The 288,358-nt window shown below is 38.4% G+C and overlaps 3 protein-coding genes across 29 annotated transcripts; all 3 read left to right on the forward strand.

The window, feature by feature from the left end:
- Positions 1 to 18,117: 18,117 nt before the first annotated feature.
- Positions 18,118 to 148,215, forward strand: CD2AP (CD2 associated protein). The gene is made up of 18 exons (XM_008523644.2): positions 18,118 to 18,779; positions 51,940 to 52,100; positions 67,601 to 67,754; positions 76,957 to 77,057; positions 80,128 to 80,248; positions 97,926 to 98,113; positions 100,312 to 100,390; positions 100,696 to 100,790; positions 101,913 to 102,017; positions 103,472 to 103,508; positions 104,622 to 104,684; positions 125,486 to 125,651; positions 126,034 to 126,176; positions 133,933 to 134,045; positions 134,758 to 134,859; positions 135,938 to 136,119; positions 140,340 to 140,403; positions 145,278 to 148,215. The coding sequence occupies exons 1-18, from the start codon at positions 18,776 to 18,778 to the stop codon at positions 145,317 to 145,319; spliced, it is 1,920 nt and encodes a 639-aa protein (XP_008521866.1). The 5' UTR covers positions 18,118 to 18,775; the 3' UTR covers positions 145,320 to 148,215.
- A 24,903-nt stretch (positions 148,216 to 173,118) lies between these two features.
- On the forward strand, positions 173,119 to 213,081 carry LOC103553171 (putative adhesion G protein-coupled receptor F2P). Of its 24 annotated transcripts, none has more exons than XM_008523640.2 (11): positions 173,119 to 173,365; positions 182,594 to 182,715; positions 187,337 to 187,437; positions 191,930 to 191,972; positions 192,680 to 192,831; positions 195,596 to 195,829; positions 196,567 to 197,928; positions 203,132 to 203,173; positions 205,736 to 205,795; positions 208,557 to 208,632; positions 210,696 to 213,081. In XM_008523640.2, exons 3-10 carry the CDS (start codon positions 187,363 to 187,365, stop codon positions 208,602 to 208,604), a joined length of 2,016 nt encoding a protein of 671 aa, XP_008521862.2. In that variant the 5' UTR covers positions 173,119 to 173,365; positions 182,594 to 182,715; positions 187,337 to 187,362; the 3' UTR covers positions 208,605 to 208,632; positions 210,696 to 213,081. The 24 variants fall into 24 exon arrangements, 16 of the variants coding, with proteins under 16 accessions (XP_008521862.2, XP_008521861.2, XP_008521858.2 ...); XM_008523639.2 differs by having other exon boundaries at positions 210,700 to 213,081; XM_008523636.2 differs by having other exon boundaries at positions 211,854 to 213,081.
- Positions 213,082 to 213,764: 683 nt separating this feature from the next.
- Positions 213,765 to 237,829, forward strand: LOC103553170 (adhesion G protein-coupled receptor F4). 4 transcript variants are annotated; one of them, XM_008523632.2, is made up of 10 exons: positions 213,765 to 214,085; positions 222,259 to 222,367; positions 223,258 to 223,312; positions 225,604 to 225,755; positions 227,437 to 227,688; positions 228,775 to 230,154; positions 232,613 to 232,654; positions 233,082 to 233,141; positions 234,183 to 234,239; positions 237,075 to 237,829. In XM_008523632.2, the coding sequence occupies exons 2-9, from the start codon at positions 222,281 to 222,283 to the stop codon at positions 234,228 to 234,230; spliced, it is 2,076 nt and encodes a 691-aa protein (XP_008521854.2). In that variant the 5' UTR covers positions 213,765 to 214,085; positions 222,259 to 222,280; the 3' UTR covers positions 234,231 to 234,239; positions 237,075 to 237,829. The 4 variants fall into 4 exon arrangements, with proteins under 4 accessions (XP_008521854.2, XP_070440854.1, XP_008521857.2 ...); XM_008523635.2 differs by lacking the exon at positions 227,437 to 227,688 and having other exon boundaries at positions 213,811 to 214,085; XM_008523633.2 differs by lacking the exon at positions 232,613 to 232,654 and having other exon boundaries at positions 213,846 to 214,085.
- Positions 237,830 to 288,358: the final 50,529 nt, after the last annotated feature.

A 288,358-nucleotide genomic window follows, 5' to 3' on the forward strand; every position in this document is an offset into this window, starting at 1 on the left:
AAGCAAACACGATATGCCTTTCTAAGTTTACTTGTTAAGTAAAGCTTCAGCACATAATTTATCTAATAACGTATCTTGTTAAACAGGAAAAGAGTGTTAAGTATCGTTACATATGACGACCATTATTAAGGATTATATACCACAAATTTCCTAATACAATATTAAATACTATGCTGACCTAAATTAAAATATTTTTAACTTAAAACCTCTTCTTAAGTGTTTCATTTTTATGTTTTAACAAGTGTACAGGGCTGTGGCTCATGGGACCCAGATGCCCCTGTTCATTAGACTCTGTCGCTTGGTTTGTCACTCAGCTGAGACCTACTCTCCACTATGAAGTTTTATATTGTATCATAGAAAAAGATGAGATTATTTTTAAGTTCCTAACAGAGTTTAGGTAATCATATATTACTGTGAAAAGAGTTGGAGGTCCAAAAGTATTGGATAGGCTGAAGTAAGTGGAATTTGCCAAGGAGTCTCCAATCTTCTTTCAAATCCTCTTACTTCTCAGATGCCCAGGGCCGCCCTGCTGTCTCTAGTCTGCTCCCTGTGAAAATTCGCTGTCAGAGAGTTTTCTAGTAAATTTACACCCAGATAAGACTGAAAGATTTAGTGTCATTAGTCGTTTACTAACACTCATTTTAATAAGAGGAAAAATCTCAGATACTTTTATAACTCATGGTATTGAGAATAAAGTGGAGAGGCGTTTTGATACACTGGGAAATCTTGATAATGCCTTTGAAGCTACTCGCCTGTTTCACCTGCCTGTAAGTCTAGCTGCAAATGTTTCCAATATTTAGAAGATGGTTAAACATACCAGTGGTGTCAACGTCAGCATGGAAGGAGACAGTGTGGTGCAGAGCTCTCATTGTCCTTGACTCTACTTGAAATTTTTACATTAATGAAGACCCACTTGTCAAAATTCCAGATGACATGAAACTGGTAGAATGAATAGGTTGAATGGCAGTAAATTATAATCCAAAAGGAAAAGATCACTAAAAGTAGAACATTTTTTTTTGGTGAGGAAGATTGGCCCTGAGCTAACCTCTGTTGCCAATCTTCCCCTTTTTCTTGATGAAGATTGCCACTGAGCTAACACATGTGCCAATCTTCCTCTATTTTGTATGTGGGACACTGCCATAGCATGCCTTGATGAGCAGTGTTTAGGTCCGTGCCTGGGATCCGAACCCATGGACCCCAGGCCATAAAAGTGGAGCACACGAACTCAACCACTATGCCACCAGGCTGGCCCCTGAATTGAACTTTGAACAGGGACAGAATGAATTACACTGGAAAGCCCGAATCCCACCACACCAGAGGAAAAGATGGGTGAGGCGGGGTCCCCTAAAGTGCTGGTTGCTTCATTATAGAAGCAGAGGGTCTGGAATGGTAGGTGGTAGAGCTCGCTCCTCTGCATTGGTCAGGGCATCTGATGCATTTTAAAGGTTTGTTGAAAACCCTGGAATGGAGACTATCAACCAGGAGGGGAAAGGATCTTCAGACATGTCAGCTGGAAAGGGTTGAAGGAACTGGAGATGTTAAGATGGGAAAAGTGAGGACTTGAGAGTAAGAGATTTATCTTCAGATTTTTAAAGGGGCCAATGAGAAAGAAGGATGAGACTTATTCTGTCAGACCCCACGAGGGCAGAATGAAACACAACAATATAAAGAACTCTCCCCTTCAGAGGTATTTGAAGCAGCTGATTTCCAATCCAAGGCAGCGGTGAAGCGCAGACTGAATTCCACCTGGTAAGGACAGCTTCAAGGACCAGGTGGGGGTGGGACTAAATACCTTTTATGGCCTCTTCCAGCAGTGAAACTCTGAACTTCCACATTTCCATTAGAGAATTATAGGGATGGTTAAAATGATCAGAAGAATCAGAAGCTGTAGGTTTACCCAACATCTCTAAATCTTAGGTTAATTTCTCAATCACCTGCACGGTCCTCCGAGCTTTCTTCCCTGTTAAACCGTTTTCTATTTCCAGAACATCTGAATTAAATTTTTGCTTCATATTGACAAATAAACAAACTCGATGATTTTTTGCACTAGGATATTTTTGATGACAAACTCTTTTGCAGATGCGAAATTCTTCACACTTTCTTCCTTCAAAAATTCTTGTACGTTATTACATTCTTTACCGTGATATAGTCTTTGATGTCAAAGTTTATCGATTTCTTTAGCATAGTATTGAAGACATGGACCAACTTTTATCCCATTACTTCTGAGTAAAGTAAAACTACGTGCTGATGTCAGGAAACGGAGAACTTTTGTATAGTTGACTTAGAGTGTGTGACCTGTAAGGCAGATACCTTTTGCTACTATGAATCAGGAGTCAAAAATGGTTACTTTGCACACTTATAGAGTGCTTCCTATGTGATGGATAGTGTTCTAAGGCTTAAACAATATCAACTCATTTGACCCTCAAAACAACACGATAAGATATGTACTATTATCATGGCCATGTTATAAATGAAGAAACTAAGGCACAGAGAGGTCAAGCAACTTGCCCAAGGTCACACAGGCAATACGTGGCCTAAGTGCCACATTAGGTGACAATAAGTCACTTCTCATGGTCACAGTACCTTACCTGTTGGGTACAAAACCAGGACCCAACCGCCTCCTGAGGCCCTCCATTATGTCTACCTCATAATGCCAGATGCTTCAAAAACTAATTTTATTTTCTATTTCACTAAAATTAACATTCTCTGGTGTATTTATTTCAGCCAGTTATTAAGAAAAATATAAATCTGATTTAAAGTAGTTCATACCAAGGGGTATTAAATCATGAATAGATTCCGTCTTCACACAGTCATGGTTGCACAAGTTTTTACATTTTAAAAGAGAACATGTTACTTTAAAGGAATTAATCTCAATTGTAATATTTTTCAAAGTTTAGGAGGGTCAGCTTTTGGGGTCCAGCAGGAGAGACCTAAATCTCAACAATCTAGCCCCAAACAGAAAAGCTCTGGTTTTCCATGTAAGAATTGTGCATAAAATTTCACTTGGGAAAATAAAGGAGACTTCCCTGCTTAAAATAATAGTCAAGTGAATCACTGCTCTAATGAACTTTCTGGCTCTTCTTCCCCTGCCCTGCCCGCCATGGGACACATTCCATCCATCCCCTCCCCCAGAAGGAAGCACTTAGGGGCTCACAGAACAGGGCGGAACTCCTCTGCGTTCAGCGAATTTCAGGAGGAGTTCCGGGAAGTAATTTTGAGCAGACGCTGTGAGCTTCTCAGCAATGTGAAATCACACCACAGAGGTGAACATCTTGGCGACAAGATTATCCTATTTGATACCTGATAGCCACATTTCTCAGCATCCTGGCCTCAACAATTATTGACAAAGAAAAACTTTTATACTAGGCATTAGAGGAACGGCAAAGTCACCAGCCTCCTCTATGCATAGTCCCACGGCAACATTCCAGTCCCCTTAGAAAAGGCCTGAGTCATTGGGAGCCTGGATTCCTCACCCCAGGCAGGTGGCCCCTCTCCTGCTTCTAGTAGCTTTTCCTGCTGAACAGCTGAGATTGCATCTGACAGAGTGTCTGCAACTTTGTCCTTTGATGGAGCCAGATTTCTGGTCACGGGTCAGATCACTGCTTGAAGCAGTTTCTTCCTCCACACCCAGTGAATTCTCCAGGGAATCATGGGAGTATATGCAGATGTCTACAGGCGCATGTTGATAGTATTGAAAGCAGCCAAGAATTGTCTTCCTGGTTCTAGTCAGTGATTAACTTTTGAAGGCAATTATTCTACAGCTAGTTTAATTATGCGTGTGTGTATGTGTAGGACATAGAAGACCCGGTGTTTCCACACAAAGCTTCATGCCCCTTCTGCTGATCAATCAATGGCTCAATTTCAAAAGATTGTGACAATCAGTGAGTCAGTAGTAACACGAGTAAGTTTCAGAGATCTGCTGTCCAACACAGTGCCCATAGTGACAATAAAGTATTGTGTACTTAAAAATCTGTTGAGAGGGTAAATCTCATGTTACCACAAGAAAACAAAAGGCAGGGGGCCATAAGGAAACTTTTGGAGGTGATGGCTAGATGTTTGTTACCTAGATTGCAGTGATGGTAACAAAAGTGTATACTTATGTCCAAACTCACCAAAATGTATACATTTATTATGCACAGTTTTTTGTAACCAATTATACTTCAATAAAGCCGGGAAAAAAAAGAGAATATCTCTCAACTGCCTTAGAAGGAGAATCAGCATACCTTCTCCCAGATGCTGTACTGTGGTCACCTAGGGGCTGACTAAACTGTTTTCCACTTGACTCCTTTAGCCTCTGGGAGTCCACAGGCCAATCAGTGATGTAAGCCCAGAGGGATCAACAAGCTCATTGCAGTTAGAGCTGATTCCACATTTCTCAGAGAGAAAGCCTTAGGTTACCATTTCTGCTCAGTTCCTACTGATAGGCTTAATTTTATATAACTGAGTGAGACTCCTATCACTATGTACAGTGGAAACATGATTTTAGCCCATGGCAAAGCAGATTTTGTCAAGACCTTTATAATAAAGTTTTTATATGTGTTTGATGATTATTAAATGCATATGTGCAGTAGGCTTGCCCTTTCTGAAATTTCAGTTCCTCATCGCAACTGCGTGCTCAGGCTCTGCTATTTGAAAGACCATCTCTAACTACCAAAAGCGGCATAAATCATCTCATTGTTGTCCCCAGCCAAAATACCACTTCCTCTTGATTCCCCATTTCTGTCCCCATTTCTTTAAATAAACCCTTTTTCTAGTCTCGCAGGCTCAGCATTATATTTAATTTACGCCTCAAATATTTGCATAGTTTAATAGTTTTATTCTTGCAAGACTATCCTATAGAATTGTTCACTTTTGGCATCATCTACAATCCTTGCAGGGGCCAACAGTGGAATTGTGGTTCCTGGCTATAGAGTTCAATCCAAATGGTTAGCCTTACCCAAGAGATAGAAAATTGAAAGTTAGTCTTTTGTGCATCTATTAGTTAACTAGTCACACTAAGAAATGGGAAAGTAAAAAATGCGAGCAAAATGCAAGGTAAAGAAAATATCCAAATGACAGTAAAGATTATTTTTTACCCATAAATGATGTCAAAAATAATAAAAGTGATATAAAACTAAATTTCAGTAATTATCAATTACTGCTTCACCTAACTGTGCTTTTCCTCAACTAGACCAAATAAAAGTCATATTTATTTCTGTAAGTGTTCATTGACGTGGCTACCCTGGTCTGTGGACCAGCTGTATCAGAATCATTTGAGATCATTTTATTTTTATTTTGGTTTACTTGGTTTTGTTTTTCCCTATACTATTTTAAAAATTATTTAGTTGTGGATAACCAATACATATGCAAAGCACCAATTTCCGTAGTTATGAAGGCTGTACAATGAAAGTAAATTGTCCTACCACCCATCCTCTAACCACTCTGTTTCCCTCTCCAGCTGTTCACTGCACCAGTTTCTTGAACTTCCTTTCAGAAACAAACCATGTGTGTTTTTAGCAGATATCATGGTTAATTTGTTTAATATCCATTTTTAACCTCCTGCTGGTATGCCTTCCTGTGTTGCAGAGGCTAGAAAGCTAAAAATAACATCTCCCTGACTCCATTACAACCAGAGTTCCTGATGTGATTTAGGTTCCTCTAATCAGATGCACTTGTCTGACACTTGATTTTGAAACTGAGCTAAGTGAGGAGAGAGACAGGGCAGGAGGCATCCATTTTCCTGGTGTGGACCATGGCAGAGGCCACACGATTTGGCAGCGTAGTACCGGGTTCGCAACTGAGCAGAGGCAGCTTGCTGATTGTAGTGGAGGCAGTGAAGCTTTTACAGACAACAACAGCCTTACCCACCACTTCCAGGTTCCATAGAAATATACTTGATCATATCAGTAGTTTCAGCTCTCTCGTGGCCTGGTTCTGCTTTGTGTTCTTCAGAAATGACTCCTGGAAGCTTAGCTAAAGTCTAGTTAGTTATTCAGCCAATACTTCTGAGGCCATTGAAATAGATTCTTTTCTGCTTAAGCTAGGTAGAGTAGATTATGTTCTCTGCAACTGAATTTTGATTTATAAAATGTATATAAATACATCTGCTGCCGTAGGCAGAATAATGGCCCTCCATAATATCCCCCATCCTAACCCTTGGAAGCTGTGAATATGCTTTATTAAATAGTCACAGGGAATTAAGATGGAATTAATGTTGCTAATCAACTGATTTTACAATAGGGAGAATACCCCGGATTATTCAGGTGGGCCCAATCTAATTTTAAGGATCCTTAAAAGTGGGAGAGAAACAGAAGAAAACAGTCAGTCAGAGAAAGACATGACTACTGAAGAATGATCAGAGAGATGCAAAGTTGCTGGCTTTGAGGATAGAGAAAGGAGCCATGAGCCAGGGGAATGTGGGTGGCTTCTAGAAGCTGAAAAATGCAATGAACTATATTCAGTGTAAAAATACATATTGAGAAAGAGTTTGGGAAGAACACTGTATCCTTTGTGTGCCATAAACATTTATAAAGTTTTAAATAACAATACAAGGAAGAAAAATAGAGATTGCGTTTTCTATAACAGCAATTTTTGTAGAAGTGTTGGGAATGTTGGCACTCATTTCATTAAAGAAAATAACATTTATGAAGTATATTTAATTTTTCATTATTTCTTTCCAATTAAACATTGATCTTTCAAGAAAAAAAATCTTATTTGGGAATTCTTTCCATTGTGTGATGAGAAATTAAAGGCAAGATGTCAATTCTACCATTTCAATATTTCATGGAAAGGAAAAGATTCAAAATTACATGTGACGCTCCATTTTAAATTATTTTCATTCAGACATAGCAAAGACTTCTAGGAAAGCAAAAAATGCGAAACAACCACCAATTTTTTCACTAATCAAACGACAAAACAAGATTTAAAAAGAATGCTCTGAGAATTCCATATTCTTGTGAATCAACAGAGACATTGCCCTAGTCAATTACCATTGGAGGAGGGAAGCTTGCAAACTTGGTCGCAGGTCCTATCTGGGCAAGGCCAAGCTAAAAGTATTACCCACTCACTGACTGCTGTTCTAAGCATTGCAAAATATGCATAACAATGACCGTAGGATCAACTGAGTAAGCAGGAGTGCTAAGAAATTATTGTTCCTGCTCTATAATGCCAAATTTAAAAATTCAACTTTTAACGTCTTAAATAAAATTGTAATAATAATTTTAATGAAAGGTTCAGATTTATTCCTGTATGCCAGAATTTCAGTCTATGATGGTGATATCCAACTCTAACCATGAGTTCTGATAAAGATTGATTTTTAATACTCAATCAGTTGGAATTTAATCAAAATGTATGTCTGGCATACTTTTAATGCTCAGCTAGGCTTGGGAACCATTTATCTACTGAAAACGCACATGTGGCAGGTCCTGGCTAAATTGGTAGTAGAAAGATAAATATCTGCACAAAGGTACACAAGACAATTTATTAACTACGCTACCTGGCTTGGAGCTTGTTTTAGATTTTGACTCACTCTTTCTTGCAGGGGAAAGGCCGTTTTCTAATTCTAAACATTTAAAACAGTTTATTCTGAAGATGAGTAATTAGGGTGAGGGGGGGTTTAGCACAATTTTATATTAAAACATTAAGAGATAGTAAAATACAAACATAGGAATAGATAGATCAGAGTCCATGAACTGATCAAGTATATGCAGAATTAAGTATATGATAAAGGTAGCATTTCAGATTGTTACTGAACCAGGTTGATTTTGCCCACTGCGTGATTATGCTAATCACCAAGATGAAGAGTTTGCAGCAGAGAAAGGGATAATTCACAAGGCAGCCAAGCAAGGAGACAGGAGAACAAATCTCAAATCCACCGCCCTGAAAATGGGGATTGGGGATATTTATGGGATAAGGGGGCAGGGTGTTCTGAAGTATGGGAATAGATGATTGGAGGTAAGGAGAAGTGAGGTAATTAATGATCTCTGAAAGTGTAGCCAAGCTTCAGGGCTCTCCATAGGGTGCATGTTCACAAAATGGTGGTGTTACCATGATCTGAGGGTGGAGTTTTCAGCTCCTTGACTTCTAAGGGTCCCCTATCAGTCATCCTTGCAGGCCCAGTTGATGAGCCAGTGGTCTTAACCAGCCTGAACTGGACAAGGAGTCAACTCTCAGGTCCTGAAAAACTCAAGCACCCATTACCATGGTGATGCAAGCATCAGAGATGTTATCTATAGGGTGGGTTTTAGTAATGCTTTATCTAACTACTTTTGCAAACAGACAACTAACTGAGTATAAGGAAAGCAAGTTGGCCCCCAGTTTCCAGATTCATAGGAGAAATATGGATTACTATTGTCAAACAGTATGATTAGCTAGTCATTGGAGGAAAAACAAATCTGAATTCCAATCTTACTCCATCTACTCTAAGTCAAATCCAAACATATCACTTTAAATGTGAAAGTGAAATTATAATCACTAGAAGTTTTATAGTTTGTGAATATTCAGCAAGCTGTACACTTATACACTTTTGTGATTATATATTATTTATCAATAAAAAATTTAAAACTAGACAAAATGATAGGTTGTTTTTATAATTTTGGAGGAGAAAAGGCCTTTCAACTGTAACATAAAACTCAAAAGCCATTACAAAAAGATTGATAAGTCTAACTACATGCAGGTTTAAACCTTCGGAATAGCATAATAACACCATCAAAAGTAAAAAACAAACATCAATGCAAGAAAACATATTTGCAACACTTTGAGCAGACTCTATCAGGCAAGGGTCCAACCAGGAAAATATATCTCTAAATGTCTGAAACAGAGAGAATCTACAGGAATTGTTTTCATTGATGATGAAAGAGGTGATAAGCCAAAAATATTGTAAGCACTCCAGAAGTTGTCAACAGCAGGTAGCCTCTTAGCCCCTAAACTGGAAGGGAAAAGGGAAGATGTGGTATTCCTAGAGCCCAAGGGTCAAGGACAACTAGCTGAAGCCAAAACTATGCAGGCCTCTCTGTTGGAAGCAGAAGCCAGAGGGACATAGTGGATGCTGGAGATGCTGCTGAAAGCAGGGGATGGGCATGGGGATGGATTATCCCTTCCTCTGGCCCTCTGTTTTAGTTTCCTATTGCTGCTGTAACACATCACCACAAATTATGTAGTTTAAAACAATACAAACTTATGATTTTATAGTTCTGGTGTTCGGAAGTCTGACGCAGGCCTCAGCAGGCTAAAAACAAGATGTTAACAGGGCTGCATCTCTTTCTAGAGGCTTTTGAGGAGAATCTGCTCCCTTAGCTTTTCCATCTTCTAGAGCCTACCTGCCTTGGGTCATGGCCCCTTCCTGCATCTTCAAAGCTAGCAATGACTGGTCAAGTCCATCTCATTCTACCATCTCTCTGGTTCTCCTCCTTCTGGCTCCCTCTTCCACTTCTAAGGACCCTTGTTGATTACTTTGGACCCACCTGGACGACCAGGATGCTCTCCTTTATTTTAAAGTCAGCTGATTTACAATCATAATTCCTTCTGCAGCCCAATTCCCTTTTGCCAGGTAACATAACATGGTCAACGGTTCTAAGGATTAGGATTTAGGCATCTTTGAGGGGCCATTATTCTGCCTTCCACGTCTGCCTCTCATTGTCCAAACTCATTTGGAAGCTGGCTGACTGGAAAAGCAATATGCAGGGGTCAGCCCCCATATGCACCCTTGACCCCACACACACCCAGGGGAAAAGAAGAAATGGATCTAAGAGCAAATGGATACCTGGAAAAATAACTAATATCACTAAAATAAAGAGTTCTTAGAAATCAATGAGAAAATGATAAACAAAATAGAAAAATAAGCCAAGGATATGGGCTGGCAGGTTGGCAATTTTCAGACAAAGAAATGAAATAGTCAATATACATATACAAAGATTATTAGCCTCCTTAACATGAATTGAAACAATGAGCTATAATTTCTCTCCTACCATAAGGCCTAAATTCAAAAGATCATTAATTTTGGTGACAGTGTAGACTGTTGAAAAAGAGTAAATGTTACAACCTTTTTGGATGGCTTTTGATCTAGCAATTCCACTTCTATGAAAAATTTCACACATGTGCAAAAACATATGTACAAAGATGTTCACTGAGGCAGTGTTTATGATATCAAAAAATAAAACAAGCTTGAAATTATTCAAATATCCATTAATACAGAGTTAATCAAGGTTCAGTAAAACAACGGAATGAACCATTTGAAGCAATGACTTGATATGGAAATAAATGCATTGGCATGGAAATATGTCTATTGAGAGATGGAAAAAGCACAGTTGCAGAGCACTATGTCTAGTATAATTATAAGTCATTAACATGTTAGAACATGAATAAAAATTCTGGTTAATATAAAGCAAACTGTTAATAGTGGTTGTTCTGAGACGTGGGCTTCTTCATGACTTTCACCTTTTACAACAGTATAGAAGTTCCTAAAAAAATTAAAAATGGGACTACCATATGATCCAGCAATTTCACTTCTGGGTATTTATCCAAAGAACATGAAAACACTAATATGAAAAGATATATGCACCCCTATGCTCATCACAGCATTATTCACATTAGCCAAGACCTGGAAACAATCTAAATGCCCATCAATGGAAGAATGGATAAAGATGTGGTATATAGAGAGAAGGAAAAGTATCCTTGGCCATAAGAAAAGATGAACTCTTGCCATTTGCAACAACATGGATGGAGCTTGAGGGTACTATGCTAAGTGAAATAAGTCAGATAGAGAAAGAGAAATTCTCTATGATTTCCTTCATTGTGGAAGATAAACAAACACATAGATACAGAGAACAGATTGGTGGTTACCAGGGGGGAAGGGGCGGGGGGGAGGAAGAAAGGGATAAAAGGGGACATTTGTATAGTGACAAATGGCAGCCAGACTTTTGGTGGTGAACACGATGTAGTCTATACAGAAGTTGAAATATAATGATGTACATCTGAAATTTACATAATGTTATAAACCAATGTGACCTCAATAAAAAAAAAATTCCCCCTACAATGAATGAATGAGTGAATGAACAAATAAATGGATGAATGAGTAAACAAGAGAGATTTTCCCTTAGGCCTCTTGTCTGACAGTTCTCTCTCTCAATACATTTGCTTAGAGAGTTCCTCTTTCTCAGGGTCCTCCCCTCATAACTGAAACTGTCCCCATGTGCTTTCAATTCCTGTCTCTACAAAGAGTCTGCCATGAAGTTCTTTTCCCTTTCATTTTGGTTTAGGTGATATTCAAATAGACCCTTAACTAACACTTTCATTTGGGGAAGAGAGATCTTATACGAACTTAGAAACAGAAATTCCTCTAAGGCTCTTTCTCATGGCCTAATATAATTTCCCGGGCCTTGGAAAATTGATGGTCTTTTAACAAAACTCTGCTGTGTGGTGATCACAGCATCTTTCTGTCCTGTAAATGTTTTATTTAGTTGTTTAATAGGATTCTGAAACATTGAGTGACTCTTGGAATCCTGGGTTCTCGTTCCCTACCTGATTTGAGGTATAACCGCACATGGGCAGTGACTGATTTCCTAACCAGCAGGTCATGACTCCTTAATGTATTTTGAGCACAACATTATAGTGTTGTAATAGCCTGGATTTCTTCATTCTTTGTATACTTTTTAGGGTGAGAGGTAAGGTTGGAAGAATAAGGTGGTGGTTTTCTGGTGAAAGAGAACACATGCATGCGTATAAACCCAAGTATGTGTCTGTGTAGAGGCCGGGCTGATGAAACTCAGACTTCACCTGTCAGCAGTGGCTGCTCACATGAAGACTATGGGGGAGTTAAGACTGTTCCAGTATTTCTCTCACACTATCAGTGTTTATTTCACTACTCCTTCCCACCCCATCATTCTTAGAAAAAATTATGACCTTGTAATACATAGACTGTATCTATTCTAAATACACATCTTCAGCTTTATTGAGATGATATTTCTAAGAAAATTCAGGTATGTAAAAATTAATTTAAAATTATTACTTAACTTTTTAAGAGGGCCTGTCTTCTATGAAAAAATAGATGAGACCACTTAGTTAAGCTTATAACTTAGGTAATCACATCTTGGCTAATCATTTCCAGGAAGAGTTGGCCAACAGACTGGCGAATAATTCATTTGTAAGACAGCTTTCATAAGAAGAATCTGATCTAATCACTGAAGTAATAATTCCTTGATTTGAAATCCTGAGGATACAGAAAAATCATTTTGCAGTGTCTTTCTATTGTTAAATTTAATACATAATTATTGAGCGCCTCCTATGTGTTAATAGCTGGCAAGAATGCAAAGACAGTAGGACATAATGTCAGAATTCATTCAAAGGCCATCGTTGTCATAACAGGAAATGAAAGTTGTATGATAACGCTATATTATGAAAGAAAATATACCAAATGTCCTAGGAGAGGTATACACACAGTGTATGTGAGGAAGGAGAGAATATATCTAAGAAAGAAGGAGTCATGTAGGAGGTGGCATGTGAGAAGTAATATAGATGATATACACTGTGTACTTGGGAAGTGCTACTTCCGCCCTTAGACCATAAGCTCCAGGAGGGTAGGAAAAGTGTCTCCTTTATCACTTCTCTACACTCCTCTATACAAGCACCTTGTACAGTACCTGACACACAGTGGGTCCTCAGTGAATGCTTAAAGGAAGGAAAAGACATTAGCTTCAAGTACCTAGTCTGTGCCAGTCCCTTTCCTGGTTGATCTTTATAACAAACCACTGAAGAAGGATTCCTTTAGATCCTCCTCCCATCCCTTTCTTTCCTCCTCCTTCTCTTTAAACAAAAGAAGAAATCATGGCTCAATGAGCAAATTGACTTGAGATAGGCTGGAACATCAGCTATGGAATTAGCCCTGAGTTCAAGCACAGGCTATGCCACTTACTAGTTATGTAACCTTAGGCAAGTTAATTACTAGTCTCAGTTCCCGGCTGTGTAAAATGGGGGTGATAATACTAACTCAAAGCATTGTAATGAGGGCCAAATCAGATGAGGTATACGAAGTGTGTAGGTCAGTTCCTGAGACTTAAAATGGTCAGATGGTGTACACTGTTATTACTGTTGCTATTGTTGCTAATATCGTGAAACAAAAAAATAGTAGAACCTACTTCACTGATTTAAGGAATACATGCTATTAACGTGTAAAAAACATTGTTTCCTTAAAATAGTCCCAATAAGGTTCAAGATTATTCTGTGAAAAGATATGTGATGTTGAGGGAGGGTTAGGAGATCAAAGAAGCTACCTAAGTAGGGTTTGCTAGACTGGACAAACTGGATTGACACTCCAAGGACAGCATTAAAGGGTGAGGAGAGATATGGTATAAGATAGAGAAAAAGGGTAGGAAGGAAGAATGAAAAAAGGAGGAGGAGGATATAGTCTAGGAAATTCAGGGTGAAGAAAAAGTAGCCCAAGTATAAAATCATGAGGGTCCGAATCAGAGATACAACTGTAGAGAGGAAAAAAAGGGATATAGCCCATGTTGAAGAAGAATCAATTCTGTAAAGAAGAAGGTAGGCAGAGTGTGCAGGAGATCATTTAGAATGACTGAGCCTCCCTGGTTATAACCTGGAGGTATCAGTATAAGCCTCAGGAGTAAGGAGGTTGAAATGTACCAAGTTTCACTTGAATTCACCCTCAGATATTTGAGTAGATGTGAGAAAAGGCCAAGCTGGGTAAGGAGGTGTGGGCTGACAAGGAGATTGAGGAGCTCTGCTTATGAGCCATGTATAGAATGTGGTGCAATTGTGGGAGGGGTGAGATGTGGCCTGGAAACCGGCAGAATGGAATGTGAATTCTCAGGAATATGCAGAGAGGAACGTCTTGGTTTATGAGTTTCTTTTGCTTTGGCAGGCATATAATTCTGGGCATCAAAATAATGTCAGAACAGGCAGTTGAAAAGCTCCAATGTCAGACGGGACATAACCTGCGTTATCATCTGTGCATTAAAGGAAGTTACAGGGATTTGAAATAAACTTTCCACTTCTTGTTTCAGAAACAATTTATGGCTAGGTGATCAGCTGTCCATAAGGAAAAATCACATTCCTTAAAGGCAGGGTTTGTGTTTACTGCATTGCATCTCTCACAATGCCCAGAATACATAGTGCTTTGTATATTATATGTTTACACTTTTTTTATATTAGTAAAAAACATATTTACTAATTGGTTGAGGGTAGTAAGTGCTTAATCAATGCTTATTGGACCAAAGGTTTTATATCTAACTTTTTTGAGATGTGTGATTTTTTTTGTGATTGTAGACATGGCTGAAAGAACAAATCAATTACCCACTTAAAATCCTTCATTACCTACCTATAACTTCTAGAATAAGACCTCAAATCCCCGAGCCTGGCCCCCCAAAAGGCATCCTAGGGGTTTGATTGTACACCTGCTTGTTGGCCTGGCTGTCTCATTACCCTTCCTCTCCTTATTGGACTGCTCCAAGGTACACCCAAAGACTCCCCAGTACTTCCTCTTTTGAGGGCAGGGACTATATTTTCTGTCTCTGTATTTATGGCAGAGCAGGTGCTTGTCTATAACGGGCGATCAGTAAATGTTTGTTGAGTTGATGAACGTGGACTCATGACTCAAAATTCTTTACATAATATTGTGTGTATGATTAAATTGCCTGATATTTGAAAAACGCAAATGTATTTGTCAGTTGGGATTACTTAAAATATCTGACCCTTCAAAAGAGAGTGGCTGTAACACTTCAAAAAAGTCATGCTTCTTGAAAGAGACTCTCTTTCAAGGCCTACGGGGTTGTATTATTTACCCATCATACACCAGCTCTATAGTGACACTGCCGTCTGAATAAAGTGCAAATAACATTATTTAAAAGGTCCTTTCAGTTGGCAAAGTCCTGAGTCATTTGGATGGGCTCATCTTGTTTTTAATTAAACTTTTTCTTAGTGGGCAATAATGAAAAGTGCTTAGAGTGGTCATATGTTTGAGTACATTCCTCAAATTGCCAGCAAAGTAGCAGGATTTTGTTACAAGCCGATGGGCCACCAGTCTGAGCAGCGAGATTTTCCACCTTCAATGACCTCACAGTGTAGGCATGTGTTTGAGATTATTATTTCCTGCGATTTTTTCTAAAGAACGATTTTTAAAACTCAGGTTATACATTGACGTAATTTGTGCTTAAGTATGCAGTAAACTAGCCAAAGCAAAACAAGATAACTGTAAGAAAACCAGCCAGGAAATTTGGTACTGTGGAACTGAGAATAAAGAAACAAAAATAATTAGTTGCCTAAAAGATTTGAGCTAAATGAGTGGGTTAAAAATAACACAGTCGAATTAATATTTAATTTTCTTCAGAATAATCTCGCTGGTTGGAGGAGTTTACCAGAAGGAAAAAAGGCAGATGATTTTTTCAGTATGGATGTTGTCTGATAAATTCCTAAGAAAACATTAAGAAGAAATGATGTCAATTTAGCATGAATTAGGTTGGTCTGGAAGTGTGTCATTCTCACAGAGATTGTAATATTCTCTTTGATCCCAGATCGACGTGCTCAGTACTCAGCAGGAAACAAAGAAAGTGAGTGGTCAGAGTGGTGTTAGTCCATTTGTCTGGGAATGCAAAGGAGGGTGAGGCCAGACGGATAGAGAAAACCTAATTCATTACGGGATAGTAAGGAAATTAAGGTAAAAAGAGAAGATAATTTGTTTTTAGCTGAAAGGAATTTGAGGTTAAGACAAAATATAAGTATGAGATTATCTTCTCACCATATTTTCTATCATCCAAGTAAGATTTATTGCTGAGGAAAGCAATGTTTTCAGTTAAAGAGCTAGTTATACAAAAATGTGTAAAATATAGTGCCATACTTTGAAAGCCTGTTAAAGTTGGGGAGGTGAGAATTACAAGACGAAAAGAGCTCCATGGAGTAGTTAACTAACAATTGCTTAGTATTTGAAAGTTTAGAATGCAGTTTTACATTCAATTTTCTAAATTGAAAAAGTCAATTTCTAGATTTCGTTCTTCTATTGAGATTTCCTGTGGCTTTGCCTTTGGAAGACAGCACTCCCTTGGGAGGGTGAAACTTCTTAGCTCTAACTTCAGTTTTCTCCACCTTTCCTATGGGTCCTATTCCCTGATCCTTTCAACTTCTTCTAGGATCCAGAATCTCAACATTACCTCAATGGGATATTGCCCTCTGAATCTGCAAAGTGATTTTGCTTATTTTAACTTTCAAACTTCTAAAATATGTGGTTTATTATGGAAATAATACAGATCCTGGGATTTCTAGGATAGAACTGATTGTAAATATTTTATCTTGTTATCAGATCATGTGACCTGACTTCAGGTTAAGAAAATATGGTCACCTTATCTCCCAGTGGCCTCCACTTCCTTATCATTCATTTAGTCACTGAAACCTTTAACTTTTCTGTTACACATATATTCTGAATAAATATATAGATACATATATAGTTACACATTACATATTGTTATACATATTCTGAAATTATAGTTCCAAAGGTAACTATATCATCAAATCCAGTGGTCTTTTGTCCGCCTTCTGTTTGTTTTCCTTAACCTCTTTCAGTTTTATTCATTGCCCTTTCTTCTCGAAATGTCTAGGATCCTAGAGAAAATAGGAATTTAGTTCCCTTCCAATATATTATTTCTTTGTTTCCTTTCACGAATCCTCTTCTTCTCGCACCAGCCTCATTCTTTCAAATTTTAAATGGTTTACTTTCTTATGGGGTGCTGGAGCCCCGCAGATTCCTTTAAGGCTCAGGAATATTCTGTTGGCCTATCCACTTCTACTTCTTACTTTTAGGGCTCCTCCAGGCTGAAATTATTGCCTTCCTCCAAGCTTTAGCTCAATTTATACCTTCCCCCTGAAGCTTGCCTTACTCATAGCCATTTATTTTCCTTTAAATTTTCAGGCATTTCATCCTCACTACCACATTCTATTAATAAACTATGTGTTCACGTCTCACTTCCTAGTTAGAATGCAAAATCTTTGAGGATAAGGGCTGTACAGTACTTGAGTTTTGTTTTTCTTCTTTTTTAAAAAAATCTGCTTGGTAGGGGACAATGAACTTAACACAATAAATATTTGTTGTTTGAAAAAAGGCACAATGTGTTCCATGGTTTCAATACAACACAGCCAACATGTACATCTTGTTTAGGTATGCATATTAAATTTTTTTCTTTTCTTCCTTTTGGCCTCTGATTGTGACTGACAATTCTTGCTATAAAAGTACCACGGGCAATCTTTTTAGAAGTAATAAAAGAACTAAAAGGCCGCAAACGCAGGCCTGCAGGAGATAGTGAGAATGGATATTTACAAGGTTACTACTAAGTACCAGACACTGTGCTTTGCATTTTAAAGATTTCTTTCAACAGAAGCAAGAAACTGAAGTCCCGTGAGGTTCGTTAACGTATTCAAGGTCCCACAAAAAGTACACGGCTGTGCTGAGTTTCAGAAACTCAGGTTTGCCTGATTCCAAAGGGCAAGGCGGCTTTACTGTTGGATGATTGTGAGAATTAAATGACACGACTTCTTTAAAAGCACCAGGCACAGTAGTTGGCGTTCAACAGATATTGCTCTCACACACATCTGTGCGGGAATTGGGTCTACTTACATAAGAGGGGGAAAAAAACTGGCTGAATTAATTATACTGGCTTCTAACTCTAAGAAAGGCTCATGTTTGATTAAATAAACCTCTGCCCTTCTTCAAATTGAGGCTAGAAAAAATGCCTGGCAATATTTCAGATCATGACTATTTCTCCCCGCGATCAGGCAAGAAATTATTTTCGAAGGAGAAAAGGGATTTAGAAAGTTGTCTTCAGCGGAGAGAGACTGAAGGAACCCAGTAATTTATTCCTGTAAAACAGGATTTATTTTGTGTCTAGGGTTTTTTTCCCACGAAGAAATGCTTCTGATTCGTAAAGAACTTTGCAACGTAAACGGCGGGGTCCCGCTAACAGCTGGGCCTCTGAAGGTCAAGAGCAAGCGGGCTCGCCTTCTCTCGCCGCCGCTTTGCTCTGCAAAAAGCAACACCGCATCGCCGCTGCGGAAAGCGGCGCAACCCAGGCTCACTTTGCCTATCAGCAAAAACTCTTTGTACACATCTGAGGCGACAAACCATACACAACACCCGGGCTAGCTGTTGCGAACGACAGGGCGGAAGACTAGCCACAGCTCCGCCGCATTCCTCCCCCATCCGCTCGCCGCACCTGGACGCGGGCGGCGCGCGACCCCCGGCCGTGACGTCACCGCACCTGGCACCAGCGGGGGGGCCGGGTGGTGAGCCGGAACGCAGCGGGGGCGGGGCAGGGAGAACGAGAGATTCTCGCGAGATTTGCCTCCTCGCCAGCCCGACTCCCGGCACCTTCCCGGCCTCTGTCCGAGTCTCCCCGTCAGTCTCTGGCGTCGCGTTCTAGAACGGCGGGTGCCGGGGGAGCGGCGAGGGGCGGGTTCCCGGGCTCGGTCGGCGTTTCGGGTTGGAGCCAGCGGCCGGGACGGACCGGCAGGTCCCACCCCCCGCGGGAGCGACCAGGGGTGGGAAAGTCGCCCTCCAGGCGGGCGGGAGACGGCCCTCCCGCCGCCGCGGCTTCGGCGGAGGAGCTGCCGCCGCCGCCGCCTCTTCCTCAGGGGCTGCGCCGACGGGACTGTGCGGAGCGCCGCGGGCGGATGGCGGCGCCTCCTCGCTCCGCCTGAGCTCCGGACGGGCACGAGCGGCGCGCAGGGCCCCCTTCCTGCCGCCACAGCGGCCGCGCGAGCAGCCGGAGGAGAGCCCGGGCTTCTCCCCGCGGGAGCCCCCAGCATGGGTAAGACACGGGGGGCGCTTCCCGCCGCCCGGCCGGCCCGCCCGCTGCGGGGAGGCGGCTCCCCTTCCCGGGCTCCGCAGGGACGGCCCGCGGCTCAGCCCCTGCGGCCCCGCCGCCCTCCCCGCGCAGCCGTCCACCTTCTCTCCTGGCGGAGCGGTGAGTCTGAGGGCGTGCGGGTGCCTCCTCTCCGCTCCCCGCCCCCCCAGCCTCTTTTCCTGCTCCCGGGGAAGGTGCGGGAAGGCGTTCAGGGGCGCCCGGGCACCCCTCCTCGCCCCTGCCCCAGCGAAACTCGGCCTGGAGCTTCCCTCTCTACTCCAGCCCCTTCCTTCCCTCCCCGTTCCTGGGCGGTGGGGGAGGGCGATCAAAAACTTGACAAAGTAGCACTTTCAACTTCTTTATCTTCTGTGGGGCTTTGTATAGGTTGGCCTTTTAAAAAGTTCGTTTTTGTTAGAAAACGCAATTTCCCCCGCCTGCTTAAATTTGCAAGAGATGCTTCGCGGACGGGGAAGCTTGAGTGTTTACCCTGTTTCTACCTAGGCAAGTGTGTTGGCACTTGGATATGAAATCTCTTCCCGAGCGCCGGGTTGGGGTTTGATAGGATTTCAGGGTTGAACCCTTTGAGAAGCGGTTTCCTGTTTGGAGTCAGACTTCCTTGCTAGAGGAGGGAAAAGTACAAGGCCTTATATGTTATTTACTAAGTGCTTTAAAGTTTTGTTTGGAGCTAGAGAAAGAATGTGTTGCAGCCTGTTTTGAAAGGGAGTTTTCTTGAGGAATGTAACAATTCTTTTGGTAACAAAGTGCGGTGTCGGCTAGGCTCTCTCCCCCCTGTATCGTTCAAAAATTAAAAGCAATTTAAAACAGAACTTTTTTTTTCAAAAAATCAAATATGTGCCACCATAAAGCATACATTTGTGCCACCGTAAGGCGTAAGCATGTTCTGTAAGAGTAATTCCGATTTTGGTTTTGTAGAGTTTTGTACGAAGTAATCCTAATTTTTGCAGGAGGACGCTATCACTTTTTGCAGTTGAGAAGTTGGTACTGCTTCGTATCAACAAACTATTAACCGAAATTAATAATTCATGAAACTAGCAAATGATTTAGAAGCAGGACAAATACAGAGTACTGCTGATGTGGCACCTTCTGCCCACACATTGTTTTGTGAGAAATGCTTTAAGCTAGTGTTTATAGACATTCGCCCAGCTCCTCTGTTTTTTCTTAGACTTTCTACTTTTATGTTCCTTCATCTCCCTCTTGCTTTCAGGTAACACTTTGTAGACAAAGTGCTCTTAAACTCAGAAACAGTAAAACCTTTGCTATTTGGAATTTTGGAATGAATTCCTTTCTAATTGATTAGTTGAGCTTACTGGGTAATTGACAGTTTATTCCTTTAAGTATCAGATTGTAACAACACTTTAATCACTTTGGATGAAAACTGTACTAAAATTAAATATGCAGTTCCTTTCTGTGTTAAATAGGATGCAGAATGTAATTAAACTCCTTGATGACCCAGGGTCATCATTTGTGACCGTCAGTTACTGTGATGCCTTGAGGATCTGTTGGATTGTGTATAGGACTGTCGATCAGATTCCTTGCATTTCGAAGTTATTTAAATATTTTTCTGCTTTGCTGTTGGATGTGCGTGTCACTGGGATCAGTGTCTCCCGTTAGCCTCTCTTCTCTGATTTTTGTGCAAGTGTGGAAATCATATTCAGATTTGTAATTCTGCATAAGGGAAGGATAAGACCCTTACTAAGTGTGTGAAATCTTTTCTTGAGAAAAGTACATGAGTATCAATACTTGGACATTGGAGTACCTATGTTAATTGTCCAGAGGCCTTTTCTTAGTGACTTCTTTGCTGTGTTCTGGTTAGGTGAGTTGCCAGATTATTTTGGTAAAGTGTGATGTTTGCATCTTCTCAATTTGACTACCCAGAGTGTGTTTTGAAGGTTGATTCCTTGGGGGCATTTGTAGTTAATTTTTGAAAGGTATCTGTCAGACATTTCCATATAAATGTATATTTTAAATTTATTGGTCATGTGATAGTTTACTTTAAAATTATCAAAAAAGTGATCACTTAAGGGAGTTTCCTCAATATAAATCTCATTTGCTTGGTTTTTTTTTTTTTGGAGGAAGATTAGCCCTGAGCTAACTACTGCCAGTCCTCCTCTTTTTGCTGAGGAAGCCTGGCTCTGAGCTAACATCCGTGCCCATCTTCCTCTAGTTTATACGTGGGACACCTACCACAGCATGGCTGCCAAGCAGTGCCATGTCCGCACCCGGAATCCGAACCAGCGAACCCCGGGCCGCTGAGAAGCGGAACGTGCGAACTTAACCGCTGCGCCACCGGGCCGGCCCCTCATTTGCTTGGTTTTGTTATCAGCAGTTTTTATTTCTTGTGATTTAAGATGATAGCTTAAAATATTTACATGATATTTCATCAGGTTTGTGATAAAATGAAAAATCTTTAACTTCTTTGTTTGAAATATCTTGGCTATCTATTAAGTGATGGTTCCTACTTTTAGGTGGTACAGCTGGAGAGTGAAGAGCATGGACTGTGGACTAGCACAGCTTAAGGCCAAATTCTGGCTCCTGCACCTGCTCACTGTTATGACTGAGCAACTTACTTAACCTCTCTTTGCTTCAGTTTCTTAGTCTATAAATGGGATAAAAATATCAACCTCATAGGATGTTAGGAGGATTGACTGAGTTAATACTCGTAAAGTGCTTAGAACAGTGCCATGCCAGTTGCTGTTATTTTCATTTTCAAAGGATTTCCCTAATTCTTCCACCAACTTGAAAAAACAATTCTCAATTTTTGACCTTTGTTAGAAGCAGCAATTTCTGTTAAAGGACCAGTGGGATGAGGTGATTTGGTACTAGTGCAGAAATTGACTATTATGTAGTGTATCCTTACAAAAATTATGTCGGAATGGACTTTTTTTTTCAATATTGGATATACTGTAAGAAAGTCCATTATTGGTAGTAAGTTTAATAGTTTAGGAAAACCTAAGAGGAATGAGTACTAGTATAGACTTACTTGAATTTTATGTTAAACTAAAGCACTGTTTTTAGTTTCTGCATTTGTTAAATGTGGAAGAATGCTTATCATTTGAAGCATTCTGTGTGAAAGACTTTGGGGAGATCTTTAGAGAGATAGAAAGGCAATACTTATTTTTCTTATTCTAAAAATACATCTGTATTTCGGAGCAGAATTAGAAAGTGAATGGCACAAAGTGTTACTATATGTGAATTTTCATTTTTGAACAAGTAAGTGGATTTTAAGGCCTGAATTTCTCTTAATTTTAGATAAAGTTGTGAACTTTTTATTTATTTTTTGCTGAGAAAGAGTAACCCTGAACTGACATCTGTTGCTAGTCTTCCTCTTTTTTTGCTTGAGGAAGATTAGCCTTGAGCTAATATCGTTGCCAGTCTTCCTCTGTTTTTTTATATGTGGGTCACTGCCACAGCATGACTGACAGTGGTGTAGGTCTGCATCTGGGACCTGAACCTGTGAACCCGGGCTGCCAAAGCGAAGTGCACTGAGCACAGCCACCAGGCCATGGGGCCGGCCCCAGTTTATTTTTTTTATAAGCTCACATATGTAACAAGTCAACATGTTTAAATTATGAGGCAGTTTTAATGGACAGAGTTATGCAGGTGGTTTATAGATATATGCACTTTTGTAATAGAGTGATTTATTTCTTTGTTTTTCTTTATTGCACTCTTTGGAGAAAATCTTGGTTCATACAGATAAGTAGTGGCAAATAGAAATTGTCTGCTAATGGCTCACCTTTCAATCTCAGGATTTACTTCAATTAAACTAATCCAGAGTGTGAAAGAGGAATATTAGGAAATTTTCTTTCAAATTTGGATCACTAGCAAATCTAATAATCAGTTGTATTCCTTAATTAGTAAGTACTCTTGATCAGATTTTTCTAAGTGTTTCAAACTTTTAATAGTTATAATTCCATAAAATTACATTAAGGGTGAAAATTTACATCATATTATTTTATGTTTTTCTATAGAAACTAGCCTGAAGTTTGACATGTATCTCTCTAAATGTGGGATTTACACAGTAAAATTATATCATATTCACTTAATATTCTCTAGATTTTAAGGCATGTAAGATAAAAAAGTTATAAATATGAAATGCTGTTGGTTCATTCCATATTGCTGTTCAAAATAACCTCTAAATTTTTATTTTGTACATAATTTGAATCTATGATTTTTTTCTTCCCTCATTTGTCATGGAATATCCTCTGCTATTAAATGTACTTTACGTATGATAAATGTTTAATTTTTTAATGTCTATGAAGCAATGGTATTGTGTCGAGGGCTGGAAGATAGAGAAAGAAGTGTAATGAATCTTGGTTTGGATAAGAATAGGACATAGCTGCAGATCTGCTTCCTAGGTGGACTGGTGAAACCAGTTGTGAAAAATCTGAAAGTTTTCAGAGTTTGTCTTCAGAAAAGAAAGAAGAAAGCCTAGTATGATGTGATTGAAATTTAGGTAAATTGGGAAATCATTATGAGGGAGCTGTGACTCACTTAGTTGTAGTATTTGAAATTCAACTACTAGACAGATTGACCTCCAACAGGATTTAGGTCTTTCTAGATGCGGGGAGAGACCAGAACACTGGTCTGAGAAATTTGGATAAAGGTCCACATATGCCTACGGTCAGCTTTTCACCATAGGCATATGTGTAGCAAAAGGCAGTGTGTAGATAGGTAGATGGAGCAGGCCAGCTTGGTGTGGGAGTGGCATGGTGGTTGGTAGCAGGCGCTAGGTAGAGGTTCAGACTGGCGTCTTGGGTGAAAAGAGAGGGCGTTTGGCAGTAGGCCTTGAGGACCTAGCTACAGGTAAACAACCAGACAGGGTTCAGATTTCTCATGAGAGATACGAGGTAGATGTTTGTTCCCAGGAACAGAAAATGAGCTTGGTTATTGAAATTGTTGAGGATGAGCTAAGCGGTAAAATTGAGAAGATGTTGGGCTTCTAAGATATAGATCCTTTGTACTTATTTTCTGTCTTGGGACTACAGTCTGCATTAGTAGCTGGGTCTATAACTGTGATATAAGTGGTCCTGAATAACTGGGGTGAAATTAGATCCTCTATCTAAATGCTTGAGGATATTCCCTGGTCACAGTCTAGCACTCCCTTTGTTTTTTTGGTCTCAAGGATTTGATGTGTCTGCTGCTGCTTTGCTGCTCTTTTTCACCTGAGTTCCTCTGCTTTGAGACCCAATGCAAAGCAGATTACGAAGTTTCCGTATACCCTTTTGTTTCAGAAACAAGCACACAATCCTTAACAGTGTTAAGTAGTCATAACTGCCAATATAATAATGAATGGGCAAGTAAGGCATAAGAAATTTGAACGTACTTCTAATTGTTGGTCCCTTGGTTTCACTGAAGTAGTGTTAAGCTAGTTATTAAGAAAAAGTTTTCTTGGAATTTTTTTTGTAGAGTCTATCCTTTTCAATCCTCCCTCATGCTCCCCCACAGCATTCTTTTAGGTTTATGTTAGATGGATGTTCAGACGAGTTCACAGGGTCGTTTATTACCACTATTCAGCAGGTAGAATTCTCTTCATAATCTTACTAGGGCTTTTCTGACCTGAGACTGTGCTATAGTACTTTAATTTTTCAGTCCTAACCTTGGTTTTAGCTCCAAGTGAGGAAGCCATTTTCCTTCTGGGCTCCTAAGTGTTTCCTCCTTTGGACTAAATTTGACATTACCTCTTTTTTGTTTTGTTTTGGTTTTTGTTAGTTTCTGAAGGTCTCAGGTGCCTGGATGTTCTCCTTTCTTACTGACTGCTTTCATTCACCCGAAAGCATATTTTCTAGTTATTTTCACTTAAAGGAGCTTTTGCTCTAAGAAGAAACTCCGGTTTTTAAAAATTCATTATTCTAAATTGATATCTAGCCTAAGATGTTGATCTGATGTCAGATATGGCAGTGTTATGGACTCTTGTCTTTCCTAGAGCCTCTTTATACCATATCCTTCCTTTCCAGTGCCTCCAGTAGACTTGCATTTTATAATCTTTCAAATTTCGTATACTTTATTAAACTTCCCATCATGATCCCATTGTTTCTCAACTAATTTAAAAATAGAGATGACTAACATGAGATCCTGAATTCCAGTATCTATTTTGTGCCACTGAGCTTAGGTTCTTTTTGATGATTCAGTGGCCAGGTAATTCCAAGAGAGTGACTGTGTGGCATCTGATCACTAGGAGTTTCTAGTAGGGAAATACTTTAAGTATGGTGACAGTGACAAACAGTTACCATCAACATTAAGAGAGAGGTTCTATCACAAGGTCGCATCATCAGGGAAAGGAGCTTTATATGAGAGATTGATTAATCAAGAAGTGTTTGCCTTAATGTGAGGAATGTGATTAATACCGTGTTAGGCACTAAGGGAATTAGGACAAATATGTTTTGGTGCTTCACGTGGTTTACAGCAGTGGTAGGGGTTGGGCATATTATTAGAATCATCTGGATTTTTAAAAAATTTCCCACAACCCCTGGAGAGTCGTTCTTTCTTTCTTTCTTTTTTGCTGAGGAAGATTGGCCCTGAGCTAACATCCATTGCCGGTCTTCCTCTTTTTTTTGCCTCCTCCCCAAATCCCCAGTATGGAGTTGTATATCCTAGTTGTGGGTCGTTCTAGTTCTTCTATATGGGATGCCACCACAGCATGGCTTGATGAACGGTGTGTAGGTCCCTGCCCAGGATCTGAACTGGCAAACCCTGGGCTGCCAAAGTGGAGCACGTGAACTTGGCCATGGGGCCAGCCCCCTGGAGATTCTGATATAAATGCTTCAGCCTCTGTCTCCCTCCAGTTGCTGATGAGTGTCATGAATGTGTTGGGATGGCTTACAGTGTTGTGATAGAAATATGACTTAACATGTGAGAATAAAACTTAACATGTGAATTATTAGAAATCCAAACAAGAGAGGGAATGTTGTACATTAAGAGGTTGTGTTCCAATGTCAGAAATGGTAAAATGTAATAGTAGAGGCATAAGGAATATCAGGATATAGATTCCTGCTTTGGAAGGCAAATAGGATTTGTTCATCTCTGATTAATTTGACAGTGACATAGTGAATGAGTATTTGGCAAGAGCCAAAATATTTTTTTCTCTACTCCTGGCACTGAGTCTTTAGAGTGAAGTATGCCTCCGTTTGAACTGATATCTTTAAGACCCTTTTACCTGAAATATGAAGACTGTCTTAACCTTCTTAGTGTCTGTCAGTGCTCCAGTGCTGAGGAGGCCAGGAATTTACCTAACATCCAGACTGACCTTATTAACTGTACGAGTGTCATTCTTAGAGTATTTATCATGATGATTGTAATAAGTGCCAAATTGTTTGTTTTGGATTATAAGTGTAGAAGTTCAGATACTTGTAAAATTGAGAACATATAGTGTTGGGTAAAGTAAAGTATATATCTTTCAAATGTATATTCTTCTGCATTTTTTTCTCATTCTTTGTTTAGAAACAACTTTCAATTTATTTAGAAATGGGTCCTAATATCAAAGTTTTATATTAGACTTTAGTTACAATTCCTGCTCTGTTGCAGCAGGTTGCACTCGAGTGAGTATTTTGCTCTTCTGAAGCGTGTGTGTGACGTGTGTGTGCGCGTGTGCACACGTTATATAAGATGAAGACTCCATTTTTATTTACTACTAGTTAGACCATTCTTATCAAACACATTTTATGAAGCAGTTAAAAAAATGACCTTATGGGACCGGTCCCGTGGCTGAGTGGTTAAGTTCGCGCGCTCCGCTTTGGCAGCCCAGGGTTTTGCCGGTTCGGATCCTGGGCGCGAACGTGGCACCGCTTGTCAAGCCATGCTGAGGGGGCATCCCGCATGCCACAAGTGGAAGGAACCACAACTAAAAATACATACAGTTATGTACCGGGGGGGCTTTGGGGAGAAAAAGGGAAAATAAAATCTTAAAAAAAAAAAAAGACCTTAAAAGATGAAAATAAATCACTTGAGAGTTCAGCATGAATGTCAAATGGAAATGTAAAGGCTATATTTTAAATCTCAAGGTAACTCTTTCTCACAAAAATTTCCTATATTTTTTATATTCTATAAAACCCAGTTGAACTTATAATTAGAACCTCATAGTTTAAAGCCTAAATAAATACTCCTTTGTTATTCTCATTTCATATGTAATGACCTTACTTGCCCTGAGCTTATTGATGCCAGAGACTGCGTCACTTATTTTATTCTCTTTAAAAAATTTAACACCCTTGAAAACTAGCATACATTTGAGAGCCTGCTATGTGTCTACTAAGCTTATGATTTAATAATACTTTACTTTGGAGTAATTGGGGAGAGGGGCCAGTCTAATAAATAATACCAAACTTAAATATATTGAAATATATAAAACAGGCTGACAGAGAGTTGCCTATTGGAGTTACTCTTTCAAGTTGGTGGATGAGGTCTAACTTTCTTTTTCGAAATAAACTGTTTAATCCTTTCTTTATGACTCATTGAGGCCCTTAAGTCCCTTTAGTAGAGAATCAGTATCTGGGCTATTAAGCATCTTGTCAGTTGAGTCTGCTGATTGCCTACTCCATGTGTGTTACATGTGCCTAGTAAATAAAGGGAAAATTACCTATTTTGCAGACGAGAGACATTTCTGTATGAATCTACAATTTATCATGTTAAATTAGGCATAAAGGCTTAGTGTGCTTAAAAAAGTTTAAAATAATTTAAACAATGTTGGTTGAACTGTAAAATTATACCATTTTTAAATGGATGTTGTGAAGCAAGTATACATATGTTCTTTGAGGCATACTAAATTAATAAATTACATACATAATTTAAAATTTTCTAGTAGCTTTAAAAAATAAAAAAGAACGGGAAATTAATTTTAATATTTTGGATATGTTGGGTTAAGGAAAATACGTCGTTTCAACATATTCAGAATAAAAAGTTATTGAGATAGTTTGCATTTTTTTTCCTTCTTTGAAATCTACTGTGTATTTTGCTTTTACATAACATCTTAGTTTGGACTAGCCACAATTCAAGTGTTCAGTTGTCACCTGTGGTTTGTGGTGACCAGCTGAATAGTGCAGTTTTAGAATGTAAACCGTATAGGTTTGTTGTGAATCTAATGTGAGTATATGTGAAAATATTTTTAAAGTATTATGCAGTTGTAAATTATTATATAAGGCATTGTGCTGTTTTAGGGTTTGTCACTGATAGATAAACCATTTTGGCCTTATCTGGTTAATTCTGTATTAGATATTTAATTAATGATAATTTATTCTAATTGAATAACTTAAGTATATTTTTTCATGGAAAAAATGCTCAGTTTAGTGGGTTGCATGGAATAGATCTGAAGTTTATTTCATTCTGTTTTCTAAATAAAATGTGGTTTTTGGCACTTGGCCTACCAATGTATTAAGAGAATTTGAAGCTTTTGAACGACATTTGGGTTGTTACTTGAACCTATAACTTGGCCTTAGTAATTAGAAAGCTGTTTTTTCAGTTTATGTTGCTTAACTTCAGAGATAAGATTTAAGAGGGATATTTCACAAATAATTGAATGCTCTTGGTCAAGAACTCAAAAGGAAAACAGAAATAATAATTGGAGATGTAAGTTCTCCAATATGACATGGAGAGAACATTTCAGCAGATTGTCAATGTTAAACATAAAATTTTGCATGGACCTTTGTGGTGGGTTTGTTCTGAGTAAAGGGTCTGTATCTTTTAGTGAATTTTCAGTGAGGGTTTTATGATCTGAGAAAAGTTCTGAAGGAGTGTTAAACAGGTATTATGTGACTTCTTTCCCACATTCTAACATTTCTAGTTCTTTTTAATCAGTCATATCCCACGCTAATTGTTTTTTCCCAGAATGATAGTAATTATAATTCTATCATCAGTAAATACTTGGGTTTAAATTTGACAGATGTTTCTTGAGGTCTTTGTATATATCAGCACAGACAAAAGCACTCAAAATACAAATTAGGCAAGATCCATGCCCTTAGATTCTTAATCACTAGTGTGGGAGATTGCAGTATTTTGTGATGGGTATGAACTTTTAGTGAACATTATTAGGTACCTCTGTTTCAGGCGGAGTTTTAAGCGCTTTACAGGTATTATCTCGTTTACTTCTCAGTACAGATCTGTACATTTTTGGGTACTGTTATTTTTCTCATTTTACAAATAGCAAACAAGCACAGAAGTAGTAATTACTACTGAACCCAGGCAGTGCTATTCCAGTGCTTGTATTCTTAACCACTGTAAATAAAATTCCTAACTCTTTCTCTGAGAGGTGTCCTTTGGGTTACAGATAATGGGCATTCTCGATCCTCGTTATCCTGCCCTATTTTTTTTTTTAATCCATCCTGTCCACAGTGTAATTTACTTCATAATTTCCTTATATACTATGTTTATTTCTGTCTCACCTGTTAGAATATAAACTCCAGGAGTGCAGAGAGCTTTGGTTTTTTTCTTAGATATATCCAAGTGCCTAGAAGAAGTGCCTTCCAGTAGCAGCCACTCAAATATTTACTGAGTGTTGTGTATGTTTATATTTGTGTTGAAATAAGAATTTAAGATTTTAGGTAATATGATATTTTTCATTTCAGTGCTACAAATAGCTGTTGAGTGTATACTATATGTCAGATACTGTGATGGGATTTAGGAGTACAAAGATGAGTAAAACATAGTCCCCTGCTCTCAACTCTGGCCAGATAAAGTTTTTTGGTAATTTAAATTTAACATTTCTTTGGTGATAAGAATTTAGGTTCTTGTTTTTTGTGTGCATGCATTTATTTTTGGTGGATGCTTAGAAACATGGAGAAATTAAAATGATTCAGATTTTTTTCATGATTCTGATTATTCTTGTAGGTTCTTGTGGTTGTCTGTATAACTTCATTATGTTTTTAAAGTCTACTTCGAAAGCGAGCAAAATTTTTTTCTAGCAACTTCCCACTTTTTGGTAAGCTTAAGATTTCTTTTTAGCGGATATTTTGCTGATTTTAGCATTTAAGGAATGCTTACATTGCTAGGCATTTTATTGAGCATTTAATCCCCACAGTAGCATTGTAGGGTAAAACATAGTTCTTAGATTCATAAATTGAAATCAGAGAGTGTTACTTACCCAAGGTCAGAGACTGTGTGGAGAAGGCAAGATCAAGCTTGCATTGGTCTAATTTCAAAGCATGTCTTCCTAATTATTTCTTGAAACATTTTGGGAAAGGGGGAGAATGTTGAGCTAAACAGAGCAAGTAATATGAATTGAAATGACTATCTTAATGTGGTTTAAAAATAAATTTAAATGTTTATCACCTAAAAATTGTACGTTACACATTGTTCATGTATTTGGGTAACTGTTTTCTCCTAAAAGATTTTTAACAAATTTTAACTGTGTGTTACACGTTGGTCTTTTACTTATGTATCCAGTAGATTATTGAAGGATTTTTCTGGTGAGTTCTATAAAACTTTATGACAAATATTTATGTGGGAATTTTTTTATTTGGCTTGAATGGTGCTTAAAACTAATTTGTGATGTTTTCTGAAAGTTAATAATGGGAATAAAAATCTGAATGAGAAATATTTAATTGAATTTTCCAACTTGTTTGCTCTTTAGATGGATTTTCTATTTGCTTTTAAGATTTATTATTTTGGGAGGAGGCATTAATCACATGTGCGTGGTAATTTTTTTGTTTTGTACCAATTCTTAAGTAATTATTCTTTGTGAGATTAAAATCTTTGCTTTCTAAACTTTGATTAAGGTTAATTTTGTGGCTATCTGTCACTTACTGATCTGATTTAGTAATGTTAAAAGGAATGTAATACTGTGTAAGGATTTCCTTATACCACATTTTCTTCTCTTTTTGGATATGTGGTAAGAGTGTATGCTACTAGGAAAACTCTTGCACTCTATTCGAAATACAAAAAGGAGGGATGGGTTTTGTGTATGATATCATAAGATGGACTGAATTTACTTATCCATGTTGAAAAACCTAAGAAATGTTGCTTATCAGTTCTATATGTAACAAGCTCGAGGAAATAAATGACAGAAGTTCTAGTATTACGTAGTTAAAAGGACTTTAGGGATAATAACTGCGCATTTCCTTAGCATTTTGACTAATGGATCTTGGTAACCTCAGGGAACCTAAATAATGAAATGTCATTAGTTAGTGACATTAAGCAACCATTAAGTTTGCATTTCTCCATTTATGGGTGAAGATAGTCCTGGACATAAGAAGCTTTTGGTAAAGATTTTTGGTTTATGCTAAAAAATAAATATTTGATCCTGGAAATTAAAAAAATACTTTTTATTTTTTCAAATAGGAAAAAAGAGGTGGAACCATTAAAGTGTTTCTTTTTTTTTTTTTTTAAGATTTTATTTTTCCTTTTTCTCCCAAACCTCCCTGGTACATAGTTGTGCGTTTTTTGTTGTGGGTCCTTCTAGTTGTGGCATAGTGGGACGCCGCCTCAGCACTGCCTGATGAGTGGTGCCGTGTCTGCGCCCAGGACTCGAACTAGTGAAACCCTTGGCCGCCGAAGTGGAGCGTGCAAACTTAAGCACTCATGCATGGGTCTGGCCCCTAAAGTGTTTCTTATTGTTGCTTCTTTGGCTGTAAGCTTCTAATTGTTGCTGAACTTACAGTGAAGTATATTTTTGATAATTTTTGTAAAACTTTCTATATTTTGTCTTTTGTTATAATAAACAAAGGTTAATGCTCAATGGTGTAATATAACCAGTGATATAATATAGAATAGGGTTAATTTGACTGATCCAAATTGATTCCATTGTGATATTTATCTGTGTTGTATTGACCAAAACCAAAGTAGACATTCCCTAGTGAATGTCCATACAACTCAGACCTGTTTGGAATTTGTGGGGATTGTTTGTATTATTTTTTCATGAAAGGTTTTTCATTATTAAAAGAATACATGTTTATGAGGGCAGAACAATTGGAAAACTTTTATAATATTGCCGTTAATATTTTTGTGCATAATCTTTTAAAAAATGTCTGGGTTTAAAAATTTTTAAGCTTGGTTTTCAGAATTTTTTTTAAAGAAATCATTTTTTAAATTAGTGGTTTTTTTTAAAATCACTATTTAAAAAAAAGAACATTTGTTAACAACTAGTAGAGTCCTTAAAAAATACTCCACCAGCACCCCCACTTCCGCAGCCAGGTTATTAAGTAAAAATGTTTCTTCTTTTTTTTTTTTTTAAAGTGAAGATTATGTTCTTAGAGTGGCTGTACTTTATTTTAATTGCTTAACTTTCTTTTACTTGTTTTTCAATCTGAGTTTTCATATTTTTCTTTTTAGTTCTTACAGATGCTTTTAATTATTGCTTTGTTTGCTGCACATATTTATTCCCAGTTGCCAATTTGTTTGCTTTGAAATTTTGATTGTTTTGTTTGCTTTAAGTTTAGAAATTTCTCCTCTTTCCACAATTTTGATAGCCCCTCTCTTTTCCTTCCCTCCCTCCTTGCCTTCCTCCTCCTGCTTCCTTCCTTCCTTCCTTGTGTGTGTATGTATGTGTTAAGAGTTTTCTTTTACTCAACTAGAATTTATGGGATACGGTGTGAGATGAAAATCTATATGTAGCATATTCCCCTTATAAAGAATTTTTCAACCTTGGCAGTATTGAATTGACATTTTGGGCCGGAAATTATTTGTTGTTCGGGGCTGTCCTGTGCATTAATGGATGCTTAGCACCACCCCTCACCTCTACCCACTAGTTGCCAGTCGCATTCCCTGAGCTGTAAAAACCAAAAATGTGTCCAGACATTGCCAAGTGTCCCCTGTGGGACAAACATCCTTGTTAAGAACCATTGCCCTAGTATAAATTAGTTCTGAATTTACATGTTTTAAATCTAGTTATCCTGAGAGAAACTGAATTGCTAATTTAGCCCCAAAGCTTATGTTTTCTGGGGCAAAGCTTGAGGTTAAGATCTCATAGTAGGAGCTTTTTACTGGGACGAGAGGGATTGTGTTCACATAGACACACACAAAGGCTAGATTTTATTGAATGCTATTTTAGAGTCTGGGTCATGTGGTTTTTCTTATTTCACCTATTTAGATGGTAAAAATAGATTTTTCAATTTTAAATCTATGCCATGATAGACCCTGCTTAGTTGTGGTAGCTAATTATCGAATTACGCAGTTGAATTCCCTTTATTGGCATTTAGAACCTTATCTGTTTGAGAGAGTACATTTCTGGGTGTAGTCTTTGGTCTTAATATCATACGAATTATTTCAAATACTGATTATTTTAAAATAGTGAAGCTTCGGAGGCTTGTTTTGTGTTCTACAGTAGTTTTGAAAGAATTATCCTTTTAAACAAATCGTCTACTTTTAGAAAGTGTTTTTGTGGCCATTTTTACACTTTCTGATTTTATTCAAGGATTATTGACCTGTTTTTTTTTTTAAATCTCTTGAGTAATTCATGTTTTTTGTTTTTTTAAATAGAAATTTATCCATTTCATTGAGATTTATAGGCTTGGAACTTTATAATATCTAAGAACCAGCCCAGTTTCATAAGTTCTCACATGTCTCTGGGCCTCTTGAATCTGGCCCAGCTCTGCAGCATCTCTCGTGTTTTTTTTTTTTTTTTTTTTTTTGAGGAAGATTAGCCCTGAGCTAACTACTGCCCGTCCTCCTCTTTTTGCTGAGGAAGACTGGCCCTGAGCTAACATCCATGCCCATCTTCCTCTACTTTATATGTGGGACGCCTACCACAGCGTGGCGTGCCAAGCAGTGCCATAACCGCACCCGAGATCCGAACTGGCGAACCCTGGGCCACTGAGAAGAGGAACGTGCGAATTTAACTGCTGTGCCACCGGGCCAGCCCCTTGCGGCATCTCTTTTAGAGTGTTGAATTGACAGGGCTCTTTGTGGATTCTGTAATCTCTTGTGGCTCCAGGTTATTGTTCATTGCTCATCCTGGTAGGCTTCTTTGAGGTCTTCAGTCTTTTGAGATGCCTTAAAGTGGATTGATGGATGAGCTAACCATACAAGTGCTCCTGCTGTTCGAGGTCACTTAGTACAATTCATCAATTAAGTAAACATAATTTCAGTGTTTGGTATTAGGATAATTATTCATGTACTGGCAAAATATCCCCAAATATCTCGGATGAATTTATTTTGAAGTTTCCTGACTACAGGAGGATTTGGTTCATTTAGCTGTAATAAATGAGAGGTTAGTGTTTTTGAACATAGTTTGATTATCTGAGGGATGTTAAAAATAGAATGCTACTTTAACGTGTATTAAAAAAGTTTTTACAACAAACTAGTTTTTAAAGAATAAGTTAATTTTACTGGAAAAAACATGGACTATGTTGAAATTAAAGTTGGACATTTCAGCAGAGATTTTGTACCTGAAAGTCAACTTGATACAATTCTTCAAGATGGCAAAAATAATTTATAAAGTAATTTGACGTAATGTAAGGAGGAGTTCATTGTACTGAAGTGACATTTACTGCTGGCGCATATTTTTTGCTATACCTTTCATAACTTACTAGAATAATAATTTGAAGAACATTGTGTATATTTTACATATATACATATTGTGTATATTTTATATATACATATTATATATAAGAATATTATAAAGGACACTGAAGTACTTAACAATTCTCATATCCAGACATAGACATTACAATTAAGTAGATGGCTAAGAGCAAAAGCCTTATTTTCATTGAGTAAATAGTCAGGAACTTGAAAAACAGTGCATTTGTAAGTCAGGATTTCTTGTTCCATATGACTTGTTCTATGGAATTTGTGGTTTCTAAGATAGTAAAGTGTTGTTGGAAGATTGGGGTTAACCTTTTTGTATTGATTTTGGCCTTGGTAACCGAATTAAAGAATTCTCTAAGAGACTAGGGCAGATAGGATTTATGGCTTTTTAAAATTGGATTCCTTCAGGGTTGAAACCGGAGCTCTAACTGGCTGTACAACTAGGTGAAAGGTTTTGCTATATACTATGGGACATAACATCAGATACCCTCCTGTATCACCTTGGAATGAAACCTTCACTGGAAAAGAGTGACATTTTGATACGAAACACTCTTGCGTAGTTGGGGTTCTGCCACACTAACATTCTATAGATAGAGTACGCTATGGGATACCAACATTAGTAACATCTTTCTGGTTATAAAACTCTTCATCTAGGAAGTTTAGAAAATCCAGAGAGAATAAAGAAGGAGAAAAAAAACCTATAAACTTCTACAAAGCTAACGGTTACTTTGATGTATTTTAGATCTTAAAAAAAAATGTTTTATAGATTTGGTTCATACTTTACATATAGTTTGGTCTCTTGCCTTATTCACTTGAAAGGTTATTGTACATATTTTTCTTGAACTATGTGTTTTGTAATTAAATCTTACTCTCTTGTATGGTTTTACCATATTTAATTTAACTGGTCACCTGTTTGACATGTAGGTGGCTTAAGATTTTTGTGTGTCAGTATTTTTATGACTAAAATTTTTCTGTTGAAACTATATAATTTATAAGGAAAATAAAGAAAATAAGAAAATGCAAATAATGAGAATGAGGGGGAAACCCATCCAGAGATATTTTCCTATCATTGTGGTATATATCCTTGCAAAATTTTCTTGTGCTATATAAACCTGTGATACATATTTTATACAAAGGGAAATCATGTTTGAAACCTTTCTGCTCTTGATGGTGGTATTGTGAGCATGTGTCATTTTGTTCTGTCTTTTTTTAAATACAGTAGCCTTACTATTCTGACTATAGCAGTAATACATCTTTTAAAAATTAGATATTTGCACAATTTAGAAAGTTAAAAGAAAATAATAATTCCAATTATCTCATTACTTGATAAAACTTGGTTTATGAATTTCTATTTTCAAGTTTTTTTAAGCCCTGCATTTTTTTTCCTTTTAGGAAAAATAAGGTTATGTGATATATGCCACATTATAACATACTTTTCATTTATCATGAACAGCTTCTTATGGCTACATTGTATTGGATGGAAATAACATGATTTGTTTGTGTCCCTATTGATGTCAGAAGCATTTGAATTTTTTGCTTTTAACAGCATTACAAAAATACAGTTTACATCCCCCACAGTTGTCTTATTTCTTTTTATTTTATTTTGTCGAATTGACATATTGGAAAATGGACTTTTTTGGGGGTGTACAGTTCTATTAGTTTTTGCACATGTATAAATTCTTATCAGCAGCATATAGTCAAGATACAGAACAGTTCCTTTATCTTAGAAAACTTCTTCATGTCATCCTTTTGTAGTCACATCTTCATCCCACCCCTAATCACTGACAACCAGCTATCTGTTCTCCATCTTTATAGATTTATTTTTTTGAGAATGTCCTGTAAATGGGATTATACAATGTGTAATCTTTTGAAATTGGCCTCTTTCTCTTGACGTCATGCTTTTAAGATTCATTCAAGTTACTGTTGTGTGTATCGATAGTTTATTCCTTTTTTTTGCTGAGTAGTTTTTCATTGTACAAATATACTACAGTTTTTTTATCCATTTGTCTATTCAAAGGCATTTGGGTTTTTTTCTAGTTTGTGGCAGTTAAGAATAGAGTTGCTATAAAAATCTGTGTATAGATTTTTATATGAACATAGTTTTATTTCTCCAGAGTATGTATAGCTACGAGTGGGATTGTTGGGTCATATGGTAAATGTATGTTTAACTTTATGTGAAACTGCCAAACTCTTTTCTTGAGTGTCTATACCATTCTTTTTTTGTATTGCCACCATTAATATATTAGAGTTCCAAGTGCTTCACATCCCTCTCACTATTTTTTTTGTGTGTGTGGAAGATTAGCCCTGAGCTAACTTACTGCCAATCCTCCTCTTTTTGCTGAGGAAGACTGGCCCTAAGCTAACATCCATGCCCATCTTCCTCTACTTTATACGTGGGATGCCTGCCACAGCGTGGCTTTTGCCAAGTGGTGCCATGTCCGCACCCAGGATCCAAACCGGCGAACCCTGGACTGCCGAGAAGCAGAACTTGTATGCTTAACTGCTGCGCCACCGGGCCAGCCCCCCTTGTCGGTATTTTTTATTTCAGCCGTTCTAATAGGTGTGTAGTAGTATTTCATTGTGTAGAATTGGCAGATTTCTTCTTTAAATATTTGGTAGACTTTACCACACAGGGAAACTGCCTGGGCCTAGAGATTTATTTTTCTGGAAGGTTTTTAACTACAAACTCAATTTTAAAAATAGTTATTCAGATTGTCTGAAAATACCAAACTGCCAAAACTTTGAGGTTTTCTACATGTGTGTTTTCTTTATAGTTTTCCCTTATTTTTTTTTAGTGAATGTGAAGTCTCTAGTGATAATTCCCTCTTTTATTCTTGATAGTGGTAATTTGAGTCTTTTTTTTTCTTCTTAGTCATTCTCCCAGAGGTTTATTGGTTTTGATCTTTTCATATAACTAATTTTGGTTTTATTGATTTGCCTCTTTTCTCTGGTTTCAGTTGAACATTTTGTGATTCCATTTTATGTCCTCTTTTAGTATATCAATTATACTTAAAAAATTTTTTAGTATTTGTCCTTAATGACATTGCTATCATTCATTTACCTATCCATTTGCTGTAGTCATCCAATACATTGTTTTATTATTTTACACAATTATCTTTTAGTTCCAATTACGCATATGTTATATCTTTTGAAATTGTTCCACAGTTCTTGGATGCTCCATTCAACATGTCTTTCTTTAAAAATTATTTTTTCTCTTTGTATTTCAGTTTGGGAAATTTCTCTTGACCTATCTTCAGGCTTACTGATTCTGTCCTTGACAGTGTCTAGGCTGCTGATGAGCTGATCAGTAGCATTCTTTATTTCTGTTACAGTATATTTGATTTCTAGCCTTTCCTTTTGATTCTTAGAGTTTCCATCTGCTTACCTTACCCATCTGTTCTTGTGTGTTGTCTGTGTTTTCCATTATCACCCTTAACATATTAATTATAGTTATTTTAAATTCCCTGATTCCAAAATAGGTGATATATTTAAGCCTGCCTCTGATGCTTCCTTTGTCTTTGTGTTTTTTCTTGCCTATTAAAAGCATAATGTGTAATTTTTTTTGAAAATTGGACATGATATATTAGGTAATAGAAGCTGAGGTGAACAGGTCTCTTTAGTGTGAGGTTTTATATTAATCTGGCTAGGAGTTGTGCTGTGTTTAATATTTGCTCCAGCTGTGAGTGCCAGAGGTTTCAAATTCCCTTATGTCCTCTTTTTTGTCTCCCTGCTGTCTTTGGGTTTCCCTAAGAACTCCTCAGTTAGAATCTGCATCATGCAGCTCTTTCAACAGTAGTGATCTCTTATTATACTGGAGCCCCACTGGTGTAGGGGTAAGGTGTAAGGCAGAAGAAGCATCCTATAATCTTATAATTAAGTTTTAAACTTTCAGTGTCCTGGGACTCTGACCTTCACAAGTCTTTCTTAGGCCTCCCCCCACCCCAATCCAATGTGAGACAGAAAGGTGAGATGGCACTGAGCAGAGAAATGCCCCTTCCACAGTCGGGATAAGGCCCTGGTGAAGTCTTTTCCCTGCAGAGTAGGTCTTTGTTATGGAGAATGCTCTTGTTACTGGTTGTTTCTCAATGATTACCTTTCCCTTCCTCCTTGCTAGAGCTACAAGGATATCTTTATGGGCTCTTCCCTGTGAGAACTTTGTGGAGTTCCTGAAAGTAAAGCCCACAAAAGTGTGGGGGCTCCCCTACGACTGAAGTCCTCAGAAGTTTCCCACTCACATGCTATTCCACACTCAGCCTCCAGCAGTTCGTCAAAATTACTATTTAAGTGTTTGTAGTGGATTGACTTTTCCCCCAAGAATGATACGTTTCTTTTAAATTGAGGTATAATTGTCACATAACATTGTATTAGTTTCAGGTGTGCAACATAATGATTCGATATTTGTATATATTGCAAAATGATCACCACAGTAAGTCTAGTTAAAGTCCATCACCATACATAGTTACCAAAATTTTCTTTTTCTTTTGATGAGAACTTTTAAGATTTATCTTCTTAGCAACTTTACGCAATACAGTATTAATAACTGTAGTCACTATGCTGTGCATTACATCCCCAGGACTTATTTTATAACGGAGAGTTTGTGCCTTTGACCATCTTTGCCCATTTTTCCCAGTGAAAGTTTGTAACCACTGTCTGTCATTTCGCCCACCTCACACCCCCCACCTCCAGCAACCACCAGTCTGCAATCTGTTCTATTTATGGTTTTTTTTTTTTTTTAAGATTCACATATAAGTGAGATCATATGGAATTTGTCTTTCTCTGACTTATTTTAATTAGCTTAATGCTCTCAGGGTCCGTCCATGTCCATGCACTGGCAAGATTTCCTGCTTTTCTATGGCTGTACAATATTCCATTGTATATATATCACATTTTCTTTATCCATTCATCCATTGATGAACACTTGGACTGTTTGCATATCTTGGCTCTTGTAAATAATGCTGCAGTGAATACAAGGGTGCTGATAGCTTTTTGAGTTAGTGGTTTTGTTTTCTTCAGATAAATACCCAGAAGTGGAATTGCTGGGTCATATGGTAGTTCTATTTTTAATTTTTTGGGGAACTTCCATACTGTTTTCCATATTGGCTTCATCTACTTACAGTTCCACCAACAGTGTACAAGGGTTTTCTTTTCTCCACATCCTCCCCAACACTTGTTATTTCTTCTCTTTTAATAATAGCTATTCTAAAAGGTGTGAGGTGATATTTCATTGTGGTTTTGAGTTGCATTTCCTTGATCATTAGTGATGTGGAGCACGTTTTCATGTACCTGTTGCCCATCTGTATGTATTCTTTGGAAAAATGTCTAGTCAGATCCCCTGCCCATTCTTTAATTGGATTTTTTTTCATATTGAGCATATGAGTTGTTTATATATTTTGGATATTAACCTCTTGTCAGATATGTGATTTGTATATTTTCTCCCATTCAGTAGGTTGCTTTTTCGTTTTGTTGATGAGTTCCTTTGCTGTGCGGAAGCTTTTTAGTTTGATGTAGTCCCACTTGTTTGTTTTTGCTTTTGTTGCCTTTGTTTTTGATGTCAAATCTGAAAAACCGTCAGCAAGACACTGTCAGGGAGCTTACTGCCTATGTTTTCTTCTAGGAGTTTTATGGTTTCTGGTCTCACAGTCAAGCCTTTAATCCGTTTTGAGTTATTTTTTGTGGTATTATTTTATTTAGTGTTTCTATACCTATATATTTACCCTTTTGCTTTTTTTCTTTTCTGTATCTCTGACACTTTTCAAATTGGATCTTTCTTCTTTTCTTTGTCCTGCTCAGAGAAAATCTTTCGGTTTCTTTTCACGTTGCAAACTCAGTCTTTGCTTGTCAAAAGTGTATTTTTTCTTTAGTTTTTAAGGATATTTTCTCTGGTATAAACTTCATGATTTGCAGTTGTTTTCTTTCTGCATATTGACGATACTAATCTGCTGCCTTCTCACTTCCATTGTTGCTGCTGAGAATTCAGCTGTCCATCCAAGTGTTGCTGCTGTCTTTTGTAAATTTGTCTCTTCTAAGATGTTTTTTCTCACTGTCTTTGATTTTTTGCAGTTTTACTATGTTGAATTTGCAGATTTCTTTTTGTGTATTCTATTTGGAATTGCTTAGACTTCTTGACTCCATGAATTGATATCTTTTATCAGTTTGGTATTCATAGCTATTAACTTTTCATGTTCTCCTGGTAATCCGTTAAACATGTTAGACTGTCTTAGTATACCTTTTATGTCTCTTTACATTCTCTTCTATATTTTCCATATCTTTGTCTCTCTCGTCTTCAATTTTGTTGGTTTCTATTGACCTGTCTGCCTTTTAACTATTTTTCTGCACCTGTAATTTATATACTTTTAAACTTATCCATTGAGTTCCTATTTTTGGTTATTGTCTTCCTCAGTTCTAAAATACCTGTGTGGTCCTTTTTCAAGTTTGCTTTCTCATTATCTACAATATTCAACTCTGTTTCAGTTTTTCAAGCTGAACTTTTATATCTGTAAATGTGGTAAATGTTATTGTTTTAAAGTCTGTGTCTGGGGAGTCCAGTGTCTGGAGTTCATTGGAATGTTTCTCTTGTTTCTTGTTTCTCTAGGTACTTATTTATGGTGTTTTGTCACTTTATATTTTTGGTTATCTTTGTTTATCTCTAGATGTTGTAAATTAAAAAAAATATTTCTTGACCTAATTTTAGGTCTAGGATACCTTCTCCCAGAGAGGATTTTGGTTCTTTCTTTTTTGACTTGGACCACTTGAATCCACAGTCAAGGTGGGAGGTTTCCTGAGTCATCCAAATAGCATTAAATTAGACTACAGTGCTTGTGTGCAGTGATTTAGGGTCTTATCCCAAACTGTGTACGTGGTTTCTTAGAGATACCACTCTTGATAGTCCCTGAACTCCACTCTCATACCCCAGAACCGCAAAGCTGCTGAAAGTGTAGCTTAGCCTCTCAGTCATGTCTTTAGAATTGGCAAATACCTCCCAGGGCAAAAGTAGTCCTAGCGTTGTACTTAACTCTCTGGGTTCCAGTCCTCACCTGGATTTCTCCTGATGATAAAACTATATTTTTAGTTTTTTAAATCTTCTTAAAAAGGTGATTTTTATATTTCATCCGGCTTTTTTTGGTTTTCTTTCCTGGGTAGTTTCATCTAAATTATCTAATGTTTCATTGCTTTAGGTCCTTTGATGCCATATTATAAAATTTTTCTTATCCCTGCAGATCACATGAATGTTAAAATGTAATATCTGACCAATTTAGGTTGCTTTCTTTACACTTTAAAAATAAACTAAGTAGCTAAAGTAATTAATTTAAAATTCGCCTTTTTTTTTCAGTGGTAATCACAGTTGAAATGAATGATGGGTAATCCACAACCAGAGAGTTTAATCTTAAATGATTGGTTTGATAGAAGAGTGGGTCAGGTGGGAAAAGCCATTAGTGATAGACAAGGGTCTATATAATGCTGGAGTGTTCTTCAGTATGTACACATTTTCTTTTTCCCCCTAGATGTTTTATTTAGTCAACATTTCTTCACTTTAAGCAAGCACTTAATGCAAACTTCTTTCTTAGTTTAGTTGAACATAATTGTTTTAAATGGTAGAGGAGTTTTGTTTAATTTACTTTGAGGCATACCAGTTTTCAAAGAAAGAATGAGTTTGTTGAGTTTCCAAAATTGGAAGGGTGATGATTCTTGAAATGATGGCCTGCATGCTAGTTTTGTAGTAAACTCTTGAATTAAATGGGATTTTACTTAAACAGTCTTAACTTTTCAGTAAGTATCATTGTTACTGTCTGATGGGTATCACTTTTTTTTAGTAACTTATTTTTAACCAATTAATATCTGTTTATTGTAGAAAAATGCTAAGGTATTAGAAGACTGCCCTCGCTTCTGACACCCAACTGCAGAGTTCAGGGCTTCCCAAGACTACCCTCACATTCGATAATTTGCTAGAATGACTCACAGAACTCATTGAAGACTGTTAAACTCTTGGCTATGGTTTATTATAGTAAAAGGATACAGATTAAAATCAGCCAAGGAAAGAGAAACATGGGGCAGAGTCCAGGAGGGTTCCAGGTGTGGAGCTACCTGTTGTCCTCTCCTCCTGGAGTCATGGACAGCATTAGCTCCTGGCAATGACGTGTGACAATATGCATGGTGCTGCTGACCAGGGAAGCTCACCTGAACCTTGATGTCCAGAGTTTTATTGAGAGCATATAGTTGACTAGCCCTGTGACTGACCTTTAGTCTCCAGCACTTCTGGAGGTAGAATGGATACTGCATTGCCCAAAGCCCCTAACACAATTGCGTTGTTAGAGCTTTTGGTTTAGTCCCCGGATAAACAAAGGTGCTCCAGGTCCCCAAATAAACAAAAACACTCTTCCTAGAGATTACCTCCCAGGAGATGAGACAAAGTCCAGATTTCTCTTTTGGGTAGGATTAATTCTTTAGTACAGATGAAATAAAAGGAGATAATAAACAGCATCCCTAATCTCTTTAGGTGTCTATTAACATTTTGGAATGTAACTCTTTATATTTTTTCTATGCATATTTTTATTTCTTCCCTTTTTACAAAAATATGTTTAGTATACCTATGTTTTATAACCTTTCTTATTTAACATTATATTACAAGCCTAATTATGAATAACTTTAAAAGGACAAGAATTTAACCTTATTTGCCGTATGGTGTTTTCCATAGGCAAAATAAAATAGATTATCTTTGACTCAGTGAACTTCTTAATTATAACACGTGAAATCATGTGTTATAAACATTTTTGCCATAATATTGGACATGCCACTTTAATATTTACTGCTTTTTTTAAAAATAAAATCTTATCAAAGTAATACCAGTGTATAGTATAAAAATATAACAGTGTTAAAGGACTTATATTGAGAAACAGTGTTTCCTTGCCTCACTGTTCTCTACTCCTGTTCTTTCTTCAGAGGGAAACCACTTTGAACTATCTAGTCTTTCTGTTTTTATTTTTTGGCTTTTATATTTCTAATTAATAAGTTTCTATAGCTTTTTTTGACTTGATACTTTGATTTTTAACTTTTTGATACAAAAGGTAAAGATTTAGCTTAGTTGTTATAATCTCACATCTGGTCTCTGTTTATCCCAATATAGTTCTATTTCTCTGTTGGATACCTTTCTAAATTCTGAGTATATGCTTATACCTTTCTTTCTTTTTCCAGCAACTAACACAGTATTTCTGGACTTAACTTTGATGAAGATATTAGTGTCTCTACCCTTCCTTTTTTTTTTTTTTTAAAAAGATTTTATTTTTTTCCTTTTTCTCCCCAAAGCCCCCTGGTACATAGCTGTATGTTCTTTGTTGTGGGTCCTTCTAGTTGTGGCATGTGGGACGCTGCCTCAGCGTGGTTTGATGAGCAGTGCCATGTCCGCGCCCAGGATTCGAACCAACGAAACACTGGGCCACCTGCAGCAGAGCACGCGAACTTAACCACTCGGCCACGGGGCCAGCCCCTCTACCCATCCTTTTACCAATCTCCTCAGTCCTTTTACTTTATAATATCAAGGCTTGTTAACATTTACATTTTGTTCTGTAACTATAATTTAGTCTTTCTGTTTTGTTATAGGTTTATTTTCAACTTTAAAAATAATTAGTTTCTACGTTACTATGACCATGTAAATATTTTTCACTGTGCAGCCGAGTAGTATATATGGTGATTATATTTTCAACATTGTACAGCCCTTTGCCAGTCTAGGAGTTTCTAATCATCTTTACTTTTTCTTCTCCTTATCTGACTTTATTGTCTCTTTGATTTCTGGATTCTTAAGGATAGTATAAAATTTCACAGTCTATCCCTCACTTCTCTTTGTCTCAGAATACCTCTTAGAACTTTGTCTCCTGCTTAGTCTAGACTGTTTCTTAGAATTTTCGCACAATTGCTATTTTAGTATGTCTTACTCTCCAGGATTGGTTCCACTATCTCTTGGATTTCATGTTGACCTCTGTTTTGGTTCATATTTTTATTTTGCTAGATAACATCATGTAATTTCACATGAAGGAGTTAATTTTCTTTGTCCTTGCCTGTGTGAAAATGGTGTACCTTGTACTTGCCTGCTGATTTGGTTGAGTATAGAGTTCATTTTTCTTCAATACTTAAGTGGCTTTGCCTTTTTATTTTTTTTTTTAGAATCTGGTGTTGCCCATGAGAAGTCTAAGACGATTCTCATTCTTTTGTAGATGAACTCTTTATTTTCTCTCAGAGAGCTTTCTAGATGTTTGTCTTGTGAAATTTCACCAAGATTTGAGTACTTAATTTTGTATTTGTTCATTGTGCTGGACTCTCACAGATCTCTCTCTGTTTGACGATTTGGTTCAATTAGCTTTGGAGTATTTTCTTACTTATTTATTTATTTTGTGAGGAAGATTGTTGCCTGAGCTAACATGTGTGCCAATCTTCCTCTATTTTATGTGGGGTGCTGCCACAGTGTGGCTTGATGAGCAGTGCTAGGTCTGTGCCTGGGAAGCAGAGCATGCAAACTTAACCACTAAGCCACTGGGCTGGCCCCAAGTATTTTCTTATTTTATTGTCAGTTCTTGTTTTCTCCAGAACTCTTAATTGGATGTTGGATTGTCTGGATTGATCATCTGTATCTTGTCTTTGCTTTTATATTTTCTTTGTCACTTTGCTTTACGTTTTTTAGAAAATTTTCTTGGTTCTGTCTCCACTTCTCCAAAAAGTAAAAAAATAAATAAGACATATTGAAAGACACAGATTTCCAAGCCCTTTTTATTTTCTCATTTCTTTTTTCAAAGTATTCTGTTCTGATTTTATGGACTTTATTACATCTCCTGAGGATACAGGCATACCTTGGAGATAATTGTGAGTTTGGTTCCAGCCTACTACAATAAGGTGAATATCACAATAAAGTGAGTCACATGAAGTTTTTAGTTTCCTAGTGCATATGAAAGTTATGTTTTTGCTATACTGTATTCTATTAAGTGTACACAAGCATCATGTCTAAAGAAACAATGCACATACTTTAATTAAAAAATGCTTTATTGTTAAAAACTGCTAGCTGTCATCTGAGCTTTCAGTGAGTCCTAATTTTTTTGCTGGTGGAGGGTCTTGCCTCAATGTTGATGACTGCTGACTAATCAGGATGGTGGTTTCTGAAGGTTGGGGTGGCTATAACAATTTCTTAAAATAAAACAACAGTGAAATTTGCTTTATCGAAGGACTCTTTCTTTCACAAATGATTTCTCTCTAGCATGTGATGCTGTTTGATAGCATTTTACCCACAGTAGAACTTCTTTCAAAATTGGAGTCAGTCCTCTTAAACCCTACCATTGCTTTATCAATGAAGTTAATGTAATATCCTTTGTTGTAATTTCAAGAGTTTTCACAGCATCTTTACTGGGAACAGATTTCATCTCAAGAAACCACTTTCTTTGCTCACCCTTAAAAAGCAACTCTTCGTCTGTTAAAGTTTTATCAAGAGATTGCAGCAATTCAGTCAGATCTTCAGGCTCCACTTCTAATTGTAGTTCTCTTGCTGTTTCCACCATATCTGCACTTATTTCCTCCACTGAACTCTTGAACCCCTCAATGTCATCCGTGAGGGCTGGAATCAACTTCTTCCAAACTCCTGTTAATATTGATATTTTGACCTCTTACCATGAATCATGAATGTTCTTAATTCATCTAGAGTGGTGAATCCTTTCCAGGTTATCAGTTTACTTTGCCCAGATCCATCAGAGGAATCACTATGACAGCTATAGCCTTAGGAAATATATTTCTGAAATAATAAGACTTAAAAGTTGAACTTACTCCTTGATCCACGGGCTGCAGAATGGACGTGTGTTAGCAGACATGAAAACAACATTAATCTCATTGTACGTCTCCGTCAGAGCTCTTGGGTGACCGGGTGCATTGTCAGTGAGCAGTAAGATTTTGAAAGAAATCTTTTTTTCTGAGCAGTCGGTCTCCACAGTGGGCTTAAAAGATTCAGTAAACCATGTTGTAAACAGACGTGCTGTCATCTAGGCTTTGTTATTCCGTTTATAGAGTGAAGGCAGAGTAGATTTAACATACTTCTGAACGATCTTAGAATTTTTGAGACGGTAAATGAGTACTGGCTTCAACTTCAAGTCCCCAGCTGCCTTAGCTGCGTTAGCCCCTAGCAAACTGTTCTTTGAAGTTTTGAAGCCAGGCATCGACTTCTCCTCGCTAGCTATGAAAGTCCTAGATGGCATCTTCTTCCAGTATAAAGATGTTTCGTCTACACTGAAAGTCTGTTGTTTAGTGTGGCCGCCCTCATTAATTATCTCAGCTAGGTCTCCTGGAGAACTTGCTGCAGCTTCTACCTCAGCACTTGCCTCTTCACCCTGCACTTTCATGTTATGGAGATGGTTTCTTTCCTTCAACCTCATGAACTAAACTCTGCTGGCTTCAAGCTTTTCTTCTGCAGCTTTCTCATCTCTCTCAGCCTTCACAGAACTGAGGAGAGTTAGGGCCTTGCTCTGGATTAGGCTTTGATTTGAAGGAATGTTGTGGCTGGTTTGATCTTCTATCCAGACCACCAAAATCTTCTCCATATGAGCAATAAGGCTGTTTGGCTTTCTTATCATTTGTATGTTCACTGGAATAGCACTTTTAATTTCCTTCAAGACCTTTTCCTTTGCAGGCACAACTTGGCTGACTGTTAGGCTGAAAAGCTAGGCCTCTTGGCCAATCTCAGCTTTTGACATGCCTTCCTCACTAAGCTTAATCATGTCTAGCTTTTGATTTAAAGTAAGAGACGTGTGACTGTTTCTTTCACTTGAACACTTAGAGGCCATTATAGGGTTAATAATTGGCCTTATTTCAATATTGTTGTCTCTCAGGGAATAGGGAGGTCCCCAGGAGAGAGACGGGGCAACTGCTGCTCAGTGGAGCAGTCAGAACACCCACAACGTTTATCAGTTGTTTGCTGTCTTATATATGGGTGCATTTCCTGGTGCCCCCAAACAATTACAATAGTAATATTAAAGATCATTGACCACAGACTGCCATAACTAATATAATAATAGTAAAAAATTTCAAATATTGCAAGAACTCCCAAAATGTGAGGCAGAGACATGAAGTGAACAAATGCTGTTGGAAAGTGATGCAGATAGACTTGCTTGAAACAGGGTTGCTGCAAACCTTCACTTTGCAAAAAAACGCAGTATCTTTGAAGTTCAGTAAAGCCAAAAGCACAATAAAACGAGATGCCTGTAATAATTTGTACATGTTGAAAATTGTTTTTATTTTGAAATAATAAGTTGTAGAAATTTTAGAAGTTCAGTACAAACAGATTTTTCCTGACTGATGCCTTTCTACTGAATATTTTAGTGTGTATTTTCTACAAACTAGAACCTTCTACTTAATCACAATTCAGCCATTAAATTTAAGAAATTGTGGAACATGTATGGACTCATGCTTTCTTTATTCATTGGGGTATATTCTGTTATTGTCATTATTTTGATGGTCAAATTGTCCTGATTTGGTCAGTAGGAGCATTTTCTGTTTTTTAAGTAACTTTTTTTTTTGAGTAAGATTAGCCCTGAGCTAACATCCACTGCCAATACTCCTCTTTTTGCTGAGGAAGATTGGCCCTGAGCTAACATCCATGCCCATCTTCCTCTATTTTATATGTGGGATGCCTGCCACAGCATAGCTTGAGAAGTGGTACATAGGTCCATGCCTGGGATCTGAACCTGTGAACCCTGGGCTGCCGAAGTGGGACGTGTGAACTTAACCACTGCGCCACTGGGCCTGCCCAGTAGGAGCATTTTGATATCACTTTTCTGTGTCCTTTGGCATCACCTCATCTTTCTTTGAGAGAACTTCCTTGGTTTCCGGCACAACACTATGTTCCAGGCTTATCTTGTACGTTTCCTGTGTTTGCCCTGAAATTGCCTGTCTCCTCAATGATTCCTGGTTCCTTTTAGTAGAAAGTGGTATTTATAAGATCTTAGCATTAGGTTTGCTCATTGCCATTGGGGTGTTGCTGGTTTTAGACCCTTTCAGTGGACAGAGCTAGGGGTTTTGTGTGTGTTTATATGTGTGTGTATATCTATGTATTGAAAACTGTAAGTTTCTGCTGATACTTCTTATTCCTATTTAATACTACATGATCAAATCTAGCTTTTTTCCTTTATCTTTATAACTTCTTTCTCTGACAGAGAAACTTGGCTTCCATTATTCTTAATCAATCTCCTTGAATGTAGCCAGTCTTCCATCTCTTCTGTCACTCCACTCGCTTGCGTGGACACCCTTTTTCCTGCTTGGACTATTCTTCTCCATTATAGGTTGCTTCCACCCTCCCACCTGCATGGAAATCTGCCTCCACCCCCTCAACACCATTTGGCCTTTGATAGCCCTCACTAAGCTGCCCCTTAGCTTGCGTGCCCTCTCCACTGTGCTTGGTCTCTGACACGCCATATCAGATTGCCTCTGCACAGATGCCCTCCTCACCTTGCCTTAGAGTTCTTATATGCTGCACTGGGGAACATTCCATGTGTGGATGCCCTCCTCACCCTACTTCTCCCTCTGATAGCTTCCCTCCCACTCCCACCCCAGCTTTGGATACCTTCTTTACTCTTCTTGACCTTGACTTATCACATCAGACCCCCAACCCCCCACCTCCCATCTGTGCTCTTCCACATCTAATGGCTTTAGGACTAAATTCTTCCGGAAGCTTGGGGGGGAGGGGAGGAGTATGTTTCATCCGGGAGTGATTTTTCAGTTTATCATAGTCTTTCATGATTAATGATTATTTGCTCATATTTATGAATAAATAATAAAAAGCTGAGTGGGAACTCTTTATGTGGGTAGGACAGAGTTTTGTTTTAAAAGTAGCAGATGGGGAGCTGCCCATGGCTCTGGAGACCTCTAAATTTTGGAAATCAGTAGTCATTTCTCTAAGAAACCAGCACTCATCCATAGTAGCTATACCAGTTTCCCCAAACTTCTTTTGTGTGTGTGAGATTAATTCTTTAGTGTTTTGCCTTAGGAGAAAAATACCTGCTTACTTACCATTATTTTCTTAGAGCTATTGTGGTTGATAATGGGTGTCAGCTCTTCCGTATATAGATTAGTTCGTCTGTTTTCAGCTCTGCATTTCCCATGAGCCCTCCTTGTCTGAATTTCTAGCCTTTCTAGGGTTCTGCGGAACAGTTTGGTATCAATTATCGTTTTCTTAAGTTCTTTGGGCTTCTTCCTGGCTTTATCAGTTATAGATCCATTTTTACAAGTTTTAAAAATTTCTTGCTGGCTCCCTTCTCAAGTTGGGATATTTTCAGCTGCAAATAGAAATACTGTCTTGGGGGCCAGCCCCCTGGCCGAGTGGTTAAGTTTGTGCACTCTGCTTTGGCAGCCCAGGGTTTCACTGGTTTGGATCCTGGGTGCAGACGTGGCACCACTCATCAGACCATGCTGAGGCAGTGTCCCACATAGCACAGCCAGAGGCGCTCAGAACTAGAATATACAGCTATGTACTGGGGGGCTTAGGGGAGAAGAACAAGGAAAAAAAGAAGATTGGCAACAGATGTTAGCTCAGGTGCCAATTGTGAAAAAAAAAAAAAAAATACTGTCTAAAATTTACTTCAGTTAAAAAAACAACTACTGGGGCCGGCCCAATGGCACAGCAGTTAAGTGCACACGTTCCGCTTTGGTGGCCCGGGGTTTGCCAGTTTGGATCCTGGGTGTGGACGTGGCAACACTTGGCAAGCCATGCTGTGATAGGCGTCCCACATATAAAGTAGAGGAGGATGGGCACAGATGTTAGCTCAGGCCAGTCTTCCTCAGCGAAAAGAGTAGGATTGGCAGCAGTTAGCTCAGGCCTAATCTTCCTCAAAAAAAAACACAAAAAACAAAAAACGAAAAATTGCTACTTCTATAACAAGAAATCCAAAGGTATGGGGTTGGTTAATTTAACAGTTTGATAAATCTAGCATAGATCCGGGTCATTTTCATCTTTCTTCTCTTCCATCAAATCATTTCTGCTGTTTTTCCTGTCTCATAATTATAGCAGTTTTGGGCATTACTTTCTCACAGAAGAACATCCAAAGTCTGCAGGGCGACATTATTTCCCTGTGTTTTGTTTTTAAGGTCAGATAAAACCTTCTCAGAACCCCAACTCACATCTTGTTTGTCAGAATTCATCCATCACATTTGTGTTTGACAACCAGTTAGTGTGTGTGTGTGTGTGTGAATGGAATTACTATAAATCTGCTATCTTTAGACCTTTGCTGCTTTGATGAACGGCATTAGGTATCCTGGGACTTACTCAGTTAGAGTCTGCATTTAAACAAGATTCCCCAAGTCAATAAGAAGACTTCTGCAAGTCAACAAGGTGACTTGATTGTACAGTAGTATTTGAGAAATCAGCATCTGGACTAGTCAATGTTTAACCCCCCTGGGACTGAGAGAAGCCTCACTTGTGAAAGCCACAGGGTCTCGAAATACCTGAACAAAATCAAAGTTGAATGAGAAAGGAAGGAGGAGGGGGAGTCAGTGTAGAATGGCTGTTGGTTTGGCAACCAACCGTGTCTGCCCATACTCTCTTTCCTTTTTTTTTGGTGATAGTTCTGTGTGTGTGTTCTTTTTTCTGAAGTCTTTCTTATAGAATGTATCATTCTTATAGAGTGATACACTTATAGAATGATACAATCTTATAGAATGTATCATTCTCATAGAGTGATAGAGTCTGTCATTCTTACAGAAGGAAGAAAAGATGAATGCAGGTGCAGCTAGTCTGCCATCTTGGGTAGATCTGTTACTGCTTTTCTTTTATTGAATCCCATAAAATATTAATGATATGCATATATAATGTCTTGTAATCTAAAGTTCTATACTTGAAGGAGGAAATAGATCTTTATTAACCTTCATTTAGTGTCTATTCATTTTCTGTTATCCTGTGACAAATTTAGCAGCTTAAAACAATACTCTTATTATCTCATAGTTTTTGTGATTCACAGTCTGGGCATGTCTAACTGGGTCCTCTGCAAGGCTGCAGTCAAGGTTTTGTCCAGGGCTGGTTCTCACCTAGGGAGGGATCTGCTTCCAAGCTCACAGGTTTATTGGCATTATTCAGTTCCATATGGGCTTTTGGACAGAGGGCCTCAGTTTTTTGCTCGCTGTCAACCAGAGACCTCCTTTAGTTGCTTGCATGTGGCCCTCTCTGTAGGCCAGCTTACAGCATAACTGCTTGCATCTTCAAAGTCAGTAAGTTTCCTAGTAAGATGGACATTAAAATCTTATGTAGTCACATACAGTCCATCATCTTTGTCATATTCTGTTGGTTAGAAGTCAGTCGTAGGTCATGTCCACACTCAAGGAGAGAGAATTACACAAGAACATGAATATCAAGAGATAGGGATCATGGGGACCACCTTAGAGTTTGTCACAAAGGATATACATCTGACTATAAGAATAACTGATGACATGAATTATGCATTGTATTGAGGCTTCTACTTAAAACTTGTGCTGTTTTTTATACTAATGTAATCAAGAAATTTGCTGATACAGACAAATTTTTAAAGTCGTTGAGGTAAGCCTTGATGATAATCTTTGTAACATTATTACAGATTTCTTAGTTTTAAGTTTATTAATATGGTTAGTAGTATTTCATGGATTAAGTTTAGACATTTCTTTTTTCTTTTTTTAGTTGACTATATTGTGGAGTATGACTATGATGCTATACATGATGATGAATTAACTATTCGAGTTGGGGAAATCATCAGGAACGTGAAAAAATTACAGGAGGAAGGATGGCTAGAAGGAGAGCTAAATGGGAGAAGAGGAATGTTTCCTGATAATTTTGTTAAGGTAAGTATTCTCTGTTAAATTTCTGGTTGTTGGTTAATAGGATTTAGTCTTTAATTTCAAGAAGTATATATATGTATGTATATATTTAGATAAACTTTTACTCTGTAGAATTTAAAAAACTAGAGGTCTAAGTACCTCTATAATGGATATTGTTGTTTGGTGTCCTGGTGGATAATTATTCTGTGTATATGTATGTGTGTGTTTGTATATGTATATATGAATCTATCTACTTGTCTACCTGCCTTTTTTTTTTTTTTAATAAACAGTAGTTTGCGTTTGCTCTGTACATTCTCATTTGAGCCTGTAAGTCTTGTGAAGTAAGTAGATAGCCCCATTTTAAATATGGTGACATACAGACTGAGAGGTTAAGTGGTTTATCCAGTGTTGGGTAGCTAATAAGACATAGAATCTGAACTGAAATTCTGAATAGTTGCCTCATTACTCAAGTCGTATTGTATCCTGTTGGTTTTCCAGCCCCTTTGAGAATGTCTTAGACTCCTGTTTTGAAGTTTCAACATTGCAGCACTTATCTACTCAAGTAACAGTTACTCTTCAACCACCACAAACATTCCTTTTTTAGTAAATATTCTAGTCACCTCTGCCAGAAAACAATCAGGATTCATAAATTGGTTACAAACTAATAAAGTTCTCAACAGTTCAGAGAAGGAAAAAAAGCATATCTGTATAGTTACAGGCTACTTATAATTGTCGTTTTGTATTTTAGTTTTCCTACACTCAGCTGTAGTCATGGCCTCATTAGATCATGATTATGAGTCCTTTGAGGAAAGCTAGGGTGTACGTCTCCTTTCTTTGTCCAACTTGCACAGTAGTTGTTAGAATCCTGCACAATGTGTTTCCTAAATATTTGTTCCCTGAATAAATTGTGTTTATTTTAATTGTGGTTTTACCCCTAAGTATAAACACATACGTGACTCTGGTGGTTGATTTTGGAGAAGGTGAACCAACTACACTTTACCTAGTAATATTTTATCTCTTGGAGGAACTGAGAAAAGCTGTAGTAGGAAATTGAATTTATGGGAGAAGGTTGATTTTGTTTTTACTTTTTGTTTTATAAATTGACTTCTTTTTTATAACCTAAAATGGAGTCTAGTGCAGATGCTATGGAAATCGGAGTAGGATATCTGGTTTTCAGCACAGTCGAGTTCCAGCTTTGCCCTTTGCTGGTGGTGTGATATAGGGCAAATCACATAATTTCTGTTTTCTTTTCTTTTTCTTTAATATACTTTATTTATTTATTGAGGAAGATTAGCCCTGAGCTAACATCTGCTGCCAATCCTCCTCTTTTTGCTGAGGAAGATTGGCCCTGAGCTAACATCCGTGCCCATCTTCCTCTACTTTATATGTGGGACGCCTGCCACAACAAGGCTTGACAGGCGGTGCATAGGTCCCCACCAGGGGTCCGAGCTGGCAAACCCTGGGTTGCTGGAGGAATGTGTGAACTTTAACTGCTGCGCCACCAGGCCGGCCCCTGTTTTCTTTTCTTTAAAATGGTACATTGATGGTCTGTTTATAGTAAGCCATGACTTTGGCCTCTCATCTCTCTCTTTTTTCAGGATTGTGGCTTTTCAGAGAGAATATATTGAAGTAATAGAACATTGGTTAAAAAAAGTTAAAAAGTTAAGTAAGAAATATTCAAGGGCAAGGTGTAATTTATAATTCACTGTCCAGTTGAAAATAAGCATTTTAGTGGGACATTAAGGTACATATGTTATTTTGTAAATGTGAGACTGTGGAGTGAATGGTAGAACTAGGTTTCCTATAAAAAACTCATGTCACAGTTATTGTTTTAGATAGCTATACTGAAGAGCAGTGATATTCAAATTGGCTGGAAGATGAGTAGAAAGGTCAAATCATTTTTACAACTACTGTGAAAAACTATAGACACTGCAAATTTGTTTTGTGACAAACATGTCAATTTCAGTGTCCCTTTGCAATGTTAGTTCATCTGTACATGATTTAAAAAATATTTTACAAAAAATATAGAACAAGATCTGTGAACTTAATGTACAGAATGTTATCATTTTGTCATTTTTGTTTCAAAGTGTTACTTTATAATAAAGAGATGGACCATTACAGATAAAATTGAATTCTTTGTTTCCCCCTTCTTATTTCTCTCTCCCCCAACCACCTGTATTCTGAAGTTGTATGTATCCTTCTAATACATAGTTTTATACATATTATCTGTGCATAAACAAATAGTATTTTGTGTTATGTAGACATTTACGTTATTACCGTTGTCAGATTGCAACTTTTTTTATGCATAACATGAGATTTCTGTGGATACATAGTATAGTCACTTCTGCTACAGTGTGTTTTATAACACTAGTTGACTCATAAGTGATTGGTAAATAGAGGAAGGATGTCAGGACAGTGGGAAAGTTATGTTTGTTTTCTAGGTAAGGGGAGCTGGGATAAAGAATGGAGAATTCTAATTTCAGTAAGAAGGGGATATGCTCTCAGTTTGGCTGCTTGCATAGAAGGGAGTTCTTTTGGCTCTTACACAAAACGTTTTTTTGGGTTTTAAGTGGTTATCTGTACTTGGGTGTTTTCCTCAAAGTTACATAGTCCTAGCATTGTAGAGCTCTTAGCCCCTGGAGCTCACCTCCACTTCTGTCTGTACTGTCTCAGCATCCACAAGCCAACATCTTCACTTTATTGTTTTTATGCATTTTTAATGGCTCCTGAGGAATCCAATTGTCATGACTGCTTGGGCAGTCTTAAGTTATTGCCCATCTTTCAAGGTTCCAGTTATTGTTATTTATTTGTTTACATTTTTAGTGCTCAGGTTCCAAAGTTGCATAGGTTTAGATTCGTCTGCACCAGACCGTACTTTTGCATAATCATGGATATTTTAGTGTTTGATTCAGAAGTTTTCACATAATCAGTGGTATTTTAGTGTGTAATTTTTTTCAGAACGTCATCTGTTTAGGAATGCACATTTGGTGTTATAGCAGAAGCTCCTTTTGTACTAGTTAATTTTTTAAAAACTTTTTATTAAGATTATGATAGTTTACAACCTTGTGAAATTTCAGTTGTACATTATTGTCAGTCATGTTGTAGGTGCACCACTTTACCCTTTGTGCCCTCCCCCCACGCCTTCTTTCGCCTGGTAAACACCAATCAGTTCTCTTTGTCTATATGTTTAACTTCCAGCTATGAGTGGAGTTGTACAGACTTCGTCTTTCTCTATCTGGCTTATTTCACTTAACATAATACCCTCAAGGTCCATCCATGTTGTGAATGGGACGATTTTATCCTTTTTTATGGCTGAGTAGTATTCCATTGGGGGTGTGTGTGTGTGTGTGTGTGTGTGTGTGTGTGTGTGTACATATATACCATATCTTCTTTATCCAATCATCAGTTGATGGGCACTTAGGTTGCTTCCACATCTTGGCTATTGTAAATAATGCTGCAATGAGCATAGGGGTGGATGGGATTTTTGGAATTGCTGATTTCCAGTTCTTTGGATAGATACCCAGTAGTGGGATGGCTGGGTCATATGGTATTCTATTTTTAATTTTTTGAGGAATCTCCATACTGTTTTCCATAGTGGCTGCACCAGTTTGCATTCCCACCAACAGTGTGTGAGGGTTCCTTTTTCTCCACAACCTCTCCAACATTTGTCACTTTTTGTTTTGGTTATTTTTGCCATTTAACAGGTGTAAGGTGATATCTTAGTGTAGTTTTGATTTACATTTCTCTGATGATTAGTGATGATGAGCATCTTTTCAAGTGTCTATTGGCCATCCATATATCTTTTCTGGAGAAGTGTCTGTTCATGTCTCCTGCCCATTTTTTGCTCGGGTTGTTTGATTTTTTGTTGTTGGGCTGTGTGAGTTCTTTATATATTATGGAGATTAACCCTTTGTTGGATATATAACTTGTAAATATTTTTTCCAAACTAATGGTTTTTTTTTTTTTTGGTTTCAATCCTGTTTTCCCTTGCCTTGAAGAAGCTCTTTAGTCTGATGAAGTCCATTTGTTTATTCCTTGTATTGTTTCCCTCGTCTGAGGAGTTATGGTGTGCGAAAAGATCCTTTTGATACTGAGGTCAAAGAGTGTACTGCCTATATTCTCTTCTAGAAGACTTGTTTCAGGTCTAATCTTTAGGTCTTTGATCCATTTTGAGTTTATTTTTGTGAATGGTGAAAAAGAATGGTCAATTTTCATTCTTTTACATGTGGCTGTCCAGTTTTCCCAGCACTATTTGTTGAAGAGGCTTTCTTTTCTCCATTGTAGGTCCTCAGCTCCTTTGTCGAAGATAAGCTGTCCATAGATGTGTGGTTTTATTTCTGGGCTTTCAATTCTGTTCCATTGATTTGTGCATCTGTTTTTGTACCAGTACCATGCTGTTTTGATTACTGTAGCTTTGTAGTATGTTTTGAAGTCAGGGATTGTGAGGCCTGCAGCTTTGTTCTTTTTTCTCAGGATTACTGTAGCAATTTGGGGTCTTTTGTTGCCCCATATGAATTTTAGGATTCTCTGTTCTATTTCTGTAAAGAATGTCGTTGGGATTCTGGTTGGGATAGCGTTGAATCTGTAGATTGCTTTAGGTAGTATGGACATTTTAACTGTTTATTCTTCCAATCTACGTGCATGGAATGTCTTTCCATCTCTTTATGTCGTCATCAATTTCTTTCAGGAAAGTCTTATAGTTTTCGTTGTATGTGTCTTTCATTTCCTTGGTTAAATTTACCCCAAGGTAGTTTATTCTTTTTGTTGCAATTGTGAATGGGATTGAGTTCTTGAGTTCTTTTTCTGTTAGTTCGTTGTTAGAGTATAGATATGCTACTGATTTATGTATGTTGATTTTATACCCTGCAACTTTGCTGTAGCTGTTGATTATTTCTAATAGTTTTCCAGTGGATTATTTGGGGTTTTCTATGTATAAGATCATGTCGTCTGCAAACAGTGAGAATTTACTTCTTCATTGGCTCCTTGGATTCCTTTTATTTCTTTTTCCTGCCGTATTGCTCTGGCCAAAACCTCCAGTACTATGTTGAATAAGAGTGGTGAGGGTGGACACCCTTGTCTTGTTCCTGTTCTCAGAGGGATGGCTTTCAGTTTTTGCCCATTGAGTATGATGTTACTAGTTAATTTTTTAACAGTCATAATGTTCCAACGTACATCTCTACCGCATTTTTCGAATATTTAGGACTATTTTCCAATTTTTAGCTATTAAGAACAGTGCTGCATTGAACATCCTTTTGTAGGGTATATACATAGCTCAGAATTTGGTGCATCTTAGGATATGCACATGTTCAGCTGTACTAGATATTGTCAAATGTCTCACTAAATAATTATACCAATTTAAACTCCTACCAGTAGTATAAGAGTACCCTTTTTCTGCATTCTCATTAAGATTTGATACCATCAGATTTTCTTTTTTGGCTAATCTTAGAGATCTACAATAGTATTTACCCCATGTTTCAGTGTTTCATTTTTCTGATTGCTGGTGAAGTTGGGCATCTTTTCACATTTATTGGCCATTTAAATTTCTTTTCCTGTGCGTAGCTTATTCAGATATTTCTGTCCATTTTTCCATTGAGTTCTTGCTCATTTTCTCATTGATTTGTAGTACTTCTTAATGTATTATGAATACTAGTCCTTTGTCTTCCTTCTGCTTATGTGTCTTTTATCCTTCATGAGTGCTTTTTGTGACTTAAGTCACAAAACTTGGGAGCAGGCAAGATTTAAAGATCATTGGTTTTGTATTTTTGATTTTCAGTGTGTCTTTCATCAGTCTTTTTTTTTTGTGTATATATTATTTAGGCACTAATTAAATTCTTTTCACATGAAAAAATAACCAATAGTCTGCTCTTTCCTCATTGATTTGTAGTGTTTAGGAATTAAGCCAAAATTGAGAAGAAGAAGCATGCTGGTATGTCAGATTTTTCTACATTCTCAACTTCAATCTTTTGGGCTAAAGTAGAGAGTCAAGCGTCTGATTTGTTTGTTGCTGTAAACTTTAAGATTCAATATCAGTGTCTTAGCTTATTGATATTTGGCAATTTTATTAGAGTTGCTGCATTGTAATGGAGATTAAACAAAATAAACAAATGCAGAATTTATTGCAGTCCAGCTAGTGAGTGGTGTTAAATAAAAGTAAAATAAGAGCTTTTTTCTACATTGCAAATAAGATTAACAGCAACTTTAGCAACATTTAAGGGATACTTCTCAGTAGGCTTTCTTTGAAGCATGTTTTTTTCATCAGCCACATGTCTCTTCTTGTAGCAGTTACAGCAGGGCTTTCCATATTATTTACATAATGGGGTCTCTTCAATATCCCTGATAAGAAACTAAATTCTCTACCCTCTATTGAGCTATTTTTTCCTAAGAACAGTAGCAGTACTGTGGCATATCCTCCCCTGTACCATGTTTCTCACTTGTTTTATTCTTTTCTGTTTGCCATTCATTCATTTGTTCAGATACCTGCTGAGGTTCTATAGATGCTAGAGACACAATGGTGAATAACACAGATAAGTTCTCTCTTCTTTATGAGCTTATATCCTAATGGTGGAGGGAAAACAGACAAATGTGAAAAAATAAATGAATAAGATGAAGATAATTTTTAATAGTCTAGAGTGCTTTCAAAGAAAAAAGTGAGTGGTGGGGGCTGGAAAATGGCGTTGATACATTGGGTGTTGTGGCATAGCATCTCTGAGGTTATTTAGCCAATAAAACACAAAAGGGTGCAGAGGAGATAAGGAATGAATTCCCTTTGAGAAACATCCCTGAAAGTAGAGGAAGGTAGGCTCAGTGTGATGGTTGTCATTGGCAACTCCTGTACTAGAGCTACTTCAGGAGTAAGATAGCATAGCATTGTGAAAGGAACATGGCCTCTGAAGTCAGGATGTATAGCTCTCTACTGACTACTTAACCCCTCCCCCTTACCCAAACGCATACCTGCTGTGTGTTTTTCCTAAAGATGCTTCACTCTAGAGCGTACGTTTCTCCCTCTGTAAAAGTGGGGAATGCCACTTGTTTGGGTTCTCGGTAGAAATTAGATTTTGTGTGTATATGCCTTGCATGTAGATATGTGTTGTATTTTATTATTTTATATGGTTATTTTCTTTCTCAGGAACTGCCCATCCATTTCACAGAGATGAAAATCTCCTAAATTGTTAATTTAATCAATGAATAGGGTTTTTTTTTTTAGTGCCTGTAATATGTCAGGTATTGTTAAATCAAATGTTAATGCTAATAAAATAGGTAAATAAAGTAGAACTTTTCTAATTGCCCTTTGAAAAAAGTTAGTAGTTTTTAAGGAAGGACAAAAATAAAGAGTAGTTAAAAAAGTAGTAGTTAAAATGAGAAAATATGGGACAAGCTGTTACCCTGATTTGCCTGTTTCCCTAAACCAAATCTGTAGTCTTGGTGGTGGTAGTGGTGGTGGAACAGATCAAGTCTTATTTAAAAGTGGGCCAACTGGATGAGAAGCTAGACAATAAAAAAACTTTTAGTGTGTTAGGACTTGTGTAAGTTCTGGCTCCTCAGGGTAAAACTAATTTTGATAGATCTTTTCTGTGGAACTAAAGTCTTATATTTAGAAAAATAATCTGGTGGAAATGATCTTTTTTGTTGAGTTCTTTGGAATGGAAAGGATAGTTCTTTGAAGATGAGGAAGCCAAAATAAAATGCCTTTGGAAATGTGATTCAGTTACTGAAAAGGGAGAGAAAGCAGACATCTGTGAGCACTTGTTATGAAAAGCTGAGGAATTGTGTTGAAGTCCTGGTAGAAGTATTAGTTGTAAAAATATTTTAAAAAATCGTAACATTGGTTGAGGACCTTGGATCTAAATCTAAACTTTATTTTACCGAAGAGGGAACCTATGCTGAAAAAAGAAAAATGAATTACCTCCAATTCCAGTTCCCCACTTGGTCTCTGTGGACACTTGGAGGGGAGGAGCTCCTTGTTGTTCTTGGGTAGTGTGGGAGGTCAGGCTCCATTAGGCTTCCACTGATACCCTCCTTGCTGGAAGGGCAGGTGTGCCTTGTTTGTTCTGCCTTGTGCCTCCACAGACAGTAGGGGCAGAGGGGTCTCCTTCTCACCTGGTGGGGAGGAAAGTCCCAGCTTTCCACTTGGCCTTCTCTGACACCACCCTGGCTAAGATGTTGCGTAGTGGTGGTGGTTGGGGCCCCACATCATAGCCTGGTGAGTGTGTAAGTCTAGGCTCCCTACTTGGTCTTTGCTGGCATGGGTGGAGAAGTGGCTACAGTTTTTTTTTTTCTGTGGTATTTGACAGCAGTACTAGGCTACTCTTTCCTTGGCCCTTTGGCTGGAAAGAGCAGGCATTTCTTGGAGCTTTTTTCCTTCTCTGCTCAGTAGCATTTCTAGGTTGCTTGCTTCTCCAGTACTGAGTCTGGAATATATGAGGCAAAAAGAAAACCAAGTGAACTCAATAACCAGGTTCTGAGGAACCTGTTCTCCGACTGGGCTACCTTCTTTTCTCCAACTTAGCGATTATTTTTATCTGTTTATTTTTAATATATAATGTCTAGAGTTTTTAACTGTGCTTAAAGGAGTAGGGAACAGTACATCTATTCCATCTTTCTCTAAGAGGAAAATCCAGATGGTGATGCGTTTTATTAGAGATTGTAACACACATCCTTAACAGTCTTAAAAACTCATAATATGGAAGGGTTTCTCCTTTTAGAAGTGGTGTAGGAATAGCTGTTTTTTCTTAAGCTGTTGTTATAAAGCCAGTGTTCAGAAAAATATTAGTTACGATTAACACAAGAATAGATAAGCATTCAGTAAAAATGTAATAAGCATAATTGATGCCCTTTATTTTCTTTGAAGTTATGGCTCGCTTCTGAAGATTAAGGTAACACCTGAAAGTAGCTAGCAGTGCAATTGACTAGTTAAAGGCATTTAATAAATGGTAGTGGACTCTGTTCATTGTTGACTTTCCTATATGGCAGAGTGCATAGTTGATCACCTGAGTGAGTCAGAGGAGGTTGGGAGGAGAAGGGAGGAGCATTGCTGTAGAGCGCACACTTGGTGGTTTCACAAGTACTGAAGCAGCGGGGTTCTGGGGAAAGCAGAGAAATATCAGTGAAATAAGATATCAAAAGAGGTTAACAGAAATATCTTCATTAGTTGTACTTAAGGAGTATTTGCAGGACACTATTTATGCACAGGGGATGCTAATCTGTGAACTTTGAAGCAGCTTTCTTGTGAACTTATACTGATCCTGGAGGTGCTACAGGTTATCAAATGATCTGTTACTCTTGTGATGTTTTTACTTTATGCTTTAAAAAATAGTGGATATCTTCACAGAAGATGTCTCAAGTGCTGGTAAGTGAATTGCTCTTCCTTATATTTTTGAATTTTTTGTTTTTTTGGGTTTTCTTTTGAGGAAGATTAGCCCTGAGCTTACATCTGCTGCCAATCCTCCCCTTTTTGCTGAGGAAGACTGGCCCTGAGCTAACATCCGTGCCCATCTTCCTCTACTTTACGTGTGGGACGCTTACCAAGCAGTGCCATGTCTGCACCTGGGATCCGAACTGGCGAACCCCGGGCCGCCGAAGCGAAACGTGCGCACTTAACCGCTGCACCACTGGGCCAGCCCCAGTTATATTTTTGAATTTAAAATAAAATTTTGATCCCTTTTGATGAAGAGTTCTCGGAACTTGGTAAAGTGTTTTAGACTTTTTGATGTAATAAGGAACAAACAAAAGTTATTCACACAAGTATTTCAGGAAGTTGACAAGTGAATAAAAATCATTTGGATTTTTTTTCTTTGTTTGGACTTAAGTTTCTGGCAGTTTTTTTTCTATTTAGAAAAATGATTTAAATCATCGAATCTGCTTTTAAAAAAAATTTACAGTTTGACAACTTGTCTTGCATTTGAAAATGTTTGTTGTCATTTTATTTCTAGATTCCATAGGTTAATGGTTAAGTAGACATTAAATGTATTTAAAATCTTTTTAAAAGCTACTTTTAATGACAAATTAAATAGCCGTATGGGGAATAAGATGATGAGCTGATGTACATGGCTACTTTGGAAGGGTCTCAGTGATTTTTTTTTTTAAATATGACATTCTTTTTCTAGAAGAGTGCTGATTTAGTTTTTAAATCTGTTGGTATTCCACTGTTTCCATAAGAAGAATTATTATTTGAATGAAGAAAATGACAGTTTGATTTTATGTGACCTTTTTTTTTTTTTGAATCCTTTACTTTATGCAGACTCTTATTTAGTTCACTTAAATAAACCTCAGTGATGTTTTCATGTATTAGGAGATGTATTGCTGACTTTCATAGAACAGTTCAGGAAGCTAGCTTTATATCAGGAGAAGAACTTTTGGTGTTTGACTTAGTTTCATTAATTGGAAACACATTAGCGTAGAAAACAATGCTGTAGATATCAGAATACTAGTTGGAAGACAACTTTACTTGCTTATTGGGAATTGCAATAAAACAACAGGTCAAATGTCAAAGTTGTGTATAGTTCTTTAGGATACATACGTCATAGTACATTTTCTGTTACATACTGTAAAACATTAACTATGCCTGCTGATTAAGAACAATTTGTTCTGTGACTTGGGTTATTTTTGATAATATTCTGAATCTCAGAGAGACTCTATGCACTGAATTAGGGAAATAGTTCCATACAGGTAATGCTAGAAAAGATATGTAAGGATTTGATTTAGTAATGTGTGCTCACGCAACCAAGATCTTTCTCTAAATATCCCAGAACAGTTTGACTTAATAGCACTGTTATTTGTGGGCACGTTACATTTTTTATTGAAAAAAAATCACCATGTAATACATGTTGAAACAAAATTCAAGAAGTATAGAAGTATCTGTACTGTGCAGAGTATGTTTCTTTCCTATTTATAACACTCTTTCAACCTCCTTCCACTTTGAGGAATTTGGTAGCTACTTTATAGACTGTTTTCTAAGAAAATCTTGTAAAGTGAGTTATTTTTACCCCCCCTTTCCCATTCTGTTTTTTATACCATAAATTTAAATTCAAGACATTATTACATAAATCATGTTAATGTTTACCCAGGACTTACCTGGAAAGTTAAATTCTATTTTTTCTGCTTAAGGAGTGAATAAGTTTTGTTTCTACTGGAAATTTCAAGTTGTAGAAATAACTTAAACCAGGAAAGCTTGAGTTTGATATCTCCTAGTCTTGCCTTTTGGATCAGCACTCATTGCCTGCTTCTCAGTGTCATCTGTAGCTTCAAGGAGTCTAGCAACTTTGAGAGAAGGAGCTCTTTAGGCCTGGTGTTGTTTCAGTCAGACATACTAGGCCTCATTCCCTGCACTTCTTATCCTGAAACCCCTTCATCTTAGGGCTAAAAACACAAGTAACATTTTTTAAATTAACAAAACTAGTATGAAAAATGTCACCATTATAAATTATTAGGATATTTTCAGTCCATTTTAACCAGTGTGGTATGTCTGAAAGAATATGGGTAAAAGAAGAGTTCTGTATTGTTTTTCCCACTCTGCTTCACTTGGCTCTCATTAACATTCTTGTGATAGAAAAAGGAAAGGATAGGATGCCGTTGACAATGAATGTACATAACTTCCCCCTCTTTCCTACTTTTGCCTTTTTCAAATGGGGGAGGGGCAGCTGAAATAGGGAAGCTCTTTGTCCATGTTGGGGAGACAGCAGTTATGTGGAGAATAGCATGTTTGGGGGAGAGAATAAATTTAGAAACTTTAAAAATAGTCCTGCTATATTATAACTGTCGTTGTTGTTTCCCTTGATGATTTTGATAACGTTTGCACTCAGAAGATACATACTGATTTCATATTCAGGAGATTTTCTCCTGTTGGTCATTTTACTTTGGATTAAAAGTCTTTTGGTAAATATCTAATTTAATCATAATAAAAAGGAAAATCTTATGGCTTGAAGTAGTTCCTTCTGGATCATTCCTTATATACTATCACTTATATTCCAAAAAAAAAAAAAACCAAAAAAACTTTAGGAGTGGGGTAAACTATTTTGTTAGATTGAAAACCTAATTTTTCATATATGGATGTAATGTTGACTCAGTCAAAGCTGAAACAGTGGACATGTACCAAATAAACATTCAATCTTTCTTATTTTCCTTATTCTTTAGTAATATCACTTTCCCATATTTTCTGATTTATGCTTCTATAAAGTTGGAGGTTCTAGTTCTATATAACCCTTTTGGAAATCATGAATGTTAAATTAAAAATAATTAAGTATATTTCTTAGCTTTAAATTGCCACAAGCAGAAGTGTAACTGTTTAGGAATTTGGTGATTAGATAACTTGTCTCTTTCATTTGAAAAGTCGAAAGAAGCTCATGCGCTCTATCCTGGTTTTTATTATTCTTTGTGACCTTTGATTCTACGATAGAGAAGCTAATTGCTTTCTATTTTCAGATCATGATCATGTGCTGGCCATGGTCAGATGACCAAATTATTATGTAGATATATTACAATATGAAGGATGAGTTTGTGAATTTTGTTGATTATCTTTTAAGTTGTCTGCTTTTGGTTAGTGCAATCACAGTTAAGTATCTTTACTTACTTTAATAGGTGAAGAATAACCATATCCTTTCCAACCTTTTTAGCTCCTCCTCATTTAGTTATATTTGTCATCTTCCTTTAATTTACTACTTCCTTCTCCTTATCTATGAAACAAAACCAATCAATATAATGCATTCTTATCTATTTGGAGATTGTCCATATTGTATTTTTTTCTTGGCCAGTTCATACCGACATTACCTATTGTGTAGGAGTCTTCCTTCATTTGTACAATGAGAGTCAAAGTTTTTCTGAGTTTGCTTTGTTAGTACATGATGCTCTTTAAAGATGACTTTTTTTTTTTTACTGGATCTCCTGGCATCATTTTCAGAGCTGGGAAAGGAAGTGAAGTTGGTAGAAAATAGATGCTACAGTGTTAGTATACATTTTGTTTACTGGCCAATTAGGTAAAAGGAAGTAAAGGGCAGAAGAAGGAAGAAACACTGGAAGCCCTACTGACACTTCATAGATACTCAGTAAAATTTGTTGTTGAAGATAATATCCAAAGAGTAATTTGGTGGCACTGTGTGTCCATGAACTAGGGAAGAGAGTAGGTTGGTGAGAGAGAGAGAGTGTGTGTGTGTACGTGTATCTGGTGGTGGTAGATTGTAGCAGCTACAGGTTCTGGAGGAAGTGGAGCCCAAAGCACACTTTTACCTTATTTGTAATTTTGCTTAGAGCCTTGAGGTTACTTGGTACTTGTGATAATGTCTTAGTTGGCACTTTATCTTTGGAAGACTCTAAACCTGAGTTTTCCCTATGCAGTGTAGGCTATATTTTTAATTTGCTTCTCCCCTTTTCTTTTGTATCTTTTGTCCTCAGAAGATGTATTATATCTAATATTCATGGCTGTAAATGTGTCAGAATATTGAAGATCCTTAAAATGTTTCTAGATCTGGAGCAGTATGTTGTAAATTAATTTTTTAAGAAATGAGAAACATTGTCTTAATTAATATATCACACTTTTTCATGTGGTTAATTTCTGTTAAAAGGTAACACAAATACCCAAAGTTGCATAGCTAGTGAACAGGATAGAACCAAGATTTGCACCCAGGTGATCTGTCTCCTGAACCTGTACTCTTAATCACCTTTGGTCAAATTGAAGTCACTTTCCTAGAGGAACAAGATTTGAATGTTAAGTCAAGTTTTTGGTCTTCTGTACTAGAAAACAATAGCTCTCAGAGATATGACTTTTTATTTTTTTTAAATGTAGGTAGCTCTTGAGACAGCAGATCCAAAATGAATGTTCTTTGGCATGTTAAGGTTGTCACTACCAGTCTTTACATAGATTTTATGTTTTCGTTAGTTTGAAAAATATTTAGCGCAATCTCAAAACTGAGGTTTTCAGATGTTGACATGTCAAGTATTATTAATAGCAAATTGAAGTACTTTTCCTTAAGTGCATTACCAGTAAAAATGAAGCAGTCTACATTGTGAAGTATTTTGTGTCTTTTATGATTTGTACTTTAATAGTTTTTCACAGTTCTCCAACTTAACAGTTTTCCCAAAATAAAAAACTTTTTTTCCGATTGCAAAATGATACGCGTTGTTACAAAAACAAAAAAGCAAGCATCAGACATTTCTGAAGAGTATAAAGAATCATCATCTGAAATCCTACCAGCTAGAGAATAACAACTGGTTAACATTGTGGTAGGCATAAACACCTGGAGATTGAAATTCTTTGTTAACTTTATGTGTAAAAATATCTTCTGGTTAATGATTTGCTTTTTTTTCATGGATACTTTTAATAAACAGAAATTGTTAATTTTAATAACAAATATGTGAGGTAGGAATCCACTTTCATTTCCTATCCCCTAAATATGTAACAGTAGTTTTAGAAACACTATATTTTAAGATTCAATTTTTTCCTTACTTCTTGTCTGTTATAAATCAAGTTTGTCTGTTTATGGTCTCTTTATGTTGTTTCATTTATCAGTATGTCTGTTTTTATGCCAGTTACCACACTGTCTAATTTATAGTATCATATAGTTTTTCTTTATAACTAAGTTAAAAAAAGAAAAATCTCTTTGCTTTCTTTTCCCTTAAGTATTCTGGCTGATCTTGGCCTTTTGCTTTTCTATACAAATTTAGAACCAGTTTATTAAATTGCTCTCCCAAATCCATGGTATATTTATTGGAATTTGCATTGCATCATTACATCAATTTTAGGGAGAATTGATATCTTTATGATACTGAATTTTTGATCACTGAATGTGGCATAACTTCCCTTTTATTTGTCTTTTGTCTTCCAATAAAATTACATAGTTCTTTTCATGAAGATTTCCTGTTTTCTGTCAGACCTATAACGTAGAGCAGGGTTCATCAAACTACAGCCCATGGGCGTCATCTGAATGCCACATGTTTTTATAATGTCCATGAGCTGAGAATGCTAGCTATGAATTTTATAAATGGTTGGGAAGAATCAAAAGAACAGTATTCAGTAACGTGAGAATTATATGAAATTGAAATTATAGTGTCTGTAAGTAAAATTTTTTTGGAGCATAGCTATGTTCATTCATTTAAGTATATGATTGCTTTTGCACTACAAATGACAGCATTCATTGTTGAAACGGAGATTGTGTAGCCCACAAATCCTGAAATATTTTACTGTCTGGCCCTTTGTAGAAAAAGTTTGCCTATTCCTGACTTAGAATTATTGTTTGTCTTATTGTTTGTTTGTTTATGTATCTCAGGATTTCTTTGTTTATTGGGTGGAGATGATGTTTTAGCCTCCATTTCTTTACTCCACCTCCAGTTCTGATAAGACTTAAACTCATGATGAGTCACTGTTACCAAAGTGTGTTGTATCCTTAGATATGTGGGGTCAGAGAAAAAGGTTGAATCTCTTGATACCGTGTTTTATATAATGATCACTGTACCTGATTTTTGGTATTTTACAATTGAGAATTTAACTTAATAAAATACAACTTAATTTGCCTATTTACTCATTTCCCCTTTTATAGGAAGTTAAGAGAGAGACAGAATCCAAGGATGACAATTTGCCCATCAAACGGGAAAGGCATGGGAATGTAGCAAGTCTTGTGCAACGAATAAGCACCTATGGACTTCCAGCTGGTGGAATTCAGCCACATCCACAAACCAAAAACATTAAGAGGAGTATGTAAATAATTCCTTTCTGGTTTAATTAAATCAAAATAGTAAGATGTTTTATAACTGTTGGTAAATGACGTTAAGAAAAATTAGCTCAACTTTTTACAGCAGATTGCAGAAGCTTCCTGCTTATTCTCAGGTTACTAGTTATTGGCCCGTGGAGTCAATCTTCCTATGATAATTCAGCATGAGCTGCTGACAACTGTCTATGGGAATTATAAATTAAAATATGAGGCTTTGTTTTCTTTTAATCTTGCAGGCTCTGTTGAATAGTTTAACACTTTGCCTTAAATTTATTTCACTATCATTTATTTAATGGGATGCTAAACTGTCTGCTTATCCTTAAGCATATAGATTTTTAAGCAGCAAGGATTTTATAGTATGTTTTCTTTAGAGGTTAGACACCTGAATATATACGTTGTTTTCCAAGGTGATTGGCCCAGAAGTGTGCCTTTTAAGTATTTGGTACTCTGTAAATATTTTAGGAGAACAGTTTAGCATAGAGGGAGAGTGCCACATTTGAAATAGACATGAGTTTGAGTTCATCTTGTGACCTTAGATCATTTAAACTCTTGAGTTTTATTTTGCTGCTGGTGAGAAAGTGGTAAAAAGACAGGTAATATTGCTGTTCTCAAAGAGCTTAGGGTCTTTGGAAAGACTTATTAAAAAGGTATTAAACGTTAAACATGTACAAAGAAGTACGACATTTATGGGAACAGATAGTGTTTTAACTTAGTAAAACCTGAAGCCCCTTGATGTTGAATACTAACTATGATGTTCAGTTTGATTTAGTAAGTAGTAAATGGGTATTTAACGACATTTATCTTAGATCAATGTCTTTGATATTGTGGTCTGTAAATCCCTTGTGGTACCACGTAGTCTGCAGTCATGAAATTTTGTTTATATACAGTTCACAAATGTAAGACTATTTATGATTTTTAAAAAGTCTCCTTATATCTCAACCTGTTGCTTTCTGTGCTACTGTCTGTGAAGTTTGAGGAAACCTCTACTTTCTGGGTTATATCACCTTTTGATTATTTTCATAAAATAAAAACATTTTCATAAAAGTGAAACAGATTTCATAACACCGAGACAGACGAATTAAAGGGTTCTGTGTGTTCTTTGTTTCCTGGTAAGTGCACTGTACAAACAATAGTTAGATATTACCTGTACTGCTTTCAGCCTGCCATCTGAGGGTGGATAGTTTCAGTATTGTCATTGTCCTGGACTCTGAAACTCTGGAGATTGGGGGACAGAGAGAGTATGTCCACATCCTGTGTAAAGGTGGCCCTTTATATAGAATTTCTGTGTACAGGAGAATTTTTAGGCCCATGGAAGGGTTATTTATGACCTCTGCCTATTGTAAAATCTGTTTACCACTTTCTTTAGCTTTACTGAGCTATAAAGGGACAAGTTTCTTCTTAAGTAGAGGCTAGACAAAGGGCTTCAAAGTTATGAATATTTTATTCATTTTGTCTGCTAATAGGAAAGGACACATGAATTTTGCCTTCCTCAAGAACCATGGTCATAATTCTTTTTCTTGTAAGAAGGAAAAACCATTATGTAGTTGGTGCCAGGAGGCTTAGGCTCTTTTTCCTAAGGATCTCCTCCATAACTTCTTTTTAAGTGCATGTACTGCAAGGACTAAATTGGTCATTTGGTGCTAGCTAACATTTTAAACAGGATGCAGGTTGTTTTTGCTTTCAGATTGCTTTTCCAGGAAAATCAAGCTAATGTTTTTTTTTTAAATCTGATTTTTATTTTGTTACTGTTAGTTTGCATCATATCCTTAATTCACGAAATAGACCAGTTACTCAAAAGTGGTTCATTGTAATAGTAGTAGATACTACTAACCAATACTATTAATATTAAAAAAAACTTAAAATAGTTGTAAAGGTTGATAATGATAAAAACTGCAGTGTGACTGTTCAGTGTAAATCTCTGTGTGTACCAAGACAGGTGAGTCTGCACATGTGTGGAATTTTGTCTAAACAACTAAACAGGAGACATGCAATTAGATAGCTGAATATCTGGAAACTGGACTTAACTATTTTTCTGTAGTCTATAAAGCCAAAAACTTGGCTTTTTTGTGAAGTCTAGTCATGAAGCCATTGAAACTTTTGTTATTGCATGTAAGTTAAGCATGATAACTTCTTTGGTGTGACAAGCAGGTATTTTCTAGACTGGGTACAGAATAATGTTTTCTGGGACAGAGTTTATTACGATAAGTTGCTAAAGTTCTAGAAGAGAAGAAATTTACACTTCTCATAGTAAAAGCAGGAACAAGTCACGTTACTGCTGAGACCCTTGTAAAATTGGGCACAAAGATAATGGGGTAGAGTATTTTACTTACAGAGTAAAGAATTGATGTCTTTCAGCATCACAACTCTATATAACATTCATTGTGGAACATTAGTAGGTATTTCACTTTATATTTGGAAAAAATTGATGCTAGATGTAACTCTATTCTTGGCATGTGAGGGAAAACATTAGTGCCTGTAACCTTGTTAGTGGAAATTCATGCTATGGAAGTGATTTTTCATCTATTTAATAATTATTTTGAATATGAAAGATACATTGTGATTGATAGATCACTAGTAGTTGTTCCAAAAGAAATCATGTTGCTACATGAAAAATTAATTGACTAGAATGTCAGTCTACACAGTGTTTCATTTCCAGAAAACATTCAGTAGCATGTAGTGTGCCTCCTGATTTTGAGTCAGTGCTGAAGAAAATAGTGAGAATTCTGAATACCATCAAAATATGGTCACTGACTATATATCTTTACATCATACATTAAAAAAAAAAATGGGTTTATCTGTTCAGGCTCTGCTCTTTGACATTAAAATGTTCTGACTCATAAAGAGAAAAAGGCTCACACACATGACTCCTCCCCAGCCGCAGCCTCTCAGATAAATGGGGCAGGGTGTTCTGACTTTCTGTTTTATCTTGAAAAATTTAAAATCTTACAGAAAAGTTGAGAGAATAATTGTACGTTGAACATAGCATAGTCTTCACCTAAATTTGCTGTTAACATTTTGTCACAATGGCTTTATCTCTGTATCTGTATACATATACAAATACAGTATTTTAAATAAAGATTGGCACCTGAGCTAACATCTGTTGCCAATCTTCTTCTTCTTCTTTTTTTTTTTTTCCTTCTTCTCCTCCTCCCCAAAGCCCCCGAGTACATAGTTGTAGATTCTAGTTCTGAGTGCCTCTAGTTGTGCTATGTGGGATGCCGCCTCAGCATCACCGGATGAACAGTGCCATGTCTGTGCCCAGGATCCGAAATGGTGAAACTCTGGGCTGGCGAAGTGAGTGTGTGAACTTAACCACTTGGCCACAGGGCCTGCCCCTATAAATACATTTTTTAACTGAATCAGTTGGAAGTACATTGTAGACATGATGCTTTGTCACTGATCACATAAGTTTTTCTTCCTGATGGTGATAATGATAATATATTCTAAGATTTTGGTTGTCTTAATCAAGTAGTATATCTCAGCAATATACCTAGACTCTTGACCAGCTCGAATCTTTAAGTTGTAATGGCCTAAGTATTATGATTTTTTTTTACTAAGAATAAGAAAGAATTTTTAAAGAAGATTCAACCATATAGCAAATGGTTCAGTCACTGTTTCTTAACGTTTGATGATTTTCTCTGCTTACTGGAGAAAGAAATTGATTAAGAAAACTTTTTTTCTTTTTTAAAGATTGGCACCTGAGCTAGCATCTATTGCCAGTCTTTATTTTTTTTTTTATTCTTCTCCCCAAAGCCCCCCAGTACATAGTTATATATTCTAGTTGTAAGTGCCTTTGGTTGTGCTATGTGGGACGCTGCCTCAGCATGACCTGACAAGCAGTGCCGTGTCCGCACCCAGGATCCGAACGGGTGAAACCCTGGGCTGCCAAAACCAAGCATGGGAACTTAACTACTCAGATACCAGGCTGGCTCCCTAAAAATTTTTTTGACATTAGAAAAATGTAAATACTGTAGTAAAACCTGAAGATATAGTTTCCAGAACCAAATGGAACCAAAAGTACATCAGGAATCCTTTTGCTGCTATCTCCAAAGTTTTAGCATCAGCCTCCCAGCATCTGAGTATGGTGTGCTCTTCATTTTAGCATTTGATGGAAAGATTAAAAACAATAATCTTCAGTGAGAAATAGTTCCATAATTTGAGAGCTCTATTTGATCTGAATATTTAGATCTATTTTTCAGAACCATGATATACTTGCAGTTCTTGATGGACCGCCATTTGAAAATTTAGAATTTTCTATTTTACTAGAAAAAATGTGGAAAGTGACTTCACTGAGTGTGAAATTTCACAAAATTAGATTTTGTTTTTTGAAAAATACCAAACATTTCTAAAAAGTTTTTTGAAATTTTTCAACATTTATATGCTGAATGCCTTAATACCTGTGAGTATAAGACCATGAGAGCAGTGTTAGAGTGCGCAATCAAATCTGCCAAATAAAGGTGGGTATGGATAATGATTCAAAACTCACAGTCTAGCGGGGGAAGTCATCAACTTACTATAAATAGGGACTACAGTAATAATTACCTCATAGAATTTTAGAGATATTAACATGTTAAATGTTATAAGAAGTGCTTGATAAATGTTTTTAATTATTATTATTGTGTTTTATGCTATTAAGAACCATATTAGAAACATATGTAATGGGCAGTTATGATTTAAAGGAAGGGGCAGTTCTATATTGGAGTTGTCAAGCAGGGTGTATTTAAGCTCTTATTTAGGTAGGACATGTCATTCACTTGATGATAAAGGAATATGGCTTTCCAGGTAGAATTGCTACCTTTGGGAGACCCACGAGATAAGCAAGTGCATGGTATTTTCAGGAAATAAGCATCCGAGTTGGCTAGACTGCTTGAGCAATGTTAAAGCACTTTGTAGTCTCTAAAGGAGGCAGCATGATATAGTGGAAAGATAAAAGTCCTATGATGATGATAACAAGTTTTTATGATCTCTTGTGTGGGAGATGTTTGTGACTTAGAATAGTACTGATACATAAAAGACATCAAGTAAGTCCCTGTCTTGCTTTTCTCCTTTATCGTCTTCCTTGTTTGATAGCTTTATTTATGAAATATTGATTTAAAAAGACTGACTTATTAATTTCTTGGTAGATCTGAAAAGCTATATGGAGGTTACTTGTGATAAGAAAATACTAGTCATAGTTATTTTTTTAAAATTGACTAATTTCACACATCCTTTTATTGATAGCTCTACTCTTACACATATTGTTTTATTTTCTTTTGTGCTTAACAGGGTTCTGATACATTGTAGAAATTCAGTAAATATTTATTGACCGATGTGTATGGGTAGACATTATGTATGCCCTTTGAAATGTGAAAAATCTCAAAATTCCTTCAGTTGTGCTGCCAGTTAATAGATGAGTTCAATATAGGCAGTCACCTCAACTTATGAGTGAACCTTATTTAAATATGGAATCATGTGAAAAATTTTTCTTTTTTCAATAAATGACTCATATTTTGTGGTAATAATAAGGGCTCTTTAGATGTTATTATCCCATATGGCTTTTTCCTTTGAAAAATGAAAAATTTCTTTGCAAATGATTTTGCAGTCTATTTTGGAAAAACCACTCTGTGGAGAGTTATGAGTAGTGTGAGAGGAAAAGGAAAACAAAGCTTTGGTTAAAATTTAACTAGGCTGCTCAAAATTAATTGATAATGTTTGGAGGCAGGGAGGCTAATTAATACTCTATTGACTTTAAATCATTTAAAAAAATATTGATACTCATTAAAAAGCAAGCTACATTTTTTTTTAAAGGCCTAAGATTATCAGAAAGATAGAAAGGATTTTCTTTGAAGTGTACCCTGAGCAAAATAGATTTTTCTTTTCAATAATATAGATCATTTTCCCCTCATCTATGCGGTGGTTAACTTCAGAGAATACGTTTATGAACACATTTTCTCAGGGTCACTTCAACAACTTGCAGAAGTATTTAGGGACTGTATTTATCTAGTGTAAGAGATGAGAAGTCCTGCATTATGTATAAAACCACTAATTATTACTTAAAAATTTATTCTGAGACCTGATGAAAGGTGACATTTGAAAAATTTTACTGTAAACTCTGGGTTAGTTATAAAAGTATGGTCAGTGTTTACCTTCTTTGGTTCTTTTTATTGTAAAATTTTTAAAAAATCAGATGTAATTATTCATTTAAGAAGAGAGGAAACTGTTACTGAGATGTAACTGTTTCTTGTTTGGAGACTCGCTTCTTCTACTTGATTGTTGTGTTTATTTTGCGTCTCTTTCATGGTGTTGGTTGCATGTAATGTGCTTTTTTTGTTGTTTTGGGGGTTCAGTTGGGTTTATTTTTTGTTTTGATAAACCATTTTGTAGATCCATAGACTGTCAGAGCTGAAGTAACTGTCATGGTTCTCTAGTCCAGCTCTTGTTTTGTAGTTCAGGAAATTGATTCTTAGAGAACTTAGGTCAAATAATTAGGTAATGACAGCCGTATGTCTTTTTTTACTGTATAAAAATGTTTGTTTAGGGGCTGGCCCCGTGGCCGAGTGGTTAAGTTTGCGCGCTCCGCTGCAAGCGGCCCAGTGTTTCGTCAGTTCGAATCCTGGGTGCAGACATGGCACTGCTCATCAAACCACGCTGAGGCAGCGTCCCACATGCCACAACTAGAAGGACCCACAACAAAGAATATACAACTATGTACCAGGGGACTTGGGGGAGAAAAAGGAAAAAAAAAGAAAAAAATGTTTGTTTGGAGATGTTATGACATGATTGATGCAGTGAAATTGTACCTATCTGGATTACTTCTTAGAATTCTCCTTTGTTGCCAGCAAGAACAGTTTCTTTAGAATCCTGCGAGGATTTCATTGGGGAAAGGTTTCCTTGATCTAGAACGTCTGCCACGTCTTTTCCACCTTCTCATATTCATATCTTTCATTGTATAAATCGGTTACCAGTTCTTCTTTGAAGACTTCCACATCTGCTCAAGTTCAAACCTGTACTTTCTATTAATTTTTGGGAAGTTTGTAGTTTATACTATATATTTTAATATCTCATTATGTATTCGTGTTTTATGACTAATTGTTTAATGTGTATGCTTCTTGTCTCCTGAGTCCTGTTAGTTCCTTAAGTGTACATTTAAATTATTGAGAAAAATCTTAGGATTGTTGGTGGTAAAGAGGTGATGGAATGGAGACCCTCTTGTCATGATATTTTTTGGCATTGATACCTTATGGTTAGGGCTAGATGTTTGTTCATTCAAAATAAATTCATTCAAAAATATTTAATGTACCTGATAGAAGCCAGGCACTATGCTAGGTGCCGAGGATAGAGCAGTTAACAAACTCAGTGCTCATTTATCTTTAGCCTGCAGGGTAGAGGGAGTACACATAAGAACATAAGTCATTATGATAGAATGAAAAGGAAAAGGTGAGTTGTCAATAACAGGTAGGTTGCAGAAGTCAATAGGGTAAGTATTGAGTGCTGTAGAAGCACAAAGGAAGAGTACCTAATCCAGAAAGCTATTTGGGAGGAAGTTTGTTTTCACCTGAGACCTGAAGATAGTTGAAGGCTGACAAGGGTGGGCTTTTTGGATGAAAGTAAAGTGCCCTAGAAACAGTATGTTGAAATCTCAGAAGAAGTAGGGCATGCCATTTTCAAGGAATTAGGTAAAAGCAGTATAACTAGAGCATTGAGTGCAAGATTGAGAATCACCTAGGGATCTTGTTAAAGTGCAGATTCTGATTCAACTTGCTAGGGCTGTGTAACAAAATACCACAGACTAGGTGGCTTGAACAACAGAAATTTATTTTCTCATTGTGCTGGAGGCTAGAAATATAAAATCAAGGTGCTGTCAGCATTGGATCCTGGTGAGGCCTCTTTTCCTGGCTTGCAGGTGGCTGCCTTCTCCGTGTCCTCATATGGTCTTTTGTGTGTGTGTGTGCGCGCGCGCATGTGCACAGTTAGGTCTGTGTGGGCATTAGAGTCCCACTCGTATGACCTTACTTAACCTTAATTACCTCTCAAAAGGCTCTATCTCCAAATACAGTCATTTTAGGGGTTAGGGCTTCAGTATACGAATTTTGGGAGGATACAGTTCAGTCCATAACAAGTAGGTCTCTGGTGGAGCCTGAGATATTGCATTTCTAACAAGTTCCTGGGTGATACTGTTGCTGCTGGTCTGAGGAACATACTTCGAGTAGCAAGAAGTAATCCTTTAATCAACTGTACCTGGTCATCTACCCATAGCTGCTTCAATGAGTCACTTTTAAAGATGGGAGTGAGTTCTCAAATCTTAGTGTTTGAAAGAAGTTGAAAACCACAAACCTGGATGGTTGTAAATGATCATTACTGTCTAAATAAATGAAGCTTGATTGGAAAGGTAATATAAAATTATTATTATTATTATTATTATTTTAAGATTTTATTTTTTTCCTTTTTCTCCCCAAAGCCCCCTGGTACATAGTTGTATATTCTTCGTTGTGGGTCCTTCTAGTTGTGGCATGTGGGACGCTGCTTCAGCGTGGTTTGATGAGCAGTGCCATGTCCGCACCCAGGATTCGAACCAACGAAACACTGGGCCGCCTGCAGCGGAGCACGCGAACTTAACCACTCGGCCACCGGGCCAGCCCCAATATAAAATTATTTTTGTTTTTGCCTATGCGAGTTTGATTTTTATCTGTCAGAAAATAGAGCTATTAAAGAAGATAAAATATATTTTAGATTTGTGCATTTTGCCTGTTTTTACACTCTCTTAAATTAGTATATTTTAAGTATTCCTAGACTTTGATCAAGAAGTAGTCTGAAAATCACTGGCTTCGAGGACTTGTCTGTGATGAATTTGTTGTGCCAACAGTGTCTTTTATTGTCTGTATTTCTAGTCTCAAAATTGGCAGTGGATATTTTGCTTTTGTGTAATTGGTGGGATCAGATGTATAAGTAGATTTCATTACCAGGAGCGTTGTACCGTATTTGTAGTTGGTTTGAATTTATTTTGAGATGACTAGACTATAGTGGGAAGGCAAGGTGGAAAGCCAACCAGAACTGGTGGTGTGTGGTTAGCTGCTTAAAATGCTTACATGTTCTGTTTTTATGTATACATATAAATCTAATGATAGTAAACATAGTATGTAAATAAAGGTGCTATTGTTTGTTTTAATGATCTTTCTTAACCTAATTTTTTATGTTACTTCCTTCAGAGACCAAGAAGCGTCAGTGTAAAGTTCTCTTTGAATACATTCCACAAAATGAGGATGAACTGGAGCTGAAAGTGGGAGATATTATTGATATTAATGAAGAGGTAAGGAACACATATGTGTTAGAGATAAAGCAGCAATTGGAATTGATGCTTTGGGTATTAGAAAAATATTTTGTAAGAATGTTAATTTTTGTGGGGTTTTTTTTGCCAGTTTCACTGCTTTTTGTAAAAATTTTAAGATACATACTTTAAAATGGATCTCTAGTGACTTAATGCAAGGTTGTCTTCTCTGTAGAAATAAAGCCTTACTCTTCATTGCTGTACCTCATATTTGTGTACTCTATTTGTATCTGTTGACTTTAGGAATAAAAAAAACCTTTTTTAAAGCTAAAAATTAATGTAATAAGTAGCTAAGAATATAATCAAACCTTTTCTTTGATTCTAAATTCACCTTAGATACAAAGCAGTATAATGGAAGGATTTTTACCTTTTGTTTAGCAAAGGGATACAAAAGCAGAATATTTTAAAAAGCTTTGTTTGAATTATCACATTCAAATATTAACCAAAAACACTTTCCCCACGTTTTTATATGTTAGAATGAGATTTAAAAATACTTAAAAAATAATTTCTTGTGTCTGCTTTTATTGTGAGAGGAATAATAAAGTTTTATTTGGCAACTGAAGATCCCATTTTCAGAGTGTATGATTTGATATCATATATTGTCACAGGAATTGCTTTTGTGTCATAACATCATGTAATGAAATTTCTCACTTATATTTGTGTTAAATTCCAATGTGTTTATACAAAAGGCAACTGTTTTATTTCCACCAGGTGGCAATAATAATAGTTAACCTTTATTGAGCCTATATTATGTCAGAGGCACTGTGCTAAGTGTTTCACATTTATTATTTCCTTTAAATTTCTAAACAACCTAAGGAGATAAGAATTTTTATCCCCATTTTACGTATGAAGAGATTGAATCGCAGAAGATAAGTGATTGGCTCTTCCAATTACTGTTGCTGAATAACATGCCATACCAGACTTTGTGGCAAAGAACAACTGTTTTATTAGGGTCTTGGCTTATTTGGGTCAGGAATTCAGATAGGGCACCCCAGGGATGGCTTGTCTCTGTTCTGTGATGTAGGGGACCTCAGCTAGGAAGATTTAAAATTGAGTGCTGGTGGAATCATAGGAATGCTCCTTCACTGACACGTCTGGTGCCTAGAAGGCTCAGAAATTGGGCTGCCAATGGAGAGCCGTTATGTAGCTTCTCTCTTTGGCTTGGCTTTCTTGCTGTGTTGGGACCTTAGGGGTGTCAGGGTAGCTGGACTTATGACATGGCAGTTCAGGGCTCTAAGTGTAAGTAAGCATTTCAGTAAACATGTCGATAGTGTTTTATAATCTAACCTTGGAAGTGATAGTGTCACTTTCACCACGTTCTCTTGGTTACGAGTGTGTCATAAGCCATCAAGATTGAAGGGGGTCGGAACAAAGACCCCTTCTAGGTGTGAGGAGTGTCACGATTACATTGTAGGTGAGCATGTGGGGTAGATTTTGTTTCAGCCATCTTTGCCCAAGTTGCATGTCTGGTATGCAGAGGAGCCAGAATCTGAATCCACACAGTCTGTTTTTGAGTCATTGTTCTTTACCATTATATACTACCCTACCTCTTAAGAGTACCTTAATTAATAGGAATTGTTATATGCTTATTTACCCTAACTATGTAATTGATGCCAATTTGGGATCCAGGAGTAGATAATAGTTCGCTGATGTTTCTCTCTCTTTGTTGTGCCTGTTCCAGGTTGGTTTACGAATCTCCATCACATCTGGTTTAAACTCCCAGTCCTTTGGTGCCTCCTTAAGTCTGCTAAACATTCTGAACTCTTCACACTTAACTGCCTTCCATTCCTCCCTCAAGCAGCTTGTATTCTAGCCACCTTGTATTTCAGCTATATATATTCCATGAATAAGTCCTTTATTTTTATGTCACCATATTTTTCACATGCTTTATACCTGGAAAACTCTTAATCAGCCTTTAATATCCAGCTGTTTTGTCATTTCCCTTTAGAGGAGTCTCTTTTGATTCTTTTAAGCCCTTCCCTTGTGCTCGTACAGCATTTTGTTCCTACTTTTCTTATAGCAACTCTTACATTGTAACTATTTGCTTATTGTTTGTTTTCTTCTTTAGATTTTTTTGTTCAAAGAGAGAGATTTCTCATATGCAAATTTGAATCTTTCCCTAGCACCTAACACCATGGCTTGTACATAGTGAATGCCTATTGGATGAATAACTTATTAAAGTTTGCTTTGTAATTATGATGAAGTAAAACAAACTTAAAAACATATTTTAAGCAGAAAAAAACTTTTTCCAGCTATGATAATTGCATGTACTGCTAAGTGAATTTTGACAGTGAATAGCTTTCTCTTTAAACAGTTGTTTTTACCTGTTAATACCTGTTAGCATCCTTAGCAGAAACTATACATTTTAAAACAGTTATTAAATATTATTAAATAACTTCATGGAAATTGAGTAACCTCGTTATTAGTGAATGTTAAGTATTTTTCTGAAGAGTTTTGTTTCTGAGGGTATTTCTGTTTGGGGTAGGGGAGAGTGTTTAATAGAGCCTGGCATCTGGATTTTTAAAAATACATGATTCTTTCTTATACTTGAGTTAAGACTCACTGGTTAATAAAAGGTTTAGTAATTTTATATGTGATTTAGAAAGTTATATTCTTACATTCATGAAACTTTTTCCAAATACTTAAATAATATGTGTCATAATTACAGTCCGAGGCTCAGTGGTATTTAAAAGAGTGACATTCCAGAAGGAAGCTGTCTACTTCTTGCTGTTAATACATTATTATTGGTTGTCTGATACTTTCATGAAAATTATTTACTACATAGGTTACAAATGATTACAAGTTCTCATTGTAAATGTTGCAAAGTGCTATTGATATCACTAATCTCATCTATGATTAATCCAGTCTACTTAGAATTCATCTACTTAAAATATATTTATATTTTTCCCCGTTGCATTTTCTTATAGATTTAAAGGGATTATTTTGCATCACTAACTTTGTGCTTATTTGCTTCTGTAGCTTGATTTTCCCATGGGGGAAGATTTTCGTTGAAGATAAATTTTTATTATTTTTGAGTTGTGAACTCTTTCAGGTAGAAGAAGGCTGGTGGAGTGGAACCTTGAACAACAAGTTGGGACTGTTTCCCTCCAATTTTGTGCAAGAATTAGAGGTAACAGATGATGGTGAAGCTCATGAAGCCCAGGAGGATTCAGGTAGACTTTAAAACATTTGCATAGATTTAAACAGACTTCATATTTGACCTAGCGTTTGCTTTGTATTTTTTGAAACTCTATTCTTAGTTTTGAACTATGAGCTTCAGTTTATGTACCTTAAGAAAGCAGCTTATGAGAGCGACTTAAAATGAACTAAATATCTAGGCAAGTAATTTAAAAGTTTTTCTTCTTTGATGTCTGCTTCAACCCGAAGTATACTACCTAGGTTATATGATTTTGTCTCACTTAAGATATACTTATGTACATCTTTGATCTGAGTTTACAAATGGCCTATCTAATTTAGAAATTTTAGAAATTAAAAAAACCTTCCTTTTGTTGTTTTCCATATTCACATAATAGATTTTGTTTTCTCTGTGCAGCCAGAATATCATTTAGTTAATTTGTAATTTTTGTCATTTAGAGACTCAGCCACAAATTCATCTTAAGTTTGCTCATCATTCAAAAGTGAGATTGAGGGGGCTGGCCCGGTGGCGCAGCGTTAAGTGCGCACGCTCTGCTTTGGAGGCCCGGTATTCGCTGGTTCAGATCCCGGGTGCGGACACGGCACTGCTTGGCAAGCCATGCTGTGGCAGGCGTCCCACATATAAAGTAGAGGAAGGTGGGCACGGATGTTAGCTCAGGGCCAGCCTTCCTTAGTGAAAAGAGGAGGATTGGCAGCAGATGTTAGCTCAGGGCTAATCTTCCTGAAAAAAAAGTGTGATTGAGAAAATTATACTCCAGAGCTAGATTTACGTTTTTTACTTTTAGGAATTGCTGTGGAATTTAGGAGAATTTTTTTTTTTAAAGAGAAATTGAATTCATAAGTGATAATGCAGGGATAAAGTGGATCTTTTTATGGAAGAGTATATGTAGTGAGACTGTTCAGGGATTTATGCTTGCGTTAACTAATATTATTTGGCAATTTTGTAATGCTTAGATAGGTTTATAGATATTGAAGGGTAGACATACAGCCTTAAGTTGCAGTATCACTGTTTTTTTCAGAGCCAGTGTAATGTCAAGATATGAAGACTATTGTTTTTGTCCATTTGGGCTGCTTTAACAATATACCACAGACTAGGTAGCTTATAAACAACAGAAATTTATTTCTCACAGTTCTGGAGGCTGGGAAGTTTAAGATCAAAGCCTTAGTGTGGTCAAGTTCTGATGAGGCCTCTTCCTGGTGCATAGCTGGTGACTTCTCACTATGTACTCAGATGGTGGGAGGGGCAAGGGATTTCTCTGGAGTCGCTTTTGTAAAGTACTAATCCTATTCCTGAGGGCTCTGCCCTCGAGACCAAATCAGCTCTCAAAAGCCCCGCTTCCTCTAGCATCACCTGGAGAGTTAGGATTCAACATGCCAATCTGGAGGAACAGACATTGAGACCATAGCAATTACGTATCGTTCAGAATGTGGTGATAAAGTCCTAAGGTTTTCCAGACTGCTGTATGTAAAACACTTTCCATTGCATTCCAGTGGCACACTTCTATTTTTTAATCTATCTTTAGATAGATCATACTAGGGTGTTAGGCTCCAGGGACTACCTTTTAGTTATCTTTGCTTAACTGTAGTTTCTTTGTTTGCAAAATAGGAATAAAAACTTTTATCTAAGAGGGTTGTTATGTGAATTGGCAGGATAGTTTCTAAGTGTAATGCTTGCCACATAGTAGATTGTATTGAACCTTTCGTTTCTTTTGCTTCCTTTTGTCAGTACCTTCAATATTTTGAAATGAAGTAGGAAAGCATTATAAGGTTGTTATGTGTGGAACATTGATTTATAAGCCTCAGTGTATTCAGTAGTAAGGGAATGAATTTTAGAAGGAAAAAACTAAATAATTTTATATTTAATAGATGGTAATATTAAGCATAATTGATAAAGCTATCTAGAAATCATTGTTGAAATTGTTCTTAAAGTTTGTGTGATGTTTTTTTTAGTTCTATCATTTTAGACCTTGTTAAGAAAGTTCTCTGAAACTTTCCCTCATCCATAATTATGGTTTGTTTACACATGAAAATTTGTGCAGTTTTTTCCTACTTTTTTTGGTCAGGAACGTTCTCCCTAAGCTAACGTCTGTTGCCAGTATTCCTTTTTTTACTTGAGGAAGATTAGCCCTGAGCTAACATCTGTGCCAGTCTTCCTCTATTTTGTATATGGGTCACTGCCACAGCATGCCTTGATGAGTAGTGTATTTCAGTGCCCAGGATCCAAACTCGAGAACCCAGGCCACCAAAGCTGAGTGCCAGACTTAACTACTACACCACAGGTTAGAAAAGTATTGAGCCTCCAGAAAAGCCAGGTAATGAAATGGTAGAATAGGGCATGAAATGTTAGAGCAAGCTCACAAACATCTAGATGTAAAACTAGAAAGTCCTAGTGCAACCCCCTCATCTTATGGCAGAGAAACCTAAGACTTTGAGAAATTACAACCTATATTTTATTCTACATATTCTTCTTAGAAGAAGATTCTGATCTCATTCCTGAGTACTTTTACACACTACTCCTCACCTTATGGTTTCATCCTTTAAACTCTAGAACAGTGATTTTTTTTTTTAACTTGGAGAAAAGTTAAAAAAATAAAACAAAGTGGGGCTGGCCTAGTGGTGTAGTGGTTAAGTTCGTTCATTGTGCTTTGGTGGCTCAGGGTTCGCGGGGTTTGGATCCGAGGCACAGACCTAGCACTGCTCATCAAGCCACACTGTGGCAGCATCCCACATGAAATGGAGGAAGATTTGCCACAGATGTTAGCTGAGGGCCAATCTTCCTCACAAAAACAAACAAACAAAATAAAACAAAGAGCTCCTCTATACTATTTTTCCAAATTCACCAATTGTTAACATTTTGCCGTTTGCTAATTTATCATTCACTTTCTATTTATCTGTTTTTTACCTTTACCTTTTAGTACTTTAGTGTATGTTTCCTAAGAACAAGGACTGTCTCTTACGTAGCTATAGTATAATTATCAAAATCAAGACATTTAATATTGACAGTATTATTTAATCCACAGTCCATATACAAATTTATTTAATTATTCTAGTATATGCTTATAGCTTTTTTTCTTCCAGTTCTGAACAAGACCATGCAGGAATTTATTTCTTGAGTTTCTTTAATCTAGAATAGTTCCCTATCCTTTCTGTTTTTCTTGACCATCACATTTTTTAAGAGTTTAGGCTGGTTATTTTGTATAATGGATCCTAGTTTGATTTTTCTTCTGCTTCTTTGTGATTAGTTTCAGGTTATATTTTATTGACAGGACTACAAGACTGATGATGTCTTACTGCCTTATATCAGGAGGCACATGATGTCTGTGTTTTATTATTGGTGATGTTAAATTTGATTACTTGGTTACAGTTGTGATGCCACTACAAGTTTACTTTCCTTATAATTGGTGAGTGTCTTGTGGGGAGATCCTTTCAGACTATGTGAATATTCTGTTCCTCATCAAACTTTCACCCAACAGTTTAAGCATCCATGGATAAATTTTGCCTGAAGCAGTTATTACCGTGATAGTTGCAAAATAATGATTTTTCTAACTCCATCATCCCACCTCTGTTTATTACTTGATACTCTTCTCTAAAGAAGAACTTTTCTTTCTCCCCAGTTTGTTTGTTTATTAATGTGGACTCATCAGTGGGTTCTGTTTTATTCACTACATATTACTCTATTACTTTCATTATTTTTTACTTTGATACTGTCAGATTTGGCCAGTTGGAGCTCTTTCAAACTAGTTCTGTGACATTTTTTAAAAATCAACTTTATTAAAATTAAAAATATGCAGTAAACTGTGCCTGTTTAAAATATACAGTTTGATGAATTTGAGATGTATACATCCATGAAAACCACTACCCCAGTAAATGTACAGAAATGTCCATCATCCCCAAAATATCCCTCAGGTCCCTTTGTGGTCCATCTCTTTTTCTGCTTTTGATCCCAGGTGATCATATTTCTGCTTTTTCTTATTTTGGATCAGTGTGCATTAATGTGTCCTCTTGACGTGTCTCCATCATTTTTTGACACTTTCTGACTTTGTGATACAAGATCTTCCAGGGTCATCTTGAACTTTCCCTACTCCAATCCTGGAATCAGCTACTTATTCAGGCAACCGTATTTTCTTTTAGAGAGGGTGATAGTGGTTAGACATTGAGATGTGAGTGCAAGTGTGCTCATTGCTCCTAGGAGCAATAATGCTTCTAGGCCCTCTGGGTGGATAAAACTGGGGAATGCTTACACATACATACACAAACACACACCCACACACACCCACACACCCACACCCCCACACCCCTATATCTCTTTACTTATCATTCATTCATCTATCTACTTATCTGCCTACCCATTGCTACTGGTACCTCTAATTCCAATTTCATAATACAGGGTACATTCTAGAGTCTGCGTTGATTTCATTTTTAAACCTATCAGCCATAGAAATGAATGAAATCAGTAATTGAGTGTGCTTTACTTTTAGGGGAGTTTAATTTTTCTTACAGGTTTTAGTTATTTATACTTTGCAAGTTTCAATTATATTGCCTGTGTATATTTTCTTTTGTATTCATTCATGAAAGGATTAATCTTTAAAAAGCAATATTATAATCTTTGGTGTTATCAATAGATTGTAATGGGTATGGAAAAAAAGAGTATGAAGTCAATTTCTGAAGAGTTCACAGAAGAGATCTTGGAATTTTAGAAAGTGACAGGGAAAAATGTGTTACTTTACATAGTTGTAAAATACTGTTAATTTGTGTTAGGAAGTAAATACTATATAGCAGATCTAGTAATGAGAGCTAGGAATAATGAATGAGATATTGAGGAAAAATTGCCAGTTAACTATAAATAATACCAGCATTTCCAGTGAGGGTTTTAGTAATCAATTTTAGTAATAATTAATAAGTAATAGAGTGAAGGTATAAATTAGTTTGATGAATAGTTGTAACTCTGCTCTAATTTTTAGAATAAAATATGTGAACTTAGGTATAAGTAGAGACCAGTTTAATCAAGTGATTATTTCTTAAGCCTTCTATGTGCTAAGAGCTATATGTTGGTTTTGTGAGGGTACAGAGTCCCCTCTGCAGTCCAGAATCTTAAGTTCCAGGCCTCTGGGGGGTAAGACAAATATGAACTCCAATAAATATATCTGAATCTAGAGTGAAATGATCTGAGTATAAGAAGTGTTGGTGGAAAATATTTCTAAACTGAACACATCGTTTGCCACTTACCTGAATTTGCAAATTTTCATCTTTTCCGAAATGTTCCAAGAAACATTAGAAATATAGTCTGCACCTCTGCAACGTTCTTGGCTTGGATGTTATCTTCTAAACTCCTGTTTTTTCCCTTCTAATCGTTCTTTCCCTTGTTTTCCTCTATACAGACTTTTTTGGAAAAATTGTTAATCGTTATAAAAAAATCTTAATCATTCTTTAGTATAAAGTTCAGTAGTAGTACATGTATTCGTGTTATTGTGCATCAGAGCTCCAGAACTTTTTCACTTCGCAAAATCAAAACTCTATACCCATTAAACATCTCTTCCTTCCCTGCCACCCAAACCACCATTCTCCTTTCTGTTTCTGAATTTGACTACTTTAGATACTGAAATCTAATACTTTAGATAATGAAATCATACCATACATGCATGCTTTTCTTAACGACAGGGATTCATTCTGAGAATGTGTCATTAGGTGATTTTGTCGTTGTGTGAACATCATAGAGTGTACTTATACAAAGCTAGATGATACGGCCTACTACAGCCCTAGGCTACATGGAACTAATCGTATGGGACCACTGTCGTGTATGGGGTCGGTCATTGACTGCAACATTAGTGGTACATGACTGTATTTGTCTTTTTGTGACTGGCTTGTTTCACTTAACATAATGCCCTCAAGGTCTGTCCATCTTATAGCATGTGATAGAATTTCCTTTTTTCAGTTTGAATACTACTCGATTGTATGTGTATGCCACATTCTGTTTAGTCATTCATCCGTTGATGGGCATTTCAGCTGCTTCCACCTTTCGGCAATTGTGAATAATGCTAAAACATGGGTGTGCAGATACCTCTTCAAGGTCCTGCTTTCAATTCGGATATATTCCCACAAGTGGGATTGCTGGATTATATGGTAGTTCTGTTTTTAAATTTCTTGGGGAAATGCCATACTATTTTCCATAGTTGTACCATTTTACAATTCCGCTAACAGTGTATAGGGGTTCTAATTTCTCCATATCTATAGCAACACTTGTTATTTTCTGTTTTTTTTTTTTGGTATTAGCCATCTTACTGGGTATGAGATGATATCTCTTCGTGATTTTGATTTGCAGTTTTCTAATGATTAGTGATGTTGAGCATCTTTTCGTATGCCTACCGTTTGTATATCATCTTTGGAGAAATGTTTGTTCAAGTCTTTTTAATAAGATGTTTTTTGTTGTTGAGTTGTAGGAATTCTTTATATATTCTAGACATTAATCCTTTGTCAGGTAAATGATGTGCAGATATTTTCTTCCATTCTGTTGAGCATACCCTTTGATGTAGAAAAGTTCAATTTAATGTTCGCAGTCTCAATTGTATATATTTTCTTTTGTTGCCTGGACTTTTAGTGTCATGTCTAAGAAATTATTGCCAAATCCTCTGTTAATGAAGCTTGTCCCCTGTGTTTTCTTTTAGGACTTTTGGGTTTTATGTTGTTAATCTATTTAGAGTGAATCTTTGTATATGGTTTAAATGTATGGGTCCAACTACATTCTTTTGCGTCTAGATATTCACTTTTCCCAGCAGCATTTGTTAAAGAGACTGTGCTTTCCCCATTGAGTGACCTTGACACCCTTGTTGAAGTTCACCTGACCATTTTATGCAGACTTTGCTTTTTATGTGGAGTTAACCATATTTCAATAGTGACATGATAAAGTTGTGTTTGGCAGAGTAGTTTTTATTTCTGGGAGTTGGAAGTAGGCAGATTGGGACACTGAAATTAACTTCAGTGCAAATGCTGATTCCATTGAAAGATAGAAAATCATTGAGATAGGAGTAAATAGAGGAATCATAACAAATAGTTTACTATTTTATGTTATACTTACTTGAGAATACATGGTATCAATTCTGAAGTCAGACTTATGTTTCAAGGATGCATAAAAACTGTTAGGGAACAAACATAAGAACTGAAAACCTCTAGGTTAAATAAAATTTAATGGTGAACTTACTTAGAAAACTCTTCCCTGAATTACTTCTGATGCCTATTGGTATTTCTTATGTTTTATAGGTATTGGATTTTCTGATATTTATTTTTAATATTAAAATTTGGTTTAAATTAAAGCTTATGGCAAAGTGATTTTTATGATGCCATCTAAGCTGAGCCCTTTGAGTTTGTACAAAATTTCAACTCTCTGTGGGACCACTAGCAAAGGAAGTTGAATTTAAATTTGGATATAGTTCATTACTTTTATAATTATGAATACTTTGGGCATTTTTTTGCATTGTTCAGCCTTCTGTGAATTTTAGTAACCTTGCAGAATTATATCTGTTAAAAATGTACTTCCTTGCTTGCTTAACCCCTTTACAATAACAGCACATTCTAAATGTGGAGCTTTGTGATTATGGGGTGGGCAGTCAGTGGTTGAAGTACACTATAATTCCTTTTTTTTTAAACTCTAATTTTTAGGCAGAAAGTTTTTGCATATTGATGTGACTGCCAAGAAGTGAGTGTTTTATAAGGACTTTGGAACTTTAATGATAAAAGTGTATAATTCTCTAAGTTTTAATTTAAGAATTTGATTTTATGCATTATGACTTAAAGAATTGATGCCTTCTATTCTTGTGTGCTAACAAAGTGTAACATCCTCTGTCTGTAATTGGTGTTTGGCAGGCAGTCTTTTTAGTCAGTAAAATATGGTATGTGTCTAGTAGCTGTTACAAGAATTACAGTTGACTGTATATTATAAAATGTTATTTTTTGCTTACAAATTGGAATGCCATATTCATCATATTTGATGATTTTATAGTTTCTCCTTATACTCCTTTCATTTCGTAGAGCTCTTCTCTTAATCAATAAACTGAAGTATATGAAATGATGTTCTTGGTTTGATGAATTAAACTCTAGCTAACTACTAAGAAGAGCATTCTGATGTTAGGCAATAGATAGATATTATTACTGAGCCTTCATGGGTAATTTATTTTTATGTGCTCAGTTTTTATTGAAGAACTGTAGAGTAAAAGTTATAAGAAAGCCACTATTATATTTTTTGTAGGAATGTGGTGAATTCATAATCTGTTCTTTTACTCGGTGTTTCCTGTATAAAATCTCAAGATAAATATCTTAATATTCAGTTTCAGGAAAAGTGTTGCTTCTCTAGGGAAGTGTTATATTTCCATTTTTATAGTAAAATGACTCCTTTTTCATTTTGTCACATCTGCCAACCTTTCTTGTCTAGAGTGTCCTCTTGTCACCTTTCAGATTCCATTTATTTGCTTAGTAGGACTTGCTTTCTGTTTTCCCCTTATTCTCTAAGGCCGGTGACTATATCTACCGGTATTTTCCTCCCTTGTATAAATCTTCTCCCCACATTAAGCCTATCAGAAGTCTCCATTTAGATGTCTAATAGGCATCTTAAAGTTAAGATGGGCAAAACTGATCTGCCCTTTTCTCTGTACCCAGATCTTCTTTATAGAGTCATCCTCATCTGAGTTAATGCCAACTCCATCCTTCTTTTACTTAGACAAAGAATTGGATCCATTTTTTATTCTTTTTACTCTCACACTCTACATTTGATTCGTTAACAGATTTTGTCACTAACTCAATAAATGTACAGAATCTCTTTTCTTTTACCACCTCCACTGCAGCTACCCTGGTATAAGTTATGTTTTGCTGTATAATTGCAATTGCCTATTTGCCATTATCTCCCTACTGAGTGTTAAAGTGCTGACCCTCCAATAGCTATACATTTTACTTAGAGTAAAAGCAATAGTCTTTTTAAATTGGCTACAAAGCCCTCCTTGATCTGGCACCCCCATGTACCTCCCCTCACCTCTCTGACTTCATTTCCTACTTAACTCTCTGCTTTGTTCACATTGGTCTCCCTATGGTTTTTTGAAGATGTCGAGAACATTCCTGTCCCATAGCCTTTGTACTTGCTGTATACCTTTGCCTGGAATGTTCTTCTTTAAGAGGTCCTTATGGCTTTCCGTCTGATTTCAGGATTCTGCTCAGAAGTCACTTTCAGTGAGGCCTTTCTTGACAACTCTGTATAAGACAGCAAAAAGCTCCCATCCCCCACTCTTTAATTCCCTTATCTTCTTTGATCTTTCTTTGATTCATTTGTTGTTATTCCTTATTTATTTTCTTAACTGTCTGTCTATCCCCATGTTAGAATATATATTTTGTTGTTTTCACTGCTGCATGCCCAGTTTCTGGAATAGTGGCACATTAATGCTCAATGAGTGAATGAATAGTGTTTTGTACAGGTGTACAGAGAACTTTTCAAACACTTTGTCACATTAAATCCTCATAACTTTTGAGGAGGTTAGTGTCACCCGCATTTTAAAGGTGAAGGAATTGTAACTCTGAGATGATTTAACAATTGAGTGGTAAAATCATAATTGGAATTCTGTTCTCATCTTTTTACTTTATGATGCTATTTAATATATGGGGGTGTGGGTATTAGGTAATTCTCACTATTTTAGTCCATTTGTTTGCTTGTTGTCTTCTCTTAAATTTCTTTTAATTATGCCTATAAAACTGTCATTTCATGTAGTTTCAGCCCTGTGAGAGTTATGAACAGTGATATATTGGTACAGTGGCATTTCCCATGGAGATAGTGCCTTCCCAAATCTGAAATTTAAAATTGTAAATATAAATACTACTATTTAGTTAATTCAACATTCATGTATTTGTTCAATCAATATATTGAGTGCTTATTGTTGAGCATATTGTGCAAGGTTCTGAGAATACAGTAATAAGCAGCATAGGCATGATTCTTCCCCATATTTGAAGCTTTTGATCCATTGGGAAAGAAAAGACTTAAACAAGTGATTATAATTCAACATGAGAAATAATTGTGACGGGAAAGTTCAGGGTGCTATAGATGTATGTAAGAGGGCTAACCCAGACTTGGGAGGATATGAGAGAATGTACCCCAGAGGACGTTACAGATTGAGATCCCAGAACGGTTAGGAAACCCCTAGGCAAGTATGTGGCAAAGGGTAAAGAAAAAGCACAGCAATTTCAAGATACTGAAAGAGATTCAGTTTAGAGGGATTGTAGAATGGATAGGTGGATGTGGTACATATTGAGGCTGGAGAGATTATTGGGTCATGCTGAAGAAGGCATTACAGAAATGCTAATCAAGTCAGGGAAGCCTTAGAGGGGCGTGAAATGATCAGATTGTTTTTTAGATGATGCATGACTCATGCAACTCAATGATGGACTGCATATATGATGGTGATCCCATAAGATTAGTATCATATGTACACTCTGATGTTCACACTGCTATGAAATCACTTAATGACACATTTCTCAGAAGCCATCCCTATTGTTAAGTGACTGATGATCGTAAATTGGTTTTGTTGCAGTGTACAGAGTGAATTGTTGTGTCGAGAGTGGATTGGAGATGCGTAAGACTGGGGTAGTGAGACTAGTTGAGAATGTTTTGATAATTCAGGTAGAAATAGTATTAGCCTAAACTAGAGGAATGATCATGGGAATGGAGAAACATGGGTAGAATAGGAGGTAAATAGGTCGTATATAGAACTGCACCTTGTGATGATGGGATATGGGGAATGACTAAGAAAGAGAGTCAATGGCTACCAGGATTTTGGTTCAATAAGATGGGAAGATGGAGATGTCATTCGCAGAGAAGGGAGAAGATGAATCCCTTTTGGAGATGTTGAGTCTGAGTTCTGTAGGTGTGTGTGGGCATCCAAGTGAAGGTATTTGGTAATCAGTTGTATAGATGGGTCTGAAACCTTAGAAGAAAAATTTGGTTGGATGTCCAAAATTGGGACTTCACAAAATTTTAGGTAGTATAAGAAACCATGAAGTTTAGATGAGATCACCTAGGGAGAACGTCTAGAGTGAAAAAAGAAAAAAGCCTAGGACAGAATCCTGTGTAGCAATGTTTATGGTATGGGCCGAGATAGAGTGCCTAAGAAGGAGACCAAGAAGACAGAGAGAGCTAGGAGGAAACCTATGAGTAGTCAAAAGAAGAGGTTTTTTTCAGGGAGGCTGTGGACAATAACATGTTGCTGTGAGGTTAAGTAAGATAAGAAATAAAATGAAATCCTGAATTTAGGGATGAAGAGATTATTAATGACCTGAACCAAAGCAGTAAAAAGAAGTGATTGAGGCAGAAGCTGAACTGAGGACGAAGGGAGTTGAGACATTGGAGAGGAGTAAGTATAAAGCAGTGCAGCAGTTAAGGACAACATATATTCAGGAATGTTTTTGTCCCTTTTTTTTGGCTGAGGAAGATTCACCCTGAGCTAATGTCTGCTGCCAGTCTTCCTCTTTTTGTGCGTCAGCTGTCACCACAGCATGGCCTCTGACAGATGAGTGGTGTTGCTTTGTGCCTGGGATTGGAACCAAAGCAGAGTGTGCCAAACTTAACCACTGGACCACTGGGGCTGGCTCTGTTCTTTTTCGAAGAAGGAAAAGTCTTGATCATTTTTAAGTGCTAATGGCAAAGGTAGAGAGGGCAAGGTTGAAGATGCAAATTTAGAAGAATGGGGATTATCAGCAGAACAGGATTTACCCAGAAGGAGGAGGGAACGAGATTGATTTATAGGTATCATGATTAGTCTCAAGTGATTGGAGATAAATTAGAGTTAGTGCTGAGAAGCTGATGGAGAGATATCTGACTTTTGATTTCTTCTATAAGAAATGAGAGATGGGGCTGGCCTGGTGGCGCAGCGGTTAAGTTCACACATTCCACTTTGGCGGCCCAGGGTTCGCCGGTTTGGATCCCAGGTGCGGACATGGCACCGCCTGGCAAGTTATGCTGTGACAGGTGTCCCACATATAAAATAGAGGAAGATGGGCATGGATGTTAGCCTACGGCCAGTCTTCCTCAGCAAAAAGAGGAGGATTCGTGGCAGATGTTAGCTCAGGGCTGATCTTCCTCAAAAAAAAAAAAAAAAAAAAAGAAATGAGAGATGCTAAGAATGAGGTACAAAGTGGAGAGGTCAGAATTTTGAGGAGACTGTAAAGGTCCCAGCAGGGATTATTAAATGTTTTGAGCCCTTTACTGGGCTACTAGAGGGATGCATGGCACAAAATGTTTAAGAAACCTTGATGGATTGTTCTTCAGGAGTTCTGGCCTGTCTTGGGTGGAAAGAATTCATTCTCTTAGGAGGAGTTAGTGGAGCTTTCATTTGCTTATTTTATTTCTAGAAAAGAAGATAGTGCTTATTGCTAGTGTGGCACAGGATCCTTGTGGAATGGTGGTGTACACTCAATGTGCCAAAGGTGGTAGGCAGAAATTTGGTGATCTCCAACCTAGACTCCAAGAGTTAAGGTGGTGGATGATTTACTTTGGTGTCTGTGGTCCCACATTAGCATTCACCTTAAACTCCTCCTCCTGGTGAGCAGCTTTGCAAGGAAGATTGTTCTGGGGCTTCGATGCTTTTACTGGTGATATGTTAAGAGTCTATATAAGTTACTGTTAAAGCCCAACACTCTTTCTAAAGATTCTTTTTAGAAACTAAGGAATACAGATTCTAAGTCCAGTTAACACACACTTCACATTTTCTTAGGAAATGTAGGATTATCTTAAAAATCTTTGAATGATGGTGAAAGATGTTCTTCTCTAGAATAAAAAGAGGGGCAATTTATGCCAGCAACTTTAGTAGATTCCTAGTTCTTCTACTTGGTTTACATGTTTCTAACTTAATGTAAGATACCCTGCATTAGTTCCCCATTCACGTTAATAATCAACTTGGTTTGCTTCCATTAAATGCTTTGTATTTTTAATCAAGTTTCTACTTTGTATTATTTTTCTTCAGCACATAGTGCAGCTCACATAAAGGTTCTTATTTTTTTTCAAGAAGTAATTATATTTTGGTACTCTTGGTCGTTTTAAGTCATTTTATCTGGAGATATAAACCATCAAGTAGCGTTTGCTGTAGAGATTTAATGAGAAAGGAAGGAAGTGAGAGTTCTAGGCTTAACAGGAAGACTTGTGTTATGTTTGATGACTGACAGTGCCACACACAGAATGCAGATGTAATTTTCTACAAGCTTAGCAATTCAAGGACAATCTGGTTGTTAAGCATGTGCACATAAAAATATTAGAAATACCATATGGGTAAGCTTTCTGTTTGTCTGATTATGACATGACCTGTTGCCCTTCCTTCCCCCTCTTTGTCCCCTTCTCCTCCTTTCTTCCCCCAGCTCCCCTTTCTTCCTTTTAGTGGCTAAGATGTTTTTCCCTTTTATTTTTTTGCTCCTTCTGTGTGATCATACTCTCTTTTACTTGAATCGTTCTCAATAAGACCTGTTTAAACTCTTTAAAAATAGTATGCACTGAGCTAGGCACTGTTCTAGGCACTTTACAGGAATCTGTTAATTTAATCCTCGTAGGAATGCTGTGAAGTATCCTTTTCACAGACGAAGAAACTAGGCACATCCAGTGGAGGAGGTGAGATATGAATCAAGAGGGTTTGACTCCAGAGTTCATGTGCTTTACCACTACACTAGGCTGCCTTCGAACCATTGATTTAATAGCCATTGTAGTACTTCTGACAATTTTCAATGAGCCAAAAGATAATCAGCCTATATATAAGTACTACATATTTTTGTTATCTAGGCATTTATTTTAATGATAAATGTTTTCATGACTTTAGTAAAATTTATAGTCACTAAATCTAAAATTTTTATTTTATGGCCGTAATCAAATATGCAAACTGAAAATTGCACCTTAGAATCATCTGCTGAAGTTGCCTTTATCAGTCTTTGACTTATTAATATCATAGATTGTTTCAGTTTAAAAGGCCTCTCAGATGAGTACCTCATATACTCTGTGCCTGAATATGGCAGTCTGGTTATTGAAGCTAGGTATTACAGAATATAGACTACAGTTCTAGCAATGAGGGAGCAAGACCATGTGGAATTACCTTCCTATCATACAAACTGGGACATTGAACAAAATATAGGAAACAAATATTTTCAGACAGCACAGGACTGAGATTCTTGAGAAAAGGGGAAAGAAACAAGAAAACCTTATCATTGGCCTGGATTTCTGCCAAGAGGTAATTTCTGGACTGCAGTGCAGGAAGAGGGAACCTCAGCAGAAGGTTGTCAGTTTTGCTGAGTTGAGGAGTTAGAGATCTGAGTTAAGGGAACCCAGGGTAGTTAGAATTTGTGGAGCTGAATACCTGAAGAGAGAGAGATGTAGAGAAGAGCTCCAGAAATGTGAGTACTGGTTGCCTTGAGTGTTTGGCTGAATACCAATCTGTGAAGATGTAGAGTGAAACCCCACAAGGTGAGACATGAACAGTTTGTGAGGAAAGTAGTTACTGGGAATTAACATGAATAATTCCTGGTTTTATGCAAGGTCAAGAATTATTTGAATTCTCTCTAGTGGGATTTGAAAGACTTCATTGAATACATGGGCAATTCAGTAAAGGGTGAAATGGGGCTAAATTCACCTTAAAATGGTGACTATTCTCGTTCTGCCCTGAAAAAGCTTAAAACTAACATGCAAGTAACTTACCTGTTTGCTAGAAAAAAATCAGCACTCTTTAAAGCAGGGTTTCTCAACCTTGTCACTGATGATATTTCAGCTGGATAACTCTTTGCTCTGGGTGGGGGCTGTCTGGTGCTTACAGAATTTTTACAATTATCCCATATCTCTACCCACTAGATGTCAGTAGCACTTTTCAGTTGTGCTAACCAGAAGTGTGTTAAGACAGTGCAACATGTGCTTTGGGGAGCAAAATCATCTCAGGTTGAGAATCACTGGTTTTTAAAGGATTACAATAAAATCTAGCACTCAACAACATTAAATAAAATAAACTACTAGCTCTATATCAAGAAGTAGGAAAATGTGGCCCATAATCTGGAAGAAAAATTACTTATTAGAGAACCAGAAATGATGGACTAACAAACAAAGATGTTAAAATAACTATAATAGAAATGCTCAATATACTCAAGGATACAATGGAAAATGTGACCATGATGAAGAGTGAAATAGAAGTTATTAAACATAAATAATCAAATGGAACTACTAGAGATGAAGAAAACTATCAGAAATGAATTCCTTCATGTGAAATTTTAACAGTAGACTAGACAATTGAAGAAAAGATCATTGAACTTGAAAATGTGGCAATAGAATCTATGCAGAGTGAAGCACAAAGAGCGTAAAGACTGTAAAAAATTTCTGCAACTTGGGATAATTTTAAATGGTCTAACATATGTGTAGCTAAAGTCTCAAATGGAGATGAGAGAGAGGGAGGACAAAAAATATTTGAAGAAAGAATGCTAAAACATTTCCAAATTTGATGCAAGCTATAAATCCGCACATCAAATCCAGCAAAATATGTAAAAGTTAATACGTTATGACTAATGGGGTTTATCTCGTGCATTCAAAAGTTAATATAATCTACCATATTCATAGTTTAAAGGAGAAAAACCATATGGAATGGTTTTTTATGGAATGAAGTACAGATGCATGGAACAGCATGGATGAATCTTACACATACTCTGCTTAGCAAAAGAAGCAGACAAAAGACGTACGTGCTATGTGATTAAATTTATTTGAAACTCTAAAAAGGACAGGATGAAGATTTGGGGTGACTATATCTTGATCGTTGTGGTTACGTGGTACATACATTTGTCAAAAATTATTGGAATGTGCAATTAAAATGGATTCATTTTATTGTTTGTAAACATTCGCTCAATGAAGTTGATTTAAAATATATTACAAAAAATGTATGTGGGTTAGGCTAATATTGAAAGTCGTTAGAGTAGATCACTGTACTTGTTAGCATTACATTTCTTAAGTTCACACAAGTTTCTGTTAACTACTTCGCACATGTTTTCAAATGTGTAATTGGAGGCTTTTGTTGTTGGAAACATTATATTAAAATGTTTTAAGACTGGTTTTGGGGTCATCTAGAATTCAGTTCAAATGTTGGCTTTGTTACTACCTGTATGGCCTTGGGAAAGTTTTTGACATCTCTTTGCCCAGTTTACTTATTTCCAAAATGAGGAGTAATAGTGCTTAATGTTAAGCCTGTGGATGGTTATGTAAATTACCTGTCATTCACGTACAGTGCTTAGCAAGCGCCTGGCACAGAGTAAATCCTGAATAAATGGTGACTACCATTTTTATTACCCCTGCTGTTATTCTTACTGTTAAACTTTAACAGACTTCTTTAGTGCAATGACTGATATCATGTATTTTTCCGTGCCCCTCCCCCCCATTCTGAAGTGTTTCTGGAATTTTCTTGGATAATTTACTCTAGAACTTTGTTTCTTAGATTATAAGGTCCTTTGAGAATCTCTTAAGAGCTGTGTTTCTTTTACCTAGAAAAATGAACTGAAAAAATATCCACACAATTTTCCAGGGGGCTGTTCATGGACTCATTGAAGCCTATAAATAAGAACTTTTGCAGCAAGAATGTAGAAACAACTTTTCTTATCCATATAATGTTAAACTGTCTTTAAAAGTTTTTCAGGGCCAGCCCTGGTGGCCTGGTGGCTGCGTTTGGTGAGCTTCACTTTGGTGGCCCAGGATTGGTTCCCAGGCAGACCTGCACCACTTGTCTGTCAGCAGCTATTCTGTGGCTGTGGCTCACATGGAAAAAGAGGAGGATTGGCCAAGGATGTTAGCTCAGGGCAAATCTTCCTCAGAAAAAAAAAAAGAAATTAGTATTACAATTTAAGTTTTCATTGACTGCTTTCAATTTAGACTTACATTATGTCACCTCTGAGGTAAAATGATAGATCTTGAACTGTTGACTTTTTAAAATAAAAATTTGCTAGTATTGCTGCTTTTTACCTTCAGAAACTCACCCTAGTTTTGATCAGATTGAATCGTATAACTTTTAAAAATGATTAACTTTATCTCTTTAATGTTTCAGACTTGTTTTATGTTTGTCTTACGTCGTCTTTGTCGAAGAACTGTAAATTTTGACATGCTCTTAAGGACCTTGTCCTGGATTTATTATGGATTTATTTTTATGTCCTGGATTTATTATTATGTCCTGGATTTATTAATTAACATTTTACTAATTAAAATACCTAAAATTGTTATTATTTTAAGTAGTATCCAAAAATTAGTATAAAATGCATCTTATTCTTTTGGGCATTTTAGTACTCAGTCATTTAATTTATCATTATTATTTATTTATCTTTTTTTTTTTGAGGAAGATTACCTCTGAGCTAACATCTGCTGTCAGTTCTCGTTTTGCTGAGGAAGACTGTCCCGGAGCTAACATCCGTGCCCATCTTCCTCTGCTTTATATGTGTGACACCTGCCACAGCATGGCATGATAAGCAGTGCATAGGTCCACACCTGGGATCTGAACCAGTGAACCCTGGGCCACCGAAGCAGAATGTGCGAACATAACCACTGCACCACTGGCCCGGCCCCTAATCTGTTATTTTTATTCTACTATTTTTTATTAGGAAGTATAGAATGTAAACACTATGGAAGAAGAATGTCAAGATTTTTGTCACTCTTTCATCAAAAACAAATTCTTCTTTCAGAAACTGTTTTGACTGGGCCTACCTCACCTTTACCCTCTCCTGGGAGTGGGAGCGAAACTGCACCTGGATTAGTTACACAGCCAAAGAAAATTCGAGGAGTTGGATTTGGAGATATTTTTAAAGAAGGCTCTGTGAAACTTAGGACAAGAACATCCAATAGTGAAATAGAAGAGAAAAAACCAGAAAAGGTAGTATTGATGAATTTTACTCAGATTAACTCCATTTATTCTCTTGTTAAGTGTTTTAAAACGTAAAAGTGAGTTTGCAAATCTTACTGCGTTTCCTTTTTTTGAGATCATGAATAATTTATTATAAATGAGAAACTCTTTTCAAGTTTACAGTGATTAAAGTTTATATTTGATTCTTATGAAATTAGGATTTTTTTGGTAAATTTAACGCAAACTTTTCTCAGTGGAAGTTTGAGTTTTTAGTTATCGTACTGTAAGAAAAGACAAATTTTGTTGCGTTATTTTTGCGTTTTGAAGCTAAAATTACATATTTTTTCTTTAATTTGAAGTAGGCCTAAAGTGGGCCATTTTAAAATGGATTCACAATGAGATAGTCGCAGCTGTTAAGTTCACAACTTAATAGTTAATTAGGCGCTGTTTAACTTTCCTTGGGATTATCAGCAATGGTGAAATCTCCTCTCCCTCTCTAAATATATGGAGAACTTTATTTTTCATTAGCATTTCACTGGTGTTGTGAAATAAAGTGAATGTACCATAAATTATAAGATTTAATGAGGTTTTAAAATAAATCCTTAAATTTCTATTTTGGAAGAAAAATAGCTACAGTCTTTAAAACATGTATTTCAAAGCCCTTTCTAATGTCAACACCCTGGAGCTGCAGACTGAGCTCTGGCTTCAGATAGGAGGCTTTTCCCTTGACTTTTAGGGCGTTGTTTCCCTTTTGGTTCTCATTTGTGTGTCTGTATTTAACTCTTAAGAGTTTAAAGTATTTCTGTATTTACTTGCCTAGTTTAGCTACACTTGACTTATAAGACTATGTTTTGGTAGGTGAAATATATTGTGAAGTTTACTCTTAAAGTGGTTCATTTCAATGTTTTTTTTCTTTCCCGGCTTACTATGTATTTTCTCATCTAATAATGATTTGCATTCAGAAAGAGAACTTGTACTTTCTGCCCTGTCCTCTCCTAGCTCTGAGACTGTCTGGCATTAAGATTATGGGGCCTAATTGATTCTTGGTTTTAAAGGTAAAGATTGGAATTCTTGTGGTTTTTGGAATGGTGCTGTGTAGCCATATAACAACTACGAATGTTGGAGAAGCGTGTCTCCATTAAGAGGCATGTTAGACTAGATGATCTGGGGCCCTTTTCCGACTCTAAAGCCTATGATTATCTTGAGTAACTTTATTTGATTAACGATTACGCTAGTAATCTTTCAGTTGCTGTTTATAATGCCCATGACTCAAGGGTTGTTATTAGTGAGACTAGTCTCAGGGTCACCCTGTATGATGGCCTTCTGAGGCTTGCTTTGATCTTTGATCTAGGCATTGATAAAGTAGGGAACACATTTGCTGTGTTTGTAGGTGACACTAGATTGGAAGACATGGTAGTTAGAATTGGGAGAAATTAAACTGAATATCTTAAAAGTTAAATAGAATACACAGTGATAGGTAAGTTAGCAGTTTGTTCAGATTTTTAATGAAATCTAAGGTTAAAATGTAGTGTTATTTCTGGGGCGAGAACTCAAGAAAGCACTAATATGAGGTGGTGAAGGACTTAGTGTAGTCAATTACAATGGAAAATTGTCTACTAGACTATAGGAATAAGAATTGGAACATTACCTAAACGTTTTCATTCAGATAGCAGCAATGAAGTATAAAGTCTTTCTTTTCTGTCTTATTGTAAGGAAGTTTAAGAGCCCACTTCCTGGAGTCAGACTTTCTAGGTTCAGTCTGGGCTCCACTACTAAATTACTGTTATTGTGATCAGGTTACTTAACTGCTTCCTAATCTGTAAAAGGACTCAATGCTAGTGCCTACTTTATGCAGATTGTTCTGGGGAGGATTAGCTTATAATGTATGTAAAGTGCTTAGCTCAGGGCTTGGTGCATAGGAAATTTTCAAATGCTCTTATTATTTATTTATTTTAGAGGTTCTGAAATTAAATCACTATGCTATATTATGGGTATCAGAGTATGTTTATTATCCTTAAGATACAGAGTTTTAAAAATTAGAAATTCTGAGCTGTTATTTTGTAGCTTTTGAAACCTTCATCTTTTTCATTGCAGAGTTTTCAGGCATGTTACTAACCTGATTATAAGTACCATTAGGGAAAGCTGGATAACTGTAAATGGAAATTTTGTTTAACAATATTATCTTTAATCTGACTTAACATAGTTGATGCCATTCTTTTCTATCGTAGCCCTTAAACATACAGTCACTAGGATCCAAAACTCAGAGTGTGGAGATAACAAAAACAGACGCTGAAGGTAAAATTAAAGGTAAGCTTTTGAATGAAGTTTTTCTACTGGATGTAAGCACCATGAGGTTAAGAATTTTAGTATGCTTTGTTGATGTCCCCCCTGCAGTTAGAACTGTGCCTGGAACCTAGTAGGCACTTAGTAACTGTTTGAATGAGTGATTAATGGAATTGTTACTTAATTCAACATATAGTATTGGCCAGAATTATTAAATTCATCTGTAATAGTTTCTAGTGTACATTTCTTTATACAAAATAGCGGCTTAATAAGTATTTGTTGAAAGACTCAATTTATATATGCTACATTATTTACATTCTTTATTTTAGCTAAGGAATATTGTAGAACATTATTTGCCTATGAAGGTACTAATGAAGATGAACTTACTTTTAAAGAGGGAGAGATAATCCATTTGATAAGTAAGGTAAGATATTTCTCAGTGTTTCAGTGAATCATTTAATTTATTCACAAGTATTTTTCAGTGTTCTTGCATTCCCCCTAGAGTGTAAGCTCTAGAAGAGCTAGGACTTTGTCTAGTCTCTTTCTTTCTGTGTCCTGAGAACCTGGCACATAGTAAGTGCTCAGAAAGTTCTTTTTTTGAGCAAACTTTTATTGTCTATCTTTGTTCATAATTGATATATTGGGAATTATTTTTGCCATCGTGTTTTTTTTTTCTCTAACCTCCGCTACCGGGTTTCTGTTCTCACTTGCTATTCCATCTCAGTCCATTTTTTCCCCATCTACTATTTGTTGTATTGTTTGTAATATAAAAAGAAAAAGAAAGAAAATAAGGAAACAACTTAAAGGTTCATCAGTATGTAAATGGTTATGAAACTTCATATTGTGGAAAATGATAGTTATTTCAAAGAGTGAGGTAGTTTTATAACTTGGAATGAATTAGGGCAAAAGAAAAAAATTCAGTAGCATTGGGTTGTGGACAGAATCCTATAATAACTTTGTAATTTGTATTTGTAAAGGAAAAGTGTAAATATATTTTTTTGCTATAACCCTATAAAATAATTTTTCAAATTTTTCATGTTATTTTAAATCGACTTTATTAGATGGTTTAGTGTATGTAACTTTTAATTTTCATACAGTTTGGACTGATAACACCTAATTTCTTACGGAAGGGTGGTATTGGAAGGAACGGTAGAAGATCTTGTTAATTTCTAAAGCAAATGAATAATGTGATTAATTTTTAGTATATAAAGTATTGAGAAGAATGTTAAGTAAGATACAGTTTGGAAATTCATATTCTCTCTACCCTTCTCTCCCACTTCCTTTCCTTTTTCCTCTCTCTTCTCCCTCTGAGAACATTTTATGCTTGCAAATTGAATTTTGAAATTATTTGACATATTTTAAAAAATTAAACTCAATTTTATAACTACTACTAGAAGTAATCTGTGGGGGATATTTTCTTTTAGAAGGACCTCATGATCTGCTTAGGTCTTTTTGTTGTAAAAATAATGAAATTCATTTCGTTGTAAACTTTTTCCTTATTTAAAGATAACCCCTATTATTTATTATTATTTGTTTTACGTTTTAGGAGACTGGAGAAGCTGGCTGGTGGAAGGGTGAACTTAATGGTAAAGAAGGAGTATTTCCAGATAATTTTGCTCTTCAGATAAGTGAACTGGATAAGGACTTTCCAGTAAGCTTTTATTTTTCAATGATGATAATAATAGTTTAAAGAACCTTTTGCCAGTATTTCTTAAAAAACAGGTTTTTTGCGTTGTTACTAAATAATTTTATGAGGGGGTTTCTGGTTTATATGTTCAGTAAAAGTTAACTTGAATTATAGTAAAACAAAACAGTATTTCACTTCTGTGCTTTATTCCTGGTTTTCTTTTTTCTTTCCCCCCGATTATGTTGAAAAGTAACCTTAGACTTCATTACTTTATTATAATTAAAAGAAAAAAGGCTAGCCATACTAGTTGGACAAATTAGCACTTGTCTGGAAGAAATTATATTTTTATTTAATTTTGTTGAAAATCTTTATTTTAAGGTACTGTTGATGTTATTATTCTGTTAGCACATATTTGAGAGGGTAAGAAGCAGTCTTTGCCTCCTTACAGGATTTAGTATATCTATCTTCCTTCTCACAGTGAGTAAAGGGAGCCTGTCATTGGTCAGTGATCTTGTGCTTTCCTACAGCTTGATCCCTTTTTCTCCCCCATGGAAGGATGAATGTAATTGGGTTTTTAAAATAGAAGGAAAGAGAGTTAGAGAGCAGACACACAGCAAAACAGTCTACCATGTTTGATTTAAGCCAGTGCAGAAATCTTTACCTTTTACAATCTTTCGTTTAGTTAAGTGAATTACTAGAGGTTACTCAGTGGAGGCTTATGCTGTCTTAGGGAGGCGCTTTCTTTGCTGGATTTCATTCCGTGTAGAGTCAGCCTTCAGTGTGCTTTACTTTTATACTCTTCTTAATGAACACATTATTTTTTTTGGCTTTTATTAGGTGTTTACACGGTATTGATTATCAGTTATTTTTAATTTGAAAAAGCAAATTTACATACTTAGAAATGTATCAAGTTTTTTAAGGCATTAAATTAAGTCTTTAAATGAATGAATGCTTTATAAACCCAAGAGAATTTGAATAAATTGAGAAAGAACAGACGTTTGCCTTTAAACTTTTCTTTGAGACTTATGGAGAATCAAGAGTTAAAGCTAGATATATTTATTAGCTATTCTTTTTTTTCTTTTAAACAAAGTCTCTCTCTCTCTCTCTCTTTCCCTGCCACCTTTCTTTTCTCCCTGAACTTAGCTATTAAAGAGGGGTAAAATGATCTGTAGAAATCTTAAACTAGGGGAGGCAGGACAGAACATTTTTGCTCATCATTATGATTTTTTAGGTTTATCCAACTCAGTGATAATTTTTGAAATGTTTAATTTTTGATCAAGGAGGCATTTGTTGTAATAGAGTAAATTTTTAGTCAGTGACCTTTTATAGAGTCATTAGGATCTTATTATTTTATAATTTTTGACAGAGATGGGACGAGGAGAGATGTTCATGTAATTTAGATTATTAATGATCAGAATTTAACTACAAATATTTAATGTGTAAGTGTTCAACTATTTTAACCATTTTTATTTTAATAGAAACCAAAGAAACCACCACCTCCTGTTAAGGGTCCAGGTATGTAAGAAACACATTAGTCAGTTTGCTATTTTTCTTATTTGTATGTTCTAAAATGGTGAAATTAGGTCTTATGTAAACCATTTACTTTTATTAGCAAAAGCCAAATATGAGCTATATATACATTTTTAGAAATATATAAAAATTAATTGTTTACATACATTAATATTTGTCAGTACTTTTTTTAAAGTACAAACTATATAAAATAGGGATCTTGAAAATAATTTGGATACTTTAGTTACATGTCATCTTGAGTTAAGAAAATTGACTTATGTTTAAATCTGTTTAGAAAATTTAATATGTTGACCTGGCCAATTAGTTATTCTACCTTTTGTCAGTGTCTCAAACCAATACTAATTATTTATGTACTCTTCCTTCAGAGACAGTGCTAAGAGTTAAACACACTAGAAGAGTTTATTTTTTTAAACAGTTGAATAAATTTTGGTACACCTAGAAGAGTTTTTTTGGGATTAAAGTCTTATAATCTGGGTTTTTTTCTGTTTCTATAAGTTCTAGCTCCTAATTTCTGATTTTTACAAGGGTAGTGCAATTTATTTTTCTTGAAAGATTTGCTCTTTTTTAGACTAACGCAAGTCGTCCCCTCCTCCATGGTCTCAGCTTTGTATTTGCTGACCTAATCCCAGAGCAAGGAAAGCATAAGTTAAAAGTAATTTTTACGGAAGTTAGTATTGGAGGCTTTTTAGCCAGTAGGCATATGGGGCTTTTAAAATTAATTAAAATTAAATAACAAACTTAATTCCACAGTCACAGTAACAACATTTCAAGTCTCAGTAGTCAATATTGGACAGCACAAAAATAGAATATTTCCATCATCACAAAAAGTTCTACTGGACAGTGGTGTTGTATAGGATATGAGCATCTTCATTTGACATAGAAGGAACCGAGATGGCAGAATTATTACTTACTCATGGTAATAGTGGCACGTGCAGGATTAGGTTTTGAGCCTAGTGGTTCTGGTATTTTGTTCTTTCTGTCAAACCTTGTTTTCCTGTGATGTTATTTTTGAACTAACCTTTACTTTTTAGTAGTAGAATTATCTTTGTGCTCTAAAACTATTTTTAAAAAAAGTATTGACTTTGTTTGTCTCCTCAGCTCCAAAGCCTGAGCTGATAGCTGCAGAGAAGAAGTATTTTCCTGTAAAGCCTGAAGAAAAAGGTGAGGCTAATTTCTCCACTTTCAGAAAAATAATCTTCCTCTTGTTTTCATTGTAAAGAAAAACATCGCTCCACAGAGTCACTTACACTGATTTTTAACAGGTGTTCAGTATTCACTTTGCAATGCTTAGAGTTTTCTTAGGGGGAGTAGTTTGTCAGTATCGATAGGAAATTAAGATTTTACTCAAACTGATGATTTACATTCATTAAAAAGGCAAACCATTATCAGTAAGGATGTAGTATTTAATCATAGTTATTTCAAGTAATGTATAAGAAAACTAAGCATTAAGTCGTTACACTTTTATTATTTTTATAGTATCTCAGTTGAAATAAATTAAAAATTTCTTAGGTATAAAAAACATGGAAGTGATTTATTATATATTATGTAATGTTCACTGCATATATTTGTCATGTAAACTCGGAAAATTATTCTAAGGTAACATTGATTTTGTTAAAGTCGTTACTCGTTTTGTTTTGTTTTGTTAATTTGGAGAAAATACCTTCCTCTCACGGTACGGAAGATCTGCAGTGGTTGCATACAGCAGTAGCTACTGTTTAGATGCTTTTGTTTCTATTGCCAGTGTTGTTTCTACAGCCTATCCTTGTCTCTTGCCTAAAATATTACTGTATTCTCTTAACTAATTTCTCTCACTTTAATCCCTTGTCTGGTTTATATTTAACATTATTGCCAGATTCATCTTTTTAAATTATTTTAGTGAGGTCATAATAGTTTATAACATTGTGAAATTTCAGTTGTATATTATTTGTCAGTCACCATGTAGATGTGCCCCTTTACCCCTTATGCTCATCCCCATCCCCATCCCCCTTCCCCTCTGGTAGCCACTAATCTGTTCTCTTTGTCCATGTGTCTATTTTCCATATATGGGTGAAATCATGCAGTGTTTGCCTTTCTCTGGATTATTCTGCTTAACATAAAACCCTCAAGATCCATTCATGTTGTTGCAAATGGGATGATTTTGCCTTTTTTATGGCTGAGTAGTATTCCATTGTGTGTGTGTGTGTATATACACACACACACCCACCCCACATCTTCTTTATCTGTTCATCAGTCTATGGGCATGTGGGTTGCTTCCATGTCTTGGCTATTGTGAATAATGCTGCAGTGAACATAGGGGTGCATAAGGCTCTTTGAATTGTTGATTTCAAGTTCTTTGGATAAATACCCGATAGTGAGATAGCTGGGTTGTATGGGATTTTTATTTTTGATTTTTTTGAGAAATCTCCATACTGTTTTCCATAGTGGCTGCACCAGTTTGCATTCCCACCAGCAGTATGAGGGTTCCCTTTTCTCCACATCCTCACCAACATTTGATATTTTTTGTCTTGGTGATTATAGCCATTCTAATAGGTGTAAGGTGATATCTTATTGTAGTTTTGATTTGCATTTCCCTAATGATAAGTGATACTGAACATCTTTTCATGTGCCTATTGGCAATCTGTATATCTTTTTTAAAAAAAAGTCTGTTGATATCCTCTGCCCATTTTGTGATTGGGTTGCTTGTTTTTTTGTCATTGAGTTATATGAATTCTTTATATTTTTTAAAGATTAACCCCTTGTCAGATATATGATTTGCCAATATTTTCTTCCAGTTGGTGGGTTGTCTTTTCGTTTTGTTCCTGGTTTCCTTTGCCTTGCAGAACCTCTTTAGTCTGATGTCCCGTTTGTTTATTTTGTTCTTTGTTTCCCTTGCCTGAGTAGATATGATATTAGAAAAGATCCTGCTAAGACCAACGTCAAAGAGTGTACTACCTGTATTTTCTTCTGGTTTTATGTTTTCACATCTTACCTTCAAGTCTTTAATCCATTTTGAGTTAATTTTTGTGTATGGTGTAAGCTAATGGTCTACTTTCATTCTTTTGCTTGTGGCTGTCCAGTTTTCCCCACACTATTGAAGACACTTTCCTTTCTCCATTGTATGTTCTTGGCTCCTTTGTCTAAGATTAGCTATCTGAGGATGAGTGGTTTTATTTGTAGGCTTTCAATTCTGTTCCATTGATCTGTGTGTTTTTCTGCCATTACCATGCTGTTTTGATTACTATAGCTTTGTAGTATAATTTGAAGTCAGGGATTATGCTGCCTCCAGCTTTGTTCTTTTTTCTCAGCATTTCTTTAGCTATTTGGGGTCTTCTGTTGTTCCATATGAATGTTAGAATTCTTTGTTCTATTTCTGTGAAACATGTCATTGGGATTCTGATTGAGATTGTGTTGAATCTGTAGATTTTTTTTTAGGCAATATGGACATTTTGACTATGTTTATTCTTCCAATCCATGTCCTGGAATATCTTTCCATTTCTTTATGTCATCAATTTCTTTTGATAATGTCTTACAGTTTTCAGTGGATAGGTCTTTCATCTCTTTGGTTAAATGAGGTTAAATTTATTCCTAGATATTTTGTTCTTTTTGTTGCGATTATAAATGGGATTGTATTCTTGAGTTCTCTTTCTATTAGTTCATTATTAGAGTATAGAAATACAACTGATTTTTGTAAGTTGATTTTGTACCCTGCAGCTTTGCTGTAGTTGTTGATTATTTCTAATAGTTTTCTGATGGATTCTTTAGGGTTTTCTATATATTGAATCCTGTCATCTGCAAACAGCAAGAGTGTCATTTCTTCTTTGCCAATTTTGATGTCTTTTATTTCTTTTTCTCGTCCAGTTGCTCTGACCAAAACCTCTAGTACTATGTTGAATAAGAGAAGCGAGAGTGGGCACCCTTGTGTTGTTCCTGTTCTCAGAGGGTGACTTTCAGTTTTTCAATATTGTGTATGATGTTGGCTGTGGGTTTGTCATTTATTATGTTGAGGTACTTTCCTTCTATACCCATTTTATTGAGTTTTTATCATAAATGGATGTTAGATCTTGGTAAATACTTTCTCTGCATCTACTGAGATGATCATGTGGTTTTTATTTCTTATCTTGTTAATGTGGTGTATCATATTGATTGATTTGTGGATGTTGAACCATCCCTGCATCCCTGGTATAAATCCCACTTGGTCATGGTGTATGATTCTTTTAATATATTGCTGTATTTGGTTTGCCAATATTTTGTTGAGGATTTTTGCATCTATGTTCATCAGTATTGGCCTGTAATTTTCCTTCTTTGTGTTGTCGATGCCTGGCTTTTGAATCAGGGTGATGTTGGCCTTGTAGAATGAGTTAGAAAGTGTTCAGTCTTCCTCAATTTTTTGCAATAGTTGAGAAGGATAGGTATTAAGTCTTATTTGAATGTTTGGTAGAATTCTCTGGAAAAGCCATCTGGTCCTAGACTTTTATTTTTGAGAGGTTTTTGATTACTGTTTAAGTCTCTTTACTTGTGATTGGTCTATTCAGATTCTCTATTTCTTCTTGATTCAGTTTTGGGAAGTTGTATGAGTCTTAAGAATTATTCATTTCTTCTATATTGTCCAATTTGTTGGCATATGGTTTTTCATAGTAGTCTCTTAATCATCTTCAGCACTTCCACATTCAGACATGTGGCTGTGTGGGTCTCTCACACATCTCTTGGTTGTATGGATGCCTTCTGTTGGTTTTTGAATGTCCTTTTCATTGTATCTTAGTAGGGAGAGACTAGGGGAAGAGCTCACTCTGCCATGATGCTCATGTCACTCTTCCAGATTCATTTTTTTTAATAGACTATTTTTTAGGACAGTTTCAGATTTACAGAAAATTGAGCGGAAGGTACAGAGAGTTCCTGTATCCTCCCTGCCCCTATACCTGCACAACCTCCCTGACTGAACATTTGGCACCAGAGTCGTACATTTGTTACAAGCAGTGCACCTCCATTAACACATCATTATCACCCAAAGTCTGTGTGTTACATTAGGGTTCACTCCTGGTGGTGTACATTTTATGAGTTTGTAAAAATGTATAATTTGACAAATGTGTAATTATAATATCATACACAATAGTCTCACTGCCCCCAAAATCCTCTGTGCTCTGCCTTTTCATCCCTGCCTCCTTCCCCTCAACCCCTGACAACCACTGGTCTTTATTTTGTCTCCATAGTTTTGTATGTTTTAGAATTTTATATTGTTGGAATCATACAATATATAGCTTTTTCACATTGGCTTCTTTCACTTTGTAATATGTATTTAAGGCTTCTCCATGTCTTTTCATGGCTTAGTAGTTCACTTCTTTGTAATGGTGGTTAATATTCCACTGTCTGGATGTACCACAGTTTATCCATTCACCTACTAAAGGACATCTTGGCAGTTATGAATAATTTTGGCAGTTATGAATAAGGCTGCTATAACCATCCTCATGCAGGTTTTTGTGTGAACATAAGTTTTCAGTTCACTTGGGTAAATACCGAGGAGTGTGGTTGCTGGATCATATGGTAAGAATATGTTTAGTTTTGTAAGAAACTGCCAAACTGTCTTCCAAAGTGACTAAATCATTTTGCCTTCCCCCCAGCAATGAGTAGGAGCTCCTGTTGCTCCACATCCTGGCCAGCATTTGGTGGTGTCAGGAACTGACCCTCCGGTTACATTTTTGTTATCATCTTTTACCCTTTTTATTCACTAAATGCAGCAGCTACACTCTTGTCTCTGAATTTGTCATGCTCCTTTATAGCTGTATTTCTTTCTCATTATTTGTGCTCAACACAGAAGATTTTTATATTCCTTTTTTTTTGGTATTGGAGAATTTTTAAATTTATGATGCAAAATCAGTTTTTACTTAATAAAAGTGTTTCTTAAGCCCAGATTAGTCCTTTGTGATATAGCTATTGGTAGGTCCAAGTCTTGGATCAGTTTTAGTACTTGGTTATAATATCTGTCTTCCATGAAAAACTCATCTTACAAAGATATGTAGAGCAAAATTTAAGAAGTAAGTTTCTGGCTTCATTATTTACATTATATTCCTTTTATAGTCCCCTCCATCAAGTAGGTAGGGGTTTTGTTAAAATTCAGATATTCTCATATTCCCTGAAATCAGTCAGTTGATCTTATAATGGGAGGTGATCCATTTTTATTACATTTATCTGCTCAAAATCCTGGCCAGGATGAAGTAACAAGGACTGAATTTGCCCTTTTGAGGTAAATAACTAGAAAACTGGACAAAATGTATGAAGTAATGGTTTCAGACATTGGACAGCAGGTAGCATAGGACTGTTATCGCTGACAAAAGTTGTCGCTGAAACCAATGAGGCAAGCCTAAAGTTACCCGATCTTATTGTTTAGAAGGAGTTTATAGGTAACAGAAAGGAGGAAAACCAAACAGAGCCCAGTTTCCCTGCAGAGCTGAAGAGAGAGGAGAGAGGCTTTCAGGGAGGCCAAGGCAGCTCCCGTTTGTAAGCAGAGTACCGGAATGGAGGGACCTGCACAGAGATGGCACTTAGAGATCCCTGTAGAGACTGCCATGAAGCTCTGGCTGAGTACTGAATCATGTACAACTGAAAGGAAACTTCCATAGCTGGAAAAATAACTGCTGGAAAGCATTTGGTGAAGCACTTTCTGGAACTCACAAATAGCTCATGTTCTCACAAACCACAGTAGAAAGACCGCATTAGGCATTGGATAGAGTCCATAGAAGAGTATATCACCTTAGACTAAAGGCTTCTCTGCACCTACCTTGGAAACAGATTGAACTAATTCCAGAACAAAATTCAATACAATTTAAAAGAATATTCCAAAACCTAGCACCTAAGAGTTAGAATTCACAATGTCCACTGTCTGATAAAAAATTACCAGGCATGGTTGGGTCTGGCCCAGTGGCGTAGTGGTCAAGTTTGCATGCTTTGCTTCGGCAGCCTGGGATTCGCAGGTTTGGATTCTGGGCATGGACTTATACATTGCTAGCAAGCCATGCTGTGGAGGTGTCCCACATAGAAAATAGAGGAAGATTGGCAGGAATGTTAGCTCAGGGACAATCTTCCTTAAGCGAAAAGAGAGAGATTGGCAACAGATGTTAGCTCAGGGCCAGTCTTCCTCACCCCAAAAAAAATTACCAGGCATGGAAAAGCAGGAAAATAGCAACCCATAACTATGAGAAAAACCAGTCAATTTAAACAGACCCAGAAATGACAAGAGATGATGCAAATAGCAGCAAGGACATTAAAACAGCTATTTTAAAGGTATACTCTTTGTGCAAGAAAGTAGAAGGAAAACATGAACATGATGGTGAAAAAAATGGCAAATGTAAAAGAAGATCCTAATTGAACTTTTGCAGATGAGGAAAGCTGTATCTGAAATGAAAAGCATTAGACGAAATTACCAGCAAATTGGAGACTACAGGAGAAAATAATTGGGAAGTGGAAGATATAACAATAGAAACTATCTAAAAATATATAGAAAAAAACTAGAAAAAATTGAAGAGAGCATCAGTGACCTGAGTGACAATATCAGGTGGTTTTACTTATGTGTATTTGGAGTCCCTGAAGCAATGGAGAGTGAGTGGGAACAGAAAAAATATTTGAAGAAATTATGGTTGAAAAATTTTCAGTTGGTGGAAACTCTAAGTCCACAGATGCAAGAAGCTCAGTAAACTCCAAGCAGAAGAAACATAAAGGGAACCATGTTAAGGCACATCATAATAAATTTGATGAAAAGCAGTGATAAAGAGAAAAGCATAAAGTCTGAAAGAAAATAAATGTCAACCTTGATTTCTCTACCTAGCAAAAATACCTTTCAGGAAATGGAGGAGAAATTAAAACTTTCAGACAAAATATGAGAGAATTCATTGCCACCAGACCTGTATGTACTGCACAGGAGATATTAAAAGAAGTTCTTTTTAGCAGAAGGAAAATGATGCTATGGCTGTCTGTACACAAAGTAATGAGGATTGCTAGAAATGGTAAATATGTGAGTAAATATACAAGACTTTTTTTTTCTTATTTTTAAATCTTAATAACACCAAAACTCTTCATTGTAAATATTTTAAAACTTTTAATAAAGTGTTGGTTTCAAAGTTTGTGTGCAAATATAAGAACTTTTTTATAAGTGAAATAAGACAAATGTGTAATGAGCGGAACAAATTTTAATATTTTCAAAATGTTCTCATTAATCTGACATGGCTTCAATAGATATGGTGCAAGAAATAGAAAAAATGTCAATGCTTTACCTAGTGACCTTTGAACACGTGCATTGAGAGGGAGAGTCAGTGTCAATCCGAATATTAAATATTGGTATAGATTAAATTATTTCTTTTAAACAAAAATAAACGTAAATCAAAGTTCTACCCTTGTTCCGCAGTCAACAGAGGGACTTTTTTCAAGCTGTGGCTAGGGCCAATTTGAGGAGCCTTAAGCCTGCTGACAGGAAATACAGTCTATTCCACTAGTGTATGTGTTCATGACTTTATCTCTTTTGTGATCTTAATTCCACAGAAGATATTCTTTGCAAAGCACTGCCGTGTTGGGGAGGAAAAAAAGGAGCTACTAGAAAACATGAAACTGATCACCCTACTATCTTTGGCTCTTAAGTGACTCCTGTCATTTCATGGGATACTTTTATAAATCTTAAGAATGGAGTTTAAATCTTCACTGTCTACTCCTTGCCTCAAATGACATGTGGGTTTTCTCAAACCTACTTAGCTGTTTCCTTCCTCCCTATTTTCTCAAAGGTCCTCAAATGCTGGCCATGGTATGCTGCAGGAGAGTAATGATATCAACACTTTGGAGCACGTGTTGTTTTCCGCTAGCTTTTGGAGAAGACTTTCTTGGACATAGCTTTCAGTAGCCCCCCTCATTCTTGGTACCCCATTGCATCCTTGGTATGAAATATACATCACAGGAAGGGAGGAACTGATGTTTATTTTGGAGTGCTAGGTAGGGATGCATATATATGTGTAGAAGAGAATGTAACAAAAGCTCTGTTAGGCTTATAAAATCACTTAAATGTGACCTTTATGTACATGTCTTTCTTCACGGCCCCAGTCACATATACAGGACGACTGTAATGGTCTGCTGAAGCCCAGGCTTGTTCTACAGTTTTTTAGTAGAGACAGTGAATCTGCGCTTACTCTTGCTTGAGGAGCGTTTCTTTTAGAGTTTCTATTACTGCAGTTGTAGAAGTTGGGATCTACCTTTTTATTTTTCGGTTGATTCATAAGCAGAACATAACCAAATAATAAACCTCTCCAAGCAGGGACTTAGCACCAGTGTGTTAGTAATGGCAGTCTGGTTTCCTAGTGAGCAGAATAGAAAGGGAGAGTTGTGCTGGTGGATATTTCTTGAGGTTTTGTTCTCTCCCCTCTGGCACAGATTTTAGCTTCGCATTGAAGGCCAGCAAGTTACTGTTGCTGGGAGGATGTAGTCACCTGCTAGGAATTCACTAGTGAGACGGGAGACCACAGATTTTTGAGAATCTTGTTGGCTGACTTGCAGCCCCAGTAAAATGGAGTTGTGAATCTTCCCCTGTCTCCTTGAAAAAGATGTGGGGCTGTACTGACTATGTAAGACTTTATCTTTTACAGAAGGTTGTGTGACTGCTGCTGATTCCCATCCAAAGGTCCTGTAGCATCATTAATTCATTCACTCATTCACTGAACTAAAAATTAATAACGACTATCAGAGTTGGATCGTCTGTTGTCTTAGTCTTGATTCTTTGGGCAGTCGTATATGTAAAGACTCATGGCTTCAACCACCATCTGTATGCTGCTGATTCCCAGTCAGTGTTTGGTTGCATTTATTCACATTCACTACTTTCTTTATACTTCCAATTGTTTACATTTCATACTTTCTGCCTAAAATGTATGTATAGACATTTTAGAATTTCCTTTATGGAGGATCCAATGGCGGAAAATGTTTTGTTTGTTTGAAAATATTTTTTTTCTCCACATTCTTGAAAGATATTTTTGCCTTACATTGAATTCTGGTCTTGGTACATAATTCAACATACTGCCTGAAATGAAAGTCTTGAGGTCACTCCTTTATACCTTTGCTTAAGAATAGTCTCTTCTTTCTTTGAGCCAAAAAAAGGAATGCTTCATTTATGATGAGTAAAACCTTGATGAAAATTGAAATTTAATAAGAAGGTGTGGATTTTCCAATTCACATGTTGGCCATGGACGCTTAAATCAGTATTCTTCATATTGCAGAGAGGTTTGGAGATCAGGGTTCAAAATATGCTTTTAAATTGCTATGTACTCTGGAAGCTTGGTGTAATACAGTTTACTTTAACGTGAAATTAAGATCAAGATCTGTGTGTTTAAGACTCATTTAAAGGCACCTATTATTGGAGGTACTGAATTCAAATGCCTTTTCATCTGTGAAATAGTCTGTAGTACATGGACCCTTAGTTGAGAGTTGTGGCCAGACTCTATTATATTTTATATTTAGTGTCCCTACCAAAAAGGAAATGATACTTATCTCTAATGTTCTGCAAAGAACATCTTGATATCTGTAATATGTCACTCCAGTTTGAACCTAAAAATAATCTTGACCTCTTAAGAAGTAGCAAACAATATTCTTTACGTATTATACTTACCCACTTATGAAATAGACTTTTAACCAGTGTTAAACATGTAGTAACATAAAATCAGTCAGTATGTATCTATGAGACAACTGGCTTCTGCTAGGTACCAGGAAGATTTAAAGAATTTTTTTGTTTTTCATTTCTAAAAGTGACAGTCTGACAATTGCTAGTTGAATAGTTAATATGCATAATAATGAGGCGATTTTGATTATCCAGAGACTAGAAAACTAGCCAAATGTGTTGAGTGGAAAAGTAAAGGCGATTCCAGGCCACAGAAAGAGAATATGAAAAGAATGAGAGAAAGCACAGCATAGTCAGGAAATGGCTGTAGGCACTAGGGGGAGTTGTGAGAAACTAAGCTAGAAAGGTAGCTTGGTAACAGTTGTTCTGATGGCAGTAGAATTACCTGCGTGTCTTTAAAAAATATGCCGATGCCTAGGATCCTCTCCAGAATTTTTATAGGGTAGGACTCAGGTATTGATATTTTTAAAGCACTTCACATGATGCTAATCTGAAGACAAAATTGAGAACCACTTGTGTAGTTCATGAAAGGCCTTTCAATGCTATGGCAAGGAGTGTGTATTTAACTATTTGGTTGTATCTTGCTCTGCTCCAGAAAGGATTTAAAGTAGTGATAAGGGTCTCAGAATTTATACTGTAGAAATAAGGTGTATTGGTGTGTGTTCATACAAATATGTGTGTGTGTGTGTTATATGACACATGGCACATCAGCTTAATATGTTTGAATGCTTCCTTTTGCAATTGGGGAGAAAAATCTGGCTTACCGTACTTTTTCTCAAAAGGAGACTTTCTTGACTACATTTGCCTTAGCCTGGCCTACCAGATTTTGAGTGACCAGGCCCCAAATACTTTTCTAATATATCTCAAACTTCTTTTCTCTTTCTCACTGTATGTAGTACAGTCCTCTGCTGTATGATGTTCACAGAATACCAGTTTTTTTTCTCACCGTTATGTGATATAGTACCCTTTCCCTGGACTCCATCTTTCTCTTGCGGTCCCCTCAGAATCTCTTCATGGCTAATTTCTTCTCATTTTTCAGGTTCCAGCTTAAAATGTCCAGTTTCATGTCATCTCCTTGACATTAGTCTTTTCTTTACTACTCTATCTAAAAGTAGATATTTCTCATTATTGTATATCACATATTAGTTTAGATATTTTTTGTTTGTGTCTTTTTCCCATGCTTGACTAAACTCCATGAAGGCAGAGGTGTAAAATGTGTTGTGTGTGTGTGTTTGTATCTGAATCTTATTTGACATTGGTTCTTTAGGTCCTTTCCACAGTGGGTATATGATGCACAGGGGATACTCAGTACAATGTTTATTCTATAATTTGAAGGCTTTTAAACACTGCATTGACATGTCCAGATATGCTTTTCTGAAACTTTGTTCTAGTGCTGTTTGGCTAGATGTGGTGGTGGTCTGATTAAAAGGAAGTTGGAATGTTTTAAGAGTAAAGAACAGAAAATTCCTGCTCAAACTGACTTTAAACAGTAGGGAAACAGTCTCACATAATTGGAAGTCTGGAAGTAGGAGTCATATGACCACCAATTCAGTACTTTGATTATGGACCTGGATTATATCTGTCCCTTTATTGTGCTATCCTTAGTGTCTATCTTCAGATTGATTCCCCTTGTGGTCACATGAATGCTGACAGTGACAATCAAGGTAATGTGATTTCTTGTCTATTTGGTAGGAAAGAGAGGAAAACCTCTCCACAACCATGGAATGTAAGTCCTTTTCAGTTTTTTAGATGAATTTTGGGCACATGTTCACTTCTAGGCCAGTATTGTTAAAAAAAAATGCTGTGCACTTATTGGCTTGGTGTAATCATATGAAGGTAGGATGAATCTGGGTGAATCAGCTGCATTATCTGCTAAAGATGTTGAGATATATTTGGGCTCTACTATAAAGAAGGTGCTTGAGGTTTTACATTAGCACATCTTGTTGACTCACTGGATCCTAAGTGTTGTGAGGATGGGAAAATGAGCTAGGCAATATGAAATAGAGACAGTTTCTGGAAGAAAATATGTGTGAGTTAAGCTTTTGACATGGCATTTGATGAGAATATAGGATATATGGGAGGAACCTTTGCTAAGAGTTTGTATTAAGCATTTATTTGGAAGGTGCTAGCCTGGAAGTGAGCTATTAAATTTATGGATATGGGTAAGATTATCAAAGAAGATTGCTTAGAACGAGAATGAGAAGAGAGCTTAGTGTAGAGTCTTAGAATATGCATATTTAAGAAGTTGTTAGATGAACTCTTGAAGAAGATTGATAGGGAGTGGTCATTGAGACAGGCAGAGAATGATCAGAGAGAGGTATCGTAACAGCCAAGACAGAAGGTAACAAGTGGAAGTTGAAGCAGAAGATTCTTCTGGCAGTGACAAATGAGGACCAAATCTGCTGAGAACAATCAGAAGGATTGTGTGAAATATATACATATTTGCTAGAGGTCATCTGTTAGAAGTAAGAGAACTACAAAGGAAATGAGAAATTACAGGGCCAAGATCTAGGAGAGGAGGGGAGTCTGGTAAAGTAAGTCTGGCGTTTGCACCTGTTTCCATTTGAGGAATTTACCATTTCTGAAAGTGATAGCTGAGACTATGAAAAGAGCTTTCAATAAATTTTTTGGGTTCAAGGCAATAAAAATTGAAGTTCCAGGCCTGTGAAAAGGAGATAATCTTAGTAAACTCTTAAGATTTTGAGTTGGGTTCCCAAAGGACTTCTAACCTTTAGTAGGAAGTGTGAAATGGAAGCAGAACTAGCTCTCAAAAAGCACTGAAGCCCAACTTCTAATCGTCTCAATCCTTGATTGGAAGAAGGTGATCTGAGACTTTTCCTGACCCTTAGCCTAGCTGCCTGAAGCAAAAGTAAATCTTTATTCCCTGGAGAAGATGATATCATTTAGAGCTTTAAATTATCTTAGTATGTTTTCACGTAAATGTCTTATGTCTTGTACTCATTCAGAAATAGCCAGGCATACTTGGAGATATGACACGTGACTAGAAACCAGCAACAACAGAAAATGGAACCTGGCCTGCGGGAGTTCTAGATATTGGAGATAGCACATACAAGCTGTAAAGTATATTTACTTAATGTATGTTCAGAATAATAAAAAATATGATGATAGTTTTGGCAGAACTAGAAACCATATAAATATAAACGTATGTGTAAGTGAATGTAAGTCAGAATGTGTAAATATAAATATATATGATACATGTGGTAAGTTTATGTGTGTATACACACGTGTTAATTTATATGTGTGTATATTTTCAAAAGAAAATTTCCAAATTGAAGATAAGAGGGATAAAATAAGATGGAAAATATAGAAAAGATCTTGAGACATAGTATACAGTGAAAAGGTCTAGTATACATGCAATCGAAGACCCAGATGGGGAGGAGGGAGAATGGATCAGAAACCTTATTTGAAGATATAATGGTTTCCGGTTTCCCAAAAATGAAAAGCAAAAAGCCACACAATCAAGAAGTCTATGGAGCCCCACCTTGATATATGCAAAGAAAACTACCCCATATACTCGTGTAGTCATGCTGCTATAAACAGAAGACAAAGATAACATTGAAAGCAGCCAGAGACTAAGACATTAACTTTAGAGGAGCAAAAATAAGACTGACGGTTGCTTCTCAGTAGAAAAAAAATGAAAGCCAGAAGTCAGTAGAATGAGGTCACCAAGGTGTTAAAGGAAATGATTGCTAACCTAGAATTATATCACCAGTGAAAATATCTTCAGTAAAATAGATGAAATAAAGACATTTTTAGACCATTCAAATCCGAGAGAATTTATTAGTACCCTGCTAATACCATAGGCAGTATCATAGAGTATTATTCAGGCAGAAGGGAAATGATTCCAAATGTAAAGCTGGAGATGCAGAAATGAAAAGCAACAGAAAGGCTTAAATAGATAGATAAGTCTAAATATTAACTTATGAAACAACAATAATGTCTTCTAGGCTTTTAATGAAATAAAAGCACAACAAGACAGCAGGGATGTAAATGGAGTTAAAGCATTAGGGCAGTAGGAAAGTTTATGTTTGACTTTTTAATAAGTCAAGGATGTGTGTTATAAACTCTAGACAACTACAAGAAATATAATAATGTATAAGTAATAGGATATCAGAATATGGGATAATAAAAATTAATACAAAGAAGGCAAGAAAGGAGAGAAAAATGAAACAGACAGCAAGAAAAAAATGCTAAGTAATTATAGAAAATGTAAATGGACTAAAAATTCCAATTAAAAGAAAAATTGTTAGATTTAAAAAAAAACCCAACTATATTCTGCTAACAAGAGATATACCTTAATTATAAGGATTCAGGAAGGATTAAATTGAAAGGATGGACAAAGAAGGGCCGGGCAAACGTCAATCAAAAGAAAGCTGGTCTAACTTTATAAATAGCTGACAAAGTAGACTATAAAGAAAGAAGTATTATTTAAGAGAGATTTAATTAAGGTCATGTGATTTGTAACCAAGTTGCCATTGCAGTAGAGAAAAGATGAAATAAATAGTGTTGATTAATTGATATCCATATAAGAAAGAAAGAAATCTTAGCCTGTACCTCATGTTATCCACAGATTTGAATCTGGAAATAGGTTGATAGGTGCTTGTCTTATGGCCAAAGTTGCACTGTAGAGTAGTGGGAAAGGACATTCTTTTCAATAAGTGATACTAAATGAAGCTTGAACCCTATCTTAAAATATGCGTAAAAGTCAATTTCATATGGATTGTGGCTCTAAATTTTCTACAAAAGAATATAAGCAAGTATTTCTGTGTCCTTGGAGTAGGAAACTATTTCTTTAACAGGACACATAAGGCAAAAGATAGATTGATTGAACTACATTAAAATTAGGAATATCTGTTACAAAGACATCATTAAGAGGAAGAAAATTTATGCCACAGAGTAGGAGATGATATTTACAACACAGGTAAGTAACAAAGTACTAATATTCAGAATATATAAAGAATCCCTATCAATTAATAAGAAAAAACCCAATAAAATGGCAATTAAGAGTCTTAAATAGGCAATTTATCAAAGTATAAAGAGTTAAGCAATTTCATTACTCAGCAAGGAGATATGATTTTAAACCAAAGTAACGTTCTCACCAAAATGGGTGAAAATTTTTAAAAAGACTAACAATACTAAGTGATGGTGAGGATACAGATTAGCAGAGCTCCCATACACTGTTGGTGAGAATGTACATTATTTTATCTAATTTGGAGAACTAAAGTTGAATGTATCCATAGCCTGTTAGCCAGCACGTTCACTCCCAGTTATATATGGAGCAGAAATGCGTGCTCCATATGTGCACCAAAAGACCCAAATAGGAAAGTTTATCATAGCAGTGTTTATATTGGCCTCCAATTGGAGACAACACGAATGTCCATCAGCAGTTGAATGAATATGTAAATAGAAGTATATTCATATATCAGGATTCTATAGCAACAAGTGAATGAACTAGCGTTTCACACAGCAACATGAATCTTATGAATTCATTGACATAAAGTTAAAATATGCAGAAGTGATCTGTGGTGTTAGATAACACCTTTGGATAGGAACAGTGGAGTAGTTATTGGGAAGAGGTATGAGGCGAACTTAACGTGGCTAATGTTCAGTTCTTAGCTTGAGTGGTGCTTACTCAGGTGTTCATGTGATAACTTCTTGAACTTTGTACTTGTGCTTCTGAAAATATCTTATACTCCAGTTTAAGTCCCTTCGGTGAGATAAATACAGGTAGATTTCCTTTGTTCTAAATTTTTCTAAATGTTAGGAAAATAGATTCAATTAAGAATACACTTCCTACTTTTTGAACAGTACTGTATTTTTCTCTAATGCGTCTCCAAGTGACCACTGATAAAAATGGAATATTTGATTTTTCAGTCAGAATTTATGCACTTGTAATCATTCATGCTTTGGTGCCAGTAATATTGCTTGTTTTTCTATTCTTATTCATACAGGAGGGAACTAACCCTTATCTGAATTAATAAATGGATTAACTTAGTATGTACAATGTTAGTAATATATTGTCATATTCTGTAGTAAATAAGACATTTAGTTATTTTGCTGTATTTTGTTAGCTGGCATATATTTTAGCAAAAACTTTTATTTATACACTTAGGATAATTCTTTTGTTCTCTATCTTAAATTATTATAACATCTCTATCTTACCTATTTCTTCCTTTGGGCATTTGGATAGCTAGCATAGGATGTTTTTTCTTAAATCTTAAGTTTGCTCTTGTTTTTGGCAAATTTCTAGCTAAAATAAAATTCTCCTATGCACCATTGGATATCCATAAGAAAAAGAAGGAAATTGAACCCCTGCCTCATATCATGTACAGAATTTGTCTGAAAATGGATCATTCACCTAAATATAAGAGGTATAAAACTAAAACTCTTAGAAGAAAAGATAGGGATATATCTTCATGGCCTTGGGTTTGGCAATGGATTCTTAGATATGACACCAGAAGCATAGACAGCAAAAGAAAAAGTAGTTAAATTGGACTTGATTAAAATTAAAAACTTTGTGCATCAAAGGACATTATCAGGAAAGTTGAAAAGCAAACTACAGATTGGAGAAAATATTTGCAAATCTTGTATCCAGTATCTGGAATATATAAAGAACTATTACAACTCACTGGCAGAAAGGCAACCCCATCAAAAAGTGGGCAAAGGACTGAAATAGACATTTTTCTAAAGGAGATATACAAATAGCTAGTTAGCATGTGACAGAATGTTTGATGTTATTAGAGAAATACAAACCAAAACCACAATAAGCTATCACTTCACACCCACTGGGATGGCTGTAATGATAATAAAAATGGAAAATAAATGTTGGCAAGGATGTGGAGAAATTGGACCCCTCATACGTTACTCATGCGACTGTAAAATGTTTCAGCTGTGTGAAAAACAGTTTGGTAGTTCCTCAAAAAGTTAAAGATAGCAATACTATAGGATCCAACTATTCCTCCTAGATATATGCCTGAAAGAATTGAAAACTAGGTACTCAAACAAATACTTGTACATGAATGTTCATAGCAACGTTGTTCACAATAGCCAAAAGGTGGAAACAACCCGGATGTCCTTTAACAGATGAATGGACTGTGCTGTATACAGATAATGAATATTATTCAGTCACAGAAATGAATGAAATAGAGATATATGCTACAGTGTAGATGAACCTTGAAAACATTATGCTGCATGAAATCAGGCAGATGCAAAAGATCACATATTGTATGATTCCATGTATATGAAATATCCAGGAGAGGTAATTATGGAAGCAGAGCAGAGGTGGTGGTTGCCAGAGGCTGGGTAGACGAGGGAAGGGGGAGTAACTGATTAGTGGAAACAGGGTTTTCTTTTGGGGTGATGAAAGGGTTTTGGAACTAGATAGAGGTGCTGATTGCATAAAACATTGTGAGACCACTAAATGGCACTGAATGTTCACTTTAAAATGGTTAATTTTATGTTATATAAGTTTAACCTTCATAAAAATAAATAAAATCTTGTATTCAAATACATTACCATCATATATTATATAATAAATCAACATACTATTGTTGATTTAGTCATGGATATACCAGAAATGATGAATCTTATTTTTGTCGTCTTTGATTTCCATGAATATTAAATATGTTCTTTTGTTTTAAATAAGCTATGGAATTGAATTGATTTCAAGCTGTTAATTATATATCTGTTAAAGAAGCATATTTAATTAATCAGTGAACTTCTGTTTAATTTATCCTTTAACATTTTTCCTAGTATTTTATGTAAAATATCTTCCTTAATATTTTCTAGAAATTTGTTTGGCTTATAGTTAGAATTGGGGAGTTTTGGCTTTCACTCCTGGTAGTGTAATTATATGATGTGTTGTTATATTTTGAGACCATATAAAAATGGATTTTTGTACTAAATGATGACCAGGGTTTTAAAAGACTAAGCTATATTTTCAAATGACCCAAGAAAGCTACACCTAAATGATAAAACTGAAACAATGGGGATTATTTTGTATTTTCCTTGTTGTTAGATGAAATCTGTAATTTTGAACAAGTGGTTTACCCATGGCCTTCACTGTTTGTTCAGGATTCATAATCACTAGTTTCTCATTGATATGATATCTCATGAAATTAATTGTGGTCCTGTGATAGACATTCTTTTCAAAGACGAAGTGAATTTTAAAAATTACTCAGTATTGCACTTAGAGTTTCTTATTTTTGCATAAATGCCTCATAAGACATTTTTGCTGATTACTGTATCATGAATATCTAGTATGTGTGCATGTGTCAATTTTAGTACTTGTTCTTAGTACCTGAAAGATCAGGAACCAAATATTTCATTATGTATAGTACCCTGCCTTTTTGGTGATAAAATTGTTTTTATTGACATGGAATAAAATTATTTTCGATGTGGTTTTCTCCAGCATATTTTCTTATCTATTTCATAGAATTATTAAATGAAATGATGTTAATAAAAGTCAAGTACAATGGTGAGAATTACAGGCATACCTCATTTTATTGCTCTTTCCTTTATTATGCTTTGCAGATATTGTATTTTTTAATAAATTGAGTGTTTGTAGCAACCCTGTGTCAAATCTGTTGAAGCCATTTTTCTGACAGCATTTTCTTCATGTCTCTGTCACATTTTGTTAATTCTTTCAATATTTCAAACTCTTTCATTATTATTGTATTTGTTCTGGTGACCTGTGATCAGTGATCTTTGATGTTACTATTGTGATTGGTTTGGGGTGCCACAAATTTCTCCTGTGTGAGATGCTGAACTTAATCAATAAAAGTAGTGTTTACACTATATTGTAGTTTATTAAGTGTGACGGACTGCTCCACTGACTGGGCCGTTCCCCCATCTCTTGCTCTCTCCTCTCAGGCCTCCCTATTTCCTGACACACAACAATATTAAAGTTGGGGCAATTAATAACACTGCAGTGGCCTCTAAATGTTCAAGTGAAAGGAAGAGTCCTGGGTCTCTCAGTTTAAATCAAAAGCTAGAGATGGTTAAGCTTAGTGAGGAAGGCATGTCAAAAGCTGAGAGAGGCTGAAAGCTAGGCCTCTTGTGCCAAACAGTCAGCCAAGCTGTGAATGCAAAGGAAAAGTTCTTGAAGGAAAGTCAAAGTGCTATTCCAGAGAATACACGAATAATAAGAAAGTGAAACAGGCTTATTGCTCACGTGGAGAAGATTTTGGTGGTCTGGATAGAAGATCAAACCAGCCACAACATTCCTGCAAACCAAAGCCTAATCCAGAGCAAGGCCCTAACTCTCCTCAGTTCTGTGAAGGCTGAGAGAGATGAGGAAGCTGCAGAAGAAAAGCTTGAAGTGAGCAGATGTTGGTTCATGAGGTTGAAGGAAAGAAGCCATCTCCATAACATGAAAGTGCAGGGTGAAGCAGCAAGTGCTGAGGTAGAAGCTGCAGCAAGTTCTCCAGGAGACCTAGCTGAGATAATTAATGAGGGTGGCTACACTAAACAACAGACTTTCAGTGTAGACGAAACATCTTTATACTGGAAGAAGATGCCATCTAGGACTTTCATAGCTAGCGAGGAGAAGCCGATGCCTGGCTTCAAAACTTCAAAGAACAGTTTGTTAGGGGCTAACGCAGCTAAGGCAGCTGGGGACTTGAAGTTGAAGCCAGTACTCATTTACCGTCTCAAAAATTCTAAGATCGTTCAGAAGTATGTTAAATCTACTCTGCCTTCACTCTATAAACGGAATAACAAAGCCTAGATGACAGCACATCTGTTTACAACATGGTTTACTGAACCTTTTAAGCCCACTGTGGAGACCGGACTGCTCAGAAAAAAAGATTTCTTTCAAAATCTTACTGCTCATTGACAATGCACCTGGTCACCCAAGAGCTCTGACGGAGACGTACAATGAGATTAATGTTGTTTTCATGTCTGCTAACACAACATCCATTCTGCAGCCCATGGATCAAGGAGTAAGTTCAACTTTCAAGTTTTATGATTGAAGAAATACATTTCCTAAGGCTATAGCTGTCATAGTGATTCCTCTGATGGATCTGGGCATTGTAAATTGACAACTTCGAAAGGATTCACCATTCTAGATGCATTAAGAACATTCAAGATTCATGGGAAGAGACCAAAATATCAATATTAACAGGAGTTTGGAAGACGTTGATTCCAGCCCTGATGGATGACATCGAGGGGTTCAAGACTTCAGTGGAGGAAGAAACTGCAGATATGGTGGAACCAGCCAGAAAACTAGAATTAGAAGTGAGCCTGAAGATTTGACTGAATTGCTGCAATCTCTTGATGAAACTTGAATGGATGAGGAGTTGCCTTTTACAGGTGAGCAAAGAAAGTCATTGCTTGAGATGAAATCTCCTGGTGAAGATGCCATGAAAACTGTTGAAATGACAATAAAGAATATTTCAGAAGCTTCATTGATAAAGCATTGACAGGGTTTGAGAGGATTGACTCCAATTTTGAAAGAAGTTCTGCTGTGGATAAAATGCTGTCAAACAGCATCACATACTACAGAGAAATTGTTTGTGAAAGGAAGTCAATTGATGCAGCAAATTTTACTGTTATTTTACTTTAGGACTCACTGAAAGCTCAGATGATGGTTAGCACTTTTTAGCAATAATAAAAAAATAAGTATTTTTTAATTAAGGTATGTACATTGTCTTTTAGATTTAATGCTATTGCACACTAAATACAGTATAGTGTATAAACGTAGTATAAATACAGTGTAAACTTAAATTTTATATGTATTGGGAAACCAGAAAAATTTGTGTGACTCACTTGATTGTGATGGTCTGGAACCAAACTCGCGATCTCTCTGGGGTATGCCTGTATAAATATTGGACGTAATGTTTTTATCTGTGTCTAATCAATCTAGTTTCAGTTTCTTTTAACATTTGATTTTTTCTTTGTCATCGTGATGCTTTTTAAATAATTATGTTAAGTGGCACTAGAGTTCCTATTTATTTTCAGTTTCAGACTTCGGTCTGGATTTAAGTCTAGATAGTAGTAGTGTTTGCTTAGAGTAAAATTATATGTGGTTATATTTGAGTAGAATACACCCCTAAAAGCATAGGATGCTGGGAAGACTACTAATAAAAAGCAGGCATTATTTGTTAATCAGAAGATTATTAGTAGTACCTCTCTACACCAAAGTAAACTTTTTTAGATATTTAGGCTTATTAAATTATAACTTTAAAACATAAAACAGTGTACACCACACAAGTATTGTTTCTCCTTTTGTGTTTCACACTTTGGAGCCTGGCATTGTCTTTAAGAAATAGAAAAACCTAAATAGTTCTGATTGCTTATAACTAATTAAATATTTTTAAATAATCAGATGAAAAATCAGTGCTGGAACAGAAGCCTTCTAAACCAGCTGCTCCACAAGTCCCACCCAAGAAGCCTACTCCACCCACCAAAGCCAATAATTTATTGAGATCTTCTGCAACAGTGTTCACAAAGCGACCTGAAAAACCAGTTCCTCCACCACCTCCTGTAGCCAAGTAAGTTTTACCTAATTGTAAGTTAATTTATTCATTTATCTGCCTTTGATGTAAATCACTCTACTGCCTTTCTAAATCTCAAAGTAAATTTTTAAAGTATTTGTTTTCCATATTTTTTCTATAGACTGTAATAATTTTTTGTTAAACGTTAATCTTATATTCACACTAAGTGAATACACTCATATTAAGCTGTTTTTACATTTCTGATTTTACTGTGCTTAGTCTTAGGGTAGAGGTTTATGTTTATGGAAATAATTTTATAGAACAGAAAGAAACACCAGTGTTACATCATCATCTGTAGTGTTGTTAAATAACAATGTTAAAAAATGGTCATGTTTCACGTACAAGTGATTGTTACATATGTTTGATTTTCTCATTTCAGGATTAATGGGGAAGTTTCTACTATTTCTTCAAAATTTGAAACTGAGCCAATATCAAAATCAAAGCTAGATTCTGAACAGTTACCACTTAGACCAAAATCAGTAGACCTAGACTCCTTTACAGTTAGGAGCTCTAAAGAATCAGGTAAGTTAATGTGTAGAAAGGTGGTGTATTAAAAAAAGTACCAGTATGGTTTTCTGGAACTATTTAAAAATAAGAAATTTATGTATGCAATTTGTGTGTGGATAGATACGGTGGAAAAATAAAACTAAAAGAAGGTAAATGGGCAAAATATTTATGGTTCACATAAACTTTCTTACTGGTCAGAGTACTGAGATGGATATTAAAAGATCATCCATTTATCATACTTCTTCATAATGGAAAGAGCATACCACGTTAGGCAGATGCGCATACATTTTAGTTTTAAAAGTTAAAGAGGTGACATAGATATTCAGTGCCAGCACTAGAAGACTTTTTATTTCTCCACTTAATCTCAAGATACTTTTGTTTCCAATTCAGGAAAATAGGCTTTTTATGATATTCTCTCTCTTTCTCTATATATATCAGCATGCTTTACTTCTGTAGCTAAATGTTCCTTGAGTTTTAGTACTGATTTTTCAGCCCATTAGTCATCTTTGTTTTTCTCCTGGTCTTTTATAACTCTTAGTTGTAAAATGGAAAACTTGATACAGAGAAATCTTAATAAAGTCTCACTATTAAAACTATTGCACAATCATTACTTTGTGGAAATGATTATTGTATAGTACTTTGCATTTACTTTTAGGGTTTTTACATTTTCAAAGTACTTTCTCATGTATGTTCTTATTTTATCTTTATAGTAGCTTTAAGAGGCAGATGCTATTTTTCCCTACTTTTCATCTAAACAAAGTAAGCTACAGACACGTCAGATGTCCAAGATCACATAAATCAGAAGTGAACTCTTTAAATCTCTTTTATATGAAGTGTTCTATGATATTCTTTAAAAGATTTTAATGCCTTAAAATATATTTTAGCTTCATTGTTAACATTTATATTTACATTAAACTTCAAGGACAGTTACATTTAGATTTTTTTGTCACTGTATTGTAAAATGTACTACTTACTACCTTTCAAAAATTTTTAGGTGATTTTATTTTTCTTCCCTCTTTTAAGTTTGCTGACCTAAGCATGGCCTCCTTCAGTTGTTTAATTTGAATTTTTTGTAGATCCTTTCATTATGTATTTGAATCCTCTCTTTTCTGGATGAGCCATATTCATTAATAATTTTTGGAAATTGAGATATTGTATTTTAGAGACATTCACTCAAATATATTCAGTATGTTTTATCTGGTGAAAATTGTTACTTACTGTTAGTTAAAGAAGCTATTTATGTTTTTTAAAAATGTCCTTTATTATTGAAGTTAGTGTTAAAATATAATTCTAGGGGCTGGCTGGTGGTGTAGTGATTGGGTTCACACTCTCGTCCATGGCCCAGGGTTCATAGGTTCAGATCAGGGCATGGACCTAGACACTGCTCATCAAGCCATGCTGTGGCTGCATCCCACATACAAAACAATGGAGGAAGATTGACAGAGATATTAGCTCTGCGACAATCTTCCTCAAGCAAAGAGGAGGATTGGCAATAGATGTTAGCTCAGGGACAATCTTCCTCGCCAAAAAATTAAGATATGTATGTATATAATTCTGTGAATTTTTATTGTCTTTTCTTTGATTTAAAATATAGCTAGAAATGTGTTTGAAAAGTAAGAATTGGAGAAAAAAGATTAAGTATGCAATTTTAACTGGAAATAAATCCAGGGGCCGACCCGGTGGCGTAGCGGTTAAGCATGCATGTTCATGTTCCGCTTTGGCGGCCCAGGGTTCACCGGTTCAGATCCTGGGTGCGGACATGGCACTGCGTGGCAAGCCATTCTGTGGTAGGCATCCCACATATAAAGTAGAGGAAGATGGGCATGGATGTTAGCTCAGGGCCAGTCTTCCTCAGAAAAAAAAGAGGAGGATTGGCAACAGTTAGCTCAGGGCTAATCTTCCTCAGGAAAAAAAATTGTATATTTAAAAAAGAAAAATCCATTGGTATTATCTTTTGAATTTCCACAATTTTCTGCTAACTTTATGTTAGAAGTCTTAAATTTTGATGAGTCTCTTTAGGAGCTTGAAGAGTAGTATTTAGAGCCAATTTTTTTCTGTTAGTTTTTGTCATTTTTGAACATTTGCTTTATTTAGTTGTCTCAAGGTCATGGAAATCACAAAAGAATTTCAGTAAATTAAAACAAATTTTCACTTTTTTCAAAACTTTTTCTATATAGTCACCAGCAAGCTTTGTTTTCTTTGCTACATTTCAGTTAGAAGTAGCACATGTAACAATGTCATGGTCGAAAAGTTCTCTTTTTTTTACTGTGATTTTAGTCTCAATTCTTGTCTCATATCCATTACCATTGTTTACTCTTTATTAAAGAGCAAAAAGGCTGTGGAACACAGTTCAAAAATTTTTAATTTCTGGTTTGTTTTTTTCTTCAAATGAATAAGGAAATAGAGAGGCCAAGACCTAGATAAGTTCAAAATACTAACAGCTAACGTCCAAACTGCAGTCCTGTATTTCTTCCACTGTCAGACTGCCTTTGCTGTACTACACTTACACCCTGTGAAGTTCAGAAAATAGGAATTTGGGAAGTGGAGTTTATATTAAATAGCAAATATTTATTGAGCAAGTGTTATATCTGCAGTACTGTTTTAGGCACAAGCAGTATGCTAAGATAAAAGGCTTAGCTGCTGACAGCAAATAGCTTTTGTCTCAAACTTCAACTCAGAGGCTGTTCTTTCTTTCTGTCTTTTTTTAATTAGAATATCTTCTGTTTTTAGTACTTGCAGTATAAAAGTGTTTTACCTCTTTTTTGAGATATTGACACCTTAAAAACCATGTTCTGTGTCAAATACAACCTCAAATTTGGCATTAGTTTGAGGCATATTTTAGGCTCAATTTGTTTTAAATTGTTCAAATAGCGTGTGATGCTAGCCCTTTAACATAGGTTTCAGCGAGTTTAAGACATACGTGAAAATCTCCTTAGAGTTTCCCATTATTATATAAAATTATAACTTGAGATGAAATGATATAGTAGGCAGCACATTGACTTTGCTGTTAAAAAATGCGCATTTTGGGGGCCTATCCTGGTGGTGTAGTAAGTTTGCATTCTTCGCTTCAGTAGCCTGTGGTTTGCGGGTTTGGATCCTGGGCACAGACCTACACACCACTTGTCAAGCCATTCTCTGGTGGTTTCCCACATAAAAAATGGAGGAAGATTGGCTCAGATGTTAGCTCAGGGCCAGTCTTCCTCACCCCCGCCCTTCCCAAAAAAGGGAAAGAATGTGCATTTTAAATTATTAGCTGCTCCATCATTGGTATGTTTCTACTCTTAATCTGTTTTCTTAGTTAACTAACAGTTGAATGGTCTGATGTATCTCTGATACCTATTTTAATAGGTGACATGGAAGTTGTTATAAAATGTTATTTCCCTTCATCTACCCCTCTCCTTCATTGTTAATCCCGTCTCATTCTGTTTCTTCTCTTATCTACAAAGGATGTAAATTCCTGACTCTACTCTGGGATATGATTTTCTTGTACAGTCATGTATCACTTAATGTGTCCTTAGAAATGTGTCATTACATGATTTTGTCTTTGTGTGAACATCGTAGAGTGTACTTAGGCAAACCTGGCTGGTATAGCCTATTACACGCCTGGGCCATATGGCACTAACTTTATGGATCACTGTTGTGTAAGCATCCCTTGTTGACTGAAACATTATGTGGTGCATGACTGTAGATAAAGGCATATATAAACATATATAGATACAGATGCTCACTTTTGTACATATAAGAACAACATTCATAGAATACTTGATTTGGTTTTCCTTTTTTTTTTTAAAGTCCCTCCATATATATTCTCATATATAAGATATTACTACAAACTGCAGAGCTGTTAGAACTATTTTAATTTTTTTTTTTCTTTTTCAAACATTTCATCAAAAATTGGTTTAGGATAATCTTACTGCTACTACTGACTAATTTTAAAGTTCACATGGTCTTAATGTTTCTAAAATAGTAAATTTTCTAGGAAGTAAGATTGGTTTACAGTTAGTTTTAAAATATCAGCTAGAGAGGCCAGCCTGGTGGTGCAGTGGTTGTGTGCACATTCTGCTACAGCGGCCTGGGGTTTGCCAGCTTGGATCCCAGTTGTGGACCTACGCACTGCTTGTTAAGCCATGCTGTGGCAGGCGTCCCACACATAAAATAAAGGAAGATGGACATGGATGTTAGCTCAGGGCCAGTCTTCCTCAGCAAAGAGAGGAGGATTGGTAGCAGATGTTCACTCAGGGCTAATCTTCCTCAAAAAAAAAACCACCAAAATTTAGTGGTAATGTAGTTAATGCACTGAGAAAGCACAGCTGATGAAGTATTCTTAGAGTGTAGTATTTTATCCTTTTTGATTGTTTTTCTGTGATAAATTCTTTTTGGCTTAAAAGGAAATTTTAGAGACACATACATTATTTGATACAAAAGCCTTCATTGCTTACATAGGGATTTCTCTTCAGTTCTGTTTGACAGTTGATCTATTTTTGTTTGAATTAATTTTCAATATTTATTTTTTTCTCCAAGAAAGAATTTATGATCAGATTTTTCTACTAAGATACCTACCTATTGAGTGGTAGACTCTATAAAAAGTGAATCTGTATCTAAACTAGGATGCAAAAACAAAACACCACGCCCGAAAATGTACACTGTACCTGGGAAACAAGAGCAGAGATTAAAGTTTTTATTTTCTAATAATAGTTTCCTTGATAATATCATTATAGAGAGTATCATATAAGACATTACTGAATTTTTATTTACCTATGTATGACATTTTAAGTGTTGTAGTGAGTTGTATTTTTATAGTGAGATACCTAAAAATAATATTTGGCATATTTTTCTTTTATTATACCATAGAATTAAAATTGCCTCTTTCATTGTAATTGCTGTCATATGCTAAAGACTAAAACTTGACTGAAAGGTGGTTTAATTTTAGTTATAACTGTATTAATAAGTTAATGTATTGATTTATTACTCAGACTTCTACGTAAATTTTAGTACTAAAACATCCTTTTGGAAGCTGTCTTGGTGTTTAGTGAGTAATTAAAAAAAGACTTTTTTCTAGTTTAATGTGTATTGAAATTAATACTAATCATAGTTTTTTCTTTTGAAGACAAGAATAAATCTAAAATCTAACACATATCTTATATAAGTTTAGATAAACTGTAATAGGTATATGCTAAACATTGAAATGGTTCTAGTCACTCTACAACTGTTCCTTTTTCCTGCTTTGTAAAATAATTTTTTTGGTTTAGTCTTTTTTCTAGACATTCCTATCCTTGACTTTTCTTTCCAGATTTTGTTTCCTAGCCTGTTTGCCATGTTTCCCTCTTACGTGTCAGGAAATTATCCTACCTTTCTCCATTTTGGTAAGATGACAATTTATGAAAGAAATCAAAATAGTATATTCAGTATAAATAGGTGGTGCACATTGATTTTTCTTTGTAGTTTTACTAAAAGTGTACATGTTTGTCTGTCTGTTCTAACCCTTTTGGTTTTCCATTTTAAAATAAAATGAAATTTTTGTTGGAAAAATTTTCCTGATTAAAGATATTCTTTTGATAAAAGTTTTATTTTAATTGGCAACCACGAAAGACCATAAAAGAAAATACTTATTTTCTCCCGAAATTTGACATTTCATTTTGATTTTTAAAAAATTCTGTGTTTTAGGCAATATCTAGAAATGTCAGTGGCTGGCAGAGTGACAGTGTGATTGCAAGAGTTAGGTGATTGTCATACCTTTTATGCCATTTGTACAGTATAAATCCATTATTATCACTCCTAGGTAAATTTAAAAGTGTTCAAATATATCGTGAGTCCAAAATGTGCACTGTTTTATTTTACTAACCTAATGGTTTAAATGGAGGACCTGCCAGAGTTTTAGAATAGTGAAATTATTTGTCTTGGTGTTGGAACCCAAAACTGGACATAGGGAAGGCATTTGTACATCAGCATGGTGTATAATTTTGTAATATACCTTTTATTTCATTTTCAGTTTCTTTTATCTTCATTCCGTCCTATGTTTTCCTGTTTGTTTCTTTTTCTTTTTGCAAGTTGCTTAAATATGCATTTGAAAATAATCTCCACAGGCCAAAATGATTGGATTGTATTTTTCAAGGTTTTTTTTTTGTAGGTTGTCAACACACATTTAAAAATTAGACAGTGTAAAAAAGCAATTTTTAACCCTTCAAGTGACAGCATGTTTTTAACATCTTTTAAAATATTATTTTCTTTGTTTATAAAATTTACAAATAAAAAGATTGAGATATTTAAATACATATTTAAACTCAAGGTCTTTCACATTTAATAATGCATTTTTCAGTAAAGCTGTTGTGTTTTTTTATTATGGTTTGTTATATTTTATAATTACTTATAGATAATAATTGAATGACTCAAGCCACAGTTAAACTGAGCACATTAGATTGCCTGTTGTGATGTATTAGCGTAGTGACTGGATCCAAGATAGAACGCACAAAGTAAGCAGCACGTGAAGATGGAAGAGACTTAATAGAGGCCAACAGATAACTTGAAGTTGTTATAAAATGCGTATTAGCAGAGATACCTCTTCTCTGCCTTAACGTTTGTGTCTTCCATCCCTTTAAGAAAAATTCTCTTAAATTAATTACTTTAAATATGAAAATTGATGAATAAGCTTTGAGGGCAGTAATGATAAGTATCTTTAGATTTCTTTTAAGAAATAACAAATCATTGTATTGGGATATCTAACTATTTGACAGAAAGCATCATAAGCATCCAGGCAATGGTAGTGTGAAGAATGATTCCATACCTGAAAGACTAGGCCAAAGATATCCATTGCCAATATCAAGTATCTCGATTGTGATTAATATCCCTAATCTGGAATCTGGGCTAAAGGAAGATTATATTGACAATGGAAGTGTCTGAAGTTACCCTTAGGGTTCTTGTATCACTCAAAGATATCTGGGCTTCAAAATTAAAGATCAGCTTCTTTAACAAGGTTTTCTGGATCATCTAGAAAAAGGGAAGGTATTATATACCATTGTTTCAGAGATTAAAATTACCTAGATTTGTCCTTAAACCCAAGTTATTGGATCAGAGGTCAACCAGCCTTTGATGGTGGGTAAACAAATAGATGATCTATGTAGCATTTTCCCTTGGTATGTAATTTGCCTTAGATTTACAACTATCTTATGATTCCTAAACATGGTAATGTCTAAGCGGAAGTGCAGTGAACTATAAACAGCGTAAAGCCCAGCTGCAATATACTGTGCACATACATATGTACACACACAAAGACACGAAATTATACTTTGAACTTTACATTGACAAATGCTGTCGGAAAGCAGCAGAGTCCTAGATATAGTTGAGTCCTTAAAATTTGAATATTAGGATACTACTTGAAGTTTAAAACAAATTATGTATGTTAATTTTCTTATGTATTAATTGTAATTAATTATGAATTGAAGAAGTAGATCCTGTTTTTTTTAATAAGCAATAACTTAAGATAACAGCTTTTTTATGCCGCTACAACTTATGGTACAGGTTTATATCCTACAGTGAGAACTTTTTGTTGAGGTCTGAGTCTCTATTAGAAACCTGAACCTTATGCTATCCAATGTATCAGGTAAAGAAGTGTTTGTTTTTTAAGGGTGAGTGTTGTTTTCCAAATGCATATGAAAAGCACAGGTCCACTTGTGAGTCCTACGGCACTCTTTTTAATTTATTGTTTGTTAAAAATCCAGAAACATGCTTTTTTTTACATTATCTATTATTAGATATGTTTAATTTTATTCTTCAGATCTTGTTAATTTTGATGACATAGCTTCCTCAGAAAACTTGCTACATCTCACAGCAAATAGACCGAAAATGCCTGGGAGAAGATTGCCTGGCCGCTTCAATGGTGGACATTCTGTGAGTTACACCTACTGTTGTAAAACAAAATTTTAACAAATCCGGAGTCCTTCTGAAGATGAGAGGGAGGGAGGGTTTATAGCTCCGCCAGTTTAAAAATGAGGAAGATAGCTGTTATACTCAAGTAGCAAATGGTTGTATTTAAGGATATATGAGGAAAGACCCCTGTTCATTTCAGCAGGGTTTGGAATGGAAGGTTACAAAATCAGAAGTAGAGTTGTCATGAGACCCATAACCACAGAGCACAGAGTTGAAAGGGGACAAGGGACCTGTATAATCTTACCCAACAACAATGATTAGAATTGATACTATTCACTTTGGGAAAGAACGAAAACACCCTTTGCCCTGAAACAGTCAGTGTTTCCTGTAGTACTAGTCCTGGTATCTAAGTGTTTAACTTCTTTTTGTGCTTTCTGTGTGTTACTTGTGATACTGATAGTGCTCAGTGTTAATGTATTAGCTCTTAAGAACTAGAGTAGTTTTAAATTACCTAAGTAGAAAAAAATTTTGCTGCCAAGAGGCAAGCTGGTTTTGCCTTCAAGATACGCAAGTGTGTTATTCAGTTTGACATTATGTAACATCCTGACAACAATGGAATATTTGGAATAGCAGCTGCTGTAAACAGTGATAACAGTTACTCTATTACTCAAATGCTTACTACCTTTTCCTTTTTTGCTGTTTTCTGTTTCTTGATTTTTAAAAAATCATTTAGCCAACTCAAAGCCCAGAAAAACTGTTAAAATTACCAAAAGAAGATGATAGTGCCAGCCTAAAGCCATCTGAATTTAAAAAGGACTCATGCTACACTCCAAAGGTGAGATGCATTATGATCTAAGATTTGTATACTTTGTAGGATTCTTTGTGAAAATCAAAATTGTGGAATTTAAAAATGTCCTTTAAGAATTACTTCTTCTGCCAAGAAATAAAATAATTCCTGCTAAAAAGTTGAGTTGTTAAACTTGTCATACTATTCTCTGTGGATCTTTTTTTAGAAGAGCATACATTATTTTAAATGAGTAGTATAAATGTTACATATTTCATGTTTTTAAAGCATATATCTGTACGTCTGTTTCACTTTCCCATTAAACATACACACTTTAGGTCAGAAGCCATTAGTTGTTTACTCCTTACCTGGCTTGGTGCTCGGCACCATAATCACTGAATATATACTGGAATGAATGGCAGAATACATGGATTCTTCCATCTGTTACCTGGTGTTAAGACTTTTTTCTAAACTCTTGCCTTTTTAATGTAAGATAGTGTTACCACAGTTGACACACATCTTATATTTAAGAAGGTCATGTTTCCTCCTCAAATTCATTCCAGGGCATTTGGCTGCTATTCTGATTTATGAGATACACTTAATCTAATTCTAATTTCAATAGACTGTTAGCGCTACTTACTGTTATTTTAGTGAAATAATGAGAGTCTCAGGCCATGGATTCATTTTAATGCCCCTTTCATGGACTTACCAAATTCTTCGTAATTACTGTTAAGTGTAGCTCTTTGGATATTCTAAATAATAACTGTTTAATACGGAGGATCAAAACGGCACCTTAATAATGCTGATGTGTTCTTGTTTCCAGATGCTCCCCTAGGCCTACCATTCATAAGAGAAATCTAATGGCTATTCTTATTCTTTTTTTTTTTTTTAAATAAAACCCTTGATATTTCTCACAAAACCCTCTAGTGATTGCAAGTTTATTCTTTGGTTGTTTGATAGTTTTTTCTATTTGTGAACATTAAACTGCTTTTTGAATTTCCAAGTTTATCATTTCTCTTGAAGTATTGCTTTATGTGTCTCCGTGCTATAAAAATCTGTTGGAGTTAGATATGATATTAAATGTAAATACAAGTAAAATCAGAAAATTTTGTGTTTATTACGTTTTCAGCCATCTGCGTACCTTTCAACACCTTCAAGTGCTTCTAAACCAAATATGGCTGCTTTTGTAACTCCATTAGAAATCAAAGCTAAAGTAGAATCAAATGATGGGAAAAAAAATTCCTTGGATGAACTTAGAGCTCAGATTATTGAATTGCTGTGCACTGTAGAAGCACTGAAAAAGGATCATGGGTAAGTAGCCTGTGTTTTCTTTATTGGGTACTGCTTAATGTGTGTGTAAAGAATTCTTCCAATTCGTATCAAGTAAAGATGTAATCTGCCAGGTTTCTGGTATGAGCAAGTATGTTTCCAAAGAAATTTTCCTTAATAGTGCTTTTCTCCTCTTGACAAAGAATTTGAATTCGAAAACTTGTTCTAGTAGCGCAATTAGAGAAAACGTATGTGCATAGCCATAATTTGAGGCTACAGATCTTCTGGTCAAACACAGGTTAGTAATTACTCTTCAAATTAGGAAAAGCCATATTGTATTTTAGATCTGGGCTGTATTTGTACATATACAGTCATGCACCACACAGTGGCTTTTCTGTCAACAACAGACCGCATATATGACAGTGGTCCCGTAAGTACCCTGTAGCCTAGGTGTGCAGTAGGCTGTGCCATCAAGGTCTGTGTCAGTACACTGTGATGTTCGGACAATGATGAAGACAGTTAATGACGCATTTCTCAGAGTGTATCCCCGTCGTTTAGTGACACATGACTACTTAGTTTACTTCTCAGCAGACTGATCGCTGCTTCTGCTACAGTTGAGTTGGATATTTATAAAACAAGTGAATTGGAATAGGTGATCTCTAAGGCCCTTCTCTTAACTCTGAAAGCTTTGATTATGGTGTATGGTGAGACATATACCCTATGTGAAAGTTAGGGACTCTTTAGAGCTAAAATAAATTTAAAAGATTACGTACAATAGCCCCCCTCCCTTCTTTTAAATGAAGAGATAAGGGTTCAGAGAGGTAAAGCTCTTTACCTAAGATCACTCAGCTCTTAAATGGCTAAGCTAGAACTTTAACCCTCATCTTCTGTTGGTTTAGAGATCTTTTCTATAACCAGTATTATTTGAACTGTTTTAAAGATTTTGTTTTTTAATTTTTCCTTCTTCTCCCCAAAGCCCCTAGTACATAGTATATATTTTAGTTGTGGTCCTTCTAATTGTGGCATGTGGGATGCCACCTCAGCATGGCTTGATGAGTGGTGCTAGGTCCTTGCCCAGGATCCGAAGGGGTGAAACCCTGGGCTGCCGAAGCAGAGTGCACGAACTTAGCCACTCAGCCATGGGACTGGCCCCATTTGAATTTTAAACCTAAACATTTTAGACATAATTCTGCAAAAGCCCAGTAGGTAAAGCAAATCAAAGATGAGTGAATCTGATTGACCTGAGGGTGAGGATGCAGGTGCTCTTCCTTTAGCTCCCCTTCCCCTGTAGCTCTGAAAGTGTCTCATTGAATATGGAACCTGGTGTAAAGTCACCGCCAGAGACCGTTGTTCCCTCTGAACTCGAATTACCATTTCTCCCCCAGTTCTCACTTGTCACTGGATTCTTTATTAAAAGCAGTATTGAGATTAACAATATGATTTGTTTGTTGTTTGCAGAGCACTTTTACAAACATCTCTTAGAAACAAAAAATCTATCTTGAAAGACTACTTAAAAAATATATTATGCTTATATATATCATATAGAGAGAGAGAGTGTTTGTAATTTGGTAGATGATGGGTCTTTCTTGAATCCTTCAGTTTATTTGTTCTGAGTCTGGCAAAGTTTTTCACAATATGCACATTATAAACTGTAAGTTCATTCGTCTAGTAAATATTTATTTAAATAAGCACCACTCATTTACCAGTTGGAGATCTCGCCTGATTTATTGATTTTGACGTTTTACGTTTTTAATACAAAGTCTGCTATTTTTAACGAACTACTAATTATATATACAGATTGCCTGTAGGTGCTCTTAGATTAACTGTAGGATGAATAAAGTATTTGTGATTTATATATATTTTAAAACATAGATATTGGATATTTTAGAATTATTTTCCAAAGAGTGTTTTCAGACTCTTGAGTTCCTTTGGGAAAATGAAATGGATGGCAGCTTTTTTAATCTGGAAAAGAAGAGCATCACAGGAGAATGGATAAATATATACTGGTATATTGATACAGAGAAATACTATACAGTGTACAGCAATAAAAATAAATGAATTGTGGCTACATGTGTCAACATGAATTAATCTAAAAAACATTGTGGGTGGGTAAAGCAAGTCAGAGACATGCATATAGTATTATTTTATTTACATAAAGTTCAAAAGCATACAAAACCAAACAGTATATTGTTTCAAGATACATTTGTAGTAAAATTAGAAAGACAGGAAAAGGAATAATACTACGAAGGAGAGGGGGAACACGGGGTTGAGGGGGAGGGTCACTTTGGGTATCAGAGGTACTGGTAATATTTTATTTCTTAAGCTGCTTTGGAGTTCTTAGGTTTTTTGCTTTATTATATTTTTATAGCTTACAAATACATAAACAGTCTGTGCATTCAATATTGAAATCTAAAATGCATAGAACAAATCATCAAAAAATGGAAGGAGATGAACATTTGGCAAGGTTGACAGACATGTACATCAGTAATCTATTTCTTCAGTTGAAAAGTTACGGGACATGTTGTATAGTTTGATCTTGTAAAAAGAAAACAGAATGTTACATAAAATTTTGTATTTGTAAGCATATTTTTTTAAATGGCAGTAAAAATGTGAGACTGACTAAATTATCAGGTGAAAAGGCAAATAATTTGAATAATGTAACACTATTATACATATAAATACAGCAGGATAAATATTCTAGGACTAGATCCTAATTTAGATATAATGTATCTAATTATAGATTTAACCTAATTAGATTAAATGTATAATAAACTCAGAATAATAGTATAATTGGAAACAGGAAAGCATCATTTAATTTAGTGATAACCTTATGGCAATATGAAGTTAATTAGCTTAGAAGCACATTTTATATCACATCCCAAAATAAACTCTAGGTAAATTTCAGTTTATTACTTATTTTAAAAATTATAGTCAGTAGACTATAAAACAGTAGAAAATTTACTCCCCGTATAGAGAAATAGTTTTCTAATCATTAAAACCACAGAAGAAATTAGTTTTCTTTTTCTTTTTTTGAGGAAGCTTGGTCCTCAGCTAATGTTATGTCCATCTTCCTCCACTTTATATGTGGGATGCCTACCACAGCATGGTTTGATAAGCAGTGCGTAGGTTCACGCCTGGGATCTGAACAGGCAAACCCTGGGCCGCCGAAATAGAGCATGTGAACTTAACTGCTGCACTACCAGGCAGGCCTCAGAAATTAGTTTTGAAACTCTATAGTTTGAAACTCCCTTCCTTTCTCAAATATTCTGTTTTCATGACTTTTTCAAGCTATTATTTCTGCAACGTTCTTGAGGAGAATTTTCCTAGTATATGTCAAGAGGCCGAAAATGTCCATGCTTTTTGACATAGAAATATGATATATTGATGTATTCATAATGTTAAGTAAATTCCTATTCGTCTCATTCCTTCTGTCCCCCCAAGCAAAAAACTTGAATAGTTGAATAGCAAACAACAGTTAAATTACAATTTTAGCAGCATGGAAATGTTTTAAAATACTTTGTGAGAAGACAATATAGAATATACATGTACAGCTATGGAGGGAAAAATTACTATATAAAAAGATAGACGGGAACACAGAAGAATGAAAACATGAGTTAAGGAGGAGGAATTTTTGGTTGAAGTTTTTTGTTTATTGGTTTGATTTTTGGATTTTAATGTAATATTTAATTTATTTTTTTAATTTATTTAATTTTTTTAAAAATTTTTCCTTCTTGTCCTCAAAGCCCCCTCCTACACAGTTGTGTATTTTAGTTGTGGGTCCTTTTAGTTCTACTATGTGGGACGCTGCCTCAGCATGGCTTGATGAGTGCTGCTAGGTCTGTGCCCAGGATCTGAACCAGCAAAACCCTGGGCTGCCAAAGTGGAGTGTGCAAACTTAACCACTCGGCTGCGGGGCCAGCCTCTAATATTTAATTAAAAAAAATAGAGAAAGAGAAATAGAAAGTCTAGGGTATTCTATTGAATAAACTATAATTTACCTTGTACTATGATGTGTTTTAACATTTATTTTACCAAATTGTTTGGCCTCTGGTGTGTCCAGCTTGGGAGATGTATGATACCTGAATATGAAAAATTGCTTCACTCCAACTAGAGAATTTGAAATTTTTCTTAATCAATATGGCTGTTTCTTTTAAAAAGTTTTCCCCATGTTCTGGAATGTCAGGCAACAGAGACCCTGTTAACATTAGTCAAATATATTGTTTAATTGAAAAACTTAACAGTAATAAATACTTTGTTCTTAGGAAAGAACTGGAAAAACTACGAAAAGATTTGGAAGAAGAGAAGGCAATGAGAAGTAATCTAGAGGTAATTGATTCCTCCTGGCATTGCGATTGCAGTCACCATAAACTGGACATGTTTTTTCCAACCCAACTGGTTGATTGGTTCCACTGCAAGTTATGCTGTCCTACTTCAGTTCAACACTCCCTGCTAGCCGTTTAATTAGTCTCTTGTTGACTCCCTGTCACATTCCGTTCCTTCGTTCAGCAAATATTTTTTGAGCATTAACTCTCATAGGCAGTGCATGAGGCACAAGGTATACATTTGTGAATAAAACAAACATGGTTCTTGCCTCTTAAGAGTGTCTAGTTTCTAGATCTTTTGCATTCAATACTGCTTCTTTCTTGAGCTTTAGTTCTCTCTCCTTCACAGTTAAACTTTTTTCTTTTTGTTGTCCTGGGGGCAGGGCCGGTTGTGGTAGTGGTGGTGGTGGTGGTAATAGGATGTGGCTATAGATTTGCTGACTTTGATTTCTCGGTGAATGTTTACTTTATAGTGTCATCATCTTTACTCTCTGCTGATGACTGATGATTTTACTTATTTTCTTTATCTTTCTTAATTTTTTTCTTATCCTCACTGACTTTGGTCTTCATATGTTCTTCTTTTCTGTGTATCTCAGAGAAAGTGTGTCCTGCCTTTCTCCAGAGGCTTTTCCCATTCTGTCTTATTTCATCCTCCTCCTTATTTTTACCTTGCCTCATTACTTACCCTCTTTGTTTTGTTAGCATTGTGAAAAAGAGAGAACATGGGAGTTGGAGTTAAAAAACTTGAGTTCCTCTTCTGACTTACACTCATGCCTTTTAGTTCTAAACTGTGTGAATTAAGCTTAGGACTTTCTGTACATTATCTCATTGGACACACATACCTCATAAGGATTGTTGTTCCTGTTTCAAGGGTGAGGAAACTAGGATTTAGAATGATTAAGTCAGCAGTGGAGCTGAAATTTTTAACAGCACACAGGCTTCAGAACCTTTGCTCTTAGGGATTGAGTTATACTGTTTGAACTTGAGGAAGTCAGTTAGCCTTCTTTAGCTTTAGTTGAGATAATATATGTGAAGGTATTTGGTAAATTATCAAAACTCCGTTTTTACTGTTATGGCTAACATGTCCCTTCTATTGATACTTTTTGTTCTTTCCATGAAAATACTCAATTTTATTCCTTATTCAAAAAACAAAGAAAAGCCCCATTTCAGATCCAACTGCCCACTTGATCTGCTGTAGTTTTTTCTTTTCATTTGGGGTTCATTTATTGCAAAACAAAAACAACCGAAAACAGCATACATTGCTAGTCTCTAATTCTTCACCTTTAATTCAGTGCGTAATCCCTTGCATTTAGGTTTACTAATGGTAACTCCAATGTCTCTTCAGTTCCAACAGCATTTCACATTTTTACCATTGCCACCTTTTCAGAATTTTATCTTGGTTTATATGATCCTGCATTCTTCTGTCCCTAACTTCTGTCTTCTTCCTTTCTTGTAACCTAAGGGAGAGATGTTCCTTCAGCATATCCTTGGCCCTCCTCCCTGTGCATTCAGTCTTTGTCTAATACTTCTTTTCCCAGCTTCTATCATGTGTCTATAGCTGCTAGTCTCCCTAGATATTCCACTGTGAACTCAGAATTAGCATGTCCCTGTTAAATTTCTCATCTTCCTTTTCTGTTGTTCTGATTTCCTGTTTCTGTTGATGGTTTCATTGTCCCTCTAGTCATGCAGACATGGTATTTCTGTTCTCTTCTAATTCCATTTACTTTCAGGCCTATTAGCTTTACGCCTTAACCTTTATCTCTAGTCCCCTATTTCTGTCCTTTTCTTATCCTCTTTATCTTCTATTTAGCTTGCTTAAGTTTCTCGCATTCTTATCTCAAATTAATCTTTCCTTGCCTAGTGCTTTCAGGAACTTTCTATTGCTGAATAAAGTTCAAACTCTTGACTTGGTATATGATTTCATTTATGTCCTGGTCCTAGTGTATCTTTCTTTCCTCGCTTGCTGATCCTCAATTGTCTCTTAGAGTTAATTTGTCTGAATTTTTACTCTTACTGTATTTTCCTTTTGTCTCATCTTCTCCTGCCCAACTTCTGCAGATTCTCAAGGTCTAGCTCAAATACTCACCTTCGTTAAGTTGGTACCCAGTCTTCTTTGGATTAAAAGTAATGTTGTCTTCTCCCAAATTCACATCCTTTAGTTTTGTAAGAGATGAATAAATACTAATTTTCTCTCTTATCACTTATACATTATGGACTTATTTTGCCCATCTTCTAGACTGTAAGACTTTTGCAGGTGGGATCTGTGTCTGTTTTATCTTTGCCCATAGCTCCTAGCACAGTGCTAAATGCATGTTAGATAGCTAATAATTTTTTGTTGAATTAATAACTGTTAGAAGGTAAATGTTAAAAATGTCTTAAATTCCTGGTGTGGAACATGGTAGAAATTGAGAAAGTAAAAACAAAAATGTTTCTTGACTTTCATTCCTTATACATATACATTTATATTCATATATGAAAATAAGGTAATAATGTGAGCAAGAGGAACCCATGCAGTTCAATTTGTACAGTCATGCATCACTTAACGACGAGAGTATGTTCTGAGAAATGTGTTGTTAGGTGATTTCATCCTTGTGCGAACATTATAGAGTGCACTTACACAAAGCTAGATGGTATAGCCTACTATACACCTAGGCTATATGGTACTAATCTCATGGGACCACTTTCATATGGTCTGTCATTGACCAAAATGTCATTATGTGGTGCGTGACTGTTTATATGATTCATCATAAAAATTACGACGAGTCAAATGAATTGTTCTTTTTTTTGAAGAATTTCTTTTGATTCAATTTTTCCAGCAAAATCAGCTGTTATGGGGCTGGCCCAGTGGCATGGTGGTTAAGTTTACGTGCTCTGTTTTAGCGGCCTGGGGTTCACAGGTTTGGATCCCATTGCAGACTTTGCACTGCTCGCCAAGCCACTCTGTGGTGATGTCCCACATACAAAATAGAGGAAGAGTGCCACAGATGTCAGCTCAGGGCCAGTCTTCCTCACAAAAATTAAAAATAAAAAAAATAAAAAATCAGCTGTTACTTAGCCTCTCACTGACTTATATTACACATTTTTTTCCTTAATGGGGAAAGTTTGACCCTTGTATTGTAAAAACACACTTAATAAGGCATTAATTTTAGGATCATATGTTTAAAGGAAAAATTATATTTCCCCAAATATTAAAAGTAGTACTTTGAACTACTATAAAGTTAACCATACATGGCATTAAATTATACTGAGGAGTGATGAAAAGGACTGCAGATGATCAATGAACATAAAAGTGCTAGAAGAAAAACTCTAGCCATATAAATATTTGCTTGATACCTAAATTTATGTGACAAATAGCAGTCTGTAAGGAATATTACTGCATTCAGGGTTATTCTTCCCACTCCTTGCTGCCTTTTCCATTGGTGTTTTTTCTTACTGTTTTCTGTGCATCCTCTCCCATTAAAATTACACAGTTGGTCTTTGAAATAGAGATGATAATAATAGCACATCAGGCTGAAGATTGAAGGTATTTTATCTCAATCCAGGCTGAAGACTAAGACTTGTCCCAGTCCGATGCTGCGAAAATATTTAGCTAATGATCATATTAGTTGAAGAATAATATCAGGAAAGATCCTGAAATTAACAAGCCATTCTCGACTAGTTAGAATCCCTAAGGAGATTGTGAGCATATTAAAACTATACTTTTTGACTGGGGCAAAATGCTCATCATGTAATAATGAACTATTTATCAGTGGTTAGCCATAGCATGTCTTATTTGTATGCATTGTTGGGAAGATGGAGGATGCTATCAGGAGAAGGTAAGGCCTACCTGCTTCCACATGCAGTGAAAGGTCAAAATGACCCAAATACGGGCTGGCCCGGTGGCATGGTGGTTAAGTTCACATGCTCTGCTTCACTGCCCCGGGATTCATGGGTTCGGATCCCGGGTGTGGACCCATGTGTTCATCCAGCCATGCTGTGGCAACATCCCACATATAAAATAGAGGAAGATTGGCACAGATGTTAGCTGAGGGCCGATTTTCCTCACGCACACACAAAAATGAGGATCCAAATATTTAATTGGGAAGGAGTATAAAAACTGTGGGCTTTAGAGCCTTAGACCTTAGCAGTACAAGTTGTGTGCCACTTGCTAGTGTGGAACCATTGGCAGGGTATCTTTGAGCCTCAACTTAGTTATTTGTAATATGTCAAAATTAAGTAACTCTTTGCAGTTAATTGTGAAAATCTAATGAATTTTCCTGAGTTTCTTAAGTTGTGAATTTCTGTTAAGTGAAGGATGCCTTCTGCCTAAAGTTGGAAGTATTTCAACACATTGTCTGAATTTTAAATATGTTCCTGGGCTTTAATGATAATTTAGTCTAGAGACATAATGTTTATGAGGAGAAAGTTGAGACCAGGTGAGATGAAGTGATTTATCAATGTTACATAGGTAGTAAGTGAAAGATACAGAACCAAACTGGTCCTTTATTATTATTATTTTTACTTTTCTGCCCCCTTTGCTTAATTACAGGTATGTGTACATTTCTTCATTTGGTTTCAAGGGTTCTCGTGTTCTCTGTAGGGCTGATTTTCTTACAGTTCTTTCAAATGCTCACATTACTTAACACAGTTCTGGGTGAAACAGCTATAGTTGCTTTTTTTGTTGTTGTCACCTGCTCTTTAGGAACGTGCATTGTGATGTTTTCTTTTGTTGAACTTTTTCTGTATTTATTACAACATTGGAAATTAGATTTTAGAATGGAAATCAAAATATGGAGGCTTGAAAGTATGATCAGATCTTAATGATGTGGGATAAAATAAAGAAACTTTACTAAAGTAAATGTATTTTATCTGTTGCTCCATTTGTGTTTTGTATTTTAGGTGGAAATAGAGAAGCTGAAAAAAGCAGTCTTGTCTTCTTGAAGTGTTCTTAATGTTCCAGGGATTCAGAAGCAACACTATGAACTTCAACTGACTTGTTACTTAAAAAATAACAAATTCTGATGTCGTGATAAATATGAGTATATGAACTGTAATATCTATAGAAAAGTAGGGGAAGGTGAATTTTTTTTTATATATTTTGTTTTGCCAATATGAAAAAAAGAGGCCTTATTTCTTATGTGCTGGGATTGCAAACTTTTTTTTTAGTTTGCTTGAAAATACTACTGAATCTGTATAAAAAGGAAAGAAAGTTCACAATAGTTTTTTTATTGAAACCTGTAGTATTATTTTTAAAGAGATCTATGCTATAAATATGGTGATATCTTTACAAATCTGTAAAATATACTATTTGAGAGGGACAAATTAGCTTTATAGTAACTGTAGTCACTACTTTTCCCGTAATACATAAGGGATATAAACTTTGTATATATATATTTTTTACTTTTAGCTTCTTACCCAGGATTACACTGTTGTGCCTGTTTGTTTGCAGTGCTGTTTATACTCTGAGTGATGAAATAGGAGTTTCCTAGCTATAAATGAGATTACTCTCCCATGCATATAGTACTAACTAATGAAATCAAAATAATTTCTTCAACTTTTAAAATATTTTATATTGCTTGCACTATAGGATTCATAAAAGGAATTCAGTTAAATGTATTGTATTGTTAAATATATTTGGGAAAATATGAGCTATATTTTAAATTCATTAGGTCTAAGGAACTAAAAATGTCAATTTAACCCTTAACTTGTTGTGCCTAAAAACTACAGCACATATAATATGCAAACACCAGCCTTATTACTTTTCTGCTTATTCTACAGGCTCAAATAGTACTCATTTCATGTTTGTGATTTAATTCTTCATGCCCCTTCTTTTGATTTTTAATAATGGTAATACTAGGAAAACAAAACTCAAAACTTTAAGAACTTCAGTGTGAGGTTTTGTACTTGGACAAGTTATCATCATGTAAATACTCAGGTTTTACAATGTGTAATTTACTTAATAGACCAAACTAACTGGTGGAGATATTTTGGGCTGTCATTTAGATACCAGCTTTATAAAGAGTGTTAGTATATCATAAAATGTAACATTACAGCTTATTTAAAACCAAATATAGTTGACCATATTCAAAATGCATTTTCACAAAATGGATGAATTAGCAGTTTCTTCAGAGTCACTTAGGAACTGTTGAAGATTTTAAAATGTTATGTCTATAGATAATACATCTCAAAATGTGGGTTTATGTTAAAAGTAGAATTTTTTTATTTGCAAAAAAAAAGGATTTTAAGCACTATTATAGCACATGACTTTCAGATTTTGAGTACCATCTGTCATGCTTGCATTTTATATTGTTTTAAACCACCTAACCAATACTTTTCCTTTAAGTTTTAATCTTATAATAGTAGAATCTTGTGTTAATGAAATTTTGTCATGTTGTTTCAAATAAAAGAGAACTTTAGTAGAAAATAATAGAAATTCCAATATATAATTACTTAATGTTAAATTCTCAACTTACGTTCAATCTAATGGTGCATTGAGCGTGTACCTTGTAACTCTTTAAAGTCCTTGAGCTCTTCTGATGAGGTCACTACTGAACAAAATTGTTTATTCCTGTTCTAATGTTTTTAAATGACTTTTCAAATGAATGGTTTCCTTCTTGTTAAATAAATTAGAGCTTAGTTTCTTTTACTGAAAGTCCTCAGGTAGAAATAGAAACAGCGTATCCTGGAAGTCCTTGTCCTGCTCTCTGGCTGGAAGCATAGTGAGTGGCCCTCCTCCCCTCGTAACGGGTAAGGGAGTGTCCAGCAGATTTCAGGCTATTCTTAAAGGTTTTGTTGGTCGTTTTCTCACTTGGGCGTGAAATCAAGATGGTCATGAGTACTGAAATACATTTGAGTATTTGCTTGGATAGTCCTCAGTCAGAATATAAAAGTAAATAATGTGTCTCTGTTTTTCTGCCCTTGACCAAATAGTAAAGAAAAGAAAACCAAACTCAGAGGGAAAAGTGATTACATTAATCTAGCAATCTACCAGTATTTGCTCTTGATACAGGAATTTTATTATTTCCTATTCATAAAGTTCATATCACAAAATGGTTTGTAATAATAGCCTTTACTTAGAAGTAAATCATTATTTTTTTCTATGAGTGAGTATAAACGACAGACTAGAGGTGAACAGCATGGAATCTGTCATTGCCAAATTCTTAGTGAATGTATTGTTCAGGTTTGCTGTTCTTTGAAACACATAATATTACTAATTGTCCTAGTTGTATTTCAATATTAGAAGTGTTGTGTCTGTGTGCGTGAGTGTGACCACTAAGCTTTGGTCTTCTATAAAGCTGTTACCTCTTTACAAAATTTAAGTGTGAAGATAGGAAGAGAGAATGGGTCTGGTGTCATAGAGGATTTTCTCTTTTTTATGCTTCTTACTGTGATCACAGGAAAAAACCCAAGTGCTCTCTTTAGATTTGCTGGTAACCATTTTATGCTTTCATTTAAACTTGAAATGTATGAACTGAATGAGACAATCAGTTAAAATCAGAAATGAGAAGTGTTAAAAATGTAATGGCCTTGTTTTGCTGTAGCAATAAAATGACCAAGTGCAATGACTTGATTTAATAAAATCATCTTTTAAAAGTTGCTGCTATGAATATTTTCAGCCATAAAATTTTACCCTTGTTTTAGCCTGACTTGCCTTCAGTGTATGTAATGCAGTTGGTGTTCTGGTATTCTAACATTCCAAAAAAAAAAAAAAAGAAAATACATATATATGGAGAAACTCAAAATAGTATACTTCACTGACTTGTTTACAGGTGCTGTAAAAAAAAAAGCATGCTTCTTCCTCAAAAAGAAAAATTGATAATAAAGAATAGTATTGCCAGTTGTGTCAGTTTTATTGGTTATTTTTCATTAACTTCAGCATATGCTTAATGCAGAGTATGATGAAAATTATATTACTTTGAATTTTCCAAATATAAGAAGCAATGTAAATAGTAAAATGAAAGCATTAAGAGTTGTAGACCTGAGTGATGTTCACTGAAACTTTGTGAGTCTGTTTTTTCCCCTTGGAACTGTGAGAAAATAATTTCTACCTGACAGGAGTATTGGGGGAATTTGAAATGGACTGCTTGGCATAGAGTATTTTTTTTTTTAAATGGAAGCTGCTGTTTTGCTCTTCTCAAAAGCATTTTAGTGATGGCTATGTTGTAAATTAGATGGATAAGATGAAGAGAAAGGAGGCGTAGTACTTCCTCTCCCTCTGTTTTTTGGATACAGCATCCCTTTCTTTGGGGGAGATGCTCCTGTCATTTGTATTATATTAAAAAGGAAGCTGCTACCATCTTACAGATTCTACCTCCCTGACCACCCAGTAATTGGCCCAAGGGAGACTGCTTTGCCCAAGTGGAGCTGTTGACTTAGAGATGAGGTTTTAAAAATTTGAAAGAGAAAGAGCTAATCTCAGCATGGGAGCTTTCCATGGTTATATTTTTTCTGTCTTCTGGAAAAAGGTGATTTGAAAGAACAAAACTTTAATAGCATGCAAAGAGGTGGAAACAGAATCCAGAAGGATTTTAAAACTTAGTCATTCCTGAGCCCCAGCTGCCCCTCCATTGATTGGTTCCTTAAGCGTAAACTTGCTCCTAAACTTGTTGGGTTTCTGAACTCCCAACTGGGAGTCCTGGTAAGTACAAAAAACAAGATAGAGTCAGGAAGACATCAAGGCCCATGTGCTCTTGCTGAAAATGTGCTGCATACATGACTCTGGGTTTTCTAGAACTCCACTGGAAGATTTGAATCATAGCAAGAGAGTAAGACACCACTATGAAACAATATGGAAAATAAGTGTGACAGGCCATTTAAGTTAAAAAAAAAAAAAAAAACTTGATGGGGCCAGGCCCCATGGCTGAGTGGTTCAAGTTGCATGCACTCTGCTTCGGCGACCCGGGGTTCACGGCTTCAGATCCCGGGTACACACCTACCTCACTCATCAGCCACACTGTGGACGCATCCCACATACAAAGTAGAGGAAGGTTGGCACAGACGTTAGCTCAGGGCTAATCTTCCTCAAGCAAAAAGAGGAGGATTGGCAACAGATGTTAGCTCAGGGCGACTCTTCCCTCACACACACACTCAAGAAGTTAGCTTGAAAACGTGTTTGCGTCTTATTGGCCTTTATAAACACTGGACATGAATTAAGCCTTGCAGGCACATGATGGTAAAGTTTTCAATTATAGCATTTTAGGGACATGAGCGATTGTCCAGTCCAACCCCTGTGCAGACGGTTTTGTCTGAAGATACAATTCGCAGATTTAGGCCTGTTCTGGGAAATAAAAGCAGACAGGAGTTTAACTCAGATGCATCTGTTAGGGTTTGTTACTTGCTAATTAAGATTCAAGAGGCTAGATTGGGGTCTGGGTGTTTCAATGTTTTTCCAAATCCTAACCATTACTGCTTTTACTTTACCACTAACACCTTTGTTGTGAATATGCTTGTTGTATGTAAGGAAAATGAATTTAGAAATAGGTATCAATATTTTTTGTGTAGAGCCAATAATTTTTTTCTGTCACAGAAGGTGTTGTGGTTTTCATTTTGCAACTATTGGGTGGTATTCTTTCAGGTTATGTGTTTTTTATGAGCTACATTTCAGTTCCTAGAAAATTGTGTGACTGAAGTTACTAAAAGCAAAACTGTATTTTAAGTACACTGAGTAACTTAATTTTTTAATAAAGGAAATCACTTGTTAACATTTCATGGTGTAGTGTCTTTTTAGAAATATTCTTAAATGTTAATTGAAAGAATGCAAATGTTTACAATCTGATGTGACAGAGTAATGACAGTTTTACCCTCTCCCTTGAAACTGACTAAAAACAGTAGACAGAATGAAAAATAGCCTTAATAGATTTAAAAAAGAGATTTAAGACAAAAACATCCGTCTCAAATAAGGAAACAACTACAACTTATAATATAATACTTCCTAAATGCTTTGAGATTTGGAACAAAGTGAAGGGCGGCCTGAGGTCTGACATAAGCCTCTCCAGACCTTGTGCCAGATGCAGGTTTCTCTGAAATGTCCGTGTGATCATCTTAGGCCCAAATCCTATACAGCAGAGTGGCAGGGGATGTGGAGCTGAGAGAGAAGCCACACTAACTGTAAGCCCTACTCCGATGAAGGCTGAACCTGAGGGGAGGGAGATGTGCTCCTAGGAAAGACGACAGAGTTGATGAGAGGGTGTTTTAGATACCGTACTGAGTTAAAGCCGTAGTTACTGCCCTCCTGCTCCTCCCTCCGCTAATCAGCAAATAATTGACGCCATTCAAAGGTGAGCGATCAGACACCACACACAAGCATCTTTATGGAGGCGTGTGTTACATTCAGATGTGTGTAAAAAAAGTTCGGAAACAAAGGCTGGATTCTGCAATTAGAAATCCCTATATCCCAGGGGGGAGAATTGACAAGATACATAACGCAAAGACACATTTTTGTTAAATTAGAGAACTTTAGGATAAACAATAAATGTTGACCCCCCCCCCATCGAAAGTTTTGCTTGACTAATCACACCATAGTTAGGAAATGTAATTAAAGCTCCACCACTACAAAAGGCAGCAAGCCCAGAGGAGATCATAGCTGTGTTTTAACTGCTTTATTTAAGCTACTTAACGCTTTAGAAAAAGATGGAAAATTCCCTGATTCATTTTATGAATGCAACATAGTTTTCATATCTAAATCTGATCACCACAGACCAATTTCCCTCATGAAGATATGGTATCAGGAGATTGTCAGCCTTAATGCATTATATGAAATGAGGAGAGAAGAAACGATTGGGCTGACAGGCAGGGCAGGGTAGGGCTGAGCATTGCTTTGGGAGTGTAGTGGTGGAGAATATGACAGTTTGGTACCACTGCCTTGACTCATGGGGGCACATCAGCGGTTCTGCCCACTATTGCATTTACACCATCATTTACTCTATCAGTGCAAATGTCAGCAGTGAAAAAAGTAATATCTTGGTATTGTTACAAAAGTAGTTTTGACCTTGTGGACCACACTTTAAAATAACCTAGTGTGGTCCCCAGCATATAGTAGACAATCAGTAAGTGTTTAGTGGATGGATCAATAAATGAAGGACAGGATGTGGCCCCTGGTCGGCACCCCTTGTCTTTACTCTCCTGCCTTTTCTTTCTTCCTCAGCTCCTCAAGAATTCAAATTGAAATAGCTTCTCAGGACTAACCAGTGTCATGCCAATTGTTATAAAATAGCCATGCCATTAGGCTCTTTATATATTAATACTTTTAACACATTTGCTATACTGGGCTTTAAGTAGTCAGTTTAATTATCTAAGGTTTATAGTAGACTTAGCTTTACTCTAAAGACAGGCATCATGTCAAATAATAATAGCTACTATTTGTATTGTGCTTATCAGGTACCAACCACTGTTACAAGTAACCTCTATCTAAATCTATCTACCTGTCTGTCTATTTACCGAATTATCTCAACTGTTCTGTATGAGAGGTCCTTTTACTGTCCTTCACATAGGTGGAAACTGGTTCTGAGAGGTTAAGCAACTTGGCCAAGGCCTCTCAGCTAATAAGGGATGGAGCTAAACTCAGCAGGCCGGTTTTGAAGCCCGTGCTCTTGATCATCTGCTGTCCCTACATAGATTATGTATAGGAAAGAAGGAGCCTGAACTGGGAAATTTTTCTAGTCTTAGTTCTTTCACTCTTTGTAATCTTTTATATTATCTCTGAGTATCAAATTTTCCATCGGTAAGGGAGTTAGACGAAATAATTTACAAAGACAGTTTTCAGTGATCCCATAGTCTGTTTAGTTTCTCTGTGTGACATGGTTGCACATAAATTAAGATTTTAGGGAACATTCTTTGTTTCTTAGTGTACATCTTTGCAAGCTTAAATGATTTTCCCGGCTTATCAGCAAAGACACACACACACAAAACCCTATTTGGCTTACATAAGGAAATTAAGTGACCACTAGATGGCAGTCAAAGCTCAGTTGCTTTTGCGCTTCTTGGGTAAACCACAAATATATCTAGAAGTCGCAAATAAAATCATAAAGGACTGCAACCCATTGACTTCACCCAGAATTGGGACACAACCGCTGTGCTGCGCTCTCCTAGCCTGGCCACTTCCCTGCTCAGTTCCATGTGACAGAGGGAAAAGAGCTGAGGCCTTGGAATGCAACTGATCTGGCTTTGAAAACTGGCTCTAAAAATTAGTAGCTGTGTGAACTCAGCAAATCACTCAAATCTTGTCACTTCCCTTATCTATAAGAGCTTTTAAAAAAATTACTGGTACGGGGGCTGGCCCCGTGGCCGAGTGGTTAAGTTCGCGCGCTCCGCTGCAGGTGGCCCAGTGTTTCGTCGGTTCGAATCCTGGGCGCGGACATGGCACTGCTCGTCAGACCACGCTGAGGCAGCGTCCCACATGCCACAACTAGAGGAACCCACAACGAAGAATACACAACTATGTACCGGGGGGCTTTGGGGAGAAAAAGGAAAAAATAAAATCTTTAAAAAAAAAAAAAATTTCTGGTACGATTTAAAGCTTTTCTCTTATCATGTACTCAGAGAAGACAGAGAAAGTGGGCCTCAGTGCCTCATACTTATTTTGCCTGTTTTCCCGTCACAATGGCAGCAACAAAACCATCTTGCCCTTGTTTGTCACTCCTGTTGGAGGTTGTTGCCACGAAGGCTCCTTTGACCCCAGGTTGCTTCAGTGGGTCCTCAGCCTCTCCTCGCACATCTGGTTTGCCATTTGCCTGCCCTTGGTTCTCTGGGAGCGGCTCCTGTTCTCCATTTTGTCCTGCAATGTGCTCCTGTGTCAACCAGGCCAAAGGGAACAAACCCCCTCCATCGTTACTTATTGAACAAGCTCACAAAGATTCTGGGAGAACGTCTCTCACCACTTCTGCCTTCTCCCCAAGGCCCTCGTATAATGAACATAGAGTTGGAGTCAGACACTGTAGCCCAGAGCAGCTGGTCAGTTGAGGGTCCATGGTGCCATGTCCACACCTGAGGAAGCAAATCCACTTTCAGCTCCAATTCTAAGCAGAAAATGACTTTTCTCTCCCAAAGGGGTTTAAAATGTCCATCTCATGATGATGACGTGACTACGGGGTCACAGAAGCAGAGAACAGTACTACCCTAGAAGGGACATGGTCATCTGAAAGAATTGAGATGTGGAACACATGGTGTAGGAAGACAGAGGGAGACAACATCACACGGCTCGTTCCTCTAACCAATAAAATAACAGCCGGCTGTCTGCAGGCCACCGGGGAGAAGCAAAACCTTCAATGGACATCAGTTGGTAAAGGCTCAGGGCTTAGACAGTTATTTTGAGCAAGTGACAAAACCAGTGATTATCTACGATTGTTAATAGTGATAAAGGTCCTGGAGTAAGAAAATCAACGTGGGACACAGAAAAGTATTCAGATGTAAAGGCGACCATTTCCTTAATCTCATCAAGATTATCACCTGTCCTATGGTGGGAGGGAAAGAAATCGAGAATGAAATAATGCATATTCATTTTAGTCCATTGCATGTGTCAATGTATGTGTAATACAAAAATGCTTTATGCCTATTGATCTCACCTTCATCTAAAGCCCTTGTTCCCACTGATGGCAGGAGAAAAGACAAAATTTGTCCTTCAAAGGCAACAGTCTCATCTGGTTTTAATTGTTGTATGTATAAAGTAGCAATCAAAGCAAAGTTCCTCTCAGGCTGTTTCTCCCCATTCAGGGGCTTTGGTTTTTAGTGTGGTGTCTGTCAGGGGGATTGGATACATCCTCTTGGCAGCAGGAGGAGGAGAGACCTTAGGTCTGTGTTCTGTCCCTTAAACCTTCATTGGCCCCCAGGACCGTATCTTCACTGCTCGGCTCCAGGCCTCCTGTCTTGCATCCGCTCAGGTGCTGCTGGTCCGACCTAGTTCTTTATGGCATCACGCTGATGACACACTTGGCTCCCGCCAAAACCTCCAATAACGAGTCTCTGAATGCAGCACCTCCTCATCTCATTCCAATTCTCCCAAGAGTTCTCGAAGCTTCCCCTAACCAAGGCATCCATGGGTTTCTGGGTCAGGTTATGCCCAGCCAGGGGAAGAAAGATCGGTATCTAACACCTGTCCGGTTCCACGCTCTCTTTTGTTTTCACTATTTGTTGTCTTGTTTCAATGTTAAGCAACATACCTGGCCCCTCAGAGGCCTCTCCAGGAAGTTTAAAGTCCCCTGTGACATGTCGGGGGAATGGAGCATCAATCAGTCCTTTGTTCTTGGACCTCCTCAGGCATAGTTGCTGTTTGCGAGCCCCTTGCTCCCCTCCCCCCCGCCCCCCTTTCCTCTCCAGTTGAGTAGTAAGCAGGAGCTACTTATAGATCGTCTCTTGTGCCGCTCTGGCTCTTGCTCTCTCGTCCGGGCTCCCTTCTGTCCCAGAACCAGCAGGGCTCTGTATTCCTTTTCCATTGCTGCTGTAAATCACCACAGACTTAGTGGTGTCAAACAACAGAAATGTATTCTCTTACATGCAGCAGCTCAGAAGGCTGACATGGGTCTCCCTGGACTACATCAAGGTGTCGGCAGGCCCCAGTTCCTTTCTGGAGTCTCTAGGGAGGAGTTCATTTCCTTGCTTTGTCCAGTGTCTGGAGGCTGCCCACATTTCTTGGCTCTTGGCTCCGTTTCTCCATCTCCGAAGCCAGCGACGGCGGGTTGAGTCGTCCTCACGTTGCGTCCCTCCCCCTTCTTGTGCGGTCACATCTCTCTCTCTGACTCTGACTCTTTTTCCGTCTCCTTTTTCCACTTTTAAGAGTCTTGTGATTACATTGGGCTCACCTGGATGATCCAGGCTAATCTCCCCATCTCAAGGTCCTACCTTAATCACATCTGCAAAATCTCTTTTGCCACGTAAAGGACGATAGTCCCAGGTTCCGGGGACTAGGACATGCTTGTGGACCTCTAAGGAGGTGGGGAGAGACGCCATTCTTCTGCCGGCCACAGGCCCTCTGCTTCCCGTCAGACTGAAGTCTTGCCACGTCCTCGCCTCCTTCTCCTGTGCTGTGGTCTTCCCCCTTCCCTTCTTTCTGGAGTAGAGTGGGATGGCCTCAGGGAAACAATTCAGTTCACAAATGGAAGAAGGTCCTTTTTTAGGGGGTGTATTTGGAAAAATCATCCCCAGGATGAAGAGTGGCTTCCTCATGGAATTCTCATGTCAGAGTTGGGACTGGGCAAATCCTGTGTCATCTTCATAATCCCCTGGGGTCAAAACAGAAGAGAACAGAAGCGGGCAAAGAACCCTTTACATACTGGTCCATATCCAGTGGATAGTGGGACTGGCTGGAGCACTTTCTGGAGCCTCCTGCTTCCTTTCCCTCAGGAGAAACTCAAGACTCAGGTGTCAAATGGGAAGTTCTAGGTAAGGAGAAATTTTCATAGTATCAGCCCTTTTAAAATCCTTTTGTTGTTGTGTTGTTTTGTTCTACACATTTTTCCCCCTTTGTCTGTTGTCTATATGGCATTACCACCACGGCAGTTGTGGGTAGACGGTGGGCAGACTGCAGTCGGAGAGGTGGCAGAGCCAGCTAGGGAGCTCTGGGGACCATCCTCACCTGAGCTCTGGGCTCTTGCCCCGGGGCGGTTTCTTGGGAATGACTCACTTCAATGTTGTCCTTGGATTCCCTCAAGCAACGCGTGGTCATTTCCTGCCCCTTTCCTCCCTGTGGCGCACTGAGAAGTGGCAGGGGCTTCCTGTGGGCTCTGTGGTTTCCAGTGAGCTCTTGGCAACCCCCTGCTTGGGGGCCGCAGGCTGAGGCTTTTGGTGACAATTTCCTATTGTTGCTCTCGTGGCATTTCCAACAGATGTGTAAGCCTCTAATTCTCTAGATTAAAACTCTTCATCCTTGCAATACAAAGAGTTGCTTCTGTTTTCTCAACTGAATCCTGACTGATGAAAGTTTTTGTTTTGTTTTGCACTTGTTTTATTTAAAAAGATTTTTCATTGTAAGACCATGGAAAACATCAGTCTAAAAATTTCCCACAAGCCCAGTAATCAGAGAAGAGATGACAGCTGCAAACATTTTAATTTTTTAAAATATTTGTCTATGTTGTGTGTATGTATTTTGGATATTTTATTACTTGACATTTTATTGATTTTTTCCATATCATTAGATATTCCTCGAAACATGAATTTACATATATAATAATCCATTGTATGATTATTCTGTAATACATTAACCAATTTAGTTATTGTTGGATTGTTGGAAATTTACATGGATTTAAGTTTTTCGCTATTATAAATAACATGGTGGTAAACCTTCTTTTACATGAATATTTGGACACATTTCTTATATCCTTAAGATAAGGACCTAGAAGTAGCATTATCAGCTGAGTCAATGGTATGAACATTTTTAATGCTTTTGATACATCTGGCTAAAGTTCTCTAAATAAGTTGTACCAATACACACTCTTCATACCTCTCTTAGCAAGGCTTTTATCAGTCTGTATGGGCTATGAGTAGACTGACCCTACGTCCCAGGTTACCCAGGACAGTCCAGGTTGCCCTGGATGGTAAATTCTATGGTGACTCTAGCTATAGATTATATTAATACAATTCCATGGTAAAGCAGGGAGAGGAAGGTGAGACCAGAGGCCACTTTACTAAACTAATGCCCTGCTCTACGCACAATCCCTTCTGACCCTGAGGCATTGTCCTGGATTAAGCTTTTCCATCTCCCCTTGACTTCTTCTCCTACTAGGGTAAGTTCTTAATCATAAGGCATTGGGTTCCTACGGTTAATAGTCTGCTAGAAATCCTACCCCATTGGTGTTCTGGACCTGTCTGAAGACAGATTAGATTCACAAACTGGTACCTAGCACTTTGACACCTGACATTTAAAGCACCTCCCACTGTGATCTGTACCTACTTTTCCAGTTTTTCCTCTCTTATACTCATCCTCTACAAGGCACATATGCTCCAAGCTACCCTGTAGCAATAACACTAGTGGTGGAAGAAGTCATGTTAGTAATGGTAGTAACTAAAGTAGTAGGGGTGGTCGTAACATTAGCTAACGCTTATTAAAGACATAGAATTTGCCAGGCACTCGTCTAAGTGATTTTATGCGGATTAATTTATACAGTCCAACAAGGTGGGTAATAGTATCAAATCCTGTATTTGGCCGTGTGTAAAACAAATCAGTACACTGTAATTTTTCCTCACGCTGTCATAAAATAAGAGGCAGTCAGCCCAGAATCTGTGTCACTGCTCAGGGCAGGGATCAAGGACCACATCTGCTCCTCTGTTCCTGTCCTGCCATGGACAGGAAGCATGTGGCTTCCATTCTTAATTTTACAAAATGAGTATTGCATCTCAATCCCGAGTAGAAAAAGGGAAAAGAGTGAATAAGCCAAAGGCACGTGCCTGCCGAGTTGTCTCCCCCTACCCCTTTCTTTTAATGGGGAAAACAGTAAGTTTTCCCAAAGCCTCACTTGGTGACTTTAGCTAACATCTCATTGACCAGAACTTGGTCATATCCCCAGCCCTACTTGCAAGGGTCTGTAGGAAGGTACATATTTTAACAGAGCACATTACAACTCTGCAAAAAGTTAGGGCTTGTTAATATGGAATAAAAATTGGGGGGACAGATAGCAGTCTGCCACATCCCCATTTGCAGATGATCTAACTGAGGAAAGGAGAGGTTAAATAATTTTCCAAGTTCACACAGCTGGTAAGTGATGGCGTAGGCTTGAATATGTCTTTTAGAACATCAGGTTCTGGTGCAGTGGGTCTTCATGCTTTGAGAATCCCCCAGCAGTTCTTTTGCCCCAGAAAAATGCACTCAGGCACGTGTACACACAATTTTCATACAGTTCTAAGGGTTTCGTATACCTCGAAAGCCTATAATGGATACCATTTTAGGACCCCATAGGGCCTTTGAATTAATAAGAACTAAACCTTCTTTTTTTCATAAATTTTGTAAGACAGGATCTACAGACACAGCCAGGGGCAAAGAAAAGATTGCATTTCAGTATTTTTATTCACTACTGGGTAGTTTATTCTGCTTGAGCCAGGAGCTAGGCGTTGAGATCTGGATTCTAACCTGGCCTTGTGTTCCCCATCTCGGGGAGCTTGAGTAGATTGCATCACATCTTTGGGTTTGTTTCTTCAACTGAAAAATGAGGAACTTGAATTTTAAGAGTTGTTCTAACTCCACCATCCTCTGTATACATAAACATGTGGTATGTTTAGTGTTACCCTTTCTTGCCCGTGATGCCACCTATGTGAACAGTTGGTTGTATCCTCTATAGAGTGTTACTGTTGTTTGGAGAGGACTCTCATAGTCAGCAGGTCAGCAGTGCCTCCCTGCGAGTCCACCAACTCCTGCAAAGGCAGGGAAGCAGGTGTGCCTAGAGGCCTTTGCCTGAGACCCAAACCCCCAGGGCGCGAGCAAGAGCAGCAGCATCCGCCCTGAATGAAAGTACTGGGAGGTGCATGTGGAAGTGAAATAGAATCGGAGGGGCCGGTAAATATTAAACAGCACAGGAAATCAGCTGAAAAGACCAGTCCTTTAAGAAAAGAAAGCAAAGAGGTGGCTTGAGGTTAACTGATGAATACAATGAAACGGAAATGCTTTACTCGTGAGAGTAATTCACCATCACAGTCTGTTCCAGCAACCAGACTCTTAAAGTGAGCCAGTTGGCTAATTTTGTGGTAGATAATAGTACTGTTAAGAGAAAGATAATAAGATCCCCTGCTGATCAAATTTAAGCCTAAAAGCCAACTTAGTGATTAAGATGGGAAATGAGGTTGTTGATAACTCAGACAATGGAGTTCCAGAAAGGTGAGGGGTGGGCAAAGAAGAGGGAATGTGAATTAAATTGTGAACGGGAATTATAAAATTTTACAGATAAGTTTTCCTGATGGCTAAGAATTCAAACCAATGTGCTTTCCTGTGTTAAACAATACTGGAACTGAGCATTCTTTCCTGTTCCAATGTGACATAATACAAGACAAGCAAAAAGAGCTCCAAGAAGTATTTACTCCTGGAAGATATGCTCTGAACCACGTAAAATAGCTTATTATCAAGAGTAACAGCTTGCTCATCAAGACTCTCGGAAGACCTTTGCCATGTTGTGTCCACTAGCCAAGCCATTATGCCATAAACTCTGCCCAATCCCAGCCACTTCCTGACTTTTCAAGGCCTGAAAACCCTGTAAATGTCCTCCCAACTTCCTTCTTCTGAAACCTACTGTCAAGGTGTGTTTTCTTACTATGTACATTAGGTCCAATGGACTTAGCTTTGCCTCAATAGATTTTTCTGGTGGTCTTCGGGCAGTTGACATGCCAAAAGTGAAGTGTTGCTCTTATGTACGGAACAAAAGTTTTATCGTATCTTGCCAGAAATGGCCACTGTGTCATACCAGATTGCCTTTAAATTTTGAATATTGGTTTAAATATCAAGATTTTTTTGGATCCCTCCACGAATCTTGGGTCTAGTAATCATCGAAGACTTTTCACCTTTGGAAATTGGAAAAGCTCACAGAAACCTTATTTTTTCTGGTGGCCACTCTTACCCACCTCCCTTCTCCTCTCTCTTCCACTAGAAGGCAAAAGAAGGTGACCAGAGACTGATAGAATTTGAAGGCTTGTTTTCCAAAGATGGGTGAAGTAATTGTGGCTATCAAATTCATTCAAACCCAAACATTTACTGTGTGTGTACAGTTCTTGTTTTCCTGGAAGAGGGGTATAAACAGACAATCTCCAAATAGATAAATATGTAGATAGCTATAAATTGGAATACATGAACTGAGAGAAACAAAGAGAGTGCAGTAATTCATGATTATGGGATTGGTGGGCAGAAGGATGGAGGCCCATTTAGAGAGAAGTCCTTCTGGAGAGGTATACTGGAGCAGGCCCTTGGAGGCCACATGAAGCACACAGACTTTAATATTTAAAAAAAAATTTATTGAGGTAACATTGGTTTATAACATTATATAAATTTCAAGTGTACATCATTATATATCAATTTCTATGTAGACTACATCATGTTCACTACCCAAAGACTAATTACCATCCATTACCATACACATGTGTCCTGTTAACCCCTTTGCCCTTTTCCCTCCTCCCTTCCTCTCTGGTAACCACCAATCTAATCTCTGTATCTAGGTGTTTGTTTGTTGTTGTTGTTGTTTTAATCTTCCATCTATGAGTAAAATCATACAGTATTTGACTTTCTCCATCTGACTTATTTTGCTTAGCATAATACCCTGAAGGTCCATCCATGTTGTTGCAAATGACAAGATTTTATCTTTTTTATGGCTGAGTAGTATTCCACTGTGTATATATGCTTCATCTTCTTTATACATTCATCCCTTGATGGGCACTTAGATTATTTCCATGTCTTGGCTATTGTGAATAATACTGCAAGGAATATAGGGGGGCAAATACCTTTTGCATTTGTGTTTTTGTGTCCTTGGGATAAATAGCCCCAGAAGTGGAACAGCTGGATCATACGGTAGTTCTATTCTTAATTTTTTGAGGAATCTCCATACTGTTTTCTACAGTGGCTGCACAAGTTTACCTTCCCACCAGCAGTGTACGAGGGTTCCCTTTTCTCTACATCCTCTGCAACACTTGTTGTGGCTTGTCTTGTTAATTATAACCATTCTGACAGGTGTGAGGTGATATTTTGTTGTAGTTTTGATTTGCATTTCCCTGATAATTAGTGATGTTGAACAACTTTTCATGTTCCTGTTGGACAACTGCATATCTTCTTTGGAAAAATGTCTGTTCTGATCCTTTGCCAATTTTTTAATTGGGTTGTTTGTTTTTTGTTGTTGTTATTTGAGTTCTTTATATATTTTGGATATTTTAACCCCTTCTCAGATATATGATTTGCAAATATCTTCTCCCAATTTTTAGGTTGTCTTTTCATTTTGTTGATGGTTTCCTTTGCTGTGCAGATAGCTTTTTTAGTTTGACGTAGTCCCATTTGTTTGTTTTTTTCTGTTGTGTCCCCTGCCTGGTGAGACATGATATTCGAAAAGATACTACTAAGGCCGATGTCGAAGACTGTACTGCCTATGTTTTCTCCTAGCAGTTTTATGGTATCAGGTCTTGCATCCAGGTCTTTAACCCATTTTGAGTTAATTTTTGTGTATGGTGTAAGATAATGGTCTATTTTCATTCTTTTGCAAGTGTTTGTTCAGTTTCCCAACACCATTTATTGAAGAGACTTTCCTTTCTCCATTATATGTTCTTGGCTCCTTTGTCAAAAATTGGTTGTCCATAGATGTGTGGGTTTCTTTCTGGGATCTCAATTCTGTTCTATTGATCTGTGTGTCTGTTTTTGTGCCAGTACCATGCTGTTTTGATTATTACAGCTTTGTAGTACATTTTGAAATCAAGGAGTGTGACATCTGCAGCTTTGTTTTTTACCTCAAGATTCCTTTGGCTATTTGGGGGCTTTTGTTGTTTTATATAAATTTTAGAGTTCTTTGTTCTATTTCCATGAAAAATGCCATTAGGACTTTGATAGGGATTGTGTTGAATCCGTAAATTGCTTTAGGAAGTATGGACATTTTAACTATGTCAGTTCTTCCAATCATGAACATAGAATATCTGTTTCTTTGTGTCTTCTTTGATTTCTTTCAGCAACGTTTTATAGTTTTCACTGTGCAAGTCTTTCACCTCTTTAGTTAAATTTATTCCTAGGTATTTTATCCTTTTTGTTGTGTTTGTAAATGGGATTATAGTCTCAATTTCTCATTCTGCTTTTTTGTTGTTAGTGTATAGAAATGCAACTTATTTTTGTATGTTGATTTTGTACCCTGCAACTTTACTGTATCCATTTATTATTTCTAATAACTTTTTGGTGGATTCTTTAGAGTTTTCTATATACACAATCTTGTCATCTTTTCTTTTTCTTTTAAAGATTGGCACCTGAGCTAACATCTGTTGCCTATCTTCTTTTTTTCTTCTTCTTGTCCTCAAGGCCCCCCAGTTCATAGTTGTATATTCTAGTTGTGAGTGCCTCTGGTTGTGCTATGTGGGACACCACCTCAGCACGGCCTGATGAGTGGTGCCATGCCCATGCCCAGGATTCTAACTAGTGAAACTCCAGGCTGCCAAAGCAGAGCGCACAAACTTAACCACTCGGCCACCCCATAATCTTGTCATCTTCAAATAGTGACAGTCCTATTTCTTCCTTTCCTATTTGGATCCCTTTTATTTCCTTTTCTTGACTGATTGCTCTGGCTAGGACGTCCAATACTGTGTCACATAAAAGTGGTGAAAGTGGGCATCCTCGTCTTGTTCCTGTTCTTAAAAGGATAGATTTCAGTTTTTCACCATTGCGTATGATGTTACTTGTGGCTTTGTAATATACAACATTTAGTATGTTGAGGTACTTTCCTTCTATACCTATTTTATTCAGAGTTTTTATGATAAATGGATGCTGTATCTTGTTGAATGCTTTCTTGATCATGATGTATGATATTTTTAATGTATTATTGTATTTGATTTGCTAGTATTTTGTGGAGGATTTTTGCATCTATGTTCATCAGAGATATTGGCTTGCAATTTTCTTTTTCTGTGTTGTCCTCTGATTTTGTTCTAAGGATGATTTTGGCCTCATAGAATGAATTGGAAAGATCCCCTCCTTTTCAATTTTTTGGAAGAGTTTGAGAAGGATAGGTATTAAGTCTTTGAATGTTTGGTAGAATTCATGGGGAAGCCGTGTGGTCTTGGACTTTTGTTTTTTGGGTGGTTTTTGATTACTGTTTCAGACTCCTTAGTAGTGACTGTTCTATTCAGATTCTCTGTTTCTTCTTGATTCAGTGTTGGAAGGTTGTATGATTCTAAGAATTTATTCATTTCTTCTGGATTACCCAATTTTTTGGTGTATAGCTTTTCGTAGTATTCTCTTATAAGCCTTTGTATTTCTTTGGTGTCTGTTATAATTTCTTCTCTTTCACTTCTGATTTTATTTATTTGAGCCTTCTCTTTTTTTCTTTGTGAGTCTAGCTAAAAGCTTGTCAATTTTGTTTATCTTCTCAAAGAACCAGCTGTTAGTTTCATGGATTTTATCTATTTTTTTTAGTCTCTACTTCATTTATTTCTCTTCTGATTTTTTTGTTTGTTTGTTTTTGTTTTTTTTTTTTGGAGGAAGATTAGCCCTCAGCTAACTACTGCCAGTCCTCCTCTTTTTGCTGAGGAAACCTGGCTCTGAGCTAACATCCGTGCCCATCTTCCTCTAGTTTATACGTGGGACGCCTACCACAGCATGGCTGCCAAGCAGTGCCATGTCCGCACCCGGGATCCGAACCAGCGAACCCCGGGCCGCAGGGAAGCGGAACGTGAGAACTTAACCGCTGCCCCACCGGGCCGGCCCCTCTTCTGATTTTTATTAGCTCCTTCCTTCTACTGATTTGAGGCTTTGTTCTCCTTTTCCTAGTTCCTTTATGTGTAGTTTTAGCTTGTTTATTTGAGGTTTTTCTTATTTTTTGAGGTAGGCCTGTGTTTCTATAAACTTCCCTCTTAGTGCTACTTTTGCTGTATCCCATAAATTTTGGTGTGTCATATTTTCATTCTCATTTGTCTCCAGGTATTTTGTGATTTCTCCTTTGATTTCTTCATCGACCCAATCATTGTTCAGTACATTTTGTTTAATTTCCACATATTTGTGGCTTTTCCAGTTTTCTTCTTGTAATTGATTTCTAGTTTCATACTGTTGTGGTCAGAAAGGATGCTTGATATTATTTAAGTCTTAACTTTATTGAGACTTGTTTTGTGGCCAACATGATCTATCCTGAATAATGTTCCACGTGTATTTGAAAAGAATGTGTATTCTGCAGTTTTTGAATGGAATGTTCTCTATGTATCTACTAACTCCATCTGGTCTAAAGTGTCATTTAAGGCCAATGTTTCCTTATTGATCTTTTGTTTGGATGATCTATCCATTGATGTAACTGGAGTGTTAAAGTCTCCTACTGTTATTGTGTTACTGTGTATTTCTCCTTTTACATCTGTTAATAATTGATTTATATATTTAGGTGCTCCATTTTTCAGTGCATAGATATTTGCATGTGTCATATCCTCTTGTTGGAGTGTTCTCTTTATCATTATGTAATGCCCTTTTTTGTCTCTCATTACAGGTTTTGTTTTAAAGTCTATTCTGTCTTATATACGTACTGCTACACCAATTTCTATTTGCATGGAGTATCTTTTCCCATCCTTTCACTTTCAATTTGTGTCTTTAGGTCTGAAGTGTGTCTCTTGTATGCAGCATATATATGGATCTTGTTTCTTTATCCATTCAGCCACCCAATGTCTTTTGATGGGAGCATTTAGTCCATTGACATTTAAAGTAGCAGTTGATAAGTATGTACTTATTGCCATTTTGTTACTTTTTTCTGGGTGTTTTAGTAGTTCTTCTCTGTTCCTTTCTTCTTTACTTGCTGTCTTCCCTCTTGATTTGATGGCTTACTTTGATATTATGTTTGGGTTCCTTTCTCTTTATTTTTTGTGTATTTATTATAGGTTTCTGGTTTGTGATTACCATGAGGTTCGTATATAATAACCTATGTTAATGGCAATCTATATTAAGTTGATGGTCTCTTAAGTTTGACCTCTTACTAAAAGTTCTGCATTTTGACTCCTCTTCCCCAACATTTTATGTTTTTGATAACATATTTAACCTCTTTGTGTGTGTGTGTGTGTGTGTGTGTATCCCTTAACCTTTTGTCATGGAGACAGATATTTTTAGTACTTTTGTCTGTTGACCTTCATACTAGCGTTATAGGCGGTTGATCCACTACCTTTAATATATATTCACCTTTACGAGTGTTTTTTTTTTCCTTGATAATTTTCGTATTCTTATTTGTGGTCTTTTCTATTCCAAGTAAATAAGTCCCTTTAACATTTCCTGTAATGCCAGTTTAGTGATGATAAACTCCTGTAGTTTTTGCTTGTCTGGAAAACTCTATCTTTCCTTCCATTCTGAATGAAAACCTTGCCAGGTAGAGTATTCTTGGCTGTAGAGTTTTTTTCCTTTCTGCACTTTGAATACATCATGCCACTCCCTTCTAGCTTGTAAGATTTTTGCTGAGAAGTCAGCTGATGGCCTTATGGGATTTCCTTTGTATGTAACTTGTTGCCGTTCTCTTGCAGCTTTTAGGATTCTCTCTTTATCTTTAATTCTTGACATTTTAATTATAATACGTCTTGGTGTTGGCCTCTTTGGGTTCATCTTATTTGGTACTCTCTGTACTCTTTATACCTGGAAACAAACATACCTGGATGTCTGTTTCCTTCCAGGTTAGGGAAGTTTTCAACTATTATTTCTTCAAAAAAGTTCTCTGCTCCTTTGTCTCACTCTTCTCCTTCTAGAACATCTATAATATGGATATTACTATGCTTGATGTTGTATCAGAGGTTCCTTAGATCGTCCTCATTCTTTTAAGTTCTTTTTTCTCTTTTGTGTTCAGCTTGGGTGATTTCCTCTACTCTTTCATCCAGATCACTGAGCTGTTCTTCTGTGTCATCTACTTTGCTGTTGATTCCCTCTAGAGAAATTTTCGTTTCCATTATTGTATTCTTCAGTTGTGATTGATTCTTTTTTATATTTTCCAATTCTTCATAGAAGTTCTCGCTGTGGTCATCTATACTTCTCCTAAGATCAGTGAACGTCCTCATGACTATTAGTTTGTACTCTTTATCAGGTAGATTGTTTATCTCTGTTTTGTTTAGTTCTTTTTCTGAGTATTTGTCCTCTTCCCTTATTTAGAACATTTTCCTTTGTCTCCTCATTATGCCTTCTTCTCTGTGCTTATAACTACGTATTAGGTAGATCAGCTATGTCTCCTGATCTTGGAAATGTGGCCTTATATAAAAGATGTCTTATGGGGCCCAGCAATGTGTTTCCCTCTCATAACCTGTTCCAAATGTTCCAGGAGTGTCCCCTGTGTGGGCTATGTGTGTCCTTCTCTTTTGGCAGGGTTGGTCTTGTTGTGAGTGCCCTGGTAGGCTAGGCTGAATCCTGGGCTGGATGGTTGTAAGGATCAGTCATGAGCAGCTGCTGCAATCACTTTAATTACTTTATTGGGCAGGGCAAGCCCTGGCACGGCTGGTTGCAAATTCTAATAGCACAGAGCTACTGCTGTTTTGCTGTTAAGTCAGTCAGGCCCCCTAGTGTGGCTGGCTGCTAGACTCAGGGGCTCACAGTTGCTGCAGGTCTCCTGTGAAGCTCCCTGTGGTCTTAGGCTGTTGTCAACTCTCTAAGGAGTGCAGATGAGGGGGGCTGGCCTCAGGCACAGCAGCACACAATTGTTTCATGCATTGGAAGGTGGGGAGGTCCCCTGTGTGGCCGTTTGAAATGGCCAGTGACATGAGTCTGCTGTGGCCACTATGCCCCACTGCCTGCAGTCCCACACACCCCACCAACACAGGCCCAACCCAGATGCACATGCTGCCAAGGCGGACCCACAAGTTCACCTTGCTTTTGCTGGTGGGTGGGGCCAGTCCCTGGGGTGAGCTGCCTGCCCTAGCTGTGCTTGCTTAAGATTAAATTGGTGCTGTAGTGGGCGGGGCAAACCCCTGCACTAATAGGCTAGAGGAAGGAATCCAGTGGCATTTGCCGGCTCTCTGTAAGCATGCCTGAACATGATCACAATAGTGGCTGCTCCCAGTGTCTCAGTCCCTGGGGGGTGGGCTCGGTCACCTCCTTCCTCTCTAAGATGCACTCCAAGCTTAGTAAGTGAATCTCTGTTACCAGTGGACTATGCACATTTCCTTCTGGTGTTTTTATTTTGGTTTCTGGAACAGGTGGACCTACATGTGGGCCCTTTAAGAGGAGGTTTTTCTTTCTCTGAATTCAATAGTTTTCCTGGAGGCATTCCCTGTTGGTTTTCAATGCCAGCCAGTAAAGCCAGGTATTAAGGGATCTCATCTCAGTTGTGCTGAATCTAAAGGCTGGTTCCTTATTGTGGCGTAGATCTCCCACTCAGATCCCCCCTCTACTCTGGGAAAAGCTTCGTACCTTTAAGATTTCTCTGGCCATGAAGCGCCACAACCAAGATGTGGTTTTTCCCTCAGTAGAGGTGTGTTGCTGCCTCTTCCCCTCTGTCAGTACTGTCCCTTGTTGTAGAGCTTCATTTTATCCAGTTTCCAGATCTCTCTCAGAGGAAATTGTCCCACAGGTAGCTGTAGATTTGTTGTGTCCATAGGAAGAGGTGAGTTCAGAGTCCTCCTATGCTTTCATCTCCCTAGAATCTCACACACACCTTATTCTAAGTGCAATGAAAACACGTTTTCATCTGGGAAAAGATATGATTGAATATATATTTGAGGAAATTCCTATAAAACAGATTGGAAGGGGACAAGGGGGTAAAATCAGAGAAACACTAAGAAAGTGTTTGCATTTGTGCAGGTGAGAGAAGAAGTTGATCTGGACTGGATGCAGATAGAAAGAAATGGACAGATTTGAGAGGTATTTTGAGGAAAAAAATCATAGGACTTTCCGACACGTGAATGTGGAACTTAGAAGAGAAATGCGGCCTGGAGATCTAAGTTGTGGAAGTGGATGAGCTACTCTGGGCAAAGAGAGGAGGGGAAGAAGGAAAGGAGAGTGAAGCTGAGAGATGATGAGGGGGCTTGGGAAACTCAACACTTAGAAGTCCATCCAGTAGAGGAGAGACCAGAGAGGAAATTGGAATGTAAGGAACATGTGAATTTAGAAAGGAGGTATTTCAGCAACCCAAACATCCATTGATGGATGAATGGATAAACACGTGCTATACACCTACAATGAAATACTATTCAGCCTTAAAAAGGAAAGAAATCCGCTCACATACTACAATATGGATAAATCACGAGGACGTTGTGCTGAGTGAAATAAGCCAGTTGATACCAGCCCTGATATTGATTCCCCTACATTAACCCCAGCATATACAGGGTTAAAACCAAAAGCACCCATCCCCTTTCCCTGCTTCTTTAATTACATTCACACATTGATATCAGTTTCTTTAAGCTTTGTATCCCTGAGCTTCAGAGATGCATGAAACTAGTGTTGAGATTAGAGCGCTGACCTTCTCCTGCACAAGGCACACGGAAGTTACAAGTTGTTAAGACCCCCGTGGCCTCATGCTGAAGTCTTGGCTAATCATGAGTCCTTGAAGTTTATTGCAGGAAAACAGATGTCCAGAGAATATCAAGAAACTAAAGTTTCCCAGACTCCAACTCCTTGGCTTCATGGCCCCGGAATCCGCCATCCATCTCAGAAGCAAACAACTAAGGACAGCCACCTGAAGATTCCCTTATCTTGCTGCCCCTCTCCCTGCACATAGTCACATTCCTCACAATCTTTAAAACCCCTTGCCTCCCATCTTTTGGGGAGATGGGTCTGAGTGCTTACTCCCATCTCCTGGCTGATGTCACCAGAAATAGACCTTTCTTCCTGGGCAATCCTTGTGTCTCAGTGATTGACTTTCTGTGTGGCAAGCAACTGAACTGGACTCTGGCTGGCTGGACCAACTTTGGTTTGGTAACACAGTTGCAAAAAGGCAAATATTGTGCTGGTCACAAAGAGCTAGGGGGAGCAGGTAATAGGGTCTTAGTGTTCAATGTGTATAGAGTTTCAGTTTTGCAAGATGAAAAATTGCTAGAGATCTATTGCACAAAAATGTGAAGATATGTCACAAATGGTTAAGATGGTAAATTTTATACGTTTTTTTACTGCAATTTAAAAAGATGAAAGTAATTTAAAAAAAGAAAGGTTTCTAAAACGAGAGAAATGGTCAACTGAGTTGAGTGCTGCCAAGAGATCAAGCAAGAAGAGAACACAGAGTTAATATACAGATTTATTAAGACAGAGAACATTGGTGACCTTTATACAACAACGTGAAGGAGAGAACTGGATGAGAGAAAACTGTAAGGTTAAGAGGTGAGACAGCCTTCATGGCCAGCTCTTAGGAGAAGGTTAGCCCTGGTGGAAGACTTGGGGCAGAGTCAGTAGGAGGATGAGGAACCAGGGAGGGAAAGAAGAGACTTGAGCATATTTGAATGTTAATGGTGTGGTCCATTGTAGAGGGAGAGATTGATGAGGCAGGAAATAGGAAATCTAAAGAAATACTGTCTTTGAGAAAGTGTGAGGAGATGGAGACAGAGCTCCTGGAAAGGGACAAGTTTTGACAGGAAAACACGCTTCCTCTAACAGGACAGGGGGAAAGAAGAGAAGATGGGAGTGCACACGGGTGCATTTGCGAGTTTGGAGGTGACAAGCAGTGGAGTTCTCATCTGATGGTTTCTATTTTCTCTGTAAAATGTGAGGTGAGGTTGAGAATGCGAGGGCTGGGAAGAAGTTACGTCAGTGCTTTGAAGAGAGCAATGTATGTATGTCATTAGTCATCCAGGATGGTGGAGGCTGCCAGTGAATCACAGCAGGATTGGCCGACTGCATGGAGAGGCTGTGGGATTCCGTATTCATTATTTTAAAGTGAAACTTTAAAATATTTTTAAAGTGAAACTACCATATATTATATTATATCAATTAATATCTTATATTATATTATATCAATTTTAAAGGATGAACCTTTAAAATTGGGTTACATTCTAGTATTGTTCCATAGTTTCCCAGCATTGTTTCAGAGTATAATTGTTAGCATTGTTTTTTCTTAGTGGTCCGTAAAACAATGGGCATCTTACAATCAATAACACCTTAGAGACAGTGAAATATGGCAATTTTATCCGTGCTAGGTTCGGCTGCTTGTTTGTAGACATGGAGAGGGTACTTCATTCAGGATTGGGTTTCAAAGACAAGATGAACAGATAACAGCTCAACAAAAGCTGTCAATCACAAAGAGGCCTACTTGAGCCCACTCAGGGACTCCCAGCATTGCAGTGTGACTGTGTGTACTGCCTCCCAACGTGATCTGGAAGTGTTTCATCTGGAAGTTTCGTCTACAAGGGCCAAGCTCTAAGATCTTTTACCACATTAAGACTGTATCATAAAATTCTCTTGTAAGCTTAACTATTATGAAGCAACCGTTAGAATCCCTTTGCCAAGGTGTCCAATGTTGAATGCTTAGGACCTGTATCCTTAATAGAGGGGGAGTTATTGAAGAAATGGTCTGGAGAGGGTATGTCTCCATTCATCAAATACTTATTAGCTACCTACTGTATGCCAAACAGTCTGTTAATTTTGGGAGAAATAAAAATAAATAAAATCTGGGTCTCTGATCTAAAGGAGCTCACAGTCTGCTATAAGAGACAGACAAGAAACAAAGAGTTGTCACCAGAGGTACTCATTCATCCAGTCACTTATGTAACACATATTTGTTGAGCTCCTACAAAGTGCAGGCGTTATTCCAGTTGCTGGAAACACAGCAGTGATAAAATTGCCAAGGTTCCTGTCTTCAAGGGCCTTACCTTCTGGTGGGGGAAGACAATTAAACAATGACATTCCAATAAGCATGATAATTTTGACTAGTGACATATCTGAGGAAATAAGTGAAATCTTATAGAGGATGACCGGGGTGCTACTTTCGAGGGTGTTACGAGTATCCATTAAGCTACTGTGGCTACAAGTAATAGAAAACCTAACCTATAAGTCCTCACAGCATTAATTATTTATTTAAAAAGCCCAGAAGTTATTGATCCCAGGGTGAGTTCATTAATTTAGTGGTATTATTAAGGATCAAAGCTTTTTCCATCCTTCTGTTTTCCCATTTTCAACATATTGGTATTTTCCTCAGGCTTGGAAATAATAATGACTGCCAAATCAGGGAATGCTTCTCTGAGGAGATGCCATTTGAACTGAAATCTAAATGATGAAGTAGTGTCAGTCTCGTGTACCATGTGCCATGTGGTACAAAGAAGGCAACTGGGCCAGGGTAGTTGGTCATGGATGGTCTGACAACGGAGGAGACATTTGAGGACAGGAGTGTTAACCAGGTGAAGTTATGGGTGGAGATGGGTGGAGGCCCTTCAGGCCGCAGTAGAGGCCTATAGAAAGGAAAAGAGACATGAACTAATTTAGAGCCGATGAACAAGTCAGGGTAGGTCACAACCCTGGTGCAAATGACTTCAGAAGGAAAGATTCAGATTCCAAAATTACAAAATGAGTGACAGGGTGGATGTATGCAAAAGGAGGGACCCTCAGTTTCCCTCAGGCTTTGAAGGAGACTTCCTTCAGAAAGAGACAGTTGGGTTGAATCTTGAGTAAGGACACAGAGTTAGTGCGCAAACAGAGGTGGGAAGGTTGTCCTAGGCATAGAGCACAGCATGCACAGAGGCTGAGGGACTTGAAACAACATGATAAAAACACTCAGTGAGGCATTGCCAGCATATAACCTGTGAGTCAGGGAGTGACTGCCGATGAGACTGGAGCCGTACTTAGGGGCTCTACTTTCTTTGGCTTAGGCCAGTACTCACCTTTTAAAAAGTTGAGAGTCCCACATAATAGCAATTGAGTTGGTTTTCTCATTTGTGAAGTTGGACTTGGATGATCTCCAAGAACACTTCCATCTTTTACATTCCTGGTTTCCAGTAGGTGGTCAATAAACGTTTACTGAACAAATGAACTATGAACAAGCTTCAGTCTTTCCTGATGCCAAACTTTGGTGACCAATATAAATTGAATATGCCCTTCAAGGCTTGGCCCAACGCTGCATAGTCGATGAAGTAGCCCCGGAGCACCAGCCTCCATCAACCCTTCCCTGTTTTGGACTTATTGCTCCAGCTCTTAGCAGAGAAGGCCTTGAACATGTTTCACATTTAGGTTTCTTCTCTTCCCAGCTAGACTGTGAGCTCTGAGAGGTCAGGAGTCATGTTTTAAATAAATCAATATAGCTGTAGACCTATGGCACACAACAAAAATATTGAATTTTCCCATCCGATGGATGGACTTGAGTGGATTTCAGCCTCGAAGGGGGTTCTCAAATCTCTGATCACTCCCTAGAAGACCCAGAGCAACCAAGCAAGCCAACTGTGGATGAGGGAATTCTGGGATTAAAAATAAGAGGGGCCCCTCACTGTGTTACAAGAATTTCTTAGTGAGGGTTTGAAAAATGCCAAGTCTTTGATAAACACAGGTGTGATTTTTGAAGTATGGGCTTGGGAGAACTAGAATGTCTATCAGTGCTAAAAAAAAAAAAAATTATAAAGGAATTTTGAGTATTTCAAAGTTAGAAGGAAACCTCACTGTCCGTGTTGCCTTCTGAGAGCCCCTATCCTTGTGTCAGTCAGTAGAGGCTGAGTGATGCTGAAGTAACAAATAGCTCCAAAATTTCAGCAACTAAGAATAATAAGAGTGATTTTTTGTTCATGCCCATCACAGGTCAGTAGGGCCCTCTGCTAGTCACAGGGATGCAGGACAATGGAGTAGCTACCATTTTGAATTGCTGGTCACCAGGGCAGGACAACTTGCATGACCCCATCCAACCACAGGGAGGTTAGTAGTTGTAATGCTGCCTTGTGCCTGGAACTCGGGAAAACCAGAAACAATCAGGGAACCATACTCCATAATCCCAGTGGCCAGAAAGCCAACCAAAGACAGAGCTCCAAGCTTAGGCACTTGTGCTCTCCATATCCCATTATCTGGCATAGGTAGATATTCCTAGGAGTGTTAATAGCTATGGCCAAGTACCACAGATCCTGTGCCACCACTATAGCTTTGGATCCCTTGCCAAAAAGGGAAGCCTTTTCTTCTGTGAGAGTCTGTGTGTGTCACCTAGTGTGTGACTCATCCGTTCTCGGCACTCTGCCCCTCCCACTGCAGGAGCTACTCCCATGTAGGACTTGTCTATCAGGCTGCAAGGTCCCTGCATATGGAGCTGGCTGCCTGTGTCAGGGCAGGGCCAAGCCTGACTGCCTCAGCCTGGGGATCTGCCATTTGGGGCTAAATTGACTGCTCAGAGGTACAGGAGCCCAGCCCGAGGACTAGTGGCAAGATATGACAGAGGAAAGCTTCTGACACCTGCATCTCCAGCAGCCAGGGAGCAGGGCAAATTTGCTGGTGACTTTGTTGTTGGCTAGCCACAGTGAGTAGTCCCACATCCTCCTTCTCCTTCCAGAGATTTCCTCTGGAGAGGAAGCTCAGAGAAGAGCAGCCAATTATGATTCTACAGTTGTGAGGCTTGGTAATTTGGGGTTTGATTAATAACACAGACAATGAATAAGTGTTAAAGAGGAATTTGGTAACTTGGGGGCACTTTACATAACTGAATAAGAGCACTCGTCTGATATGAAAATATTCTTATTTTTATTTATTTCTCTCTACTCCACTGATCCCATGCAAATATCAGAGTCCAGGAAACTGGAATCTTTAAAAGAATTATTTTCTTTTTCTGATGACCTAAAAGCGATTAAGTGCAAATACAGAGGCTAATTAACTGTTCTTTGTCATTATTTTCCTTCATCAAACTACCTAATGTTTTATCTACAATTTTGACTTATAATCAAGGCATCATCTGTCTCCTTGAATACAGAGGAAGATTTTTACACCTTCACCAAAAAATACCCCTCCACTTCCAACGATTAACCTATGGCATTAAGAATTCTTGATCCTGGACATTATTTTCCTCAGATCAGACTTTCTCAAGAGGAATGTAAACTTTGGGGCGATTTCTCTTGGTTCATAAGCTTGTCTGCATGTGTCATTCTTTGCACTGGGGGAAAGGACTTCCAGACGTCCACATTTCCATTGTTTTTCATCCCACTCCTTAAAATATTGTTGTAATTGATGCTTCACTCGACTCCTTCCTTCTTCTGAAGGATTCCTTGTCAGTAGCGTGAGTTATGAAAGTTTAGTTTTGCTTGAAAATTTTTATCCTTTCCATTTTGACCAAGTATTTAAGAGGGAGGCTTGAGTTTGTCTCACATTATTTTTGCTATATTAAATTTCCTCTTTCATTGTTCATTCACATTCTTATAGTTTGAAAAATCGACTTATTTGTAGCTCAGAGAAATGATTTCAAGTAGATTTCTGGGCAAATGGTTAGCCTTAAAAGACTGCAAAGCCTTTGTTTTGTGTCTCTAGGGATTGGATCCTAGATCATACAGGCCTAAATCCCTTTTGGACAGTAGTTGTATAATACAGAGTTACAGCATCTTTGTCTATTTGCAAAATAAATGAAAATTTGTAAACCGAAACCAAGGTTCTTATGCAAAGAGAATGCAATCAGGGGACAGCTGCAAGCCTGATGATGGCTTGGTCTTTCTAAAATTGGACTTGGGAACAGGGGCACAGGGGTTGGGGGTAGATGCGGTTTGACCCTGGTCCACGTGATAATGGGGTGCAGTGTCTATAAATAGCATTTATAAACATGTCTAAAAAAGAATAATAGAGCAAACTAAATCAGTCTGCCTTTTATCATCTGCACGTTCTGGTGATGCCAGACCCTGTCAGTGACAAAATACTTCCCGCCACTGGAGCGATCACTCCCACCGCCACCTCCCCGTGCCTGCTTGGTTCTGCCCCTGCGTGGTGCAAGATTTGACTTAATTCACCAGTAGAAAAACAGTCTGCTTTAGAACAGAGGGGTTACTCCCACAAAACCATAGTTTAGCATGTGGTCTAGTTATCTTTAATCGTGTTATCACGGGAACTCATGGCTTCTGGTTTTTTAAAAAATATATTTCTCTTAACATAATCTCACTCTCTCAAGCCAATAAACTCTCTGGTTTTATTTAGCATTGAGGCTGTAGACTCTTATTGCCTCTGCATATTATTCCTGAGTCTTTTGATCACACTGAACAAGCTCCTAAGTCACATTACTTTAAACCCCTAAGGTGATTTTATAATAACGATGCTAGAGTACCTCATAGAGCCCATGGCATGAAATACAGAACCCCCAGTGTCACCAGAACTTTTTAGTCTTTGTTCTTCTTGGTGTATCTGCTTCATTTGGCCTTGTTCTTCTTTATGTAGCTGGGTTTTTCTCAATAATGTATTACTAGCACCTGGGGTTGTTCTCAATTTTGTATACTAATATCACCTAAGGAGTCTAAAAAACTCATACAAATTAAATATATTTAATAACAAAAACAAAAACTCTTTATATCAGAGCAGGCCTTACAAGTTGCTATGCATGAAGTAATGTATACTGATAAATACCTTTAATAAAGGTCACTTCTAGGCATAATGGTCCAGTTGTAGCAGGGCATACAGTTACTCCCTTACACATCTGGTCTTTAAAATTTCACTTTTCCATAAAGAAATTGTCTAAATCAGTTAGTAGGCTCTGGGTTACACCGCCCCCTACTATTGTGTTGCAAGAAATTCGATCTCAGTTTTGTCATTGAAGGGGCTGCCTCTGGACAAGGACCTGGCAAGAATTCTGAGTCTTAAGCAGTCTCAAAGTGTCTTGTAGCTGGAAGAGAGTGACACTGTCACTTCTGTGCAAGCTTGGGCATGGACATCTTTTGTGATAGTCCCTAAGGCTGTGGAATTCAGTGCTCCATGCACCCTGAGTCACCCACAGGAGGTCCTGTTACCTCCAGGGACATTGGATTGCCGATGACCAGGGAGTCTCTGTGCTTTGGGAGGATAGCATTGGTGAGAGAAAGCGGTAGATGCATAATGCTGATGCAGAATAGCTGAACCATGACATGTTTCCAGCTGGTTCTAAAAAGAAAATGGGGCTTCTTGCAGCAAGAACTGGAGTTTAGGAGAGAGAAAGACTCTGGAATGTCTGAAGGAATCAGAGCAGGAAGAGAGAGGAGGAAGAATGCATGAAGATAGAGAACCAGTTTCCCATGCCCCTGGAAGTTGCAGAGACTGACCCTGACCTGGACTGTCTTTGACCATTGAGAAAATAATTAGTGTGATCTCTGTGGACCCGACTACCAGAGAGGAGAGTAGGACACAGATGTTTCCATGTGGGCAAAGTAGGGCTGAGCACTGAGGCCCAAAGACCAGCAGAAGCTAGCGTGGCTGGCGGCTTATCCTTGCACGCCTCTCTCTCATGCCAGGCTATCATCCTCGGGGAGAAAAGAAGAGAGAAAGAAGGAACAGATGCTCAGTTGATTGAAAGAGACATGCTTTAAACTGAAAGTCAATGAGTTTACCTTATGGGCAAATTTTCCAGCATTGGTTCAGATAAGGGCTCCTAGTGCTGATTAAATTCAGTTAGAGTGCAAAAACCAGTTACATCTGTGCCTACCCAGTTTCATGACTGTAAAATGTCTACTGCTACACACAGTCATCACGATCGTTGTGTACTTGTCGTAGATTTAGACTTAGAGTACTGACTCTTCCTCAACTGATTTATCCAGAAGGCCTTGCTTCCCTCCAAAACGCTGGCCATGCCTCTGAGATGCTCTGTCTCTTTCCGAGCCCTCTGTCTTAGTTCTCCGTGGCTGCTGTCCTCTTTCTGGGGTCTCACTCCATCAAAGCCGTTTCAAAACTTATTTGGCGCAAAAGTCTCTTCCTGCCCAAGGACCAAAATGTAAACAAATCACCCTTTGAATAGAAACATTGATGCCTTGATCATTTACTCATTCATTTAATTATCCAGAATGAGAGTAAAATAACAGTATGTTTACCGCTCAGAGATCTTCAGTAAAAGAAGTTTGAAAAGATGCATTCAAGCAGGAAGTAAAGTGAATATAGAGAAAAGGAATGTAACACAAGAAAGAATGTGAAATGTAAGGAACCAAGGAGGAAAAGTGTCTTTTTCCAATCCGTAGAACTGAACAGGAGGGCAGTATTCATTCAGGTTTAAGAGTTAGATGGTTCCTTGTTTTCATATTGTTTGTTTTATTTTTGAAGATCTACTTTGGAACATTTTCCTCTTTATGTTTTATATTTAAAAAATAATTATTCATGACTCTTCCATATGTATGAGTTATGAATAATTATTTTCATATATATATAATATAAATAAGAGACTACCAACTGTCAAATGAGATGGAGCTAAAGTTCACAAAAAAAATCGTGAAACTATTTCAAGAGTAATCTGAAACTCCAACTCGTGATTTAATTAAAAAATATCTCTAGTTGAGTGGGTATATATATTTTAATGTCATTAATAAGGTACTGAGTCAAGAGGGCCACATTTTTAATCTCTTGATTGCCATGCTGGTCCCAGCAGGGATGCTATTTAAAATTTCTCACTTTAATATTCTCATTTTGTGAAAAGGCAATAGAATTATTACTCATCAATGAGCATAATTATGAGGATTTTTACTATATATTCAAATTTCATGCTTTTAGAGACATCCGTAGTTCAGAAATCATTCTTAAGCGATGAAACTGTTACATATTTTTATCTTATAACAGTTGCTTATAACTATTAGACATTTTCCTGCTGGGCTGTTTCAGTTCTGAGTCTTCACTCATGTGAATGATGAAATTCTGGGCTGGCTGTTGCAGAAGTGTGAAGTGTGTTGGCCCAATGTTCTGTGATCATGATAATAACATGACTTCCATAGATAAAAAAGATTCTGAAGTCTATTGAAATCTGAATGATGGTAGACATGCTTCAGGAGAAAACTTGCATTAATGGAAATACGGTGCTTAATCTTGAGACTAATTTTTCCAGCTATATGCTGCGTAAATATCAGCCAACTCTCTCACTTATTTCTTTTCATTTCCAGACTTCCTTCTCCTTCTGTATTTATTTCCTTTCTTGATCAATGTCATCAAAATTCACCCAGATGCTTACTCTAGAAAGGTCAACATCATCTTTTTCTTTGCCGCTTTTCACATGTGCTTTCTTTCCTAAACTTTTGCTTACTCTTCCAAACCTAACTTTTAATAGTATTTTCCTTTTCACCCCTTCTGCTTGCCTGTTTGGTCACGATGTCTTTTGAATCCATGACCTCACCATGCCCATGCCTCTGGTCCTTGTTAGTGTTCACCTGGACTAAGGAGCACTGCCTTCCTGGCTCTCGTCTCTGCCTTCTAACCTACCCTCTCCATTCTTGGCTGAATCATCTTTCTAAAAGGAAATCTGAGCCTGCCATTAAAGGATATGTTGGCTTCTCATCATCTAGGGAAGAATCCCATTGCTTTATAGTGGCACAGAACACTCCTCACCTTGCCATCAAGATACCTTTATCTGAGGAGCTACATAGTTCAAGTTCCTATCACATACCTGATGCTCCAATTTCGTGACCTTCCCAGTTATCCCTGAACATGCCTGGCTGTTTCATACTTCTGGCTTTGGATCTGCTGTTCCTCTGCCTGGAATATTGTTCTTCCTGCCTCCTGGCAAGATCCACACCTAATGCCACCTTGTTTGCGATGTTCCCTCAGTTTCTAAAATATATTTTGCATACCTCAAGGAGGATGCCTATGGCATTAATTTATACCATTTATATTTTCTGTCTTCCTTAACTAGATTGTAGGTTCCTGAAGAGCCAGAACATGTTTTATTTGTTTTCATACCCATCTCTGGAGCCTAAATTTTGCTTAAATGAAACAGACCAAGGGTAAACATTTTCTGAATGAATGAATGAAGAAATGAGGCCCAAAGGAGTTAAGTATCTTGCTAAATTTCATAAAACAGATCATGAAAGAATTGGGGGGAAACACAGATCCTTTGACTTTCAACTTATTTTATGCTCTTCCTACCACAACATTAAAAAGTTTATTTTTTCTAATTATAAATCTAATTATTTGTAGAAAACGTAGAATATGGAAAGAAGAGTATGTGGAAAATTACTGTCTTTTTGTTTGTAGTTGCTAGCGTTCTGGTGTCTTTTCAGTGTTTTATGTTTCCTTTTAAAAAAATAGCATTTAGAAATTAGAAAAACCTTGAGTACAAATATGAGAATAATAAATCATCCACATTCCCACCTCCAGAATGACCTGCTGTTAACATATTGCCATTTGGTTCCAGTCTGTTGCTTACTCCCTCCTTTTTAAACTACTCTTTTGTTTTAGTAGAAATAATTATATGCTTATTATAAAAGAATTCAAAGAGAGGAGAAAATTTAAAGGATAAAACTAAAAGAAACCAACTCCCATTCTGCTACCTACAAACGACCGTTGCTAATGATTAAATATTATTCCAGATATTTTTCTGTGTATACGTGTCATATATAAGAACATGATAGATAGGTTAATAGATACAAAGAAAAGCAGAAAGTAATTCATTTATGAAGAGGCAATTATGCTGTATTTCCTATTTTTAAGTGACATTACTAAATTTAATCTTATTTAAATGAAATAAAAATAAAGAAACCTCTAAATTTCAAGGAAATGCTCTCGTGTCATATCTGAGGACAATTTTTTATTTTTGGTTGTGCTTTGTGTGTGCTCTTCTTCGGGGCTGCCCTTATGCTTACTTTGGATTCTCTTTGTCTGTCTTCCATTTCTGTTACCTTCTCTCTATTTGCATTTCTTTGTCTTTATCAGCATTTCTACTTGATTATCTCAGGTCTTTCCTTTATCATATTACTTTACTTTTTATTATTGCTATTTTTTGTTGTCTGACGTTCCTAATTTATGAATTTCTTGATATTATGTTAATCTTTGGGGTTTTATCTTAATGTGTTGTATCATTTCTTTTTGAAGCTCATGTGTAATAAAAAAATCATGTCATATTAATTTGTTTTATAGCTTGAAGTAATTGTGTGTGTTTGGGTGAGTGTGTGTGTGAGAGAGAGATTATCTTTTATGTTGAGAGAGATCTTTTATGACCATCTTTCATAAGCTTGTTCTTTGTGTTTTTCTTCAAAACGTTTCTCCATAATATGTTTGTGATGTTTTAATGCATTTCCTTTTATCTTGCTCATGCTTAAATTGCTCTGATACACAGCAGGTGACTTCTTGCCTCTCCTAACTCCATGTGTGACATTACTTCATTTTTTGCCACAATATGGCTCGAGGTGTGGGTGGTTTGTGCTCTGTTCACTTTTCTGCGGTCTAAGGGAATGGTGGGAGGAGGAGCTCAGTGGCAGCCCTTATTCCCTGTGTGTCAGGTAAGTTCCTGGCTAGAAATAGCCAGCATTCATGAAAGGATTTACCTGAAAAACATCTAGCTGAAAAGAACAAACTGAAGAGAATTTAATAAAGAGTTTCTTTATAGAGGTGCAGGCAGGGCTAAGGGAAGAACCAGAGGACCCATAGCAGTCTCTCCCTAGATCTCACGAGGCAAGAGGAGGGAATTCTGGGAGCCTGGTGGGCACTGCAGCCTGGAAGAGAGAATGCCCAACAGGAAACGCAGTCAGAGGAGAGCAGTCACTACTAGGATTGTGACAACAGAGGGAGAGAAAAAGGGGAATCTGTCCCCAAAACTCCCTATTCTCTCACCTTCTAATTTCCTGATGATGACTTCCATCGGAAGAATCCAAGTGAAAGCCAGAGGCAAGACAGTCTGCAGAAGTCAGCTACTTGGGGCAGAGAGTAGAATGTAGAAGGACAGAGAATAAGTCTGGTGGGGGGTGGGGTTCAACTGAAGAGCCACCTGCCCACCTGGGCTCAGTTCTCTGTTACCGAGATTTTGTTAAATGCCCTGTACCAGAATTGACTCCATTTTCCTGATGGTCCACACCAATAGCAGATGTTGTTGGGCTCTGGAGTGTTTCTCTGACTCCGCGGATAGCTCTGGAGTCTTCATGTCCGTCAGTCAGTCTCACTGTTCCTTTCCCCATTTACAGAGTATCCCCAACATCCAATTGAAAAATTCTCCAGTTAGAAAAGGAAAAACAAAAGGATTCTCACATTTTGTTTCTCTCTAGATTTCTGGTATCGATGAGATTTCTGAAGATTTCTTTTCTACTCTATAGTTTGACTAAAAGGAGAGGAGAAAAGGAGGATAAAGGTTAGGAGCTGCGCTCTGCGTCTACAGTCTGCTCGGCTTCAACAAGTTCAATTTCTTTCCTTTAAGAATTTTTGAAGTTATTCTCTTAAGTCCTCCCCCTTTACTCATTTTGTTGAAATTTGTGAAGTTTTTGCTGATTTTCAATATTTTGTTAGTGTTGGGGGAACATTCTATGATTCATTTCCAATCAGGCATCTTAACTGAGAAATCCCACTAGTGTTTTTCTATGGATGTACATCTTATACAGAGAGCATCTTATTGACCAATTTTCCCATTAATATTATCAAATTATATTATATACTATGATACTACTATGTCGTATTAATATATTATCAAACTTCTTCAGAAATTTTGTTTTTAATGTTTGCATAGTATTCCTTCATCATAATTTATCATATTTTACTATCTGCTTTATTCTTGTTTGACATTTATACCGTTTCCACATTCTGTTTTTGCTACTGTACATACAAGCGCCATCAGCAAACTTGCATATCATGCTTTTTTCAGCATTTCAGGTTATTTTTGTGTAATAGAGTCTCAGAGGTGCTGCAGCGCAACAATAATTTGGGTTTACCTGATTTCGTAGCATTCCTGTCCAATTTTGCATACTTTCAGAATCTCTTTAATTTATCCTGGCAACCTCTGACTGTCAGATCACATTTTCTCTTTGGTTTTGTGGTGACTCATGAGGTAGGTGAGTCTCGGGGCACACCTTTCCCAAGCGCCCGACATGGATGCCATCCGCACATGTTCCTCCCTGCTTACTGTTTACCTCTCGGGTATGAGTAATCAGCCATTACTCAGCTTTGCATGAAACCTGCAGGCAGAGAGAGGAAAGTATCCAATTCAAAAGAGGTTCAGAGAACTGACCGAGGCTCAGGGGAACCAATGAAAATGACTTAGAGTTTAAAAAACTGCACTTCTGGAGAAAACTAAGGGCTTGCCTAAATGTATGGGTAGGTGTTTCTGTGGGTGTGGTTTGGGGCAGAGAGAGTCATCCTTTGCTCCCAAGAATTTGGCCCATTGACTTGGGTGCCTTTGCTTCCTACCGTTGGAGAGGTTCCCTCCAGAAAATCCCTGTTAAAATGTACACTCACCCGGGAAGACTAAAGCACAAAACCATTAGTATTCATTTTCACATGACTGGTTGTCAGCTTATCTGATTAGTTAGCTATTCCTTCTTGGCAGTCAGAGGAATTCTAGAAGTCTAAGACTCAAGAAGGGTGGCCCTTGATGTGGGAAAGTCTGCTTCAGGGGAGAGGGGCTTTGTCCAAAGAGGGAGATACTAGACTGGAGCCAAAAGTGGGACCCTGAGCGCAGCATGGGAGATGACACAGGATAAAGACAGAAGGGATTCTGAAGGCAGTTCTACTCAGTTTGTAAATTTCTTTAAGGTCATTTAAACCTAGATCTCTCTCTCTCTCTCTCTCTCTCTCTCTCTCTCTCTCTCTATGTATATATATATATATATATATATATATATTTTTTTTTTTCTAGAGATGGTCATCAGCCTTTTTACATCTCCAACGCGGATAGGGACAGAATGATGTAGTTAAAAGAGCCCTGTATCAGGAGTCAGAAGAGTCTAGTTCTTCCAATAACGTGAGGTGTGACCTTGGGTAAGCCACTTACTCTCTGGACAACGTTCTCTTTGATAAAAAAGGCAAAATGATAACTTCTCTGCCTAACTCATAACATTTTTATGATGTCAAGGTGAAGGTTATATGTGAAAATGTTCTGGAAGAAATAATCCCATTCAAAGATCACCTATTTGTTATTTCAGAAAAGCCACAGGACATACTGGGAAAAAAATCACAGACCTGGATTAAAATCTCAAACACGTCACTTAGTACCTGTGAGGTTGGTCAGGGTCAACTTTTAGACCCTCAATTTTGGAAAATTGTGGAAGTCACTTCACAATTGATGGCATTACAAGCGCTAGTGTAGACATAGCACCAGACACAGAGTAAGCAGACGGTGACTGTTTTATTCTCCTCTTCCCTTCCATAATGTCTGCATTCAGGCAGGAGGGATGCGATTGGCTACTGACTAGAGACGAAACAGTGGGATGGCTAAATGATGCTATGGAAGCATCCACCCCTGAGATCATCTGAAGTGTATTCCCACAGTCTGTCTGGGAACTTCAATCGCATTTTGTGGATCTCACTGGAAGCCTCAGCAAATCTCTATAAAACCTAATTATGCAAGTAGCAGCCGCAGACTGTCAGCTGACAAAGCTGGCGGTTGAAATACTCCTGGGTGGCTGATAAAGTTCTGTCTGGAGTTCTGTTTTCCTCTGTGGTTGCTGTGATTGCTATTCCACTACCTTCTTTTTTTCCTAATCAAGATTTAAGAGTTAAAGTTGTAGAGCTTTTTAGCAAAACCACCCTATAAAATTGCTCTGGTCTCTATCACTTGTGTGTGCGAGTGTATGTTTAAATCAAGCAAATGTTTGTTTCTGATGGGGCCATATACAGAACATGTCCCAGCATGCAGCTGCCGTGTTTTCTTTCTGCCCACTTTGTCTTTCATCAGTGAGCTGTGCCTGCTGCTGGTCAACCATATGACATTTGGGTGGAGGAATTCTAATAGAGATAGGAAGAGAGATTTCGAAATAAAATTGTGAACAAAGGTGAGAATTGTTTTGTGGAGTCTGGAACTTTGGAATGCTTCCTGTCATGTCTTTTTGACTAGCTTTGACTCTGAGGGTCTGCAGATCTCTAGGGAGCAAACCCCGTCCAACTCACCAACCCCTTTGCGGTGCTTCAGAGACCCCATTAGACTGTGACTTCCCGGAGGTGTGAGGAAACAGGGAAAGAAGTCATCCTGGTGGCGGTTTAATTTCTAGCTATTAGGACATGGCTTGGAAACGAGGAGCTCATTGTATGTTCGTTGAATAAAGACATAGATTAACATTTTAAGCACCTTTTTGAGATTTGGGAAGCAGACAACAGAGAATGGGAAAACATTCTGGGATGGAGGGTTGGAAATATTATCTCTTTGCAGATCTAGTCACTGTACTGGAATACTTCACCGTTCTTTTATTTCTTTTTATGAGGGAGGAGGCATTTTCTTAATTAAGAAAAAAATGCCAAGACTTTGTATTTGGCACATTTTGCTTGGTGAAATTTTGGTGCGGATGTAATGGCTTCATGTTTTTCTGGTGTGAATCACATGCGGTGACTGTTTTTTCATGTTGCATGTTCTTGGGAGATAAGCCTTTTCTGAAATGAATGTTTGTAGTGAAATTTTTGGCTTGGGTTATGTGAAATCAGCATTTCCAGAGTTGCGCTCCAGCTACCCCTGAATTTCAGAAAGGAGTGGGGCTGAGCTGGGGGAAGGAGGTCTGAACCCTCAGGGACCTGTGGCTTTTCAAAAGAAAATGAGGAAGGAGACTGAGGCGGGTGGATGAGGGGGTGGGTGGTTAAAAGACTGGATTCGTGCTACTATTTTGCCACTAAACTGTTTGGCTGCTTCTAGACTTTCTGCTTTCACGGAACTGGAAAAAGAGCAAATGACTATGGCTTCATAGCAACAAATCTGGAAGAAAAGTGATTTTACTTAAGTCCAGATTAAAACACGCCACTTTATTTAGAGAGCAATGAGTTTTATAAGTGAAATACAAGAAAAGCCAACTTGAGAAAAATGTTCCTTCTAGTTAAATGCATTGAGAAAAACCTTGGAGAAAGACAGCACTCCAGCGTTGTGGTCCTCAGTTCTTCCACGACCAGACAGCCCTGACCATAAAGAAGGTGTTAGAAAATGCTGGGCTCCAGGTAGCAGCATAACGGTCAAAAGGGCCAAATTGCAAAGTCTAGTGAAGGTCATTGCCACGTAAAACACAAAGTCCTCACTTTGCCGTACATAGAAACATAATTTTAGTAATAATCAAAAAGCATTTTGGTAAGAATTAAAACATAACTATATTTAAAATTTAAAACAAAATGACAATAAAATAAAGAAAGGATTTTTTCAATACAGCGCCTTAAAATATTAAGCAAACAGAATAGTTTTCATCTTGATTTGATGAGCTCATTTAATCATTCGACTCCTCCCTCATTCCTTTTTAAAAAATCTATTTGAGGGGGCTGGCCCCTTGGCCGAGTGGTTAAGTTCGCGTGCTCCGCTGCTGGCGGCCCAGTGTTTCGTTAGTTCGAATCCTGGGCGCGGACATGGCACTGCTCATCAGACCACGCTGAGGCAGCGTCCCACATGCCACAACTAGAAGAACCCACAACGAAGAATACACAACTATGTACCGGGGGGCGTTGGGGAGAAAAAGGAAAAAATAAAATCTTTAAAAAAAAAAAATCTATTTGAGGGGCTGAGTTGGTGGTGTGGCTGTAAAGTTTGTGTGTTCTGCTTCAGCGGCCCAGGGTTTGCTGGTTCAGATCCTGGACGCAGACCTACTCACCGCTTATCAAGCCATTCTGTGGCAGGCGTCCCACATATAAAGTTGAGGAAGATGGGCACAGATGTTAGCTCAGAGCCAATCTTCCTCAGCAAAAAAGAGGAGGATGGGTAGCAGATGTTAGCTCAGGGCTAATCTTCCTCAAAAAAAAAAAAAAAAAATCTATTTGAGGGCCAGCCCTGGTGGCCTAGTGGTTAAGTTCAGTGCACTCCACTCCGGCAGCCTGGGTTCGGTTCCTGGAGGGTGGACGTATCCCACTAGTTTATCAGTGGCCACACTGTGATGGTGACTCACGTACAAAGCAGAGGATTTTATTTTGCAACAGATTTTAGTTCAGGGCAAATCTTCCTCAGCAAAAAAAATAAGAAAAATAAAAAATAAAAAAAATCTATTTAAGTGTCTGGGCTGAGTAGTGCTAACTCTATGAACGTTTGTTATCTTGTGTCATTCTTTAATCATTTTTAAAACTAGTTTTAGTTAAGAGAAACAACATTCTGTATGTTGAGAATTTTAATATAAAATTAATGTGATTCAGAGAAACATGGACTTATGCTCAAATTTTATGAGAATTATGTCAACAAATTCATCAGTGGTTTTAATTTTTTCCAAACATGACTACAATTTACTTAAAATTGTGCATCCATTTGTGTTGCTGCTAAATACATTTAAAAGTGATGAGTAACAAAGTGACCCCTTTGCTTAAAAACTATGGACCTTCAGAAAACTGCATTAACATGCTGAAACAGGCAATGCAAAACATTTTAAATAAACTTTGGATTTCAGTGGAATTTCAGCTAGGTAAGTATTTCAGTGCAGGAAACATAATTAAAGAACGCATCTTTGCCTCGTCTTTAAAATAATGGCATTGTTTGCTATAGAATTATGCATAGTTGGGATAAAGACTGTTTCTTTTTGGCTAAACATGATCAAATAGCAAACGTTAACCAATTTCCAAAGCTCCCGGCCTTTGTTGATGACGTCCAAGCCTTCTGAATCCTTCTATCTAAAAGCAAAGAAACAACAAAAACCTTTCAAACAGGATTTCACGCAGGATGAAAAGTATTAAAATTTAATATTAAACATTTCACTTAGGTGAGTCCCCTATGGAGCATAGACCCTGAAGCAAATCGTCAGTCCTTCCCGACCTCTTCCCTCCCTCTCTCCTTTCCTCTTCCTTTATTGAGTGTATTTGGTGCCCACCGTGTGTCTAGCACTATTCTAGGTGGCAAGGAATCATCTTAGTTTTGACATCAGTTTTGGCAGAAATAACAGTAACAGGCTATATCTAAGATCAGTTTTGAAGAAGTTTCTACCTACCAATGAAAATGCAACTCCAAACTCGGGTGGGAATGAGGGAAAATAGACCAAACCTGGTGCTTGCTCTCCTTCAAAAGATATTTCTAGGCTGACTTGGCACATAGGAACCCCAGCTTGCCTTCCACTGTAGCCACCCACATGTTTCTCAACCCTGCCCGGCCCAGAGAGTGAACCATCTCTCCCGCTGCCCAAACACGGGCTGTTATTTATCACACCCCAGCAGGCAGCTTCCTTTGGAGGGACTCCCACATTAGGTGTCATGTGCAAGCCATAGCAGAAGCAGAGGTTATCAGAGCAATTACCTGCGCCTCCCAGCGCCGGCGGGCGCTCACACCTGCAGCCTCCTGGTGAAATTGATGGGAGACCTCAGCGACGCCACCTCTGGGGCAGAGAAGTCTGAGGAGACAGCACCAAGGACAGAACCCAGTCTCCTAAGCCAACTGGGTCTGCAGTAGCATGAACTTTGAAAGCTTCAGATAGGAGACATTTTGTCTTTTCATTTATTTTTGTAGAAGCCAGAAAGGCAGCCGTGTGGAAGATGATGACTCATACGCTTTTGCTGTACTGCTTAGTGTTTCTTTTGCCCACAGAGTCCTGCAGGGCATTATGCCAGGTAAGAAAAGGGAGGTGGGAGGATGAACTCTTGGGGAGAGCAGGTGGAAAATAAAACCCATCAGTCAGACAGCTCTCAGTTATCTGAGCTGCAGTGTAGGGAGAAGGTAGTAGTTGGTAGAATGGTCCAGCCAGAGGAAACTGCAACCTCAGGTGCCCAAACCCATTTTAGCCAATAGCTGCCAACTATTTTCCCATCAACTTTTTCTCCAAGTTCCTGAGATGCCATGAGTTCAAATGATTTAAGGGTGATAAGCTCTTCTTTCCACATCCATTGATGGTGAAGCTTTCAGTTGCTTGTAATCAGGGCGGTGCCACTTCCTTAGGGGCGCTTGAAAATGTGGAGGTGGTGATGCGTGTCACAACGACTGGGAGATATTTAATGGCATTTAGTGGGCAGGACCAAGGAATGGTCTGGCACAATGAAGCGTTGTCCCACCAAAATGGTACCTCCATTGAGAAACTTGATAGTGAACACCATGGGTGGGCTGGAAGGAACAATGAGTGACTCAGATAGTCAATGGTTAATCAAGGTCTAACTGGGGTGGAGTCTGTAGCAATGTATTATTTGTGGGGCAGTGAGTCCTATGGCTCTCTCTGGAATATTTTTCCTCATACCATAAGTCATTTTAATTTCCCTATTAGTTACTTATTTAAAATTAGGTATACAGAATTATTGAGAGAGGGAAGGACATAAAAGTATTTTGAGATTCCTGGGATGAGAGGATTATTATTTGACCACAAGATCTGGAGGGGAGCTTTGAGATCAACTGGTGAAGCCCCATTCCCTCTTTTCTAGATAGTGAAACTGAGGCCCACAGTGTGGAATGTGATTCACTTGAGGTTACATACCTACTCAGCTACAGGGCCAAGTCCAGGACCCCTGTCTTCAGATCCTCTGTTCTTGCTCTTTCCATTTTAATATGTGCCTTCTTAACAAGAGCCTCCTTATGAAAGAATGACTTTGGAAATTCTTTCCAGGAGTTTCGAAATGACATTCACTTTACGCTCTAAGTAGTTTGCCCCTAGATGGGAATTTTCTCCATGACTGCCCTTCTCTCCGACACTGGGAGAGATTTGAGACTCCTCCAGAAAGAACCTGTCCGGGAGGTAGCCCAACCCCACAGCTTGGTACTGTTTCCTCTCTTCGTTTTTTCATCCACATTTTCCCACAAGACAGGACTTGGTGAGGAGGCAGAGCTTGGGAGGTTGGCTTTGTTTTCTTGATAATTGGGATAACCTTACCAGGAACTTTCCATTCTTTTCTTCTCAATTTGCACAGTGCCGGACCCTGAGCTTCTGGCCACCCCGCTCCTGACCCGCCCACTCCCTCAGGCAGCTCTGCAGGTTTAGCAGGTCACTGGTTTGCATGTGTCTTTTTCACAGTATTAGGCTGAGGATTGTTGGCATCTGAAGCTAAAGTGGCCCATAGAGGATGCCACCCTAGAAATGAAATGACCAGAAGGAGTTGTATGTGGTTGTGCTTTGGCAGATTATCTGGGAAGAAGTGAATCAAGTCCTTCACTTAAGAAGGCAGAGTTTCCAGAATTCCTAGTAAATAGCATACCATGGCCTTCTGCCCACATATCTGATTAATATAATGTGACTTCACTGGAGTCTGTTTAATGGGCCAAGAATTGTCCGGAGTTGTCCACTTTTAAGTGCTTTATTGTGATGTCTAGGAGACCGTGGCCCTATCAAGATGTGATTAGGTCATCTTGAGATGCTTATGCTTCCATACAACCTCTTCTGCCTTCTCCACTTGGACGTGGGCTGGCTTGGTGGCAAGAGAAGTGTTGCAGGAGTTAGGAGAGCTGAATTCTAGTCCCCGCTCTAAGATGAACTCCCAGCATGGCCTTGTGAAGTCACCTCATCTATCTTAACTCAGTTTCCTTATCTGTGAAATAAGGGGGTTGGACTGGTTGATCTATAAGGTCTTCCGAAACTCTAGAAATTTTATTATAGCGTTCTTGTTCAGCGGAAGGCCTTTAACTCTTCCATAGATATAATAAGCCTTGACTCTCTTGATTGTGAAATGCGATGTCGTCTTACATCGGGACTTCGAAGGATATTGTGTTCCACGAACCCTCAGTGTTATCTTCTTCACCTTGGACAGATCCCAACTGCTCAGCTCAGATTCTCCATGAATTCTCATTTGGTAGAGAAAATGGAAGATTTAGCCTTGTTTCTTGATAGCATAGAGAGAAACAGTATTGTGAAGGAGAAAGGGACGTGAATTCCATTTGTTAGTCATACAGCTGAGTCACTGAATTTCCAGTTCCTTCCCCAAAGGTTTAGATTTTGGAATGCAAGTGGAGTAATTGTACCAAGGCTCTTCTCAGCCACTAGAAAGTGAACTTCCGGTGCAGAAATGGGCAGATTCAGCAACTGCTACCCCCCTACATCAGTGTATACATGCATGCTAATATGTATATACACATACATATACATATGTACAAGACATAGAACTAGCTACTTGGTTATAAAGAAGCACAGTACACAATCCATGTTCTTAAGGAACTTATAATATAATTGAGAAAATAATGGGCATATATAAAAAAGGTTAGATAGCAAGATAACAGGTCAGGTGGGTATATGCCAAGCATTGAATGAGTGGTACAGTGGTTGGATAATAAATCCTACAGGAGCCAGATAGGAAAAGATGTATCATTTAGAACTGGATCAGGCAAAATTTCTTGGAAGAGGTGAACTTGAGCTTTGTATGTAATAGACATTCAGTAAATTCATGTTCAGAGAATAATGATAGTTAAATCTTAAATATCACTGACAATATTCCAGGCCTTGTTCTAAGTGTTTTCCGTAGATGATCTCATTTATTCCTCATAAAAATGTTCTAAGGTATCATACAATTATAAGATGATAGTTCCTCCCGTACTTTGTTGGTGAGGAAACTGAGGCTCAGAGAGTTGAACTTTCCCAAGATCTCAAGTGGCAGTGTTGGGATTTGAACCCCAGCCATCTGCTCCCAGAGAGCACCCCTTGTCCACAATGTGACACTGCTCCTCAGTGAAGAGTCCAGTATGATATAGATGAGGGGATAGAGAGGGGCTTCTAATCAGGAGAGATGGGAATGCTCATGATAGCAGGAAGCCAGGTTTGGGGGGTGCTCCCTTAAAGAAAAAGAATACAAGGGTCTGGCCCAGTGGCATTGTGGTTAAGTTCATGTGCTCTGCTTTGGTGGCCCAGGGTTCGCAGATCCAAATCCCAGGCACAGGCCTACACACCACTCATCAAACCATGGGTTGGTAGCATCCCACATATAAGATAGAGGAAGATTGGTACAGATACCAGCTCAGGGCCAATCTTCCTCACCAAAAAAAAAAAAGGAAGAAAAAAAAGAAAAAGAATACAAAATTGTAAAGATAAAAATTAAGGGAAAACTGAATATCTACTTAGAATGAGAAAAGTAATCACAACAAATTTCAAATTTAGAAATGCTGAAGAGTGTTACATTCAATAACTATGCAGCATTATTCAGTAATAAATTCAGTAAATAACAATATTTTTATTAATGAACTACCCACAGTTTTTCCCTACATTTTTGGCTGCATATTTGCATGACAATAATTTTTGTAATATTTTTTTCTACAGAGAGAATAGAAAGATTATTTAGTCTTTCTTCTAACATTGCTGATAAAATTTGTCTTTTATTATTGCTAATTTAGAAAAATATCTTTCAGCTTCTCAGTTCATTATTAGTAATGCCATGTAAATACGTAAGACTAGTGTCAAGTTTTGGAAAACCTCTAACAGGTTTAAGCTGCAAGGTATCCATGACATTTAGGATTCTCTTGTTCTGTGGCAGATTGTAATACTCTTGGAATTAATGCCACTTATGTGTTGATGTCCTTGTTGTAATGAGGAAATGACTGCAAATTACATAAATATATCCTATTAAAGCCAAACTAAATGTATCCTCAACTGAACTTCTACTTGTGCTGTTTCCATTAATAGCTACAGCCTCTCTGGTGCTTTCCAAAATGAGGGAGAGCTTGAAGGAGGGGGAGTTGGTGAGGCAAAAAATAAGGGTCTGAACAGATGGCAGTTAAACTATTTTGCTTTTGAAAATTTAATAAAACATGATCCTGTGAAAACATTGCTAGACTCTCAGGGCTTTGCAGGGGCCCGTACAAGCAAGGGATTCTGAAGCTCAACCTTTGTGAACCTCCCTGTAAGTCCACCTCTTCTCCTGCTGTGTTTCCTGGATAGAATGTAGGTCATTTTTACTGGTCTGGAAGGAGGGCTCCTGCTGAGTACCAGCAGGAGAGGAAGCTGTCCATGCGGAAGGGGAAATGGGGCCATGGGGCCATGGGGCCATGCTTCGTGGTCGTAGCTTTTGGTGGGGTTCTGGGCTCAGAGCTGATTCGGAGGTGGTTGTCAGTGACTGTTGGTGTGGTTGTCTGTGACTGAAGTGAATTGCTGAGCTGGCATATCCACTGATTTTGATGTGCATTTTGATTTTCCCTTTCTAGGCTGCCAGCAAAAACAAGGAGAAGGTGTCTGCTAGGCCACACGGTACGTTGGCAGCAGCGACTGATAAAGTGGAAGTCTTACTGTTCACCTACTGCAACAGAGAGCCGTTCTCAGCCCTCTGTCTTATGGCGTGGCAGAAGGGACTCCTCGGTGGCTTGCATTTGGACTCTTTTGTAATTTTTCTCCTATTCAGTTGTGCCTTTGACTCTTGCTCCCCTCTCCTTCCTGCATGCTCTGCTCCATCCTGGCCTGAGGATTCTTTGCCGTAAATCCTTTGGATTGAGCCAACTCAGACTGCAGTGGAGGCTAGAACAGGGCTGGGAGAAGTCCTTGATGACACAGTGCTGGAGCTGGGAGGTTTCTGAGGGAGCATCGGGGGCGGTGGCTTCCAAGCTGTCCTCTGGGGAGCTGTCGGCATCTCAGGAGGTACCCAGGGGGTTGCCGTGGGCTTCCTGTGAGAACGTACCCAACTATGGGCTTTCCCCTCTCACTTCAGCTGGGACAGTTCCACTTTTGTCTGTTTGATACATTTGAGCTAAGGATGAGATTTTTTTTGAAACCATAGGAGCTTGTCACTGAAATATACGACGATCACTGATCTGTTTCAATCTTCCTCCACTTTACAAAGAAAAGACACCTGATGTCCACAGGATTTGTGAACCTTCACTGTGCTGACACCTTGGTGACTGGAGGGGGTAGCCCAGAGTCCAGACCTCTCCATCTCATGCTGACGCCTTCTATTTTCGCAGGTGTATGCGATGGTGTCTGTGTGGACAATTCCCGCTGCACTCAACCCTGCCCTCCAGACACTCAGGGAAATATGGGGTTTTCATGCAGGCAAAAGAAATGGCACATGATCACAGACACCTGCCGGACTCTTACTGCCTTCAACATCTTTGAGGTAACATCCATTTTGTCACGTGCAAAGTGGAGTCCCCAATTAGCAATGCATATTGCGCTCAATAAGAGAGGGAAGGCCTGAGGCCAGGTGGAAGGTAAGCACATGAATATGTACATGAATACATAATCACCTACCTGTCCTCTTTCTATGTGATAATGGACTTCACTTTGGGCATCCAGGAGTCTGTGCTCCAGTCTCCCGCACCCTTTCATGGCACAAAGGAACCTGCTTATTTAGGTCAGAGCTAGAAGAACTGTCTAGAGTTATCATGACCCACTTCTCCAACTTCACTCTTAGCTTTAATACCCTAAAGCCTCCATACTCAACGTGTCCTTCACCGACCAGCAGCACTGGGCGATCCAGAGAACTTTTAGACATGCAGAATTCAGGTCCCTCCCAGAACTGCTGAATCCAAATCTGCATTTGATCAAGATCCCCAGGTGATTTCTGTGCTCAGGAAGGAGACGGAAGCTGATCTAAAGGGAAAGACTTCACTGTCAAACAAATGAGCATGTTTCCACATATATTTAAGCAATTACACTTTTTTTTTTTTTGGTGAGGAAGATTGGCCCCGAGCTGACATCTGTTGCCAATCTTCCTCCTTTTGCTTGAGGAAAATTGTCATTGAGCTAATATCTGTGCCAATCTTCCTCCATTTCGTATGTGGGATGCTGCCTCAGCATGGTTTGATGAGTGGTATATTGGTCTGCACCCGGGATCTGAACCAGTGAACCCTGGGCTGCGGAAGTGGAGCATGTGAACTTAACTGCTACGCCATCAGGCTGGCACCTCATTTTTTAAAATCAAATTTTAATAAATAAAATCAGGTCAACTGTTATTTCCTCTCCTTCTGGTTCTTTTTCTCATCTTCTAGTAGGGGTTTGACCTTTCTGAACTTCAGCTCCTGAGTCCTTCAGAGGAGTCAATGCTTTAGCATTTCTCTTGTCCTACGTACATTCCCATCTCCTGGGAGGCCAGGGGGAGCGCCAGTGGATGCTACACCTGAAATCCCTGACCAGACTTCAAAAGGCTGCCCACCCCAGGTGTCTGTCACCAGGTCCACCCCTAATTTGAGGGACTGGGACAAAGATACTCATGGAGACCCACAGACCATATATCTTAATAGTTAAGTGCTTTAAGTCAAGCTTACAAACTGCTACGTAAAATATGTTCTGTTATCTTCCCAGCCCAGAGTCCATCCTGTACCTCGAGGGTGGTGGAAAGCCAAGGCCACACGTCCATAACCCTGAAAGCAGGGATCCCTTTGCCACCTCTCAGGCTAGGGGTGAGCAACTGGTGGTGTGGTCCATTCTTGGCAGCACAGACTTAGGGAACAACCCCATGTGGGCCCTGGAAGGGGGAGTGGAGTTGTCCAGCAGGGAATCTGAATATTTATAAGCAGGGCCTTGGGTTCCGGGTAGGCATAGCCTCTAGGCCTGTGGGCTCCTTGTCGCATGTGAAGGGCCAGGCTGGACGAGGGCCAGAAAGGGGTCCTCTAAAGCAAGGGTTGGCAAACTTTTTTCTTTAAAGGGCCAGATAGTAAATATTTTAGGCTTTGTGGGCCGTGTGGTCTCTGTTGCAGGTCCTCAGCTCTGCTGCTGTAGCGTGAAAGCAGCCACAGACAATACTTACAGGAACGAGCAGGCCGAGTCCCAGAAAAACTTTATTTACAGAAAACAGGCAGCTGCTCTAAGGCCACAGTTCACTACTCCTGCTCTAAAGTGTGAGACCCATAGCCAGAATCTGTGGGAGACACTGTCTATCTCTATTTTCAGTCATTCTTCTGTCTTGGTGTTCCAGCGGATTTATCCAAATCTAGCTCAGAATTTCTTTTTTGTTGTTGTTGTTGTTGTTGTTGTTGAGAATTATTGGCCCTGAGCTAACATCTGTTGCCAATCATCCTCTTTTTGCTTGAGGAAGATTGGCCCTGAGCTAACATCTCTGCCAATCTTCCTCTATTTTGTATGAGGGATGCTGCCACAGCATGGCTTGATGAGAGGTGTGTAAGTCCACGTCCAGGATCTGAACTCATGAACCCTGGGCTGCTGAAACAGAGTGCGTGAACTTAACCACTACGCCATTGGGCTAGCCCTCAGAATTTCTTTCTTTTTTTTTTTTTTTTTTTGAGGAAGATTAGCCCTGAGCTAATATGTGCTGCCAATCCTTCTCTTTTTGCTGAAGAAGATTGTCCCTGAGCTAACATTTGTGCCAACCTTCCTCCATTTTGTGTGTGGGACACCTGCCACAGCGTGGCTTGATAAACAATGTGTAGGTCTGCGCCCAGGATCTGAACCAGAGAACCCCAGGCTGCCGAAGCTGAGCAGGTGAACTTAACCACTGCACCACCAGGCTGGCCCCAGAATTTCTACTTTTAACATATGCTCGCGTCTCATGCTTTGCCCATCAGGAATAGTAGAAATAAGCTTAAATGGCTCTGGAAATTTACCTCTAAGCACAGGAAGTACATGCAGTATATATACACAGAAGGAGTCCGAGGTGGTATGCTAAAGATAACAGTTGCTATTTCGAAGGAAGAGTGTTAAGGAGTAGCCAGTTAGCAAGCTGGGACTCTCATTTTCTGTTCATACACCTTAATATTGGGCAAGTTAATCTACAGCAGATGTGACTTTGAAAATGTAAGATAGAAGAACATTATGCGATGCATAATTGTGTAATAAGTCTGCCCTAAACTTTAGTAAAGGTACTTTTACATTTCAAACAAAAGTAACATCATAAAAACTTCTTTCTTTTTGACATTTTTTAGGCGGATTTGTATTCGGTTCGACCATTTGGAGGACTTGTGGAAGTGGACCAATATGCCAGGAAGTCGGAGACCATTACAGAAATGTTGATGCAAAAGTGTCCGAGGGATTTTTCCTGTGTGATTAGGAAGATTCAGCAGTCTCCCCGGATCCCGGGAAACATCGCTGTCATTGTGCAGATCTTACACAACATATCGACTGCGCTGTTGACAGATGTCGATGAGGCAAAGATGCGGGTGAGTGGCCTTGACTATTCAGTAGAGTGTTATTTTGGTAGAAAAGGAATGCAGGTTAGTTGGAGCATTCTGTGAGCTTTTTGGGGTCTGAGGACCATGTCTTTCCCTTCAATATCTTCAGTGCCTGGTAGAGAAAGTGTTCAATAAATCATCATTGAAGAATGAGTAAATGAATGGAAAAAGCGAACACATTCAATCAACAAACATTTAGTGAGAGCACTTACTGGGTGCTGGATTGGATGTTGGAGTAAGCTTTCCCAATGTATATTTTGGCTACTGAAAACCTCTAAGAACCATTCTAGGTCCTGCAGAGAGAAAGATTTTCTTACTTTTATTTGTGAGTCAGAACAAGTTGCTAAAATGGAAATAACTGAATGCAAAGAAAATAATCATACATGTCTGCTGCAGAAATGTGAAATGGAACTGGATCCATTTCTTTCATTTTTGATCTTTGAAGCACAGGATAGTAAAAAGTAGGTTCAGCCTCTTTTGGAATTGGATCATTTTCCAATTTGGTTTGTTCCGGTACTGGGTTCTGCATACAGTTCGGATTTAATAGATGTTAATTACACAGGGGGTACTCTGGCCAGGGTAAGCAAATTGCTAGTTTTGCCAAGGTGTGAAGTGGAACTGATGACAGAAATGAGCATAGCGAAGTCTGCCTACTTGCCTGCCTCATAGGAAGGCATTGCATAAGCAGGAGGAGGGCAATTCTAATGCTAGTTCTTCATTGGCAGAGTTACAGCATCATGGCCAACCACATTCTTAACAGCAAAAGCATCTCAAACTGGACCTTCATCCCTGACAGAAACAGCAGCTGTGTCCTGCTACACTCAATCAATTCCTTTGCAAGAAAGCTATTTATAAATAAACATCCCATTGACATATCGGATGTCTTCATTCATACTATGGGCACCATCATATCCAGAGACAACACTGGAAAGAATTTCACTTTTTCAATGAGAATGAATGACACCAGCAATGAGGTCACTGGGAGGGTGTTGATCAGTAGAGATGAACTTCGGAAGGTGCCTTCCCCTACTCAGATTGTCAGCATTGCATTTCCAACTCTTGGGGCTATCTTAGAAGCCAGTCTTTTGGAAAATGTCACCGTGAATGGACTCGTCCTGTCTGTCATTTTGCCCAAGGAACTTAAAAGAATCTCACTGATTTTTGAAAAGATCAGTAAGTCAGAGGAGAGGAAGACGCAGTGTGTTGGCTGGCACTCTCTGGAGAGCAGATGGGACCAGCAGGCCTGTCAAATGCTTCAAGAAAACTCCCAGCAAGCTGTTTGCAAATGTAGGCCAAGTGAGTTGTTTACCTCTTTCTCAATTCTTATGTCACGCCACACCTTGGAGAGCCCAATCCTGATTTACATCACGTACATAGGCCTGGGCATTTCTGTTTGCAGCTTGATCCTTTGCTTGTCCATTGAAGCCTTGGTCTGGGGCCAAGTCACGAAGACAGAGATTACATATTTACGCCATGTGTGCATCACTAACGTGGCGGCCACCTTGCTGATGGCAGATGTGTGGTTCATCGTGGCTTCCTTTCTTAGTGGTCCAATGACACACCACAATGGATGTGTGGCAGCAACATTTTTTGTGCATTTCTTTTACCTTTGCGTGTTTTTCTGGATGCTTGCCAAGGCTCTCCTGATCCTCTATGGCATCCTGATCGTTTTCCATACACTGCCCAAGTCAGTCCTGGTGGCATCTCTCTTTTCAGTGGGCTATGGGTGCCCTTTGGTCATTGCTGTTGTCACAGTTGCAGTCACTGAGCCTGGCAAAGGCTACCTACGACCTGAGGCCTGTTGGCTCAATTGGGACATGACCAAAGCCCTCCTGGCCTTTGTGGTCCCAGCTCTGGCCATCGTGGTAGTAAACCTCATCACAGTCACACTGGTGATTGTCAAGACCCAGCAAGCTGCCACTGGCAGTTCTATGTTCCAGGAAGTGAGAGCCATTGTGAGAATCAGTAAGAATGTCGCCATCCTCACACCACTGCTGGGACTCACCTGGGGGTTCGGAATAGCCACAGTCATCAATGATCGCTCCCTGGCCTCCCACGTTATCTTCTCCTTGCTCAATGCACTCCAGGTAAGTCCAGACACTTCTGACTTCAGGAAGTGAGAGAATTCAGGAAGAAGTTTTGTGATCAGGAGCTTGAGGCATCGTATTTCTTTATAGAAGATGATAGATTTGGAATAGCATATCGAGTCAGAAAATAAACTTTTGTTCCAGAAAGGTCTAAATTGAAATCTTGACTCTCTCATTTACTAACATGTAACATTCTCTTGGGATATTTGCTTAACTTTTCCGAGTCATATTTTCCTCAATTATAAAATGGGTATAATATGGCCCACTTTATCAGAATGTTTGGAAAATGAAATAAAATAATAAATGAGAAAGCACCAAGGACTGAAATGACTTAAAGATCATAAATAGCCTAACAGTAGGCTGAGCTGTTCCTGTCTAGAAATGAAACAATACCACTTGCCCAAAATCTACGTGTATAACTGGAGGTATTAAAAGGTGCACACTTATTGTATTTCCTTCCTTTTAGAATTTTTAGTTGCCATTGGAAACTATCTTATTTTAGTGAGGCAAGCCATATAGAGTGGTGTTAAAGCTAAACAGTTTCTCCTCTCCTCTCCTATCTCACCTCTATGAATTAAGCAATGTTCATAGTTTCACCTGTATCCTTGCCAAGTTTTCTATGCTTATATACAAATATATTTTCACGTAATATTGGGGTTAAAAAACAATGTATATTATTACGCAACTTACTTTTTCACTTAAAATACATCCTAGTATTTTACCATGTTACTATATATAAAAATGTCTCTTTAATGGCTTTACAGTGTTATATATTCAACAATTCCTTTCTTGAGTGAAATTTTGTTCTTTTAATTTTTTTCTGTCACAGTCTACCAATGAGCCAAAGTTTATTATATTGAATGTTACACATATAGATAGCAACTAATTGAAAAGAAACTTTTGTTTTTCTAAAGACCTCTAAAATATTCCTTTTATTCTGAATATACGCTTATTTGAAAGCAAGACTATTTTCAAATAAATGTGTTACCTAATGGAGAATAGAGATTTTAAGTCATATGCTTTCTCATTTTTCTTCTTCAAAATTTAAGTATAAATGGTTTCATTTTATAATGAACATTTTGATGCCTTGGGGAATAATTGTTAATAATAATAAGGGTGCCTCACCTTTTGAATCCCTGTTCTTTTTGCATTTGTATAGAAAATATTAATTGTACCCTGCGTTTTTTGTATAGCTCTTAGTAATTACCAATTGCCTTACCCAGTTTACACAGCGAGTTATTGATAGAACTGGGGTGAAAACCTGGCATTCCTAAATTTCTGCTCAGCAGTCCCCACGGCTCTTTGTCATGAAGCCTTAAGGTGTTCGTGTCTCCCTCCTCAGCATTTTCCTGTCCTTGTCTCCCTTGGGGCCACCTTAACTGTGATTTTTGTTTGGACTAGGCTGTGAGCACTTGAATTTCGGTACCATGAGATCCTTTACCTGTCATAACAGGCTCAGCTTGTAATTTCAACTCAATCTCTTCCTTGACTCCTGGAAAGGAGGAGGACAGGGCACCTTTAAGTGCCAGTACTAATGGGACAGTGAGAAGCTGAGAGCAGGCTTTGGATGAAGGCCAGACACCGGGGAGGGCATTAGGTGGTGGTATGCTGGAGCTGGCTTGTGCTGGCTCATGAGAGCTGACTGTTACATTTTCAGAAATTTTGCAAGATGGTTGTAAACACAGACATCATTAAAAATTAAATTATATAGACTTGTAATTAAATAAATTAGATAAAAAACAAAGGTCATACATCTTCAAAACGCATCACTTCCTAATTGTTTGCCTACAGTTTACCATACTCTTGAGATTATTTGCATCTGTTGGATCTGTGTGGTGGAAACACTGTATAACGTTGTTCCCACCTCTTCTTAACTCAGTGTTCAGTGATGTCATGTTGGTAGATTTGAATCGGCCATGGTGGAAGTGTTGAACCATGGAGATTGGCAAGTGCTACAAATTAGGAGAGTTGATTATTGCTATTTACTAGCATATCAGAGGATTAGGGCATCCTCAGGATGCTCAGTGCAGGAGGAAAGGAGAGCCACAGATCTGCCAACGTGGGAGACGCAAACAACTGAGCAGGAGGAAGCAGGACAAGCAGAGTCTTAGGATGAACCAAGATGAGGGGCACCTGAGGAAGATGGATCAGATGGAGAAGAGAACCTCATAAACATACTGGGAGGTCCAAAAGATGTAGGAGAAAGACCCTTTGAAAGTTTCCTAGTCCTAGCCCTGTGGGAGCACCTCTACGGGCTTTAAAGCTCAACCACCCCCTTTACTGCGAAGTATTATTATGCAGTCAGTTGTTTCCTTGACCACTCACCTTATCAATCCATGACTTCTGGTTGGTATCCTCTCTTGTATTTACTGACAGTAGTCGTGGGTTGGGTAAGTTTTGGGGGACACTTCATAGCTGTTTCGGTGGGAGAAAAGTAAATATCTCAGTCCATTTGGGCTGCTATATATAGACTGGGTGGCTTATAAACAACAGAAATTTATTTCTCACAGTTCTGGAGGCTGGGAAGTCCAAGATCAAGGCAGATGCAGATTTAGTGTCTGGTGAGAGCCCACTTCCTGGTCCATAGACTGACAGCAGCCTTCTCACTATAACCTCACGTGGTGGAAGGAGGCAGGGAGCTCTCCGGTCCTCCTTTATAAGGGCACTAATACACTTAATCACCTCTCAAAGGCACGCCTCCAAATATCTTCACATTGGGTGTTAGGATTTAACATATGAATTTGGGGGCAACATAAACATTCAGTCTATAGCAGTAAAGCACATATTTTAAAACCTGGGAGAACACCTTGAGATTTATCTGCTCAAATTGTGCTTCATCTACTAAAAGAGATGCAAAGAAGCTGCTATCAGTGATACTAAATCAAATGCTAAACTCTATGACTAATATTTATCCACATTTTCTATCTTTTTTTTTTTTTTAAGATTTTACTTTTCCTTTTTCTCCCCAAAGCCCCCCTGTACATAGTTGTGTATTTTTAGTTGTGGGTCCTTCTAGTTGTGGCATGTGGGATGCCACCTCAGCATGGCTTGATGAGCGGTGCCATGTCTGTGCCCAGGATCCAAACCAGTGAAACCCTGGGCTGCCGAAGTGGAGCATGCAAACTCAACCACTCAGCCATGGGGCTGGCCCCCATCCACATTTTCTGAATGATATATAAATTTTTTTGCTGAGGAAGATTAGCCCTGAGCTAGTATATGTGCCAATCTTTCTCCATTTAATATGTGGGTCACTGCCACAGCATGGCTAACGAGTGGTACAGGTCCACACCCAGTATCCAAACCTGTGAACCTGGGCCACCGAAGTGGAACCTGTTGAACTTAACCACCACACCATGGGGCCAGCCCCTTGAATGATATTTTGTGTAACTTTTCCTAAGATGGCATGGACCAATGAGAAGTGACCCTAATGGAATATTTCCCTGTTAGGTATTCATGGCTATGCGGATGAAGGTTTCATAATACAGCAATTAAACACACACAGAGACACAGACACACACATACACAAATACACAGAGACACCAGATTTATTGAGTATTTATTTCGTGCCAAGCATTACGCTAAATGTTGAAGATATGAATATCATTAGTACAACCTCGAGAAACTGAAAATCTTACAAGTAGAGAAATTTCTCTTAGTTCTTTAGCCAAAGGAACATATATTTGTGGAGGAAACAGGCTAGAATTGTGGTTGCTAGATCTTTTAAACTTTTAATTCGTGGGCAAAATTCATGGAGATTCTGATTTAAAATGTATTCCTAATATCAAAACCAGACTGGGATGTCTTTGTCCCAAGCATCTTTATACAAATGCTACTTTGTAACCTAATGGACCATGCCACCAATGACATTTTCTTAGTAGACACAATGATAGAATGCGATAGTTATCTTGTAGGCTCAGAGTGTTAAACAAAAGAGCACTCTGACTGAAGCACACCAAGCTTTGGAGCGCTCAATGGATTGGCAGAATGGAGAGGTGTACTTTACTGTGTTTGGAGAATGGATGAGCTGCCATGTGCTGGTCCCTGTGAAGCCCCCCACCTCTGAGCTGACCTTTTACAAATCGAGGTAGCAGAGGTTTGATGTTGGTCCTGCTGATGACCACTGGGTTCTAACATTTTTATGTTAGATCTTTATGATGCTATTTGCATTAAACCCACGTGCCTTAGCAGGCCTGTGCTGGGTAAGAGTTTACGTTCGATTGTAAAACCAGAGTAGTGTAACAAGGAGATGCCTAAATCAAAGGTGCTTCTCTCTCTTCTCAGGTGAGCCGAGACCTGAGTAACCACATCCTCAAAAGAAATTTTATCTGATGGATGCTGCTGTCCATTGCATTTTGCAAATTGAATCTCTGAGCTTCCTCTTCCTTATTGACAAATGGGATGAATGCTTTTCCTTCCTTCTTCCAGGGTGGCTTTGTGCCAATATATATGAAAAAAACTTGAAAACTCAAATGGACTCTAATGGTGGAGGAATGGCCCCTTTTTGACTTTAATGGGGTCTGTCTTTGTATGGATGATAAGAGATATGAGAGCTAATTAATTCCCTCTATATCATCATATTTGGAGCACCTAAACTGAGCACCCAGTATGTGCTTAAAAACTCAGTCTGTTTTGGATCTTCACGTACTTGATTCTTCTTTGCAAGTTTTGTATCAGTCTTTGGTTGTGGATGGGAAAGGAGGTTGAGGGTGTTCATGGAAGCTAAGCATGGCTGCTTTTGCTTTTTTCTGTGAAAGTTTCTCTCATTACTGATTGTTCAGGGATTGTAAGGCTGCTGTCCATTGCCTAACATCTTCTCTAACTCTTGCCTGACCACCGTGTTCTGGTGAGATGCACAGCTTCTGACAAATGCAAGAAACTTTGATTTTGCCCAACTTAAAAACAAATCCCTACAGTATTCCTGTGTGAAGCAGAGACCTTGGTCTATTTGGTTTACTGAGGTACCCATGTGTCTAGAACAGTGGCTGGCACGTGGAAGATCCTCAATCAGTATCTGTTGAATGGTCAATCTTAGTGTTGTGACCTTAAAAGGAGGCAAAGTTTAATAAAATTGTATTCATTTCAGCTTTCTTTTTACTATTTTTATCTGTTCCGGAATAGAAACTGATAATGAATGCTGGTATTTCTTGTTATTATTACCATTATTATTTTGTAAATGGCTTTTCTTCCCTCCTCTCTTTCTCAGGGCTTCTTCATCTTGGTGTTTGGAACAATCCTGGATCCGAAGGTATTATAAATTCTTCTTCTTGTTTTTTCTGCATTTTCAGGACTCGGCTGTGAAATACTCACTTGTAAGATCACTTATTGAGAGCCTTTCATCTCAATCGTTTGTGCAGACGCTTAACAGGGCATCACTGTTCTTTAGTTTGCAAGTAATATCTGTCCTCTTTCAAGCTCTTATGGGGCTAAGCATTTCATGTGCACTGGGTCCACAATCTTGGGTATTTCTGTTTTCTGTTTTATGGATGAGGAGACTGAGACTCAGAGCGATTAAGTAGCTTACCCACATTCTCTACAGAAACCCATTCTAACCAGTTGTAGCAGCAAAGGAATTTAGTAAATCTCATAATGTCATCTTTGGGAAGGTCTCTCTTTGGCTTGAAGGCTACACACCAGAAATAGTTCCCAATTCACAGCACAGAACTGCTCCACAAGAGACACCATTGTTCCTCCTCACTTTGCTGGGCACAGATAGCACAGCTTACCAGGCCAATGTCAGACTGTGAATGCTCACCTAGCGTTGCTGCCACTGCTGCCTCAGGGATCACCTCCACCCTGCCTGTTGGGGCCCACTGGCACCTGCTTCTTGCATTGGCATGTTCGACTGGCTGAGCCCAGATCACATGGCTGCATCTTAACTGCAAGGAAGGCTGGGAGAGTGTGTTCCTGCCTTCTACCTTGAAGAGCAATGGACTCAGAGAAGGGAATCTATCCAAACGCAGATGAGAGCGTATAGGTGGTGAGTGGTGGAAACAAAAACTGAACAAATGAACAGAACATCAAATGCTTCTCAGGCTGCTAAGATGATCCACTTTCGGTTGTACTGCACTGCCTCTGGGAACAAGAAAAGCAAACAATCCTCTCAAATGTAGATGCCAACAGCTTCACGGCACGGTCGATTTTTAATTTTTTATTTAATTAATTACTTCATTTTACTATCAGTGCTATTCTACTGTTAAGTTAATATCTAAGCTTTGGGAAAGAGGCATTTCACAATGGTTCTTCCGTTTTCTTACGAGGATACCATGTGAACCTAATACAAATTATTGAGAGGTAAAGACAGAGCAGTAGTCTTGCAGTCCTGACATTTCAATGTACTAGCCGTGTGCCACTGGGGAGTCCCTTAGCTCTCAGGAACCCCAGATTCCTCAAATGGAATGCAGAGAAAATGATGCTTCCTCTGCCTTTTCCACTAGATTATGGTAAAGAACAAATGCTATTTTGCAAGTGAAAACACAAAGAAAGCATTTAAGGTATTAGGCAGTTGTATACCATATGATTATGTCTTTCCATTAATCTAATACCAGCTAGTGTTTGTGGCCAAAGCAGCAGCAGCAGCATTATTACAAATCAGTGTACCAGTGTTAGGTGCAAAGAACTCTAAGACGTGGAACCTTCGATCAAGATCAAACCCTCTTATATTTAAAATTGCAAAAGGCAAATACTTAAAGGTGTCACATGACCATATGTGATTAATTGACAAAAAGTTGTAATATACTGGTAGTCTTCAAACTTTTAGGATCCGTAAACAACAGTGAGCATATATTCCCAGATGTGTTTATTATTAATTTACAAAGTATGTATTATGCACATTATGAAACACAGAATTAAAAAAAATGAGAAAAAAGAAATTTAAATAGATGCTCCAGTATGTCTTCACGTACAGACCCTTGAGTACACAGACCTTGAAAACCTGGGAGGGCTCCTCCCTCTTTGGAGCCTGTGTGTGACAAGGAACGCTGCATTTTCGAGGAAGGGTTAAGTCACCCTGAGCTGGAGGACGTTGGCGTATGTTAACCGTGATGGCGGAACTTCTACGAGGCCTGGAAGGTGAATAATGCTGTATACAGCAGGAGGGAAGACAGGGTAGAAATAAGAAGAGAGCGCCTCTGTCCAGCAGGAAACGTCTAGGGAAAATGGTGTGATGGTCTGCGGTCAGGGACATGAACTCAAGTCTCAGCTCTTCCTTGTAGCAGTTGACTGACTTTGCGTGCTACTTAATCTCGGAGTCTTAATTTTCTCAGTTGTCAATTGGGGATAATAATATCTATCTTAAAGAGTTATTTTTCTGGATAGAATGAGATGACAGGCATGAAAAGGACTTTAACCTTATATAACAAAATATAATTATTACTTATTGTTCTTATTTTCTTGGTTCCACAGCCCTATGCTATGTTGTTAGGATTCTTCTTCTTCTTTTTTTTTTTTAACAGTGGTTTAGCCCTCTAGAAAGGAGATTTGACAAACTGTGAGAAATATTCAACGGTTCAAGTACTCCCAAAAACTACTCCCAAAGCTGTGTCCAGGAATCCTCAAACCTGTGGCCAACTGTCTTTCTGAGCCGCTGGGTTCACGTTCAAGGCCTCTGAATCTGAGTCTCCTGTGCAAGCTCCACCTTTCTTCTCTCTCTCCTTCTCCCCACCTTCTCTAGGACCACTCCACCCTCCACATCCCACCAACAGGACCTGGCTGGTACTACACTCCCTCACCACAGCATTTGCCAGGCCCAGGCACGTGGGTCAACTTCTTATAATCTTTTAATTCTTAATTCCTTTTGTTAACTATCCAGATAAGAGAAGCCTTAAAGGTTCGAGTAACCTCTGCAAAACGGATCTCCAGAATATCAGAGGTAAAGCCTTCGTATTCAGGTTTGCATTTAAAAGCTTGACAAGATAACAATAATGTTGGAGTCTCTGGCACGTGGAGTGTTGCTAAAACTATTTCCTTAAACACCTTGTGGTATGGATTTTTCAGAAGTGCTGAGTGAGCGCCTCTTTGAGCTGTTCAGATTCTTTCTGAAGTACTGGGACCACATCCACAGAGATGAAAGTAGACTTACATTTAGAGGAGAGTGACAGGTGGTAGGGTCTAGAAGGGTCAGCCTCAAACCATGTAGCAGGGGATCAGGTGACGAAACAGAGAAATGGGAGATGAGAAGTCTCAGGTTCCAGTGACAATGCACTTGTTCTCTGTGACTCCAATTGGTTGAACCATATCCAAATTGAGAAAATTCCAGGGAAACAAATTCTGACCCTAACTAGAAACTTCCTAATAGCTTGATTTTCCAGAGGGGCCAGCTGCCATGGTTACTGGAGTTTCAAAAGAAGCAGCCTGTTCAGCGGTGTCTTGAAGACGTTTCCATCCCTGGATAGTATGCATGCTCTTTCACTTATCTTCGATTCCTATAATTTAGAAACCATACATTGTATGGAAAGCTATTCTGAGTGAGGGAAAAACTGGAAAATTTTTAAATGGAAGCAAAAGGGGATTTCAGGTTGGCCCAGGGAGCATACCCAACAGCAAGAGAGGAGGTGTTATAGAATTTCCCAAGCCAACATCTGATGGGAGCCACATAGCTCAGCATGGACCGGTGTTGCAGGAGGTCTGCACAGAGTGGGGGACGGGTCACTGGGGGCTGGCGCCCTGTGGCCCTGAGTAAGTGCATTGCCCCTCCCGATGTCCTGACGATCCTTGCCTTGATGGGTCCTCTCCTTTGATTTCTTCAGCGCTCTCCTCATCTCTCCTTTTTCTTCCCTCTATCTTCCCACACCCCCCCTTTGCCTTACTCTTAACGAAGCTTTGATCTTGTTCGCAGTCCTTGTTCTCCACACCTAGCACCCTGCTGACTCCTCTGCATCCCTTCCAGCTGAAGAATAAACCTCAATAATTCTCTAAAGCAGTGGTTGTCAACCTTGGCCCAACAAGGAATCAACAGGGAAGCTTCCAAACGTGTTGCCTGGGTCCCACCCTCGGAGATTCTAATAAGATCGGTCTGCAATTTGGCGTGGGGTTCGGGAGTTTTACACACTCCCCAGGTGATTCTAATATAGTCAAGGTTGCGAACCACTCCTTCAAGCCTTCCTGAGATATCTTAGTATTGCAAGTATTTGCCTTCCTGATGTAAGGATTCCCCCACGACCTTACTCTGGTCTGCCACCGTGCCCTCAGGAGAGAGGTCCGACTCTTCCAACCCCTTCCAACTCAGCACGGCTCCTTTTCCTGTGTGTTTGCACTATCCATCCTTTCAGCCACCAGTGGGAAATTCCGCTCTTCAGTGCCTTCGAGAAATAAACATTTTGCCCACTTCTCTTTGTGTTTTCACTTGAAAGGTAAGCCAGGATTATATCCAGAACTTCATTATCCATTGTTGACTGTCTGAGTCAATGGTTCTCAATGCTGGTTGCCCCGAGAAAGACCTAGAGAGCTTTTTAAAAATACCACCATCCAAGCCCCACCCAAGGAAAAATTAAACCAGAAACTCTTGGGGATAGGACTTTTTAAATTTTAATTTAAATTTTTAAAGGTTTTTGAGTTTTTAATGTTTTTTAAAGCTCCCCAGTGGTTTTAAGGTGCTGCCGGGGTTAAGAACCACTGGTCTGGATACCAGGTATTTTTATCCTAACTTCTTGTGATCCTTCCTTTACTCTGCCCACCAACTTGAGGCCGCTGCAAGTCCGTTTTATCAGCTCTACTCAGAGGAAGTAGGCTTGTCGTCTGTCCTCTCCTGTTTTGTAGGCATCTGATCCCCAGGTACCAATCTTCTACACTCCATACCTACCTCTGTCCCCTCATGATTCCTACCTGGAGAGTGTCAGTCCCAACTCCCCAAACCCCGGATGATGAATGTGCTTGCCTGTGCTCATTTTAGATCTGATCTGATGAATTCGGCCATGCTCATATGGCAATATTTCTACCAGTGAGTTAACATATTGCCCGTCTTAGCCAACATATACCTAAAACACAAGGATATTTCAGGTGCATCACAGGTGATGACTGTCATGTTGAGGGTTTCAGCAGGCCAACTGAGAAGGAGCTATTTGAGGGCTGGGAGACATTTTAATGTTCATCTCTCCCTCCAGGCCACTCAACTGCCTTCTCCCCAGCTTCTTCCCAAACTAGGGGTTTCTTCAGGAGAGGGATCCAGGCCAGGGAAGGGGAGGGTCTCTCACACCAGTCTGTCCCAGTGTTGTCAGCAGTTCTAACATAAAGAAAGAGAGGGATAGGGTCGGCCCGGTGACATAGTGGTTGGGTTTGTGCTCTCTGCTTTGGTGGCCCAGGGTTTGCAGGTTCAGATTGTGGGCACAGACCCACACACTGCTCATTAAGCCATGCTGTGATGGTGTCCCACATGCACAATGGAGGAAGGTTGGCACAGATGGTAGCTCAGTGACAATCTTCCTCAAGCAAAAAGAGGAAGATTGGCAACAGATGTTAGCTCAGGGCCAATCTTCCTCACCAAAAATAAAAGAAGAAGAAGAAGAAGAAGAAGGGTGAAGTGAAAGGATAAAATTAATTGCTGTAGGTCACAATTCTCCATGTGCTTCAGATTACTGTGATAATTAAAAACAGACTCATAGTGATAAGTGTAATTATGCTTTTGTCTTCAACAGAACCTTTCTTATGATTTCTCTGGTCATCCCACCAAAGGGCCAAGCTAACGAACCGGCCATACTTCTAAGTTGGTAGGTGAGTGCAAAGCAAGGGGGTCCCCATATACATGTCATTTCTTTAAAAAAGTCACAATTTGATGAATTCTAATTAGAAATGATTTTTTCTTAGTTGAAATGATTCTTCGTACTCAGTCGACTCTCCTCTAGCTATGATTAGAGATGTACTCACATCTCTAATTCTTGCACTATTAAAATTTTTCTTGTCCCTTTAAAACAATCAGGCCTGTCTGAGAATGCTTGTAAACCAGCCTGAGCATATTTAAGAGTGGAGTGAGCAGAGGGGTCGGCTCTCCATGGCTGCTCCCTCCCGTCCCGCTCCTCTCCAGCTCCCCTTCCCCAGGACATCCTCTATGATGGTAACGATATCTCCAGATTTCCCACTGTCGCCCCTCTCTTTTTCCTAGTGTTAAAGGATTAAGAAATGATGATAAACACTGACTGCAAGAGGCCTCAGGGATAATGTAGAAGCTAATTTACATCTGAGGTAGTGTCTGAAAGGCAGTGAGAGACGCACAGTTGGAGAGGGAGCCAGAGGGGGAAGCAGAAGGACAGAGACGCAGACCGAGGGGCGTGATGACTCAGCGATGAAAGAGAGCTGCCCAGATGTACAGACATGTGCAGACAGTTGTTCCAATCCTCTGTCTCTCTGTCCCTCTAGATCTAGAGAGAGACGACCAGCCAGGGAGAGGGAGACACCCACACCAGGACACCCGCATTCACAGTGAGACAGAGAGATGCAGACAGAGGCTTTGAGGTGCAGAGAGACCCAGAGACACAGAAAGAAACGGAGAGAGACACACACAGGGACTGGGGCTCACAGAGAGACACATACAGAGTGACAGAGACAGCAACAGAGAGAGCTGCAGAGAGAGGCACTCACATATGTAGAGAGAGCCTCCTTCTCCCGCTCCAGTCCGTCCAGGCTCCAGCAGCCTCTGTGGCTGAGATCCGCAGCAGCCCAGGGCCTTGTACAAAGAAACGGGTATTTTCCAAGAGGAAAGGGTGGTAACTCAGCATTTGTAGGCAATACGACAATCCTGTTCCCTGGATTCAAGGATGTTAGCTCAGGGCCAGTCGTCCTCAGCAAAAAGAGGAGGACTGGCAGCAGTTAGCTCAGGGCTAATCTTCTCAAAAACAAAAGAAAAAGAAAAGAAAAGAGAAGAGAGTCTCTATTTGCAAGGGGGCTCTACCCAAAGGGGCTTATTGTTCAAGAAAGAGTGAGCCGGGGCTGGCCCGGTGGTATAGTAGTTAAGGTCACGTGCTCTGGTTTGGTGGCCTGCGGTTCTCTATTCGGATCCTGGATGTGGACCTACACATCACTCATCAAGCCGTGCTGTGGTGGCATCCCACATAGAAGAACTAGAAGGACTTGTGACTAGGATACACAACTACATACTAGGGCTTTGGGGAGAAGAAAAGAAAGAGTGAGCGTATGATGCAGCTGTCATGAGGCTTTGGGTCTTGTTGCTTGTACATTAAAGCTGTGATTTTCTGTTCTTGAAAAGGTCATACATTCCAGGAATGACAGAGCCCCCAGGAGAAATGTGCTTATTCCTGTCTTCTTGCCTCTGGGGAGTGTGAAGGCAGCCTCCCACGCTGTGGTGCTGATGGAGGAGGGTGGGAGTGTGGGAAGGATGGAAAGCTCCTCTGTCTAAGCCGTTCTGTGCTGCTCAATGTTTTTCTGCCATCAGTTGTCAACATATACCTATACCATGCTGGGCTCCATGCTGTTGGGTCACATTTGTCCTCAGGAAGAGAGCTCTGGCCTCTGGCTCATCATGGCAAAGGTCGCCTGGCTGGATGTCACCTGGCTGGATTCTGTGGGTTGCTGAGGGAGGGGCCCTCATGAGTAGTCACCAACAGTTGGGCTGACTCTAAGTAGGTCATTGCTGGTTCTTTGTGTAGAAGCAATCCAACTGCCAGCATATTCCACCCCTCCACATTTAAATTGATTGCATGGTCAGCTTGGCTTGGGCCTAGATGCGATTTCTTTGGCTGTGAACAGAGTGAAAAGTGTAGAGCTTTTGAACCAGAGAGATGCTTATTTTATTTTATTTATTTTATTTTTATTTTTTTGAGGAAGATTAGCCCTGAGCTAACATCTGCTGCCGATCCTCCTCTTTTTGCTGAGGAAGACTGGCCCTGAGCTAACATCCGTGCGCATCTTCCTCTACTTTATATGTGGGATGCCTACCACAGCATGGCTTGCCAAGCAGTGCCATGTCCCCACCCGAACATGGGATCCGAACCGGTGAACCCCGTGCCGCTGAAATGGAACATGCGCACTTAACTGCTGTGCCACCGGGCCAGCCCCAAGATGCTTCTTTTAAATTAAGGAGACCGAAGCCTGGAATGATGGGTCATAGCTAATCAAGTCTTGAGCCAGAGCTAGAAACCCGAGTCTGCTGGCTGCCAGTCCTGGCCTTTCTCCTCAAGACCATGGAGCCACTGAGGGACTTTCTGCCTACTCTGACAATGTAAGATTAACCCCCACCAACAATATGGTTTTGTGGCACCTGGGATGAGGAAGGGGAAATGTCGTATTTCAGGTAGAGAGCTGCCCATTTTCTTAACTTTGTATGTAAACAAATTCAACATTCAAACCAGGAGCCACCTGATATGAGAATAGTATTATAGTAGAAGCCATTCTAGAAAAAAAAGAAGCTCTCTTATAAAGCAGGCAGACAGGCTGATGTAGCAGAAGAAAATAAGTGGATAAAGGAAAAGGGGCAATGGCTAGCCCTCAATTATTCTACAAAGAAACCAGTATTGATGGTGCTCCATTCAAATAGGAAAGTGAGACTCACTTTGTGAATGAGTGAGGTCTCTCTCTTTTTTTTTACTGCAAAAAACTTCCTCTAAGTAGGGAAGTTTGAGAAAGCAAAAATATAATAAAGAGGTCATCAGAAGGTAGAAAAATACACCAACCTGGAGCACGAGTCATCTGTCAAGCGGCATCGCTCATCTTGGGACAGCAATTCTCATCCTTCTCAAATGGAGTCAGAAAGTGGTTTTAATTTGACATCTCCAGTGTATCTGTTGCGTCTCTTCAAGGGAAGAGAGTGCGACAGACTCAGTCCTGGTTTCTCAATGCAGAGATTTCAGTCCAAAGAAATGCCACTTACCCTGAGTCAATATACTGAAGTGAGGAAGGAATCTCATGGAGCTGAAGAGTTATAGGATTATGAATCTGGAAAAACTTTAGAAAAGGCTGAGTCCAATTGTCTCATTTTACAGATGCGGACTCTGAGCACAAGTGAGAGAAGAGAGATTGGCCTTTCATCTGTTTTGTGCATTGAACAGTCACATCTAGTATGAAAATATATTCCACTCAGATGTACTCACTCCCTAAGAGAGGACGGCGGGAAAGACATTCCCCTTTGGGCTTCTTGTTAGCCAAGAAAGGCCCATGGATGCTGACAGAGAGGCTCCTGAATTATTGGGGAATCTCTTGAAGAAGCTGTGTCCTCTCTCCTGGAGCCCACAACCCAGTCTGCCCCATCCTGAAGGATGTCAATGAATTGCATGGATTAGGCTACTGTGGAAGGTCCTGGGTGGAGGCACTTTCACTGTCCTGTTCACACCTCACCGAGGAAGTGAATCGGCCAGGTGGCTCAAAGAGAAACTGGTGCTAACAGTGTCTAAGGCAGATTCATGGGTAGAACACCTAATACATGATGATCCTTGGGAAAATTATTTAAATTCCTTGGACTTTGATTTTCTCCTCTGTAAATTGAGGATCATAGAGCCTACCTCACAGAGTTGTTGTAAAGACTAAATGAATAAACATAGGTAAAATACTTGGACCAGTACTTGACAAAGAATAATCGGCCATTAAAAGATTAGCTGTTTCTATTCGAGTACCTGTGAATTCATGCACACACACAGACACACAAACACAAGCAAACCCACAGCCATGGCCTTTTGCATTAGTTTGGATGTAGACACTCTCATGAGAGTTAGTTCGTTGACTTCTAAATAAAAGTGTGAAGAATTTGATTCAGCCTATTCCATATCAGGGCTATCAGCCAGCAAAATCTGGGCTTGCCATTGAACGATCCTTTCATTCGGTGTTACCATGGTTGTAAATATCGTTCCCTGCCCGGGACAGAGGGTGCATCATGGGGCATCATGGGGCTGTATTCAGGGCACACTGTGTCCGAGCTCTGCTTCACGTGTTCCTTCGGTGTGCTCCTCTCTCATTAGTCCAATCAGAAGTTGTCATTCTCCCCACCTGATTTCCTATGATATTTATAACCTGTGCCATTCACTTTATATTCGGTATTCACTGTGTTACATTATTTACTTTTGGTCTTTTTGTGTGCATATATTTTCTTTCCCAGATGAGACTGTAAACCTTTGGGGACAGGATTACTCACTATGTTGCTCACTTTTGTACGCCCGAAGTGCAGAGCACGGTGCCTTGCACATAGAATATATTCAATAAAGTTCTTTGTTTACACAACCAAAGGTTTGATGATACTGGCTTTTTCAATTCCCGAATGACTCAGTACTTAACTAGTGACCTAAATGGAACCGACCTATTTCCACAAACATTGCCTCCTTGATCTTCATCACTGTAAAACCTGTAACAAAACTGCCTTTCACTTATTGTCAACATTTCCCCTGGTAATGTTTGAATGGAGGTTTGTGTTAGATTTTTGGGGCCAGGAAGGTATATAAGTAGAAGACACTAGAATTGGGATGTGTGGGACTACTTTTGTTGAGGACAATCCAAACTGGCCACTCTATCCGAAGTCAGATTATGTGAAGTTTCTTGCAAGTGGAGACTGTGTCTTCAGTGTCTGAATTGCCCACGGCCATGGCCCAAAGTAGAGGGGCAACAAGAACTCCTTGGACCAGCCAACAAAAAATAAAACAAAAATCTCTTTGGTGCTAAGGTAGGGGTTAGATCACAATTTACTGATCAATTTCCTAGCCAGTTTTTTTCCAAGTTCTACATCAGTACAGAAAAAATGTGATAGCCTTTTATCATCATCTACAATAGTGCCACAACCTTGCACTTTATCCCCCAAGTTCTAATTACACCAGTGCAGTCGATGCAACTCAGAGTCTCCTGTGATCATCTGAGATAAAGATGAGGAAATTAAAAGCCAAACAAATGACTCATTTTAATAGATTTGCTTCAGACAAGACAAACCTGTAATTTCTCTTAGGCGTGCTTGATGGACCCATTGCGGAGTGAATCATAGACTTACACAAGCCTTCAAACCCTGGGCAGCTTTACAGTTCTCACATTGGCTTCTTACAACAGGCAGCTGGTTTGCACTGGGGCCTCCTGGACTTCACTTTCAAAAATGAAGAAGCTGGATCACAGCCACTGAAGGGAGAGTGTGGGAGGGGCCAGGGTGGGCACGCGTGATGGTGGGGCACGATGGTGGGAAGCTCAGTGCCGACCTCCCTGCTGGGTGATTCTCTTCCTCTGGGCTGCTGGATCTCCTGAATGCCGTGAGTACACCTACCCTGCCAACACCTTTTTCCTACTGACAACAGGACTGTTTTTGCACACATTCCAGAATGGGGAAGACGGATGATTTATGACGGTATTTTCTGGAATGCTTGATTCTGCAGGAACCTTCTCTGACATTATTTACAAATTGGCTAGCTCATGGTTGGAGGATTTCCTAAGTCTCTTTTACATTTGTTTTTCCTTAAAAAGTCATTCGTCAGGTACTAATTGCTCACTCCTAGGAGTGAAATGGCAAAGAACTCTTGTCAGGCAATTACACTCTGTTCTCCGATCGTCCCCCTGCTTGATAAATTGGATGAGCAAACTAGCTTTCAGTTCCCTTCCTTCAGGCTGAGTGTAAAGCTAGATGTTTTTTATAAAGCGCTCTTTAGTAGTTTCTTCTTTTAGTGGGGCTGACAAAACAGTCTTTACATCAACTTAAAAGGAAACATTTCTTCCAGGTACTGCCAGCAAAACCTTTTTGCGAAGCCATCCCCTCTCGTTTTGAATGGCCAACAGTAAGCCATTTGATGGCCTAGATTCCTTATACTCTGAGGACATTTGTGGGAGCTCTAACATGCTGAATTAACAGGTGATATTTTTTTTAGAACCGGCATACCAGTGAGCTTTCTTCACAAAGCAAAGCAATTACCCCATATATCAATTTCTCTAAAATCATGTAAGTATGAAGATAGTTGGTGAGATGCTGGATGCTTTCCAACTCTGAAATTATATGATTCTTCTGATTTATCAGAATTTGAGTCCAGATTGCAATTCTCAGAAAAGTCGCTGAGCTGCAAAGAGCTTAGCTGGCAGCTGTCTAAAGTAGCTGAGGATGAGAGGGTTCTGATTGTAATAGATCTTTTGTATCTTTCTTTCCCCCAAAGCTCTTTCTGAAATAGCTCATCCATGGCAAGGGAGAACTGGTAAGAGTGACAGAATACATTCTGCTATTGAGGCCAAGAAAACACACAAACAACTTGTTTAACCATCTGACTGTGTAGACGAGTCATACAGTTGTGAAATTCGGCTGAGGGGAAAACAGACATACACACACACACACACACACACACACACGTACCTGAAATGTGCGTCACCTGACTGCAAGTTTCCCATCCTCCAGTTAACCTTCCTGAACCGGTCCTTCCCATCAATGGGGTTGGCCCAGGAGTGCGAGGTGAGCTGCTGCCTAGAAGGTTAGCAAACGAGTGAGGATAGGCCCTCCCTCTCACCTTGGGGTGAAGTTCAGTGGAGAGGAACACTTTGGGAAAGTGTCTACTCAGTTTACAGACATTCCCATCCAGCTCACCTGAGGGTGTTTTGCACTAAGAGTTTGAGAAATCACACTTTTTGACGCCAGCCTTCCTTCCCGACTGCAGTTACAGTTCCCGGGCTGTACCTTTCTTCCTGATCCCAGCCCTTGCTCAATGTGTCTAGACAGGTGTTTAGACAGCGTGTTCAGACAGGTACCTCAGACTGTGTGAGCCATCTCCTGCAGTTCCTTCTAGCATGTATCGGAAATAAGCTTCAGGACCCAGGCATACTAATTGCATTTTTGAATTCCTGCTCATTTCGAAGCTCAGCTCTAGGTATAAGGAAGATGGGACAAATAGGAGATGGTGATTAAGAACAGCCAGGGTCTTCCAGGTCTGTCCAGGGAAACAATGTTTTACGAGTTCTCACTTTGTGGCGACAGTGTGGAAAGAGACACTTGCACTGCCATGCTCACGGCAGACATCACTAATCTAGCACGGTGTTGTCTCTTGCTGAACCTAAATGAGAGCTCATGATCCTTTTTTCACATAAGGCTCCAGGTAATACAACAAACAGGAGGTGCCTAGGAGGCCAGGAGCATTTCTACTTATGTGTATTCCAAAATTATCTAGCGTTGCAAAGATGCTCACCTGCCCCTCTAAGCTAGAAAAGTTGCCTTGTGATTTTAAACAAAAGCTTCAGACACTGGCATCATTCTCTGGAGGGGTCATTCCCTTATTCATTCATTTATCCCAGAAATGTTTACTGAGTGTCTGTTAGGCACCTTCCGCTCTGCTGGGTGTGGGGGGACAGAGAAACGTCCCTCTATGTTCACCTCCTAACAGTGACAACCAGATTTTTTGTCTAGTCCAGTGGGTGCAGCCTAATCTCTCTCAGCTCTGGGGCTAAGAGCATGACGTCTTGTCCTCTGTTGACCACTTGTCATTAGGGATTAGAGCGCGGGCTGGGTTGTGGGCAGGGCCCATTGCTGTGAACACCCCAGGGAGGCCAACCCTGAGACACATTCCTTCTGGGACTGATGGGTCTAGCTACATTTTTCTTTAAGCCTCTTTAACGTAATCACTGTGGTAGAGTAGGGAGCTTGGCTTCCAGTTCAGCAGCCTAGAATTGCTGTTTATTATCAAGCGAAAAACAAAAGTGGATGGCAGTGGGTAATTCACACTTTTATAAGATGCACAGAGAGAGGTGGGCTGTGAAAGCAGGGACTCGGGACATTACCTTTATAGGTCCTGAGGAACAGTCGTTCAGGTTGCTGATTGCTTTTATTTCTGAAACGTCATCTTTCAGACACTTCAGGAACAGGACCCAGAGCTGCCTTTATTGGGTGACTAGCATAGAAACTGGAGGGAGTTTCTTTGTAAATGCCAGCTAACTCTTTGTTTACCTAATCACCACAGAGAGCCTCAGGCAAGAGTTCTTTTGCATCTTGTCTTCTCTTCCCCTTTTTTATTGAGGTAACATTGATTTATAACATTGTCTAAATTTCAGGTGTACCTCATTATATTTCGACTTCTGTACAGACTGCATTGTGTTTACCATGAAAAGTCTAGTTGCTGTCTGTCGACCACACAAATGGGCCCCTTTACCCCTTTAGCCCTCCCAGCCCCCTTCCCCTCTGGTAATCACCAATCTGTTCTCTGTATCTATTTGTTTGTTTGTTTATCTTCCACTCATAAATCAGACGGAGAAAGACAAATACTATATAATTTCATTAATCCTCTTTTTCATTCTCCTTGTCTGAGTCTGTCTTCTTCTCTCTTGTGATCAAGCCAAACTTCTGTTCGCCATCCCATCTATACTTGCCTTTCCTCGCCTCTTCACTCTGAGCATCATATTTCAGGACAATTCTGACTCTTTTCATGGTTACAGATTATCTGTCCATTGCCTCCTTCTTTCAGGATTCACTAAGGCCGGAACTGTCACTCTCTGAAGGGCTACTTTGGGTCACAGTGTGAGTGACTTGAGCTCCTATGAAGGTATGAGCACAGGGACTGGCATGTGGTAGGTGCCCAACACACCCGTGAGGTGCCTGAGTCTGGATAGATGGGTGTGCTCCCCTCCAAGATAACATATTGTCCCTTGAATAGCGTCTTAAATTCCCCCAAAGCACTTTTGAGGATCAAGGAAATTTGGTAAAACCTGAGGGAAAGAGTCTTTTTATTGCAATTCTCAGCCCTTTGCTGTGTGTACGTTTGTGAGGGGGTGTGGTGCTGGTGCTGCTCCACATTGTTTCCCAAACCCATCTGACCACAGACCGCCTGAGTCTTTTTTGAGATGAGTGTTCCATAGAAACTCACTTCAGGACACAATAACTTGACCAAATACAATAGACACCAAACCTGTATTGTTTGCCTACTAAGCGTAAAGCAGGCAAATTTCCTGAATTCATAGAATATTTAAGTCAGTGTATAGAAAGGTCCTCAGCATTAAGTTTCTCTTCCATCTTTTTTTTTTCTTTAGCTTTTGGTGCCTGCTGCAAACTGTTGGCAAACAAGCGGTGGATGATACGCATCAATCCCAGGCATAAATACGCATTGTTAGGGCACTATTCCGTCAGGGTTACGCCTTATTGTTTTTATTTCCCCCACTGGGTATAGCCAGCAGCAGTTCTTCCCAACTAAATGTTTTCTGTCACCATCCCCAAGGGGTTTGTAGAACTGGGGGTTTTATGAACTCACACAACTGTGTTGATAAACCGAACGCACTGTGAACGAGAAGTCCAAAAGTGGTATAAAGGTAACTTAAGCATAATGGACACAGAATAAGTCTGGATTCTCCGTGTAGGCTGGGACCTGGCACTGACTCCAGCCACTCTTTGCTAGGAACTAGGAAACCCCTCAGCCAGGCGAGTTGGCCTTGGTTAAGTTCACATCTAGAAGCTTCTTCTTGTCTGTACTGTCCGTGTGTTGCTGCTCTTCTTCTGGACAGTTCACACTCTTCTGGCCACATTTAATTTGATGTTTAGATTTTGTGTCCTTGTTCTTTTCTTTCCCTCATTCTTTCAAGAGATAACTTACTACATACAGGCATTGGGCTAGGTACTGGAGAGGTACTTTATCTGTATTTGCAGCAAGTTTTCAGTTCAAAATTATGCAAAACTCAAAATTCACTTTAATTATTAAGTCTTTATCAATGGTAAATCTAAGAAAGTGTGCTTCCTCCATTCTGTTCCATGAACTATCAACCTCTGATTATGAATTATGCTGGCAATGCTTCTCTTTATTTATTTAAATTTTTGGCTGAGGAAGATTAGCCCTGAGCTAACATCTTTTGCCAATCTTACTTGTTTTTCACTTGAGGAAGATTAGCTCTGAGCTAACATCTATGCCAGTCTTCGTTTACTTTATGTGTGGGTCACTGCCACAGCATGGCTGATGAGTGACGTAGGTCTGCACCCAGGATCTGAACCCATGAATCTGAGCCTTTGAAGTGGAACGTGCCAGACTTAACCCCTATGCTGTGGGGTCAGCCCCTCTTTTTATTTTTTAATTCCTCATTCTCAGAGCCCTGAAGCTCTGCTCATTGTCTGCCCTGCAGAGCACTCGGGCTTTTGGCCTCAGCCAACATCTGAGTTCTGATGGGAGGGCTCCCATTCCGCTCTTTCTGGTGTAAAGAGAAACAACCCAATTGGGGCTAACTTGAAAACATTTAACCATCTGAGCCATCCCTTCCAATCAAACTGGGCAAAAGTAAGAATGCTATGACTTTTCTCGAATAACACCGTTGAATATTCTCCCTCTGACATTTGTAGTAAGTGAAGGAAATTTACCATAAAATTATCATACCAAATGGTGTGTGGGTTACTTACACCAGACTATAATAACATGAATTATCAAGTAGCAAATTAATTAACTAAAACCTCCCAAACAGCCAATTGTACTCAGTTCAAAGTTTGTGTTTCTTATGGTCATGCTTATGATTTCATATTGCATATATATATTTCTGCTAATAAATTTTTCTTAGTTTATATGAATACACGAAATGCATCGTTATTTCATAATGTTCCACAAAGAGCACAATGATCCACAGAAAGTGCCATGACTATTGGATCCCTTTTCCCCTGAACACTGTCAGGAGTTGTGGAATTAGAGGCCCCAGCACGGGTTGGGGAAACATTTTTGGACACCATAAATCACATCACATGACTGTGCCAAATGCCTGACTTTCTTCTAGCAAGATTGGCTTTAAGCAAAGTTCCTATATTGAAAACTGTGAACAGTAAAAGTGGCCCTTCTCCTGAAGGTTTAGCAGGTATCATTACTTATAAATGCCTCCCTGTGGCTTGCCTTCACCCATTTAACTGTGCATTTCAAACAATGTTCTCCAGGGGAGAATTCCGTTTACTCTCAGCATCAGTCCTATTATTTAATCCTGAAGGTAGGCATCTTTCCTCCCTAATACGTGTACCTTGGAAGGAGATTTCAATAGAATCGTGAAGACTAGCAAAGAGAAAGGATCAAAGAGACCACTTTAGTGGAAATGAACAGTTTTCAACTTGATAATGAAAATGAATCTTATAATCTATATTCCTGTTCTTCAAATTGCAGATTATAATCCATTAGAGGGTTGTGAATTCAATTTAGTGAGTGCCAACCACTTTTTGAGAGAATGTTAGATAGAATAGAGTAGAATACAGGATAAAAATCTTGGACATATCAGCGTCTTGCTGTAGGTAGGCAGGACAAGTATTTTTGCATGAAAGTTTTAAAACATAAAAATTATATATTTTTTCAGTTTTATATATGGCTGCCTATATACCTACATATACATGTCTATACACACTGGGTCACAATGTAAGATCTGTTTCTTATTGTGTCATGGTCAAAAATTTTCTAAAGCCACAGGCATATGTGAAATATATGGATACTTTTAAGACAACTTATACCGGTTCTTCTGGTACATCCTTTTGTGATAATCAGTTAAAAATCTATCCTAAACAAAATTAACATTGCAAATTGCTTATGTGCCCATCTCCCTATTTGTTGCGTATATGAGAACTTCTTTCCACACACACTGTAAGACTGTGAATTCCACACGCGTAGCCCAATACCTATGCAAATCCATTACTACACTTTGCCTGTCATTCTGCCATGTTCCCTTTCCCCTGCTTGGACTGGCTCTACAAGGTGATGGTATAAATCAAAACACTTTCCTCCCATTCATTGATTAGGAAGTCAAAGACAATTTTACAGTCAGAGACAATTTGGAAGCCTGCCTGTCAGTTCCTGCGGCTCTTCATCTCAGCAGACGGCTCCCTCGAGTCACGAAAGTCCATGTTAGTCTTGACTCCACTCAGGAAGGGTTTGATCCCAGATCAGTGAGTTTTGTCTGCTCCCTGGCCACAGCTTGCCTCCAGGGGCTGGAAAGATTAGAGTTAGTTCATCTCCACAAGGGAATTTAGAGTGTAAGGGAATTTATATTTGCTGAGGGCTTAGTTTCTGCCTGGCCTTGTTCACCAGGTACAGTATGCAGATGATCTCTCTTCTCACTATTGGTTTGACTTGTCTGTGTTCCCCACTGGACATCCTTTATGGAAAGGACAGCATCTTTTACCTTTGTACCCTAGCATCTGGTATATATCTTTTACCTTTGTACCCTAGCATCTTGGCAAATAGGAGGCACTTGATAAATGTTTGTTGGTAGAATGAATGATCATCCTACATTTTATGAAATGCACCAGAAAACAGGCTCAGTGAGGGACAAATCATCAATGGCAGAGATAAGATTACAATTTAGCTATTGCTGACTCTAAAATCTATGATATTTTCATTTTGCTGCATCTGCACTTCTAGGAAAACCATTCTAAAGAACCTTCTTACCAATAAGGGGTTTTAAGTGCCACTGTTCTATGAGAAAAGTGTGAAGATGCTGATCTTGATGGCATTGATGAATTTCAACTGTTGCAAAGATACTTTCTTGGAGATTTGGCTTTGAAAGGTGGAACCATCAAGTAAAAGGGGAGAAACAGAGAAGTGGCAAAAGAATAGAGTTATCTTCCAGTGCCTCTGGTTTCTCTGTACAGTAGTTTATCCCTCCATAAAAGGGAGTCTTCATGCTTGCTCCTGCAGCAGACAATGTGTGTATTTGTTTCATTTTAAGTACTTGACTCCATATGCCTAGAGTACACGATAGGACGGTGGTTCTCATTTGGAGGCAATTTTCTCCCCCAGCGCACATTTGGCAATGTCTGGAGACATTTTGGCTGTCACAGCTGGAGAGAGGGCCGCTCCTGGCATCTAGTAGGCAAAGGCCAGGGATGTTACTAAACTGCCTACAGTTCACAAGATAGGCCCCAACAACAAAGAATCATGCAGCCAAAAATGTCAGTAGTGCCATCAGTGAGACAGCCGGCTATAGAAATGAAGAAAGGCTCTCCAGATGGACCATTTGGGTTAAACTCTTGGCTCCATCTCTTTTTATCTGATGATCTTGGGCTCATAGTTGCTCAATTCTTTGTGCCTTAGTTTCTCCATTGATAAACTGAAGATAGTAATAGTATCATATATCACATGATTAAGTGAGTTAATACAAAGAAAGAGCTTAGAACAGTGATTGGGAAAAAGAAGTTCTTGATAAGTGTTGCTTACTATTAAAGAAACTTGTGGATTGAATAGGAAATGATGCTTTGGTGAACTTACATACATCTTTCCTGGTGCTTCCATCATTCCTGTCTGCTATTTCTAGAAAGGTCAACAGTTGGTAGAAAGTCTTTCCTTTTCTATATGTTAGCTGGCTTGAAAATCTGTATTGGTGATCTTTCACGGGGCAGGTTGTTTTGGCATGAATATCTCAGAGTACCCAGTGGGGTCACTAAGTGGTTGGTTAGTCTGCTAAGTACTGTGCTAGTTGTGTGGCATTATCACCTTTAGCTAAATTCACCTTCTTTCTCTATTGCAGGTGAAGATCCTAATGTGTGAAAATGAAGTCTCAGGCCACCATGATTTGCTACTTAATGTTATTTCTGGTCACAGAATATTCTTGTTATGCATCCAAGATCCACATAAAAGTAAGTTTGATCCATTCTTATGTGGTCCCATGTGAAACCCATCAGTTCTCCTAGCTGACTAGATACACGGTAAATAACATGTCATTTTAAAGAAATTTTAAATTGACTACAATTTTACTCTTGCTAATAGTAGTTTTCTAGAGAAGGGAACAGAGAAAAGTTGAGACGTGACTGCCACTTGGAATAGGACAGTTGCACAGTGCAACAGGGTGCAACAGTATAGTGGAAAACTCACTTTGCAAGCCACAGAGCATGTAGACAGGCAGCTGCTGAGAGAAGGAAGCATGAACCTGGCAGTTGAGCAATTTCGGTTCAGACCTTAACTTTGTTTCTCGCTAGTTGTATAGGTTGCTTCCCTTCTCTGAGTCTTAATCTCCTTATCTATATTATGAAGGGTGGGTTTTTTTAAAGATAATCTTCACAGTGCTTTATAGCTACAAAAGAGTTTGTGATTCTATTATTGCAACCTAATGATTATTCCTAGTATCTGCTCATTTCTTCCTCTCTGAGGGTATACAGTATCTGGTGGACCATATTCGCTCCATTTCATAGGTATAGTTAACACAGACAGAGAACAGCTTAGAGCTGTAATCCTTATTCTCCCTGGATACTTAAACTTTCCAAGAGATGTACGCAATCCTCTACCCTGCCCTTCAGAGCTCAAGTGACCACATCACGTTTCTAGCTCTCATGGAGGGCAGTGTTCTCCGTCTGTGTTCACATCTGTGTTTCCCTCAGCATGTTCCTGTGATATGGGCACAGGGACCTGGTGCAGTTTTCCTTCTAGTCTTGAACATATTTTCTCTTCATATGCACATGAAGCCTCTAAGTTGACATGAGAGAGGAGAGTCCCACAGTAAAGAGGACTTTTGGGAATTTATGTTTTACAGGATGGAGATAAACTTCAACGTCCTGAAGGGAAACCCAAGACTGGAAGGATACAAGGTATGTGGTTACAGAACAGTTTTCTTCCATTTGGAGACTGGGTAGAGTAAATGGAGGACATGGATACTGCAAGCATGTCCTCAGACCACAAGTTTTCAAAGACAAGTGGTCATTTTAAAGCCCAAAAGGGAAATCTGTTTGAACCAATGAGCTAAAAAAGAGGCAGAAGAGGGAAGAGGATAGGATTCATTCAAAGATATTTTCAGGATGCTTAAATGTGTGTAACACGCTGGTGCTGAGAGGTCTGCTGAAGCGATTGTAAGATAGATATTGTGTTGGTGAGACTGGTCACTCTCAGGAAGTGAGAGGTAAACTATGGAGGGCGTCATTAGTAGTAAGATAGTGAGATTATGTGGTTCTCACCCAAATAGTAAGGATAACTGATTCTGCACAGTCATGTCCAAGTATATTTTTGGCAGCAAATAAATCTCTAGATAGATGTGGAATTGAGAAGGGAAAGAGGGGAGAAAAGTAGCTAACATTTATTGAACATTTATGACAAGACTGATCTAAGTGCTGTATGTGATGCTGTCTCATTCAATGTCTGTAACAACACTATGGCATCATCTCCAAACTACAAGGATGAAAAAGTTGAGAAGCACTCAGCTTAAATAACTTGAAAAAATTGATACACTTGGATAGATGTCAAAGAAAGATGCAAACCCACTTGTTTCCTTTCTCTGTGAGTGGAGTCATCCACAGAGCTGTCCAAGCCGTAAATATGGGTGCATTCCTTGAGTCACAGTCAGTCACCTCATCTTATTGATTTCAAAACCTTAATAGCTCTCAGCATCATCTGCTTCTTTCCATTCCAATGCCACCATCCTAAGGCAATTCTTCCTGGGAATACCTCAATGGTTTCATTCTTAGGCTCCTTGTCTCAAGTCAATCCACTCTACCCATGGGCCAAATTAGGTCTGCCACCAGTTTTTGTAAATAAAGTTATATTGGAACACAGCCATGTTTATTCATTTACATATTGTCTTTGGCTGCTCTCATGCTACAAAGGCAGAGTTGAGTAGTTGCGACAGAGACCATATGGCCCACAGAGCTGAAAATATTTACTCTCTGCATAGGGTTGTCATGTTTAGCAAATAAAAATTTAGAATGCTCCATTAAATTTCAATTTCAGGTAAACCATGAATAATATCACACGAATCATATGTACACTAAAAAAATATTCATTGTTTAACTGAATATTTTCAGTCAATCCTCATTATTTGTGGATTCTATATTTGCAAATTCTCTTAGTCACTGAAATTTATTTGTAACCCCCAAATCAGTACTCACAGTGCTTTTTGGATCATTCACAGACGTGCACAGAACAGCAAAAACATCGAGTCAGCTAAGGTGCATGTTCCTGGCTGAACACGGGGGCGCTCTGCCTTCCTGTTCAGCTCTCCTCCTATCAACAAGTGTTCTTTTCGTGGCCTATGTAGTGCCACGTGTTTTGCATTGTTGTGCTTTTTGTTGGTGATATTGCTCTTTAAAACAGCCCCCAAGTGTAGTGCTGAAGTGCTTTTCAGTGTTCCAAAGAAGGCTGTGATGTGCCTAATGGAGAAAATGCATGTGTTAGATAAGCTTTGCTCATGGGCCATCACGAGTTACGGTGCTAATGACTGAGCGTTCACTGCTAATGAATCAACAACATATATTAAATAAGCTGTCTTTAAATAGAAAGAAGCTTATACATTGATGAAAATCTTATGAGCAGAAGCTCGCAGGAACCTGACTTTGTCTTTCCCGGAGGAGTGATGGTTAAGTATTTGCTAATTCAGTATTTGTGGCAGTGACTTCATAGAATATAACTACTGCAAATAGTGAGAATTGACTATATCCTAAAATAAAATTAACATTTAGCTGAGCTTCCTGTATTTTATCTGGCAACTCTATCTCGACCGCTGCAGGAAAGTTTACTACTTCCTGCTCTACGCTATTGTTTATTATCTTTCAAAGACAAATCCAATCATGTTTTCTGGTAACCCCCATGTGGGCACTGCATTCAAGGCCCTTTACAGCTTGAGCCCTGCTTTCCTTCCCATCTTCATCTCTTGCTCCTCTCTCCTCTGATACTCTGACCCAGCCTTTCTGAATGATTTGCCATTGATTCCTCCTCTCCATGTGCTGTTCATGTTGCCTAAACATCAGCTTCACAGTCTTCCTGGCAGGTCTGGCTTGTCACTTCCTCGGGGAAGCAATCCCCAAACCCCCAGAATGAGTTAGGTGTCTCTGTCAGAGTGTGGAAATGCTAATTAGGCTTCTCTCTCACTCTCTCTCTTTTCCTTTGTCAGAGAAATGCCATGGACCTTGCATCACTTCTTCCAACTGCAGCCAGCTGTGTGCTCAGCATTTTCGTGGAGAAATAGGATTTGTATGTAATCAAAACAAGTGGCAAAAATCAACCGAAACCTGTACAAGCCTTTCTGTGGAAACACTCTTTGAGGTGATTCATTTGCATTTTATTGACTACAGGAGCCCATCCCCCAGGAGTTGTAGAGCCATTTTCAGTGTTTTCTGTTCAGCATGACCATAAGTCTCATATTTCCTCTTAGGAAAATCTACAGAGTGGGTTAAATTTTTCTCTTATGCTCCCTTCCTTGCCCAAATTCTCAGGTACATTTCCCTCCCCTCTCTGTCTATTTCTTCCTCTCAGAATCTTTTCTCAAAAAAATATCTGAAACTTATTTGCACAATGGTAAATGCTTGGAGGTTAAAGTTTTAGCTGTAAAGATAAATTTGCATGCCACTTATGCTAATCAATTAATCAACTGGGTTTGTCAAGAATCAAACTCATTTTGATATCTTTTCTAATATATTCAATCACTTGACCAAAAGAAAGGAGAAATGTGTGGCCCAGAGGGAATAGAAATCCAATAAACTCAACAAATCTCAGTTAAAGTAAAAATCACCTCTCTTATATCCTTTCATTTAACCACCACTGCTCTCTGTCTTCCCTCCAATCCTGTAGAAGCACATGGATTTCTGCATTTCCAAAAATTTTGACAGTGGTTTGATAAAGGGATTGCCAGTGCAGTCTCTGTCACTTAGCGTAGGTGATCACATAGACATCCTTAATTCGAAAGTGAATTAAGTGAAGTAAAAATTTTTTTTGTAGAAGAAGATTAGCCTTGAGCTAACATCCACCACCAATCCTCCTCTTTTTGCTGAGGAAGATTGGCCCTGAGCTAACATCCATGCCCATCTTTCTCTATTTTATATGTGGTATGCTGGCCACAGCATGGCTTGATAAGCAGTGCTGTAGGTCCACGTCCGGGATCCAAACCGGTGAACACCGGGCCACCAAAGCAGAGCATGTGAACTTAACTGCTGCACCACCAGGCCAGCCCCAAGTGAATTAAATTTTTGCTTGACTTATCCAAAGTCACATTCTGAGGAATTCTAGGTAGAAGTATTAGGAAATGAGCAAAGAACCTTTTCTAATTAGTGAACTCTAAACTTTTTATTTTTATTTTTTAATTTTTTCCTTTTTCTCCCCAAAGCCCCCAGGTACATAGTTGTGTATTTTTAGTTGTGGGTCCTTCTAGTTGTGGCATGTGGGACCCCACCACAGCATGGCCTGATGAGCAGTGCCATGTCCGCGCCCAGGATTCGAACCAGTGAAACCCTGGGCCACCGAAGCAGAGTGCAGGAACTTAACCACTTGGCTATGGGGCTGGCCCCTAAACTTTTTGAAATTGCAATTCCTTAGCATTCTGTGTTTTACCTGCTAACTTCCAGAAACTACACCCCCTGAAATTCCATGTGTCTCCTCTTTAAAAAAATCTTAAAATAATTAGGCAAATTTTATTTCTAGAACTTCTCCTCATCTCTGGAGAAAACTGCCTTGTTTTAAGACTTGAGTTAAAATCACTGTCCTGAAAGCAAATTCCAATAGGAAAGGTCAGGATCCAGATTTCTGTGGGAGTTTTGGTGGAATTTCTTGTGTGTTTGTGACCCCACCTTATGCTTTCCACACTTTTCAGCATCTAAACCACATTTTAAGACCACTTGCTTCTCTGTCTGTCTTTGCCAAGGGGATTTTTTTGTGCTTTTAGCTCCTTTGGTTTGATATATGTTAGGTGCTTAATCATTTTTGAATGAAACAACGTTTTTTAAAAAAACAGGACTCAAATAGTGCATCACGCCTTTCCGTAGCAGCACCATCCATACCTCTGCGCATTCTTGACTTTCGAGCTCCAGAGCCCATCAAGAGTGTGGCTCAGGGAATCCGCAGGAACTGTCCACTGGATTACGCCTGCATAACTGATGTTGTGAAATCATCAGAAGCCACGGCTGGGAATATTGCATTTATAGTGGAGTTATTAAGAAATATTTCTACAGACCTGTCTGATAACGTTACCCGAGAGAAAATGAAGGTATTCTTTGTTAATTCCATTAAAAAACTGACAACGTTGTTTTCAAAATATTGTATTTTAAGAATTTCAAATGTACTTTTCAGGGTAACAACTATGGCAACCACAGCAACCTCAGCAACAACAATAGGCATTTTATTTCAATTTTGCATATCAATTCATTCTAGTTCATGGAAGTTTTCAAGAAGTTAGAACAGGTTTTATACATATTTTTGAACAGGCAATATTTTCAAGAAAATATTGAAAGCAAGACTGTGTCTACTCTAGTGTTTCTACAATTTCATTCTGTAGAATACAATTGTTCTGAGAAATGCTAATGGAGTTTAGCCCTGAGCTAACATTTACTGCCAATCCTCCTCTTTTTTGCTGAGGAAGACTGGCCCTGAGCTAACATCCGTGCCCATCTGCCTCTACTTTATATGTGGGATGCTACCACAGCATGGCTTGAGGAGTGGTGCATAGGTCCATGCCCGGGATCCAAACCTGTGAACCCCGGGCTGCTGAAGTGGAGTGCATGAACTTAGCTGCTGCGCCGCTGGGCTAGCCCCTGGGGTTTCCATTTTTAAAAGGGAGATCCCTAGAGCAGCAGATGTAGGTGCTCTGGGTTAAACAAAGTTAAGCAGGTTTCCTTATGGCAGGAACTTTTAGAGTTTTTAACGAGTGAACGAACTTTGGTACTCTTTATAAGAGTGGGAGATACAGGGGTAGGATACCCAGTATTTCTCAAACACTGTTACCACAGAATCTACCCTTAATCCTCTCCATTAAACAATCATTAATATCTTGTGGAAAACTTGGGTTACACAGACTGCAGTTTAGAAATGCTGCCCCGAGCACGTAAGAAATCGGGTGAACTTTATCTGTGATGCTTTTCATTTTATTATATTTTATTTTATTTTTAGCATTTTTAAACTTTTCTTCCCTCTCTGCAAGCTTCCTACCATGAGATTCTAATAAACAGTGAATTTGAAGAGAAATATGTCAAATAAGATCAGATCATTTGATCTTCAAATATTTCAGATTTTAGAAATCAGCTTTGTGCACTAATGTGTGAACCCTGAGTATAATATCTGCTTTTCTCCATTGCAGAGCTACAGCAAAGTGGCCAACCACGTCCTGGACACAGCAGCCATTTCAAATTGGGCTTTCATTCCTTACAAAAATGCCAGCTCGGATTTGTTGCAGTCAGTGAATTTCTTTGCCAGGCAACTCCACATCCACACCGAATCTGAGAACATCGTGGATGAACTCTTCATTCAGACGAAAGGGTTTCACATCAACCACAATACCACACAGAAAAGTTTCAATTTCTCCATGAGCATGAGCAATTCAACAGAGAGCATCTTAGGAATCATTGAAATTCCCAAGGAAGAGCTGTGGAACCTGCCACCAAACACATCCCAAGCCATCAGCATAGCTTTTCCTACCTTGGGGGCCATCCTGAAAGAAGCCCACTCGCATAATGTGAGTCTTCCCAGGCCCGTAAACGGTCTGGTCCTTTCAGTGATTTTGCCAGAAAGACTGAAGCAAATATTACTCACCTTTGAGAAGATCAACAAATCCCGGAATGCCAGGGCCCAGTGTGTTGGCTGGCACTCTAGGAAAAGGAAATGGGATGAGAGTGTGTGTAAAACGACGCTGGATGTCAGGAACAAAGTGAAATGTCGGTGTAACTACACCAATGTGGTGATGTCTTTTTCCATTTTAATGTCCCCCAAATCTATAGACAACAAAGTCCTGGACTACATCACCTGCATTGGCCTCAGCATCTCCATCCTTAGCTTGATTCTTTGTCTGATCATTGAAGCCACAGTGTGGTCCCGGGTCGTTGTGACGGAGATATCATACATGCGTCATGTGTGCATTGTGAACATAGCCGTGTCACTCCTGATTGCTAACGTGTGGTTCATCATAGCCTCTAACTTTAACAAAAAGCCCCAAGACTATAACTGGTGTGTTGCAGTGACATTTTTAAGCCACTTTTTCTACCTCTCTCTGTTTTTCTGGATGCTCTTCAAAGCACTGCTCATCATGTATGGAATATTGGTCATTTTCCGTAGGATGATCAAGTCCCGCCTGATGGTCATTGGCTTTGCCATTGGCTATGGGTGCCCGTTGATCATCTCTGTCACCACAGTTGCTATCACAATGCCAAGGAAAGGCTATGTGAGACCTGATGCCTGTTGGCTTAACTGGGACAATTCCAAAGCCCTTTTAGCATTTGTCATCCCAGCCTTGGTCATTGTGGCTGTGAATCTTGTTGTGGTTTTAGTTGTTGCTTTCAACACTCAGAGGCCCTCTATTGGCAGTTCCAAGTCTCAAGATGTGGCCATAATTATGAGGATCAGCAAAAATGTTGCCATTCTCACCCCGTTGCTGGGATTGACCTGGGGTTTTGGAATAGCCACCCTCATAGAAGGCACTTCCTTGATATTCCATATAATCTTTGCCCTGCTCAATGCCTTCCAGGTAAGTTCGAAGAGGGGTACTTATTTTGTTAATTAATATTAATAGTATTTCATTTATAAAATGTTATTTCTGATTTGCTATTCTGGCTATATAACAAAAAATGGCTATGATTTAAAAATATAGAACACAAAATGTTCCTTGCATTTCCTTGCAAATCTTAGAGACATTTAGCCATGGCATCTCTCGCTCTATTGATTGTCAAGTTGGATTTAGCTGATCGGACAGGTTGGGTGGGGATCTCCTTCCTTCTCTCCCCACTGGTCCGTCTGTATCCCTCTTAAAGTATCAATGTCAGAAGAAGTTGACCTTCACTTACAGAGGACTAATCTTTGGTCAGGGATGTGTGAGGCTACACTCACATGTTAAGCCGCAAAACAAGCACAGTCTTTATCTTTCTCAAGAGTTTGGGAACTCAGTAAAATAACAGTCATTTTCCGTAGTAAGAAATGATGGCCTTTGCCAGGCATCCTGAGAGTTAAGCAGTCAGGAGTTCTCATCCCGCTTCCCTGCTATTCCCTGTGAAGTAAATATAGGTTGTTATCCACTGAAATGGATCTTACATGTTATCTGATCTTAGAAATGTCACCTTTCTCTGCTCCTCAACTTTCCCATGTGTAATGGATCTAAAATGATCTCTATTGTCTTTTCTGGCTTAAATACTTGGTTAGGCAAGATTATCACTCTAAAAGTTGTTTTACTCCATCTTGACAACTAAGCTTGCACTTTTGGGAAGCTGTCATTAGCCAGATGGCTCCCCATACCTGTGGGGGAGTAGAAAATTTGGTAGGCTCCAATTCTTAATTACGTTTTTAATCAGGAGTTGGCAAGCTACAGCCTGCTGTGTGTTTTTGTAAGTAGTTTCATTGGAATACAGCCATACTCATTTGTTTACGTTTTGCCTATGGCTGCTTTTGAGCTACAATGGCAAAGTTGAGGGAGTTGTAACAGAGACTGTATAGCCTACGAAGCCTAAAATTTTTATTATCTGCTTCTCTGAAGAAAAATTTCTTCGAAAAAAATTTTTTCTGACCACTGCTTTATTTATTTATTTTTTAAAGATTGGCACCTGAGTTAATATCTGTTGCCAATCTTTTTTTCTTCTTCTCCCCAAAGTCCCCCAGTACATAGTTGCATATTCTAGTTGTGAGTGCCTCTGGTTGTGCTATGTGGGACGCCGTCTCAGCATGGCTTGATGAGCAGTGCCATGTTCATGCCCAGGATCTGAACCAGTGAAACCCTGGGCCACCCAACCGGAGCACGCAAACTTAACCACTCAGCCACGAGGCTGGCCCCTGACCACTGCTATAAATAAAATAAATATAGCTGCTTAATATAGCAGCAAAGGACTCCTATTAACATGTCGCTCTTACACCATTTAAAAACTTGATACAAAATATAAAGCATACTTTAAAGAAATGCCAACTGAGATCAATTCTATATCTTACTCATAATTCTTTAATAACTGTAGAGAACATTTATTTAACTCTTCCCCTTGAATAGCTTTCAAGAGAAACCTTTGACTTAAGGGGTTTTTTTTTTAATCAAAATCTCTTGGACTCATGTAAGTCTCCCCAACTCTTGAAGTTACTCTGGTGACTAATGATCTCAATCCTATTTTTACTTCATAACTCAATTAAAGCCCAGAAAGTTTATTTCTTTTTCAGATCACTTCTTTTTATCTTTTCTTGACAGGAAAAAAAAGTACTAAAACATTTTTAATTACATGCACCCCACTCTTCTTAGCAAGCTTTCCCTGTGACTCACATTTAAAAATTTCAGTGTTCCGATCAGTGTTTCTTCACCTTGAAACGATCCTTAGAAACCTAATGCTTCCTTCCACTCTCATGGCGGGATCTAGATTTTTCTTGGACCTCAACTCCCAACACTTAAAAAGATTGACTATCAATTATCATAACTTTATATGTGACCAAATAACTTAAACACGAAGAGACTCTGGCCTTACAGGTCTCTCTGGTCTCTCTCTTTTATGCAGAAACATCTTCCGCCAGCTCAGAAGCTCTGGTTGCCTATTTCTTGATTTTTAACTCCAACTGAAAGTAAACTAGAATACAGGTTTCATTTTCTCAAGACACTCCAATGATTGTGACTTAGAATTAGAAGATTTCGTGTTACGCGCTACTGTCATCATGAGTAAGAATAGCTACCTTAATATTTAGAGAAAGTGAACAGACTTAATAAGGTTGAAAACTTTATCCTCCATCTCTTGCCCTTCATTCAATGTCAATGACTCTCATACACAGACATGAAGGTGGTCCTCTTTCTTTGAGGTACGCTCAAAGATAATAGTCATCAATGCATTTTTATCAGAGTCAGTAGAAAGTGAAGTTTCTAATGCCTGATAACTGTTCTAGAAGGTATCCAGAACAGAGGTATTAAAATAACAGCTACGATATTGTCTGCAAAACTGTCCCTCATACTTCTATTGAATTTGCCACAGGGGTTCTTCATCTTGTTGTTTGGAACCATTATGGATCACAAGGTAATTTGAATTTGTTTCACTCCTTGGAAATGATTTGCATGTGGCTGAGGGAAGCAGGAGGATGCAGCAGCCTTGACCAGAGAGCGTAGTCCAGGAGAGTTGAGTTTGTCGGGGTGGTTCAGGGCATCAGCTGCTAGAAAGGCAAGGAGAGAACCATACTCTGCCACTCCCTGCTGTTTATCAACTCAACAGGAGGCTGCATGTGAGTATAGCTGGTGAAAAGAATAGAAATCATAACCGGCATTTTAATCTTAATCCTAAATCTAGTTAAAACTACATCTCAATTTTTATTTAAGTCTTATTATTTGAAAAGCACTGTGCTCAGCCATCTGATGCTGCTTGTGCCAGGGTTACTGGTCTCAAATTTTTAGGACATGGGTCGGGGCCTTGGGGATGTTTCATTTCTTCACTGTCATTGCTTCTTCAGATAAGAGATGCTTTGAGGATGAGGATGTCTTCACTGAAGGGGAGATCAAGGGTAGCAGAGGTAAGCCTCTCCCTTTTGGTCTCAATACTGGAGGGTCAGTGTCCTCAGCAGAGTCGTGCAGGAACAAGTATTATGGCTTAGTATTCAGGATTTGCTAGCAAAGAGAATCATTAGCACATACTTTCATTCATTCATTTCTTCACTCAACAAATTTGAAGTATCCTGCTAATGCTTAAGGTCAGTAGAATACATCTCATCAGGAGAATTTTCCACATTGGATGTATTTCAACTTGACATTTGGACCATTGAGATGGGACAACATGAACCCAGGATCATAGATTAATAAAATGTTAGAGCTGCAAAACAAGAGATGAGTTAGAAATGAGATTCTAGTCCAACCTACTCATTTAATAAGTAAGGAAACCAAGGCCCACAGTACTTATAAGGTTTCCCCAAAGCCACCCAGCTAATCATGAGATCTAGCATTCTCCTTGCTCAGGACTTTTCAGTAAACCACACTCCCTTGGACTGAAGTATCTGTTTACTTACTGAGTTTGAAGATGACTTTTGACCAAGCTATCTGTTTTTTAAGGTACTAACTAAAATTGCCATCATTGCTGTATTAATTAGAAAGAAGTCATTTACTCAACCAACAGTTTCTCAATAAGAGCTACTTCCTTAAAAACAAACAAATAAAAAACTGGACACATTGAGAGTTAGCATTTATGGCTAGCTAGTATTGAGCGTGACTTTTACTACCATAGTGTATCTATTCTAAGATAGGCATTTTCTTCACCTTTTAATGTTTCTGATATTGGAGTGTATCTTATAATCAATGGCATGTCATGGTTTAATTGGTAATGTTTTTCTTTTTCTTTCTCAGTGGAACATAAAAATAATGATGTAGTTTACAACAGTAGATTCAGAGAAATATGATAATTTAATTCTGTGTGGCTGCCTCAATTTGGGTACTTCTCTTTATGTCTTATTTTTACAGGTTAGTTTCTAGGCAGGCACATACATAAACATAAACATACATGCATTTTTGTCAGTGCCACCACTCATTCACATCACTGATATGTTATTTTTTTTCCCATGTAGAACGCATCATTAAGCCCAACCAATGGATCTAAATTAATGAATCGTTGAGGATGAGATGTGAGTATTAAAAACCCACGGAGAAGCTTCACTTGCAAGTTGTGACAAACCACACAGTGGCCCTTGTGAGCACACTCTCGCCTACTATGTGATGCTGGAGTGAGTGGAAGGGGACCAGGTGGACATATCTTTCTAAGAATGGAAACTTCTTTATTGCCCAGAATGTAAATGAAAAAATGCACATCTTTAAAATCTCAGTCATCTCAGTTTATATGACCAAAGCTTAAGCACACTTTTTTTTCTGTCGTCAGTGAGAGGATGCTGTCATCACACCTGCACTGACACAAGATACACCTTGCTGTCTACAGTGCTCACCTTAATTGCATCTTGTCAGTGAGTGGTGACACTTACAATAGCCTGATTGTCGAGAAGGAAGACAATTGATTGAAATCACAAAGCAATAAGCCTGTCCTTCCCTAATGGAGTTGGGGCCCAGAATCATTCCTAAGCGGGTGTGGGCGGGGTTGTGGCAAATTAGCTGCCTACTCACAGCCAACATGTGAGGTGTATTTCTACACAGGTGAAATCCAGGGAAAACAAATTTTAGGCAGCCATGATGGGGAGAATAAGTCACAAAATGGCAACCAAAAGCCCGAGAGATAATAGGGAAATGTGAGCAGGGGGGATCGATCTTGGTGTGGTTTTTGTCTTGGAGAGGTTTCAAGGCCTTTCTGCATGGATATTGACGAGGCTCAGAATATTTTTTAATACTCTGGCAGCAGGCACATCCTCTTTTATATTCCTTCTTTTCTGAGTCATTGCCCATATATTGAGCAATGGGGCAAAGCAAAGTGTGGAAACAATCTCATGGAACCAAAGACACTGAGTTGGAAGAACCCTGAACGGACCTCCTGTGTTACAGATCCGACAAACCTGATGTTGAGCTGATGTGGGACCCTGGTACATGGTCCCGGAGAGAGGGAGAGAGGGAGAGACGGCTCTGTCATGTACACTGACTAGCGTGTGTTGGGTGCTGGGAAAACAAAGAGAGGAAAACACAGGCATGTTATTCTTAATTAATCATCCTCACATTCGGATTTTTATATTAGAACTTCAAAAACATTAACCCTCCCAACCTCTGCCCATTTCCTAATCCATAGGCTTCTTCCATGGTGGAAGAAACATTCATTCAGATGAAACATATAACATTCAGATGACCTATTAAAGCTGACCTTTCCATTAAGGTCTCAATTTGACCTATTAGGAAGTTTATTAGACTGTCTCAAGTAGAGGAGGCCCTTCCTCCAGGGGACACTGTATCCAGCCATTCTAGAGAAGAGAAGTATGTTTGAGGTCTTATCTCCAGCTAGTCGGCCATACTTGGTTGGCTGTAGTAAAAGTTGGAGAAAACCAGTAGAAGCCAAGATCAGGACTACACTACTTACTAGACCTGGGGAGGTGTACAAAGCTTAGACTAACATTAGGAGGAAGTGGAGGAAGGAGGTGGGAATGCACTAATAACTCTCCAAAGAAATCCACGTAATTCTTCAACTTTCAACTTCTATTTTTAAAGCTATGAGGTGGAGGATGAACTTTCAGCACACCCTCCTCTGGTGGCCCCGGGCCTATTGAATTTTCTCAGCGATGGGGGCTGGACTTTGTCCATCTGGATGCATGTGGTATCCCAGGGCTCAGGAACAATAGCTGCCACGGTGCAGACCATGTTGGGGACCCAACAAGCTTAGAAGACAGGGACCAGAAATTCTCAAAGTAATCCTTCCAAGTCCAGAATGGAGAGCTGGCAGCACGAGGGAGGCATTTCAGCAGAGATTGGGGCTCCAAGCAAGAGGTTTAGGGCAGAATTACAGTTCAGGGACATGGGTGTTTGGTAAGCTGAAGGCAAGGTCATGGCCCAGGGCAGAGCCAAACCACAGGGAAAAGGCAATATTTCAGACCTTAAACCAGAATAAAAAGCTGAAGACTGACGGGGTCTCAGGAGGAAGGCAGAATTCCAGTGGCGAGAAATGGGGCGGGAGGTCAGAAGTTGACTTGCAGAGAATTGAGGCCACCAATAGGTGGAAGCTCCACATACCCAAGGGACCTCAGCTAGGGTTGTTCTTACAAACAGGGTCGGGACAGGTTTTTCAGGAGGTCCTGGGATCAGGGAAAGACAGCAGAGGCGTGAAAACCAGGCAGTTTGCTTCAAGTATAGATTCTAATTAGGGGACCCCATCTCAGGAGCCATGGGCGGGGGGGGGGGGGGGGGGCAGCATCCTTATTATGAGACCGCAGCTGACAGCGCCCTCTGCTGTCCATACGAAGGGCGGGCTTTCATAGGACCCAAGGAGAGCCTGTTTCAACCAGTGTGTGAGTTCAGGGTCACCGGAAGGCTCCTCTATTCCCCTAAAATCTCTTCCACGTGTTTGTTTATGCCTGAAATTCCCTTAAAAGAACTCTACATTTCACAGTGAGAAATAGACCGACTGAGCAAATACCAGGAGAGAAACACCACGGTTTTCCATGTCAAGTTGTAAATTCAGAGTAGCCGAGCTCTTCTAGAGTCCCAGTTAGACAGTGGAGTGGGGAGAGCCAGCACTGAGTACTGAGTTCAGGGTGACGGGAGCAGCGTGGAGAAGGCAAAGGGCACAGGAAAACAAAGCTGAGAGAATAGCTTCCTACTATGTGACTTCAGGAAAATTGCTCCATGCCTCTGTGCCTCCATTCCCTCATCTGTAAAATGGGGCTAATAATAGCACATTCCTCCCGGGATGGGTGCAGGATTCAATGAGCTAACACATTAAAAACTCGTTCAATAGTGTCTGGTTCAAATCACGGTATCAATATATGCCAGCTGGTATTCTTACTGTTAACCAGTGCTTCAACCATTTTGTCTAGGCTGCCCCGTTTCTCACGGATGTTCCGTGTCCTGGACTGAGAGCTGAGCTCCAGGAGACGGAGGCTGGAAGGAGGAGGGACCATCCCGCTTCCTTGGGAGACTTTCTCTTCCTGCCAGGAGCGACCCCTAAGCTGTGAGTGTGGAAACGTTTGCGGAGGAAAAACTGAGGATAACATTTGGGCTTTAAGGAGGGGGATCTGCTGACCCTTTGACCTACCCATGACCCGCAAGAGCTTGGCTTTTTGGTCAACCTGAGCAAGATTAAGACTCAACCTGCAAGTCATTTTATGCCCTCTTCCACAAGCCTGGGGCTACTGGGCCCTGCCGGACTTGGTCTCCGTTCCCTCCTGAGGCCTGCTCGGTGACTCCAGGGCCTCGGGTCTCCATCAGTCTGCCTGGATCCTGGGCACTTTGGCAGGACAAGGGTTGGATCCAGCTTCAGGGGTAGGAGTGGGAGGGTGGGATGGCAGGGGAAACACTCATCTACTTTGGAGACAGTTAAATCATGGTAAGTTTCCTAAGGATAGGAAGCAGAAGAAAAATAGGAGGACTTTTTGATGTGTTTATTATTGCAGTTTTTTGAGACCTTGAGTGAAATAATTTAGCTCCTAGGACTTTAGTTTCCTCGTTTGTGAAACAGGAAAAATATTCTTGTGGGTGTTATTATTATTTGTGTGTGTGTATTTAAACCACTATATATAAAAAAGATTCTGGTTGTTATTTTAAAAATAAAAATGAAAATATTTACCTTTTACAACGTGTTCATGTGTGAGTTCACTCAAGATGGAGTTCCCATTGGTAGCACAATATTCTCGGGTGTCAACTCTGTTATCACTATACTTCAACTCATTGACCAGACCCAGAGGAAGCCCAGGAATGCAATCCTACTGTGTACTTACAAGGTGAGAACCTGGAAATATTTAGCAAACAGCACTACTGTCTTTGCAGAGATGCTCAGTGAAATTTCTATCACCAGTTTAGTTTTAAACAGCAAGCCAGTCAGTAGGGCTGAAGATGGCCATGTGGGTGTGGGTAGAGCAGTCTGATCAAAGCAGAAGTCATAAAATCCATTTAGTCACCCCTTTATCACAAAACACTCACACAAACAAGTGTGTACCTCTTTGCAGGGCTGCTTTCAAAACCTTTAGTACTGGCAGTTTAGAAACAAGACAAGGAATAGTTTCAAACCAAATAGTAATTATTTAAGTGATGAAATTTTCCAGTCAATTGGAAAATATGCTCCTCTCATAAAACTAAAATAAATTGTAGGTAGTGAGGGACATGAATCTAACTTCCAGATTTATAAAATTTCTTGAGCATTAATTTATTGACCCACATTTCCTTCCTGACTCTTGCCACTGTAAAAACAACTTTTATTTCTCTCAATCCAAGATCTAGAAATTCCAGAACAAGATGTAATTCCAAGGCAAATACTTGCCTTTACTTTGGTATATGTATTTGGTACTGCAAAAAGGTCAAATTAATAATTTCCTTATGCTAATAGCACTTAATCTCCTTCTTTTCTGTGTTTTTCCAAGCTCTCCATCTTTTTAGTGCATATTAAGGGAAATATGGTGCTGAGTTCTGTCATAATGGGACATACATGTTTCTAAAAACAACCATGCTATGAAAAATTGAATTAAAACCACAGAACTTGTGGAAAAAATGGGATGAGAGTATAATATATCATCATCCAGCATGATCTCAGGCAGAAATATCTTAGCCCTGAGCATCTCAGCTTGAAGATAAGTTTTCACCTAGGAATTTTTCTCTCCAGGTAATTCTCACCTTTGGACACAGCTCAATGACTCCATGGCTGTACTCCCATTGAGAAATCCATTTTTCACCTGCATCGTGTGGCCAGGTGATATTTTGTCATGTCTCCCCACCTTCCTGTAGCCCATTCATTCTATTAAGAGATGTGGCTGAAAGTTTGCATTTCAAACAGAAAAGGTGGCTTTTACTTAGTGTTTGGTTTCCCAACCCCGCTCTTCGAGAGGTAACAATCTGCTTAGGGAGTGGGCAGTTGGTTTCCAAAGAGTTACAGGATCTTTGGGAAACAGTCAGTTAATGACCCCTGAAAGAGGCAAGCAGAGAATGGAACTCGTATCCTGCCCCTTTCCCACAACTTCCTCTGTGAGGGGGCCTGCTGAGTTTTGAGAATCCTCAGTACAAGATGCGATGAACCAGCAAAGAACAGATTTTAGCTGATAAAACGAATGAAGAATGTTGAAACTCATTAAACAGGAAACAATCAAGTCTACAGAAGACATTTTTAAGACAGTGGATAGAACCTTTGTTCAGACACATAAATGGGTTTTGAAAGTCAGGGAGTGAAGATCATGAACATCTCAGCCTTTGAGCCTGGGGAATTTAGGGTAGAGAAGGCGTGGATTGGGGCTTGGCTCTGTGATGCCAAATGGAAAGAAGACAGGTTTTGGAGACAGACAGATGTGTCTTCAATTCTGTCCTTTCCACGTTCTAATGGGAGACTTGGGCAAGTTCTTTAGTCTCTTGGAGTCTCCTACTTTGCTCATCCATGTGGAGAGTAAAGAAGCTGATGTCTACGAAAGTACCTGTCCCAGTGTCTAACACAGGGTAGACGGTTGAGAAATGTTCGTTCCCCTTCCCTGTCCCTCTGTCTGTTTGGGGTTGGGGTGTGAGTACATTGCTTTTCCTTTGCAGGTGATTTGACTCTGTACAGCAGGTAGGGTGGTGGTGTGGACTAGAGAATTAGTGTCAAGGACTTACATATTAGGACTTTTATTAGACTGAAGAGTGAGAGAGAGGAGGCCTTCCAGTGTCCTTCTAGTGTTTTGGCCTGCTCACAAGATAGGAAAGGGGACAGGATTTCAGACCAAGGGATCTGCTTCAGGAATAAAAATTAAAATTGGATCTAGAATCTGGTGCAAGAAAATGAAGAACTTTGTATGGGATAACAATAATTTTCAGAGCAATGAATTATGGAGAAGATAAATTCCATCCTCAAACGATTTTAGTAACTTAATTCAACAATCCAAAGCAAGCTTCATGGAAGATTAGTGGTAAAAACACTTTGTTTGCTAAAACTGCTGAGAGTGTACAAAGGGGTCTATGGAGAGAAACGTCCCTATGCTCACATTACAGTTAAAAAAATAGACCATTGAGGTAGGTGACGTGAGCTGTGCATCGAGCCCTTCGACATCCCTGTCTCGGTTTCTCTATCTATAAAATGGTAGTAAAAGCATGATCCCTTTCCACATGCTCTTATGGGCTCAATAGTGTCCCCTGAAAATTCGTATTTCGAAGTCCTAACCCCTAGTACCTCAGAATGTGACTGTATTTGGAGACAGAATGTGACTGTAATTACCTAACAGAGGTAATTAAGTTAAAATGAGGTCATAAAGGTAGGGCCCTAATCCAGCATGAGTGATGTCCTCATAAGAAGGGGAAACTAGGACACAAACAAGTGCAGAGGGAAGACCATGTGAAGACACAGGGAGAGGATGGCCATCTACAAGCCAAGGAGAGAGGCCTCTGAGGAAACCAACCCTGTGACACTTGCATCTTGGACTTCTAGCCTTGAGTAATGAGAAAATAAATTTCTTTTTAAGCTACTCAGTCTGTGATATTTTGTCATGGCAGGCCTAGGAAACTAATACACATGCCCAGAGAACTTTTTTTTAAGACAATTTTTTTTAAGAGCAGTTTTAAATTCATAACAAAATTGAGAGGAAGGTACAGATTTCCCATATACTCCCTGCTCCTACACACTCACAGCCTCTTCCATTATCAACATCTCCCACCAGAGTGGTACATTTGTTACAACTAATGAACCTACATGGACACATCAATCACCCAAAGTCCATAGTTTACGTTAGGGTTCACTCTTGGTGTAATACATTCTATGGATTTGGACAAACATGCAATGACATGTATCCATCATTATAGTATCATACAAAGTATGAAATATTAATAAAATAATATACCAATAATAAAGCAGATTTTATTGAAGACAAATCTAATCCAAATATTCATTGAAGCTTACTATTTACAAAAAGCATCAGACCACCTAGTAGAGTGGATATAGACATATAACATGCAATGCAGTACTGCAAAGTTGTCTGTGAAAATGGGCCACAATTTATATTCTCAAGGAAACTATCTTGAAAAAACCATTTTCAGTGGATACTGTGATGCACGGCTGAGACACTGTTTCTTCCAGGTGCCAGAAGTGTTGCTGGCCGATGGCTCACAGCCGAATTCCTCTCTAAGAATTGCCTTCCAAGGACTGAAGGAAGCTGCCTCTCTCCAGGTGATGCCAGAGTCACCTTGCATCTAAGGACTGAGTGATGCTGTGTATGGAGGCCCAGCCCCCTTGCTTAAATTTGCAACATTGCTGAAGGACCACCCCAGCTCCAGAGCTTCCTACGGGATCAGATGAGGCCTCTGTTGGCACTGCATCACAATTCAATCCTCCCCTCGCCCTCTCCTGCTGCTCTCAGACCCTCACAGCTGTTTCCAGGGACACTCTACAATAAACTTCATGCAAGCAGCACTCCATCTCAAGGTCTGTTTCAGAGCATGTGACCAATAGCACCATTCAGAGGCTACTATTTTTATTGATGCACACATGATATTCTTTGCTTAGAGTACGTTGAAGTATTTGCATGGTACTTTAAATCTTGCGCTATCCCGCTCTGTCCTGCCTGGGATACAACACTGTGTCCAGGGGATACACACCGTGTACACTAGCCACCATCAGTCACTTAGTAGCTGTTTCGGTTTTCAGTTCGACTGTTTCAGTATTGCAGTGCTTGTGTTCAATCACTTATTTTACTTGATAATGACCCCAAGCACAAGAGTAGCGATTCTGGCAATTTGGATAAGCCAAGAGAAGCTGTAAAGTGCTCCCTTTAAGTGAAAAGGTAAAAGTTCTTCACTTAAGGAAAGAAAAACAGTTGATGCTGAGGTTGCTAAGACCCATGATAACTTTTACTACAGTATATTGTTATAATAATTGTTCTATTTTATTATTAGTTATTGTAGTTAATCTCTTACTGTACCTAATTTATAAATTAAACTTTATCATAGGTATGTATGTGTAGGAAAAAATGTAGTCTATATAGGGTTAGATGTTGTCCGTAGTTTCAGGCATCCACTGGGGGTCTTAGAATGTATCCCCCATGGATAAGGGGGGACGATGGTATCAGAGGCGTGCCAATAAATGACCTTACACGCTGCTAGGACCTTGTAAAGGGTGAAGAGAAAGCACAGCTCCTGACCTTGAGTGTTGCCACCCAAGGTGATTTCACTTTGAGATGTGAGTGTTCACCTGAGAAGTGGGCAGCCAGTCCAGGAAGGAGCACTGAGGCCTGTATGAAAGCAGTCCAGTGTTCTTCTTGATTGTTGGAGTGACCACATAGTGAAGAAAAACAAGGAGAAACTCAGGCTCCAGACATGGCTATGAACTCAGACATCACTTGAGCGCTGCTAGTCATGTGACCCAGGGAAAGAGGAAGAGAGAAGGTTGGTTGCAATCCTGAATCTCCAATTCCTCCATCTACTGTGGTCAGAGGCTCATAAAGAAGAACGACAGAGGGGATGCTTCAGACATTTCCCTTTCTCATGAGCACTTCTACGTGCAATAACATTCGTAGGGGGGAGCTAGAATTGGTGAACTGGGCTGGAACACATACCTGGGAGCTGCAAGGACAAGTTTCGTCTTTCTGGCCTAAGGCCATGTGCCTTGCTTGGTTTCTTTCCTTTCCAATCTTGACTCCCAAAAGGAACTCAAAGACAAGTGGCTCAAATATAAGCAAATATTTCTCTTTAGACCTTGGAGCAGTGGGCTAAGCTGCAGGCTCCCGGCTTCCTACTTCAGCTACTATTGGAGTCTAGTGAGGTCACCTCAGAACCAAGCTCTCTGCAGAGGATCTGTTCAACAGCCCTTGCCTCTCGGCCTCTGTCACTGTGATTCTGAAGCCTTTTACTTACCAGCTCGGCTCTGCCCAGTTCTGAGCTAATTCCAATCATTTTGGGGAGCATGCTCAGGGCTTCATACACGCCAGGGATTCGGGCATGGGATTTGTGGCCACCCATCTGGTTTAGGTGAACTGAGGATGAGTCCTGAGTCCTGGGGATCTTCAGCCTGTTGCAGGTTCCTTTATTTCCTATATTGACAGGGTCTGGTTTCCCGAACACCTGTTGTGCTGTGCCCTGTTCTGAGGGCCACCTTACAGGACCAGAGCCCTAATTCCCCCTCTGGACAGCTTCATCCTTGGAGGCTGTTCCATGTCCTGGCTGGAGCCCTGTTCCTTTGGTCAGCCCCTTGGGATCGATTGTCACCACCTACCCATGTTCCGGCCGATGCACCCTGTGCAGTATCCCAGACCTCTTGGACAGTGCTCGTTGTCATGGTCAAGCTCAGCTACCCAGCCCCTCTGGACTCTGGGAGTCAGGTAGCTACTGACTCCCTGTGGGACCAGTCTGACAGCTTTGCTTCCTCTCCTTCCTCGTCAGCTTCTGCTGAGGTCTCAGAATACTTCAAGGAAGAGCTGCTTCTTCCTTCTAATCCCCGTCTTTACCATCCCACGTCCATAGGATATACTTTTCTCTGTTGGATTTCACAAGTTTCTGCTGTCTTCACTATATTAAAACTGAGCCTTGTCCAGCAGTGGCTCTATGTAGGCTTTGGTCTGATGTCAGCCAGTTAGGAATGGGTGGCACCCAGACTTGCTAAGAGCTGGATCTTTGTAGCTGTGAGAGCTTCTCCCATGACTCATTTATCAAGAAGGGTTTCATTCGATTCTCCATAGCTCACGGAAGACTTGTTAGCTTTGTGTTTATTTTTTTATTTCTTTTTGCATAATCAACACCTCAGAAGCATGAGAAAGAGAGAGAGAATGAGAGAGAGAGAGATTGACTGCAATTGTGGAAAAGCTTTCCTAAGCCTTGTCCTATTTTGTAGCCAATACTGCCATAACACCTTTAGAACCTCCTTAGTGTCTTCCTACACTGCTATGAAATCCCCGTAGAGGGCAGAGAATCAAGTCATGATCAACTTTGGGTAAATCTAGTAGTTACTTCTTTCCTATGCTGGAGAGGGCAGTGTTACAGGTGGCTCACAAAGTAGCACCCAGCCCCCAAGTCAGAGAGCCACACTATCATTAATCTCAGTAAATAACTCTCCTTGAGCTTGTCTTTGGGCATCAAATGCTAATACCTCACCTCAAACGATAATCCTGATACTCACATTTTCATTTTTTCTTCTTACTTAGTATTAGTGGGGCAATTGTAGAATGTATAGGATTAAGACTTACGCAGTATGGGGCTGTATACTTCACATTTTTAAGTTTATGGGCATTAGATTGGTACTCCCCAAAGAAACTTCTTGACTTAATGGCTGATATTTATTGACCAGTAGAAAAATGGAAAAAATGCACATAAAAACCAATATTTCTTTCCATGGAGAAGAGGGTAAAGGCTATGGAACAAAAATTGGAACTAGTTAGTGACTGAGGATCAACATTCAGATTTTCTAACTAGTACAAAGCTTTCTCCAGTATATCATTTTTCATTTAGCATGCCAATGTGATTGAGTAGCTTCGAAAAAAAATTGAGATATATGGTTTGGTAGTTCTTTCTGGTTATCTATCTGTCCATCTATTATATATCTACATCTAATACACATACAGTTTCAAGCCATATACTCAAGTGTACGAGAAATAGATTTTAAAAATATTGCAACTTAATCTTCATTTTGAGCTTTGCTTTGTCTTAAGCCAAAAATATTATTGCTATATATTATACATAATTTATGTATGTCTTATAAACTAATATATAATAATTTTATATATTATATTAACATAATAATGTTATATATTTAAATTATGTGTACACATATAAATACATTTATCTATTTCAAGTCCATTCAAAGTAAACTTATTCCCTCCGGGTCAATTTCAATCAGTTTAGGATATATCCTCCTTATCTCATCACCACTCTTATCTTCCTGAGATTGCATTTAAGTTCTAGGAACTTCCTTAAGCTTCATGCATCAATGGAAAGAAGATTATGAATCCTTGGGCATTCTCTATCATATCTTGGCGTCTACTGTGTACCATCTGGTCCTTGGGTACAGTCATCGCTCTATGCTGGTATCTGCTGAGATTTCTGAATATATAAGGTCCTTGGCCATATGGCTTTCCCACTTTCTTTCTCCTTTTCTCTTTCCCCTAGTTTTGTTCCCTTTTCTTGGGTGTGTGAAGAGGATTCAGCTGTTATTCTGTGACTCTCTGAAGTTATGGGAAACATGGTGAGACTGCCTTATCCTTCTCTTCTGACAACCTCATAGCCGTGTCCATTCTACTCTCCCTGCCAGTATAGCATGGAGAATGTTCACAGGGCTTTCATCTTCCAAAATTCCAGGTAGGAGTGTGGACACATTTTCTCTTTTCCTGGACCCCTAAATGTGTCATCTGCTTCCTCCCTACAATCTTTGCCTACCTGGGATCTAACCTCAGGGCCTAGGACCTGTCTCAGACACCTTCAGCAACAGCAAATGATCTTCCTACCTCTCTATCTCCTTTCTCTTCTACAGCTAGGAGAATCCTAATCTGTTCTGTGGGTAGAAAAATCCATTTTGAAATTGGAAAAAAATTCTTCAAGTACAATTTTAAACACAAGATTTAAAGTATTAAATCTTTCTCTCTTACCCACAGACTAAGGTTTTTGAAACTAAAAAGCTAGGAATTTGATGTTTGATTCCATGGTAATGATTTTAGCTTAACCTGATGTCCATTTCATGTCTATAAACCCAACTAGGGTGAAGGAAAAGGTCAAGAAGTTAAAAAGGGTTCGCATGTGTGGAAAACATTGATTAGCGACTCACATTTATCTGATTGTCCATCCATCCATCCGTCCATCCATCCATCCATTTATTTAGCTCTGAATATTCCAGAAAAAATGTTGAAGATGCTTTTTGACTTGGGCATGACTGGGGAAAAAGTTAAAAATCAAGACATATTAAAAGTTCCAGAACATATGGTAGCTGTGGTAGGCAGAATAACAGTCCCAAAGGTGTACATGTCCTGTACCCTGAAACCTGAGAATATGTTTGGTTACCTGGCAAGGGGGTATCAAGGTTGAGGATAGAATTAAATTTGCCAATCAGCTGAACTGAGATGGGAAGATCATCCTGGATTATCCAGATGGACCAATTTAATTACAAGAGTTCCTGTAAGTGGAAAGGGGAGCTCAGAATCAGAGATTTGAAGATGCTATGCTGTTGGCTTCGAGGATAGGGGAAAGAGTTATAAGACAAGGAATATATGCAGCCTCTACAAGCTGGAAAAGGCAAGGAAATGGGTTCTCCTTTAGAATCTCCAGAAGGAACGTAGCCTTGCTGATGCCTTGATTTTAATGCACTGAGACCCATTTTGGACCTCTGACCCGCAGCACTGTAATATAATACATTGTATTGTTTTAAGCCAATACATTTGTAGTCATTTGTTACGGCAGTGATAGGAAAGCAATACAGTGGCTGTAACTATATAGTCATAAATAATTCACTGGCAAATTAATTCAAAACTTGGCAAACCAACAGTACGTACAATTCATTTGAGTAAATTAAACACTTAGGTGCCACCTGGTGGCTGAAATCCTATAGTGAATGACTTGGAATGACATCAATTTATAGCTATTTCCTAAAATGAGTAGAAGCACTTCAAACATGTGCTTCGAACATAACACTACGCTTATTGTTTGTGATCAAATGATTAAAGAAATACTGAACAATTCATATGGATTACCAAATAATACAGTGGAAAAAGAAGCTCAACTTATAAACATTCAGGAATATAGCATTTTATTGCAAGGACACATGGCAGAAAATAGGCAGCCGGTGAGACCCACCTAGGAGGTGTTAGCCAGTGATGGCGGAAGCAGGTGGTTTGGGGGAATTTTCACTCCATGCAAACCTTACTCCATAAAGTCTATCAGACCTCTACTCTGCCCATATTAATTGTGGACAATTAGCATTTTCTCAACCTCATATAAAGTATAGTGAAAATATAGCATTGTTTCATCCAGAAAGCACTCTTAAACCTTTCCTATACAGAAAATTTGTGCCCCGTCTGGGCATATATGGCCTACTCAAAAGGCAAGGTACCTCACACCCATTAGGATGCCTACTGTCAAAAAAACCAGAAAAAATCAAGTGTTCTTGGGGATGTGGAGAAGTTGGAACCCTGTGCTTTGTTAGAGGGAATGTAAAATGGTGCAATTGCTATGGGAAATAATATGGATGTTCCTCAAAAAATTAAAAATATAACTACCATATGATCCAGCAATTCCACTTCTGGGCATCTACGCTAAAGAATTGAAAACAGGGTCTCGAAGAGATATCTGTACATCCGTGTGCATGACAGCATTATTCACAATAGCCAAGAGGTGGAAGCAACCCAAATGTTTATTGATGGGTAAATGGCAAAGCAAAATGTAGCATATATACACAAAGGATTACTATGCAGCCTTAAGATGGAAGGAAATCCCCTTGTATGCTAAAACATGGATGAATCTTGATGACATTATGTTAAGTGAGATACACCAGTCACAAAAAAAGAATATTGTGTGATTCCACTTTTATGAGGTATCCAAGGTAGTCAAATTCATAGAAATAGAAAATAGAAAGGGGCTGAGGGAGGGAAAAAGGGGAGTTATTATTTAATGGATATAGAGTTTCAGTTTTGCAAGATGAAAAAATTCTGGAGATCTGTTTCACAACAATGTAAATATACTTAACCCTATAGAAGCATACACTTAAAAAATGGTTAAGATGATAAATGTTATGATATGTGTTTTTTAATACAATGCAAAAAAGAGCAAGGTAGTGGAGCACACACAATACAGGATAAAGGATGACAATCAACCTCCCACAGGCCCTGTGGGTCTCTAGTCGAGGCTCCATGACGGTCCCCGTAGACTGGAGAGGTAGGCTGCTGTCTGTGGCGTTTGAACAGGGCCTACAGCTCAGATCCTGCGCCTTATTCAGATTGTCCCAAGAATTGGCTCCCTTTTGCCATTTTTGTATGACTCAACTACAAAAGCGCAGATTTAACCCTTCCATCCTCTAACCTGATTTTCTGCTAATCATTGAAAAAGTCTAATTCTCCCATCAGCTATGAGTCGCTCCTGTTGGTATAAAGATATGGTCACACTATGCTTTGATCTTTCCATCACAGTTTTTCAAGTTATTTACGACTTTATAATATATCTAAGTCTAGAGGCTGAACTTAATCACATAACCAATTTTAAGGGAACCTTTCAGGACTTGAACTAACAATTATCTTAGGCTTTTCACTAGCCTGCAACATTCCTATGTTAGCTCTCCAGAAACATAGCAAGTGGAGGTAAAGAGCATGTGCATGAAGTAAGAGAATGTAGATTTAGTCCTGGTTCCGCTGGTGCCTGCTGTGTAACATTGGGGACCTCAATTAACTAATTAGTTATTAACAAATTAGCTAAGAACTACCTAATTGGTCTTTCTGATTTGGTTCTTGTCCTCTTACAGTCTAATTGTCAACAAATTAATCTCAGTGATGTCAAAAAATTGAACAATGTTTTGCCTTATGTTTACTTTTTTTTTTTTTTGGTGAGGAAGATTTATTTGCCCTGAGCTGAAACCCGTTGCCAATCCTCCTGTTTTTTTGCTTGAGGAAGTTTAGCCTTGAGCCAACATTTGTGCCAATCTTCTTCTGCTTTTTATGTGGGATGCCTCCACAGCATGGCTGATGAGTGGAGTAGGCCTGCACCTGGGATCTGAACCTGTGATGCCCAGGCCACCAAAGCAGAGTGCAGGGAGCTTTAACCACTCAGCCACAGGGCCAGCTCCCATGTTTACGTTTTTGAAGATTTTCTTTGAAGGGAGAGTTTTCCCTGAACTAACATCTGCTGCCAATGTTCCTCTTTCTTTTCCCCCTTCCCAAAGGCCTAGAGCATGGTTGTATATCCTAGTTGTAAGTCCTTCCAGTTCTTCTGTGTAGGCTACCCTACAGCATGGCAACTGACAGATAGGTAGCGTAGTTCCACGACTGAGAAATCAACCTGGGCCACTGAAGCCGTGAGAGTGCCAAACTTCATCCACTAGGCCATCACGTCTGGCTCTTGAAGTTTTGTTGAAAGAAGTTCTTTTGTACCCATAGATCATGAAGATGTTCTCCTACATTCAGCTATTTTTTTTAATTTAATTTTATTTCTTTTTGCTGAGGAAGATTAGCCCTGAGCTAACATCTGTGCCAATCTTCCTCTATTTTGTATGTGGGTTGTCACTGCAGCATAGCTAGTGAGTGGTGTAGCTCTGCGCACTGGATCTGAACCCATGAACCTGGGTCACTGAAGTGGAGCACGCCAAACTCAACCATTACACCACAGGGCCGACCCCCACCTACATTCAGGATTTATTCCATCTCTAGAAATAGTTCTTAACTGGAGGGTGATTTTGTCTCCTGGGGGACATTTGGCAATATCTTGGAGATATTTTGATTGTCACAATTTGAGGGGCAGGGTACTACTGGCATCTAGTGGGTAGAGGCACAGGAGAGCCCCCATAACAAAGAATTATCTGGCCCCAAATGTCAATAGTGCCAAGGTTGAGAAACCTTGATTTATAGTCCACTCTTGGACACTATGATGTTAGGTAGGAATTCAGTTTTATTTGTTTTAACCGATAGCAATCCAATTTTCTGAATACTTATTCTTCAGATTTCAAAGTACTCTCTATTTAATACCATTAATGATAATAGCTGGCATTTATTTAGAACTTAATACATACCCAGGTCTTGTAAGTATTGGTGTAAATATGAATGTCTTCATATTTCTCCCCCAAATTATACAGATAAACAAGGAGACCAAATGAAATCACTCATAGCCCACATTTATAACATGATTAGAGACAGACTGTATTGCAAACTCCAGTTTATGCCTCAGTAGGGAAATATTCATCTGAGTGTAGCAAAGCTGCCCCCAGAGGCTGCAGTAGGGTAGACGATCAGGAGGGATTTGCACAGAAGAGAGGAGGGGGCAGTGGGGGCCCAGTGGCAGAAAAGCACCAATCGTGGCAACTAGGATTTAACTCCAAAGGGAGGAGGACCTGGCCTGAAGCCCAGTGAAACAGAGAACTGGTTACTGGGGAGTCGGTCAAAGTGAAGGGCCTGGAAAGTGAGCAGGAGCAGAGGTGGCAGTCTTGGGAAGTCCCTGGTTCTAGGAAGGATAGAATCTCTGGAGGCCTGGAGGTCAGAGGAAAAAGGAATCAGTTGAACGGAAGTTCCTGCTGAAACAAGGGAGCATCAGAGAGTCAGAAGTAGATAGATAAAAAGGGCCTGGTTTATTGTAGAAATTGCACTCCCCTGAAGGAATAGAAGGAAGCTCTGTTCAAGACTAACTTCTCTTATATGTAAAGAATTTTTAAAAATTGAGAAGAAAAAGTAAAAAGATATAAAGATACGGGATAAAGACATAAAAAGACAATTTATAGATAAAAAGCCTTGTGATCCTTAAACATATGAAAAATAGCTTTACCTTCACATATAATAAAGGAGATGCAAATTAAAACTAAGCTAAGATACCGTGCCAACTATGAGATTGACAAAAGTACAAATGTTTGACAGTACATGCTTTTGGTGAAGCTGTGAAGAAACAGGTACTCCCATACACTGCTGGTTGGTATAAAAAATAGTATGACCTCAATGGAGAGGATTTGGCAATATTTAACAAAAATATACCTGCATTTACTCTTTTTCCCCCCAGTACCATTTCTAGGAATCTAGTGTAATAAAACACCTCTCCAGATATTAGACTGTATATTCACAAAGCTATTCATTGAAGCTCTATTTGTATTAGCAAATGACTGGAATCAACCCAATGTTAATCATTGAAGGACCGACTGAATGAGCTACAGCACATCCTCACCACGGAGTACTATGCAGGGGTCCAAAGAGCAAGAATGCATATTGTTAAGTAAAAAGAGCAAGGGGTAGAGTTCACATGTGGGATGGAATCTTTGGCGTAAGAAAGAAAGAAAAATTAGAATAAGCACATACGTATTTGCTTATTAAAAAAAATATATCCACAGGGAGGATAAAGCAGAAAGTAGGAAATATGGTTACCAATGGGAGCAGGGCTTGGTGGGGGTGAGGAATGGATTGGATTTGATTGGCATATGTATTAGTTTTCTGTGACTGGTGTAATGATTTGCCACAAATGTAGTAGCTTAAAACAATAGAAATTTATTATATTATGGTTCTGGAGGTCAGGGTTCTCCAATGGGTCTCACCAGGCTAAAATCAAGATGGCAGCAGGGCTGTGTTCCTTTTGGGAAGCTCTAGGGCAGAATACATTTCCTTGCCTTTTCCAGTTCCCTGAGGCTGCCTAGATTCCTGGGCACTCCTCTTCCATCTTCAAAGCCAGCAAGGATGGGTTGAGTACTTGTCACCCTGACTCATTTTGACCTCCTCTTCTGTTGTCAAATCTCCCTCTGTGCCCCTCTTCTGACTTCCTTTTCTACTTTTAAGGATCCTTATGATTACATTGGGTCCACTGAGATAATGCAAGATACCCCCAAATCAAAATCCTTAATCACATCTGCAAAGTCCCCTTTTCCATGAAAGGTAACATACTCACAGGTTTTGGGGATTAAGACATGAACATCTTCTGGTGTGTGTGTGTGTGGGGCGGGGTAGGGTGAACACTTCTGCCTATCACAGCATGGAAATATTATAATGATTTTACTTCTGAACTATGTAAATGTTTTATATATTAAAAAATTAATATATCAAAATAGGGGGGAAAAAGTAAATAAGAAAAGAATACATACCAGGTATGTTTATATGATTCAATGCATTACTCCTCAATAAAATATATGACACAGTCTTATCATGCACAGGAAACTGAAGACCTTTGATATTTAATAATTTACTGAAATCATAAAGCCAGTAGGTGGCAGAATTATGATTTAAACTCAAGTTATTATGACTCTGGACTATTTCTCAAGGTCATTCAGCCCTAGCATTTAAACTCCAAACTAATGTTCTTTCCATTACTTCACAGCTGCCCATGGTCACTTGTAAAGCTCACACGAGTCTTTCTTCTTTTCAATCTGATTGAATGAGCTACAGTACAGTACATTAATATAATTGTTTATAGTAAGAGTAATAGTAAAATCTCCTGTACTGTCAAATTGTTATGAAATGTCATTTTTAAATTCTTTTAGAAGCTTCTGGCCTTTGCAAAATATTCATATGAGTTGAAAATGTAAAACTCCTCATAGCTGTGATCTAGCACCCAGGGTCGGGGCTGGCTTTCGATAGTAGCAGCTCTAGTAGCAGGTAGAAAGTCAGGGTCATTGACTATAGATGCTGACGAGTGGGCAGCAATGATGGTGGGAATCTGTGGAAGTTCTTTTCTGGTTGCTTCAATTTTCTCAGAGAAGTAGGAAGAAAGTTCTCTGGCTGAGAGTCAAGATGGGGAAGAAGGTATGGGAATTTGGGAGAAGAGAATGTGTGGAATAATTATTTTGGAGAGTTAGTTTTGGACTGCTGGGCTGCCCAAAAGGGCCATTGGATTTTTATGGTCATAAATGTACAGAGATTGTAGACAGAGAAGGTGGTGAGTTGGATTTACCAAGTGTGTGGTTTGCCAAGCACATGGGAGCAAGTGAGAGAGGGGTAAGGGAGTAAAGGGTGTATTTCAAGTGTTGACTATGGATTTTCAGCCTGATAGGGAAGGAAGTGAAACCATCAAGAAGGGAAGAACAGTAGACATTTAAGAATCAATGAATAGTAGGTGTCAGTGGGTAGAAGTATAGTTGGCATAGACATTAGAGGGTAGAGAGTGGGATGCACACGCCTGAGGTTATGGATGGTGTGCAGCTCTGTGAATGATGGCAATGGTGAGATCGTAGGCTCTGAGCATGGGAGGGGCCCAGATGATGGAAATCTCAACTACATGTTTATTGAAATTACTAAGGAATAGGACCAAAGTAGTGTCAGAGAGAATGACAGTGAACTAAGAGTTTCCTTGGAAAACGAGGAGGAATGACTTGGGGTCAGTAGACGACAGTTACAATGAGATCCAGAATAGATGGGAGGAGAATGGTCTGAAAGTAGCAATGGAGGTTGGGGGTGGGCAAGGAGGACACTTAGTCCCCTCCAGGTCTTGGGGAAAATAGCCACCACTAGAGTTGACTGCAGGGAACGCAGTTTCCGTGGTCCTTAGTCCCCGAGGACCAAGTGTCTGTTTGAAAAAGAAGGTGAGGGAATATTTGGAGAAGAGGATGACAATAGAGGGGATTTGTTCTCTATGATTTACTATGAATCCAGACAGCAGAGTGGAAAGATCTCAGGATCAGGGGAAGGTGGAAAGGGTGGACAGAATTGGAGAGTCTTATGGAACTACAATGTAGGAAATGAGGGCTGACCTTGAGGTTTGGGGCTTTTGAGATAATTCTCATAAACAGGGATAACGTGAATAATGTGGACCCAAGGGAGGGAGTAGGGGAAAGGCTTTGATTATAGGGAGTTTCTGGAGCTGCCTCCTTATCCCTGACAATGGGGAGGCTAGGTAGGTAGAAGGCCAAGGGGAGGGATGTTCTTAGACTAAGCATGTTGATTCTTCCTTACTCCACTGTGGGTTGGGCATTACCTGAAGGGTGTCTGTTCCAACTGGACTCCTTACTGATGTCCTGGAAGATTTCTGGAGAAGCAGGTGTAGTGTCAAGTGCAAGTCTCTTCATTTGTAATGATGAGGGTTGAAGGCATCATCTTGTTTCCTCACCAATAATGTATGAAGTTCAAATCCCAGCAGGCCAGGAAACAGAGTTAAGTAGAATTAAGTTCCCTTAAAGAGAGGACAAACCTAACTGATAGTATCCGTGAAAAGGACTAAAGTTTACATTACAGTGGAATCCTGAGGTCTTTCTTCTCAATTGATATTAGCTACTACGCACGTAGCAGTGTTCAGGGTGCTGCAGGACATAAACAGAGGAGTAAAACACGCTGTCCCTGAAGCAGACTCAATTAGAAAACAATGGAAAGTATTGTATATAAAGCCAGTGATGTCCTGAGGGACACAGGCTACGCTGGGGATTGTTGAAATTTATCTTCTTCTGTTATTTATCTAGAATTTGACTTCCATAAAGTATTAACCAATCATAAGCCAAAAACAAAAACCGAAAGTAAAGAGAGTGATTTCTGTTTCCTTGTATTGTTTTCCTGTAGGCATTTTAGATTTTTAAATTTATTGTTATATTTTTACGCAAATTACATACATGCTGCAGCCAGAAATGTCAATGTCGTATAATGGAAGCTTTCTTCTTCATTCTTAAGATTAACATATTGAAAGCAGAATATCTGTATTTTATATTTCCATTTTTATAGATAATCACAAATACCTAAAAAGTAATAGATCAGGGATTTCAATGCCTATATGGTCTATTTTGTCTCTCCTGTCATGTGTATATATATATATATATATTTCATCTAAGTCTGGCTCTGTACCATCTCTCCTGATACTAGTTATGCTGCTGAATCACTGCCAAATATAGGGACTCAAATGAGTGGGTCATCTGGAAACGTTTGTCCTATTTTAAGAACAAATTAAAAGTTGCCTCAGTTGGTGGTGTCTAACTCTTTAACTTAGAAGAGAGAAAATATTAATAGGGATCAACTTTGCTTATTTAGCAGGTCGAGTTGGTCTCTGCTGTCCATGGGGATGCTTGAGGAGAAGCCAAATTGCATTGAGATGTGTGGAAACAGGATCAATAGTTTTCAGTAACTGAGGAAGATTACCAGAAGTCAAGGAAGCCTTTAACAGGGGCTATGCAGCTCTAAGTCCAGGCCTGTCAAGCACTTGGCAGGTGATTGAAAAAGTCTAATTGTGGCTGATGATGTGTCATTTTACACTATTGTCGCACCTCCTTTCTCCATGTTCCATTTTAGGAACAGAATAACTTGACCAGCCAGAAATTGCCTAATTTAAACCCTGACTTTTACTTGTGCGAATCAAAATGACTCAGAAAGTGCAAATAAAATAATCCCAAGGAGTTAGTGATTATTTCGTTTTTCTCATAGTTTCTCTTCTGAGAACTGAGTGCTGTATCTTCCATGTGTGTAGAAGAAATATAAGCACCAGAGAATTGAATTTGGGTGGCAAGGGGAAGAAGAAAAATCTCACAGGACAGTGAATTAGAGCCTACATTTTCCCTGACTTGAGGATACAGGGTAGGTTATTTTAAAATTTATTATCAAAGTTTTAATCATACAGGAAACAGAGTACTGATTCCTTAAAAGAAGAAAGAATTACTGTCTTTTAAATATAATTAAAACATTAATAATAAACAAAAATAGAGAGTATATATGTATATAAATAGAGGGTATATATATATATATATATACATACAACTGTGTGTATGTATACATGCACATACAGACTTTAGTCCTCTCTGTTCAGCTCCTATCCATTGCCCATTTCCTATCCTCTGGATCTGAACCATTGCCCAATGTCCAATGGATTTAGTAATGCTTGATGAAAGGAGTAAGACTGACCTACTAGGTTTTTGCTGAGATTAATTTTGCTTCTTTTTTATTTCTTTCATTCTTTTTTCTTTTTGCCTCTCTGATTGGATGAATTTCACTGCCCTGTCTTCGAGTTCACTGATCTTTTCTTCCGCTTCATCTAGTCTGATATTGAACCCCTCTATTGAAATTTTCAGTTCAGTTATGGTATTCTTCAGTTCTATGATTTCTGTTTGATACTTTTTAGTATTTTCTCTTGGTTGAAATTCTCACTTTGTTTATGAATTGTTCTCCTGACTGCATGAGCATCCTTATGATCATTAATTTTAATTCTTTATCAGGTAAATCACTTATCTCTGTTTCTTTAAGATCAGTTTCTGGAGATTTATCTTACTTTTTTGTTTGGAACTTATTTCCTTGTTTCTTCATTTTCCTTGACTCTCTGTATTGGTTCCTGTGCATTAGATAAACAGCAACCTCTTTCAATCTTGACAGACTTGTCCTATGTATGGGATAAACCTTGTCAATCAGCCTGAGATGCTGGTTGTCTCTCAAACTTTTGTGATCCCCCAAGCCACCTTCTTAGTTCTTAGCGGCTCACCATATTTGAGGGTGTGTCAAGAACTATCAGTGTCCCAAAGGGGTGGATGACATTGAGCACCTAGATAGGGCTGATTAGAAGCTGAACCCTCAGGGAGCAGCTGGGAAAGTAGGCAGTTAAACCCATTCAATGGAGTAACTGGGAAATGAGTGTTCTTACCTGCTCCTTCTCTGGTTGGCTTGGGTGTACAGCTGCAGGGGATGCTTCTGCTCCTCTTTAAAAACTGCTTTTTTGTTACTATTGTCCTGTGGAACATGTGAATGGAAGCCCTGTAGGCTATTAGAGCTGGGTGATTTGAGGACCTGTCCCTTGGGCTGCAGTCATAAAAACTGAGGTGCTAGATGTGTGGGCAAGCTCCTTTTAGGGAGATACTGGCAACTTGGTTTTGTTGCTAGAGGAGCAGGAGGGAGAAGGTGGTGGAAGTGGCCACTGGGTCCTTTGTGCTCTAGGGAGGATCACAGCCACACTCTAGTTGTATGCTAATTAGGAGCTGGACCCTCAGGCAGCAGCTTGTAGAGTGCAATCAAACTCCTTTTAGGGAAAGACTGGAAGATCAGTGTTTCTGTCAGTTCCCTCTGTGCTGAGCCCTGGGGGCATAAGCTCTGCAGGGGTGCACCTGTTAAGACCTGCTTCTTTGTTTACTACAGTCTTGTGAAACTCGTCATTCAAGCTCTGTTGGCTACCGGAGCCAGGCAATCCAAAGGCCCCTGCTTCAGACATCAGCTGTAGAAGTGGGGGTGTCAGATGCGTGTACAACCTCCTTCCAGAGAGATGTTGGTGACCTGGTTTTATTCTTGGAGTGAACGCCTTGATTTCTTTTAGATTCGCTGTTCCATGTTATATGCCAGAGGGGTCCCTTTCTCATTAGTAATCTGTTTCCATATTGAATTGTGGCATGGGTTAACAACATAGTGTAACATTTCTTTTTACTAACTGTAAAGGTAATACATGCTCGTTATAGAAAATTTAGGAAATATACAAAGATATTTGTATGAAAAATAAAAATTACTCATTTAAGGGATAGCCATTCTTTACATTTGTCGACGAAAGTAACCCATAACCAATCTATAAATGAAAATTTGGGTGAGTTTATTCTGAGCTTAAATCTTAGGATTATAACCCGGGAGAGTCTTTCCACAAAGGAACAGAGCACTCCAAAGAAGTGGGGGTATAGGGGTGGTTATATACCCTCAAAGAGTATGTTTCACATATGATTGAAATGTCTCTTTTATAATAGTCACGAGGCTGCTCTGTCAGCACAGCGATTGATGGAAACGGCAGATAGGTCTGCTGTCTCAGTGAACGCTGGCTGGCGGGGTGGCAGGTGTGTTGCCTCGGGCTGGGGGGTCACAGATGAGCGCTGCAATTGGTTCCCAGCCTAAAGAAAGATGCTTAATCTTTAAGGAGATGCCAGCGTTGGGAGGGGGAGGGAAGTTGCACCTTTATCTCAAGGGCCTTTGCTCTTGCCATAGGGAATCTCTAAAGCAGATATACAATGCATGCTCAACGGCCTCGGTCAGGCCCTTTTGGAAAGACAAGGTCAGGCCGAATTAGGTTTACACCAAATGGCTTCCTCATATACTCCAATATATCCTATTACTTGCCATTTTTATTTGTCACATTTTACTGTATTTTCTATTGATTCTTATTTTATTCCCATCCAGACATTTAAAAAAAATGCAGTGAGGATGTACTACACATACAAATTGTGTGTTGTTACTATTTTTCTTGTTATTCTGTAACTATTTTCGTATGTCATTAATATTTCACTGAATATATTTTAAATTGCTGTATAATGTTTCATGCATAATTTACATGATGCATAATTTATGTAACCAGACCACTATCATTGGACATTTATGCTATTTCCAAACTCTTTTTTTCTCCTGAGGAAGAATAGCCCTGAGCTAACATCTGTTGCCAATCTTCCTTCTTTGTTTTTTCTTGAGGAAGATTAGCCCTGAGCTAACGTCTGTGCCAGTCTTCCTCCACTTTATATATAGATCACCGCTACAGCATGGCTGATGAGTAGTGTAGGTCCGTGCTTGGGATCTGAACCTGTGAACCCAGGCTACCAAAGCGTAGTGTGCTGAACTTAACCACTATGCCACGGGGCTGGCCCCCAAATTGTTTTGTAATTATAAATAGTACCAGAATGAGCCTTGTCCAAATTTCGACAATTTCTTTTGGTTAGAGTTCTGAAAGTGGTACAACTGGGTCAAATGGTGCAAATATTTTGAGTCTGTTCACAAATATTGCCAATCACTTTCCAAAGAACTTAACTACCAGATGTGTAGAATGCTGCATCATCCAATGTGGAATTATTTGAGCGGAATTACTGTTGAAAGATGTATTGCTCGAAAACAAATTACCACAAAATTAGAGTAACACAAATGTATCATCTTATAGTTTGGATGTTTGAAGTCCTAAAGTCAAAGTGTTAGTGGGGCTGCACTCTTCCTGGATGTTCTAGGGGAGAATTGTTTGATTGCCTTTTCTGTCATCTAGAGGCTGCCTGCATTCCTTGGCTGGCAGTCCCTTCCTCCAATCTTTCTTTCTTTGATCTCTGCTTCTATCAGCACATCTCCTTCTCTCTCTCTGATCCTCCTGCCTCCTTCTTCTAAGAAGCCTTGTGATTATATTGGTTCTACCTGGGTAATCCAGTATACTCTTCCCATCTCAAGGTCTTTAACTTAATGACACCTGTAAGGTCTCTTTTGCCACATAAAGTAACAGATTTACAGGTCTTGGGATTAGCACGTGGGCATTTTTGGGAAGAGATTGTTCAGCCTACCGTAAAAGATAAAACATAATTGGACTTTCTATTCTAACATGTAGTTTACAGAACTTCTAATTAGTGTACTGATCTTAATGTCCTGCTAGTTCAGAAAAGTTTTCATTAGGATTTTTGCATGGTTGAAGAAATAAAGTAGAAGGGGATGTATTTATCAAGCTTCTACTGAGGAAACTGAGATTCAGTGAGGTCATGAAGTACCTCCAGACTCAGAAGACCGGAAGGTGAAAGATCTGTCTGACTTCTAAATTTAGTACTTTTTTGTTGTTGTTTATTTGTTTTTGGCTATGTTATCTTCAGTTAAAAAACTAATGATATGTGTATCAAATCATTGCATTGTACACCTTAAACTTACGCAATGGTGTATATCAATTATACCTCAATAAAGGTGCAAAAACCCTAATGATATCAATACCAAGGGGTATAGCAAGTTTCTGGCTTTAAAAAGTTAGTTACTAATTCTATGATATCATTACTGCTATAATAGTAGCCTATTTCTGGGGGCTGGCCTGGTGGCGCAGTGGTTAAATTCACACGTTCTGCTTCAGCGGCCTGGGGTTTGCTGGTTGGGATCTCAGGTGCAGACCTATGCGCCACTTGTCAAGCCATGCTGTGGCAGGAGTCCCATATATAAAGTAGAGGAAGATGGGCACAGATGTTCGCTCAGGGCCAGTTTTCCTCAGCAAAAAAGAGGAGGATTAGCAGCAGATGTTAGCTCAGGGCTAATCTTCCTCAAAACAAAACAAAACAAAACAAAACACATATGAAAAAGAAAAGCAGGCTATTTTCAAGTCAGTAATATTGGCATAGTACAGAAACAACTGTAGGAGGGTGTCCAGGCATGCTGCTTTCCCTGCAGCAGAGTTTCAATGGCACCATCAGTGTCTGTCAGACTCAATATATATCTTGGCCCATTTATCTTGAGAAGTCATGTATCTTTCAAGATGGGTGTACATTTACACTTCTAGAAGAAATATGTGTTGGTTAGAGGAAAGCAGATTTTAGTGGGCTTCACGTGTCAGTATAAGAATAAATACTTTTCATTCTATTAGCTACTTTTTTTTTTTGAGGAAGATTAGCCCTGAGCTAACATCTGCTGCCAATCCTCCTCTTTTTTGCTAATGAAGACTGGCCCTGAGCTAACATCTGTGCCCATCTTCCTCTACTTTATATGTGGGTTGCCTACCACACCATGGCTTGCCAAGTGGTGCCACTTCTGCACCTGGGATCCGAACAGGCGAACCCTGGGCTGCTGAAGCAGAACGTGCGAACTTAACCACTGTGCCAGCGGGCTGGCCCCTCAATTAGCTACTTCTGGGAAGGTGTAAGTCCATGTGGGTATGTAAGCTATGGAGCATCCTTTTGAAAAACGTTACGGAGATCTTATAAGGACAACCAACCCCTCCTATTCCTTGAAAGTATTAAGGATAAAAGTGAATAATTGGCCATGACTTTAGTAAGTATGTTTAGTAAGTAAGTTACATGAATAATTATCATTAGTGTTTTGGACCAGATGAAATAATCAAGTTTTATATCTGACTTTATGGGTCTGTGATTTGGTATTACTATGTCTCTTTGCATTAAGCTGCTCTTGCTGGTATTAATTCACACTATTTATATTAATCTTGCTATTATAAATGATGTGAGGATTTATATTATACTTTGGAAAAACTCCAGCTGATATTCAGTATATATGTCTGGAGGACCAAAAAGCAACTTCTGCTCTCCTCCCAAATATGACAGTTTTTAGCCAGGGTACTGTCAAGAGGATAAGCGAAGATTTAAGAGAAAGTTTGGTGCCTTTCAATGAACAAGCACAGATTGGAGCATCTTGTCAATTTCCCTAATGCAGTTATCAATGCTTTCATCTACTTGGCTTTCTTCAGGTAGCAGTCCATGTTGACTTGTTTACATTTATAGCAAGTTTTATGGAAATCCAAGAAGGCAGGGATGAGAGTATTGACTCTATGATAAAGTAGACCAGGTGTCTGCTGATTCAGGAATGCAAGATTACTGTTCTAACTGTAGACTCACAAATGCCTTTGAAGAGAAGCTACAAAATTGTTTTTCAAATCTTAGTCAATTTTGAGACCATAAAGAAATGAATGAGACACTGTGAAAAGGTGTCTATGCTTCTACAATCTGCCTGGAAGCACTGAGAAAAGAAGTCCACAAAGGTCTTGGTTGTAGAGTAGATAGCAATTAGTGAAAGTGAGTACATGCCACTAGCAGAGAGAGATTCAGAATTGCCCCTTTAGATCTTTCTATCATGCCGTTTTACAAATAGAAACACTATTATTATGTATCACTTTCTTGATGATATTGTGCAAGTCAAGAACATCTAAAAAGTATTCTGGACAGTTATACGACATGCCCACATTCTTTACAGGAATAGCGACTTCTGATAATTGCCTTCTGATTCAGAGTCAACAGCAAAATGATCCTTGCCTCCACTTTGACTTTTTTTCGTGTTATATCACTGGAAATCTGGTTCAGTTTATCTTGTGATATGCTGATAAGCACACTTTTATTCTTCTGTCTACTAACTTTTCTATGTAAGATTTCCAGTTCCATCAGTCTACCTGTGATGACTGCCTATTCAATGAGCTCCAGCCTGACCCTCACCTCCTCACCTAATGCTCAGACTCCAAGAGCAGTGAAGAGTGGGGAAGGAATGCATAGGGCCAGTATGCCATAGTGCTGGCACCCTCCCAGTGCAGGAGGCCAATGGCTAGGAGAGTGCTTTGCGTGGCTCCTATCTTTGTGACCAAAAAATGAATGAATGAATTAAAGAGGAGGTGTCAGCCATTACGGTGAAGATCGCCATATTCGTTAACTTGTAACATAAGTTACTAGATAAGAAGAGAGAAAATGAAGAATGGTTTATTGAGAAGCAGAGGTAACAAGTTATGTTACAGGATCTTTTCACCTATTTATTGTGAATTTTTTCTTCACTAATGATCGTGCTATTCCACAAAGGATTTGAGGTACCTTAAAAGAAGAAGACAATAAGATAAAATTATAAATTAAAAAATAAGGCTAGAAAAAATATTGAGAAACTGGCAAGGCCAGATACAGGTAAATTTAGAAAATAGAGCCATCTGTGTTCTTCACCATCCTGAAGTTATAGGAAGAGAAGAAAAATGTTCTTTGATTCTTGCCACAAAGCCTCTTCCAATGCGTTAATGGGAGCCTGGTGCTCTGGGAAAGTTTATTGTAACTCACTTTACTCTCCCTAGTAAGCCAATTTAATCTTTTCTCTTTAAATAAATACAGCTTTTTGATGGCTCCTTGCTTATTATCCTTTTTGCTTATAATATTGAACTTTCTGATTACTGCAAATGATATTTTTTTAGCATCCAATTAAAAGTTTAGGCTACCAGGGACTTTGTATAGCACAGTTCTTCTAAATCAGCCAACTGGTGGACAGTATTCACACATTCTCTGTCTTTGCGAAACAAGTACTGAACGTGCAAATATAAAGGAAAGTGTCAGTTTCTATAATGGCTTTTTCCAATCCTATTTCTGCGTGTATTGAACCCAAATGAACCTGAGTAGCTCATTTTCTTTTTCTAAAAGTAGCTTCTATTTTATTTTCTAAAAAAGAAATAAAAAAGAAAAAAAGAAGAAAATCTCTTTCAAATCTCCACCAATTGGCTCAGAAACGAAAGAAAACACATTTTATCTATTTGTGAATCATAATAGTTACTTCATTAATGGAATTCTTACAAAGCAAATCCCATTATTATATTCCAGTGATAGAAAGTTCTATTTTTTTTTTTTAGATTTTGTTATTTTGTTATTTTTTTCCTTTTTCTCCCCAAAGCTCCCTGGTACATAGTTGTATATTCTTTGTTGTGGGTCCCTTTAGTTGTGGCATGTGGGACGCTGCCTCAGCGTGGTTTGATGAGCAGTGCCGTGTCTGCGCCCAGGATTCGAACCAACGAAACACTGGGCCGCCTGCAGCGGAGCGCACGAACTTAACCACTCGGCCACGGGGCCTGCCCCAAAAGTTCTATTTTTTTATGAGTAAATCCTGAATGATCATTTTGGAAGTTACCCCAGTGTGAATTAGAAATTAAGTTAAGCCTTGAAAAGAAAAATCTAATTGGGGGGCCAGGTCGGTGGCGTAGTGGTTAAGTTCACACACTCTGCTTTGGCAGGCCAGGTTTCATGGATTTGGATCCTGGACCTGGACCTTCACACTGCTCATAAAACCGTGCTGTGGCGGCATCCCACATACAACGTAGAGGAAGATCGGCACAGATGTTAGCTCAGGGCGAATCTTCCTCACCAAAAAAGAAAAAAAAAGAAAAGAAAATCTAATTGGAAAGTTCAAATGACAATGCTACTCATCAAGCTATACAGTGTCTTTCAAATTTTTTTGTAACTCAGGAATACGATTAGGTAAGATCTCATTTTTCCAAGCTAATAAAAAACTTATTAAAAAAGTATGTCTTCGACAATTTTACTGAAAATAGTATCTAAACTACCCTCTAAGTTCCCTTCATATAATATTTATTTTTAAAAATATATACTGTTGGTATTCATTGTGTTGAACTCCTGGAGGTAAAACTTACACAAGTGTGGGAACTCTCCTCACAACTGAGTCCCCTGGAGTTTTCCACTCAGCCTTGTGCATAGTGAGCTTCCAGCTGTTGGTCAGTTACAGTTCAGGTTTTCTTACTCCAGTCCTGGTTCCCATCGATTGTGACTGGACTTGTGATGCTCTGTGTTCTCCTGTCTGTCTCACCAAATATTGGCATCAGTAGTTTGACCTGTGACCTCACTTCTCTGATGAATCCAAGAAGAGACATTGAGGACAGTATCAAGATGGAAGCAAAGGTGGAATCTGAACTCACCTCCTCCCATGGACACAACAAATTTACACCTACTCTTGTAACAACTACCTCTGAGAGAGAACTGAAAATAGGATAAAAAGAATCCCCTCAATAAGGGACAGTGCTAACTGAAGTGGAACAGGCAGTAATTCATTTCTGGAGAGAAAAAATCCACCTTCAAGCTGTGGCACCTGACAGCCAGCCAGAAGCAATCTTCAGGTATGAAGCCTTCCCTGGAGGAGTGAGGGTTCTGAGCAGAGGAGTGTTACCACAATAAGCAGCTTTTGGACTCAGCACAACTGAGAAAAGTGTCATAATATCTGGCTTTGCTGCTATTAACTACAATGGGGAATACCCTAGAAAAAGTCTCAGACATAAGGGAAAGCAAAGCCTGCTTTTACAGGGCCCATGCACAAACTCACTTGTTTCAGAAAGCAATGTAAAGTCACCAGAAAGAAAGGTGCACGGTCCTTTGTGAAAAAAGACTCACTTGATAGGTTCTGGGTGCATCTGGGTGAGAGGGGAGACCTCCTCAGGGACTGAGACATTGGCAACTGCCATGATTGTGACCTAGTACAGGTGTGCTGACACAGATGCTGGCAGATGTTATTGGTGTTCTTCCCCTGGTCTGTTAGCCCAGGGTCTGCCCCATCCACTAGAGCACTGATTTAGTGCAGCTCAGCCAGGGCAGGCAGCCCATCCGAGGGACTGGCCCTACCCAACAGCAAGCCCTTGGGAAACTTGTGGGCCTGGATAGGTGAGGTGCTTGGAACCTCTGCAGCTTGGTGGGTGGGTCTGCTTCTGTGAGGCAGGGCATGCATGAGGAGCAGGCCTGCATTGGTGGCATGTGTGGGGACCTCTCCACTGGAGTGACTGGGTCTGCTTCAGTGGGTCAAGGTGCACACACGGGACAGGACCGTGTTGATGGGGTGTGTGGCTTTGTGGACCATGGGGTTTGTCAGCTGCAACAGACTTGTGCTTCTCAAACAGGGACATAGGGGATTGGCCCCACCTTCCAAAGCCTAACACAATTGGGTGCTCCTATGCGTGGGGCCAGCCCCACTCAGCTGTAATCCTGAGAGCTGACAACAGCCTTGCAGGCTGGAGGCCTATTGCAATTGTAAGCCCCTGAGCCTAGCAACCAGCCATGCTGGGGACCTGCTTACTGAACAGAAAAACTACAACAGGAATGAGCTATTAGACCTTGCAGCCAACTGTTCTGGGGTTTCCAAAGCCTGATAAAGTGTGTGAAGGGTCCATAGCAGCTAAAGGCAACTGAGCATTACAACCAACTGGCCAGGGGGACAGCCTAGTATCCCCAGGAACCCACAGCACAAGAAACCCAGAAGGACACAGGTAGCCCACAAAGGGGTCACTCCTGGAACATTTGGAACTGGTGATGAGAGGAAAGCATACTGCTGGACCTTATAAGGCGTTTCCTACATAAGAGATCAGGAGATGTAGCTGACCTACCTAATACATAGATATAAGCACAGAGAAAGATGCAAAATGAGTAGACAAAGGAATGCATTCCAAGTAAGGGAACAGAACAAAACCCCAGAAAAAGAACTAAATGAATCAGAGATAAACAATCTACCTTACAAAGAGTACAAACTAAGAGTCATAAGGATGCTCACTGATCCTCGGAGAAGAATGAATGAACTCAGTGAGAACTTCAACAAAGAAATGGAAAACATGAAAAAGAAACCCAATCAGAAATGAAAAATACAATAGTGGAAATGAAAATTCCACTAGAGGGACTCAATAGCAGAGTAGATGACATAGAAGAACAGATCAGTGAGCTGGATGAAAGACTGGAGGAAATCACCCAGGTTGAACAGATAAAAGAAAAAGGAATTGAAATGAATGAGGACAGCCTAAGGGACCTCTGGGACAACATCCAGTGCACTAACATCCATATTATAGATATCTCAGAAGGCGAAGAGAGAGACAAAGGGATGGAGAATCTATTTGAAGAAATAATAGCTGAAAACTTCCCTAATCTAAGGAAAAGGAAACACACATCCAGATACAGGAAGCACAGAGAGCACCAAGTAAGATAAACTCAAAGAGACCTACACCCAGACACATTATAATTAAAATGTCAAGAATTAAAGATAAAGAGAGAATCCTATAAGGCACAAGAGAAAGGCAACAAGTTACATACAAAGGAAATCCTATAAGGCTATCAGCTGATTTCTCAGCAGAAACCTTACAGGCTAGAAGGGAATGGCACAATATTTTTAAAGTGCTTAAAGGAAAAAACCTATAGCCAAGAATACTCTACCTGGCAAGGTCATCATTCAGCATGGAAGGAGAACTAAAGAGTTTCCCAGGCAAGCAAAACCTAAAGGAGGTTATCGCCAAGAAATGAGGCTTACAAAAAATGCTAGAGGCACTTAATTTAAGTGGAAAAGAGAAGACCACAAATAAGAATAAGAAAGTTATCAAAAAAAAGGCAATAAGATCACTGATAATGGCAAATATACAGTAAAGGTAGCAGATCAACCACTTATGAAGCTAATATGAAGGTCAAAAGACAAAAGTACTAAAATCATCTACTTCCATGATAAGAGGCTAATGGATACACAACCACAAAAAAAGAGGTTAGATATGATATCAAAAACATAAAATGTGGGAGGAGGGGAGTAAAAGAGTAGAGTTTTTAGCAAGAGGTCAAACTAAAGAGACCATCAACTTAATATAGATTGCTATATACACAGATTATTACATATGAACCTCATGGTAAACACAAGCCAGAAACCTTTAATAAATACACAAAAATATAAGAGAATGGAACCTAAACATAATACTAAAAAAGTCATCAAACCACAAGAGGAAGAGAGCAAGAGAAGAAGAACGAAACAGAGAACTACTAAAACACCCAGAAAAAAGTAACAAAATGGGCAATAAGTACATACTTATCAATGGCTACTTTAAATGTCAATGGAGTAAATACTCCAATCAAAAGGCATAAGGTGGCCTATTGGATAAGAAAACAAGATCCATACATATGCTTCATACAAGAGACACACTTCAGACCTAAAGACACTCACAAACTGAAAGTGAGGGGATGGAAAAAGGTACTCCATGCAAATGGCAATGAAAAGAAAGCTGAGGTAGCAGTACTTATATCAGAAAAAATAGACTTTAAAACAGAAACTGTAACAGGAGACAAAGAAGGGCACTACATAATGATAAAGGGAACAATCCAACAAGAAGTTATAACACTTGTAAATATCTATGCACCCAACATAACAGCACCTAAATATATAAAGCAATTATTAACAGACATAAAAGGAGAAATAGACAGCAGCACAATAATAGTAGGGGACTTTAATACTCCTCTTACACTTAGGGATATATAATCCAAACAGAAGATCAATAAGGAAACATTGACCTTAAATGACACCTTAGACCAGATGGACTTAGTAGACATATACAGAACATTCCATCCAAAACCCACAGAATATATTTTTTTTTTCAAATGCACATGGAACATTCTCCAGGATTAATCACATAGTATAGGCCACAAAACAAGTTTCAATAAATTTAAGAAGATTGAAATAATACCAAGCATCTTTTCTGACCACAATGGTATGAAACCAGAAATCGACTACAGTAAGAAAATCAGAGAGGCCACAAATATGTGGAGATTAAACAAAATGCTACTTAACAATGATTGCATCAAGGAAGAAATAAAAAAATACCTGGAGACAAATGAAAATGAAAATACAACATACCAAAATTTATGGGATACACCGAAAGTGGTTCTAAGAGGGAAGTTTATAGCAATACAGCCCTACCTCAACCATGAAACTTCTAGATAAAAACATAGGCAGTACACTCTTCAACATCGGTCTTAGCAGCATATTTTTCAAGCACTATGTCTGACCAGTCAAGTGAAACAATAGAAAAAATAAACAGATGGGACTACATCTAGCTAAAAAGCTCTGTATAGAAAGGAAACCATCAACAAAACAAAAAGGCATCCTAACTATTGGGGGAAGATATTTCCAGAGAATATATCTGATAAGGGGTTAATATCCAAAATATATCAAGAACTCATATATCTCAAAAACAAAAAAACTAACAACCCAATTGAAAAATGGGCAAACAATATGAAAGACATCATCAAAGAAGATATACTGATGGCCAAAGGGCACATGAAAAGATGTTCAACATGACTAATTATCAGGAAAATTCAAATCAAAACTACAGTGAGATATCACCTCATGCCTGTCAGAATGGCTGTAATTAACAAGACATGATATAACAAGTGTTGGAGAGGGTGTGGAGAAAAGGGAACCCTCATACACTGCTGGTGGCAGTGCAAACTGGTGCAGCCTCTATGGAAAACAGTATGGAGATTTCTCAAAAAATTAAGAGTAGAACTACCATACAATCCAGCTATTCCACTGGTGGGTATTTACCCAAAGAACATGAACACACAAATGTGTAAAGATATATGCACCCCTATGTTCATTGCAGCATTATTCACAATAGCCAAGACTTGGCAGCAACCTGGGTGCCCATGAAGGGAGGAATGGATAAAGAAGATGTAGTAGATATACGCAATGGAATACTACTCAGTCTTAAAAAACGATGAAATCTGGCTATTAGTGACAACATGGATGAAGCTTGAGGGTGTTATGCTAAGCGAAATAAGTCAGAGGGAGAAAGCCAAATGCCCTGTGATCTCACTTATAAACAGAAGATAATAAAAACAACAACAAACTGACACATAGAAACAGAGATTGGAGCGGTGGTAAGCAGAGGGGAAGGAGTGAAGGAAGAGGGCAAAAGGAGTGATTAGACACTTGTGTATGTCGATGGATTGTAATTAGTTTTTAGGTGTTGAACATGATGTAATCTACATAGAAATCAAAATATAGTGATGTACACCTGAAATTTATATATTGTTATAAACCAATGTTACCAAAATTAAGAAAATAAACAACAAAATACATACTGTTTATATGTGTAGGTGTATATTATTATTATTACTTTTTAAAGGTATGTTTTTCTTGTTTTGGTGAGGAAGATTGGCCCTGAGCTACTATCTGTTGCCAATCATCCTTTTCTTTTTCTCCCCAAAGCCCCAGTAAATAGTTGTATATTCTAGTTGTAAGTCATTCTAGTTCTTTTTTGTGGGATGCCACCACAGTGTGGCCTGATGAGCAGAGTGTAGGTGTACACCCAGGATCTGAACCAGTGAACCCCAGGCCGCTGAAGCAGAGCATGTGAACTTAACCACTCAGCCAAAGGGCTGGCCCCTATATATGCTATTTTGAGCTCTATGTTTTTATGCAATGTTTATTTTTCACAAAAATCTTTGTGTTCTTCATAATTCTCATTTTAATGATTGCATAATGTAAGTCTACCTGTCATATTTTTGTTTCCTTGAGTATTATATTGGCATTGGGTATTTTTATTTCTTCTGGGTTTTTTTCCCACTGTTATAAATGTAGGGCAAATATAAGACATGGAACATACTTTTGGTAATTTCAATTCTTTGAAAATTATTGAAACTAGCTTTAGGGCCCAGCGTATGATCAATTTTGATAAATGTTCCATGTATGCATGAAAATATGTGTGTTCTGCAGTTGTTGAATTCAGTGTTCTATACATGTTAATCAGGTCAAGCTGATCATTCTTGCTGTTCAAATCTTCTATATCAGCACAGCCTGATAGAAATATAATGCTATCTACGTACATTCTTATTTTAAATTTTCTAGTAGCCACATTACAAAGTAAAAGTCCAAGGTGAAATTAATTTCAGTCATATATATCCAAAACAGTATCATTTCAATATATAATAAGTATAAAATTACTACTAATATTTTTTTCACATTTGGCCTTCAATGTCTGATATATATTTTATATGTACAGCACATCTCAAGTGCTAAATTTTGATTCCTGTTTAGATTTCATAAAATTTACTGTCGAAAAAATAGACACAGACTCACATATCCAGATTGTTTCAATGAAATTTGAAAGTCTCAATACCTGAATCAGATGCCAAAAAAGTTATTTTCCTTTAATATTTATGTTTACATTGAGAAAACTGGTTTATCTCTTTTAGAATAATCTAATTTTTGAAGCAAAAAGTTTTCAAAACTACATCTGTTCAAATTTAACAAATTTACTATCTTTTGTGCCAACTCAGTACTACTAATACCAGTTTCAAAGGCATATTGTTAAAGTTGAAAAGTAATTTTAAATTTATCAACATGAACAAAGTATCATTCAAATTTTCCTATAATATTTGTAGCCCATTTATATAATAGTGTCAATTGCAACGAAAATCTTCTCTATGTTGATTCACGTTAGCAAAATGTGCAAAAACAAATATTACTGATTTGTATCACAGAAAATTTTGATGTAACATAAACTATCATATCTGTCTCACTAGGTTACAATAAGCTTTTTCTTTCCTTGGAACTTGAAATTTTAGTTCGTTCACATGAAGTGTGATACCAGTGAGTGAACGTAAATCAAACTCATGATATTTTGTCTTTGATTATTGGATATTTGAAAGGCATTCCTTTTGATTATTGGATATTTGAAATGAGTTAATGATACAATAAATAGTTGTAAAAGCCTTCCACAATTTAACGAATGAACATTGGCAAAGAACCCAAGATAATTAAATTCACTGTCTTCTGTTTCTTTCAGTAGGTCCACAAATTGGTGATGGATCTTAGTATTTGCATATATATACTGCACAATTTAAACATGTGTGTGCATGACACTTTTCATAGAGACTGTTTCAGAAAGCTGTGCACAAATGTTTTCAATATATATCACATATTGGAATGAAGTAATGAGGAAAGTGTGTCTCCTACTCAAAATTCCAATAAATACGGATTTTTGATCTAAAATAACCAGAGCACTATCTGTTGTGACAGAAACTAATTTTTTCATGTCTAGTTAAAATTTTTCCTTGACAGATAAAAAAGATTTAAAGGTATCTATGGTGCCAGTTCAAAGTTTTAGGCTGTGAATTTCCAATATATTTTTTTTTTAAATTGGGAAGTCCTGGGGCCAGCCAGGTGACATAGTGGTTAAGTTCTCATGCTCTGCTTTGGTGGCCCAAGGTTTGCCAGTTAGGATCCTGGGCATGGGCCTATGCACCGCTTGGCAAGCCATGCTGTGGCAGGCATCCCACATATAAAGCAGAGGAAGATGGGCATGGATGTTACCTCAGGGCCAGTCTTCCTCAGCAAAAAGAGGAGGATTAGTGGCAGATGTTAGCTCAGGGCTAATCTTTCTCAAAAAAAAAAAAAAAATTGGGAAGTCCTTTGAGTCAATACATACCCAAAATATTAATTGGGCAGAGCCTGGTATACTGTATGACTCATCTAGTGGTAAAGAAAAGTAGTTGCAGTTTTTCAAATTTTCAATCAAGTATTCATTTATATTTTTAGAAAGCTCTTGTATTTTGTGGGCAACGGTTTGATGGCTTAATCAAAGATCTTTTACTTTCTGTAAAATATCTCTTTTGGGCTTTTCTCATAAGTTTCTAGCAAAATTTCCATATCTCAAATGATAATTTATTTCTTCATGTCTCCATCTAAAAATGGTTTTCTATTTTGCGCAAAATCCAAGTTGTTTTACAGCTGGACAAAGTTAAAAGGCTGGCTCCTATCAAAAATTTTTAACACTTTTTATTGGACCAACCTTCAATTCTGATTTCAAGTGACTAGTTTTGCCAATTCCTTTTTGACTGTTGAAAGTAAACTTCTTTTTTTTTTCCCAAGGAAGATTAGCCCTGAGCTAACATCTGCCAATCCTCCTCTTTTTTCTGAGGAAGACTGGCCCTGAGCTAACATCTTGCTCTAATTTATATGTGGGACGCCTACCACAGCATGGCTTGCCATGTGGTGCCATGTCCGCACCGGGGATCAAAACTGGCAAGTCCCAGGCTGCCGAAGCGGAACGTGTGTGCTGAACCACTGTGCCACTGGGCTGGCCCCGAAAGTAAACTTCTTATATGCTGAACATGACTTTTAATAGTATTCACTTTATTTTTAAAATTCTTTTACAAAGCGAAGAGTTATTTTGCTTTGTTCTTTCATAAAAAGTTAAAGTTGCCATTTATTGTGAAATTTACAGCATCCCTTTTCCAAGTATTTTTACAAAGTTGTTATATCAGTTATAGTACTAGTTTCTGCATCTCCATTCATGTCTACATCTATAGGGTGCTTTAATTTTAAAATTAAAAATTTATCCTTATTAATTTTTTAAGTTAGAAAAACAATTTAATTTCATTATAATTAAAATAAATATTTAATTAATTACTAATGCAATTTATATAGTCTTTAATTCCTGCAGTCTGCATAAGATATTAAAATTAATACATTAAAATCTTACATTGATATGCAGAAAAAATCATTCCAACTTAACCTGTTAACCCCAATTAGATCGATGATATCTTTATGTGTAGCACTAGAACTGGTGGAAGCACCGGACACATTTACTACCTACAGCAATAATATCTTCCTCAATGCAACAGTTAAAGTGAAATGCAGCCTTACCAAAATGATAGAACCACGTTTAACATAAAAACTTCTATAGACCATCAGTTTTTAAATTTGTATTGAATTAATTAAAACAATATATAAAATTAAAAATTCACTTCTTCAGTTGCACCAGCAACATTTCCAGTGTTTAATAGCTGTATGTGGCTAGTGCCTATTAAATTGGACAGTAAAGTTCTATATTCTTATTTTTTTGCACTTGTTTAATCAAAAATAGAGAGTATGTTAAGAACTCCCACTAAGATTGGGAAACTGTTTCTTTCTCCTTTTAATTCTGTCGGCTTTATATATATGAAGCTATGTTAGTGTCTAATTTGTTCTTTAACTTACTTATTGCATTTCTGATTTCTGTTGTATTTTTCAGTTCTGGAATTTCCATTTTATACTTCTTCTTGATTTTAGCTCTTTGGTGGAATTCTTTGTCTTGTTATTAAATTTTGAACATGTAAATCACAGGTTTTTTAATAAATGACTGTTTATTAATTCTAACATCCTTATCCACATATTTTTATCATCTGCTCTATGCCTTTTCTTTTCTTTTGATATGTGTGCCTAGTAATTTTTGATTAAATGTCAGACATTGTGTGTGAAATGCTGTCAAGGCTCCAGATGATTATCTTCCTCCAGAGAAGAGTGGATCATCTTAATTCACTCAGGGCTTGAACTGATTCTAAGCTTTAATTTAGTTTTTTTAAAGACCTGATCTATTTCTACCTCACCTTAGTTTCTAGGATGCAGTCCTTCTGAAGCCTTGGATTGTTGATCAGTATTCCTCTAAATAAGCAGACATGTAACTCTGGGGTTTATCTGCTCAGCACAATGGGACTGCCAATAGTTTTGCTGAGATTTTCAGTCTCTTAGCAGGCACTCTTTGTTGACTTTTGACAACAGGTTCACTTTTCTGAGCTTCTCCTCTCTATTGGATTTCGGTCACTCAAGTCCTGCATTGGTAGCCCTAAACTGCTAATATGTCACTGCTGAAAATTCTCCTTAAATTTTCTCCTATTATCCAGTTTTTGATCAGCTTCTGAGCCTCCACATCCACATACTTATGAATTAGCAAATGCCTTGAAGGGAAAAGTGTTGAAAAATGTCAGGTTCACTTCAGTGCTCTCAGCCTGTCATGTCCTGGCTCTCTTGGTAGTATTTGATACTTTCATTCATATTTCTTTTTTTTTTTTTGTATTTTACAGACTTCTCTTGTTATTCTCAGTGGGGGAATTGGTTTTCTCCAAGTTAAACCTTTATAGCTGGAAGCAAAAGCCTTTCTAAGCCATAGAAAATAGTACTTACTGTGGATTTTTTTCTTTTGATTACATAGAGTACATACTTGTTGTAGCAAATATGGAAGACCCAGAACATATTAAAAGAAGTAATTAACCTTACAGATACTTACTTTTAACATTGATATATGCTATGGATTGAATGTTGGTGTCCACCTGAAATTTGTATGTTGATGCCTTACTCCCCAAAGTGATGGTGTTTGGAGATAGGGCCTTTGGAGGGAGTTAAATGAGGAGAGCAGGCGCCTGGTCTGATGGGATTAGTACCTTTATAAGAAGGGACACCAGAGAACTTTATGTCTTTCCCTCCCAGTGTGTGATGACACAGCAAGAAGGCAGCTGTCTGCAAGCCAGGAAGAGAGCTCTTACTAGAACCTGACCATTCTGGCACACCCTGATGTCAGACTTCCAGCCTCCAGATCTGTGAGAAAATAAATTTCTGTTGTTTAAACCACCCAGCCTATGATATTTTATTGTGGCAGCCCTAGTTGACCATACATATATGCAGTCACTATCTTTGCTATATACATATCTTGTTTTTTGAGTAAATGAAATTCCATATATTTTTTATAATCTGATTCATTCAAATTTAGTGATATATCAAATATTTTCTTGTGTTATTAAATATTCCACTACATATTTTAATAACTGCAGAGTATGAATGAATGCAATTGGATTTCCTTCTAACTTTTTACTATTCAAATAATGCTAAGATGAAGATACATATGCATAAAATTTTGTATTTCTCATATTATTTCCTCATGAAAGGCTCTTAGATGTACAATGCACCTAAATAAGTAAACAGCTTATGTGTATATAAGCTTTTTTAATGTACATATAAACTTTTTATTCTGGGAAATTTTGGATATATAAAGAAGTAGAGACAATAGTATATGAATCTCTAAGTATCTGGAATCTAATGTCACCATTTCAGCAAGTTTTTAAGAATATGATTTGGTTCTTAATTTCAATAGTGAATAAACAATTCATTCTCACACGTTAGGGAACTCCAGTAGGTATTAGGGCTTTTTTTTCCCACTCCAAGTATTTGCCTTTTCAATTTTCTATATCTTCAATATACAATAGCCTCAAACTTCTAGAAGTCCAGTTGATCTCTGTATTACAAATAGCCTTGAACAATTGTGGGGCTAAACTTACATCCTTACTTCAGGAGCTCTGAAATGTCACAGTAGTACCTTAATTTTTCTTTGGGAACCCCAGAAAGGTTGGGAGAAGAGGGAAACATGAAAATGGGACTTTGGGCTCAAGGTCATGTACCTGGAAACTAGAAGGATTAAGACTCCATACATATGGAAGAGGAGCAGAATGGTACCCCCAGAAGATCAGGGTCTTATTCTTGGTTGGGGTTAGTCAAGGGATATGTATTTTCTTTTGGAGATTGGCCCAGGGTTTATAGAAGAAGTCTGCTAGGAAATGTCATTTTGAAAGTTTTCTGACTCAGATTCTATGGGACTTGGGAACTGTCTCTCAAAGGAAAGAGATGTACAGTTCAAAGTTAAGGGTTACCTTTTGAAGACACAAATCACTCAGAGCCTGGGTGATTTAAGATCACCAGCTGAGAGCTGCACCACCTGAGGAAACATTTTGCTGTGTGAGGGTAGAAGCAGGTGAGACTGTCAGGGAGTGACAAATGAGGCAGTCATCAATGCTGGAGGTGAAAGAGCAGATGAAGAGGAGTTGGAAATGGTCAACAGAATCAGGGCAGATCAGAGATGAGACACTGGAAAGAATCATCAAAGAATTGGAGATAAAGAGCAGTATTGGTGGGAATAAGTGGGAGTGGCATGTCAGGGTGGCATGTGCTCATGTAATTTGAAGCCCGAGAATTGGAGGGAGGGGGGTGAGAGGGCTGGCTCAGGCCACTTTCCTCTTGGTTTATAGCCTAGGCTCTTGATTTTTTTCTCCATAAACAATGTACCCTGAGAGGATCAAATGAGTTTTCTCTGTTATTCATTTTATTCCAAGTAACTTCAATTTATTTTCTTCCACTTGGAATAACCATATTAACTCTCAACAACGTAGGACCATCTTACAAGTTAACAGAGAAACCAGACTGCTGAATCACTCTTCCAGCAGCCTTTCTTCTAGAGCAAAACTACTGCCCATAAACGTGTGAGCATGTGAGTGTGTATGTGTGTGTTGAGATGGGAGGATGGGGACAGGGCATAAGAAAAATGCACAAGCAAAAAGTAAGGCAAAACAGACTACAGTCCAGAGGAAAGTTACAAGGGTTAGGGCAAACATCTCCAGCTGGGGAAGCTGAAAGGACTTCATGAAGTAGGTGGCTCTTGAAATGAACCTTCAATGTCATGTAAGATTACAAGAGTGATGGGGGAAAGAGTTCCAGACCGAAGTACATGTGCTAAAGCTTAGAGGCACAAAAGCATGCCAGTAATTAGGAAACAGTGAAGCACCTGATTGACTGGACCATAGGTTTTCCATAGGAGGTGAGAATCAGCTGGAAAGCACATTCGAGGTCATATAGCTAAAGTCTGCATGCCGGGCTGGGAAGACTGCAGTGCGGCAGAAAGTGGGAATAATCTTTGGAAAAGTTATTTTCTTCTGATTCCTTGAAATAATAACTTAAAATCTTCATCCTCATTTTTTTTCTTTAGATATTTTCTTTGATTTAAAGATCAGTACAGAAGTATAGAACATTTGGGAAAAGAGAACAAGAATAGAGAAAAAATCATCCATAGTTTTACCACCTGGAATCAACCTTTGGCTGTGTTTTCTTCCACAAATATTTACTTAAGTATTTGTGACATATTGGCATTCATAAAAGCTTTAAAGTTTAATTTAGATGCATGATATTATATCTTAAACATTTCTTCATGCTACCATACCGTTTTCATAAATGCCAATTAATGACTTCCAGTATTCCATGATACTAGTATACCATAGTTTAATTAATCATTTACCTCCTTTGGGATTTATGGGTTACCCCCTTTTTTTGGGGTTGGTAGTGAGGTTGCAATATAGTGATTTAAAAAGATCCTTACAGTTTAGAATATTAACTAGAAACAAAGAAAATTTAATAAGGATATATGTATAGTCCTTTTAATAAGTTAATTTATATTTTACTTTAAAAAGAATAAGAAGTACTAGTAAGATACCTGAAGAGCTGACAAGAAAAGCACCCAGGTGCTTAATTTAATTGGACTCTTGTTGAAACGATAGTTGTGACCTGTGATATTATGATTTATAATAAGAAATGTATATTTGGTCTTCATCCTCGTTTCTGGTGTGGAGCTCCTAAAACCCTAGGAATTTCCTAAGTGCTGAAGGTGTCTTTTGTTATGTTAATGAGGTGACATTTGGATGCACTTAGGGATGGTGACTGGTTGCCAGTGGAGCCAACCCTGTGATTAGAGGGTTGGAACTTTCAGTCCCACCCTCAACCTCTGGGAAGGGGAGAGGGGCTAGAGGTTGAATCAATTGCCAAATGGCCAATGATTTAATCAATCGTAACTATGTAATGAAGCCTCCATAAAAACCCCCCAAAAGGGGAGAGTTTGGGGAATTTCTGGCTTGGTGAACACATGGAGATTTGAGGAGAGTGGCGTGATCAGATAGGGCATGGAAGCTCTGTGCCCCTTCCAATGTGCCTTGCCTTATGCATCTCTTCCCTCCGGCTGTTCCTGAGTTAAATCCTTTTATAATAAACTGGTGATCTAGTGAGTGAAATGTTCCTCTGAGTTCTCCAACCCGCTCCAGCAAAGTAATCTCACCTGGGGAGGGGGTTGCTGGAATCGCCAATTTATAGCCAGTAGGTCAGAAGTAGGGGTTATATAGCCTGAACTTGAGGTTTGCATTCTGAGTTGGAGGGGGTCATTGGAACCTCTGGTTTGTAGCCAGTTGGTCGGAAACACAGATAACAACCTGGGCTTGCAACTGGTGTTTGAAGGGGGAGAGGAGGAACAGTCTTGTAGGACTGAACCCTTAACCTGTGGAATCTGATCTATCTGGAGGTAGATAGTATATTTTTAAGACACAGTGGGATGTATGCTATAATGGTGTCAGTATAAGGAACCGTGAGAACTGAAATGAGTGAGGAATAAGTGATTCTCTATGTTGGAGTGTGATGATAAGAATGAAATGATACATACAGGTGACAGCTGATTTTGGAGGACAGAGGATAAGCATTCCAGAAAGCAGTGTCAGCATATGAAAAGGCAGAGAAAGATAGTTTCTTTAACAAAAGTCATATTCTAGGTAGTCAACAAGTCACGAAGCTGAGGAGTCTATTAAGGCTTGAAAGTAGGTAAATTTCAAAGGTCTTTTTAATAAAGTGATTGCAATCAAAAAGGTTTTCTTCCTTTAGTTAGCCAGAAAATTATTAATAATTTTGTTGAGTAGTATACATTACAGATCCAATCTCATTTATTCTTCACAACAACTCTATAACATAGGCATCATATTGTTATCCCCATTTGGCCTCTGGGGAAGTACGGTTTAGAGAGTTTCAGTATCTTTTTAAGATCTCTCAGCCAGACCAGAGATTTGAACCCGTGCATCTATTTGTAAGAGCATTCTCTCAACGGCTGTTTGTTTTCTAACCATTTACTGTGAGCTTTTCCATACACTGTTAGACTTATTTTTAGTGAACAGATATGGATGGGTGGATGCATATATACAATCATTGTTTATTCTTGTCTGACCACATGGATCATATTGTTCATTTGCACGTGTTGGGGCCCAGGGCAGGCCACCCAGAATATCCCACAATGGCGTATTCATTATTTTAAACTAAAGTTACTTGAGAAGCAAAAAGGGCATCCTGACTCTCCCGTCTCTGTTTCCTCTGAAAGCAGGAAATCAATCTCCCACGTGAAAGGTGCTCTCCCTGCGTCCTTAACACCAGAGCTACACGGCCGGGAAGCTGCACAGACAGACTTCGCTGGTTTACTCCCTCAAGCCTAAATCTGCTTAAATTCCTCACTAATTACGCACCTCAAACCTAAGTTTCTTTGTCCTGCCATTCCTCACAAATTTATTGTTTCTTTGTGTAAAAAATATTATACTGTCTTTGTTAACTCCCAGAGCATTGTTTCTCTATGATCTCTAATACATGCACATTAAACTGGGTTTTCCTCCTGTTGATCTGGTCTTTTATCAATTTTTATTAGTCCGGCTGTAAGAAACCAAGAAGGGTAGAAGGGGGACTTTCCCCTCCCTGACACATCCTTTGGACTCATTAACCCTCATTAATCTCCTATTTAAATTTTGACTGCAAGCCTTTTTATGCCCTGTTCTAAATACTTTGACTATATTAACCCATGTAATCTTATGTAACTGCCCAAAGGCACACAATTAGTAAGTAGTGGAGTTGGCATCTAAACCCAGGAAGTAGGACTACAGAAATCATGCTCATAATCACTACAGGATACTCCTATTTAAATCTTAGCTCCCCAGCAAGTTCTTGCACTTGAGATCATCTTGCCTATTCAGCTGTCTGACTGTCTCCGGCTGAGCTCCCAAGCACCGCTATATCCCTAATTTATGGCGCTGAAACTTTTCTCCGTTGCTGTGTAGTTGTTGCGCTGCACCTCTTCATTGTTCTACTCTTACCAGGCTAAAAGCCCATAGAGGTAAGCATCTATGACTGGCATCACCATAAGCCACATGTTCTCTCCCTTCAATATTTGTTGCCTGGAAAATGCTTAGTAAATATTAGTGTAATGACTAAGTTAAAATCATAATTATGAATATCAATTTTTCATTATTGCTTTGTGCTATAATCCATTGACGCTCCCAGGTGCTATCACCATATACAGAGCTATTTATCTTGACCCTGAGTATCTCTGCATTTTAATTTTTTAGTGAATTCTTTATTTTATTTATTCTATATATTTTTGATTTTCCCTTGCTGACTGGTGGCCTGAAATCACCTCATTTTTTTTTTAAATAATAGACTTTATTTTTTTAGAGCAGTTTTAGGTTTACAGCAAAATTTAGCAGAAAGTTCAGAGTGCTCATATAGCTCCTTGTTCCCACACACGCACAACCTCCCTTACCATCAACATCCCTCACCAGAGTGGTACATGTGTTATAATCGATGAAGCTGCCTTGACACATCATTATCATCTAAAGTCCATAGTTTACATTACAGCTCACTCTTTGTGCTGTACATTCTATGGGTTTTGACAAATGTATAATGACATTTATCCACCATTTTAGTACTGTACAGAATAATTTTTCTTTTTGTTTGTTTACTTTTTTTTTCTTGAGGAAGATTAACCCTGAGCTAACTACTGCCAACCCTCCTCTTTTTGCTGAGGAAGACTGGCCCAGAGCTAACATCCATGCCCATCTTCCTCTACTTTATACATGGGATGCCTACCACAGCATGGCTTTTGCCAAGCAGTGCCATGTCCACACCCGGGATCTGAACTGGTGAACCCCGGGCCGCCGAGAAGCAGAATGTGTGAACTTAACTGCTGCTCCACCGGCCTGGCCCCTGTGCAGAATAGTTTTACTGCCTTAAAAATCCTCAGTGCTCTGCCTATTCAGTGCCCCCTCCTCTCTAACCCCTGGCCACCATTAATCTTTTTGCTGTCTACATAGATTTGTCTTTTCCAGAATGCTGTATCGCTGGAATCATACAGCATGTATTTTTTTTTTTTAGGTCGGTTTATTTCATTTTGTAATATGCATTTAAATTTCTTCCGCGTCTTTTCATGGCTTGATTGCTCATTTCTTTTTAGCACACAGTTTATCTATCCATTCACCACTGAGGCATATCTTGGTTGCTTCCAAGTTTTGTCAATTATGAATAAAGCTGCTATAAACAGGTGTGTGCAGGTTTTTGTGTGGATGTAAGTTGTAACTCACTTGGGTAAACACCAAGGAGCATGACTACTGGATCATATGATAAGAATATGTTTAGTTTTGTAAGAAACTGCCAGACTGTCTCCTAAAGTGGCTGTAGCAATCACTTCCTGCTTCCTTCTCTGGTATCTCGAGTTTTCCTCTGTCCATTTTTTTTTATCGAGGTAAAAAATACATAACATGAGAGTCTCCTCTTAACAAAACTCTGAGTGCTCTGAGTGTACAGAACAGTATCGTTATCCATATGCACATTGTTGTACAGCAAGTCTCTAGAACTTTTTCACCTTGCCTGACTAAAAGTGCAAACCCATTGAACAGCCGCTCCCCATTTCCCCTCCCCTAAGCCCCCGCAAGCACTGTTGTACTTTCTGCTTGCGTGGGTCTGACTACTTTAGATCCTCATGTAAGTGATCATGCAGTATTTGTCCTTAACTACCATGTGATCCAGCAATCCCACTTCTGAGTATTTATCCAAAAGAATTGCAAAAAGGATCTCAAAGAGATTTGCACTCCAGAGTTCATTGCAGCATTATTCACAATAGCCAGGCAGTGGTAATGACTAAATGTCCATCAAGGGATGAATGGATAAAGCGATTGTGGTGTATACATACAATGGGATATTGTTCAGCCATAAAAAAGAAGGAAATTCTGTCATATGCTACAATGTGGATGAACTTTGAGGACACGGTGCTACCTCTGTACTTTTAATTTCTTCTTTACAGCACCCTGCAGTCATGGAAGCCAGATAACTAAGCTTGTTAGAATTGTGTCTAAAGTAAGAATAAATAGATGCATGGATCTGATCAGACAGATTCAGTGATGCACTCACCCATGTCTGTATGTATCTCCTTAGAGACATTTCTTGATTTTTCCTCTTTTCTATTTTTTATTATTTAAAATATATACTGTTACATTATTACAGTCAATATAAAGAATATAACTAGGAGACAGGAATAAGTCAAAAAAAGTTTGCACAAACTGGGAGTTGAAAATAATGAACAGCAATAACAGTTTATATAGAATTTGTAAATGAAATCTGTTGTTCATATGTCATTATGTAGAGGTCCCTGATGCCCTCTGCTATGAGCTGACCAGCTGTCATATTTATGCCCGTGACTGACATGAGATAGGTTGGGAAAATTTTGTTTGCTGTTAAAATAAATTTTGAGGGTAGATAGATTTTAAAAATTCTGCCATTGTATTATTATATTTTTTCATTGCATGAAAATGTCACCTGAGGGGTTCTCAAATTATATCTGAATGGAAATTTCAGTTGGTACCAAAATAACTACGTCTTAAAATATCATTTACTTCGCCTCACTCACTTTTTACCCTCTTTGAAACTCTCTGTAAAGGGAAATATTTCTGTGCGTAGCTCCCTGTAAATCTCCAGAGAGCCATTTCAATAAGAACTCATAAATGCCCTTCAAAACACACACCCACACGGCTCTTTCTTCAAGTTTTCTTATCTCACATGCCTTATGTTTCATTTCATCACAACGGCCAGCATTTACGCACTTTCCAGGGAATTGCGCTAGAACTCCTCAGTTTGCCCAGTAATTCCTCAGCTGGTTTGACTCCCCGTCTTCCTCACTGCCTCACTTGGGCAGGAAACCTTGCAGAGTGAAGGTGGGCCAGTAGCTCTTACTTCACTTTCTCCGAGCGCTTTTAGAAGTTCCTCTTGGGGATTTTTGGACAGAAGATATGAACAGCCCCCACCACTTCCCCTAAACCCCAACGGGTCTTCAGTTGATAAGCTAGAGTAGTTCACAGAATTTTATGAGGTTCAATCACGCAATAATAACTTTTAATACCCTAAAATATTGTTCTGATGGACACGATTGGCTTGTTGGTCTAGGATCAAAAATTCTTGTGAACTTAGCTTTCGCAACTGTTTCCTTACTTATAGTTAAGAGGTAAACACCACTATTAGGCAAATATAGTCTCTCTCCTTCAACACACACACATACACAAATAGTGTAGATTTGGCATATGGTAACCACTCAATAAATGGTAGGAATTATTATTATTACCATCATCACTATTATTTTTTTTAACTATCACTTTAGTCATCAGGTGAAAAAAATTTCTTTTAGGTAGTAGTGACAAATTTCTCCATAAGGTGCTATTTAATCTTTGTTTCTGTTGGTAAGAAATTTGTCCTATTCTCATTATTATTATTTATTTTTGGTGAGGAAGATTGGCCCTGAGCTAACATTTGTTGCCAATCTTCCTCTTTTTGCTTAAGGAAGATTATCCCTGAGCTAACATCTGTGCCAAGCTTCCTCTATTTTATATGTGGGATGCCACCATAGCATGGCTTGATGAACAGTGCATAGGTCCGCACCCAGGATCTGAATGCGCAAACTCTGGGCCACCGGAGTGGAGCACACGAACTTAATCACTGTGCCACTGGCTGGTCCCCTGTTCTCATTATTTTAGAGCCTATAGACCCTTTCTGATGTTTTATAATGGATGTAGCTGGTTTTGTGTTTAGTTTGTGTGTCATATTCTATCATGTTTGGAGGGATTACCTGGAGGACACTGGGCTGTCATGTAGGGTGCTCAGAGATGGCATTTACATTATGGTTGGGGGCTGATGTGATGTGGAAGGAAAGGGTCTCATGCACTTCCCGTTTCTTACTCTCCTGATGCTTTGCCTCTGCTCGCACACATTCATTTCTGAGGAATTCTTTGCTTTAGGATAACTCTGACTCATTATCTCTTCATATTAATATGGAAAATAAATCAAAGACAAATATAGTCTCATATGACAAAAGTCAATAGTTCTTAATTGTGGATATGTGTTCATGAGAGTTTTCAGAGAGGTTTTAAATATTCATGATAAGACTTGAATTAGAATCCCCAATGGGGCCCAGGTACATGCATTTTAACAAGCTTGATAAGTGATCCTAACATCCAGTTAAAGTTTTAAGTCACTTATCTAAACTTACACAATTATAAATATACATACTCCTACTATTCATTCACTCAAGCAAATTCCATTGGATACACAATTCTATGGACTGTTCTTTCTTTCAGGAGATATTTTAATGACCATTGATGGTTTTATTGACTCTTTTCCTCCATTGGTTTCTGTTTTCTATTTCACTGATTCTCATTTTCATCTTTGTTATTTCCTTTCTTCTTTTTACATTTGTTCTTTTTCATTCTAGTTTTTGAAGATGGAAACTTGGGTCATTGATTTGAGAAACTTCTTTATAAATTATGTGTTTATGTCCTTTTGAAGAATTTATCCCTTTATCATTATGAAATGGACTTCTTTATTACTTGTAATTTTCTTTGCTCTGCAATTTACTCTTTGTGATGTTAATATAGCCACAACAGCCTTCTTTTGATCAGTGTTAGCATGGTATATCTCCTTTTCATCTTTTATTTTTAAACCTATTTATGTCTTTATATTTAAAGTGTATTTCTTGTAGGCAGCATGTAGTTAGCTCTTGCTTTATTATCCAATCAGGCAATATCTGACTTTTAATTTTGGTGTTTAGACCATTTACATTTAATGTGGTTATTGATATAGCTAAGTTTATATCTCTCATCTTGCTATTTGTTTTCTACCTGTCCTATCTGTGATGGTTAATTTTACTTGTCAACGTGACTGGGTCATGGAGTGCCAGATATTTGGTTAAATATTATTCTGGGTGTGTCTAAGAGGGTGTTTCCAGATGAGATTAACATTTGAATCTTTAGACTAAGTAAAGCAGATAGCCTTCCCTAATGTGGATAGACTCCATCCAATTAATTAAAGACCTCAACAGAACAAAAAGGCCTTCATGGAGTAGAGGAAGACTGTCTTTAAGATGGGACTTCAATCTTCTCTTGCCTTTATATTTGGACTGGAACTTGCACCATCAGCTCTCCTGGTTCTCAGGCCTTCAGACTCAACTGGAATTATATCATCTTCTCCTCTGGGTCTCTAGCTTACCTACCACCGATCTTGGGACTTCTCAGCCTCCATAATCATGTAAGTCAATCTCTTATAATAAATATCTCTCTTTCTCTCTCTCTCTCTCTCCACACACACACACACACACACACGCGTGCGCGCGCACACACACACACACAGTTCTGTTTCTCTGGAGAACCCTGACTAATACACCATCTAATCTTTGCTCTTGTACATTTACGGTACCATCTTATTTCCTTTGTTGGCTTTTTAGCTACAAATCTTTGTTTTGTTATTTCAGTGGTTGCTTTAGAAATTATTATATACAGCTTTAACAGCTCATAGTCTACCTTTAAGTGATAGACACTTCACATATAGCATAAGAACCACACAATACTATGCTTTTATTTCTTCACTCCTGATCTTTGTGTTGTTTTCATTCACTTTAGTTTTACATATGCTATGCATCCCATACTACATTTTTATTATTTTTGCTTAAACAATTACATTTCTAAGAGATTTAAATAAGAAAAAAATCTTAAGTATTTACCCATATAATTAGATTTTTGTTGCTCTTCATTCCTTTGTGTAGATCTATATTTCAATCTGGCATCATTTTTCTTCTGCCTTAAAGACTTCCTTGAACATCTCTTGTAGTGCAGGTCTACTGTTGATGAATTCTTTCAGTTTTTGTATATTCTAAAATGTCTCTATTTGCCTTTGCTTTTGAAATACATTTTCTCTGGTTATAAAATTCTAGGTAAATGTTTTTTACCCCCCCATTTACTACATTGCTTTTCTGCATTGTTCCATTGCTTTTTCTCTTGCATTGTTTCTAGTGAGAAATTTCCTGTCATCCTATCTTTGTTCCTCTGGGTGTGATGTGTCTTTTGTTCTCTGGCTGCTTTTAAAAGTTTTTCCTAATCACTGGTTTTAAGCAAACCAACTCTGATGAGACTTGGTGTAGTTTTTCTTCATGTGTCTTATACTTGCAGTTTGTTGAAATTCTTGGATCTCTGAGTTTAGAAATTTTAATCAAATTTGGAAACAATCCAGTTATTTCTTGGAATGTTTTTCTGCTAAAGTAACTCTAATGAAATGTGTATTAGGCCGTTTTTCCTATAACTCACTGATTCACTTTTAATTTTAAAATTCTGTTTTCTCTGTATGTTTTATTTTTAAGTTTCTATTGCTTTTTCTTCAAGTTGACCTGTCTTTTCTGATCTAGTTTGCCTGATCTGCTATTACTCCCATCTAGAGTGTTTTTTATTTCAGACATTGTAGTTTTCATCTTTATAAGTTTCATTAGGGACATTTTTATATTTTACCATTTTTCACGTCTCTAGTTAACATTCAACATACATATGGAATACAGTCATAATAATTGTTTTAATATCTTAGTCTGCTAATTCTAACATCTGCATCAGATTTGGTCAGTTTCAATGGTTGATTTATCTCCTCATTAGAGATGGCATTTTCCTGCTTTTTTTTGTTACCATCCACCTCCATCTCTTCAATTTAGGGAGTCTGACTTCTTCCTCCCTGAGTCTGGAAACTCTCTCAAGGCAGAAAGCTGGAAAATTATATATAAGGTGGTCAGGGAAGGACACAGCGTAGAGGTATCATTGGAGCAGAGAATGAAGGAAATGAGAGGGAAATCCTCAAAAATATCTGGGGTAAGATTCTCCCACCTAGAGAAAGAAGCAAGGCCCTAAAGAAGAAATAAGAAAAATTAAAAATACTTAGCTATAATAAAACTTAAATGTTGAATTAATTTATTTATCAAGTAATTTGTTATGGGGCAGGGATATTCAAAATAATTATTGTACATTCCTTAAAATGATTTAGATAAATTCTAGTTTGCTCCTAGCTAAGATGGAAGCAATCCTTTGAAAGCACAGAACTGGGGAGCTGGACACAGGCTAATATTCTGGAAAAAATGTTGCAAGATGTATTATTTGTTGTAGCTCAAAAGACAAGTTGGATTATTTAAGTTTAGTTGACGCATAGTTTTTTCTTCCTATGTGGAAGGAACATTCACTGCGATGGATTTTTACAATGATTACTTTCCTTATCTAAAAACAGGAACAATTCTGCATCTTTCCTAATGCTCAGGTTTATATGTTAAATCCCAGGGAAGCAGCATTAGCTTACAACCATCTGCTTGAGTGTTCTTGGTGGTAGTCAAAACGACAGACAAAGGAGGTGAATAGACAAGAGTATCTTCCTTTATCAAAATCTGAGCCCGAGGATTAACAAAGAGCTTATAAGTAAAACGTAGTATTGAAGCATCAGAAAAATAGCACCATGACTAATAATCTGAAAATTTAGAAGCAAGAGAGAAGAGGTAAAAGTAAACTCAACACTCAAGTTTACTGTACAGGACCTCTGCAATGCCATCCCGATTCCCTGCCTTTGGGTTCTATTCTGATATGGAACTCTTCTCCTTCCGCTTTTCATTAATTGATTCAACAAATATTTACTGAGTGCCTACTGAGTTGCTTCTGATACTGTGCTTGGCCCTGGAAGCACCGTTGGTGAGCAGGAGACATAATCCTTGTTCTCACGAGTTTTTCTGTCAGGCAAAAGAGACGCACATTAAAAAGATAGTCACCAGTTTCACAAAGGAGAAATAGAGATTATTTGGGAGTATGTAAGAGAGAATCCACAGTCAGAGATTTCATTTTGTGGCAAGCATGAATCTATACACAGTTCAGTGGACAGATGCTGGCACTACTACTGTCCTGGCGGTGGCATTGATCGTTTTGGCTGAGACCCTGTGATATGTGAGATGTGCATTTCACAGGTTCTTGTCTTGGGTTGGAATCAGGAGTCCCACCAGAAGTGAGGTGCTGACTCTGGTAAAAGGACACTTGTCCTGGGTTTGATGCTGTTACCCACCTCAGAGCCCTTCTCAAGCACATCTTTTCACTTCCCTTGGCCTGTTGCCCATCTCTAAAATAGGGATTGCTGCCACAAAATGTTGGAGACATTTGTAATTCCTATTAATGGTTATTGGACAGATACTTATCCCAATAATAGTTAATAAATTTTGTGTAGTGACCTTGCACCTCCATTAAAATGGAAACTCTACAAAGACAGGAAGAAACTTTGCCATTTTTCTGTTGTATCCCCAGTGCCCAGTAGCTTTCCTGGCTTATAGTGGGCAAATTGATATTCTTTTCTTTTAAATAGGTAATATTACCCTTATAGTCCTTGGACTCTATTGTATTACATAGAAGATGTCAACATCTTCCTAATGATTGGTGCCTTCCTCCTCAAAGTTCTAGCCTTTGGGCCTTTCCTTGGATACTTAATTCTGACTTTCTGTGGCCATTGGTTATGTTTTCATATAGATTGTAAGTGCAACTAATCCTGGAACTTGGGTCTGCTGAATCCACAGTCAGAGATTTCATTTTGTGGCAAGCATGAATCTATACACAAGACATGGTTTCGCATTAGTAGAGAATCCACACGAAAATTAAGGAAGTCAGTGTTCTTTGTACTGTTCCCCCAACTCATGTAAGCAGCTTTAAATTACTTTTCTCCTCTCAGCATCTTTCTTTGGAGAGACATAATGATTTTTAAGTTTTAAAAAGTAAATCACAAACCTCCAAGAAAGATAAATTTGTCCTCCAAATCCAGGCTTTTGAAAACAAGGTCTCTTCTCTCCAGGTGGAGGGTAAGTGAGTGAATGGGAGATGAATTGAGGCATGACTTACGGTGAGAATCTTCTAAAAAGTGGGATCATATCAATAGTCAAGATATAGAAACAACCTAAGTGTCCATCAAGGGATGAATGGATAAGAAGACGTGGTATATATACCCAAAGGAATAATATTCAGCCTTGAGAAAGAAGGAAATTCTTTTGTGACAACATGGATGGACCTTGAGGACACTATGCTAAGTAA

Source organism: Equus przewalskii, chromosome 19 (genome assembly GCF_037783145.1).
Source record: "Equus przewalskii isolate Varuska chromosome 19, EquPr2, whole genome shotgun sequence".
Lineage (NCBI taxonomy): Eukaryota > Metazoa > Chordata > Mammalia > Perissodactyla > Equidae > Equus > Equus przewalskii.

Excerpts from the sequence above, each read along its gene's own strand:
- CD2AP (XM_008523644.2), top strand. Across the intron at positions 80,249-97,925 it reads TGAAGCCCAGGAGGATTCAG|AAACTGTTTTGACTGGGCCT; the intron begins GTAGACTTTAAA and ends TTCTTCTTTCAG. Across the intron at positions 104,685-125,485 it reads TGTAAAGCCTGAAGAAAAAG|ATGAAAAATCAGTGCTGGAA; the intron begins GTGAGGCTAATT and ends TTAAATAATCAG.
- LOC103553171 (XM_008523640.2), top strand. The coding sequence starts at position 187,363 with ATGATGACTCATACGCTTTTGCTGTACTGCTTAGTGTTTCTTTTGCCC. Across the intron at positions 191,973-192,679 it reads GGTGTCTGCTAGGCCACACG|GTGTATGCGATGGTGTCTGT; the intron begins GTACGTTGGCAG and ends CTATTTTCGCAG. Across the intron at positions 205,796-208,556 it reads GGATCTCCAGAATATCAGAG|AACCTTTCTTATGATTTCTC; the intron begins GTAAAGCCTTCG and ends TGTCTTCAACAG.
- LOC103553170 (XM_008523632.2), top strand. The coding sequence starts at position 222,281 with ATGAAGTCTCAGGCCACCATGATTTGCTACTTAATGTTATTTCTGGTC. Across the intron at positions 225,756-227,436 it reads CTGTGGAAACACTCTTTGAG|GACTCAAATAGTGCATCACG; the intron begins GTGATTCATTTG and ends TTAAAAAAACAG. Across the intron at positions 227,689-228,774 it reads TTACCCGAGAGAAAATGAAG|AGCTACAGCAAAGTGGCCAA; the intron begins GTATTCTTTGTT and ends TCTCCATTGCAG.